The sequence below is a fragment of the Phalacrocorax aristotelis genome, chromosome 2 (genome assembly GCF_949628215.1).
Source record: "Phalacrocorax aristotelis chromosome 2, bGulAri2.1, whole genome shotgun sequence".
In the NCBI taxonomy this organism is placed as follows: domain Eukaryota; kingdom Metazoa; phylum Chordata; class Aves; order Suliformes; family Phalacrocoracidae; genus Phalacrocorax; species Phalacrocorax aristotelis.
Genome location: NC_134277.1, coordinates 74,724,686 through 75,013,043, shown reverse-complemented (window position 1 = coordinate 75,013,043; position 288,358 = coordinate 74,724,686). Strand labels below are relative to the sequence as shown.

Here is a 288,358-nt window from a genome sequence, read left to right as displayed (position 1 = left end):
AATGAAATAGAGCGTGATGTAAGATGTCAGGGTATACTCTACAGAAAGTCGTTCTTCCCTGACACACCTTAGGACTTTCTGGAAGTTTCTGGCTATTGCCAGGGAAGAGCATTCGAGCAAACAGCTCAGCCAGGGGAGCAGCAAGCCCTCACATTGTAGAGATCGCCACCAGCAGAATGCTGGTGTTTCATCCATTATTCAGCAGCTTCTGCCAGCTCTCGTTCACATATATCACCTGGGCATAAATATGTATGGTGTCTTACTTACAAACCTATGACAGAGGGGAGCATTAAAAGCTAATGAGCAAGCAGGCTTCATGCATTTGCTTATACTACAGTCTGACACTGACCATTTCACCAGCACCCATTATGGCAAGATACAGATCTTAGACCATTTTTACATTACATGTCAGAGAAGCCTTTTCACCTTCTTTTTCAGCAACAATTATCTTTTTACCTGGATGAATGCCCCGCCCAATAAATATTTTTAGAATAATAAAATAGGCCTATAATAATTTCCATTAAAAGTGTTTGTACAGATTATGGCATTTTCCAACCTCTCACTACTGCTTGCAAGAATCCTCATAACTCAGGAGTAACGTTGCTTTTCTCAGGACCAACCTAACAAACAAGGATCAAATCTTTTCAGTGTTGCTGCACATCCAGCAGAGATTTCTGCACCCGTAGGCAGCCTTGACTTCAGGCTAGGCTAAATCCTGAAGTAGTAGGTCCTGTTCAAGAGCCTACCTCATTAACCAAGGCAATAATCAGAGACTTTGTGATCCTCATTCCTGACCTGCTTCCAGTATTCACTGCACTGTGCCAGGCAGATAAAACCACTCTGCATTCTCACACTGCCAGCTAATACTGGGAAAGGCTTCTGGATGCTACCCTACTCTGGAGAAAGATACCACATAATGCTAACACCTGCAGTTTGGTACATTGCAAAGTTCACAGTTTCTTTCTTCCTCTTCTCAGAATCAGTATCTCTCAGGGTCATGCTACAAAGCTGCTGAACCAGCATAGCCAAGCCATACCCCAGATAGCCATAGCTCTTACATTAAAAACAAAACTAACTCAAAACAAAAACACACACACACAAAAGTTTAATTATATAGAACAATATTCGAGTGGCACCATAATTGGCCAAACTAGAAATTAAACCTTAAGAAAATAAAAAGAGAGACACATGCTTTTCTTTCTACCAGAGTCAAAATTGTCACTTGGGCACACAGTATTACAAAGAAAAGGAAAACAACAAAGAAGTGGTCAGGAGTACTCTTAAACCAACTGACCTTCTCTATCAGCACATTGTGTTATTTATTGCAAAGTAGTTTATATGCCAAAGGCTTTTGGAAAACAATTCTAGAACAAAAAGTAAATGGTGAATACTGTTCGTTAGCTTTTGGACATCTCCAAATTTTATGATCTATTTTGATTTATTTATGCAGAAAGTAGCATATTTGAGATTTACTTGGAGCTTCATTTTTCCACAGGACCTAACACAGTAACAGGTATTCAACCATTCTTAGAGTGCTGATGACACCATTAAGCATACAAACATTTTTACAGTCTGAGCTGCCTATATCTCTTTAAGGTACTCCAGGAAATTAAACCATCCGAGTTTCACGCCATCACAAAATATTTCTAAGGCAGCAAAATAAAACACAAATATTTCAGGACTTCTTAGTTAGCAAAACTGGTCCAGGTACTTAAGAGTTCATTAAAGCATAGGGAAGTCAAGAAGAGCCTTTGCTTAAACTCTAAAGCCAGACTCACTTATCTAATTTTCAGCTTACTGTAAAGCAATAGAGATTTTTTTAAGCAGCAGCTTGTAGCTAGGGTATACAGACACATCTGTATTGAAAAAGAGTAGGTTTAAACTTGGCAGTGTGTGCAAGTATGTCTGAGGACCACTACTTCCCTGTAACACTACCAATCTGGATAATACATTCTTCAAAAATCAGCAGTAGACTTAAACGTTCTTTCCTTTTGGAAAAAGGGCATGTTTCCGGATGTTCACCTTAACTGCTTTTCATTAGGATTTTCCTCCTAAACCAAGACATCTCCTTTCAATTTGTTTGATTGCGGGTATATTTACTATCATACCTTCAAAACAGCACCTGCCTTAACTTTAGCCAAATTTTACAGAGGATGACACTATGGAGTGACCGGCCGGTTCGATGAGGGGAGAGCAGTGGATGTTGTCTATCTTAACTTCAGTAAGACATTCCACTGTCTCCCATAGCATCCTCACAGGCAAGCCAAGGAAGTGTGGGTTGGATGAGTGGACAGTGAGGTGGACAGAGAACTGGCTCAACAACAGAACTCAGAGTGTCGTGATCGATGGAGCAGAGTCTGGATGGATGCCTGTCACCAGAGGTGTTCCCCAGGGGTCTGTGCTGGATCCAGTCCTGTTCAACATATTCATCAATGACCTGGATGATGGGATAGAGCGTAACCTCAGCAAGTTCACTAATAATACCAAGCTGGGATACACCAGAAGGCTGTGCTGCCATCCAATGAGACCTGGACAGGTTGGGGAGCTGGGTCGAGGGGAACTTCATGAAATTCAACAAGAGCAAGTGCAAGGTCCTGCACCTGGGGAGGAACAACCCCATGCACCAGTACAGGTTGGGGGCTGAACTACTGGAAAGCAGCTCTGTTGAGAAGGACTGGGAGTGCTGCTGGACAACAAGCTGACCCTGAGCCAACAATGTGCCCTTGTGGCCAAGACAGCCAATGGTATCCTGGGGTGCATTAAAAGGAGTGCGGCTGGCAGATCAAGAGGTTATCCTCCCCCTCTACTCAGCCCTAGTGAGGCCACATTTGGAGTGCTGTGTCTAGTTTTGGGACCCCCAGTTTAAGAAGGACAGGGAACTGCTTAAGCAAGTCCAGCAGAGAGCTACAAAGATGATCAGGGGACTGGAGCATCTTCCTTATGAGGAAAGGCTGAGAGACTTGTGTTTGTTTATCCTAGAGAAGACTGAGGGGGAATTTCATAAATACCTATAAATATTTAAAGGGTGGATGTCAGGATGATGGGACCAGGCTCTTTTCAATAGTGCCCAACGACAGGACAAGGGGCAATGAGCACAAGTTGGAACATACGAAGTTCCAACTCAATATGAGAAAAAACCTCTTTCCTGTGCGGGTGCCAGAGCAGTGGCACAGGCTGCCCAGGGAGGCTGTGGAGTCTCCTTCCCTGGAGACATTCAAAACCCACCTGGACGCGTTCCTGTGCCCCCTGCTCTAGGTGTGCCTGCTCAAGCAGGGGGGTCGGACAAGATGATCTCCAGAGGTCCCTTCCAACCCCTACCATTCTGTGATTATCTCCGAGGCTTCTGCTTATCTGTGAATATTTTGAACACACTGATTTAATTGAAGGGCTTTGGAGCCAGAAGTTTGCTGCTCATTGTACAAGAGACAGATCTCAATCAAATCTAAGGAGATATTACCTGCAGGTCAGTAGAGCCCTGGAAAAGGCACAGCTTATGTCTGACCAGTGCCTACCTCAGCTTCCCTCCATCCATCAGGGTCTAACACAGCAGGAAGTTCAGCCCACTGGTCAAGTCAAAACTCCTCCCAAACATGAAATCTAAGGGAAGGCACCAGAAGATGAGATCCTGCAGCAAGGACTTTTGTCCCAGGTTGAGGGAGATGCCTGATAAAGAACCACCATGATCAGCTGCCTAGCAAAGGCTCAGCTGGAGAGGCCTCACCAGACATCAGATTTTCTCTCAGGGTCACCAATAACACAGTTTCACTGCTCCTTCAGCCTCTCTTGAACTCTTACAGTCAGCATCTTCACCTCTTCTTTAGACCTCTTCCAGGAGCAAATGGTTCTCTCTCTTTCTTGCCTTACACCTTCTTTCAGGAAAAAAGCTCCATGCTTGAGTCTCCTGGCTCTTCCCTCAACAGTTGCTGGCTGACCTGTGCAAGACCTATAGATCCCTATCAAGCTTTTTAACAAACACCCTCTTTTCTAGCCTATAGGTCTTTCTTCAGCCTGTTCATGTGGCAAACCTGCACAATCTGATCCGAGCCTGATGGCACACAAGAGGGTGCCAGCCTGGAATTCACCCTTCCCCTTGGAAATTTTGGGTCCAAGTCACAGCCAAAAGACAAAATAGCTCTTGATGTAGCCAGTTGTTTATAAATATAGCAGTAAAGCCCATAGATGTACCTGTCACCATAAAAACATTAGTTGTGCTGGGCAGCCTGGCTGAGTGCATTTATCTCAAAGCATTTTAGAAGAGAAGTATGTTAGCAACGCGTAGTATTTGCCAAGCCCTATTCTCCTTTAAACATCTGTCAGGAGCAACACCATTGTGGCCAATCCTGCCTTGGGCAGAGGAATAGATTAGCTGTGCTCTTGAGTCCCAAATTGCCGCAGGAATCAGTTTTGATTTTGTGCTGGATTGGCCAAGATGCGAGGTGGGTTCCAGACACATGGACAGGATCCTAACCAGGACAGATGTCCTTCCCAACTCTTAGCTTTCACTACACTTTTGCATAACATTTCCACTCCGCGCTGAGAATGGAAGAAGTCCTGGGTGATCAGAAATTCTGCCCTAGTGGGGAAGCTCCAGAAAAGCCAGTAGAACTGTACCACAATTAAATCATTACAGAATTTAATCCACTGCACACTTCCATGTGCCTTTCTGGTTACCATGACCAAACTCTTGCTCTGTTGTTTCTAGAACTAGAGGTCACTGCTTGGACTGCACAAGAAAAAAAGCCACACCCAAAAATGAAACTGGCTGTGGTTTCTGCTCTGGAAACCCTTTATATTAAGTTCAAGTCGTTCTTCTTTTTTTCTATTAAATCAAAAAGAAATAAGTCATAATTAAAATGATATTTACTCCCCAGGTGAAAGGATAAGACATGGCAGGGTAAACAAGGTCATCTCAGCTGGCAAGGACCAGGGCCTCAGAAATGCCTGCTCACCAGTGAATTAAAACAATTCACTGCACAAGCAGATGCAAGTCAGGATTTGCAAAGAGATAATGAAAACAGGTTGGAAATCAGTTCATCCTAAACATCTGTGTATACACCACACAGCTGTCATTCATCCTGCGGGGAAAGCTGTAGGCCTGTTTCTCATTCCAAAGGAATTAGCCATCCTGCTCTTGCACAAGTCAAGTCACCCCATCAGGGCACAATCCGGGTAGGAAATGGAACAGATCTGCTCTACCCAAACTTTCCTGAAGCAGCTCTTCTGTGGCTTGACAGGCTCATTTCCCAGGAACATCCACTAGGTATCTGCTTACCCTGCCACAGGGTCAGAAAAACAGCAATATAGAACATCAGATAGAGCTTGTCAGGGCTAATCAACTTGGGAAGGATTTTGCTGTTTATCTTGGGCATAAATGCTCTGTGCCTCACAGAGACTAGTTTTAATGGTGTAAGCATCAGCAGGGAGAAGGGGAAACAAGATATTTGCCATTGTTATTGACTCAAGAAAAATCTCCAAACAGCTGATGCTTTTACAGCTTGGCTGTGGGGAAAACATCAGGTTTCTTACCTTGGCAGAAGTCAAAGCTGTATTAAGAGGGAAACCACACAGAAAGATTAGGAGACACACACATCTGAGGGAGCAATCTTTGCAGGAGTTGATTGGCTCATTAAAGTGACTAGTATCACCTGATAGCAGTTTAGTCTCCATTTGGTTCTGCCTGGATAAGTTTCCATAATATCAAACCACAGCTGGAACTAACTGGCACCTTCGCCAGTCAGAAAAGAGAAGCGAGTAGAGATATGAATAGGCAGGGCAGACTCCAGCTGGGGGGAAGTCAGCCCTGTTTCATCACTGTCAAGACGCTGGTCTACTGGATTTAATTGCACTCTGCATTTTAGACAGTGCTTGATAAAAAAAGAAAAAGGCAGAGTCTGTTTTCTAGTACTACCTGTACTGAGATAATATCCAAGCATAACTTTTAGAGCCTCAGAGAGAAACACCACTGATTTATCCACCAGGGATAAGTTTTCTTTGTGAAGTGTAAGGAAGGCAGCTAATTAGAAAGGCAAGAAATTAGATCTACTATTAAAATATTATTTTCCTAATATTACCAAAGTGACAGGAAGCTACATAACCAAGGCAAGATACCCGATTTGAACATAGCCTTCAGTTTTTTCTAAGATGTTATTAATACTATATATGAAGGCTAAAAAGGGATTTGAAAATAAGGATTTAAAGTAGACCTCTCACTCTCCATTACAGCCAGTCAACACAAGGTACAGCTACAGCACAGAAAGTGAGAAAGGAGGATGTATTTTCAGAAGAAATTAGCCTGATGTTTAGGAATGCAAAATAGCAGCTGAGGCTCTACCAAACACCATCCTCTTGCCTCAAACATGGTCTGTGTATTGCCAATAAAGATCTCTTTCCCAGCTCTCATATCAGACTGCATCCTGTATGACTTATTGCTAAGGAATCCCTGAGGGGTTTAGATATTTAATACTGCAACTCAAGAAGATGTCTTAGAAACAAAAAAATTAAGGCAAAGGCATCTAGGCTTCAACCAAAGAATTAATCAACACAGGCCAGATTCACTCTGGAAGAAGAGCTCTGCTCAGTGCAGGACAAATGGCCATCACCTCCAGGTACATGGGAAAGCTCAGTCCAAGCCTGGCAAGAGCAGAAGCAGTGCAGGGAGTGTTCCGACTTATACTGTTGGCCTGAATTTCCACAAGGCCACTGTGGGCAGAGAATCAATCATGTCCACACTATTGCCTGACTCACAGTGAGAAAACAGAAGTGAGAAATGGATATAGAAGTTTGCCAGAAGTTTCCAGGCTAGCAGATTTATCACCAGTCGCTTGTAACTGAAAACTAGCCCATGGGCTCCATGAGGAGAGAGCCGGCCTTTATGCTGGGTATAGATATAACCATATTGGCAAGTGCTCCTAGAACAGATGCAGCAACAGAGATTCTGCTGGTAGAACTCGCCTTGGTTCTGCTGGTGAAATAAGCCAAAATGACAGAAACAGACCGCATCAGCATCTTCCACCAACATTAAATGTCACAAAAAAGAAAAGATAAAAAAAGGAAAATTTGCCTCTCCTCATAGTGTTATTTCCCTGGCAACAACTCTACAAGTCTGTGGAACAGCTTTAAATAGCATGAGTGGGCAAGACCTTAGCAGGTGGTCCAAGTTTGCCCCTGTGGAGAAAGGCAGCATGTTGCCTTTGTAACACCTGAACTGCCCTACAAGCTCTGGTGGGCTCCATGAGCACGGCTTGAGAGGATACAAAGGCATCACCTTTGTGCTCTGTGTGAGGATGTGGTCCACCTGCCTGGGGTGGCACTGACATGACACACAATAGCTCCCACGTCCAGGGCAGCTGCAGTTTTCACATTCATAGGCACAGATTTGTAGTCAAGATACAGAAGCATCATTATCTGATTTTCTTTGGTTTCCTGAAGAAGTACACATTTAAACAGTATTAGGATGAGGGCCTATAACAGGTCTGTGTGAACAGAGGGTGTGTCAGAAATTGTCATTATCTCTAAAGCACATGTCACAATGTCAAGATGTAAATAAATTAAGCAGCGCTTTACCCAATCAACGGAACAAAGCACCATCTAAGAAGGTTAACAAAACCTAGATGAGACAGAAAACTGATGCAGAATGAAGTAGGGGAAGTGTCGTAATAGCAGTGCGCAACGTTTTGGGAATGGTAAGAATAGCTTATATGCAAGGCAAGGGGCATCTCCATGTATCACAGCTAGTGCCTTAAATCCACAAGGTGCATCAGGCTACCTTTGACTATAAAGTTAGTCACCAATAATTATAGAACATGAGCAGGTACCCCTGTTTCTCTTAAGCCCCACAGCAGGCTGGATCTCAGATCAGTTTCCATCAGCCACGCCAGTGTCAGATGACACACTAGATTTACACCATCTATAGCAGAGATCCCCACCTGCCTTGCCAGCTCTAAAAGCCTAATGACAAACTCCGAAGCTGGGAGCTATTTTAACAGGAGCACACAAAAGCAGGAAGTAGTAAAAATTTGTCAAAGCATCCAGTGGAGAAGAGCTTTCCTCTCCTGCCTGTGGATGCTAGCAAATAATAATGACCATATTTCAGTTATTAACTACAAGGTGCCCCAGGACACCAGATCACTCTGCCCAGGACAAAGATACAAGATACTTCCACAGTGTCAGGCAGCTGCTCCATCTACTGGATTAAGCCTACAGCTAAAGCAGTTTAGCGCTACCCATGCATCATGAACAGAGTCCTTGGTGTCAGTCAGTCTGTGAATCATAACTATGAATAATTTTAGTAAGCCTTGGGGAGGTCATGAGTACTATGGAGGTCCTAGTGTTGTGCGTGAGTTGAGCCATTGGAATGGGAAATAAGGGGAAAAAGATGGTAAGGCCTCTGGTAGGCTCGCTGGTCTCCAGTTATTCTTTGTTCAGTCAGGCACTTGAAAGTTAATTTGTAAAGTAATGTGACCAAAGTCAAACAGTAAATGAAGTTCCTTAAAATATATAAACACATTAGCATTGATGCTGCTGTTTCTAGGTTTCTAGGGTACGCAGAATGTCAAGTGACCGATGATGCATACAGAAAGCCTTGCAACAAAGGAGATCAGTATTTGCTGAAACAGAGCACATCATGGAGTTTTGCTTTTGACAGAGCTGAATGCCGGCGTGTTCAGTCTTCCACACTGATAGACACAGTCAGCTAGGGGAAGAAAAAATTTTCTGTGTCACTCCATACCTTGTGCGGTCATTTTTATCAGGTTTTTTTTTTTAAATACACTCACTTTGCACAGCTTTCAGTGGCTGCACAGAGATGTAAAATAAAGAGCTTTAGCCTTAACTGCCATTGAAAACAACAACAAAAAAAGTATCAGGAAAAAAAAACATACCTTTCTTTAATGTGACCATCATTGAGTACTGAGTAGGATAATTCAGATGATGTACACTGGGCAGACTTTATTTCATTTTTTTCTTCTCCTCCCAGGGCAGATAGCATTTCTCCCTATAAAACCTCAGAAACCCAAGATGTGATAGAAATAAAGGTTGGGACAAGGCAGACTAGTAATGAAAATAATGTCAGAGTAAAGTGCTTCTGATACAGAGTCATACTTCTTCATCTGTTGAGGCAAACTCCTCTATAAAAAAAGACTATATATACACCACAGCTACGAGTGCATACGAAGGTTGTTAGTTAATATCACACTTATGGGAAGATTTCTTGTTGGGAAGGATCTTGTTTTGGGAACCAAGGATTAAAAAGATTCATATTTTATTCCCAACTGGAATAAAGAAACTTTGTGTGACATTGAGCTAGCTGTCATTTCCTCATCTGTGTGATGGTGGTTGTATTTTAAGTATAATGCCTATATCACAGGAAGATCACTTGCATCCCGAGATGGAAGGTTCCGCATAAACATAAAATATCATTGTTCTTAAAATGAAATTTACAACGCCTGAAAACTAAATCATCATCTTTATCCACCAGTATACGTTTCATATGGTGAGAGATGTCACTTGTAAGAATTCTCAGAATAATGAAGAAAAAGGTGTGGCCTTCCTAAAACTTGCTGTGATGGAATTACCTTTTGGATCCTGGGTAGAGTGCAGCTGTTTCTTCTCATCTGCTGCTTTCACAGTTCGGTGGGATCTGCTGAGAACAACCAGCTCCTGTCCTCATTAACGCTCTTTGAGTCAGAAGCTGGGACAAAGCACTAAGGGCAGGGCTAGGTCTTTCCTCCCAGATTTCTACTTTGATGATTTGAAAACACAACTTGCCAGCCACAAGAGGCCTGTGCTGGCTGCCTGTGTTTACATCCTCATTCCTAACCCCTGAATCATGGTGGGAGCAATGACATTAGCCAAGAGGACCGCATGAGATGACTCATGCGGCATACATATCTGGAGGGGTGTATAACCACACACCCCATGCCATTTCCCTCATCGCTGCTACCCTTGTCCTTCTGCCCCAGTTCTCCCTCTTATTTTTACTGTTTCTTTATTGTGTCTGGTCCAAGCAGACTGCAAATGCTAGCACTCCATATAGAGTTGTGGGTATCTGGGCTGTCTCATAACACATGATAATAGAAAACAGTTTCTCACAGTAGCACAGCCTTTTCTCTGCAATGAAACACTCTCCCAAACCTGACTAACTAAGTACAGTTTGGAACACTATGCAGCCACCAATCCAAGTCAAGCCAAAATACTCAGTATTGTGTTAAGTGTCCTAGCAAATTTTACTCCTACTGTCTTGCAATGATTGGCAGAGGTTTCTATCAGAAGATATTTGAGAGACAACTATATCAAAACACAGAGGTGACACACACACAGAGCCTTTTTTTTTTTTAATATAAATGTCATTACAATTCTTTGTTACATGCAATGATAAAATACTGCTTAAGATTATTAACTTTGCAATATCAGCAGTGGTATCAGAGAAAAATCCAGGGCATTTCCACTTAAAACACAAGATGCTGCTGATGTTCTGTAGCTAGTGATTGCTTTATTTCTGTGGATTTCATAATTAAAGTAAGAAGATAGAGGACTATCCTTTGAGGCTTGCAAGCTCCTAATGAGCTTGGTTCTGTGGTGAGATTTAGTGGAGCCCGATGCCTTTCTTGAACAAACAGTCTCTGTCTGTGCAATGTGTACACAGCTCAGTGAACTTACTGAGGCTGAACCATACTGCTTCCCACCCTCTACACTAACTCCCCAGAAACTGATGCCCGCCCTGTCACCTGTTAATTTAGGAAAGAAAGTCCAGGCCAGACTGTCATTATGGGTATGGTATCTTTTGCTTACTGCAGTGAAGTTAATACAGCTCATGGAGATGGCCAAGGCCCACGGAGCCACATTTTGGGTTATCCCATGCTGTGCTGAGTGTGCGCAGACTGAGTCCGGGTTGCTACTCAGGCCAGGCTCAACTGGACCCTACCCTAGGAGCTTGCATCTGGTGGGGGAGGTTGAGCTGCTCTTCGCAAAGATGACTTCGTGCCCATTAAACCATACCTTGTTTACAATTGCACAAGTTGGCGAACAACTGTTCCCATTACCATCAATATACAAGATGATGTTTTGAACCCTATGCATCTAGATGCCTAAGGGAATGTTATCTGAGCTACGATCTCCAAAGATACTACAAATTGCGTGACTTGTGCTCTCACTGCCACCATCTTAAAACATTTGCTTACCTTTTCTGCCCATATAGAGCAGGATCAGAGGACATTTTTCTCTTCCTTACCACTGAGTCAAAGCTTTCTTTGAAATGCTATTATCTTTCAGAGAAGCCAATACCATTACGTGTGTGGCACAACCTACATGATCTTAGCCAGGGGATAGTGGCGTAGTATAACACATATCCTGGCTGCTATTTCTTAGGCTAGGATTTAAAAATCGTTAATACTGAATCCATGCCCAGTACAAGTCTGGTCCAGATTAAACATGCTCAAACACATTCCTTTCAGAAGGAGCTGGTGCACACAATAAAGAATTTATACATTTTACAGGATAGCTAGATCCAGAAGCATCTGTCCAGTTGGTACAGATAGGCAGTAATTGATCTACCAGAACCTGCTGAAAAATAGGTGATATATTGACGCGTTTAAGAAACCTGAAGCAACAGAATATAACTATACTATACCAGCAGTCTGTGTCACATGGTTGTAAGCATTTTTGATCTGGTTTTAGGAGGATCTTTGTATTTTCCCAATAACAGCAAAAGAAATTATGCTCTGCTGATGCACATAGCTCTCCTCGCAAAGGGCATCCAGGTGTTATGCTCCAAACCATCTCTGATGTTTCTCCCCAGGCACTGGCATGCAACCCTTCACCCAATTCACCATGAAACCTCCCAGCCCCAAGGACTGGTTTACACAAAATAGCTCCCACCAGTTTAACTTAGCAGTTAAACTGAGTTAAACTGATTCAGTTAATCCTTCAGAAACTCCTCTGGGGACACAGCTGAATTCATTTATAACCATTATGGATTAGAGCAATTTACCTTTCAGTTGGTAAGTTAATTGTGATATCAATTTCAATCGTAGCTTGGTAGGTTTTTAACTTGAAACAAAGACATAATTGCTATTAGCCAAAATACTGTGTTTCCAAGTGATGTTTTCCATAACTTATTACAGTTAGGTCAGTTGAACTATTTGTACAGCTCAGCTCAAAATCCCCTGTCCCAGTTACATGGTCTTTGGTTTCAAACACTGAGCAATGCACAAGTGAATGATCCATCTGTCCCTCTGGTAAACAAAAGGGTAACATAGGCACTACTTGACTTTTTTTTTTTTATGAAAGAACAGCTCAATACCAGAAAGTGTGTTGAGGAATCATAGTGAAGTGGCAGCAATGAAGAATTTGGCCCACAGATTTTCTTTTCAGTCCATCAGCCCAGAGCTCCTCAAAGACCCCCAGCTTTAAGGACAGAGCATTTACCAAGCGCTGGGTTTCATGTACATATTTGTTTACTGTGCTTTTCCCAGCCACTAATTATGGCCTTGTCTGTGTGGTGTAATCACACCCTAGGAAAAAAAACTATTAGCTATTCTTATGATACATGAGGGAACAGGGTTGTGTTTCCAAAAGCTTGGAGCTGGCGTTGCTGGAAACACATTGAAACAAAGGACATAGATCAACTAAAAGGAGGTGCTCATCCCAAACTAGTTTCTCTCCGGACAGGCACCCTCAGGTTAATTAGGTATAAAACCTAATTAAATAAATCAATAGAATTAAGTTAATAAAATTAAATAACATTAACAAAACAAGATTTATTCTCATTTCTAGGATGGGAAAGGAGCAGCAGAGAAGACAGTCCCTATGCTCTCACCTGATGGTGCTGCCAGTGCAGAAATAAGAAGCATTGAACTGCTTTGCTTACTTAGCTAGGCTTGTTTAATCAGACCATTGCCTGCTGCAGACTCAGTAGGAAGCAGCCCGGGACTCACTGGAAAACAAGTTTGGGGAGCAGGGTAGTCCCAGGTCAGGCACAGGATGCTGGGGTGCATGGGACAGGAAAGCTTGCACTGCCAGGGTGCAGAGCAAGGCTCACCACTGGCACACCTCAGCCCCCATCTGCCACACAGCTACTTGTCAGGACAGGGGCAGGGAGCCAAACAGCTTTTGGAGCTGCTTTCTTTTGTAGCTCTGCTCTTCATCAGCAGAGGGAGAAAATGAGGATGAGGGGACTAAAGCAGGCTGAGCCAGGGTGCATGAGTGTCACAGAGCTTTGTGCTGCACCATGCAGGGGACAGTCTGCGGTCTCAGGAGGGGCTGATGCTCACAAGAAAACAAAATAGCTTCAGAAGAGGTGGATGGCTCCAGTCATGCCTTTTCCGTCACAGTTCAAATTCACCTGCCCCAGGCGAGCACCACTGTGCAGTGTGAAAGTTGCTCTCTTCCTGCCCTCGTCTGCTTCTCTCTATAAAGGTTTTTAGGACTTTTTATCTACCTTGTTTGGACTGATCTGGGTTTGACAGCTTCCTGGAGGGAGTCTGCATGTTGCCCCTCCAGCACGCGCAGCACCTATATCTAGCACTGCTGTTACATTTCAGCCTGGTGATCGGGTGGCAAGCTCTTTCTCAATTGCATCACTAGTGGAGAGACCTTTTCCACTTCATGAGCACAAGTTTTTAAAGTCCTGGTCTATTTTGGGAGGGCACCAAGCGTCACAGCTATATACCAAGATGTGCTGAATTTTTCACTTTATTTTGGCTTGATTTCTTTTCAGAGTTGAAGTTAGCTTCAGTTTTATCTGGCTTGACTTTTTTCCTGGGGTTCCCTTTGGATAGTCTATGCTGTCTGGGCAGAGAATTCAGCTTCATGGCTGATGTTTGCCTTCCTGTGTTAGTACTGCTTGACTTGGCATTTTCATGAGTGCAGCTGATGTGAACCTAACTACTTTGGGTTTTATTGGGTTTTTTTAGCTTTTTGTGTGCCAGTTAGTAGCAATAAGTGGTCTATAAAGTTTAAGTGTAAAAAGATCCTCGTCACCTACCTATGCAATGCTAGCCTGTATTGCTGAAAACCCTGTGTTACTTCTTCCTCATCTGGTCTATGGTAGTACCACAGGGCAGCAAAGGAAGAACTGTTCAAGCTAAACCTGCTCCTTTCTCAGGTCACCTGCTCCCACACAGCACTCAGCACGTCTACAGTTTTGTTCACCATAACACTGAAGGCCTGACAGATGGTCCCATGTCCATCCACACTGGCAATCAAATACCTTTTACAAAAATCAATTCAGGCAGAAACAAGGGTGCTCATCATTCTTCACATTCATCTGGCACATCTTCAGCAGGAAGATGTGAGATGTCTCAGGGTTGAAGCCAGCCTCACTTAAGCTTTGCAGCCATTTATTCTTTCATCCATGACTCCTGACAAAGCTTATTAATGCTCAAACAATCCTCAGGAATGAGCCTCCACACTCTCTCACCCTCTAATTATATCTGTGGTGTTCCCTCTCACATCCAAACTCACCCATGTTCTTAAGCAAATATGCTGACACCAAGGCCAGCCTTATACAGCACTGTGGAAAAATCCTGCATCCACACTGAGGGCAGCCTGTTTCTCTTCTGCAGCCAAAATCTTTAGGGCAGGGAAGAGCCCAGGTGTCACAGTCCTTTTTCACAGCTTTCTAGTGTTAGGACTAGGCTGAGAATTGCTCTAATTTACTCTCCTAGCATAAAACTATTACACCAGTGGTAGAAGAACTACAACTTTGCTGTTCCTATCATGCCCTCTGCTTACCCTGAAGACAGTTCCCAGGAAAGCTGCCTTTATCAGCCTCACACAGCTGTGCTAGCTCTTCTGAGACAAGGAATCATCTCAGACAGCATCCGCAGCCCCTTTCTACCCATTGTACCCACATAAACAAAATACCCCATATGAACTGGATCAGTAAAAGCAGAAGAGAGAATAAGAAATCCTTGGGTGAGGCATTTACAGGTAAGTATGCAGTAAAAAGTGAGAAGCTCTGTGGCAAGCTTCATGGTGTGACTCACTCTGAGGCAGCAAAATGAGAGAAAAATGGCTATTTTTCCTCTTCCAAATGAGAGGGTATCTTGGGTTTGTGGAAGAACTGCTTGAAAAGACAGTGTGCTCAAGACCCTAGAGGAAAGCCACCAAGCAGGGCTAGTAGGACTCCGGTTTTATATTGGAGGTGTAGACAGCAGTTGCTCCTGAAGCACCAATACAGCATCTGACTAGCTTTCAGCAATTCTTGCTGCTACTTTGCGGCCTAATACATAAGTCTGCCATGATTTACAGAGGCTTTGCTTTACCTCTTGAACAGAAAAGCAAGAGCCTACCACTGAACAGGTCAGTATCCTGCAGGGCTGCTCAGTATCTCTGTATGTTAGGTACAAACAATACAAAACACCTGAAGAAGCAAACATTAGAAAAACTACTTCCTAAGGCACTGAAGACGGAGAGTGGCAGGTACCACTGAAAGGTTATTTCACACTGAGGGCAGCAGGGGTGGAGGGTACAGATAACACTGAGCCAGGCAGGGCACAGGGTATAGCCTAGTGCCTCCCCTTGAAGCACAGTGCTTTGAATTGTTCTTTAGGGCATCGTCCACCACAGCACCCTGTTAGCAGTACAACAGGATTGCCAAAATGCCATTTCAAGCCTAGGGGCTCTTTATGCAATGGTTGGTTTCCGCCAGGGCCTGACACAGCTGAAGGAAGGTGGCATTTGTAGGCAATATGATCTGGTCCGCACATCTGTACAACAGAAGGTGTTTGTTTAAATACCTGCCTCCTTCACCAACACGGTTAGGGGACACGGTACCTCATGTCCTGGTTTTCATGCAGACTGCAACAGGTAATACATCAAATGAAAAAAAAAACAGGTGGACTTCTGCTAAGGTGGTTTTGGTTTATAAGCCTTTAAAAATATTGTGTTTGACAATACAAAACTAGCAGGTTTCATGGGTTTCTCAATTCAAGAGACCTTGGTTTGTCTGTATTAAGGGATTCAGAGAATATAAACAAAAGGAAACTGCCATCTCAGATGGTTACAGTTTCATGAGCTTGCAGTAGGCTTGGTTCTGGATCTGTTTTCTTCTAGTGAAGATGTTGCTGCCTCTTACCCAGAGGAGAAAACATTATTCCTCACCTAAAAAAGCCTCAGCTGCCACCCAGTGGAATTAAAAATCACTGCATTATACCAATAGCTCCCACCACTGCTTCATCATTACTCCTGGCTACAGGATTTTAGTGACCAACACTAAGACTTGGTTTGTCTGCAATATTCCCTGCCTAAAGATCTTTAGCACTTCAGAGAATATCACCATTTCCATTTTTCACGAGGGAAGCTGAGGCACAAGGGCCAAGTGATCTGCCCAGTCACACTGCAGGCCAGAAACACAGTTAAGAGGAGACCATGCCTCTCCATGATGGATGTTCTAAACATGGTTGGCTGCCAAGAGAAAGGAGATTCTATGGTTTCATAGTCTGAAGCAGAAGGGACAGTGCAGAGCAGGGGGAAGAGATGGAAACACAGGCGGGGCTAAGGGTGGGATTAAGCCTGTCACTTTTAATCTGGACAACTGGTTGACTAGTTTCCTTCTCTTTGTGGTCTTCTGTATTTTCGTACAAGTAAAATGAGCAAAAGCTCTGGTTTAAAGAGATGCTTGCAGGGATTTTGCAAGCCATCACCAGTTATTTTCCACTATAGGAGAGCATGGTCTGCTTACTGCAAGAAAGACCTTGACATATGGTAGGATCTGGAGGGGAAAAGACAGAGCTGCCTGTACAGCTGGCAGTGCAACTCCCTGCAATAAATAGGCAGCCAGAAAGTCACAGAGGTACTATGAGTGAAGAGGAAGTGTTATACAGAGGCAGGCACAGCCCTAACCAAAATGCAGACAGAAGTTGTCCTTGCATCAGTCTGTGACCACCTTATATACAATGGGAACATGACCTACCTATCAGGTCTTATCCCTCCTCCTCCCCTGTCCACCCACAATTAACATAAGCGTTAAGCCTCTATGAGCCTTTTCAGTGAAAGAAAATTAGAATAGTTGGAATATTTCTTCCTCATCCTATGCAAGCACATAGCTTTGAACTGCAGCTCTATCATAGCAGGAGCAAGCACTGGTAAGAGCCATGCACTGGGATGGGTGGAAGGCCCCTAGAAACTGGTAGTGGCAAGAGGTGGCATTTATTTCTAAAGACAGTGTGTATGCATATATATATTTTGCTTGGAAGATGAAGAACAATGTCATTTACAAGACATCCATACTCTGAAAAAGGAGGCAAAGCCTAACCTTCTCTGACCTAAATTACAACAGCAGGTTATACATATAAACAAGTTATTTTTCAGAAGAGGAACGTTTTGTACCTTCCTGGTCAAATGGGAGTCTCACCTTTCAGCTCACTTTCCAATTTGCTGTTCCTTTACTCCCTTTAAAATGAAAGGTGCGGCAGACACTGAGCAGGAGGTGAACACCCACATTCTGGTGTTCACCAAGGTCACTGAAGACCCACTGTGGTTTGACAGTATTTTTACTTTCCTACTGGAAGTTCATATCACTGGAAGCCTACTTCAAACCAAGAACCAAGTTACCCAGTGCCACAGAGTAATCCCAGATGGCAGTATCATTATCTCTATTTGATGGCATCATCAAGCAAAGACAAAAATATCCCTTGCTAGATTCACCAGGTGGAGACTATTTGAAAGAAGTGTTCTTGAGCTTTATATTTTAAATATAAAATAATGACCTACTTAACTTTTCATCATACCTGTGGAAGAAAAGGCACTTTCTATTGCTGAGTGAGGGGTTTTAAAACAGTTTCCATAAAAAAATTAAATCCCTGAATTATGTTTAGAGCAGTAACACACCTCCTCTGGTATTATCTACTTAGCCTCCCACATCAAAACCACAACTGGTGCAAACCACAGGCTGACTGACTTCACTGGTTGGGACAAAACGATGATGATTAGCAAGAAGAAAAGAATAAGCTGTGGTTTGAAACCCAGGTCCAGGCACAGAGAAGTTCAAGCAGAGCAACTCCATGAAAGTCCCAAGACTTGTGAGGGGAGAAACAATTGGGGAAAAAAAAGAAATTATGTAAACAGAAACCTTATTTACCAGACTAATATTTAATCTGTTGCTCTGGATGCACGGTAAATTAAATCCGGAGGATGTACTCTGCCAGGCAATCACACCATAATAGACACCCTCTCCAGGCACATGGGCTGCTAAATTGCTGCCAAGCTTTCAGTCTGGATCCATATAAGACACAGCTGACAGGCTTATTCCCTCTCTAAACAGACCTTGACAGGTAAGATGGCGTCGTGCTCTGACTAGACAATAGCAGCAGACTGCATGTATGTAGTGCCATCTGTCTCCCCCTTGGGAATGTGCATCTTTGGGTATCCAATTGCACTTCTATCTGCCCAAGCCCATGGAATTACTTTTGTACACATCAGTGTCCAAAGTGCACCAAGATATGCCCACATGTGTATTTTAAGCTTTGCACATTAGAATTTATATTGTCCTTGCATTCCTGGCACATTTGGCCACCTCATTCTTTGACAAAAATAAGACAGTCAAGTACACTTGGTGGTGTTGAAAGCTCAAGTGTCAGAACAATGTTCCTAGTTATTCCAAGGAGGCACTTAACAACTGTCCCACAAAGTAAACCATATTCACTTGCTTGGTAAGGTGAATTCACATACACAGACTGACTGTGAATGCATGTTAAAGGGACATAGAGGAAAACTGTGATATCAGACTTAATCAGCCTTCCCCAGCAAAGTGGGGCCTCCTTGTACTACTTCATTTCTCTGAATGAGAACAGGTTTCGCTTGGCATGAGGAATCCGTACTATTAAGCCTCTTCAACATGAAAGGATACCTCCCTTTTAGCTTGGCAGTATAGGAAAGAGTTTCTGTACGATTGCTCGTTCACAAACCAGAACTGAGGGATCAAGAAACCTCAAGCTAACTCCCTCTCTGTCCCCAGGCTGCTGGCCAGGGCACTGGGCTATGTTAGGGGAACCCACTTTGAGGGATTTTCTTTTGGACCTTATGGTCTGGTCTGCTCCATGCAGCACATGGTACACGGGCCTCAGGGACCCTCCCCACCCCTCAAACTATCTTCCCATTCACATCTGGATTGTGATGAACACTTTACCCCAGTGCTTGTTGAGGGTCCTCTAAACACAGCCATTCCGAATGAACAAAGGTCAAGGTTAATGGTCAAAAGGAGAGGACTTTCCAAAATAATTTCCTGTAACAGATAATTGCCCGAGACTTCAAGTAGCTTTATTTGAACTACAATTGCCTAGACTGCTGTTAACCAGAAGGTTCAGCAATACGTCAATATTACATCCTTATTTCTGTTCTGCATTAACCAGGTAATAATGAAAAGATAGTGCAAATCAATCTCATTTTAGGAGCTTTTTCTCTACAAATATACTTTTAAAAAATATCAGTCACCTCTTCATCATACCCAGACTCTAAATATGACTCTAAATATACGATCTTTTATTTACAAGCCATAAGAGTGAGACAGAAGCTTATTTTCAACACTTTTTCCTCTCATGATCTAGAAGCATGCTAGGAAAAACAAGACTGCTCAGGAACATTAGTGTATGGTTCAGTTCCATCTCTAACACTAGCTATACACATTGATCTTTGAATGAGAGTTATGTATAATACTGGTAAATAACTGATTTGTTGCCTTAAAAGAGATTTCATAAACATAATACAGGGTAAATATATCTTAGTTTCATCAAACAAGAAGATACTGCAAGTATTTAACTTACTGCATGGAAAAAAATCACTCCACTGATTAGACAGGCATTAGAGGTATCTAACGTTGGTCCTCTCCACTGTTTTCTTGTTAGACATCCAAAAGAGGCAGCTTAATACATCCAGGAAGAATCCAATTTCCTCATAGTCAAAGAGGGTACATGTGGATTGGAAAGTGCATTTCCCACATTGCCTATGTCAAAAAGACCCAACTGGGCTGCTTCAGAGGCTGCAATAGGAGCAGGAGACCTCATGGAGGCTGGCTGCTGGACATAGTTTTTGTAGCTGTGGACATGATAAATAAGGAATTTACTTCTGAGTGGAGCTTTGTTCAAAACCAATGTCTGGACAAAAGCCTATGATGATTTACCTACCCTTACTTCTATTGTTAACCTGTCAGTCAGTAGGGAACAGCAAATGAGAGCAGCTAAAGTGGAAGAGACGGTTGTGAAAGGATTTAGAAAACTCAGAAGTGGGTACCAGGAAATGTCAGTTTCAGTGTGTATTTGTAATATTTTCATTAGCACACGAGTCATTCTGAAGATACAGAAAAATGTCAGTTATTCTTTGAAACCTTTTATTCCAAATGGTACATTGGTATTTTGCAGTTATTATGATGTCCTGGCCATGAGGAAGGACTGCCTTGTACTAGCTTCAACACAATGATTCCTGCCTCAAAGATGCTTAATGAGTCATTAAATTATTGAACAGACAGGCTAAAAAAACCCAGCTCAAAACAAAACAAATCACACAATGAGAGGGAGTTATTGGGTTTGGTTTTTGAAAATAATTGTAATTAATAATATCTAGTCAACATTAGCAGTAAAATTTCTGGCAAAATTAAGAAAACTGATTCTAAAGAAGGGCTGTTCTGGCTTGGTTCAATGATTACAGCAGTGTGGCTCCTTTCTGCAGTCTAGTGGGATTTCTTGGCACTTCAGGGTAAAGAAGATAGGATTATTTCTTGTAGCACTCCTGTGCCTTCCCTATGAAGTGCTTGTATTCTGGTTTGCATCCAGTGGACAAGATCGTCATTCCTATGCTTGCTTTCCCTGCTTTCAGGCCAGTCGCAGCTTTGGGGACAAGCATGGTGTCACATTTATGAGATTGAAACAGCTGAAATGAAAAGGATCATTTCATTGATTACTTCAAGCAACAAGGTGATCACTTTTCCTCTTACAACTTCCACTACATTCACTGCCTCCTAAAGCTATCACAAAGACCGATTCCTTTCATACCAACATTATCAGTCTAAACTAATGAAGAACCATCAGCCAGCAGAGAACTATAGGAACAGGCTTGTTGCTTGACAAAAGCTTACAACTTTTCTCTAGCTTTGGGATTTATCAATCCCAACAGACTGGGATTTAACAGCCAATCAAATGTGTTCCCACCATTGCCCAGAGTACCTGCACAGTTAAGTGATAAGACATCAGCAGCAACAACTGCCAGTAGTGCAACACAACAGTCAACAAAATTGCTTCTCTGAAAGCCAACACACTTGCAGAAGCCCAAAACCCTTGTAAACATATAAGATTGAATCAGCTCATGCATTTTGATTTTGGACAGTCATATAGAATTCATGTGCTGAAGTACCACCCTTCATTAAAGGGCCTTAGAAAGGATGGAGAATCTATTGATAGCGGATGGTTCAGGCCTCAGGGTCTTGAAGATCATTCTCAGAGGCAAGCCATAGTACAGATTTATTAAGTCTATTGACAGGCCTTTGTGGTCCTGAACTCAGCTAGAAGGGCTTTGTCCAGGTAAATACAGGCTAGCTCCTCCGTGAAGTTCCTTAGTGCATACTGCTGCTGCTTCATATGAAAGCACAAACACTGTCAATAGAAGCAATACCTCTGAGAAATTCCATCAAACCCAAGCCTTGTTACTTCAAATATCAGGTGTATCAAGTGTATTGGTTGAGTCTTCTGCTCCTTTCTACAGGCACAAATGCAAAGCAAGAAGCAGCCAAGAAACAATGGTTGGAGCAGAGGGCAGCCCTAAACACAATTTTTCCCTAGTAACAGCACTACACTGATAGGAATGACATGGTGGACTCTTTCCAGATCGCCATATTGTAATTAATGTGGTGTAACTGCAAACAAGAACACCACGTAATCACAATATTGAGTATATCACCTATTATGTTTTAAACTATGTTCATTAAACAGCTGAGATAATAATGTATTAGCTAGGAAGTAATTCAATACCATAAGAGTCCTTTCTTGTGACAAGGAATATAATATTTTATATAATATAAAATTAGAAAATAGAGCTCAGGAAGCCAGCCCACTAGTTAACATCCTGCCTGGGCTCAGTTTGTAACTCTTCAGCTGGAAGTACAGCAGACACAGAATACAAATACAGCTGCAGTGAGTAATATGAGTGTCTCACCATGTAACAGCTACCCCCTTATTTAAGAGCACCAGAAAAGCAGGTATACTGGGGGCAGGTTGGGTCTGAGGGCAGCAGGAGGGTATGCAGTGCAGGAGGGACCCCAGGCACACATATAGCCTGTAACACACTACTTTTGCAGTCGGTGATCTCTCCACCGACTCTTTTTAACAGAGGTACTTGTACCACTCATGAACACCACCACCACCACCACCCCCCACCACCCCTCTGGGAACCATGCCTTAAAAAAAAAAATCTCTTTAGTCCCATTCAGTTTTGGCACCACTTAAGTGTGTGTTTGAAGTAATTAAGAGCTAAGCAGAAAAGCGAAGAATAGAGCTGTCAAACCACTCAGATAATGAAAAGCAGCTCCCTGCAATCACAGGACACTGACACTAAATTTAAAACATCACCTCCACTTGCTTCCTGTGCACCACAGTCCACAGACTTTCCTCTGAAGTCCTAGACCTTCGCCCCAGGTGAAAACAGAGTTTTTCTTTTTCAACATTAGCTGCCATCTTTCCCTTGTATTTGCTATGCCAAAAGCACATCTAACAACCTTGGGGAGGGTGAATGGCGTCTTTTGGGGGATGCTTCTAAGCCAGACAGTTTTGTTTTACACGAAAACTGAAGGGACCCAGGAGGATTAAAGTCTCACAGCACGTTACTAACACAAACGTGGCAGTGCACCACATCTCACTTGGAGGCAGTGGTCCATTTGTGTACTTGAGCATGTACTTCTGCCAGGATGAGGAGCTTTAGGGGAGGTGAGGGTGTGAGATTGTTGCTAGCACTACAGCAGGAAACAAGACGACTCAAGCAAGAGCCCTGGCTATTCTCACAGCGTGGGCACAGAAACAAAGCTGGGGCACAAGCTAGAATGGGGAATACAGCCACTGAATAAATGGATGTTTGCAGCAAGGAAACAATGGTAGCATTTATTTTGTATTTAGTGAGCTACTGTCCTGAAAAGTGATGTTTCCAATTTTGGAATTCAGATCAGGTTTGGAATTCCTCATGCTCACGAATTACTCAGGAGTGACTGTTTACAAGAGCAGCTTCACATTTTTCCTACCAGGCAGCCACAGTAGGCTCAGAGCCCTCCAACCTAAGAAATGCAGGGTTTAATTTTGTTATTTAGTAGGTTTTAATAAAAGGCTGTCTAGCATGAATGTGGAAGGCATTAATATTTATGCCCAACTGAAAGAGGGCTGCTTGTCAGTTAGTGCCATTCATCTACAGAATGCCTTAATCTCTCTAGTCACTACCACTCATCTTTCTTTTCTTTAAATTTAACTGCCTTTCTTGCTGTGACCTATTTTCTAGAAAATGTATACTCGGCTAACGCTGGTAGATCAAATCAAAACTGTAGCTATACTTCCTTTGAACAGAGATACATCCTTTGCAGTCGAAATAAAACACATCAGTGTTTTTTTTTTTTTTCTGGCATCTACTTCTAGATCTGATGGGGTGCCTAGCTTAATCTGAGAATCAGTTATCCTTATTACCAAAAGTATATTTGGATGACAGCAACAAAAGCTTGTTATTTTCCTCAAAATTGGCTAGGATACCTCCACAAGTAACTCAATTGCTATCTCTTGTCCACAATACCAGTAAGAAACCAGATGGCAATAGCTCTGCTGATCTGGCTTTGATACATTTGCATGCTGCTCTACCTCTGTGAGATTGCTTGCTGCTTCTGAAGCCTGTTAGGCCCTCACTAAATATGAGCTTAAATGATAAAACTGGACCCAGTGGGAGGAAATACTTTTGTGTTTCTTCCTATGATCAGCTCAGCACAAGGCATGCTCAGCTCTGCTTCAGCAACTGGCTACAGCTCAAAGTCTTTCTACTCTTTAGCATATTGCAAAGGAGTATTTACCTTCATTGCCCAGCAGCAGCCCATGGCCTATGCAATGTATATTCCTTTCTAAGTACATATCCTGGGATGACCAGGAGTTTGTTTCATCAGACAACCCCAGAAGAGCACTTTGAGGTGAGGACCATATGCTGTGCTCCCCCTCACTGCAGGAGAGCTGCTAAACCCTTACATGGGAACTACAGAAGCTCAGCAGGCACCAAACTGGCCTGCACAGGGGCAAGGTGCTGCTAATTGGAGCAGTGATTTGCAGAGAAGGCAGCTTGATCCTCAGCAGCTGTAGGGACCTGGAAGCAGCTTGCAGCTCTGTAATGCAACAGGATGTCCACTTGCACAGGTCCAGCAGGAGCTAGGATCTCTATTCCCACAGAAACCAGCTTCTCCCAAGAAACACAACCTTGCCTCTCAGATATGAGTTAGAGCTTGTCGTCATTTCACTGGCTCCATGTTAAGTGGTCTAAGTCATGCCCTGTGGGGATCTCCTGTTTTCCAGAACGTGTGCATTCTCCCCTGCTTGAGCCATGACATGGAGGCTGTGCATTGGAAAGCAAGATCCAGGATGGGATCTGGCAGGTGAGTAGGTGCAAGTTTCTGTCTGGCAAAGTCAAACCTTGTATCTGTCACCACTGAGCTGCATCCTTGGCCATATGTTGCAACGCCAACAGTACTGATCCTTAATGGCTTTAACAAAGCAGGTTTTCTCATTATTTAGCAGCTGCTCCTTCAGCCTGTGTTTGACCTGTGCCTTTAGAAGACCTGTCTCCTCTATTTCACCCCTAGAGACTGTGCTTTTTATGGGCCTGTGTCCCAGCTTACAAAGGTAGTCACTGCTACTGCTGTTTGCATGCCATTTCAGTCCAATGAAAAGCTGCTCGCTCTCTCTAAGCTGCTTTTGGAAAAGCAGATGTGAGCTCCTCAGTCAGGTATTACTGAAAATTCTACCCTTAATTAAGAGGAAAATAACACTCATTACAGATCCTAATTAGCACTAGGTTTGGCAGAGGGTTGCTTATCATAAATATGGCAATGTTTAATGAGTACATGGCAGATGTCAGTCATCTAATCTAACATGCAGCTGACAGAGGTTCCTCTCAGAACAGAATAGGATGCTGAAGAAGAACCAACCACAAATACTGCTTGGACCTAAACAGTCTTTTGCAGAAGTGTTTCTGGGTCCCTCGCTGACCTGCCTTTTTTTTTTTCCACCACTGATTCCTAGAGGTCCACCATGACTTTTGTGGAGCTAGCACAACCCCACATTTTTCCAGGGTGGCTGCATGTCTCTCAGATGAAGGCAAAGCTTTAAGAGGTTATTTTCAAGAAAGGATAAAACCCCACAGATCCAGCCAAATGCTAGTTGAGAGGCACACATACAATTACTACTGCACCTCTCAAAGCAGTCCCAGTTCTCTCCAAATTTGACTAGAGCTGTGACCTACGGCTGCCAGCAGTGTAAGCAGTGACCATCAGACATCTATATTGGGTGACTAAGAATCTGTCAAAAATTCTCCCCATCAAGGGGCTGCTGCCTTGTCAGGAGAGCCTCATGGCTGGCAAGTAGCTCTTGTGGTGGCTAAGCCTCAGCAGCAAGCTGTGCCCAGCTATGCACTTGGCTGAAACCCATCTATCACAGCAAGTAGTTCCTTAACTCTTCAGCACTGGAAGCATTACAAGAGCACTGTATTAAATATGAATATCCTATGGTGTTAAGCTGCCACCCACTACAAATAGTGAGGCATTCATTTTATCAGAATATGGAAGCCTGGAATGTCTTGCTTTGGGATTTGAATATTTGTTATTATTTGCAATGTTTTACTGCTCAGTAAGCTCCCCTAAAGGGTTAGCCACTGCTTCAAACGCTCATTTTTTTTTTTTCTTGAGTACTGCAGAGCCATACTCTAGAAGCTGCAAACAAAAAGACATCTGCAACTTGGACTTTATAAGAAAAACACATTTAAATAATGGGGTGACTTTTTGGAAGTACTTAGTCAAAAGGCTAATTTTTAGCTGTAGTTAAATGACAGATTTATAACAATTAATGAAATAAAACAAATTATAATAAATCCTTTGTTAGTCTTGCCTGGACCATTAGTTAGCCCCTGAGTGCTTTTATCAGCATCCCTGAGATGCAGCTGCACTCACCTTGGAAATTTTGTTGATGCTTGCTCAGATAAACAGTTCTGTGTTAAAGTGGTAAAAGAACTACAGTTAAACACTGTGGAGGAGGAGAACAAGAGAAGTCACCAAGTTTAGCTTCTAATGTAGGACTTTTCTCCCTTTATTGCTTTTTCTTTCCCCTTTCTCTTCACTAGAGTCAGGACTTGCTGGAGACCATTAACCAAAATTACCTGATGGGCAATTACCACTCCAGATCAAAAACTTTTTGTAAAGGGTGGTTTAGTTATCCCCTATATCCTCGCTCCAGGCTACAAGAGTGCGCAGGGGCTCTGTGCTGTCCTTTTCAGAAAGGCCTGCTAACGCACCTTCTGCATTTGTGGTGAAGGCTTCCTCAAATTTTATAACAGAGGTAATGAGTCCTTCAGTGACAGTCACAGGACCAAGGCTTGCTTCAGGTTTATAGCAACCTATGCGTGTGACTATACAGCTTCTTAAGAAGGTTTTTGTGCATACTAACAAGCCCTGCATGCCTGTACGTGTATCCCACAAACCAAGCACTGTACAGAGCCACAAGTACTTGCCAATGCTACCACAGAGCGTAAAGATGAGGAGAGAACAGTTGCATCTCTCCCAAAACTCTGGCCTTTTCCTCCATTTTATTTGGAGGAAACAACAAAATGGAAGTGTACAATTCTGAATAAGAGGGAGAAAGTACTTTTCTTTCTTACACAATAATATTGCACAACTTGGTTTAGTAGCATATTTTGCAACATAGCCTGTTTCCTGCCCTTTAACAGTCAAAAGACCACAGAAATCAGAGTGCCTTCAGCAATCTAAGACGACCTAATGGTCAAGGACAGAAGTACATTTGACAGTAAGTCAAGGGGGTTAAGAATAACATCTATTTTTCTAATTTCACATTGGCTTTTACCTAGGGTGGAATGGCCATTACAGATACAAGCACATTTCCCCTGTCCCTGATGCACTGGTTTATGTATTTGCTCTCCACAGATTTCTCACTCTAAAAGCAGCCATATCCTCGTAACCATGGAAACAGCTCATGGCAAATTCCCTCAAAACACGAAAGCTGAAAGATGGAAAGGAACAAGCATTTTAAGAAAGTTGTACACGAAGAGCAAGACAGCATCTTATCTTCATAGAAGTGTTCCCAATAGCTTGGGGAATACGCAGGACAGGAGAAAACCACAGTTTCTTCATGCTGGAGGGTCAGCTGTTCAGCTGCTTATATTCCTCACTGGACAATAAAACAGAGGACTCTGCCTAAGGCTTTTCTTTAGCATCACAGTTGTACTCTATGAAGACTTACATGCATGCACTGTCAGAGCTTTTCTGAACATTTGGCGGACCAAAGGTGTCAACACTTGACTTTTCATGGCAGTATATAACAATCTTGCCTCATGACTAGGACAAATGCACTTTTTAAATTCAAAAAGTAGCTTAGATTTTTACTTTCAAAAGTAAAAAATAAAGGTAGGCTCCTGTGTAAAATCATAACAAGAAAGGAAGAGCCTTATCCGAGCCGACCTTGGTCTACCTAGTTCAATTTTCTGCCTCCAATGGTACCTGTAAATGAGGAGGACTAAGTACCACTGGGAAGGCACTTTCACCCTAATACTCTTCCCAGCCTCAGGGGACTCCCTGAGCCTGTTGTGGTTCGCCTAGATAATAAACCTCAAAGAAGCTCTATTCCAAACACTTTTCCAGGCTCCTTTCCAAGCCATCCTTAGGCAGGTAGTACAGACCTCATTCACTCCACATGAACAGCCACCTCCTATTTGCACTGAGCCTACCTCTTACTAGTGTCACTTGATGGTGCCCTGTTCTCATGCCAGAAGAAATAACAATCAATCAATCTCCATTCACCCCTCCCATGTCACTCATGATTTTGTAGATCTCCGTTATATCATCCATCCTTGGAAAAGGACAATGTAAAGTTCAGCCTACTAACTGTCCCTCGGACAGATCATCTCTCACCTTTGCTCACATGCACTGCCTTTCTTCAGACTTTCCTCTGCTGTAATACATCTTGAGATGAGAGGACCAGAACTGCATGGAGGGGGTGAACCTTGGAGTCATGCAGTGGCTTTTTTATCTTTATTCTCTTCCCAGAAAGTAATGATATTTCATCTTTCTTGCCACTGCTCCTGAACACTGAACTGTTGGTTTCATGGAACCATTAGAAACTCACATTCTCGCTCTTAAGTGACAATAATGAAGTCTTAGCTCAGAATATTATATGCGAGGCCAGGATAACTTTTACACAGGAGTTACATTTACCTGCACTGAATTTCAAATGCTGTCTTACTATCTGTCTCCCAAATTCAGCAGATCATTCTTCAGTCTACCCTTGAGCTCTTCCAGAACACTTGTGTGATTAGCACCAGCCCTGACAATTAGTTAATTTTAATTTTGTTTGTTTGTACCTCAATCTGTTCCATAATTACTTCAAATTTTAGACTGATTATTTGCTGAATTACCACTAAAAAGAAGAGCGTAGCAAGTCTCCCCAGTTTCTTCTACAGCAAGCAGACACAAATAGTTGTCTTCTCAACACAGCTATCAGATGGCCCGACCAACTTTCCAGTGCACTTTTTGTTCTCGGTGTTAGGCCTTGCAGCCTCTCCTCCCCCTCCCAAGGCCTTGATAGCCATTGCTCAGGGCCAGGCCTGATACAATACAGCTGTGTGACCTTGGACTTGACTACTGGGAAAAGCCTTGCGGGGGGCCTCTGATCCTTCCAGGCCATGTAAGCTCAAGCCCTTGCCCTTGGTCCCTGCCCAAGCTAAGCGGTAGGTGGCTCTGTGCCCACCCTTGCCCCTCACCAACCCAGACCCTGACCCAATGACCTGACTTCCCAGCCTTGGACCTGCTTGTCACTATGGTCTCATCTAGCAAGCTGGACTCCTAGCTGCCCCAGGTCACTGTCACCCGACCCACTCTGCTCGGGCACTGTGGGACTGGGACCCATCATGAGGGTGCTGCCCCACCTGCTTTGCTTTACCTGTACTCCCAGCTACCTTTCCCCTGTGGAGCAGCTTTAGCCCCATTGCTGCCTGGCACACAGGCTGGAAGGAGGACCAATTCCTTTACCTAGCTGATCTTCAGGTTTGGATTCATATTATATTATTGTAATACATTTCAACCTCCTGAAGACTAAACCTGAGGAAAGTTTTTGGACAGAGATGGGGGGGAAGAGAAGATAGGGGCCTCCAATATATCCTGGTGATAGCAGAGACGGCTTGCAGCTGTGTACTCCACACACATTCCCTGTGCACAACCTTGATCTGGTTGTTTAACTGCTCTGTGTTAGTTTCTCTTGCTCTAAAAAGGGACTAAACTTTCCTCCCAAGAGCCAGAACCCCTTCATCCCTCCCTGTAACAAATGTTAGCAGCAATAGCCCTGACTGAAGCTGGGAAAACTTGGAGGTTTACCATTAACTTTAGGAAGTTAAGAAAGACGCTTCATTTGCAAAGCAGGGGTCAGATGAACTATAGAAGAATTTGTTCCTCCTCTGTGTTCAACACGTATAAACACACTAGCACATGAGGTTGGGCATCAGATATCATTCCTAAGCCTTGTAAAAAAATGCACTTAGAAACTTGCAGAATACAGCTTTTCATTCTGAAGCACCAAAAATTTCCTAGTTAGTATAACACATTAAATGACTTGTGTCAGTGTAGCTGCTTGTAGCCTTAGCTAGCAGGCTTTCCTTTTAAAAAAAAAAATAAAAATCTGTATTTTGGCAACAATTTTACTATGCCAAGCCGCACAGGAGATGACCTGTACTTACTATGCTGTAGAAAAATCTCTCCTACAATACTGATTATCAACATGGCCTTCAAAAATAATGCTCATGCAGTTTTGAAAACTCTGTGTTGATGTACACCGAGGCACAGAAGGTTAGAAATAAAACTCCATCTAAGCTCAATAGTTGCATTTCAGCAAGCTGTAAATGAACTTCTGCAAGGAGGGAAGAAGCAAGGGGAGCACATCAGAAAGGCAGAAGGTCAGAACACCAGGTTTAACCTGAATAAAAGCCACCTGTGACATTAAAATGCCTTGTAATTTTTCCTGATTCCATTTAAGAAAACTAAGGCAGTTTTACATTGAACTATACTTTGTTATGTTTTTTCCCTTCTCTCCTTCCTCTCTCTTTTGTTGCACCTTTCTTAATAGTAAGGTGACATGAGAGGAGCAGAGAAAAACAGAGATAAAAATACCAGGGGGAAAAAGTATGAAAGACGAGAACAGGTCTTGTCATAATGAAGCTGTTCAGAGTGAAAATTGCTTTAAAAAAAGCCTTGCCTTAATGGTATAGGAATATATGGAAAACCAGGCCTGGAGGCTGAAACAATATTTGTGGGTTGTTTTGTTTTTAACCAATAAATATAGTTGGTAAAGTTTTTAGGAACATAGCAAAGTCCATGAAGGAAGTCTGTACCTAAAAGCTTCACCTTTTCTCCCCCCATTCATATCAGTTGCTCTTAAAACATAAATCCCTACAAATTTTGCCTCTTAAAAAAAGTTCACATGCCTATATTCATACGTGTTTAGGCAGCTGAGCTAAACATAAAATATTTATCTTAGATCAGATTCCAGTGTCATCTCAAGATTAAGCATCACTGACATTAACAGAGTAAAATGAAAACAAGCATAGTAATTGCCTCACTTTTAACATTTAACATTAGTCCTGCATCTGAGTGTCTCGACTTGGCTTCTGAACCAGGAATTCCATATAGCATCTACCTAGAGTATGGGAAAGGTTATTGGTAATTACAGTTGCAATGGAATAAGGACTTGGAATCCTGGTCCAAAAGAGTCCTAGAAAGGGCTTAATATTTACTACATAAGCTTAGGCAACAGATCTTAGTCAAAGGAAAAGGCCCTAAGAAATCAGTATTGTTCATTGCATGTCACATCCTTTCTCCCAGGCTCTTGCCCTTCAAAAGGTTTAAATGGTTGTGCTGGATCTAGAGAGAGATGTAACAGGCCTTACCTTAAATTTGCAAGGTGGTACATGAAAGGTAGTGCATCTACACTGGGTGACCTGGTAGCTACAAGCCTTGTACTGACACTAATTTAGAGGTGACTTACTTGGGAAGAGCTTGGTTATCTAAATACCATGCAGGAGTGTGTGGAGCAGAGACATCTCAAATCCTGATCTAAGCAGAAATTTTGTTTCACCACTTCTTGAAGTGGGGCAACAGCCAGGTGGGAAGCCGTTTTTCCCACCTGGGAAAAAGGATTACTATGCTCTAGAAAGCTCACCACAGGTTTTAATTGTTCAGAGCATCACTTCTGCCAAGCACATGCCCATACATCTCCTTTAACCAAGAATTCAATGTTCATAAGCGCTATTGGTGTATACATTTCTGTGCTGCAGTCATTAAGCAGTACACAGCTATTTTTAGCCCAGCAGCCTGGAGTCCCATTTGATGTGTGTTATGGTGGAGGCTGCTTCACCAACCAGAACAATGATAGTACCATGCACAGGGAGCATATTTTCCCTCGTCAGACTAATCAAATGTGTTAGGGGATGTTCCTGAAGTGAGAACATCTAACTGCATTTACAGTACAAAATATATCCATCTTCCTTTGCAGCTATTAATGAATCACCATTTAGATGCCTAATAAACTTGCACATTAAATTCTAATCACATCCTGCTTCCCTCATTAACCTGAGGCACTCTACTGGTGAAAAACCTATTCTTCTAGGAGGCAGAGCAGTGCCCAATACCCCCTGATCAGGCTAAACCCCTGAATCTGTATCTGCAGCCTTAGAGCCACCTAAAGCAGTAATTCCATCTTTTCTATTTATCATGTCCATGCAACTGCTCTGCAACTCTCTCCCGACCCATTGAGCTATTATGTATTTCTCTGCCCTGTTGCTTGCTTCATAAAAGTCCTGTCTGGCACTGTGACCCTATGGAAAGTAATGTCTGTTTTCCACGTAAACACTTCAGACAGCTTCAGCCAAAGCCCAGTAAGTTCATTATATATTGCTATAGTACCTCTTACTATATATACTCCTTGACTGGCATTCTTGCTCCTGTTCTGCTAACATCTGCTTACACCCATTAGCAGCCAGCTTCTTCTTCCCTCAGTCATGTATCCAATCACCAATCCGCCACAGCTGGCTTGCCTCCTTCATCATTTCTCAGGTTGTTAAACATAAAGGAGACAAATTTAATCACAAGTCTTCCTACAGCCTAGAAACTGCAGTTCTGCGTGCTTCAGTACAGACTGGTTAAATATCCCTGTTTTCTCCTCGACTTGAGGAGTGGGACTCCCAGCCCCCTTAACCTGTTCACAACCAAACCCCAGGATGTTATGATGTTTTCCCATCTGCATTTCAGTAGTAATTAAGTTGAAAGAAGATCAAAAGTGTTCTTTCTGCAAAGTGTATTTCTTACACATTCAACACCCCCAGCAGTGACTGTGCAGACCCCATAGTGATGTCCCACCTATCAAACACCTGATTTTTATAGACTGTCTGCCAGGGGAGACCTCCACTCTTCCTCCTGCAATGATCACATTTACCACCTGGAGTCCCTGAGGATATAGCCAATATGGGTTCAATTTTATGACTACTACAATGCCAGCTTGCTTGCCCAAATTGGATATTGACTCATTCTACAGAGATATGACACCAATAAGCTATTTCAAGTGAACTGGTCATTGGTAAAGGCTTTATCCATGGAGGCTGAAATGAGTAAAGGAACACAAGAAAATCTCCCAGTAACTGATCATTGGTCTCAAAGCCTGTAGACTGATTATTTCTGGAAGTTACACATCAACACATTTCATAGTTTTATTTTAAAACCCAGAGCGTCATTAATTCCTCATAAGTATCAATATCACATCCGTGTTCTCTAGCGGTTGAGCCATCAAGCAGCTATAGTCTCCAGACCAAGTTAATTACGCTATTAACTCACATGTTGTACAAAGAATATATTCCCAAGCATGCAATCACTTTATACATCTCTGGGAAGTGCTCCTCTATAACAGGAAAGTTCATGCTCGTATCAGGAAATGCTTGCAAAGATGAGGTTTATCATAATAAGTGAAACAGAGGAACTCACTGTGAGTGAAGCAGAGTGGCAACGGCAACAGCTCCCATCAGACAACGTGCACGCCAGGTCAGAGATCAGCCCAAGAAATCCCATAACTCAAGAAGAGGACTAAGAGCAGCCACTCTTATAGCCCATCTCAGGAAAAGAGTAAAGGCCCTGGGCTGAGCTCAAGCAGAGCCCCTGGTGAGAGTGTGTGTGTGTGTGTGTGGGCTCCCAGGTGAGGGTGGTCAGGGCAGTTAAAGCCTGTTAGTACCATCACACCTGCCTGTTAGTACCTGTTAGCCTGTTAGTACCATCAACCTGTTAGTGCCATCACACCTGCAGCCATGTGCATTTTTAGTGCTAAAATAGGAAAAGGAAGCATGCAGTGTAAGATGCACTGGGGACTAATTGAAACAGAAGTTGAATGGCCAAACCGTTTACATCAGCTGTGTGGTGCTTTAAAGGGACAATCACAATAAATTTCGTCACTGCAAAATGTCTGTTTCTAAGAAGTTCAGCACACTCATCTTATACAAGGGCTCCTGATCAGGCACAGACATCATCTCCTTTCAACAAAACCAACCAGGACTCATACCGTTCCTTGCAGGATAAAGGGTGATGAACAGCATGATTCAGCTCCCAGGCAGTGCCAGTACAAGAGCATGCAAGCCCACCCTCACTCTGACAAAGATGACTTATTGCAGGTTCAAGACTGAAACTATTCCTAGAGACCTCCTCCGTTTGCACTACAACTCCTCCCTTCTTTCTGCATCCCTCTCCTTCCAAGCCATCCCTGCACGTCCTGACCTTCCACCCCCCATACACCCACTGCTTGCTTTTATATCTGAAGGTCATTTCAAGACGGCTGAATGCAGCATGTGGTATCACTGGGCTCAACCACTGAAGCCAGCTCCTATGAGACAAGAGGAAACTTGGCAAAACTCAGGAAATTTCTGTTTTGAAAAGAGCTGTTCATTCAGAAGTCATGGATTCTGTTCAACTTAATTTTGATAGCTACAAGGGAAAATAATGGACAATGGTTGTTTTGCTTGCGGTGGTGCTGGTGGGTTTTTTCATTTACAGAGTTGGCTTCTGGTACATGTAATTATTTCTATCTCCAGCCTGCCCAGTACAAGGTGATACAGCTAGACAAAAGGTCATGATTACTTGCAGATGGTTTCCAAACTAAACTATAATGCTAAAAAGACCTAACTTACTAACGGAAATTACTAAAGCTGCTTGGAGCCCCCCAGAATGCTGGAGGCATTTTAAGGTTACGACACAGAGCTTTGAAGAGAAGTCCAGTGTTTCTGAGGAGTTGAGAGCCTCCCCTGAGATGCCAGGGGAGCAAAAGGGGGCTCAGCAGCTCACAGACCTTATAAACACAAGTATTGATTTTTTTCCAGTTGTGTCAGAAATAGCTGTACCAGAGGGACATGCAAGGCCTTACATTGAGCTCCAACATATGGTTGAAAAGATTTTAGACAAGAAGAATCTACTTTTTTGAAGTGCACTTGAAAAAAACACACACAGAGATGATGCTGGGATGCTTTTAATTAAGATTCAGTGTTCACATTTGGGTTTTCTTGTTGCCAGTATATCAGCCATCATTTCTACCTGAAAGTCTCTGAAAATTGTTTAGCAGAATTTGACGACTAGGAGATGAGGGTCGAAGGTATCTCCATAGCCCAGACAGGGGCTGGGCTCTAATCCAGTCCTTTCTGGCAGTAGCAGGCCCTCATACAGCTGAGAGCTGACCTGGAACCAGCCAGCTCTTCAGTTCAGACATGCAGGTAGCCTCACCAGGCAGCAGAAAATGGATTTTACTACTATGCAGAGTTTGAAAAGGCATCTTTAGAGAATAAGGAGCTTCTCTCTAAATACTTACCTGAGCAGGTTCCCTTAATAGCAGCCTTTCAAGTGAAGATCAACAACCTAATTCTCTGTAGTAACCCCCATTCTATGGTGCAAGGCATCTGCCTGCTGGATGTCCTGCTAGGACAAAAACTAAGCACTGCAAAATCCTGTCTCAGCCACCTCTTGGTGTCCCATCTTCCCTTCTGTGATATGAAAGTTCAAGATATTCTTTCTCTCACCAGAGCATGGTGGAGTTATATACATTAATTGTAAGAAACACAGACATGTTAACAGGGGTTGGGAAACCCCAAGTAAGTCTAAATTCATACAATTAAATTATTAAATGCGTTCAAACAATTTCCACATCTTTACTGCTGTGGACTTTTAGGTGAATGCAAACTCTCCATTTATTAAATCTAGATATATTGTGTATAATATTACCTTGGAACTTTTCCCTTACCAAAATCCCCCAATGTTTGTATTACTAACAATGTTAATTATAACAAGAATAGGTTTAGACCAAGAAGAAATTACCTGACAATACTGAAAATGGGAATGCTCTGTGTGCTATAAAACTTGGGAACTGCACTTCAGGGTGTGAATATTTCCATAAGAAAGCAATTACATTGGTGAAAGCTGACCAGTAAAATAGCCTGAATCATTTGTGTATGTGTGCGTAGGGGAGTTCAGAGATAGCTGACTGGACTGAACATTTTTATAGGAAGCAACTGGAAAACATTCATATATTTTTTTAAAAAAAGATTGGTGCTGAGCTATAGAGTATTGTTGCTATAAAATATGGCCTTGGAATCCAGGGTTGAGCTTTTTAGAAGTATGCACTGTTACAAAAAAATAACAAAAAGACTGGTGGACAAGACGTAGTGTATGTAGTGTATGTGATACCCTTTCTCTTTCCTATCTCTCCTAAGATTTGGCAACTTTATAATGCCAGCATATTTCATTACTTGAAAAATAAAACCAAAATTTTTTATCACTATTCCTCCCAAGAGACACATACCTCCTGTTCCTTCACTAGGCACCAGCATACCTCAACTTTATTCTGCTTTTGCATGTAATAGCAAGGACTGGTACACACGATCCCCACGCAGTATGCCAAAGGGAGAAGCCAAAGTTGCAGGGAAAATAAAGATCAGCTTTTTAACAATGTGGCTTACATAGGAATTGGTTTTGAATTGTGGAGAGGGGTTTGGGGATAAAATCCTTGTGCTACTCACTTCTGTTAGAATCATAAGATGAAAACGAATGAATAATGCTGAAAATTACATGTTCATTGTTTCATTTCTGAAGAAATGCACCACCAAGATGGATGGCAGCACTCTGCATCCCCCATGATATTTTTCACAAGGTTCTGCAGACCTGGGCATGGGGGATTTTGCCAGCTACAGTGGGTTCATGGGGAGAGGTCTTCTGTATAAATCTAAGGGAAGGAATTGTATTTCAGCTACATTTTTCTTAAGTGATAAGAGACTGGGGTTTGTTTGGTTGTGGGTTTTTTTTAATTCAATAATGCAGCAATAACTGAATTCTACACCATGTTTCACACCCCCAGAATATCAGGGTGCCTGTTTAACTGTGGCGAAAATACATGTACTTTCAAAATATGCAGGACAAAAACCCTGAGTATCCAGCATCCAGGCCCTGAGGGCACCCACAGGCCTGGCTGTCCCTGCTTGCCCCTGGGCTTCCCCCACCCACCCACAGCCCAGGACCCCATGTCAGCCTCTGCCCCAGTGACACCACAGCAGGCCCATATCCCAGCCTGTCCTTGATCCCTCCCCAGGGCAGTGCCTGATGTCTGGGGCTGCCCCAGTGCCCCCAGCGCCCTTCCCCTGGCTGCCAGTCCCTGCCCTGCCAGCCTCATGGGGACCATCCCCACCACCTGCCCTTGTGTGGCTCCCTGACATTCAGCTTCTGGCATTCCAGAAACTGAAAATACAGGAAAGAAAAGGAAGAAAACCCACCGTGACCAAATAATGAAAGGGAAAACCAGTTACCACAGCATATGTTAAGCACTTAAGCAAAGGACCACAAGGAAAGTTTGATTCCTGATTTATAAATTGCTTTCCTGGCAGCAGCTGCAGTGAGCCTTTCCATGCAAATCTTGCCAGGCTAGGCACGAGGTCCTCCCTCAGGCACCAAGCCTGGCGTTACTTCAGGCCCTGCGTGCCCTTCCCTGAAGCCAGGATGCTTGGGCACCAGCGAAGGCTGCTCACAAGGCAGCTGTGGCTGCCGCCATGGCCCCAGCAGAGCAAGCGAGGGGAAGCCCTGCACACCCAGCCTGCTTGTTGAGACCTTTTTTTTTCTGGTTAACATGATGGTCACTGTGCAGCAACACTGGGACTGTGCTTCACCAACAGCCTTTGCCCTTGTGTTTATGCCCTCAGTACATCAAGAGGACTGTTTATATAAAACCAAATAAATGGGCAGAGCGCCCCCATACAGACACATGTGCATTAACTGCTTACCACCATGGCTACAAGTCACGTATAAACCCACGCTCTTACTCCTTTTCAGCAGGACTGGCTGATGGAAATGGCCACTTCCCCACCAGCTACCATGCAACAAGAAAGGGGAGACCCAGCCTGTACTCCAGGGCCAGGGATCGGTTTGTGCCTGGGGATCGGTTTGTGTCCCCGCCACCTCAGCCGAGCAGCAAGCTGGGGCTCTTGGGCCATCAGGCAGCTGAGATCTCTGCAGGCACACACTCCTTCCAACAGAGGAGATCCAGAAAGGAGTGCCAGCAGCCCACTGACAACCAACCACAGACAAAAATTAAGGAAGATCCCCAAAGCAGAGAGATATCAGGATGAATCCCTGTTTTTCACAACTTTTTTTTTTTTAATCCCCCCAGCAGAGAAGCAGCTGCAATAAGATAGGAATGCTTTTTTCGCAGTCACCAAGATAAAGAAGAGGAAGTAGCTAAGATGTGTTTTTAGGCATTTGCTTTGTTGAAAAATAAATTTTCTTCTGTGAGGGGCTCTGTTGTGACACAAACCCTCTGACTTAAAAATTCCCCAAAAGGGCTCTGTGGAAGGAAAAAATGCATGCAACCCTCCCACCCGCAACAGACATTTGCAAGGCTGTTTTAGAAGAGAGTCACACCAAGGGAAGAAACACATTTCACCCACAGACTGAGAACTTAGGGTTCCACTTTGCCATCTTTTATTTGCTTCTGAGGACTTGATGCTTCAGCTGAGGCAGGTACCACAGGCCCAGGTCTCCTCTCATGCCTGTGTAATGCTGAGGGCATTACCCGACGCCAAAAAGAGTGGCCCAAGCCCTGCGCAAAGGGCTGGCAGAACACAGCAGGAGGTGGATGTCTGCTCTGCAGTAGCCTTGTGCCCTCTGGCATTGTGGGTGAACCGCATGCCAGTCCAGCCCCACAGAGTAATTCAGTAAAACGTGAGTTAAAGAACCGCTGGCCCAGAATGGGAGAAAATACCAGGGCATGGCAGGGGTGAACATTTCAGCTGGAGCCTTCCTTTTCTCAGCAGAGTGATTTGGGCTCTCTGCTCCCCAAAAAATTCTTGAACAGGGCCAGGTCCGCTCTCTCATCACTAACGCATAAGCTTAGGACTATTTTATCTTTCATGAGTAATAAGGTTACATCTTAGCACACTATTCACAGCTCACATGTATTTGTAGTTGTGCATACATTTTTACCTCACAGCAGTTAGCCCTTTATCACATTATATTGATTGAAGAATATCTTTACCCTTCAGAGCTGGCTTAAACAACCACATTTTTAACCATAAGCTTCACACCAAGGCCTTATTCTGCCTTGATGGTAAAACATTCTCGCCTGACGGCAGATTCCTCATAACTACCTCTGTTTAAACTGCTACAATACAGGCCTATCCTCTGGATCCAACATCCCTTCCACATCTAAATTATTCAGAATTACTATATTAACCCACGTGCTGTCGTAAGCAATACTCTCTTTATAACATTGCCACAACATGCTACCAAACAGAATGGAAATAGAAGCACAGTTGGAGAAGTTGAGCATTCTGCTACCTCAAAAGACAAAATCTAACGGAATCATAACTGGACAATGAGCTTGGACTCTCTTCTTGCAGGATGTTACTAGTCTATAAGTAGATCTTGTTGAAATAAAAAAGAAAAAAAAAAGAAAATTCTCTGTGTTCCTTTTCAATCATGTGTTCAAACTAAGATTTTTTTTTTTTTGATCATCAGTAAGGTATCTATACATATGTATCAACTGTATGCATAATTTGTACTCTGAACCTCTCCCAGTTGTAGAGACCTGATCCACGTGAGAAAGTTGCAGTGATTTAACCAAAGAAGGGGTTTTAAATTGACTCTGTGGACTGAGTAATGCACATCATCAGTTACCTTCCTTTGATTTATCAAATAAACATATTTCAGCTAAGAGAAATAAATCACATGACATCACCTCTGCAAAATACTTGATCAAAATGGCTATTGAAAAATTCAAGGGAAAGGGGTGCAACTTCCATTTCTATATTAGTTCCTTTGCATCAGGCTCCCCCTTCCCTGAAAACTTTACTGTGCATGCAGCTTAGTTGGTTTTTGTATGAGGAATGTAGTTGTACGTTTTAAAAATTAGCAATACTTCTCTATTTATTTTTTAATTCACGTGTTTTAAAGTGCTTTAAAAAAGATAAGTAGTTATCATGTGGTTAAAAAGTCATAGGTAAATTGAAGTGAATCAGGGGACAAAATTGCATCAAAAGCCAGTGACACTTGGTGCTTTCCAAAACGTTACTCAAGGAAAACTCAGGGATAGGGAGATGAAGTGGAATTACTCAAAGCAACATGGTAGTCTGACAGCAGGGCCAGGAATTGAAATACAATATTCCAATTCCCAATCCAACGCATATGTTCACTAGATGCTATTTGTAGCCCATCATGGTTAACTGAAAACACTGACAGAAGAGTTAAAACTAATGAGTAAAACAAATCAACAAAAACCCTTCTCAATTCTAATTCAAAAGGCTGCTCAGAAAGCCTTTGTATGAGTGAGAACATATCCCTTTCTATTCCAGATTTTTTCCATATAAGAATCTGCTTTATCTTCAAAAAGAATAACTGCCAGATTCGATTTTATTCATGGTCTTGAAAATAATGAATTCCTCCACTAAACTTAGTGGCATTAAACCACATACACCTAGACACAAGATCAACAGTTAGGTGGGAAGGTTTCAGATGGTTTCATATCTACAGTATGAGCAACAGAGCAAAGAAAAAACTGCCAAAACTCAGCGTGTTTCCAAAACTACTAAAAAAAAAGAAAGAGGATTTGGCACGCCTGGGAAAGTACCCTCAAACAAACAAACAAACAAAACCCAAATAAACAAACAAACAAAAAGAAGCCACTGTTTTAAGCTGAAGAAGCGTACTGAAGGTGAGTTGTATTTTATTTCATTAAAATATATTTTAAAATCATACTGTGTAAAAGAATTAGGATTCTCAATAATTTATTATTTACATTAGCAAATTCTGTTTGACTGTTATTCTACAGATAGAAATTAAAAGTCTGCAAAAGGGAGTTACATCAATTTTTCGGGACCAAGCAAGCCCCTTTACCAAGAAACACATCCAAGACGCATTCCTTCCCATTTCAATCCGTCCAAATTCATGTTTACAAAGATTGCAAAAAGCTCAATGAAAGGTCACGTTGGCAAGTGTCGAGCACTCACAGTGAGAGCTGGGATTTCAGAGCGCTCCACAAGACAGAGACCCCAAGGACATTTTAATGTTGCACTACTCAGTAGTCAAGAGGCTGCGGGGTCTAATCCCGCTCTTGCTCCCACTGTCCCACCTCCACTGAAATCCATGGCATTACATGACAACGAGGCCTGCATCCAGCCCCACAGGCAGATCTCAGAAAGCTAGACAGACCCCTTGAGCCAGGCTGGCAGCGGAGAGAGTTTTTTTCCTACCACTGTAGACACACTGTAGCTTATCATTCTTTTTCAGCCCAAACACAAACATAAATCTCCATGTCTTCCTCCCCTTTCTCTGGGGAGAAATATGCATGGGGAATTATCTCTCTGATGTAAACAACTGTAAGCACCATTCCCATGTGCTGGTCCACATGAAAAAAAATCATACCCAAGAGCCTGCCATAGCCTTGACCCTTCTTAGCAGGGCAGCTCAGCTTTCCCATCAGCTTTCCAGGTCTCTGAAATCATATGGGTACACAAACACCATGCACAGTCCATTGCAATGCCAGCTGCTGTCTGCTTTACTATTCCAGGAAAGAGCAGTTGCCTCTTCAGTGATTATATAAAACCCCATGATTAAAAGACGTAAAGCGGTCATCTTTTGTATTCTGTTTCCTGGAGGCACTCAATGGTATTTCTGACATCTCGTATAAGGCACCAGTCATCCAGTAGCTGAGCAAAAAGTGACCCGCACGATCTCGATTAAGCAACTGCAGAGGGAACTGACAAAATTCAGCTGGTGTGCTCGCCTTCTCACTTACATAGCATAAAAAGTGTGGTCACGCCATCTGGGGAAGCTTCTGGTGGTATCCTAAAAGCGGAAGCCTCAACTTGCACTGTAAGCCATGGAGCGTGGGTGACAGCATACTACAGCACAAGTTTCCGATGGCTGCATTAGAGTTGCAATTCCCACAGACATAGTAGATATTTCCTTGAGCCCCAAGTGGCCTCTGCTGCCTTACTTTCATGGAAAACGAGTTTGTTGTCAACAGCGAAGCAGTTACCTCCTTACAATAAGTCTCCATAACACACAACGGAGAGCCACACTACAAAACCAGCTTTGTGGCATACTTGCTGCAACTTCTCTGCTGTTGGTCTTGCCCACACAGCCTTATTCACAGAGATTCAACGCCAGAGATAGCAGAGCCTATGGACGAAGAGGTCAGCTGGATGCTGGCTGACTGCATCACTGAGTAGCCTCAGTCCAGAATATCAGTCTCAAATGGGACCAGGTGGTAGTACGTCAAATTGGTGACATAAGCTGTTGGATCATCACTGTCTTCTAGCTCTGAGGTAAAGTCACTAACACTTTCAAACCTAAGGAGAAATAAATAAATAAATAGAAATCACCAAAAGGCATTAAGTCATTAACGTTCATTTAGAAAATCAAAGTCAAAGGAAGAAAAGTACTGAGAGATATGGATAAAGCTAGGAAGACTGACCCCTGGAAATTTTGAGAAAAGACATTTTGTGAGGGGACTACTTGGAAAAAGGGCTGCAAGCAAGAAAGCTTCTGCTGGTGCTACAAGGTAAAGTTCTGAGTAAATATAATATGTAGAATTGCTTGACACCAGAGCAGTGTTGCAGTAAAAGTATTTCTAATGCTGGTTTGCAGCTTCAGCTTTGTGAAGCTCAGTTTGTGAGACAGATCCAGAGTCCCAACACTTTTTCCAAAGCTTCAGTGTATCTCTCCCTTTCTTGGCAGCCTGAAATTTGAATTAATATTAGAAGTTGTCGAGGAAGGTCCACGCAGATCAACTATGAATCATGAAGCTACAGTTTCTCTGATACATCAACCTTTGTATCATTATGCTAGCATAACATGCTGGAGACACCAGCAATAGCATCTACTATCACTTTCGTAAACCAAGATTCAACACTACCTAGAGAGAGCTGAGAAGTAAATGGAAACCATTGTTCTCCATGTCCTTAAATAAACAGACAAACAGTTTCTTTATAACCTATGGAAATGAATACACTGAAGATTTTGCTTTCAGTAAAACAGGGTGGCTATTCCCTTTTAAAACTGTGCTAAAACACAGCTGCGCAGCATACTAGAAGAGCAAGTTCTCATCTCTTTAGATGGCAGTCTTCAGTAAAAGGGACTTATTTATGACTCCTCTCTAGTATGACACTGACTCTTCACAGCACTTGTCATTCTAATACCTGAACTTCGTATCTCATGACACCTGGTTACCACATTGCATTTAAGATAAGCCAGATCAAAAACATTGTTAATTTGTTTTCAGGCCCCAGGGCTCCCCTCCTACTGACAAATGAATGATTTCCTGGGACACGGCCTTTCTTCTCAGGCAATTCTGGGTGCCTCTGCAATGAGATTTTTATAAGTCTAGAAGAGCTTTCACTCTGGCATGGGAAAATCTTCACAGAAAGTACTCACAGCTGATCTCATCCACAATTCCTCCTCCCCACACCCATGTGTATATGAATTAACCATAGGCCAATGAGAACTATAGCGCACGCAAGCAAATAATCTTGTTACTCCTGACTTTCAAATCTACTAGTGCGGAAAGAAGGAAGCAGCAAGTGAGCTCTGGAAGAGTGAATCATGCAGCTGAGGTCCACATCCTTCTGTTTCGTTCTCACAGCGTGCGGCAGAAACACAAAATGCTTCAGTTCCCACACAAAAGTCAAAATGAAACTGCCTGTGTTTCCCGTCTGAACCTGGGCCCTCACCCTTTCTCTTCACAGCTACCTTCTCTGGGTTTGGCTTTTGCATGAGGCCAAATGTCTAACGCAAACAGGAAACAATAACTACAGTGTCCTTCCTCTGGAGCCTTGCTGTCCTCCTCATGGCATGAGATTTAGGTTTTGGCAAGCAGAGAATACCCAAATATAAAGAGATTCCCAAATTTAGTTTAATTCATTTTGGTATTTTCCTTCCCACATTCTTACTCCTGTGTTATAACCTGAACTTTTGCAAGGGTTACCCACCGTCTCACGCCTATTCTCAACCAGAAGGCATCAACTTGTTAAAAACTACACTTTCCTCAGTTACATGTGTTCCCATTCCAAGGAGGCTTGAATTTCTGCAGTAAGAAAACATTTTACTTCTTCCCAGATAGCCTAGCAGTTAAAGGCAGTCACTGCAGGCCAAGGATTAAAACTCATCTCAGCTCAAGCAAGGTACTTGAAGAACTGTCAAATTGCTTTTTGTCACACTCTCTCTTTAAAATTTTGAAAGAGCTTGCATTCATTCTGATAGAGTGAGAAAAAAAATTAAATAGAAACTGAAAAATTGCACAAGGTGGAAAAAGAAATCCTTACCTAGGTCTGACTGTAGGACATGTCTCTAACACCTTTTTAGGCTAGCATACTTGAGCTCTCTGAATAGCCCATAAACAAATGAAGCTTTAAAATAATTTGGTTTAAAACTGCATCTCACCTACACATGAACTAGTTAAAGTCCTTTAGTTAAGTAAGGCAACTGCAGACATCTCTCTAACCTCACCCTAGAGAGCCCTAAGAGTCAGGTATTTAAGAGGACCCAAAAAAGAGTGGTAGGGTAAACAGATAAATCTCCCACTCCCATCTCTCCCCAAAACATAGTCTATACATCCTGCAATGTATGGACACAGGTCTGTCTTTTCCACACTCCTACCTGGTCCTTCTCACCTCTTCTTTTAACTACAAGGACCACAACATTTTTTGAGCAGAAAATCATGGATTTTCTCCTGCAGGGCTGTTGCCTTGCTCTTCACTTACAATGAAACAGAAATAAGACCGAACTTTGAATGTTTATTACCCTCATTCCTCTATTCCCTCCAGGCTGTTTGCTTGCCTGCATGTGTGGAAACGTGTGCAGAAGGGATTTGACTTGGTATCGTGCAAACGCCTCATAGATCACATTGTGCTGTTTTACGGACTGCTAGTGATCCAGAAACAACAGATTATGAAATACCAGTGGGGCAGACAGAACGAAGAAAGCAGAAGAGGAGTCAAGAGGCTATTCAGATTCTGGTCTTGTCAACTGTATAAAACTAGATTATTACAACTAGAAGGCCCCACAGATTTCATGGTTCTTCAGCCTCAATGATAGGGTACTACAGCAGCATGTGAGGTACAAAGCAGTGGCATTTGCGTGCTGTGGTTAGACAGAAAGCTTTCCTTGCTGCCATAAAGGAAGCGTGAGCACAGGAGTCTGCAAAGAACTGCTCTAGAGGGCTCGTTCGAAACCAATCCAAATAAACCAGGACAGTTTACTACAGCTAGCAGCTGTGTAGAACACCCAACAGCCAAAATGCTTTTGTGCCGTTACCCACAGGTCTTTTTCCCAAAAGAAACTCTGTGAACTACTGTGGACATGTAGATTCCTAAATGCCCAACTGCTGCCCTTGATATTTTTTCTCCAAAGTACCTTGACAGACACACCATCTTTTACAAGGGCCTACTTCTTGTGCTGTAAGACAACCGTCTTTATCATTTTAACCTCTGCTAATACATTAGAGTTGTTGCTCACATTCACCAGGAAGAAGACACAAACAAGGTACATAGAAGCTAATGTCTTGCAGGGGCATACTCTTCGCTGGGTAAAAAACTGGATGAATTCCCAGGCCCAAAGAGTGGCGGTGAATGGAGTTAAATCCAGCTGGCGGCAGGTCACAACTGATGTTTCCCAGGACTCAGTGTTGGGGCCAGTTCCATTTAATATCTTTGTCAATGATCTGGACAAGGGGATCAAGTGCAGCCTCAGTAAGTTGGGTGGGAGTGTTGATCTGCTTGAGGGTAGGAAGGCTCTGCAGAAGCATCTGGACCGGATCAATGGGCTGAGGTCAACTGTATGAGATTCAACAAGGTCAAGTGCTGGGTCCTGCACTTGGGTTACCACAGCCCCCTGCAACACTACAGGCTGGAAAGTTGCCTGGTAGAAAAGGACCTGGGGGTGTTGGTCAACAGCTGGCTGAATATGAGCCAGCAGTGTGCCCAGGTGGACAACAAGGCCAATACTATCCTGGCTTGTATCAGGAATAGTGTGGCCAGCAGGAGTAGGTAAGCTATCATCCCCCCGTACTCAATGCTGGTGAGGCCACACCTCAAATATAGTGTTCAGTTTTAGGCCCCTCACTACATGAAAAAGACATTGAGCTCCTGAAGTATGTCCAAAGAAGAGCAATGAAGCTGGTGAATGGCCTAGAGCACATGTCTTATGAGGAGCGGCTGAGGGAACTGGGGTTGTTTAGCCTGGAGAAAAGGAGGCTCAGAGGAAACCTCATCACTCTCTACAACTACCTGAAAAGGAGGCTGTAGTGAGGTGGGTGTCGGTCTCTTCTCCCGAGTAACAAGTGATAGAACAAGAGGAAATGGCCTCAGGTTGCATCAGGGGAGGCTTAGCTTTGATATTAGGAAAAAATTCTTCACGGAAAGGGTTGCCAAGCATTGGAAGAGGCTGCCGAGGGAAGTGGTCAAGTCACCATCCCTAGAGGTATTTAAAAGTTGTGTAGATGTGGTGCTTAAGGACATGGTTTACTGGTGGAGTTGGCAGTGCTAGATTTACTTGGTTAGGTTGGACTCAATGATCTTAAGGGTCTTTTCCAACCTAAGTGATTCTATGATGCTGATTAACTGACAGGAGTAACCCCAATGTAAACATGGTGTGAGACAACAGCCCAGATCCTCGCATCACCTTATGTACAAGCAGTACCTAAAAAGATCTCCTCCCATTAAGACTGAAAAGCACACGGAAAGCATTTTATTTTCCTGCTAAGAGCAGGATTGCATTTTCCTGGAAAAATTATGCATCTAATTTCACCACCTCTGCTGCTTTTGCATCACCACCGGTGAAAGTCTCTCCCATGGACTGCAAGACGCTTGTGACAATGGCAGCACCATCCTGAAAATGCACATCTAGTACTGGAGTGAATTTGCCGAAAAGGCAGCATGTCCATTGCCACAGCCGCTGCTGCTGGCCTAAAAGACATAAGTGCAAAGAGGCCCAGCAGGGGAAAGCACCTCAGTAACAAAACCAAAGCATAAGTTTGAATGCATTTATTTACCACCTCTTCTTTCAGAAGGACTGCAGAGTACTCCAAGAAGCACGCACGAAAGGACTGCCTGTATCACATGGCTGCTGAGCACACTGGCTTCACCACATTTTGCAACAGTGTGGTGTACTGCCAACTAAAGTTAGAGAGAAAATGAAGGAAGCAGAAAGCAACTACTTCAAAACAACAGAGTAAGCAACTCCAACTTGCGAAAATGCTAGTTTCTTTTGCAACAAGTAAAAGACTTCATCTGATGGATCACTGGGTAGGTAGCACTGCAGGCTACAACAGCTAACCAGTGCAGGGGGACCTTGGGGAATGAACTCTACCTTCTGAAGCTCCACGTGCTTCTCCCCAAAAAATACAGGTTTGCTTTACCAAATGTCTGATTCAAGTACATGGGCAGCCAAAACCCAGCAGTCATACAAAGTTTAATGTTGCTGAAAGGAAAAAATTCTTATCTGACGATATACAAGTCCACAAGGAATTATCTCTGATTTCAGAATAGAAAACACCAATCCCATAAATCCAATTTTACAGAGACCAAAAAGGAACTGTGTAAGATTTTCAAAGATTTTAAAGCTTCCTTTCTGGCTACTAACCTACATTTAAAGCAACAGTACAGAAAACTTCTGGTTTTAAAAAAGTTCAATTTTTATGAAAAAGCTGTGCTACACAAGTGCCGTTATCTCCTAGCTATTACCTCTTGGCTATAAAATACAGCTACAGGATAGGCAAATTTAGGGCACCGTGTAAAAGAGACATTTGAAACTCATTGACTTCTTGACTCTAACTTCCTTCAGGGAAGTCAAAATACGAATGCACAAAGCCAGGATGTTATCCTAGAATTATTTCTTCCACCACAGTTTCTGGGAAACCATGCCTATCATACAGCTTTTATCACATTAGTATGTTCTGGTCTTAATAGTCTCTGATTTCAATGGGATGACAGTTAGATGATGGCAGTTTCTAATCCCAGACCAGTAAGTTTTGCTTGGGCTGCAGCATATTTTTAAAATCAAAACTAGATTTTTTTTTTAATCAAATTTTTTAAAATAATCAAAATAAGGCAGCAAAAGAATTTCTTTGGTAATTTGCTCCTATTAATTGTCACTCTTAGTACTAAAGAGTGATCCGCTATGAACTACAACAACCTTAATTTCCAGACATTTGCCTTACAGAATTACCTCCAGCGTGTCACTTCAGCCTTATTAAAACAAGCTTATAAGCTTAAATGCTGTTAGCAAGGTCAAGGTTCAAAACACTAAGTGATAAGTTAATAGAAAGACTTCAAGAAATCACACTGGAGCCAAAGATACACTCCAGCCCCTGACAAAATCCTGTCAGGATCTAAACCTTTCCACAGACTGGCAATGACCACATTTCAAATGTGGCCAGACAGAGCACTACATTTAAAGATAAACCCTCGTAAGGCTTTTAGTATTCTGTTCCCATCATTTTGACTACTCTCATGAAAAAGTAGGTCAATGTTTCTCATTGATATTTCAATGACCTTCAGGTAGTGAAGCATTTAAATATTCTTAATCACCTGCTATGACAGAAATCTGTAGGAGCAGATTTCCATTAATACCCACCCGTGACTACAGTCACTGACTTAAGACCTACATGAAAGCCCTCCTGGTTACAGGCCTCTGACCCCAGAACACCTACATGCATCAGGAGGCAGAATTTACAAATAAGACTAGACTGACTTCCTCTCCCCTAATGAAATACACATGCTTCACCAAGTCCCAGCATGCTGCAGCACCTGAGCAGCTGCTGAGCTTCCTTCGATTGCTTTCAGGGGTGTGTTCTCTTTCTCTGAGAATGGTGTTTTTCTTTGCGAATAAACAATACCCTTTGTAGTAGGATATTCCATTTGTATAGATGTTTGAGTGTCCAAATTTGGGCTCAAACCAGCTCTCATCACAGTCATGTGAGAAAGAAAAAACTCCTCTGTTCTCACCTGTCACAACCCCTATGACAACCACAGCTTTTTTTCATACACAATGGACCAAGCTCCTTGGGGTCAATCATTCTCACCATCAGCCATTTTATCCATTTCAATAGAAAGAGCTGTGGAGCATTATTAATCAACCCCAGTAATCTTAACCAGTCAGAATGGCAGCAGTACCAGTCTTGCTCCTAGACAGAAGGTAACATTTTGCTAGGTGGGGCAGGAAAGCTACAGTTTATCTGAAGCTGACAGCATTACCCATGCACAAACCCCACTTACAAGTGTTCTGCTGAATCCACATCCAGGTGCTTCTCTTTTCCATTCGGTATACTGTGGTCAATGACTATTGTTTCAGTGTTGGCTAAACAAAATCCATTTGATCGCATGATTTCTGTCGGGAGAAGAAAGAAAACAAGATGAAAATCCCCCCCAAAAGCTGGAAAACAACTGCATATCATGTGTAATTGACATGGTTATGAACAGAGATGTGCATGTGACATTGAAAATCCACACATGAAAGCGGGAATGAGGAGTTGGTTCATAGCTTCTTACATCTGCAAACTGCCAGTGCTTAAGCAATTTTATTAACTTAATCAATTCATGACACAGAGCATTTGAAGCAAGGCCCAGTTTCAGCCCTATTATTGCCAGTGCCAAAATTCCCATCACCCTTAGCAGAATGGCAGCCCAGCCATATATTGCAACCTACCGCAACCAAAACATACATAATTGTAGTTTTCCTAGACAGTCCCAGGCTTAAGCCAGTTAAGCATAAATCAAAAAGACAGGAAAAGGGAAATAAGAAGTGACCTTCCAAGTTAATTCATCCACCATCTTTAAGTTGTGTAAAGCAATTCCGTCTTCTACACTGCCTTCAGCTCTGCTTATTTGTTTCTCACTATGTAAGCAGCCTCCAATCCAGAATAGCTAAAATTTACACCAAATTCCACTGAGTTACTACCATGGGGAGAGTTTATAATTAAAGAACAGTATTTGATGTGAATGACAAGTTAATCCACCTCTGTGCTACACGGAAAAGCAAACTAGGCAAGTCGCAAGAATTTCTTTTGGTCGCACAATCTTAGATGAAGCTAGGTCCACCCCAAAATGAGCATACATTTCTATATAAATCAGCACTGACTTAAGTGGGATGACTTACGATCTGCTTCAAGACATGAGGACCCTGTGTTACAGCCTTGCATTATCAGCACAAACAAAAGGAAATTAGACTGTGGCAGAAAATACGGTAGGCACAAAACATGTGTACAGGGATCCCCTAAGACCTTGCCTCAAACAGACCAATGTCGACTATACAGTTCAAGTAATGAGCAGGAGAGGAGAAAGAGATGTAATTTTAAGTGTACATTTACCTGTTCCTACATTAAGGTAAAGCCAGAACTCACTTCCATATTTTTTTTTTTTTACTTTTAGTCTGTATTTTATTGCGACTCACTTTAGAAGAATATGTTTGGGGGTGGTAATAACCACTGAACCCCAGCAGAATCACACTTTAGTCATTACTCATCTTGAGCCAACATTGTACTGCAGAATAAGATTTACAACACAAATTCAAATTCAGCTTTCATCTAAGAGGGAAACCCTTTCTTCCCCATCACATACCACTCTGAACAGGACCATGTGAGGGACAGTTTGTTTTTTTTAGAGTATAAAAACATTTTTGCCTGCTTTTCTAAGTCTGCAAGCCATGTAGAAAGCTGCACCATTACTTACATGAATACCACAGTGTTTTCCTAGTGTCCTTGACATGACCTAAGAATTACAGCATTTCATTGCTGTGTGAACTGCTTTAGATGTTAACATTTACTGCCACCTACTGACAGCGCCACCAGACACTGAAAACATTTCCAGTGTGCAACATTCAGATAATGCAAATATCAATTATCATCACATTTCTGCCTATATTCTTAAATCCTTTGCAGGAATCACTTAAATGATAAAACTAATTACCAGAAGATGCTTTTGGATAGCTGCATAGATAGGAAAATCTTCCTCCAGTTAACGAAGTATGACTCATCTTTACCAAAATTAATTTAGAATTAGAACAAAACATGCTATTATTCAGCTAACGTGGTTTCCACAGCTCCTCTACATAACAGCTGGCAGGGGTGTTCCCTTCGCTACTAGCCTCTGCCCATCAGCCAGGCACCCTCACTCTGACTTTAGGTTTATCTTGACCATCTTCTCTCTGTTGTAGCCACCACCTGACATATTCAGTCGTGCACACACAGAGTATGTGTGCCCTAAGGAGGTACACACCCTCACAGAAATTATATGAAACCCTTCCAAATAGAAAAAAGTCCCAGGCCAGAGCAACACTACAGTTTAACCAATGCATTTCCAAATACCTTTATTCTTGATATCTGCCAATTTGCAAAAAGAACAAGGTATCACTGACAGAAGCACCCCTTGAAACATTTTTTACTGCATATAGTTTAGGGATCCTTCATTTCATAATGGGCAGGTGTTAGGACCCACTTTGCAGCTCTGGACTCACAGAGTAGCAACATACTTGAGACAAAACAGATATGCTCTCAAGGGTCAGTGCTGAGAACACATCCTGGCATTCAAGAGCAAAGCGAGTAACCACGTTCGGCATTTGGAAGATGACTAATATAGGGACATACACATGAGGAATTTTACCTGACGTTTCCACACTGACTCAAGACATCATCCAAACCCCCCTAGCCACAGATGGCGTGTGAGACACACATGTTGGCTCCTGTGTCTCACTCCCAGGAAGCCAGACCTATGTCACCCAACTTCGCAGGAGGGCCCCAGAGGCTCTTCTTTACAATCCCTGTGCTACACTGCAGCCTGGGCTCAGGGGGGCCTAAAAGATGGCACCAGCCCAAATGGGCTAGCAAGACCATGCTTCTCAGAGGCTCTGTATTACATGGTAGGCTTCTAAAGAGTTATTGGTGGGCTCACAAACCATTCACCATTTAATTAAAAGAATATTTATTTAACAGAGGTCTAGTTCGCTTATAACTAGAGTTCAGGATCAACTACAAAAAGTCTACCCTGTGTATAAGATCAATCCTTAAGACACACTGTTTATACCTTTAACATGTTGATATGCTGACTGGCCATTAACTGATATACTGTTAGAACCTAAGGAAACGGATACTAGTTTCATGCAAAACACTTTATGCATCTTGGAGGACTATGTAGTTTTTCACTTTATTTCACACTCTGAAAAGAACTCCTGCTGACGCAAAACCAGCAGTTCCATTAGGCTCAAACGAAATGTTTTGGTACAAAAATACAAAACCAGGCACACCAAAAGTTCAAAAACCTTTTAGCAACGCTCAGTTGAAGATGAAGAGGGGAAAGGCTGAAAGACTAGGCAAGAATAGAGTAATACTGCTCTCCATTTTACTCACCAGCAATCTGTGGTTTAGAAACTTCCTATGTCTCCACCTGTGACAGGTCTTAATGTACTTTTCCTCCACTTGCTTGTCTAATTCCTTTTTGAAGTAATTTATGCTTTCAGTTCCACCATACCCTACGACAATGAGTTCCACTCCTTAACTATGCTCCATATGGAAACTAAACAATATTACAACTTTTCTTTTGTTTGTTTAAAGCCTGTTGTCTGTCAATGTTATTGGGTAACCTACAGTTCTTGTTTCCTGAGAAGTACAGGGTAATTGACCTCCTAGTCACAGCTTTGTAGACTTCCATCATATCCCCATTCTGTCATCTCTTCTCCAAGTTGAAGCGTCCTTTATTTAGCCTCTTTCTTAGAGAAGCTGTTCAATGATTTGAATCCTTGTCCTTTATTTGTATGCTTTTAAATTCTATTATATCCTTTCTGAGATGGAGAGACCAGAATTGTGCACACTGTACTCAAGATGAAACCGTGTTCCTTTCTTCTGTTCTCCCCTCCTTTCCTAATATCTAATATTCTCACTGCTGGTTTTGCTCATTGCTTGACACTGAGCTTTCATTTTCACAGAACTGTATCAACAGCCTCAAAATCTCCTTCCTAAGTGGTAACAATCATATGCAACAATAGTGAGGACTACATTTTCCTCACATCCACTTCTTTGCATTTATCAGCCTTCAACTTCATCTCCCACTTCACTGCCTGAATGTATGTTGCATATTATGTCAAGGCTAATTATATGTTTTATATTATAAAGCAGACTATGGAGAATTCTCTTCTGAATTGCTAGTGGAGAAAGAATAAGGGGAAACAGCAAATAAAGTAATTTTCATGTTTGTAATTCTTGTGTCGCATGTAGGAAGATAACAACTCTTACCAGATATTTTAACTGGACTTTGAAAGCTTGGCTGAATCTTATGAACATTGTCATTTTTTAGAACTTGGTCCAAAGGAGATCTCTCAAAGAATGTGAGGACGACTTCAGATCTTGAATACTTAAAAAGAGAAAAAGAAACAGACATCCGTTTTTACCAGTAGTTTGATTTGTCTCTCTTCTCCCTTTCCACCCCTTCACAGAAAGGCCTATTACAAGCAACAGCCCAGAGGCATCATTACATGGTTCTGGCACTCAGCACTTCTCCAAGATACTCAATAAATTGCTGCTTCTTTTAGAGATTGGCAAAGCCCATCACTTTCTAATCGGCATGACAGTGTGTGTCACCATCAAGGAGGAGTCAAGCTGCGCTAAATGTGGAACTTGGGGTACTCACCTTCCAGGGCATGTTTATAATAGTCTTCAGAAGCTTTTCCACTTCATTAAGTCTGGCTTCTATATCATGGGCTTCTTTTATTGTGATGAGCCCTGGAAACAAAGTAAACAGATCGTGAAGATAGACCAAAAGCACACTTTCATGTGCACACACACTTCAGCAGCCAGAAGCAGCTGCTCAAGAAGATGTGGAATAACCTCAGGTATCACGTCTCCCAGAAATGTTTTTTAACCCACACTGATGATAAAGCATGTACCCAAACTGAGGTGGGTGTAGTTACAAGCAGAGTTGTAAGCCTGACACTAATTCAGCTGTTTATGGTCATATTTAGGAGTTGCGAGACGAGCAGAAGAACCACCTACTCCCTCACCCACAGTTTCACTACATAGCATTCCCAGCAGCAATAATCAAACAGCTTGTTTTCTACTTCCAAGAACCATGATTCATCCTTATTTCTGTCAATAAAAAGCAAAAGAAAAGCCAAGAAAACAAAAAAACACAACCCACAGATAAGAAGAAAAGACTAAACACAAGCTAAACAAAAGGCTTTGAGGGCAGTCTTGTTCTTCTCTGAATGCAAGCCCCAGTAAGTGCCCCAAGGAAGATTTCTCAGTATTATGTTCTTCAAGTGCAAAACAACTTTTCGGATTTTTTTTGTTTTTTTAATCACTGGATTATCACAGTGCTGCAGGAGGGATTAAAATGGAAATTTTCCTGTCCAGTGTCCAGAATGATGCATTACAATGAGCAATTCAATATTAGAAGCAATATGGGGTTCTTCAATTGTAATACCATATTTCTTATGTATAACCTGAAGGACATCTGTAACTTTCCTCTCCTCTAGCAGATTCAGGGAAATATAGCACAGGTTATATGCACGTACAGGGAATATGAGGAGAAGTAAACCCCATAATCTTACATCATTCTAGGAACTTTTTTATTTCTGATCATTGTAACCTACTTTTCCTAATCCACTCATCATTTCACCTCTGCATTTGGGCAGCTTTTCCAAGGAACAGAATACACGCATAAGAAACTATTAAATTTAGCAAGCTTCTCTGGTTAAAAAAATAAATAAATGCTGGAGCAGAAAAAGACCCAATAAATCAAAACCATCAAAACTAAAAATCTGCAAAATGGGCTGTGAGAAACCACTTCAATATACTAAAATTGTGTTAAACTCTAATGCGTCTCCATCTCCCTACTCAAAAGGCAAACGTACAGAAAGAACTGTCAAACATGCACAGTGTGAGGACAACATCCACAAACAGTTTCAGTCTGCATCAACCCTTGTTGTTTGTTACCGACAAGATATGATCCCATACAAACTTTCCAGACAAAAGTGTAACTTTGAAGCTGTCAGCTCTCCTCCAGTTTACAGCTCTAAATAAAATAGGGATTGTCTCCGGAGTGACCACGTTTACTTGATGGTTGTCCCACAAAAGCAGTCTGGTTGCATAAACCTTTCTATTGCTCAACAGTCCATCATTTTGCCTGTTTTTGTCAGCATCGCAACCACCTCACCTGGTACAGCTCGCTCCCTCTTACAACAGTGGAGCAGAGCATACCAACATGCACATAAGGAAGGTGGCAGCATATCCTGCTTTGACTGACGTACACTACAATCAGGTAGTTTTGCATGGAAATTCCCTGAAAGGCTGTAAACGTGAATTAACTCATCTGCATAGGCCCACAAACTGCTTATTAGCTGGGTTGCGTGTGACTTTACAGACCTGAACTGCAGACCAGCACCCTTCATCTCCCTAAATACTGGGTGTTAGCAGGCCTGGGTGGATCTGCTTTGCCCCTCCACAAATATGTTCCCATCCCACATCTGAATGAAGTTCAAACCTTTAAAAAAAAAAAGTGTTTTCATCTTCCCTAAAAAGAAGCTGCCAACAGCCCCACGGCTCAGACACCCACCTATGATGTTAGAAATACACTGTCACCCTGCCGCTGCCCACATCAGAGAAAATAGAGCTAGCCACCCAGGGTGCTGGCTACTGTGGGGTGCCTCCACTTCTCCTGCTGGACTTGCTCCTGTCTGCGTAAATACTGACACAGTCAGAGCAGAGACTGCGCGATGGCAGCTCCCACCTTGCAGGCAAACACCTCATCGCTGACCCACCCGGGATTTGGCATTCAACAGCGCGCTCTCAGATCCGCCCTCAACCTCAGACCCTTTCCCAAACAAGCATTTACTGTTGAAACTAGTATTTTACCAGGAAGAGGGATACTTTCAAACAAATTAAGATATTCAGACCGGGGGTGGGATGGGGTGTGGGGTGGGGGGGTGTGTGTGTGGAGAAAAGGAAAGAAAAAACCACACCAACAACACTGAGCATTTGTCTTGTGAGGAAAACCAACCAAGTAATTAGGATTTTCTCTCATTCGTAATTAAAGAAAGCATCTGCAGCTCCACACAGCCTTTTAATTCTTCAGCAAGGGAAGTCAGATGAGGCCATCAGCCTGTCACACTGTCACAGATCACCCAGTAGGAGGTTTTACAGCTTCTTGCATTCACCAGGAATTTCCAACCCTGGTATGTTCCTCCTTCCAACTCTTGGAAAGCCACCAGACATGCAAACCCACACTCTGACTTGGAAACTGGCACAGATGACTTGTAATATCTGACACAATAAAAACTGTTCCTTACTGAAGCTTTATTAATTTCAAAACCAAAAGGCAGACGGCGTAGGAAGGAGAGTAAGTGATACATCTGCCTGGACAGCTTCCTATATATGCGCTTAATGATTACAGATGCACAGCTTCAGGGTGTAAAGCTGCTGACCTTACGTGAATTCCCCGTACAGGGAATTCAGTTTGGCTGGGCTAAAGCCTTCCTTTTCATAACTCTACAGTCCAAATACACAGAAACCACTTGACTGGCTATATATATCTCTATGGAACCCTGTAATTTCTTCTGCAATAGCTACAAAGTTTGCGAGGCCCTCATTTATCTTAATTCTGCAAGTCTGTTTTTAAGAGTTAACAGATGCCCTCATGGTTTTCAGTTAGTCATAGCCTATGATGCCACAACCCGAGGGATCGCTCACAACCCCACAGCCACGCTACCCAGAGCAAGGCACTGCCTGCCCAAGCAGCCAGGAGGAGCAGAGGTCCCAGTCCCTCCTTTTGCTCCCTTTCAGCACTCACAAACTGGCTACTGTCATCAACCACAGCACATACAAGCACGAGGAACACTGTGGTTTCACAAGGTGAAGTCTCCAGTGGCAACACCGGTTTAAGGTGCTCGCACCCTCCCCTGCAAATCGTTTCCCTTCCCACACCAACACGCAACACAGGGCTGCTTCTGCTTTGCCAGCACAATCAGGCGAGCAGCGGGGAATACCTCAAACTGCTCTTGTCAAAGGCTTCACTTCAGGAAACCCCAGCCTTAGCAGAAGAAGGAGACTGCAGGTGAGGATGCCTGATCCAAACACCTTTCTCACCCAGGCACTACGTATTCATGCAAGCAGCCTGCCTGCGTTTGAGCAGGAATCAGGACTTGTGTAAAGAACGGCGACAGAACTGCACCCAAGCTTTCCATCTCTATTCTTCACTTTGCGGGGGCTGTCCCGTGCCTGTCATCTTTTTCCTGTTTGGAAGCTTTGATGAGGCAGAGAGAAAGAGGAGAATAAAAAAACCAAAAAACCCCCAGAGACTGGTATAGAATCTCCAAATGCTGGAAACGCCTGGACAGGCACGAGGCACAGGCCAGCTGACTCTGCAGACAGACCCCAGCACCACCAGCATTCATTAACCCCAACATCAATGCACCACAAGCTGGATGCATCTGGAGTGCACGGGACTCACTGGCCAAGCATGCAGCATCGGTACAGCAGCTACAACCTGTCCCGAGGCTGTTGTGCCTCTGCCCACAGACCATAAATACGTACCTATTTTTCCACCTGGAGCTTTTAGACCCCAAGAACCCTTATTCAGACAGTTTGCTATAAAATAAAAATAAGACACCAATAAAGCAACCAGTAGCCTGGAACCAGTTGCGCTTTCTTCCTCTTGTTCAGTTGTGCAACAGAGCTGAACTCAGAGCTGGGAAATCGCTCCGTGAGGTCATGGTGAAAGGCTGTTCTCATGCCTTTTCCTCTGCCCTGATCCCTGTCTGACTGCTAATGGAAAACATGCACAAATTCCTTCCAGGAAAACTTTGCTCTCTGTCTTGTTACCCGTACTGTGCTTGGACAATCAACTATCATTTCAAGCTATTTAAATGCTATAAACACATATTTATAGGGTTTGAGGTAAACTGAAGCCACACTGGCTCCTTTTTTACCACAAGTCATGTTGCCAAATACCACAAACCTCTAAGATTTCTTCACCCTGTGCACAAGGGAGCCCACACTCTGGGTGATAGGAAGGACAATACAGGCATACCACCTAACCCAGGGTGGCAGGATATTTGCTTTTAGCAGGGTTCTGTTGTATGTGTGCACAACCCCCATAGTCAGAGACCTCATTTTAAGAAAGGAGGAGGGAATCCCTTTGACATCTTCTCTGCCCCTTTCCTGACCAAAAGCCCCAAGCAGAGTCCTTAAGACTGGATGAAAAGGATTTGCTCACAGTTTGAGACAAGGCGTACATAGCAACTTTACACATAGCAACACATCTCTGGAAAAACACAGCACAAACAACACCAGAGGCCTGCAGCATCCTTCCTGCTCTGGGACCCTGGTGCCAGAGCAGCTGCAGGAGCCTGAGAGAGCAGGCCAGCAGCTGCGTACCTGGCATGCACGCTCACGGCGTGGGAGAGGGGCCCAGAGCTGCAAGCAAGCCGGAAACTAGCTCAGCAGAGGAGGAGAACGAGGTGGGAGCCAATTCCTGATGTCACCTGACAAGCCCTGGTAGGCCTGTCCTATTACTGCCCTGTGAGCCACCAAATCTGCAGCTAATGGCATTTTGACAACCGCAGGCAATGCACTGCATGCTTCTACCAAACGAAGCAGGACTGGAATCGCAGCATGTACTCCAGGGCTGGTAATGAAATCACAATGCAGTCCTGGTGGTCGGTGTCTGCGAACAGCATGTTGTCTCAACAATCATCTAGTGCCTTCTAAGGAAGAATAAGTTCATGCCTAAGTCAAGTATGTCTCATTTGCCATTTCCCAGTGATGACACACAGAAGTCTGTTTTTCAGAGCAACACATCTTCAGTACAAGTCACTCTGTATACATGGATCCCAAACTGTGGGCAAACCCTACTTACCCAGTCTGAGGGACTCTACTTCAGGCTTGTGGTCAGGAGAGGAACAAAGAAAGTCCAACTCTCCTACTTTCTCAAAATCGGTCCAAAATGAATAAGAGACCGAGCAAGAGCAGAAGCCAAGGTGCATTTTCTGAAGGTGTGTGCAAGACGGAATGGTGATACTCCTAAATGCTGTGTATTTTAGTATGTACATGAAAATTAAAATATTGCATTGCGCCCTCCTCACCTAATCCTCTCTCTCCATCCCCTATGGGAAGACTGCAGATAGATATCAAAGTGGAAAAAGGAGTAGCAAATAAATCCAGGGAGAAATCTTGCTGTGTTCTGCTAACCCACACTGCAAGAAAAATTTAAGGCCTATAGATTCGGATCCTGAGCCCATCCTTATCTCTTTGTACAAGCTCATGAGCAGCAGTTAGGCATTTCAAACCTTTAGGGAAGACACATAAGCTGTCTTGCACAAGAGACTGCTACTCTGCTGTCAATCCTGACCAGACTGTATGGCTTCAACAGGAGGTATGCTCCTTTTCTGCAGTTACAGTATTCATAAATACTGCAGTGCTCTACCTTTTTAATCCTGTAGCCTCATTCCTCCTCCTTTCCCTCAGATATGTTGTAATCCCTGCGCACACACACAGAATTCCGGATGCAAATCAAGCAATAGCAGGAAGGTCCCAGCCACAAGAGTCACAGAATAATGGCCAATGGAAGAGATTTCAGGCAGACATTTGGTTCATCCAAAGAAGGACCAAGTCCAAAGTCAGATCAGGCTGCTGATCTGTCGTGTCACGATGTCAAAGTGACTTCTGAATACCCCAAGGACTGATATTCCAGAGAATCATTCAGAAACTGAAGCTACCCAGCTGGGACGTGGACCAGGGCTGGAAGGTGGCAACTCAGCCCAATGATTTCTGCTGTCTTGCTCCTTTGCACTGCTTCCCATTTCCTCCCTCTGCTAAACTGGCCTCTTCTCAATACCACTTCCGCTGGCATCTTTCCCTGCTTCATGGCTGCAATGCCTCTCCCACCCATCTCAGCAGCTGCCCTGATAGCATCCCTCCTCCGCGCAGACACCCGTTCCCTGAACCTTGTTGCCTGGGAATTATGGCATTAGTCATCTTAGGCTGGACTCTGAGGAGACCAAAACAGCTCCCACTTTGTGGCCCCCTCTCTGATGGAGGAGAATAGGATAAAAGGTTGTTAGAAGGACAAAAGAATACTCAGTGGTATGTAAAGACAGGAAATTAAAAAAAAACAGCAGATGGGAAAGCTTGTTTCACACAACTTTTCTTCAACATATCTGCAGAAATAACACCACAGGAATCCCTTAAGTCCAAAGACTTGATAAGACCCAGAAAAGGGCAGATAATTACAGGCAATCAGGGACATCAGATCTCCAATTTCTAGAGACCAGGACTGTCACTTTTCTGCTCTCTGCCGGTTATTTACGCTGCTTTCTGCAGCATCTGGTTCTCATCATTAGGGACAGGATCCCAGAGCTAGCTACAGTGCTGGTCTGACTTAGTCTGGCAGCTCTGGCACTCCTCTTTGATACCTCTTGCCTAATTCTACAACACCCCTCTCTTGGGGCAGACACACTTGCCCCTTCCCCTCATGGGAAAATTCATCCATCTCCTATGACAAGAATCACTACAGTCTCTAAAGCCTTTACAAAGGGTTTACTGTTTACGCAGTAACACTGACAAGATCCATCTTGGTGGCGTTACTCAAGGAGCAGCTAAAAAGATACAACGGAGTTAAAAAGAGGTGTGCAGTGAGGTGGATTTTTCGCATTTGTTACATGTTGTGCTGCCCTTAAGCATGATGTTGAGAAACAAGATAGGGACAGGTTCTTTTCAGAGGTATGAGTACACAAAGTACACGTAAGTCACTCCATACATTTAGAATTCCCACTAGGTAACAACGAGCATATTGAAAATAGTGGGAGAAATCTGTTAGATGCAGAAAGAGAGCTTTCAAAAACCTGCCCGCACAGCGCACACCGAGCTCTAACACAGGCCGTTTCTTCTTTTGCAGTTCATACGCAGCAGATGCACAGAGCAAAATCCTACCCAAAACAACTGTCCAATTGAAATCCCCCAGAGCAGGGGTTGTGACCATGACCACCTGAGGACCCTGGCACACCCAAATACCCGTGCACAGCACAGGAGGCAAGGTAAAAGCTGAAAAGTCCAGACCCTCCAGTGGATGGGTTTTCCACACTTGTATTATTAGTTATGGGATCTCCCAGGATTTCTGGAGGGGAGATGGCACCTCCTGGTGACAGAACTCAGCAGACAGGCTTTCCCCACTGACCTCCCTGTTTTGACGCCTGATAAGCAGAAGAAACAAAAAGATGTCAAAGAAGCACAAGATAAAAGCAAACAAAGCAGTCAGGCTGATGAAAAATGAAGCTTCTACAACCATTTTTAGTGCTGGTTTCTTATCAGATGACAACTGTCATGAAAAAACAACCTCATTTCCAATCCTTTCCACCAAAAGCCTCTCAGAGAGATTGCCTGGGTCCACCACAAAAAGGCAACTTGTACCTAGTTTTATAATGAGTCAGCCAGCTTCATTTATCTCTATCATTACCAATGAACCATGAAATTCAGCTAATAAAAAACAAACCCAGAAGCCCCAAACTTAATTTTGGTTATACAGCACTGCTAGAGCCTGATAACCAAGAGCTGCATCCTTTGTCTGCCAGACAGAAGCTCTGAGCAAGCTCCTCTAATGAACTGTTGACAATGTCAACAATGGAAAGAGCACAATAGATGCAGTGTATTTATCTGTATTGTCGCAGCACCGAAACAGCTGCTGTCTGTGGAAACCACTATGCTGCTTCTGTAGAGCTCCCTCTTCTCATAAATCACACTCCCAGATGGTCTTGTAAACAACAACACCACTATAATGCAGCATATAGAAAACCCTAAGTTATGAATGCGACATTTGCAAGGCAACATAATGTTCCTTGGCCAGCTCGCCAGGATCTGCCTTCTGCTTTGTGCAAGTCCTTCCAACGGCAGCCCTGGAGTTGCTTCCCATGTGCGTCCTGGTGCACAGCCACTCGGACATAGAAAACAGCTGATCATCTGCTTCCCGCATGAGGCAACCACGCCAGAGGGCGGGCACAACCTCAGAGCTAGAGCTCAGCGTTAGTCATCTGGAAGGGATGGCTCAGGGTGTGCTTCAGGTGAAGTGACTATCTGTCACTTGCAAGCTCCAGATGCAAACTTTCTGTAGGAAACTTCCATCACTACTGGATAACTTCTATGGACGGACAGAAGTTGAGTGCCAGCAAGGCAGAAGGGAACAGAAAAGTTCTGGACAGACACAGATAACCACGGATGGCAGCAAGCTAGCGAGGGAAACCTGGAGGCAAAGAAAGACAACAAAAAGCGGCTCAGGGAAAGCAACTTGGAGAAGCAGAGAGAAAATAACAGAAAGGAGAGCAAGGGGGAAAAAGGCCGTGAGAGCAGAATGAGTCAGAGGCGGCATGGAAAGAAGGAAAGGGGAAGAAAATGAGCACTTTGGGAAGAGACGGCCCATCTAGTTAAAAAAAAAAAATTAAAAATCTGTAAGACTGAAGAGAGTTTCTGACTCTGATGGCTCAGAGTATCAGAGCAGGACCAGGTGCTATGTGTAGGCACAATATGAACAGCGACATTGGAAGAGCACCCGAGCCTTTGTTCTGATGACAAAGGCAACAAAACTGTGGCAGACGACAATTGCCAGAAACCACCCCACCACTCCAAGGGGCAAAACAAAAACCAACTTTGAAAGGCTGCTAATGCACGTCTCTGGTTTCCTGGTCCAGCACTTAAGGGTCTGGTCCTGCCCACACTGAATTCAGAGGCATGTGTCCAATTGCTGACTACACTGAAGGTGGATCAAGTTGTAGGATAAATCTTAGATGGGAAGCCCTTGGAAGTAGTATTTAGAGGGGGGGGGGGTGAGGAAGAAATTACTTTTCCAGGTTTATACTTCACGTCCAGTGTCTATTGGGTCTGTTGCAACTCTTTCTACATAAATTTTAAGTTGGCTTCTAAGTCCATAGTGCTGCCTTTCTCAGGAAGACTGATTTAAATACAAAAGTTGTATATTTTGCATATAGAAACAGCTTAGCAGAGCTAGAACACAGTCTAATGTTACTTAGAGTGAACTAGCCTGTGTTTTCCTGTGATCCTCTTTTGTGCATTTGCCTAGAGCAAGGGATGGGTACATTTCAGACACAAATAAAATGCTAGCAAGTTACTGGTAACATCCCAGTGAATCATATTTATTCACCCTGCAGGTATGCACATATCTAACCGTGTTTACCAACTTACTAGTAAGATGCCTTGCATTGTTGAACATCCTTGGCCCTTAGCATCATAGTACACTCCAGATGCCGAGAGTGCACTTTGCCATGTGTTCTTCTTAGTTATCAAAGACAAGACCTGATTGTATGAATGCCATACTCTCCTCCTGGAACGTCCCCTCTTCTCACATCAAAGAAAGGGTAAGATGAACAGCCACTGCAGAAAACTACACCTCCCATCCTCTCCTCTGCAATCTCAAAGTACTCAAGCAGCTCCAAGAAATACAGAGAGGGAAAGCGTTGTGGAAGTCAGTCCAAGGGGACTAAGGGTGGAGAAAGGAAAGGAGAGGATGATTTGCTGTTGCTGAGTAAGAAAAGGAGCACACTCCTGCTTAGCATGAGTTGTTGCTGAAACCAGCAATAACGGTAACAACCAACTCTTTCTAATATTGCTGACGTTTTTTAAAAAAATCTTCTTTTAAACAGTTAATATAATGAAATAGCTCAAGCTTTCACCCCTCAACCATATCCCTGAAATGTAACATACTGCAGCTTGACCGAGCTGTAGGATAATGCCAGTCCTTTTAATGCTCCTTAGGCAAATCTGTAGGGACTTTGGAGTCCTTCAGTGCAATGCAAATTTGGTTTGCAACATTTTAGCACTTCCTCCAGATAAAAGGCACAGCTAATATTCACCTTTTTCATAAAGCCTAAGATAAAACCAGACACATATATACACACAAACATATATACACTTGTATATGTTTGTGTGTATTTTTATATACATACATGACTGAATGCTAACACACACAAGAGAGTGCTTTTGTCAGGTGTTTTTGTTGGGTTAAGTATATCGAGCTTCACTGCAGGCAGCAGAACTGCTGCTTTTGAACAGGACATTAAGAAACCATGCTTACCCCATCAGTCTTGTAAAGACCAGACATGTCGCATGCAAGCTCTTCTTATATCCAAAGCTTTGCATCAGTGTCATGTAGCTAAATGAGATTTTTTTATGTTTGAACTTGAAGTTACGCAAGGCTGCAGCCAGTCACTTTAAAATGCTGGTACCACGAAGTGTTCTCTATGCAGAGAAGCACACCCTGCAAAGTAATTTTCTTTAGAGCAGAAGCAGCGTAATTTTAAAGAGAGTAATGCTGAAATTGTGAAGTGTGCTGTGATTGCTTACAAACTGCTCCTGTTTTTTATTCTGTCTCTGCTGCAAAGTTAACCCCCACCCCCCTCACCAAGCTGAACAGACCATGATCTGCTTATATTGCGTTTCGATTTTTCAAATCCTGGACTGATGCTTTGCTCATTCATGATTCTACTGAAGTCAGTACGCCCGTTCCTGAGATAAGGGTAAGTGAAGGTTGCCGGCTCCAGTCTTAGGCAGGAATCGAGCGTCGCAGGCCGAGGATGCTTACTCTTTCCCAGCTGTTCATGCACTAATGGTGTATGTTACCTGGGACTGCTAAGTAAAGCCAGCGCATCTGGCTCCAACTGCACAAATGATGCCTCAGAGAGTTGTGAAAACAGTTTAATATTTTGCAAAAGCTGTGGCAGGTCTTGAGACAGGAGAGGAACCACGCTCATCGGAGAGAGGCGCTGAGGAATGAGAACCGCTTTGGGATGCGCAGGGGCTCCGGTGCCTAAGCGATGGGGAGGGAGAATGCTGGGAGGGTCAGGAGGCCAGGGCCAGCGAGGACCGAGCCCTGCGGCCAGACCCGGCCCACGCCCCAGCCCAGCTGCCGAGCCACTCTTCAGAGCCCCGTAAAGCCTGCAAGCACACGGACTACTGGCGCCCTGGGAAGCCAAGTTCTAGTGACGGTGCTGTGCCCCGCAGGCCACACAGACCCACTCCAGACCTACCCAGCCTCCTCAGAAACCGGGGCCCAGGTGCCACATGTACACTTAAAGGCCGTGCCGCCAGCCCTGCGCCCACCCGCGCCGTCTGCAGGGGGCACTCGGGGCCTGCGAGCGGCGGCCGAGCTGCCACCTCCCCGCAGCGGGAAGACGGCACGGAGAGAGAAAGGTGGAAGACTTTTAAAATGAGGCACCAACACCCTGCCGCCCCCCCCCCCCCCCCCCCCCCGAGGTTAGGGGTCTGGCAAGACAGTAAAATAAATAAGACTTTACGCCCCCGTCAGAAAGCGTCCTTGGCCAGTCAACCCGGGAGAGACCCGCTGGGCGCCCCCCGAGCAGGGAAGGGAGCCCGCTGTCGCGCAGGTAGGGCCCCGAAATAAGTCCGGTGGGTTTACACCGCTCTGCAGGGCGGAGAATCAGCCCCCCGGACGTCCAAACGCAGCCCCTCTAAGGGCGTGAGGCGAAGTGAGAGCAGGGGAGAACTCCGCCGTCCTCTCACAGGGGAGCACATTCACAAAGTACCAGCTTCTCCCCGTTCCTGGTCAATCCAATCCTTTACGTGGTCACTCAAACAACCGGGGAGACTGCAAGTGCCAGGCACGCATCCATTCCCAGGTGAGCGGATGCTCAGCACCACTCTACACACTAGGAATATTTTCGAGCAAAAGACGTAACCATATCTAAAAAATCCCCCCAAACGTTAAACAAATTAAAACCAAACCCCGAGGCAGCTTAACAGGTACGTCCTGCTTCTGCACCGAGAGGCCTGAGCACGGGCAACATCCTCCGAGCTGGGATAACCCACTTCAGAAACGAAAAGAGAAGACGCGGCTCTAACCGCTGGTGCAATTCCCCTCTTCTGCAGAAGTTATGCGAGGAATTATGCCAGCTCCCAGAGCCGCTCCGTCCACTGGCAAGCGCCGCTGCCTTCTTTTTTCTCCACCTCCCTCTCCTTGTGGCAAACAACATACCAACGTGCGGAGATTTTTCAGCTGCAGCCCTTCTCTTGCCAACAGCCCCCCCCGGGCTCTCCCTGGGGGAGGCCGGGGACAGCGGGGAGGGGCAGCGCCAACCGGGACCCCTCCGTGCCCCCCAGCCCAGCCCGGAACGCCCCCAGCCCCCGCGGAGCTGGGGACAGCGGCGGGGCTGGGATTTCCCCCCTGGGGGAGCCCGCGGGGCTCGCCCCTCCGGGCTGCGCGGCATCCCTGCACCCCCACCATATATTTACCAAATAAATACAATAGAAGTCAACACCCCGGGAGGAGTTTCCGACCGCAGGACTCCCCCCATACCCCCCCGCCCCGGCACCCTTCCTGCCCGCCCCCGGCCCCGTCCGGTCCCGCAGCGGCCCCGGCTCCTCATCCCCCTTCCCTCCACCGGGGGACGGACACGGGGACACCGCCCGCCCCGCCACCGCCACTGCCACCGGCACTCCTGCCCCCGGGGCGGCGGCAGCGGCTGAAAGCCATCGCTCCCGCCAGCCAAGCAGCCAGGGCCGGGCCCGCGGAGGCGCGGCTCAAACCTTGGAGCAAGGGAGAGCGGGACAGCTCGGGCCGGTCCTCCGGGAACGAGTCGAGAAGGCGCTTGAAGAGGCGGCCGAGGTCGGAGTAGCTGCGGTGCAGGTAGAGGATGTTGCGGTCCGACCACTCGGTGCGGATCTCGTAAAACTCTTCCTCGTCGCCCCGCCGGCTGATGATGAGCCGCCGGATCCCGTTCACCCAGCAGCCCCGCACGTACATGTTCACCAGCGAGGTGCCCTCAAACACGGCCGAAGCCATCCCGCCGCCGCCCCCGCATCCCCCACCGCCGGCGGAGGGCGAAGCGCGCCGCCCCGCGCCGCCGCGGCCAAGTTAAGAGGAGGAGGAGGAGGAAGAGGGAGGAGGAAAAGGGGGGGGGGGGGTGCCACCCGCCGCACGGCCCCCGCCCCGGCCCGGCCCGGCTCGGCCCCGGCCCTGCCCTGCCCGCCGGGGCTGTGCCGCCTCCCGGCGCTGGAGGAGGGAGGGCAGCGAGGGGCTGGCCCGGGCACCCCCGCCCCGGCACCGCCGAGCCCCCGGCACCGAGCGGGGCGGCTCGCACTCCCTCCCGGGGCAGCTCGGCCCCTTCTTCCCCGGCACCGCGGGGTGGCAGAGCCGGTCCCGTCCACGGCCGGGGGGAGCGGGGCTGCCCCGCCGCCGCCGCCGCTGTCAGCCCCCCGGCTCCGGCCCCTCCGCCAGGCACACGGCGTCCCCGCGCCGGGATCCTCCTCTTCCTTCTCGGGACGATTTCGCAGACGCCACAGACGTGATGAGGAAATCTTTCCCCCTCCCACTTACCCCAGAAGTTTTTTTTCTTTTTTTTTTTTTTTTGTCTTGGCTTTTTGTTTGGGTTGTTGGTTGGTTTTTTTTTTTAAAACCCTTCCAGCCCGGCCGGCGGAGGGAGGAAAAGGGGGAATTGCTCACGCCGCCTCCGGCTGCGGCATGCGAGGCTGTGAGTCCCCGCAGCCCGCACGGTTGAAAAGCATCCCTTAGCGCCCTGGGACGCCTGAAGGGAGACCCCGGCAGCCGTGCCGGCATCTCCGGGGAGAGGGAGGCTCGTTACAGGGAGGGGAAACAGGAGAAAGGGAGTATGCGGCTGGTGCCGGGACTCCTTCCGCCCGTATTTTAATAGTCTGGTGGGTCGCCACCCCCGAGGGAGCCTCCAGCAGCATCGCGTACGGGAGGGAGATGACGGGGAGGCCTGCGCTTGCAAACAGCCCCTCTTTCCCACCCCAAGCACTGTCTTAACGCACAGAGAGTGGGGCACTGGGAGATCTGGCAGGGGCTGCAGCTGTCAGAAGCAGTCATCCGGCAAAAACAGAGACATACTGTGAAGCAAGGAAGCATGTGGGAGGTACCTGGATGCCTGAAAATGCCTAGAAGCTGCAGGGTTAAGGTGTACATACTGAAGGTGAGCGAACGACAGCACGAATGATACCCCATGATGTGGGATGCATCATCCTGGAGCGTCCTCTGCTTGGAGGCGGGGGCCTCTGGCACCAGGCTTTCTGCTGCAGAGGGGCTTGGCAGAGTGAAGGGAGGCAGTGGGCAACTTCCCGGGATCATGCTGGCGAGACCCTTGTCTAATAATAACCTGGGGGGGCCGCAGGTTGTTGCACTCACACTAGGTGTTATCAAACTTAAGCCGGTTTTTGCCAGTGTGTGACATCTGTGGCTCAGGAGGCCAGGAATTCACACAGTAACAATTTGGTGCTGTTTAACTGCTCAGAAAAATCAGCAGAGCCCAGAGACAAGACCACTGTTATGGGTATCAGCCAAAAAGCAGTGCTTGGAGAACATCACAGTTGGATCAGCATGGGGGGTGGGGATGAGGTGAAAGATACCTAATAGTTTTCTGTAAAGTGCATAATTAAATAACTAATATGCTTTTCAATAGATAACATGTTGCTAGTAGCTGCTTGGGTGCCACATGCTTCTATGCTAAACCAACTCCAAACCAACAAATGCAATTATGTCCCAGTCTCTCTATTCAAATACATAATTATGTGCTTTCTCGATTTAACTTCTACATAACAAAACTGGTTTTAGTTCACTCTGAAGCACAGCCATATGTAAAGAATGCAAACAACTGAGCCCCATCTCTCCAAACAGAAAAGCATGTGCCTGTGTACTGCAGTCTCCTCTACAGCACCTGCAGACATTTCTTTAGAGAAATCTGCATTTTTCAAAACAGAACAGGCGATACTCAAGATTTGGGAGTGGATCTTGAGGCACTCACGACTGAATCCTACCAAACCAACTTCACTGAGAACAGCGCTGGGCCCGCAGCTGAGATACAAAACCAGCCAAAGCAAACAACCTGAAGGCACATGCTTCCCAAGGAGAGCTGTGTACCCCTGCCCAGAGCAAAGCGAGTGGCAGAGGCCCACCCACTTCACCTTGGATCACCACAAACAGGGTTTTCACATCGCTGACAGACTAGACGTCACCTGAGTACCCCATATTAGCTGTTCAGATCATTCAGCGTGGCTCCACAGGAGGGTAATTGTTGTGAACCTTTGCACTGTAGTAGGAAGACCTCCACACAGCTCCTTTAAGTCAGGGCGGGCTTTTGCAATCCCTCCTCTTGTTCCAGTACATGGTGGTCTTCCCAGTTTTTCCATGTAAAAACAAAACAAGAAAATAAAATTACTTCTCTTTTGACAGTTGCAGCGGTAACCCAGAATAACCACATACCCTAAGGAAGCGAAACTTCTAGGAAGATAACTGTGAGAGTTTTTTCAAATATGTCAGCCTTGCATTGCTTCTGTTTAAGCAACGAAAGCACCTGACGTCTGCTCATTACGACCAGTATTTTCTGCCTTTGCAATGGAATTATTTTTGTGGTTGTCATCCCGCCCACAAACTGCGTGTCACTCAATAGACCTCCGAGGGTCTCAGCATCTTGTCAGAGCTCTGGCTTCAGCTGGATTCTGCAAGGACATGGTTGGGGGTCTTCAACTTCTGCTGGGCTAAGGGTGGTGTGCACCATCCTGCAGGCTCAAGCATTAAATATTTGGTTCTATTTTTCTCTTTCACTCTGACTGGTGCCATGCTTCCAGCTTTATTAAAATATTCAAATCACGCAAAACCCTATGTGCCTGTCACTGCCTGCTCATGGAAAATGAGCCTATGCCGAAAACTCTGCATCTAAAGGGCTGACATACTGGTGCCAGATCCTGAATTGTAGGAGTGCAAAATGTAGAAGTACTCCTATGCCTAATGTTGCACATGCAAGATCAGTTCCTTACTCCCCCATGAGTATGATCCTGTTCCAGGAAAAGGAATCTTAATCCAGTAAGTACAGAAGTACAACATCCCCTTTTTGGAGTGAAAACTAAAACTGTGGCACAGCTTTAAATCCTGGCACTGAACACTTCCGGTGTGGGCACCCGTTGCCTGTGGGCAAGTCAGTAGTCCACTGCAATTTAATCTCATCCTCAGCTCAGGCAGCAGAACACGCGTATATATGTCCTCTCACCTCCCGGGTATGCTCCTGAGCATCCCTATTACAGCAGTGTAATGCCAGCCAGCCATTAAATCTGGGCACAACTGCTGTTCATGACAGTTGAGTTAGTAATAATCATCTGTTACCGTGTGGTTCCAGAAAAGTTTTGCCAGAAAATGCTCATGCACAGAAAATAAAATGTTTGCATTAGACTGGCGGTGTGCTGAGGAGGACGGCAGGACTTGCAAGATTATCTGCAGCATGGAATCTGAAATGGATGAGCGGTAAGGACGGATAGTCCCAAAGGACACAGACATCTTCCAGATGAAAGTATCTTTTATTATCAGCACCTTTTATTGTTGCTCTACAAATTATATCTGTCATGCACTTTTAAAAGTACACACAGGGTGGGCATTTGCATTTGGCAAGTTTTTCGTGTGTATGCAGCATGGGCAGAGGCACTGCGCAGCAGCTGCTCTTCAGCAGAAAATGGGAAACATATTTGCCTTTCTTTAAAGAAAAGCTTTTATGGAAACACATTTTATTCCTTCTTGTGTGACATGTAGGGTTACTATTTTCCATACTTAAGTTTTGAGACAAAAGTAATTAGTGGCAATTGCACCTTAGAGAATAAAGATGCTGATTGTGTATGTGTTTTATCCCCTTGGATTTTTGTGATCTTACTGTCTCACTGGAGTCATAAAATATTACAGGAATGCCTGCATTTTCTTGGCTACTTACTAGTTTGATTTCTACCTAACAATTTTCCAGTCTTGCATTTTACTTTCACAAACTGGTAAACAATTTCAATCATTTAAAAAGCATGCTGAGTGCCTACCGCACACTGTTAATCAGTTTGCTGAAAGGACTCAGGCCCTCTGAAGGCTACTGTGGCCAAAAATTCACTCTCAAGTCTTCAGCTGATGCAAACGCAACCAAAGTGATGCAGCAAAATTGTCTGAATTTGAGAAAAGGCCAGGGCCAAATCACAGGGCTTAAGAAGCCCAAGGGCAGGTAACTCTTGCCTCTTACACTTGCAATGTGAACCACGGCTAGGAAACATAAATGAAGCCGAATGAGCCTGTGGTTCTAACCTTGTGCTGCGCCATGACATCTGTCAGCCCTGTTTTTTCAGATTTCTTCATCGGTATAGTGGAAATGGTAGGGATGCTTGCCTTCTGGCATATACAAGCAGGCTATGAAGACTTCTGAAAGCTATTTCCATACTATCTACATTTTCTCCGTGTGTCCTGCACCCTCTGGTCCACTGCAGCACCTTCTTTTGCCCTCCCCAGTTATAGTCCCCGACGATTATTGTCTCCCAGACTGCATCTGCATTTGGGAGAAACTTCATCTAAATGTCTAAGAAGATCTCTCCCTGTTATTGTTTGAAAGTCATTTTAAGGCTCCATCTTGTCGTTATGCCTTCAACCCCCTTGGCAGAGAGGCATGATGACTGACCCTCTCTCTGTCATTATCCATGAACTATGTACTTTGCAGGGAAGGAAGAGGCTTTTGTACTATATTTGGAGTTAAAGTCCTCATTTTTGGCAATAGGCTTTATAGTAAGTAATAAGGAGTATCCACTACTGCAAACAAGGGATAAAGAAAGTAGTTTTCATCTTAAGGGAAAAATAGAGAGCATCTTTTATGAACATGACCAGGAAAGCTGGTGGGTTTCACTGCTTCAGTTTAGATCATTAACTTCTTTAAATGAAATAGATTATTGAAATAGCAGCAGCCACTAACCAGCCAACATGCCTCTCCAGCTGAAACAGAGGTGAGAGGCGATGCAGAGACTTTCTGGGGCAGGAACACCTAAAGGCAATGATTCTCATGGAAAAGTCAAGTCGGAGCTCAAGGACAGAAGCAGGCTGTAGTCTGAAGGCAGCCTGGCTTTGGCAGCACTGTCAAAGAGTTATGTTTTCTGCACTGCAGTGACTACCCCTGCCAGGTGATCTGGGTTAAAACCACAGTATTGAGGTATGGAGCAGAAAAAAACAGCCAGGGGCAGAGAGGGGAGGTATTTTTCCCTTAGCTGATACTGCCGCCAGAACTCAAGTGTTGGAAAATGCTGATATGAGGAAGAAGTCTGAATAGCTTTGGTGTCTCACCCTGGAAAGAGCCTGAGAGGAGCAGGAGGGGGATAATGCCTGCCTTGGATTAGAGGCTCTTTGGTTGTTCAAGTCTTCCTTTGCTCAAGCAAGCTGACTTTCTACATTCTTGTCAATAAGCAAAACATGGCATCCAAGGTGCCTGGCTCCATCAAGCCACTTCACAAGTCAAAAAACAGTCACAGCTCCCAAGCCTAGAGTCACCAAAGACCTCTTGCCTGGTGACTTTTTAAAATCATTCCTGCTGTGAAAACTTGGACAGCCTGGACTCTACAGTGAAGGACAGAGTCACATTTCCAGCCTCAGCTAGCAGATTTGTAAACACAGGAGACCAGAGCCTTTACAAAGACACTCAGTTAGCTCATTGTGCTCTGTTGCCAATGTGGTGTTGGAATAAATAAAATGCTCACCTATTGTTCAACAGTACCAAAAATTATTTGGAAAGCAAGAGGGATTGAAGCTTTATCCCCTTACACAAACAGTGAAGAGAAGATAATGAGCTTTAAAAAGCAGCCCACACCTCTGTGATACCTGCAAACAACATTGAGTGGGCACTCTTTTTCTGTTCTCCCACGATGTGCACCTCTGTGTTAAAAGGTTTTTTTTTAATGTGCAATCCAAAGGCAAAGCAGCTCCTCCTGTTTTAGTCCTTAGTTCATGTGACAAGATCATCCCTTCTGAACACCTCTGGTGAAAGGGAGCCCTTGACGAAATGAGCTACTGGCTGAAACATCCTTTCATGCTCCTGTGGGGCGGTTTGACTGCAAAAGGTTTGCATGCACAGCCAGAGCACTGCTGGGACTCTGTACTCTCACTTTGTTCTCCTCCTCTCTCCCCCAGGCTGATTCTGTGAAGTACTGAGCCCTCCTGGAGTCAATGTGAGTTAAAAAAGTACTCAACATCCTTCCAGCTTTGGCTACCTCATAATAGAGCCATTAATATATGCACACCTATTTTTAGAATCTGTAACATGTTTTCTGGGTAAAAAACTGCTTGAAAGACCCCTTCCTCTCCCTCAGAGCTGACATTGAATTTGATTTAATAGAAGAGCCTGAAATTCTTTCCATTAAAAAGTGTATTATAAATGCTCAAGGAGCTGTAACTGCAGTTGAAAGCTAGGTATATTCCTGCCAAAGGGTAAACTAGCTTCATGTAATAGGAGAATATTTCTAGTGGAACAATTTACCCTTTATGAGCCTTTTTCCTGGAGACAACATAGAAAGTATATCTTCACTATGTTTCCAGCAGCGCAAAATATATTAAATATACCTGCAGGTTACTAAAAAACCCCCATTGGCATAAAAATATGCAAGACAAAATTTATCTGCTTTTTCAGACTGATAGCCTAGTGCAATCAGCCAGTTGGGCAATAAAAGGTTCACAGTACTGGCCTTCAGTATGGTTTGTAATGATCCTTTGTATGGCCTAACACTGCAAATTTGTATTGCACATCAAAATAGAAAGCCCTAAATTGTTCAGAAAGATGAGCATTATTATTCTGAGTCTGCAGAAGGGCAGACAGAGCCACAGAGCAGAGAAAGCAGCTTGCCTAGGACTGCAGAAAGAGGTTGTCCTAAAGGTTGAAATATTTGTAGCACTTGGCACACGGCCTTGCATACAACCCTTTGAGAACATACTGTTTTGCAGGGGGAAAAAAAAGAATCACATTGCATATGTCCACTAGAGCCATAAATGCAAAACAGAGCCATTTACACATGCTAAGAAATCTTATGGTGTTGCTTTTTTTTTAAAAGGATGAAGCTGCTTTAATATTCTTCCATTTTCTTCCTCATTATTGTGAAAAAAAAATCACTCGGTTAAAACATGGTAGGCGGAGGATAATAACTTCAAGTTGGGCATTTTTTTGCTACTGTTTTTAATAATAGGAACAAATTCTTCCTTTGCTCTCACTACACTACCCCAGCATAAGCAATTGGCCTTGTTTTAGACGCTGAAAACTCTGGCTGTACCCTAACCACTGGTAACTCTCCCTTAAAACATACGAGCAGTCCAGCTGACCTGCAGTAGACAGCTTGTGCTCTTAAAATTAAGGGCATGCTGAGTGCTTAGCTATGTGAATATGGAGCCCTTCAACATGTGCTCAAGGCAAGGAAAAGTCCTCAGCGAGAGACATACATAAGGAAGTCACAGCAACAGGAATGCTTAGTATGAAAGACATGCAGGATTGGACCCTGAGCCTGATGAACAAGTATTACTGAATTGCATTCATTCACATAGCAACATCCGTAAGATACAGCTCATCAGTACTTGCTGCTTCAAATACTTCAAGTCAAAACAAGCGTGAGTGATTTGATGTGTCTACACGGCGTAATTAGAGATGTAAACAACGACTGCCATTGCAGAAACTAGAGCAATATGCTAAGTAATTACCTGAGTTATTTCAGTCTGGCTATATTCTGCATCATTAGTATAATTACGGGAATTAAATTCAAGCCCATCATACCTTTGGTAGTTCAGTTTGTGCACAACAACCTCATCCTCAATTTTTATGATGTTTCCTTGATCACCAGGGTGGCCCATTCTCTCCTCCATTTTTCGTTATCTGAGCCACAAAGGAAAGACCCAATAATGAAAACAAGGTTAATTATGCTTTCATCAGAATGGCTTCAGAGGCAATTCTTTCTGAGAAACAGCAGAGTAGGGAGTCCATTCGTTCTGTTCCCTTCCTCCTTAAAAAATAAAGTAAAACCATACAATGAATGTCTCTATTTACATTTCAGAGTTCTTTTCATGCCTAATATGCCCGTGTGAATGTACCAAACATGAGTGAAGCATGAATAATATGTGACTATTTTTCCTTTTTTTTCCCCTATATTGCTCAGAACTCTATTTTTCTAACTCTTCCCAAGAGCAAGAAGGAAACCATTTCCCTGCCCCCTTCCTCTTTGTTTCTTTTTCTTCTTATTCAGGACGGGGCTTGTAGTGAATCTGTTAGGACTATTGTGCTATATTCATCAGTTCTACTTGGCGCAGCTCATGTGTGAAACGAGGCTCTTTTCCCTATGAGAAAAGATATTTCCCTTTATAGTGTTCTAAGTCAATTACTGTGTTGCCCTTATGTATTTTTTCCCTTTCAGCCAGACATATGATAAGTATTTTCCCTAAAGCCCTTTTTATTATTTGTCATATTATAAAGACCAGAGTACCTTAAACATACATATGGTTTGGTTCATGTATACTTAACACACACTGAAAAAGGTCATGAAAGGTAACACAGCACCTTCTTCTTATAAATAAAGGACAAGATCTGATGGACAACTCTTATCACTCTTAATATAAGGAGGTTAACAAAGAACCTACATTTTTTTTTGTGTTTGCATAGGAGAGTGAAGGTTTTTCCCTTAAACAAATAAGGTCAGTTACTTCAGTCAAGGGTTGACCCTCAACTGAACACACTGTGAAGCCTCAGAGGAACATGAAGAACAAAGAAAAAGACATACAGTGGTTTCAGTACAGATTGCTGGAAAAACAACCTCTACCCATGTTAAAAACCTTTGGACTGGATTGCATAGATGGTCCAAGCACAAAAAATCCCTTGAGTTTCAGCATTAATGATATTTTGTTTGCTTCATTTGGGAGAAGATGGGACACAAAGCCAGTGGGAGTTGTCTGGTTCTTGTTCCCATACAATGAAGGTATAAAACTCATTGTATTCCACCTGCTAATCCCACTGGACACCAGCTTAAGTTTCAAGTACAGTCAGGCCCAAATTAGACCAGCTAAAAAAATCTACGGAAGCCTCCTTGTTTCAGCACGCAGTGTTGTCACGTCCCATGGGACGGAGCCAACAAACAGTGCAACATGGTGCACTGACCCGACTCACCTTGTGGGAGAGGGAGGGTCTTTATGGCCAATGTCAAAAGTACAGGTCCTCAATTTCTGCTGCAAGCGGAGGCTGCAGCAGAAGTTGCTGCAATATCCTACTGCAAGATTACTGTAAATGCAAGGCATGTTTTCTTTAGGCCTCCCCAGCCCAGTTTTACCCCTAGTAATCACTATATGAGCCCAATGCAGTCCTTAGTCCAAGACCATCTCTTCTGTTGCTTCAGTGAAGCTAATACAAATAGAAATTAACTGTATTAGAAGTTGGCAGTTGTGCAGACAATCAGTGACCCCAGAAAGCTACTGGAAATTAAGAGAGTTCAAGGAGCCCTCCCCTAGAAGGACAAGGTTTTAATGGTAATAGTTAAAAAGAATTTGACTTAAAAAAATAAAGACGCAATGCAATTAGTAAGCAAAGAATGATGCAATGCAGAGAACTTATGGAAAATGCATATTGTCTAAGCAGAACCAAAAATTAACAAAAGAAGAAATCATAAATATCTAAAGATAAAAGAAAAAGGTTTCTAAAGAACTCTAGTAGGGAATTTACCAATGAGGGCTGAAAACCTTGCTTAACTTCAATTCAGGGACTAACCATCAATGAGACATTAGATGGGAACCTCTGCATGAACAGGGGAACACCATCTTGGTGCCGGGCTCTTTTGCCAGACCCTATTGGCGTCATGAATAACATTAAATGATTTAATTATATAAGGCAAAGAGGCAGAATAATACAATCTTATCTTAATCTAAGTATGGTAAAAATTGCATCAACTGGCTAGTTTGTTGATCAAGTTGCTCCTCCTCAGTTGCAGCCTGCAAAACACTAAGGCTTGTTTTTTCTCTCCTACCGCTTAGGTTTCTCAGTTGTCTTACTTCCCATTACTCTAACTCAAGCTGAGGTGACAGAAACTGCCCAGAATCGTTACTTGTAGCTGCAAAACTAGTAGTCATATTTTTTCTCCTCCAATCTTTAGTGAACTTCCTATGTTAGTGCTTATGTTATCTTATAGTAACTACTGCACTTAGGCCTACTAAAAAAGTTAAGATTAAATGAGAGATACATACAGTTAGCTAGATGTCTCTTACCCAAACAAGACATGTACATTCCACTATTATGTGCAATTTTATCTGAATTGCATTTACTTTTGGAAACCCATTTGACAATGTATATTCCCAGTACATTCTGTTAAAAAAATATATATATACACATGGTAATGGTTTTGTGAGGATCTGATTTCTTTGCATTTCAGTTGCTTTCTCACAGCATTTGTGATCAAAACCCCATAACGCTGCTTGTGCAGTGAACCTTCTGAACAAAAAGATCTGGAATTAAAAGCACTCTTAATATCATAAGGGCACTGTTTGCTCTCAGGGTCCCAAATGCAAAGCAAGGTTTGTTAGTTGCTGCAAGAAATTTCTAATAATTCAGCTTCCATGACTGGATGGGAATAGAGGGGGAACAGTGTTTGTGAGGACTAAAGGCAATGGAGGATGCCTTCCCTCTCAGCCATAAAGTTATTCCCAATAAGAACTGCAAGTTTTTCTCCCTCTGAACATTTTGGAGTGACATAACTACACTAACACAGCTTCATCGGTGCAGATCACTAGGGAGCTCTGATCTCTCCCATGTACAACTATGTGCCAGCACAATTACACACAGATGCGAACTAAGACCATGCAGAATTAAGCACAGAATCAGAGCTTTATAGCAAAATGCTTCAATGGGACCAGAATTTCAGTTTTCTTTTCCTTCCTAAAAGGGGTCACCAGGAAGGATCTAGAGAAGACAGAGGCATCTGCATAGATGAAAAAGAGGTGAGACCTTTGGAAGACCTACATGGAATAAGAAAACCGACAGTGTAAAGCTTCAAAAGCACAGCAGCTTTCTTGTCTTTTTAGCTGCACAGAAAAATCAATGCTAGGGCCTTGCATCCGCCTATCCTGAAAGGAAACAAGAAACACAAAGGCAAAACAGCATAAATATCAGCCATCTGCTTTGGGGGGAGCTGCCAGTCGCATGGTTTCCAATAGGTGATGGACAGACGCAAGCCCGTCCTTCTGGCAGGTGGGGCAGTATCAAGCTTTTGTTCCTGCCTTGCATCGACTCACAAATGCCACCTTCTTTCGAGCAAGAAGTTGGGCAACTTCTGTCTTTAGAGCGGCTTGATTCTGCTACACATCAGAAAAAAAGCTGTCTCCAAAGTAGGTAAGAACATACCTATTTTATATATACCCATCCACTTGTGCAGCGGCTGAGTAAAAGAAGGGAAACTCAACTTCCTCTTCTCCACAGTTTTCATTTTAAAAAAGTGTGTGTGTGGAGGGGGAGAGATTTGACTGCCTCCTAATTGTTCCCCAGCTTCCCGTCAAAAAGGTCTGGACCTAAATCCCAGGAAACTCCTCGCTCCCTGTCCGAGGCAGGACTCAGGAGAACAATAGCTGGCTACAATCAATGGTGCTGCAGCAGGGGCTTCTTAAAATACGTTTGCATTGCTATCATCTTCTACTAAGAAGTGCCGGTATATAATCGCAGCACATAACAGTTTCAGCAGAAAAGTGTTAGTAATTTTAAGAACTGAAAATCACAAACTAATTTATCTTTTAGCTTCTCTGATGATTGCTAGCAAGAATTATCTCCTTTTAAAAAGGAAACCAGACAGATGGAATAAAAAATTCTACAAAGCAATTTACTACAGTATAACCCAAAACCATGGCACAGTGTGGTTTAAAACAGAAGAGCTCATTTTTCCCGTGCCATCATTTTTCATCTTGATTTCAGTTCCAAGGATTGTTGATGCCATAACACCTGAGATGGTGAAACAGGGTGGCCTTAGAGTCATTATTCTTCTCGATGATGTATCACAACCTTCAAAACTGATAAGCAGTTTCTTTCACTGTAAGCCCAAAAACTATTTATCCTGTAGCAGTTTTCCAAAGTCGTATTTTGTACTCAAATGAGTTGGCCTAATTTTCCGCAGAAAAAGCAAGCCTTCTTTGCCTCCTGGAGCAATGACAAAGCTGTCCAGCATGGAAGACAGAGCCTGAGTAGCCACCCCTTCATGTGGCTGCCGCTACCAGACAAGAGACACCTGCATGTGACTGAAGGAAATAAATATCAGAATACATAACAGGCTATGTCATTCTATAAAGCTGTCATTGTCTCCAGCTTACTTCCCACCATTGTCAGCACAAAAGTATTAAAAATACATAACGCTTTCTAGGTTGCTTCAATACACATTATAAGATCTCCCCTATAAAGGTCTTCCTCTTCAAATCCTGCTCAGATTTCCTCTGATAGCAGGGGACATAAAATGTAGTAGATTTGAGGCTGACTTCTTTGAGAAAAAGGTGAAGTGTCACCTTCTATTTTTCTCCACTTTGCTGACACTCAGTTGAGTCTTCCACTCAGCACTGGGATCATCCAAGATATCAGCTGTTCCCACTGTTTCAGAAACTTGGAAAAAACAATTCTGAAAACAGTGAACAGGACCGGATGCCCAAATCCTCTTTGTCTGGCTTTAAGGCAGAGCCACACATTGAATCAGTCTTTCTTTCTCCAAGAAAGCATGAAGCATAGATGTGGTTGTATAAGCATCAGCAGCGTACTTGGGGAGATCCGGTCAGACCGCAGCACATCAGAGAAATTAAGAGGCCAAGTGGAGCACAGCATCCTCTGTCCTATTGAGAACTGGGAGGTATGATGATCAAAATCTCTCAAAATCAGACTGCTTACTAGAAGCATCTCTGCATATGAATGTCTGGTGCCTAGCCACAGGCGCTCAGGCTTGACCAAGTCACACAGCCTAAAAATGTCAAGATCACCAAGGAAATTCTGTGAAAAAAAGAGGAATAAGACCCTTATTGTACTATCACTACAAAGCTTGCTTTCTTCCTTTGTTACAGTAATTCATTTTTGTACAGATTTAACAAGCTAAACCTTAAAGTCCTTCCTAAAACAGATTTGGATCCAAGCTGCCCTGCATACTGGCTGGCATAACCAGGGTCAGAATTCAGACTTTCATTCTTCTTCGTTCCTTTCCAGGCAGCCCTCCTGCTCCTTCAAAATAAAGTGTAGATGCCAGGTAGAGAATTAAGAGTTCGTCTCTATGTAAGTAATTAGAAGTGCAATTTTTTGCTGTACTTTTGCCTTATTAACAGCACCGTGGTATTTCTGGAAAGTGATGGTGGCTTTAACAACTAATGATCACTTTAGAAATAGAAGTAACACTTTGCCTTGCTTTTTCTAATAGGATTCAAGAAATAGTGTGCAGTAGAAACCCCTGGTGTGCATCTCAGTCTCCCATGGAGATCATTACCAGGGTGCATGTGTTTAACAGAAGCACCATCATCACCTTTCTGTTCCCAAGGAGAGGAAAGATCGCTGGAAGGAATTCATCACCGTTAGGCCACAGGTTTCTTGTGCTCAGAAAGGATCACCGAGCTCTTAACTCCTCAATGAAATGGTCTTCAGAACACTCAAGGGCTTGCTTCTGCACCGGGGAGGAATACTCTGAGGAAGAACCCCTGGCTTAAGTGCTGGCTGGGACCTGCCTGGCCGGGGAGCAGCGCTGCTGAGAAGGATCTCAGGGTGGTGTTGAGCAGCAAGCTCAACGTGGGCACCAGGCACTGCCTCCCTGGCAGCCAGGAAGGCCAGCAGCATCCTGGGCTGTACCAGCAGCATCCCGGGCAGCAGATCAAGGGCAGCAGACCAAGGGCAGTGATTATTTCCTTCTACTTGGCATTCATGAGACTGCAGCTAGAATATGGCATCCAGTTCTGGCCCCAGGGCAAGAATGAGGACAGTTACATAGGACAAGTCCAGGGGAGGGCCAGGGGCTAGCACACAGGTCTGTGAGGAGATGCTGAGGGACCAAGCCCTGTTCAGCCTTGAGAAGGGACAGCTTCAGACACCTAACAGCAGATGTCCAGCACCTCTGAGCAGAGATAAAAAGGGAGGCGCACAGCAGAGAGACAATGGCCACAAACTGAAACAGGGAAAGAGGAGGGGAAACTGCCTTGGGACAGTCAGGCAGTGGCATGGGTTGCCAAGAGAGGTTGTGCAACCTCAGTCCGTGGAGGATTTCAGGACCTGACTGGATAAAGGCCTGAACAACCTGGTCTGATCTCAATGCTAATCCTGCTTTGGGCAGGAGATTGGACTGGAGACCTCCTGAGGTCCCTTCTAACCTAAATAGTTTTAGAAAAAATTACAAAGCAATAAAAGTTGCAAGATATCTATACACACATGGAAAAAAAATCCACCCCTTGTCACAGTAGAACAGCAAAGTTCTATGAAGGATGATTTTTCAAACGCAGTGCGTAAAAACAGAACACTCAAACACCCCCTTCTTCCTCCACAACATGCAATATTGAACCATTATACTAAATCTACTCCAGATATCATTATCTGACACTTAAACTTTGTCCTGACCAATTACTTCAGAGATTAATACATTTGGGATTCAGAAGAAAGAAATCCTTTCCTTTCTTCTGGCAGGTATTAGTAACAAAGCTTAACTGCTCCTGAAGCTTTTGAAATAAGAATTTTGCCTGTTTCTTCCAAGAAAATCCCTGCTCCCCTGCTCTACAAACATAAAGCCAGACTAAATCTACTAGTGTCATCCAGGGAGATTCTTATCCTGTTTACACTGGCCCAAGTGTGAATAACTCCCCAGGAAAGAAATTCCTCATGATCTACACCACAGGGACTGAGAAATGCACAGCCCGCTGAATCTCAGCATAAATGACTAGGAGAAAAAAAACCCAGTCAGGCTAGGTATTGCTTAAGAAGACTGAAAAGGCATCAAAAGAAAGCAGTTAGTGCATATCACTCTTTGTTGGCACAAGCAGGAAGCTTGCATAACACTCTCAGCTCCCAAAGTTACGTGCCACATAAGTTGGCCAAAGGGGCCTGTGGGACCTGAGCAGGGAAGGCTGCTCTCCACCAGCTGCACGAGGACTTCTAAAGTCCTCTCAGCTGTACAGGGATATGCATGAAACATCCAGAGTGCTTCTTGCCTGTCCCATCAAAGGGCCAGACTTCTCACAGAAATGAAAGGAGTCAGAAACCACTTGCAGCTCATACTGCTGTATTAGCTTTTTTAACATGGAAAACCATGGGCCCGGCTTAATTCTTCAAAATGACCTAGATCAGCGATGACCAACTTGAGAAAGACGTGCAGGATCAGATTCCACACGAAGAAGAGTTTTTAACTAGATCCTGGGTGGATTATAGGTTTTTGGTCTGGAAAGTCCATCTATATGGCAATTTATAGGGTGAAGAGTAAGCTCTGTGCTGAAAACTTACCTCATTCCATGCTTTGAAATGCTACACTCTGTTTTCAAATTAACTCCCATTCCTGCTTGGTAATGCAAGTTCAAATACTCCTTCATATACATCTGTATTTTAAAAAGCATTCCAGAATGAACCCCCTCCACCCCGCAAGAAAAATGCTTTGGGGAATTTGTAGGAGGATTAGAGCTTTAAAAACAACATGCAGAATAAAATATTAAAATAATATAATGCCTTTTCAGAAACCAGCCTTTCAAAAAGTGACATTTTCTTTGGCAGTTCTGTGGTAGAAAGCCCTGCCCATGAATCTTCTCTGCTTTGAAGTCTTAGCACTTTTGCAAAATAGGAAAAATTGAATCTAGAGCATAGGGACTGTAATTATACTCCATCATTCAAAATTAGGGGGAATAAAAAGCACATGAGTCTTAAAGCTATAATGGTCATGACCATGAAGGAGATGGTAAAGCCTTGGGATAAAATTCCAGCTTTGCTGAAGTTGACAAGGGCTCTACCATCAGATTTCACACTTTGGATTTCATTCCAAGGGCTTGAACCTGGCCTTGTGCTGGCGTAGGTCTCATTTTATGTTGTCATGCAATGATGCACTACTCCCACATTTCAAAGGGAAAGACCCTGGGTGCAAAATTCTTCTTTTCTTCTGCCTCACCCACACAAAAAGAAGCATTCAGGTCTTTAGTTACATAAATAATATAGGAATTTTCAATAAACAGAAAATAAATTTTTCTATGATCAAGAAGAACAAATTTCAATTCTAGCTAATATTTAGCAGCCTGTAATGAGAAGTTTACAAAGCTTTTCCTTGCAAAACACAAGAGATAATTAAACTTTTTCCTTCAGAGCAAGTATAATCATTCACTATGACCGAAGTTTGAAATGGGGCTAATGAAGAATTTTATTACGTGTATGGACTGCATTCTTTTCAGGAGGGTGCTGTGTGTCTCCAGCATACCCCTCTAGACAGGGGATGATGTTCCAGAAACAGATCTAGCATTTATAATGGGGAAGAAGGCCAATGAGCACGAATGACTGTGTAAAACAAAGATTAAAAATAGCATTTTTACATTGTATATACATCCTAGTAAGTGCACTCAGAGGGTTTAATTCTTCCCTTTCTTGCAATGTTTCCAGTGTGAATTTTGGGGGTTCCTACCAACAATCAGTGACAGAAAGAAAAATAAAGAATACCATTTAAAAAGGGAAATCCCATTGATCAGTTTTGCTTGTCTGCAAAAAATATATTGCATGCAAAGGAAGACAAAGCAAGTCAAAAGAGAAAGTGACTGTTTCTCTTCTCGTGGTGGGAACCAGAAGAAAATCTATGGTGTATTTGCTGGCAACCCCTTGCATACCATCCTGAAGCATGATGTAATAGCACCTCTCAACCACATTTAGGAGCAATTTCACCTTCACTATACCTGAAGTGAAAACTTTCATGAACAGTGCGTCATTACAACATGTTGTCATGCCTATGCAGCATCATATGTTATGCTGTATAGGCATGCAGAGTGGTATACTGAAGATCAGTGATACAGGTCAGACATGATAAGTATTTATCACTTGATTCAAAGGGACCCATATTTTAACGCTACCACTACCGAGTCTTATGACACATGTTTTGTTACGCATTCATACCTTCCTTGCAAATGATGTTTTGCATCATGCCCATAACCCTGTAATTCTTGTTGGATCAGATCATCTGCCACGGATTGTAACCAAGACCTGCCCAGAGGCAATACAGTTTGGGAAAAGATTTTTTGGAAGTCTTTCAGGTCATTCCTTCTTATCTCTCATCAATTCTGGTACAGGACTATAGCTACAACCCAAAAGCACCTCTTAATACAGTACATTACACTTGGCATATAATTAATGTACTCTTTTGCAACAGGCAGTATTATGTTGCTGTTATGTTTGATTGTGCCTTGGGTAAATCTCAGCAAGATACTACAAACATTTCAATTTTAGATTTATACTCAAAGACATTCTCCTTGGGTAGCCCTCGTGCCCCATAATTTACCTTCATTTTAATCTACTTTCAAGGATTAAACCTCAAGAGAATTAAATGTACCGGAAATGCTAAAGCCTGTAATATCGTCATCTTCTCTTTGGCCGTGTTTATGGTCATTCCCTGTCCTGTGATACATGATGGAGTCATTCCCCTGAAAACCAAGATGGGACAGTATAGAAGGAAACAGGTTCTGTTAAACTATTGTCATGCTTTAGATGACGTATAAGTCTTATGGTCATTGACTGTGAGTAACAAAGTAGTCATTTAAGTGGCAATAAATCCTGGGTTTGGACTATGTTAACTCTTCTGGGGTCATCTGGACTAATAAATGAAGTAAGATCTTTCCTTGACATCTATTACCCTCCCACCCCCACCCCCCACCCCCCAAAAAAAAGAGACATCCAATTATTTTAGACTAGCATGATGTAATATTGATACAGCATGTTGCACTGGATCACCTAATGTTTCAAGACTCATGCTCATCTCTTCCTTTGCTGCTCCAGTCCCCTCAGAAGTAAAGGCACCAAAAAGCTTGGGTGCAAGATCTTCCACTAAGTAGAATGTATCGACATAGTCTTAAAGCTGATATCTGACAAAATGTCAGAGCTCAAGAACTTCACTAATTTACTGTAGTTCAAAATTAAATAGTACTTACACCACATAGCAGCAGAAAAATGTGGTCCAAAAGAAGCTAGGGAAGAACAGTATCTACTGTATGCTCCATGTTGTAATTTTCATTAAGATCATGAGGATTCATTAGTGGTTTTACTGTAAGTTTAGACATTCTAGAAAAAAAATTTAAAACATTAGGGCCTAAAGAGAGAAAAGAAAGTTCTGATTTGGTGGGCCTATTTAAAGATGGTAAAAACCCCTGCTTACACATGCTCTTTCCTCATCTTTCTGACACCACTGGACTTTGGCTTATGTGCTTTTTAAATCTTGCCTGAAGAAAACACTTTCCTAATTGGGCCCTAAATAGTGCAGAAGGCAAAACTGAGGGCTAAAACACAACAACAGGATCATCAGCATTTTGCAGTTAAGGAAACAAGAGAAAAGGAGAGGAGAGCAGCAAGGCTGAAGGTGCTCTGGAGCCCTGAAGCCCTCTTGGTGTCACCTTGGACCTCCACTGCAGTGTGGCCCCTGCAAATACAACTAGGAACAGTATTTTTAGATCATGGGAATAGAAGAGCTTTTCTTCACCCCAAGTATTGAGTCTAGTCAGCTTATTTGTCCTTCTTAACTTAGTCATAAATGCTGGAGTGGAAGATGACATCTGACTTGCTTCCACAGTAATCGATTGTGATTTCATAAAAGTGTCATTATGTTATTGGGTCACACTGAAGAAAATTGAAATAAATAATAGTTAACAATTACACATATACCAACTATAACCATGCTATGTGCTTGTAAAACCCTTCATTCAAGGAATTACACCACATCTGATTAAATATGATGGAAGACACATGGAAAGCATATGTAATGCATTTTATCGGTGACAAGTGTTTCTACTAAGTAGTTCAAGTATAACATGGACAGACACTCTGAAACGTTAATTCAGAATAAAACACCAAACTAGGATCAAGAACCACCTCTAATTGTCCCTAGCAACAGAAGTTTCTTCTGAAACTTTTAATAAGTCTCTTCTAACCAGCATTACCTGTGAAATGATTTTCTCTAGTCTAAGAAACTCCAGTATTTCAGTAACTTTCCTTAGTTTCTGTCAGTGCCATAGGCTCTTCACTTGGTTAGCAGACACCAAGCCTGAATGCTTTAATACAGATTAAGAACTCATATGTGATCTTCTAAACTTCAGGACGTCTTGTGGGGGTGGGTGCACTTTGCCTTTGACAACTATCTTCTGCAATCAAAATTTTCATCCTAATAACAGATTTCCACTTCTAACGTTTCAGAAGCACGGGTAGTCAGAAATCACTCTTCAGTTCAATTCCTCTAGATACAGGCAACATTTCTCTCAGTGTCTTTACAACCCACAAAACCATGAAGTATGCTTTTAGCTTTGCTAGGACCAAACACCCCAGGAAATGGCATATTCAGGACGCCACGAATACAGCTCTCTTCAGCTGCCTGCAGAGCAAAGTTTAGCACATTATGGCCCTTTCTTGCCCACACACAGTAGTTCATTAACCTCTAGGCTGTCCAGATGAAAATCCTTGTGAGACCAATCCAGGCTGCAGACTGGACCAGGTAGAAGAAGAGTGCCTTGGGTTTCTAAAAAATACAAAACAATAAAAAAGGAAACAAAAAAAGCCAAACCTTCCCCCCCCCCGCCGTGGTGGTTTCACCTTTCTGGTTGCACAACATGGTCCCACAAGCAACTTCTCTGACTCCTGTTTGGAAGAGGAGGGCATCATAAACAAACCACACGCTAATTTAGTTGGTCCTATATTCCGGTTTCATTTTAGGCAGTAGCATATCTCACATTTACTTTATCAGATCTTAAGTTTATACATGTTTGCTTCTATTTGTCACTTCAAAAGCTCAGTTTGTCATAACTGGTTCCTACCCTGAGTTTCCCCTTAAGCACTTCAAATACTCTCTGTCTAGACACTGCTTCTATGTATTAGGTCAAAATTATTTTCTTAGTTGTGCTAAGCTCTGGGTAATAACTCCCTCCTGTGTGGTAAATGCTACAAAGACCTTCCACTTCAAAAACTGAAAGGAGGATAAAAGCAGTATTTTCCTCACATAGAAGTAGCCCTCCCCTCCCTTTGCAGACCCAAGGAAAAGTGTTTAAGAATGAGTTTTCATTGAAACTCTTCCCACTTTCATTTGCCTTTGTTTTAATTTTGAGATGTGTTACAAAAAGGAGCAGAAAAACACGTTTCTGTGTTTGGTTAGTTGTTTTGAAATCCATCAAAAGCTTTTTCTCCTCAATTTCATCTCCAAAATGTTTTCCAGAAAAAGAACATAAAAAGTAATAGAAAGCAATACCAGCTTTTCTTCTCTCCAGCAGGAATTAAAAAAAAGAAAACAAATTATGGTCTCTCTGCACACATATACACACTGACTCTTTTATCTTCTCTGTTAGAAATCTAGGACATTTAAGAGCATTTTACTACCCAATACATTTCCCTTCACGATTTTATTCACGTTCACAGAAAATTAAGTGTATTTTCAGTCGGCACTCCATAAGAGCATAAGCAGAACACTTATCATATCAGAAGTTGTTTCTGTTCATAGGAGTCAGATATGGCATTCCCAGGCACAGTGCAACCTTGCTCTGTAAGCAGCTCCATAGAGAGATTCAACTTTGCCCATTACTTTTTTCTTCAATAAAAATAACTGAAAGGTTGACATTCCAAGGGTTGATCCGTGTGCAGCCAAGACTAGTGGGCGACCTCTGCCTTCAGCAGCAAGGAGGTAACTCCACCCTCGCCCAGCGTGACAGTCACCGACATCAGAAAGGAGCCTGGAACACCTTCAAAGTCAGGCTCAGCCTTTACTTCACAGAAGTAAATCCAAAGGAACACCATATATCCCTGGAACTGCATTAACAACCTGTGTTGGATGATGGGATTTAGTCCACGTACCTCAATAAAACTATTCTCAAGTTGAAGCGGGGTTACTGTGGATAAACAAGGTATTTGCGTACACCAGGAGCGCAGCACAGAACCAACCTGGGCATGCTGAAAAATAATGAATGCCTCTGTGAGGAGGAGAGGAAAAGGAAATTCTTCACACATATATGAACCAGATTTTTATAATTTGAAAAGGGTTCTTTTAAGGACACTCCACAAGGGCAGGTTTGGGAGTTTTTTTGATAGCTGCTATGTCACTTCCTTCTTATCTAGCAAAAGATGAATTGATGCTTTTTGACAAACTCACACTCACAACTCAGATAATTCCTAGCCAGCCATCACATACCATACAATTTAAAAGAGCATAAAAATAAAATAATGTGGAAAGTTTGGAGTTTTTAAGAACAGCCTTTTACAACTTCAGCTCAAACTTGCTGCCACCAAAGACAGTTGGTTCTCTAGGGCTTGCAACAGTGGCAGATTTATCTTTCAGCTCTGGTCACTTGATCCAAAAAGAGCTTAGTTTCAGGTCAGTTCTTCTGAAAGTCTATGTCTAATGGTAGAGGACACTACCACTACACCATCATGTATAGACCATTTGCAGTTATAAGCTTAAGCTATTCTTTAATAGCAAATACTGGACAATATGTGCACTGGGGTTGCAGATGTATATGTTTGGGAATCAGAAAACAGAAGAAAGGCAAGAAATATCTCTTTGTACTGCTGGATATCGGCCTACTGCTTTTGGGGAGTTGTGCAAACTGCAGAACTGCAAACCTGGCCTTGGTGAACTTAGTAATGCAAGGGAGCATTAGAGCTTACAGTGTCGGAAAGAGAAGACTCCTACAACACAAGACACAGAAGGTTAACACAAGCCAATGAAAAGGCATTTTTGGTCCCTGAACATTCACCTACACTTTTGTTGCAAACAAAAAGGGGGCAGTTTAGTTGTAGGATACAAGAGCAGACCATAGAAATGCCTTCTCTGAAAACTTTACTAACAGCAAAGCATTGATTCTGATACATTCAGCATGTCCTTTTGAGACCTATTATCCATATGCATGGAGTTCTTATTGCTGCTTTAAAACCAAAGGGTCTCTGTGAAGGCCCTGGATACCTTAAGTAACGGAGGCTGACTAAGAGCTACTGACGTAGAAGGGCCCACAGAAACAATCTTCTCACGTTCAAGCTGATGTTCCTGGGTACTCTGTAACTTCCATCACTGCTGAATGTGATCAGTCCTAATGCTATAAGGAAAGCTGGAGACATTTACAAGCAGAAACTATTGATCTGATTTGGAATGGGTTCAGCGTCCCCTCCCAACAAGATGGTGAGATGAAGAATGGCTAATACCTTGTTGGTAGCCTGGGCCACGTCTGCAGTTGTGCAGATCACACAACGGCAGGCATTAGTATTCCGGTCAGCCACTCCCTGATCTTAGCTCTGCTTGTCTCCTGGCATGCTTTAGAAGGTGACATCCAGAAAGCCCAAATGGCACAGGAGAGAATTGGGCAGTTTGGGGCACATGAAAAACCCCTGGCAGGATGGAGCAGGGAAGGGAGAAAAGGAGCAGCGAGAGACACACGTGCTCCCCCCTCGCTGTGAGAGCAGACAGGAGGCTGCTGTACAGCAAAGGCCCCCACTCACAGCCCCTGCCAGGCAGCTGCAGGACAAGCATTCTGAAAAGGAGGATGGTAAGACACACAGAAAGTTTGTAGTCGCAAGAAGTACTGCAATGCAAAAATCCTCCCAAGTGCTGTGAAATACAGGAGCAACAAAGTGTGTAACCTTGTAGTTCAAATGCAAAACCAAGTTATGCCAGTTCTTAGTAGGTGACCTCTTAGATGTATGTACGCATACATAACAAGATGAGACAGTTGGGTGCAAAGGAAGAGCCAGGACCAGTGATCAGATATAAAATGACAAGCCTTTTCAAAATAATGCATTTGTTTCAGATAAGGTTTAGATTAACAGGCTTTTCGGGTAAGCCATTGCAGTCCTCTAATCTCACAAAGGCCACAGAGCTGTAGAGCTGGAAACCAAGGGTTAAATCTGAATATGGATTTAGATCTGTTCTGACAAAAACGTCCAGAAAACTCCTCCAAGGTGGCAACAGCCACCGTGCAAGGACATCCAGGGCTGTGTCAAGGCTCCTTTCAGGTCAGACCCCAGCTCCAAGAGGAGGTGGACCATCATCTTAGAGTTTCAGATCCTACCTAGAACCACCATCTGCACCTGGGGATTGACACCTGGAAAAAAACATGCATATATGCCACAGGGGAGAAGCACGATGTGCAACTTGAATTTCCAGGGGAAAAGAAAATAGCAGGAGGCAAGAAAAATAAGAGATTCCATATAAAATAGGGAGGAGGTGGTTGCAATAAATGTATCAGTCCATGATCAGCACTTTCCAGTTTGGAGGCAATACAAGTGCAGTCATGAGCAAGATTCAAGGAGTGACAGAAAAAGTCAGAGAGGTTAATTGCTGAGAAGAAAGTCACCAGATGTGAAGCACCAGCTCACAAAATCATGTGAGTTTTGCCACTAATTTCAGTGCAGCCAAGCCCTTGCTGCAGCTTTCTTTAGGGCAAGCTATGGTAATTACCTTGAGCTGCAAAGGAAAGCATGGAATTTCCTCTTTCCTTCCCTTGAGACATTTTCAGGTTTACTGAACAAGGCACAATGAGGACTTTGCATATGCCAAGGTACATCACAGCCTTTGTGTAACTTCCCCTGCATCTGATGGAACAGTAATCACGCCAGGGTTAACTTTGGCTTGGTAACCTCAGTGGGTGTCTCTCTCATGTTGGCAGTCCCTCACAGAGTTTGTTCTGGCTGCACTGTATTACCTGGAAATCTCACATCTCTGTTAAAGATTGATTTCCAAACATCTCTCATGTCAAATTCATTATGCTTCACCACAGTCCAGGATAGAAGACGAAGGCAGCATATTTCATTAGAATGACTAAATAGTACAGAATATGGCACAGGCATTAATGTAATAGAGGCTGCTGTCCCAAACCCATGCCAAATTTATGTTTACGTGATGTGGAAACCCTCACAACAGAACCGAATAGATGCTACAAAAATAACTGCTCATTTCAAGCCTCAACTCCAGGCATCGAGAATATGCAGCTCTCTTTCTGTGACAGCAAACTGAAGGAATCTCGAAGAAAAGGAAGCAGCACCCATCAGTATAGTCCCACTGCCCTTCTGAAACCCTCTTTGGTGCTGTGCCTCTTCACCCAGAGCAGGTATCCCATTTCTCTTCTGAGCTGCATGCTTACTCTCTTTCAAGAAAGTCAGCCACTATTTTTTGTCTTCATAACTCTGACCCAAAATGGTTGCCTTTCAAGACAACCTGCAAAGTCCACAAGAAGCCTTCACTCTGTTTCTGGGCTCAGTTCCACTTTGGTCCTCCATGGTCTAAAATAGTCTTTCAGCCCTCCCCAGACAATGTAATCGCTTTAATAAACCTGCATCAGAAAAACATTTCTTGCATAGCTGCCCTGGAGCTTTCCTGCACTGAGGTAGAAAAGGGAAGAGAAACGTCCACGTTTCACTTGACATACTATTTTGGAGCCTCTGAAAGAGCAGTAGCGCCTGCACCAGCATTTGTCTTTGTTGGACTAGCTTTTCCTCTTTGCAGGTTTTACATCGCTGCAGGGTTCTTTCCCTTCCCCTCCTCCTCTGGCTTGCAGCCAGCTCGCCAGGATAATTTCACTATTATCGCCCCTTGGGTGAAGAGCTGCAACATGTCTCTCCAGCAAGTTCCACAGAGAAAGCCAAAAGAAACATGCATTGCACGGTCTTGCAACCAGCAGCCTTTGGCATATGCCCTCTGTCATGAGCCTCTGATTAGGCAGTCAAGATTATATCCTCCTCAAATCCTTTGCTTTGGGCTTGCTGAGGTGATTCCTGTCTTATGGACTCCCCCATGAGAGCCAGATACCAGCCTGTTGACATCCTCATGAATCATTTATAAACACATTCAAATCAATACAGTTAACATTCAGGTGGCGTGAAGTTGTATAAAGTTTATAGACCATTCAGATTGATGAAACAAAATCGAGAAACAGATTCCTGAGCACTAAACTCTAGAGAAACCTTGATTTTATTGTCTGTTCCTCCCTTGGGTTCTTCTCTGCTTTCTCCTCTGTTGTGCGTGGTTTCAAAACTCTTCCTTATTTCGTGGAAATATTCTCACCCTTGACTCCTGCCCTCCAGACTCATGAGTTTCTCTGTTTCATAGAGCCAGCATGGGCCAGGGGAGGCAGGTTCTTCCTCTGGCAGTCGAGAGACCACTGTATTTTCAGTAGCAACTCAAGCCCAAAGCAAACCCACAGGGTAGGGCTGGCAGTGACAGCTTTCGTAGTCACAGCACTGTACAGCCACACCCTTTTTGAGTTGTCCTCTCCATAGTGAATGATCTGCATGGGGGAAAAGTGGGGTCTTGCAGCCCCCAATTTTTCTTGTTTCTCCTCTTTTAACATCTTTAACTTCTGAGGACTCTCCCTCCAGCTCCAGATTCAAGCCCCAAATCCCACGCTTTCTTCACAGGAAAACCAACAACAATTCCTTGCTCCTGAATAGCTTGCAAGAGCCTGAACATCGCTTTTCCAACACAGATCGATCAATATTTCCACAGGGGAGGAAAATAATGTTCTGTATTAATACTTCAACTAATACTCAAAGACACCAAGCAACGAATAGCATCCAAATTTTTTCTAGGCAGAAATGAAATCTAAAAGGAATCTCTTATTCTGCCACCCACAGCTTCCTAACCCAGGCACACCAAAGGCACAGAACTAGAAAGAGTTCCCATGGCTACTTCCATAAAATCATAATATGATTTTCCTACCATAATATGAATTGTTATCTCATTCACAAAACACATGATTAACTGTACCCTGTATCTTCTCAGAAGACCTGCGAATTGCTTGTTTACACTATAGCAAGGGAGAGTAAGTGCTGTGTTTGGGACTGTTGCCTTGGTTGAACCTTTAAATGTGCTGATTTTTTACTTCTTTACTTAATTTGTTTGTTTGTTCAAAACACTAACCTATGAGGAAAGGAGTTTGCTGGCTACCATTATACTACTCAGTGTGTGTCTACAGAGCATCTTACAATGGTGGTAAATATAATGCTAGAATAGCAGCAGCAATCCTGTAATTGTAAGAGTCACAAGGGACAACTATAATAAAAACTGGCAGCACAGACCCTTGGATTAGCTAGGCTGAATTTCTTCAGCTTATAAGGGCTTTGGAAAACACTCCAGAAAGCATTTTGAGACGTACTTGGTTTGCATTGCCCAGAAGTCAACTACATCACTGCTAACAGCTGCTGGAAAACCCACGTGATGCACAGTCAATTTTTTTTTAACCTGATCACTTCAAACCTCCTCTGTGAGTTTTTGATGCTTGCTGTACCGCTCATCTGGAGTTCATATAAGTTTCAAAGAATCCCAAACCTTACTTGAGGCTTGCAGGTGAACAGAAGACATCATGACCACGCTGCTGGGAAACAGTTGTCAAGTTAAGAAAAATATCTTCTGTTCTTAAATATTTTTCTCTGCCTGCTGTTTTCAGTTGACATCAGTAACTCAGTGTCAAGTAATTAGTCTAGAAGGTTCATCAGGATGCAGCACCCACACCATAATTCTTAAGGGGAAAAAAAGTGAAATTAGAAAAGACCATCTCCAGTGAGCCTTACTGCTGTGCAGTCAATAGCAGGGATTCAAAGTGCCTGCTACTTACCTGGAGGCTAAGATAATTGAATCGTGTGATCTTCCTGGCATCTGCCAGCTTGATGAAATAATAACCAAGAGCTGCTCCTGCACCATTCCATGATCTCATGGGTTTAGCTGCCACACAAGCTTTTGTTTTGACTCATGTGGAAGAGGGTTAGTGCCAGTCCTCTGCACCAACCGCAAAGCAAAGGGAGAACAACAAGGTCTGAATGCATCACTCATTGAAGACTGTCAGGGCTGCCTTTCACTGGAGATTGCAGTGCTCAGAGTTCAGAAGTTTTATTGCTATCATGTCAACATGGGAAGCCTTTGGTCTGTGAAATCATTCCTCCTCCCAGCATTTCCCCTCCTGGATTTATGTCCTTCAGCCAAGCCAATCCACCGAATATTTCACAATGCTGCAATTATCACTGTCTCTTAGCATCAAAGTGAGCATTGAGTGAGTAAGACTGTGTAGGTAACCATAGGAATGGCTCAGGAGAGGCAGGAGAGCCAAGTTTGGTGAGCAGCACTGAGTGACATTGCCTCCTGGAGGGGTTCAGCTGCCTTCCCAGCCTGTAGTAAACACATCTTCCCCTGTGGCAGAAAGGAGGAGTCATCAGTAAGTGTTATCTACTCCTGCTGCTATTTGTGAGCCTAATGCAAACTTCGAGGTAGCTTCATAATTTACACAGAGAACTTAATTAAATTCTAGTGGATCCAATTACAGGAGGGAGGGCTGGGCACAAAAGCAGAGGAAAGCACCACAGCTTCAATTTTTAAAGGTAATTAGGTGATATTTCCAAGGCATTAAGAGGCCTAAATGTCATTTTCAAAAGTAACTTAGGTCTGTAGAGCAAAATCTCAATGATGTGCAAGGGGATTTTAGTTGAGTCACAGCCTGAGGTGCACTTCAGCTGTCCACATCACATAGGCCGTGCAAAAAGTGGAAGGACACCCAATAACCTGTAAAATCTGCACCTGGGTCCCACTCATTACCAGCACTTTTAAACTTAGAAATCTACATTTTATTTATTTTCTAAGAGATCACCCCTTTACTCTTCCACAGTAGAGGAAGCAAACCTCTGATTAAGCGATAAACCTGCTAGAGGGTGCAGGCAGTACTTCAGAAAAATACACTGTTGCTAATTATCTGATGATCTACCAGATCCAACTTGTTTCAAAAGACAAAGTCAGAGTGGTCTTTTCAAATAGTGAGCCAACTAGTAATAAAACAAAGATTTACTTTGGAGCCACAGCTGTTTGAAAAGTAAATGTGATTTATCTTTATATATCCTTTAAATATCCCTGTTGTCTCTAAAGACCCCTTGGAGAGCATTCCTTTATGTGTGCAGATCAAAGAAAAAAGGGGTGCATGAGAAATAACACAGTCACTCAGGTGATCAGATTATTCAACAGAACTTGAAGTCCTCAGTAATGTCAGGGGAGCTCTGCAACATAAAGAAAGCATGACTCTCTTAAGAAAATGGTTGTAGGCAAAAAAAAAACCCCACTCCTAGGAACATCAAAATATGGCCAAAGCATGTGATTTGTAGTAAAAGAATCTCAAACCTGTTTTGAGAAGGCATCTCACTGAAAAGCTCAGACTGCAGAAATTTTTGAATTCTGAATGAATTAAAAGAAAAAGAGGAATTTGCTACCTCTGTGGAGGTATTTGGTCCTGATTTTAAGAGGTACTGCTTTCCTAAGAGTCACAGTTTCATGGCTCTTCTACTGTGGGTCATGCATAATCAGCAAGAAGTAAAATGAAATGATGCCCTCAAGTTTCCCAATAACGCTATGAAATGTTGGAGAATTGCCCGCAGTTTGCCAGCAGAAGCCTGAATCCCCTGAAGGTCTTTTGTATGAAACCCCTGCTAAAACGGAGCATAGGAATGGACACTTTACAAAAGGCCAGGCCTTGCAAGATGCAGGATGTGGCTGAAGAGGAACACCCCCAGTCAAGGGCGTGTATGGGGTGGAGCTGTATGTGGGGAAACATGCAATGTGGGACTGCAGTGAAGTACAAGAACCGGGTAATAGGATATGGCTATGGTTTCGTATAAAGTCCCAGGTCCTTTTCAAAGCATCAAGGCCATTTGAGGCAATGACGCAGACCCTGGTAATGGCAGTGACATGAGGAAGAGGTACCATATGCCTTGGAAAGGAGTAATTTTATTAGGAAACAGACAGCAAAAGCCAAACAATACCCAATAAAATCTGAAACTGCCAGAATATAATTTATTTCCCTGGGAGAGGAACTTTTCACTAAAGTGTAGCAGGTTCCATCTATTCTCCCAGCCCCACAACAGCTATTTTCCATACGGCACATGGGCCAGACCAAAATAATCAGTCATGTAACTCTGCTCTGGTCCTGAACAAATCCTGGCAAAATTAATCTGGGTGTGGACTTTCCCATATAGGCCCTCCACATGCAGTTGGCTTCATTTGAAGACCCCATGCATTTCTAGGGGTCAGATAAGACTGACTCACAACTTAGATCTAACTCCAGATATGTCAGTAACTTGGATCAAACGTATTTTCTCTTAACGATAGACTTCTGGCTATAGGCTGAAGGACACCAGTGACTGTGTGGACCAGTGCAAGCAAGGGAATGTCAGATACATGGTGGGAGTTGTTGTGAGCAACCGGCTGCTGGGCAAGAAGGGATGGAGATAACCTAAGATGCCTCTGCCCATGTGGAGGTTATTTCTGCAGCTGGCAAAAAGGTGCTGGCGGAAGCTTCAGAACCTACCAAAGATGCCAGATTCCTTCTTTGCAGAGGGCATCAGTCTATCACCACCGTCTTGTGAAGAAAAATTACTTAAGCAGCTGCCAAGAACCTGATAAAAGGTCAGTATTGTTATAACAGTCAAGGCTGCATAGGGGACTCCAGTTTTGTAGGCTCAGAAGGCCTACAGTGTAGTTTTTATACGAAGCACTGAATGTTTTGGTGCCTGGAAGGAAAGCAAGTTATACCGAGCCAAGGAAAGTATGTGGGAGTGAGGAGCTTCACTGAAATTTCCAGCTCATTGCCTTTCAGACCCCTCTTTTGTAAACTGTGGATGAAGTTTCACTAATTCACAGAAGTGTTTTGAGAAGAAGCTAAAACTTATGAAACACTTTGAAAGTAGAATGGTCAGAGTATTGTTTTATTGCATTCATTTTCTCACTTCCTGGGAATTGTTGTCACATAACAAGACCTCAAACACTCTTAACAACTGTTTATTTACACTCGCATAGCTGTTTAAAATGGATGCATATACGAATTCATGCTAGTCAAGAAAGATGAAAGGTTGTAGACAGATCATCTTCTAGACCATTAAATGTTCACTATTTCAGGCAAAGATCTTGAGGCATCCATATTCCTCTATCATTTTAATTCATGGCCCAGACTATGTCTGCTGACAGTATTACAGCATGGGCACACAGGGCAGTAAAATTGTCCCCTCACTGTTCCTGGGAACAGATTGCAGAAGCAGCATGAACCAATGAAACAAACAACAAAGAAAAATACATCTGAGTGATTGCCCACAGAAGATTTCCCTAGGTTCTCCTGTGGGCATTTCCATTAGAGAGAAGAATCTTAGAGCTGGGGTATCTGAGCTGCTTGTCCACCCGCCAGGTTCAACCAGATGCCACACATCATCCATAGGAAGCAAAAATGGGCTTTCTAGGAATACAGACGGTGTCTAAAGGAGCTGTTGGAATGTAACTGAAGCGACCAACAGCTAACAAGAGAAAAAAAGAAATCAATAACGTATTTACAAAATAAAAACCCAGACCAGAGGAAATACATTACAGCCACCTACTACCGTCTGAGAGAAAGGGACAAAACTCACTCATCTGGCTTAAAGGCCACGTAGCTAATGCTTCTTGAATTTTTGCTGCCAGACAACGTACCTAAATAGAAGATTTTTTTTCCTCTCCCACATACATAGCTAATTGAAAATAGTCATGGTGCTATGGGACATCTGTAATTGGCCTTGTGTGGAAGCTCTGTATTCCACTGGTAATTACAATTATTCTCCCATTGCAACCAACTTCAGCTTCACTAAATCAGCCATTTATTTTCTCAGCTGTCAGGGCCCTGGCTAAAAACACAGGAACTATTCAACTTCCATCCTCCTCTTTCACACTGTGGTATACAAGAAACATCTACATATCCTTCAGTTTTCATAAGACATTTTATTCCTTTAACTCGGAGCAGATTTCCTCCAATAATGTACATATTCAGGGTGAAATCGAGCTCCTTTTGCATGGCAGGTTTCAAATGCAAAATAACTCTTTGCTTCTTTTTTTCCCCATAGTTATGTCTCTTCCTTCAAAGCGTTGTTAGACAAAACCCCAAGCTGTAACACGTAACACCACTGAAACTATCCAGATCCCGCATCAACCCATAGTCTTAAGTGCAGGTTGGACCTTCAGCCCATGTAAGAACTAGACACTTTCACATGAATTTCATAGTGACAATAATTGGCATCACTCTGCTTTTGAGGGACATCCAAACAGTTCCAAATTTGGCGTAAGTGGAAGCCCACAGAGTTCATTGGAAATAGCCTTATTTACTATGCCTCATGGAGAAGAAAAAAGGCCCAGGGTACTGGAAATCCAGGCACTTCTAGGCAAAGTGGCAGATTTTTAAAATTAGGAACTTCAGAGTGGATGATTTTGGCGAAGACAAATTATATGTGGAGGCCTGTCTAGGAATCTGAATTCCTATTCAGGAAAGAATGACTAAATCAGGGGAATGACAATGCTGTTTGCTCACACCTGGATCTGGGCATGCTTTGGAGCTAAAATAGCCAAAATATATTAAGATATATAACATGTTATATAATGTAAAACCTCACTGAGAAATGAAGTTTAGTGGAAGAGGGAAGTGACCTACAAATTTGGAACAAGTTCATAGAACAGTTTAAGTTAAAAGAACAGGAGAAAAATTAGGATAGCCAAAAGAATTATTTTGACATCCTCAAATAAATTTTTTTCTATTTTGAAAAATTACTAAATGTATTCTAAAAGGGAATTAAAGGAGGTTTGAACAAATGTAAATGCCTCAACAAAACTTGGATGCTGCCAAAATATTTTATCCAGTCAAAACAGTTTTGTTTTGTTTATTTTCCCAAGAAAAAGGGAAATGGGGATTAATTGCTTTTATTTGTGCTTTCTGCATGTGAAAATAAGCAATTTTCAGCATGCGCTAGAGTCACTAGTCAATGTCACATCTTGTGACTTGACGTGACTAACACACATAAGGTTTAGTGGTTTCTGACTGGCTGCTGCTGCAGTGGGAGTGCTTGCTAGTCCCCCGTGTAAACTCCCTGAACTCTCAAAGGAAAATATAACTTCCCTTCCATACAAAAAGCCATCCGCTGCTGCAGCATTTCCCTCTTCAGCCTTATGCTCGCACTACCAGGACTGCTGTAATCTGAATATGTGCCTACAGCGACAAAATATAAGGCTTTAATTAAGCTGGTTTTAAACACTCGTCGTTCCTGAGATTTCCTCCCAGTGAATCATGGGTTTATTTTCATACCCCTGCGCCAGCCATGCCTGGCACAGCGGCACCGGAGCTGCTAGCAGGGAAGGGATTTGCAGGGACAGTCACCTCTCCTTCAAAACAGATGACATGTTAGTTACCCTCTTTGCACCACCTTTTTTCCTCTTGCCAAACCACATCTTAAAGGCAGAAGAAGGAAACATGGTGCCTGGGGCTGCTGGCTGGCACCAGGCAGAGAGGGACCCTCAGCCGTGGCTTCAAATATGACACAGGCACTGCTGACCTGGCGAGGAGCTCCTCTGAAAACCAGTGCAGGTGAGGGTACTGTGGGAGGCAAAGGGGTAAAACACAGTGACTTCCCCACTGGGGTTTCCTTCTGCAAGAGCATCCACCACCTGCAGAAAGTCCTCGGCACCAATCAGCTTCCTAAAGTGCCTTCTGGAGGCAGGGCCAGAGAGGTCCCCTGGCCAAAATAAACACACTTCTGATCACTCTCACCTGCCACAGCAGGCAATGCCCAGAGCCCTGCTGCCAACCACAGCTGTCAGGAAAGCTTACTTTAGCAAACCGCAGCCGCTGCACACCAGCCGCAAGCTGTTGCAGCCTCACCTCAAAAAGCGCAGCACCCAGCAGGCTGGGACGCTTGCTCCTTCCTGCTGCTGAGCTATTTTTTAACCTGTCCTATGATTATCACTGCCCACTTCCACCCTTTTGCCTTCCTCCTGACTTAGTCCCATGGCTCTGCCAGTGGCACTGCAAATTGACCTGCCTGGCCCTGCTGCTGTGGCTGGTTCCCTTCCAGCAGCCCCAGCGGTGGCTGTTTCGCTTTTACACACCGCTTGTGCCTATTGCAAATGAGCACAGTTAGGGAGGAATCACATGCCAGAGGGGAAGTCTGACTGGCTACACCTCCTTTTTCTATACCTTTTCTTACACTACGCTACCCCAGCGCAATCTAGAGAGCCTGGAAGAGCGGCAGGCATTACAGCAGAAGTGGTTGCAGCAGCCAGGGAAGCATTCACACGCTCTGCCCTGCATAGGCACAATGTCTGTGCTTTGGCTTCACTGTCTCTAGAGCAGAGCTGAACACCTGGGTCACACTGCAGAGACTAAAATTGGGCCTTTTCAGTCCTTTCAGCGAGAAGGCCATAGTGCCGGAAACAGAATCAATGTGGTTTTGCAAAATATTTTCCACATTTTGAGCTTATTGATTTAGAAAATTTTTTTCATCAGCTTGCCACAAGGTATGACTTTGCAGATCACTGCACTATGGCAGTAAAACATCACTACTAACATTAAGTATGTACACTCCTTAAAGACAGGACACATTGGACAGGAATAGCAGTACTGATGCCCATAAATTTACACAAATCAAGTTTAAAAAACAATTTTGAAACCAGCACATACTTGATTTTGTTCCTCACTGATGTACCTCTGTCACTTTTACATTGGGACATGCTTCTTGCCAGGCACTGCCATTGATTTTTATTTTATTCTTGTATTGTAGCAGCTGCAGAGACAACCATTGTCCTTGGCACTGTCTACTGAGCTATAGCAATGTGCTGGATTCCAGATAGTCTTATCAGCTCTGCCACTGAGTGGTCCTTAAGCAAAAGCCCCACTTTGAAAGGAAAATATGTCAATGCAAACATGCTGCCTTAGCATCTCAAGATTTTCCAGCTAATCTCTTAGGAGGTACCAGAAGCACAGTCTTGAGAACCCAGGGATAAAGGATATCAAGTTTTGATGACTGCCTGGCGGCTTCCTTTTCATTATCTTAGAAAACAGTGAAATTCTTCACTAGCTTTGTGCTTGCAGAGTTCACAGGAATTGTCACCTAGGTATAATTCCTATTCTTAAGAAGGAAAAAAAAGAAAACTCAGCCAGGCAAACCTGCGTTGGCAATCAACTGAGAAATGTAAAGAAGATTAGACACTCCTTACAGTTTCTGTCCTTTTTTACAGATGCATAATCATCTGCTTGGATGGGATTTTTCTTCAATACTTTCAGCTGTTTCGTTTGCTACAATTTACACATCTATATCTCCCACCTGAGTTGTCATTACTGATAAAACCTTACATGACGACGTCTCGTGCTATTTTGCAGGATGGCCAAGAAACCAAACTGCTTCTGCCTCCCAGTATCATTCCGCAACCCTTCTCACAGCAAGGGCTGCATTTTCCAAGGCCTGGGATGGGATGCCAAAGCACTGATGTAATTTGCCTGAACTGCCAGGCCCTTCTTTTCCTGTTTCTCTTCGCTCAGCAAACTCCTGAATCATTCCAGCTCCACCATGTGACTCACACACAGCTTGTTCCATAAATAATTGGAAGTATGAGGGAGCTGAGAACAATAAAAACAGAACCTGAAAGTGCTGGAATGAGATTGGTTGCCTTGGTGTTGGCTTTTTTTTTTCTTTTCCATAAGGAAATCTGCCCTTTAAAAAGGAAAAAAGTAATCTGCTTTATTTAGCAGGAGTTAGCAATGCATGCTTTGTTCCCTGCAACAGGCCAAGCTGATGTCACCAGCAGCAGCTGGGTGATAAATGTTTTTCAGAATAGCTTCATATATTCCTCAAACCCTTATACTGAAGGTGGGGTGAGAGGATTCCAAGCTGATTTGCCTTAATGCAAGCCAGAGGAATAAAGTTCCTCTAGTGGCTCCATTTTGTGCTGTTGTAGGTATTCATTAGCCACCAAATACCTCACTTGGAATAGCGATTAAACCTTGTAATCCCCTAGCATTTTCCAGCCAATACTTAGCAAATATTAATTACCATAACCTTCAAACACTCCTGTGAAGCAAAGGAGAATCTGTCTATCTTATCTCTATTTTAAACAGAAGACGAGAAGACAAGGGCAAGAATAGGTATTTATGCCAACACAGACAATAAGTCAGCACTAAAAACATGAGTAGAAGAAAAGGACTGCATTTGCTTATCTACCATATGATGCGGATTCAGCTGAAAAGGTTAGGTGGATTGGATGAACTACTCATAAAACTGTTATCTAAGCATCAGGAGCAAGGAGAGGTATCACAGAGTTTTGTCATACTATAAAAAGTGTGGGAGTGATATTGCAAGGAAGGAGGCAAGCAAGGAAACAAATTGTATTCAGGGCCAAATTTCTCACCACTCATTTAACACGGTGCCCTCCAGAACAAGAATCATTTAGACCAATGAGAGAGATTCAGTTTGCCTATTTTCCACCTACACGACAGATCTACACAGCAGATTTTAGTGCAGATGTGAGGTTACTACACATTCAGGGCAGGGTGGGAGCTTTGAGATACCCTATGCCACAAACAACTTTCAACTTATCTACAACATGAAGGTTTTATTGATTATACATTGATGTTACATGCATACCCCCAAAATGGGCCAGTACTGGTTTCTTGGGGCACTCCTGATTTTTGTGGTTGCTGTTTCTTCTGGGCAATTCACACCTGAATGTATCGTGTAACCCATTCTGAGTCTTTGTTCTCTTACTAATTTCTGTGTTGCCAAATTGGATTAGCTGACCCACGGCCCATGGCACAATTACGACATGCGCACCTGTGAAAAGATTTTCAAGACCGGCAGGTCTGCATTTCTGCAGCAGAACTGTCACTGCAGGAGCATGCCATGCAAAGCAGCTGTGCTTGTGGACTGAGCTGTACCCCTTTCCTTTTAAACTCCTCCAAATAACCCCTGAGGTTATTAACTCATTCAGGATTGCAGCTCTGTTGCCTGCTGCTACAGGTTCTGGGACAAAATGGTAATTGATGTCAGAGTGTCTCTAGGAAATATCTGCTAGGAAAGAGCTCTCCTTGAAGTGGCCACAAGAAAAAATTTTTTAAAAATCGAAATAATAATGGAGCAAGGAAAAAAAAAGCAAAAAATATCTTCAATTTGTATTTATTTATCACAGAGGGCTATTCTTTAGTTATTTTGCCACTGAGTCTTTTAAGGCATTTCCTTCCCCTCCAGCCCCCCATAGTTCAGAGGATCTGTCATACAGGTCTCTAGTGCCTCAGCTGCTCATGGCTTGGTTATTACTCGTGAGTTAGACCAGCTCCATTCTCCACAGAAAGTCACTACCCTTTTCATCTCCTAAGTCAATATTTTTTTTACCAAACTGTGGCACTGACACCCTCTGGGTGTGATTCAGCCAATTTTCTCATCCGCTTCAGTAAGCTTTGACTCTGCGTTAAGAGGATAATTTCTTCCCACAGCTTCTGGGACCATCAAATGAAATTGGACTGCCACTTACTGGACCCCATTTGTCTTGGTTTTAGGGCAGCCTAAGTCTCCAGTGTACTGGATCTGCCTTCTTTTCATTTCTTTAAGCCTGTGTCAACCTACCCTTTTACCTCTGATTTTCTTCCGCAACACAAAATAATCTGCCTTGTCCTCATATGTGACTGGAAATTCACCACCATGGCTCAATTTGCAGGGGAAAAGATCATCCCAAATTTTCCTTGTGTAGAAATCTTCAGGTACCCAGAAGAGCTGCTCTCACGAGGATGCTGCTGCCTGGGCCCCCTAGCAATTCTGCTTGCTGAAAACCTGGCAGAAAAATATCAGCATTAGAGCAGGTAGGGTTATCTGTTCAAATATCCAGGAATATCTGTTCACATTGCGAAGAAACCTGTCATAGAATACACAGTTCTCCTTTACAATTGTACTCGCCACCTTGGCAGATTCTCTGCCCCTGCAAAATCCCAAGCAAGATAAACTGAAAAGTTTTGTGGGTTTCTCTCCCACAAAAAGCTTTATGGAATGCAGGTCCTGGATCTGATTTCACTAGGATATCCTAGGTGGGTCAGGGCCAAAAGAGCCTCCCAGTTCACCCTTGCTCTCTTTCCTGCCCTGGAGCAGGTAGGTATGTGCTCTCCTCAAAATGTATCAGGCCCATCTCTAGAAGTATTAGGATTTTTTCCCTAAGGCAAACAGTCAAAACAGGAAACGTTGCAACCCATAGCAAAAGAGAACTTAAAATTCGGAAAAGAAACTCCAGCTAAAAAGGGAAGAAATCTGCTGAGTGTGTATCTTGCTGTCATCACAGTATTATTGCCAAGACAATTTTTCAGGACAGTAATGGCAGAAAAATGAAACTAGCAGGCACCTACCAAGTCATTCAGTCCAGGCCACTGCTAATACATGCACCCTCACCACCCTTTCTCATTCATAACCACAGCAAGATCTATTTTAAGAGGTCACTTATGGGGCTACTGTTCAGATGCCTAGAAACCAGTTTCTAATTTCAAGCTTAAATTTATTCCTGGTCATTTGTATTCTAAGGTGTCCGTGGCTCCTTTTCTCTTCTCTGGTATTTACACGCCTGATGCAATTCCAGACAGCAAACATATCCCATTTCTGCATTTGTTTTGCAAGGTTAAACAATCAATTTCCTACTGTAAAGCAGGATCCCTGTTCTGCTGATCTTTCTCACTGCCCTTTCCTGCGTCTGCCAGTTCCAATTCACCTTTCTGCAAAGAGTGATCAGAACTATATGAGGTATTGGAGTTAAAAGTAACTACCTCAAAATGGGGAGAGGATCGCTTTTGAGGACCAGCTTAAAATTTGTAAAGAAAACCCCAACAACATTGATAGCATACATGAAAACTAAACTCTTTCACTCCTTACATCTATGAAAAAAGATTTAAAGAACAGCACTATGTGGTGTTCTGTCTAAGGATTAGATGGTCAATTGGCCATCACTACTAATATATTGTATAATTGTATTATAATTTCACCCCAGACTCAAAAGAGGCTGATAGAAAACAAGTTGTAAGGTTTGTGGGACGTCTACTGTGTCATGGTAACGTTGCTTCTGTTCCTGAATGTGGGATTAGGCCTTGAGGCAAGGACAGAGAACTCAAGTGAAAGCCTATGTGCTGATTTCAGCAGGCAGAAAACCAGAACTAGAGGAGTGGTTTTTATATTTCTGAAGCAATGGACCTTTTAAGTCCACAGAATCTCCCTTCTTTAGGCAGGAGCAAAGTGTGGTACGTGGCCTGCTGAACAGCTGTGAGGCCCTATACATCCTTGCAGCCCCAGTTGTTTGCTGCCTACCAGGATGCATCCTACATATGCCCTGATGCAACCCCTCTAACCAGCCAAAACTATTTTCTGTAGCCTTCTGACCGCAGAGGGTTTCTCTGGAGCAGAGTTTGTGCAGTGCTTCCCTAGGAGCATCCTTGGACATGCACAAGAGATTTCAAAGATAGTTTATGAAAGACCATGGACATATTTTCTCAGGCCAGATGTAGAAATACTCTCATAATGAAAACCAAAATGGCTCTACCTGGCAATCATTTCAGTGATGCTGTTTCTGCAGTCCCAGGAAGGATTCCTTCAGTTCTGCACAATGCAACCACAGCAGATACTGTCAATTTGCCGCATTAGGAGTCCTTCCAGGGAAAAAGCATGTCACCTTGTGGTACCGTTCTGTCTTGCATGGATGCATTCTTCAAGTGGGAAAAGGAGAAAGCCAAGAGATTCCCACTGCCTTCTGCTTTTTGTCCTTTACACCTTGAAAATTTATGTTATGAACAATGAAAAGAAATATATGCAGGCACTGAAGCCATAGTGCCAGCAACATCCTCAGAGTATTGGCTAGACCTTCTCCGTAGGCTGTTTTTGAAACCATTAAAAATAGAGGGAATTCTTCCATACTTACAACAGAAATAAAGTTCAGAACAGAAAAGCGCCTCATGGCTAACTCAACCAATTGCTCCACTTCAGCACTTACTGTTCCACAGTCCTCAAGAATCATTATTGTCCTCATTGGACCAGGTTAGTTCCAGCTGTACGTCTTTCGTAGATTAGATTTATGCAGAAACACGTTAGCACTCTACTTGCATACAGCAGAGAGGAAGAACATCCTTGGGTTTTAACTTTTCCGACTTTTCTAAGGTCTGTAAGACCTTTCTAAGGTCTGTAGTGCACGCTACTTGGGTTTACATGGCAATGGGAACAAGAAATGTTTGTTTCTAGGTCTTTTCATTTGGAGACATTTGAAACATATGTACTGTTTGTAGCACAAAAGATTTTTCGGGGTATCACGTGGACATCAATGAAACACACTTTTGCCAGCATTGGTTGAAGTCACAGAGAAGTCAAAATATCAAAGAGGGTCAGCTGGGCAGACAGGCTTTGGCTCTCATGCCTGCTCTGTTTTCTTGCAGGAGACTCTGTCTGTACACATATTTATTCGTGGGAGAGAACCGTAACAGAAGCAGAAATCTAATTGAGTTTTAAATTTGCTTACTAACATTTCCTTGACTTAAGGCCCAACACACTGGGAATTGCCAGAGAGAAAAACATTAAAGTAGCTGTGAATACAAAATTTCTTGTGAAGGGATGAAAGCCAATTCAAAAGGCTGAGCCCTTCCCCCAAGAAGTCTATAGCAGGCTAGTACTAGGAGAGGATCCAGGAAATTTAATGGTACTTAATGTTCCAGAAATAGGTGTTCAGGTCCCCTTTTCTCATCACAAGGACTTATTAGCTCATCTGCCTTAGAGCATATTGGTAAATTCAAGCATGCCCACAATGTGCCTGTGCGCTCCAACACTGTCACCTATGCTAATAAACTGTGAGAGTTCCCCAGCATGAATGTAGCCTCCTCCAACTAGTGCTTTCCCAAGCAATCTCTGGACCTGTTTTGGTCATGGGAGTGTGCCAGGAACCACGCCCAAGCAGCAGTTCGCTTGCAGCCACCTAGCACAGGCCAACCCAGTTCACCAGCATAGGTGCAGGCTGTTCCATGCCCATCGGCCTCAATGGCTGGGAATATTCCCAAGCACATTTAATACAGTGGTATAAACCCAGCCCAAGTCTTTTAACAAAACTACAAAATCAAATCAAATCACCACTGAAAAGCTGTTATACATCCAGTTTTAATAGTGTACTATTTCAAAAGTGTCTGGCACGTTCTGGGCTCACTACGCTAATAGTGTCCTCCAGTTATATACAATTTTGCAGTAAACAGTGGAGTTGCTGTCATGAAGAATTCCAGAAGGCTGTGATGAACTGACTCCTTCAGAATGACATGGGTGGAAGGACCTAAAAAAGGACTTTCTAAGGTCAAGCTTGGCCGTGACCTGAGTTGCTGTCACTAAACCTTTTCTACACATGAAAATCTCCTGATAATTTTCTGCTGTGTCACTGCAATTGCCTCCCACAGCCAGGCTCCGTCTGAAACAATTCCAAGACAGCAACCGCTCTCCTATTGTGAGAGCAACGTTGGAAACGCAGATGTGATTGACTGGAGGTCTGGCAAATTCCAAACTCTATTTTTAACTCCAATCACAAGATCTAGGGTGTCCCATTAAATTACTGAAATAAACATAACACCTTATTTCCTTCAAAACCTTCATGCAGTCATTCCAGTTGGAAGGGACTTCCAGAGGTCTCCAGCCCAACCTCCTGCTCAAAGCAGATCTAGTTAAAGCAAGTTGTACAAGGGCTTGTACAGCTGTGTTTTGAAGATCCCCAATGGTGGGGACTTTACAGCTTCTTTAAGTACATGTTCCAGTGTTTGACCACCTTCACAATAAAAAAATTCCCTTACACAAAGTCAGAATTTCCCGTGTTCCAGCATATGTTTGGTTCTTCTCGTCCTGACATGGTGTGCCCAAGAAGTCTGGCCCAATAATCCTTACATTATCTCATTAGGTAGTTGTAGACAGCATTAAGATCTGTCCTCAGACTTCTCATCTCCGTGGGACAGAAGCAGCTCTCTCAGCCTCTTTCACACATCTTGTGCTTCAAGCCTCTGATCATTTTGGTGTCCCTCCACTGAACTCACTCCAGTATGTCAATGCTTTTGCACTGGGGAGCCCAAAACTGGACATAGTACCCAGATGCTGTCTCACAGGCTTCCATGATCTTCCCAGGGACTGAGGTTGGTCTAAGCAACCCATAGCTCCCTGGATCCTCCTTCCTCTTCTTGAATGCAGGTGTGATGCCTTTTCCCAGTCATCAGGAACCTACCTCGGTCACTCTAACCTTTCAAAAAGGATAGAAAGCAGCCTCACTATGACATAGGTCAGCTCCCTTCAAACCCTTGGGCACATCCCATGTAGTCACATGGACTTCAGTATGTCAGGTTAGCTTAGTACTCCCTACCATATCTACAGAAAGTAGTAAGATTTGTATTCCCACAGACTCTGCTAGAAGGCTCAGGGAAGCAGGAAGCATGAAATTAGATGATTTTGGTTTCTGTACCTTTTAGACACATATCTGCACATTCACTGAAATTGTAAGAGTCAACAAAGACTTTCTTCTACTCTGTATGCCCAAATGGGCAAAATTCAGATTGCACTGTGACCTTCATTCATAGTCTTCTCAGTTCCCAAGGGTGAGACTTTAGCAATATTCTTTTCAATGCAGGATTTAGTATGCGTTTCTAATATATGTAGAATGCAAGATTCAATACAAAAAGTTTAACAGCAAAATGCCTATACCTTACTCTGTCCCCTAAATTAGAGACAGATGAGCAAGGCCCAGACAGATTTTTTCCTCCTTGTGCTTATATCTATTTATATGATGCCAGTTATGTAGAAGAACACCAATAAACACTAATCAAAATGTGCATTCCTTACCAGAGAAGCTCTATGAGATATCATTTGCCTTTAAAGTAATTGGTCCGGGCCTTTCATAATAAGGAGAGCTGAGCTCAGTTCATTCACTATTATTTTGATTGCTTCCATTAGGAGGCTTGCTGTACTATGAAGAGTCAGGAAAAACCCCACTGCTGTCTTCATTAGGAGAGCTATACCATTTAATAAAAGACAAACCCATCAGACCTATGTGTCACGAAAGCTATCCCCTGCCCCGCTAAAGCACTTTGTTGGGTCTGGGCAGGAGATGATGACACCATTCATTGAGCATTTAGGCCAGTGTAGGCACATCCCGTTGCACGATTAGGCCCTAAGAGAGGCATTGAGTACTAATTACAGGAGGTTGTTTTCTAACAAAGGTTCAAAACCTTGTGACAGAAGATACACTGTGCCCTGACTTCTACTGAATTCAGTCTTGTAAGGACTGCCAATGAACTTTGTTATTTGGTCTGCATCTTTTGCAGTGACTCATGTTGTGACACATTTGTCAGGGGAATACTCACATATACAGAAATACCATATAGGGCAAACAGGCACAATATTACAAAGGGAGGTCAAAGTATGGTTCCATTAACCTTGAGAGCATCTTTTTGAAAGGAGCTGAAAAAGAAAACAACAACCAAACCTAACCTCCAGCTAAAAATAGGAGCTCTTCAGCTGAGCTCTTTTGTACCAGAGCAAATATTCATAGATTGCTCAGAAATCCTGAATAATGGGGTGTTTAATGGAGTCTGACAGGTTCTTAACTAAAATAGTGCTAAGGGGTACCATGATGAGGCTTCTCTACCCTTTACCAGAGGGGCCATTGTGCCAGCAGGCGGTTTGCAGTCTCTACAGCCATGGATAATTCATGTTATGTAATTAATGACTCCTCAGAGGAAAGCAAATGATCATTCCCGGAGCTTAACAGCAAAGCAAGCGGGTAAATAAGTAAATAAAACCTACAGCTTTCTGATTTCTGTCACATCCATCAGGAAAATCACAGAATAAAATGCAGAGAGGAAGATCTATTAAAAACAAAACACAAATCCAATATCATGTTTTTGAGTGTCATCCATCTGCAACTGGAAGCGATGAAGGATTTGGGGCAGAGGGACAGCACACTCAAATTTTTTAAATTGCATGGTTTTATTTAAGAATTTCAAGTGTTCATTTTTAAACTTTCCACCAGAAAATAAATGGCTCCTTGTGATGTCAAAAACTGAAATGAGCAAGAGACCTGCAAAGTTCTTGGTTCAGCCCTAGGAAGGGCTCTCTGGTGACAGTAAACAACACAGTGTGTGTTTAAATAACCCAGATGCTAAATCCCATGGCGAAACAATGGGTTCTATCTGCTACTCATAGCATTAATATACAATCTCCTTTCCATTCCTTACGACCCTGTCCTGACTCTCTTTTAGGGCACAGGGTTTTACAGGTGCCAGAGGCGTAGTTCAGGAGTCAGCGTCAATTCAAGGGACTGAGATATTTGGCTCTAGAGCTTGGATTAGGCTAACTGTAAATACAGGGGGGAGCAACAGGGACCAGAACCAAGGCTAAACTGACACGTCTGGACTCATCATACCCACGTTCGCATCTGGAGCATCTGCTCACCTCCACAGCAGGACTGAAGAAGTACTAACAGTTACAAATATGCAAGATCTGGTATTAATCCCTATGACTTTTATCCTTCCATTTCAGAGCAACTTTGTTTATGACTCAATCACCAAGATAATCCTGGAAGCTTTTATTCTGGCGATCCCAAAGCATTCTTTTCCTCTTATGAAAACGTTAGTATTTCTTTGGGGTGTGGCATATAACTTGGATATAAATTTTGGCCGAGGGCTAAGGCTAAATAAGAAGAGCAGCAATTACATTTTGTAAGAGATGAACCTTCTTAATTTCTCTCAGTCACTACTGTGAATACCGTAGGCACTTGATTTTGAAACAGCATAATCTGAAATACATGCTGAAAGGCTAAAATATACATTGCAAAGTACTATTCGTTACAATACCAGATTTAGAAAAACTCAGTGTAAGAAACTGGCTGTAAACCAGTAAATAAACAATGCCTCTTATTTTGTTTCAGATAGCTGGAAAGGGTGGGCAAATTACAGTTCAAAACCAGAAAAAATCAAGTCCAGCTTTTCTTATTTTCCTAATAAAATAAACATAGTTTCATCCTCTTTGGCGAACACTCTATAAAAATGATTGCTTAAAGATTTTGTTACCTTTAAACACAACATCTCTTTGACTTTGCATATCATTACAGTTTCTCTGAGTGCCAGTCATAGTAGCAGTACATGCCAACTACTGTCCTTTTCCTCATAAACGGCTGCCTTCCAACAACTTTGGCTATATATAAACTACTGAATTGTTTGAGGAATTTGGGGAATGAAATATCTGCAGCAGATTAATTTGCACAGGTCCGTAGTAGAAGCGTGAGACCTATCCCTGCATTTCCTAACTAATGGTAGTTCTGTTCTCTGTAGACTACATCTACAGTCCACCCAGACCACGGCTCCTGGATGTCTGTTTTAGTAGCAGTGCTCATGAGAACCTCCACCAGCTCCCATCCCCTTCACAGCTATTCCTTTTCACTACTTCACCACCCTCATAGTGGTGCCAGGACACTTACTGATTAGAAACTCATGTTTGAACAATCCTCAGGGAGTATCCCTTTGCTCTTAGCGAACATTTATTCGGGATGAGGTTATACAATGCAGCTATAAATGTCACAAGGTGAACTGATCAGGGAATTGATCCAGGTTCTAAATCGGGATATTTTAAACCCAAGTAAGTTCCCTGATCTGATTCATCACTATAACTAATGAACAATGAAACAAAAATGAGGAGGCCAGCAGTGATGAAGGTGGCACTAGCTTCAAGAGTATCTATAGATGCCTTAAACTCTCTTTCTATGCCTATAAGCCTCTACCAAGCTGCTTTATGCCAAAATCGATGGCTTTATCTCACCTGCTGATGGAGCATATTGACATCTGTGTAGGCCATGAATTAAACATAAGAGCAGCTTCCCAAGCAAGAACCAGGAAGAGCATTCAAGGAGTTCATCCTTTGCCAGTGATACTGGGTTCAGACAAAAGCACGATGATCCGGAGGAGGGCTCTGTCTCCTGTGCTCAGCATGTGCTAGCCAGGGGCCATCCCTCTGGCCAGAGGCGGCCAGGAACTGGATAAAGTCAGTAAGAAGGACTCCAGACTGTACCTCGGGATCCAGCACATCAGCTCAGTTCAAGTGGATAATTCACACTGCCCACGCTTAGAGTGCTTCTATGGGGAACGGAGAGAGGAAAGTTCCATCATTTAGGAACTCTCAGTCACTCTCTGAAGGTCCCATCGGCTGCATATCATGCCGGCAATTTTATATTAGGCTCTCAAGCTAGATGAAAATAAAGCCAGGAAACGTGAATTCTCCATATATGTCCCTGTACTTACCATGTCTTTTGCCACTTTGAGGGCTAATGTAAATGAACAGGGGCTCCAACGTTGCAGACTGCTCAAATCCCAGAAGCACTCTTACAGATGTGTGTTTGTAAAAGCCATCAAACAGCAGTATGTAACAAATTGTTCTGCAGAAGAAAATCTCCAGTGAGCTGTTGAAAGTTAGATCGTTTTTTTTTCTAACAATTCTCTTGTTGCAGTTTCTCGTATCATTACTGGATATTTGAAATTCTATCTGGACATCTTGGTATACACAAGAATAACTTCCACCTTCTTTATTTTAACTCTGTACTTTGTAGTATACAGAGTTCATCTGGATCTCAGTGTGAATTTTGTGCCTCACACCTCTCCGTTAAGACTGCAGATGTAGCAGATGCATCAGCAGGTGTTAAGTTTCAGACCATCTAGCAGAATGTTACAGTTCCAAAATTATTCTTCCTTTTTTTCTCAGTCATATTTCCCATTCACTGAGTAGAGTGAGGATGCGTATCTCTGGTCTTGGCCCCCTGTAATATACTTTATTTTCTTTTTCTTCAAAGATGCAGTAGGAAAATCAGCTCCTTAAACAGCTGGGCAGGGCCAACAGTTTCAGCAACTATCATTATGAGACGCAAGGCCAGAGGCTCTTACCTGCAGGACAGTGGGTACACCATCCCCGCCAGCGCTTTATAAACTATGCTAAAATCTTTATTCGTTGTTCTTTCTTAACACTATCAAGTATGGGCAGCAAAACACAATGGAGACAGCATGTGATTAAGAGGCACCATGTAACAAGCTTCCATAGATTTTGGTTTTGTGTTTTTTCTTTAATGCTTAAATGCATTACAGAGTTCTCATGCATTCGTGCACTTGGCAGCAGCCCACAGTGAAGATTTCGCTGTCTGTCCCCCACAGAGACAGGCATGTGGCAACTTGGGCTGAACATAAAAAGGAGTGCACAGGAAAAAGTTACAAGGTCTTAAAATGTTAACGGTCATTTGCTTCTGTTTTTCAGCATACAACAACTAAATATACCCATCTTGTTACTAAAATCTTAGTAATGAATAACCCAGACTGTTCTGGTTTTGTACGATATTGTTCTCCTAAATCTCTACTGCATTATACTTGTGTGCACACGTGCGCACGCACTCTGCTACAAAATTTTCTGCTGTGATCCCCCCCAGCTAAAAAGCATTACAGCCACTACTGGCACCAGCAGAGAAGGGAACGAGGTACAGCATGTTTTTTAACAATGATGCTAAGCAAGCTAATAATTAGAATTTGCTACGGTCAGCTTCATTCCAGAACACTTAACTGAAGGCATATTAGAAATCTGTTCTTTCTAAAAGATTTTCTCCTGTAGGACTCACATTCATGCATAAGGCCAATGTGCATCTGTGGTTTGCAGCCTTTCAACAAATAAGTTGCCCACAACTGAAATCTAACAACCTGGAGAAAGTTTCTAAAGAAGCAAAAGAAATTTTCCTGCTATGAGGAAACAAGACACAAAACTACTTGAACAGAACATCTGTTGTCTATAATCTGATAGTGGTCTAGTTTTTGTACTGCACAAAGAGATCCTAAAACATGGGCAGATGTGCAGTTAAAGGCTGTGCACAGGATGGTCCCCATCCTGTGCTACACTCCCCTCAGATGGAAGAATAAAACCTCACGCCTACCAGAGCACCGTCTCACTGTCAGCAAACATTTGGACACCCTAAGACCCTATGGCTTGTTTTATGGAGTACCAGCCTTGTATCAGTCAACCTGAGCCTTTGTCCTTGTGAAATCATGCCAAAAAGCAGCTCAGGCCAGGGACAGATGTCCTTTGTTCCAGAACAGATGTGGCCTTGCTTTGTGCCCTTTCTTTCATGGCCTCCTGGCTGGGGCTGCAGTGGCACCCTGTCCCCTAAATTGCCGTATCTGACATCTGCTGTAGTGGCACAGGGGACGCCCCTGCCTCAGATGCAGAGCAGCTGCGTGAGCCGTAAGGGCACTGCTGCTGCGCAACTGCCAGGATCCGCTCGCTGCTGCCGTGGCTGTATGTGTGTCTGGTGGGGGGTATGTGTATGCTCGCCTCCCTGCCTGCGTTTCATGACTGCAGGAGGTGACATGTCTGTGATTGATAGCGGTGACACCAGCGCTGATGATGCAAAGCAGCAGGACGTGGGGAAGCACTGGAGTTGCTGCAGCTGAGTCAGCAAGCTCCAGCCGCTCTTGTGCCTGTTATCCTACAGCAGTCTGTGCAGCAAGCTTCCCATTACACCACGCTTGCTCAGTAAATTAGAAAAGTGTGTTACAATGGTCTTAGCGCTCCCAAAGTAGAATAAAATATCTGAACTTGCATCCTTAGGCTGGCTATTTCTGCTTTGATCTTTGCAAGCACAACATGGCTTGCATTTCCATCCTTCACAAGACCTCCATGACATTTCTACAGAACTCATTGATGGAGGCAAGGATAAAGACATTTAATTCTCCTCCTCCACAGAGTTCTGCTTCTTTACCATTGTTCAGAGGGAAACTCTCTGTCCACAACTCTTAAAAAATCCCTATCCAACAGCAAGCATGGAATCGCTATGGATGTGTCTAACCTGACCTTAAGTATATTGCAGAACGCTGAATCATCCAGATATTCTCTTTGTAGATTGTCTGCCTTTTCATTTGTGCCAGCAATGAGTAGTATAGCAAGTGGAAAATAAACCACTTCTAGCAGCTTAAAATTAATCTTTTACTTCCTGTTAAACTTCTTTTTAGTCCAATTAATTCCTTGAACTGTTCCACTGCTTAATAACAGAACTACCTGGGATGGGAGCAAGCATGGACTGATGGCCAGCTGTATTTGGACTGGCTTCAGCCATCGTGAAACTGTGCCTTCCTTCAAGAACCGAGGCCTCAACCAAGGCATGACTCATGTAATGACCTGGAAGGTTTAAAAAAGATGTGGTGAGTGGTAAGAGCAAAACTTGGGGCAGTAAAAAGGGTGAAGGACAAGCAAGGCAGCATGAAGTAAGATGGCGTGCTGTCCGAGTGGCTGACCCCTCGGTGCAGTGTGTAATGCCTCTCTTTTTCATACATGCTGTTATTTGTTTGCCTTAAGGCTGAGGATAATTTCTAATCACTGCCTGGTGTAGCAAGGGCTTGCCACACACACCTTCTGGGTGGAGAAGCTATGAAGTCCACATCTACGAAGCCCAAATAGAGAAATATTTTAAGACACCCATAGGAAGAAAAGCTCCCTGTGAAACCTGAGACAGCTACAAGCGTTCATGGAACAGGGGGTGATGATCTGAGTCTGCCTTGAAAGGGTGGGGAGCAATATCACTATTTTCATAGAGAAAATACCTTAATGTCTTTTTGGTCATTGACAGGAATACCCCTGCAGTTGGAAACTGCGGAGTGATTTAAAACTGTACAGAAAAAAAGATCAGAGATGTCCCCTGATGTCTCATGTTCTCTTGCTGAAGCACATAGGGTAGTCTCAGCTTTTGAAATTTGGTATCACATCTTTAATTCGTAGGGAAATTTTCTGTAAGTCCAGATATGTAAGGGCAAGTGAAAACAATGTTCTTGGGCCTCCAGGGCATCTGAAATAACTCATCTTGGAAAAAAAGAATCATTAAGTTGAAGTGAACAAGCTTCCTCAGAGGCCTCACTTTACAGGGCAAACTTAGATCCTCCTACCTGAAATGGTGACAGCAGGAGCTTCAAAAATAGTATCCCATCTATTCTGTATCCATCCCATTTCCGAAACTGAATTCAGTGAGAAAATCTGCAAAAGCTCCCACACCAGCACAGTCATTGTACAGAACTGCTTCTTTCTTCCAGGAGTTGAAGAGGGACATGTGTCATATCATAAGCCTGGAGATCAGGGCCAGGAGATGAATGTCACGAGTCATCCTGCAGTGAAACATTAAGTATCTCTTCTCTTCCTCAGACATTGACACAGGCTTCATATCCCTCCCTCAGGACTAGCCATCTCCCAAAGATTATCTTTAATATACAACTTCCTTCAAGCAGACTAATGTCCCCCATTGTCTAGACTGCACAATACAGCCTTCAAACAAGAAGTGCAAATGACAAAATTTTATGTTCTCTCATCCCTCCTATCTGAACAGCCAAGGGACCAACAGGGAATAGAGACTTAGATCTTAGATTTGGCTTATACACTGCAATAAAATTGCAATCCAAATTATAATAATATGGCTGGAGAAGGATTCCTTGGGTATATTCATAGACTCCACAGGCATTTCCTCAGAGATATTAGTTGAAACTCAGGGCAAAGAGCTTCCTCCTCAGACAAAGGGTTTCCTATCTTTTCTCAATGACTTGTTGCAGGGGCCTCTCCTTGGCTTGCCACTTGGACTTTGGTTTTCAGACACAACCTCTTTCTTTGAGAAGCCCTCAGAAAGCCTTTGGTGCTGCTGGCGTTGACTCCCCGTGGGAAAATCTGTCGGTGCCAAGAAGAGGAGACGATGTTTATAATGTGCAACAATTGGGTGGCTCTCAGCCAACAAGAAGTGAGGTCCAAGGGTCACGTATGCCCTGCTCTGCTGTCTATTCTGAAGGAATACTGAAGCCCCCCAAAAGACAGCTGTTGCTATAGACTTGTTCTGCAGGTTCTGTGTTGGTGTTTCAAGGACTTTTTTTAAAAAATTATTTTTTTTCTGGCCACAGTTTCCATCTGTTTTCCCTAGAGTTGGTGGACGGTCAATTAACTAGAGTTTGGGGAAATCAGCAGTTTTTTGTTTGCAATCATTCATGCAAATCTTTCTCTGCCTTCAGTCTGAGCTGATTTGCAAAGACAAACAACTAAAATAAACACAGCTATAACACTGTTCAGAGTCAACTGAACATTCAGCTCTGGAAGTACTGCATGATTTTTGGGTAAAAGCATAAATCAGTCTAAATTTACTTCTTGTTTGAAAGAGATCCATCACCAGATGGGCCTGCCTTGGAGCCAGGGGCTGATAGAGTTAGACTGCACTCACACTTCCTTCCTGGGAGCAGCAGCAGCAATTTCAGTGGAAATACTCACAGAGTAAAAGCTGAATCCTGAGCAGAAGCCTCAGAATTTAGTCTTTTGGGTTAACTCTATTTCCTTGGATTCAGCATTGACTGGTCAGGAGAAAACACCCTTCAAATAGTTCCAGGTTTAATCCCCTGACTTCCCTGCTCCTCACCCCATGCTGTTTGTCTTCAGCTCTGCCAACATGTCTCTTCGCATGGCCAAACTGTAAAACCAATAAGGGGAAGAGTCAAGCTTAAAAAAAGAGCATAGAAATTTGGGGGAGAGGAGGGAACTAAGGAGTTATAACCCAAATTGGTTCCCCAAGCCCATTTAGGGTGGGATTCCACCAGCCACTGTGTTAGCCCAACAGAGTGGGGAGCCTGGAAAGGAGAAGGGGAAATGAGGGCAGGCAGAGATGGAGCAAGTCTTGCTGCTGAGCACAACAGCTTGTGAAACCTTGACCTAACCTGACAGGTACAGGAGCTCTGTAAGCCAGCGCTGCTGCTGCTGCAGCACCCTTCTGATCATGCCACACCACAGGGCAGTCTGAGAAGCAGATTTAAATCACTGTGGGCCTTCAAAAGAAGATAAAAAACCTGTAGCTTTGCGGGGGGCAGAAAAACAAAGGGTATGTTTTGTTGCTCCTCACCTTTTATGATTAGATACTGATCTAAAGTCCACAGAATCAATTTAAGAGACTGTTACTGACTACACTGTTTTGGAACAAGACTTCAGATCAAATATTTTAAAGACTTTATAAATTCTTCCACTGGCTACAAAGCACTGAGAAGGAAGCAAAAATATACAAAAAAGAAAGAGAAACACAGACAGAAAGAAAGAGCATACACCATTGAAACAGGATGTTACTGTGAGATGTGATTTATAAAAATTACTTGATCAACATGCTAGGCAAGGGATTTTTTTCCATTTTGAACCAGTAGATGCACAGATGAGGTCTGTAATACAACTGGCATGTGTCTGGATTTTTTTTTTTTTAAAGGCTGCATAATTTTACAACCACTGCTAACAGTCGTGTGTGCTGATTTAATAGTGAGAGTACTCAAACTTCTGAGAATTAACATTGTCAAACTAGCTTCCTGCCCATCAGGTGACATTGAAATTGCAATAGTCCTTGCCTGGAGCAGCAGTAGTGGCTAGAGCCAGATTGCGTAGATCCACAAACTGCTCCTAAGCAGTAGTAATAGCAGTAGTAGTAATATGATTAGGACTCATTCAGAAATGTAATTTTCCCCATGTTTTCAGCCAGAGACATAGTGACAGCTACCTTGATGAGGATTAAGCAATAGATCTGCTTTTGAGGCAGAGTTAGAAATTATCTTTTCCAACTCCTGTTCCAGTGCTCTTGCCATATATGATTTGGTTTCCACGTGAATAAGAGCATCAGTACACACTATCCATTTAGGCCACATTGACAAACCATGTCCAAGAGCATTCCCAAGGGCTTCAACGTGCTCCTCACCACCAGCTAACTACCCAAATGTCCTCTCTGTCACAAATTTACCACTTCCAGCCACACTCTCCTCAAACCATCACCAGACACAGTCTGGCAGTTAGGATGGTCTAGGGACCAAGAGGTGGTTTGCCTCTGACAAGCCTATTCCGGAGGTGGCAATAACCCCCTAGCCCAGAGGTGGGCTGCCCCACACAGGCAGTCAACTGCTTGGGTTGGTTTTGGCCACAGCCATAGATGCCACTTCACAAACACACCTTCTGATTGCCAGTTCACGGGTTTGTTAAGTGGCCAGATTTTCTAAGACAAGTCTGAGGCGGTGTAACCCTTCCTCACTCACCTGTATCAGTAAGAAGCTAAGAAAATTAATCAAACACCACCATCAGGAATAAAAAGCCTCAGAAAAAGAAATGTACGTCAAGAAATGTGTATTCTGCCTCTCTCCAAGCACAGTGTAGGGAGTACATTTTGTTCTGGGATTTCCACAAGGAAGCAATTAACTCTTGGAGATTAGCAAATAAATATGAGTCAAGATTTTAAAATCTGGATGTGTTAGAAAACATCAGCACTAGAGAAACTCACACAAACACACTTTCAAATTTCCTCTAGTGCTATCAGTTCAGCTGAACGTCACAAAGTGCAGGAGGTCCCCTTAGCAACTCAGCACCTTTGAAATACTTATCTAAAAGTCCAGCTGTAGCAGGAAAAGCCTAGCCTTAAACTATGTATCTATCAGAGACCCATACATAAAACATTACACTATAAATAGTTATTCCAGCATTTGGTTGCTCCTAAGACTGGTCCAAACTATTCCACAAAAATATTGGAGGGTGTGTCCTGATCCCTGGGACACAACCCAGCTAGATATATGCCACTGCAGCCATACTTGTTAGTGTTTTAAACGAAAGGTCCATATAATGCTAATCTGATCAAACCACAAGCTCAGCGCTTAAGCAATAGAACTGCAGAGTTTTATTGGCCTTTATTACTCTGCACAAGTCTTAAAAGGACAGCTGAAAGACTCTTGATGTCTGCTTTTAAAAACATAGCAAACAGACAGGAAAATAATCGAGTAAAAATGTAGTAATAATTGAAGTAACCATAATCCAACCAACTAATAATCAAGAGCCTCTCTGAAGGGCTTCCTATTTTGGATGGGTTTTGCTGATCCCTTTTGTTTGATTGATTTTATCAGCAACGTCAGTGAATCAACAGTCCTAAGAGCTGAGACAGTAGAGGCAGCCACTGCTTGGCACCGCACCAACATGAACATTACCACTCCAAAATGAACCGTAAATTCTGCGACAACAGGTGAAAAGACCTACCACCACCAAAAAACAAAACTACAGAATTCAAGCTCTGGGGCAGCTAGCATGAAGAAAGCAACGCTGTGCCAGTACAGCCATAGATTTTTTTCTAGTATGCTTGTCATTCGGGCTATTGCCTCCTCAACTGCTGGTAGCTGAACTCCCATCTCGCAAAAGCTTTTTGGAGGAAAATTCCTCAGAGATAGCCTGCTTTCCAGTTTTTCTCTTCAATTCTTTAGCTCTGTGGAAGGCCCACCCACAGTTTTGGCTCCCTATTGCAGCTCTCTATTCTGTTTAAGTTCTTTCCTTTCTCAGTTATTTGCAGCTTCCATTTAGAGGAAAATGTCTGCAGGGGTCTTATTAATTAAAAAAGAGAAAAAAGAAAGCAAAATCTTCATCTTAGTGCCGAAACCAAATTTGGAAATCTGCAAACATTTCAAAATATATCCTATCTTTTTTTGTTCGGTTGTTTTTTTGTTCTCTGTCCCAAACCTCCAAAATCATTACCTATGATGGAAGAAACCCTCAGCAATACACCATCACCTATAACAGCAATTCACAATTTGAGGTTTGTGAACTGCCATATATTCACAATGCTTTTCTGCAAGAGATGCCAGGGTGGTCCTCACAGGGAAAGGGTTGCAGCCATGCTAATGCTGTTATAGCACAAACCATAAGGACTGTATGACCATCTTTTTGGCATTATTAAATGCTTTTATATAGGATGAGAATTTTTACGGGAGTTACAAGGCCCTGTGATAACTCATGAAAACACCTCATAGTTCCATGAAAGGATATAACCAGAAATAACACCTGCATTCTAGGCTACATTCTTCAGGTTCTGCCTGAAACTTAAGGCCGCATAAGCCTTTAACTGTTTTTTATAATACCTGTTTCCTGTCTCAAGTCCCTCTGATACACACATTAATTGATGTCTCATTATAATACTGTTACCTGAAAACTTTTTATGGCACCATTCTCTCGTGGCCCTGGAAAACACTGTTTTCATTGCACTGCCATTTTATTGCACTTAATGCAAATATAAAAGAGCATATACATCTGTTAAATATTATTATAAGTAATAAATCCCCTGTATCACAAGCAATTTTTTTTATATAGACCATATTTATCTTTTGATGCTTTATTATATTGACTAATGAAAAATAGAAGAAATACCCTTATTATTTATCTAATCAAATTCAAGGATGCTATAGCCAGTTCCTTCCAGGAAGAAAGGATGTTGAATATTTGATATATGTGATTAGTGAAGTCTGCAGAGACCTCTTCTAGTATTCTGCGTTGTTAAAAATCATTGAACCTTACAGAGGAAAAGGTGCTTTAAGAGTTGTCATGCATTTAAGTTAGTTTCACAAAGCCATTAAGTTCCTTGAAGGAAACAGGTAACTTAAACTGTTAAAAAAACTTCAACCAAAACACAGGTAAAAGTCACAAAACAAAACAAAGGGTCATGAGAAACTGCTCAGGGGCTGAATTCTGTGCCTCAGTGGGATTCCCTGGGTACGATTCTATGTTTGTTAGAAAGATACAACAAGAGCATGTCTAGATTTACCTCTCACCCTCAGCTTTAAAATGTCAAGTAACTACAATAACCTCCAGTTTTCTCTACCTCAGCTCCTCAGCAAAACTGTTGGCTGCTAAAAACAATGTAGAAATGGACCCAAAATGCAATGAGCGCTTTCCCAGTGCATGCCGTTACAGCGAGTAGCACCATCCCCGTTCTGCAGAGGAAGACAAGGCATGGGTAGGTAGAGCAGCTGGCCAGCAGTTCACTGACAGAGCCAGAAACAGCAGGCAGGTCCCTCAAGCTCTGCGGCCACGTCCTACTGAGTCCGCCACATGCAAGGGAGCACCTCACTAAAACAAGGGGAATATTGCCTTGGTAGAGCTTCCTACACAAGTATGGCAGGAAGAGACTTTGGGTCCCAATCTCAGGGTCCCAATCTCTGCTCAGGACCTTTCTCAAGCACTGTGCTCATTTCAGAAGGATTTACTGAAGATATTTGTAATTTGTTATCAGCCTTTGTGGCTTTCAGCATTAACTACTGCAGCTCTCGAAACCACAAAATAAATTGAATGCAGATGAGCAAGACCAGAGCCACAGATAATGAAAGAGCCTAGCAGCAAGAAAAAAGAGTTAAATAGAAATGTGCCATCCAAAGACATTCAAATCATGTTAGTGCCTACTAAAGAATGACAGCAGTGGCCGCCTTTGACGGGTAGGAATTACGCTTGCAGTGGCATTTCAAGAGGGAGGAGGTTTATTTATGAATTTGATTTTGTCTGGAGACTTCTAGCTTGACTTTTGGGGTAGGGAAATCTGGAGCGCAAGGCAGAACATCATATAATTTTCTAGAAGAAAGTCCCTTATTAAAGGTTGTACATATCAAAGCAGGCATGTTATCACTACGGTTTGCTTAGTACATCTATTCCTCAAAACCTAAGAGTAAGTATGGGTCTGTTTCTACACTTAGCAGAAAGAAACAGCAAAGGCACTGCAGAAATGGTGGTGAGAGCACTATGCTGTATAGAACAGCAGTGATCCAGGCCTGGTTGATAGGTCCGCATGGATTTTAACCCTCTTTTGTCCTTCTGTTCCTCTCCCAGGCTAAACCGGGAACTATTTTGGCAGCACTGTTATATACAGACTGACTGTATTCCACTTTTGTCCACTACTAGATTTTTCTTGGAAAGGAAGAGATTTTTAGAGCATCACAGAAAATTCATCTGGGACTTTTCACAGAGCATGTTGTAGCCAAATTTTTACTCCTGCATAGCAATAGATGTACAACAACTTGTTTTGAAGTCAACTTTTGAATTTTTCAAAGCAGAAAAAGCATTTCCCTCTCCTGCTGGGAGTAAGGCTACATATTGCTGATCACAGTGACTTCTCACAGTGATCATTTCCAAAGGCAATAAAACAAACTGCATTTCAGCATTTGCTGACCATAAGGCTTTAACAGTCTCAGCCACAAGCAAGCAACGTATTTTCTTTTCTGTTGTAGATGTGTGAATTTCGGTTGTAAACTCTTAATAAACACTTATTCATGTATCTTCTCCTGTTACGTTTCTCAAACGCTTTGAGCAGAAGACTTACTTCTGTACTTCTACAGCTGATCCAAACGGCTTTAAAGCTCTCAACACACTTGTCACCTTCTAAGCCTCATTTAACCATTCAGGCTTTTCCTAAATGGCAAGCACAGATTTGAATCTTGAGAGAGGCACTATAAATTTTTGGAGATCGATTTCCACTAGTCAGACATGGCAAAACCCACTCTGTACTAGAACTAATCTTATGAAGCTTCCTTCATTTCAGCCTGAGCAGCTTGCAATAGCTCAGAGACATCTAAACAGTTGCTGTTTTAAATCTCTACATTGAAAAACTTTTACAAAAATCTTGCCTCCTTTCCATGTCTTATTTCTCTCCTTGGAATAAATTGGCTACCTCATGGCTGCCTTCTGATGTGCTGTATTAAAGGGAAAGAGTAATAGTACAGAGCTCCTTTTCACATTAGACAAAAAGAATCAGTGCATTATGCCATATTTTTCTTGGAGTTTCTTCATCTTCTAAAACATGGATACTATTTTGCACATATACAACAGCAGTCCCAGACTTCTACTACTAATGACAGCGATCTGACCTATGACCTTTAGCCCAGTTAGCTCTGAACTCATGCAGTCTAAATCATCGCCCTCCCTCTCCCCTGATAATAGACACAACTAATATAGCTACACTCATTCTGCTAGCTGCACCTTGTAAACCCGGGCTCCCCATCCGGCAGGAGCTTGTTCCCAGCAATGGCAACAGGCTACAATGCAAAAGATGCTTCAGGAGTCCCAGACGCACTACCCGAGCCCTGGAGAGTATCTGGGGTTAGGGTGGGTGGAATTTCAGTTTCTCCCTTTGCCACATTGTAGAGCCATCATCTACTCTGAAATGTACGGTACTTGCAAACTGCTTTTGCCAGGGGTTAAATACTTGTTATTCACAACACCACAAAGACCTCTCTGTGCAGCAGTGCCAGAAATGTCTAGGAATTCTGCTTAGCTTCATTTATATCTCTCTGGCTGTTATGCATACTATATTTTCATACATTAAGGATTTCTATAGAATTTATCATTAGCCGTAATGGTTTCCAGGAGAATCGCTGGCTCAGCTTTAAGAGTGAATAGCTTCATCTTTAGTTTAGCACTTCTGTCAGGCTAGGATCAAATCCAGACACTCTTTCAATTTTTCTTTTAGTGGATCATCTACACTTAATCTTAGCCTCTGACAAACAGGATTAAGAGAACTCTCTATTTTTTGTTCAAGGTCCCAAACCCATATATAAACACTGTAATTTACTACATAATGGCAGCTCTTTCCAGGCATAAGTATAAGTAGCAATAACAATTGTGCCTTTTTTGAGAAGTTCTTGTTTCCGGAGGTAAAAAACACACAGCTGAAGCGGTGTGTGTGTGACCTTCACACGCCTGATCTCCACAATACACTGAAAATCCTGCTGCAGAACAGGAGGATCGACACAGTCCGTTCTCATCTGGAAAACTGGGTGAGATTACATAGAACAGCAACAATTTCTCACCTGATCCCTCCTGCACATGAGGTTTGCTAAACTGCCCTGGAGATTTGAGAGGGCAAATTCACCCACTAAGTTGCAGGAGTTATGGAAGGGTTCAGCCTGGTTTCAGTACGGTGAACAGCTTTTGAGTACCGCTGAAGTTACAGTGTGTGCAGAGGTAATGAGATGAAATCACAGATTAGGGAAGGTGCTGCTCGCTAAGGTGTTTTAACAAAAACAGAATATTTATAAGAGTCTAGTACCTTTTATTAGTTTAGCTGGTGGAAAAAAAAATACCAGAAAACTAAACGGACCCAAATTATTTTCCATAGAGACTTTAAACAAGACATGGAAGGGGTTTCTGAAGTAAAATGGTTTCGTTTTGATTTAACAAACAGAATGATTTTCTGCTGTAAAGACTTTTGAATGAAACATTTTCGTTTTTAGCGAAAAATCCCTTTTTGTCCAAAATTAAAATTCCAGCAGAGGGAGGGGAAAAAGGGTTTTGAACAACTTCTGCAAATATTCTGGGGAAGCTTTGCCTTTTGGTACAGCCATGGCAGGCTAGAAGACAGTATACACTGGATGTTTTAAAAAGCATACATTTAAATTTCCCTGTTCTTACTTCCCTTACTGCTGAGCTTGCAGAAACAACAGGCCAAGGGGAGGAAAGACTCCTGTGAAGCATGTCTGTGCTTCTCGCAGGCTGGCTTAGTCCACATCTCCCCACTCAGTCCCCAAACCAGACTGCAGCGGCTCCAGAAAGATTCTCAGGCACAGCACTGTGGTGTTTTTTCCTCCACACTAAAGTAACGACAATTTGAATTAATCATTTTTTCTCTATTCTTGCCAGGAGCTGCAAACAGAACTTGTTTATCTGAGCACTGTGTTGGAAGGGTGAAAAGGGGGCAGGGGAAAGAGCAATATTTGTTTGTTTGAAAGGTTGGGTGAACTCTGAAATATAGAAAGTACTTCTTATAATGATTTCTTTAGTACGTGAGGTTTTAACCTAAGAAACTTTAAATAAATGAAGAGCTTTATACAGGAATAATAAGTCTTTGAACAATATTCCACCAGGGAATATTTCAGTGAGCCACATAGAAATGAGCATAATAAGAGTTAAATTGCTCCTGCTCCAAGAGTAGATTTTTCTTAAAATAAATGCAATGAAAGCACTGTCCCCTGAGTATCATCTGGTACTCTGGAGCCAAAATCCTCTCTTATTTACACATAAATCTAGGGGCCTTATTCACAGGGTACCAGTTGCGTTAACTCATTTCACAAGGCATGCTCTCTCCATCACCCCAGGTACAACCCAACATCTGCAGTCAGGCTGTGGATCTCAGTGGACATATTCCAGAGATGTATCAGGATAACCACATTCAGAGCTTAATTCTCATACTTATGGCTAATGAAAGCACGATGTTGCAGAGGTTTATGTACCAACAGAGGCCAGCAGTATCTGAACAGGGGTAGCTTAAATTACCATGTACAGCAGTGTTCAGACTCCTTTTACAGCAATGAGGGGAAAAAAAAAAAAGCCATTGGAATCTGACTCAAGAAAGGCAAGGTTATTATTCGTATCCCAAGGAGATACAGTGTGTCTGTGATGAACTGAAAATGCTATTAGAGAAGAACAGATTCCTGTTATGATAGGCCAAGTAAGCGCTGGTTTCACTGGTACACTGTTAATTACACATTCACTCTTTCACATAATGAAAAAAAGTCTCATGTAGTGTCTACAAAAGGGACTTGCACATTTGCATATAATGAAACCAGCAATGACAAATGTCAGCAGTACCGTACACTGACGCCATGAATAATGCATAACACAGAATTGCGGAGCTAAAAGCAGAGAAATAATCAAAACCGTTGATCTCCCCACCCCCCCAAGCAGATAAAGTCTAATTTTCTGAGCACTTGAAACCCAAATAGTTTCAAGGATTCTGCTGCAGACAGAGGAAACTGATGAACAGTCATGGCGGCTTTCACTCTTAGAGCATCAGTTCAGGTCCGGTCAGTCAAGCATTATCTGTTGGCTTACATATCTGCTGCCCATGGCCTGGGACCCTGTTTGGCCATTCCCAGCAAAGACCAGGATTTACCTGGTTGTTTCCCTCCAGGAGCAGTGCCTTCATAAAAATGGTAGGGCTGATGAGAGGAAATGTGGAGAGTTACCACTCCCTGCTGTATTTACTTCGGTTTCTAAGACTTTTTTTCATGTCAGCTGGAAGCCTCCTGAAAGGCTGGATGGAATAGCAACCCCCATGTTCTGCTCATATTCAGCCATGCTATATCCTCAAACAATACCGGCTGGGTTACTGAGCTGTGCTTTCTGACAGCCTGGCTGGGCAGATGGTACCCCAAAAACTGCCAGATCAGAAGTTAATGTTTCCCCGCTGGCTACAGGAAGCAGCGCAATTGCCCGAGCTGAGGGTTTGCTTCGATAATCATTTGATTAAATAAGCAGATGCCCGCTGACTTCAGAAAGCGTCAGCGCATGGTCCTACAGAGGAGTTAGCACAACGAGCCCCGCCAGGGAGAAAGAGAAGCACCCCATGGGGAAGGGGAACACTGAGGAAAGCCAGGGGAGAGGGGCATTGCCAGTCTACAAGGATGTCTAGGAAGAGACTTCAGGTGGAGCAGTTCAGTAAAACTCCTCTGTCGTGACTAGTATTTAAACTGGAATTTGAATAAAATCTGACCTGAATGAGGCAGCACCGATCTAATTCTCCACTGATAACGCCTCACACAACCACACAAACAAGGAAGGTCACCACCGCTCCACAGCCACCTCTAGACTAGAATAGGAGGGAGATATCACTCAGTTCACAGCCAAAGCACATCCACTTCATGGGAAGCTGTAAAACTTTTATTCAGCGTCACCTTACACTGCTGGTTATCTCCATCACCTATGTTCTCTGCTACAGTTTTTTAATATATGTGCATGCATGTATATATTATGTAGCTTTTAATTACTGCTTCTCACCAGTGTACAGTAGCACCTGTCTCTTTTCCTGCACAGAAATCCACATTGAGTCCCAATGGGATTTTTAGTTATGTTTCCACTGCACTAAACATGATAGACTTCTTAATCATTTGATCACGTGCTGTTTAATCTGTAAGAACTTGGTCTTGTTCCCTCCACAGAAAAATGTTGTCTGGAAATGCAGTAACATTTTAAAAAAATTTGATTTCTCTGTGGCTCTGGGTGTCATATTGATACCTGTCTTGCAAACACCGTTTGCTGCACAGATCTGTGTCATTTTGTCTCACCTAAACAACTCTTTCTATAGATTAAAATGATGGGTTTAAGTGAAACAGACTGTACTATAACACATATCACAATGGGAGCAAAATTTATTTTGTTTTAAATAAGGAAAGAGGGCAGACTGTTTTTAATACAGAAATCCCATCATGTGAAACAAGAGCATTGGGTCTGGAAAGCTGAACCGCTTTGACCAATGCAGATAAACAGTGAGCCAGGGGCACGGAGAGCATGAGACAGGACGCTCCAGGAAGCTTGCTTACTCCCACAAACTTCATCAGACCACTAAAAAGAGCCTTTATATATTAAAATGCAACATTCTTATGCATGCATGTGCAAACACAATGGAGTACTGAGAGATTGTCTATTCAATGGACATTGCCATACTATTTATATACGCGTGCATGGGCAAAGCTAATGAAATGCAGAGACAACCTGGTTTATAGTATGACCAATAACAGTATCAGCAAAAGAAACAGATTTTTCAGAGACTGTTAATTCAGTTCTCTGAGAACTTGTTTCTTCCTGGCACCAAAAGACATACCGGATACCTAGTGATAGCAGTCCAGTAAAAAATTCAAGCCTATGCTTAATTTCAGGTTTATGCCAATGTGCTGCAAGTCCAGTTACAATCAGAAATGAAAAATTCAGGGGGTACTTAAGAATGTTTTCCTTAACCACGGCCTTGGTTTCTGTCAAACATGTTTCTACTTCTCTTGCGGAGGTCAAATGCCAGTAATAAATATGCTACAATGGTGGTTTATTTGTTTTTTATTTTTTTTCCTGGAGAAGAAAAAGAAAACATTTTTTCTTTCTTCTTGAAAAACTGATAAAATTCCAGAGAGAAAGAAAAAAAAGACCAAACACCAAACCTGTTGATGTATCAAGAACAAATGAGACAAGTATGAGCCAAAGAAGGAAATGCTGGATTAGACTATCTGAAGAGCGTGAAATGATGCTTAGCAACCAGCTGAGGACTTGCATCCTCCCAGATACCAAAACAAACTGGCCCAGAACAGAATACTCATTTCCCACTTTTCAGCAAATAGCACTTTTACCATTCCTAGTTTTCAAATGAAAACTCTACATTCCCTCCCCACTGCATATTTTTAAACAAATAAGTAACAGCAAAGAGCAAAAACATTGCAAAAAAATCTGCAATAAACCCAGAGAAAATAGAATATTTCAGTTGGAAGGGACCTGCAAGGATCATCTAGTCCAACTGCATGAATGTAATTTAATATACACTGCAGAGCACTAAAGACCTTGAGGAATTTGATCTTTTAGCATAGTCCTAGCACTCTGCAGCAACTAAGTACTGGGCATGTCTACAAGGCAGAAAGAGCTCTGTAGAGATGCAGAGGGCTCACATGTTTTGAGGACGTGCTTGTCACTTCAGGGGTTGGGATTTAGTACTGTGTGCCTCTGTTTATACCACTCTAAGTTGTAAACCAACCTTCTTTTTAGAAAACGTATTACCTGCAGTTGGGTCCCTGAACTGTGCTCTGTGTAGCACTGAAGAGACGCAGGCCCCTTCAAAGTGGCAAATGGTCTGACAGTAGAGACATCGTTGCCATGCTGCTACCACTGATGGTGTATTTATACATGTACTTCACTTGGCAGCTGTGCACTGTTTACTTTGAAATTGTTCCTTATCCAGACAGGTTGCTACAGGTTCAATACAAATAAACAAAAAGAGATTAAACGGAAAGGAAGCCCAATATACTCACCACTACCCTTATGTTGCACCTCCATGCAACTGTACTTATGACATCAACATGGTTAGGGAAACTAAGCTGAGAGAGAAGAGGAGCAAAGCTGCAGGAGCTCCTAATCTCCTTGGGTCCCTCCAGGCTTTGCTGTCTGTAGAGGCAAGCATCTCTCGCTCCCCAAAGCTTTGGATCAAAAAGGCTGAGCTTGAAACTGAACTACTTTAAATCCCACTGTTCAACGGTAATAATTCATACTGCATTTCAGGTCAGGAAGTAAATTGGTTGCTGCATGCTACTTAAAATTTCCTTTTAAGATCAGGAGAAGTGAGCTGCTATTCATACAACCTTCTATTCTAGTTAAGCAAAAGTGAATGTTGGGAAAACTAACTACAGTTAAGACCAGCTTGCTGTTGGCCTCTGCTGTGGAGTCTTCTCCTCCACTGTTTTGCCTTGGTAGAACATTACCCTGCTTACATGGCAACAGATGCAGGTCATCAAGGTCTCAGAGTTGCATCTACCCCAGCTTTCTGTCCATCACCATACTCATCCCTCAGTGCATCAGCACAAGAGCAAATACCTCACATATATGTGGTGTGAAAATTGGTCTATTCTGACGCAGCCTGTCCTGCTGCCATGACCTGATGGGGTCAAAGCCTGGCATCCTTCACTGACATTGAGGGCAGTCTGCAAGCAGGGCTGCCTAAGTGACCGTGAACATGTAGGAATATAGTTTTGCTAATGCGAACTCACAAAAGCTAAAAAAACTCCAAGATACATCTTCCATTTCGCCTGCACAGCCACAGCGGATACTCTCAAACTATTGCAGCTGGTTAGGTGAGTTATGATGCACCAGGAACAGCCCTCCAAGGAGAAACCCAGAGGAGCAATTATAAAGAGGGTTCGTTCCTAATGTTCCGTAACATCAGGGGCTTTTTCAGAGAGGTGGCTGTATCATGTCTATCTCTGGCTTCCACTATCCATTTCTCAGACTAATGGGAATGACAGAGTTCCTCCAACCAGAGTAGTTCAGGACTACACTACACCTCTTAAGAAGAGGCACTTCCAAACGCTGCAAGAATAGCCCAAACATCCGGACAGATTGTGTACCTTGAAAGTCAGTAAAGTGGAGTGTTATCCTCAACCTTCTTCAGAAGTGCTTTCCATTTCCAGGTGAGCCAGCCAGGTTTGTTCGTCATGTCAGATCAGCAAAAGCTTTGGCAGCCCTTTCTAAAAAGCTTTTCCTGCTGCTAGTTTTAAATCCTGCATCATCTTCTGTTAGATAATTTCTCACCTTCTCAGCCTCACATTAAAATTCCCATTTCTGTTCCAGACAGTCAGTTATTCCTGCTCTGTACTTACTTTTTCAGAGTGAACCCATTTTTAAGTCCCCCCATCAATAAGAAGGGAGGGAGTAAGTTTGGTGATAAGAGGACTTACTAGGCTGCCATCTGGAAATCAGATTTTAGAGACTTCAACAATAAATAGAGAGATCTGCATCTTTTACAGTTATTTGAAGTAATAAAACTCACTTGGATATAAAAATGCCCCCTCTCCTTTGGAGGGTTAAGTTCCCAAGCTCATTCCCCCACACATCAGTGACATCTTGGGGCAAGGGGCTGTTTGGTTGGTTTTTCATGACGTGAAGGAAGCAAATTCAACCACGCACATTTAGACATTTTCAGTTGTTCATGTGTAAACTGTGAATTAAAGCCATATCTGTGATGCAGGTCAAATCACATAATAGCCATCAAAACTACTTTTCTCCAGGGCTTACGAAATGTAGCATGACAACCACATTGACCCACTGGTAAGATTCAGGTGAAAGTCTGGAGTTTTCAAATACTCAAGTCCTTTCCACAAGAAGTGTGTGGAGTTGTAACATTTTCTACAAAGCCCATCTGAGATAACCCAAATTTGGTTTTTTAAAGTGTAAAGATCTCACACTCTGGAATTTTGCTTGTTTGTCACCTGTGATAAGTGTGCAAAACAGTTCAGTGGTGCTAATCTGATCGGCAACACAACAGAGGCCAAACCACAGTGGATGCTCCATACCAAATGGGTTCAAAACCACCTTCCATTGCTCTCACAAGAGACTCTGTAACAGGAAATAAAAAATTTGATGGGTAAAACCAGAATTCATCCCCCCAAAGGTTACATCCTTAAGAGATGCACTGTAGAAATTCTGGAGAAGATTCCTTTTAAAACATAGCAGAGATGACAGTTCTGGATCAGTGAGAGGAGCTCATAATCTTGCTACTGCTTACCCTAAATGTTATTAGCTGGTGTGCTTTCCTGTGACGTATTTGGACATGCAGTGGATGATCTGTCGGAGTCCATCCAGAAGTAGTTCACTTTTCTTGTCTGCTTCTACTGGATGATATTGGAGAATGCTCACCACATCGCTTGATCAGGCCCTGGGATCATTTACTGCATTATGCTAAAACTAACTGCTGAGCCTCATTTTCTATCCTTTTGCATTCATGTCATTAGAAATGGGTTTAAGTGTCCCAGATGTGTTGCAGAGCAACAGACTGTCAAGGTTTCTGCATCTGCCTACCAGAACCAGCTGTTCCACCACGGCTCTTCACAGCAGTGTTGACTGCAGCAGTTTTCCTGGTGGCATTTTGCTTCACCAGTTCTCAGCCCCATTTCAGATCACACAAACAGCAACTTCTTTCTCTTGCCCTTTGGCTCTATAGGTTTTTTCCTTCTCTTCTGATATTTTTCTCTGCAATATCTTAATTTCACAACATATTCATGGAGATGCCTTAAGAAGCCAGTGTGAAAGGGCAGAATTAATAAAAATAGCTTATGCAATAAGAGATACTAAAAATTCAAAGGTTTTTTTTAAATTTTATTACATGTTTTAGTAGAAGCCTGTTTCAAATTCTACTAGTAAATGGCTACAGCCATCAGGTACCTGACCTAGCTGAATAGTAAGAATCATTACGACCTATCTAATAAGGATTTATGCTGCATTGACTGGAATGTAACAAATCCCAGACACATGGAGGCCATACCTGGAGGGGAGGGATGTGAATCCTCCCAGGTGCATATAAACCAGAGATTAATGCAAGTGCTAACGTACACATAAGAACAAATTTGTCCCACTTTCCCCATTCTGCCATAGGTATCAGTGCCTAGACTGTCCAAAACCACAACAAATTATAGAGCAGAAGAGCTAAAATTTAACTCTCTAAGAACCTCTGTGCTGGAAGCAAATCATGTTGCTAAAATAAAGCAAATAGTTAAAACAAAGTTAGATTTTCTTTCTTTTTTTTTTTTCCTCTAAGAGCGCAGCTTGTTTATTTAATATTATTACTAGCCCTGTTTATTATTGATTTCTGGAACCCTATTTGTTTTTAACTAGGTAAAAGATAGCCAGTGCTTTTGCCAGACCAGGAGAAAGGCTCCATAAATAAGGAAGGGGAGGGAGAAACGAGCTCTGTTCAATGTGAAGCATCTGCTGTTCCCAGGGAGGTATGTGGTTTTGGGATTGGGTTCACGGATGGGCTCAAAAAACACTGAGAGTTAGGCTGCAGGGTAAGCATCTATATCCAGATGAGATGCAGTAGTGCTTTCTCCTTCATCACTCAAAACCAAACATTGTGTTATGCTTTTAAATCCCTGCAAAACATTTCTACTTCCCTTGGTATTATACATCACATATTTCGGTAATTCTTGACAACCACCACCACAAAAAAAAAAAAAAAGAAACCTACTGGATTATGAGTAAAACACAGGTGTTTTTTTTCATGCTATGCTTGCAAGGGAGGACTGTAACTACTGCTTCACAAGTGCCATGACACACAGGCTGGTTTCAGCAGCTTTAACCTGTCTTCCATGGTTGGCTGAAAAACTCAGATCCTCCATTTGCCTAAAGCCTGCTAATTGTTTAACTGCTGTGCTAAAGAAGGCAGGTCTTAAAAGATAGGTATCTGACCTATACTAATAGGACCTTTTGTTGGAGTAATTATTTCAGCCTATGCAGCCAGCAGAGCATCCCTAGTGTGGATGTAACTAAACAGGAGGAGAGCCACCGTATTTGGCAACCCTTCTGAAAGTCACCCTATAACTATGTAATAGTTACATTGGTGCAACTGCATTTGTATTAGGAGATTTTCCTAGTCTGGCTCCACTGCCAGAGATCACACCTTATAACCCCGGCTGATGTTGCTGTGCCAACAGAAGTCTGCAACATAGACCTGCCTACACATCCCCCTACTGTGTGGCTCTCCAAAGGGATTTTGTTCATGTCAAACAGCACACCTATATTTTCAGCATATAAAGGGATTTATAAATAGCCATCCCAACCCGACACCATCCCTTATTAGAGAGGGAACTGTGATCCTGTCGAAGAGGTTCAGACACTCCAGTGGAGACCATCAGTCTCTTCGCTTACACCAGTGGAGAAATAGTGCAAGCCCACTAGTTTCTTTGGATATGACCCAAATTTACACCAGTGCAAGAGCAGAAGACCACTTGCCTTTAAATCCAATGCTGCTGCAGTGTTTGGTGCTAGTGACGTCGAATTCTGAACTACTTTCTATTACAGTGATTGAGTTGGGTGGTTTGCAGCTGGACCTAAGTTACATCTTCATCTAAGACATGTTGGGCTTTTTTGCTTAAATTATGCAAGTGTTTAGGATTTTTGCTTCATGCTAATGAAGACAAATTGCTTTGCAGTTGCCATATGATTTAGAAAAATGAATTAAAGATTATGAGGGAAATTTGCATCAACATTTAGTTTCACTGTAATGATTTATACCAGCTGCAGACCTGACCTCAAAAACCTATACTGATGTGCAGTGCAAGTCAAACTGCGCAACACAATGTCATTTCTCACAGTCCCAAGCCTCCTTCTAGCAGCACTACATTTCTCATACATGTTTCCCAGATTCTTCTGATTCTGTGGGCTCCTGACTACTTGTGCCACATACACACAGTGCTAGGATGAAACTGGTCCCTTACATTTGTTGTCAACACGGAGGAAACTACACTTCCCAGACTTGCTCCCAGTTTTTTTGCAGTTGTCACTGCATGGAGAGGTGTTTAAATTGTTCTCCCCTTTCCTGGACAGCAGCCAGCTCAACACACAATTTCAGGCAGGGTCAATGCAGAGCCGATATTCTGCCTAACAGTGTGAAAGCAGTTCATGAAAAGAAAATTAAAAAAAAACCCAAAGGAAATTACTTATTGCTAATGGCTTACTCGCTTCTGCTTTTTAGCAAATGACGTCATAACCAAGCTCAGGAGCGCCTAAGTCAGAAGGCAAAGCCAAAGCGAACCTGAGACTTACCTTCTATCTGACATGCACATGCATTTCATTCCGCTATCCAGTATGCAGAGCGCAGCACCAGATCGAATAATATCGTGACCTGAAATGAGCACAGAAAGATCCCATGGGTGAAAGACGGGGTGTGGGTGGGTGATGTAGGGTGTAGAGCTACATTTCTCATAGTCTGAGCAATTTGCTTCAGCATTTGACTGTGTTGTCATTGTCTTACCTGTGCCTGAGTCACAGCAGGGCTTATTTGTTTTTATCTCTGTTCTGATTTAGTTAGAGCACTACATAAAAGACAGTGGGATTTGTGAAAAGGGTGAGATTATACAACTGTCCTCCTATGGCAATTTACCAATGCATGTGTGTACAGTCACTTGTTAAGCTCATCCAAACTGTAAAGCTGGAATTATATGCCTTTAAAGGGTTTGGGTATTTTTTCCTGATGAGGAGAAAAACCACAGCCTTCCAGCAAATCTACCTGAGTATGATTTGGCTCACTCACCACCCGCACACTGGAATAACTGCCGTTTCTACTACACACCTCTAAAGCATCAACAGCTAGGTCTTCAGCCAGCACTATTACTCAAACTCCACTCCCAGCCACGAAGCAATTGGGTATTTCCCTCAAAAATCTCAAATGCATCCCCAAGCAGTCAGCAGCGAAGTACAGTAATGGAACTCTCAGATGAGAGCAAGATGTTTGCTATTCACTGAGGATTTCTCTACAGTAAGAATAAATGTTGAAGAAGCATCACCCTTAGTTAACATGCTGAAGAATCCCTTGCCTAGAGAAGATACAGGGAATGAGTTTTTCACCTCGATTTCTGCCAGGGCACATTACCTCACCTCACCCACCTTTCACAATCTGGATGAGACCTGAAATACTCTTATCCCCGGTTGAACACACAAACATGGCATTAGATTTTAAGTGACTTGAATTGGAAAAAAGTAAAATGCAGTTTTAAGGATAGACTAAAATTAAGCTCCCATTAGTTTCAATATTAATGTTCAAGTAAAACAGGGGCCATTTTCTACCTTCGAGAGCAAGTTTTCAATGCCCAGCAACACAGGCACACAGCGTTTAACCTGGGGACAGATGATGCATCTTACAGCCAGAATTTCCTCAAGAAACTATACTGCACTCAAGCAGCTGATTTAACTGTTATATTCGTATTTCTGACACTGCACCCCTATCCCTCCACTACCAGCAACGTTCTCGCACAGACTTTATAGTTGTAGAAAGGTGGCAAATCAGCTGCCACTTGCTGGCATCTAAACTTCTATAGGGTTACAAGTAGCTGTCTTAGACCTGGTCCCTGTGTTTTTACTTAGCCAAGCACCCCACAAAAACCCGCAGGCTGACACAATACATCCTCAGTGATGAGTCTCTCATTTCTTCTTCACTGAAGATCTCTTGCAGATCCACAACTTCTGATTTGACTATCGCTATAACGGTGAGGGAAAATAGTAATTGCAACAATCTAAAAAATAATTTGAGAACCCTAGAGTGAAACCACATGGTTCCAATCCAGAGTAATGTGTTTAACGTTAATGTAAACAAATTCTTAAAACCGCACTTTTCTTGAACTTATCATTTTTAAGGTGTCAAGCACAGCTCATAAAGGAAGTCTTGCTCAAAACGCTCATTTACCAGACATCACAGAGAAGCGTTCCTGTTGCTTCCACTTGCTTACAAGCTCTTCAGAAGAGAGCATGCTCTCTAGAAAAGCATTCTCTAAAGAAGCACCACGTAAAGAAGAGCTCTAAGAGCAAATGCAGACATCAAAATATAGAAAATAAGTCTAGAATTTGTGGTGAGAATTAGAAGACTACTTTAAGGTAGGAGAGGACCAGAGCTCTGGAGCAGTTTTCAAATAAGGTGGGAAAACAACTCTCAAAATGGAATTTGATAAATTAACCAGAATTCATTTAATTATTGGGAGAGCAGGGATGAGACTCAATGTCCCAAAATATCCTTTGTAGTACTGTATTTCAGAAGTGATAGTTCTGTGATGATTTTAGCTTACCATTTTAGACCATAGTTGCATACATAGTTGAAATATATTAATGATGTCCACTACTTTACATCAGGCATGTTTTCCTAGTACATCGTGCTCTAGAATGAGATGGGCAAGAACAGACATTGGCTTCACTCCTAAATGACTTTTAAAGGACAGAGGAAGAGCACATTTCTGCTATGTAGGACTCCTGCCAGATTTCTGGAAGCTGGAGCTGTTGTCCTTATGCTTAGCAATACAGATACACAACACCACTTCATTTCACTGTAAGGAACATATGGTCCGTCTAGCATGCGCCTGAACCACTGCCATTTCATTCTAGCCTGGCTGTTTCGTAACAACAAAAGAATCTGATTTTCAACCCATCCATTTTGTCAGTAGCGCCTTCCTAAACCCATACAACTCGTCACCCAGCTAGGGGCACGGTTGCAGCCAGCTAAGTTTAACTTTGCTCCGCAGCAACACACACAAAAAAATGACCTGCCAGCACTTACTCACTAAATGCATAAGGTTAAAAAGTTTCTAAAAAAAGGACACTAGTACATTCTGCATAATTAATGTTTAGCCATGAGGTGAAATGGTTAACTTGAATCTATTGATCATGTTCAGAGACTAAGGATTACGCATATTACTACGTCTGCATGGAACAGTCACTGTTCCATAAGCTAGAGGGTTCAGCAGTCATTGAGATGAGGCTCTCGTTGTCAGATAGAAGCAAGCAGACAACACCGGTGCAAGTATTTACCCAAGAAAAACACAATAGGATGATCACTCTGGATAAAACTGAGACAAACTGTAAACTTAACCACATTTGTTTATTATCGTAGTCAAAAAGTAAATGAATTACTACTTCAGAGGTCATTTTTAAAAGAGCAAAATCTGGTCAAACACATGCTCTTTCTGTTTACGGTTTTAAATCTTTCGTGGTGCTAGTTTGCCAGATGAGTTAATGTAACAGAACAGCCCTGACGCTTTCCCTGTGCAGGGCAAGGAGTTGAATCAATCAGGATCACTAATCACATGAAAAAAAATACACCATAGAAAGAAACAGCTGGCAATAATAAATTTAAATTGATCTTCATAGAGAGAAATATGGAAACATGTTGTGATAGGACAACATCTTCATGAATGCACACACTGCCTGGCTTTGAGCAGGGCATTTGAGGATCTCAAAGGAACAGCATGGTTTGACAAATGCTTGCTAATGAATGCAAGAGTTGTAAAAGGAAAACTAAAGATAAATATTATAAAAATGCAACTTTGTAAATTAGATGGTTTTACAGCTTGTACTGTACTAGCATCTTCACAGCCACATTGGGGAAAAAAAACCCCACAGTTGCTGTTGCCATCCTTACATTATCATATGTTTTTATTGTGCAAAGCAGATACAAAATAGGATATTGCTCTCTTTCTGCAGGTTCTGCACCAGCCAGAAAGCATGCTACAGACAGAATCTGACAAGTAATCTTTTGACCACACTAACTGCAACTACACCAAGGAAGAGAAGAGCCAGAGTAACATGAAGGCTAGAGAAAATGCCCTACCATAGGGGCCTAAAGAGTTCAATGTGCTTCATTTATCAAAAACTAAATAAAGAATGATCCAATTATGGTACACGCACACCTTCGTGGTGAAAAATAGCTGGTCTCAGAGGGTTTTCTTACCTAGCAGAGAAATGCACTGCAAGAATCAATAGTAAAAAATTAAAGCTAAAAATAACACAACAAATTTAGAAATAAAATAAGCAACATTTTAACTGTGACACATTGCTAAGACAGATTATGAACAGAAGCTGTATGTATCTTTTTTGGTTTGAAATGATATAGTATTTTCATAAAACACAAACCACCTCTTGTGTAGCAGGAGCTGGCACACAGAAGTTCTGTGGAATGGACTAGAGAGAACAGGCAAGGCAGGAGATCTGACACAGGCGCCTTTCTGTGCTTTTTGGGGCCAATCACACTTTGAAATCAGTCATTTCTCAGGACTCTAACACATCACCACACCCCTCACTCTAAATTTGTTGCCAAGTTTCCTATGAAAATAAAACATGTGTCTTTGCGCACCACATCGACATGGGTCTGTCCACTGCCTCACAGTAACTCTGGAACCCAGTGGCAAATTTTAACCAACTTTAACAGAAAGGCAGGGTGTTTCTAAAACACTACACCCTTAAATAATTTGTGAAAATAGACAAAAGAGAGAGGATCTCATATTCCCCACAGAGGAAGTGGCCGCAGTATTAGACACTAGAGAATCCACATGGGAGGACGTGAGACATGCATATACACACTTTACAAACAAGGCTTTGTTAGTTTTGCTGTTCATGGAATTGCTTAAGTGAGAATATTACAACAGCAATTTTGTGCTATAGCGTCTGATAGTTTACCTTCTGAGCTAAACATGCCCTGTATGTTATCTGGGAAACGTTGCTCTGATTATCTCCTTTGGCCTTAAAATTTATACTACTGTGTTACTTTTTCGTCAAATCTGTCATATAGTAGGAGTCTTTCACCAATTGTGGTCTGAGGAGCTCCCTAAAACATAGTAGAGAAAAACATCATGGACAATAATGCTTTTCTTACTCATCCGAATTCCACATTCAGCACTAGACTGCAGGGACTGTTCTTTTTTTAAATGCCATTGCAATTTTTAGACAGATCCCAAAAAGGAGTTTTAATAACCAGTTTTAGTATTGACAGCATTTGCTGAAAATCTAACCCAGAACGAGATCCCTCAGCAGATCCTGTCACAACGTCAGGCTTGCAGAGAGCAGAGGCGCCGGCTGTTAGAACGTTTCCTGCTGTGGCTACATCTAAGCAGCAACCACCTTGCTACCCTACCACCCCCAATCGGGGTGGGATTAATTACTCACAGGAAGTAAATACTCCCTCCACTGGCTCTAGAAGGAATCAAAGTGCCTAATTTTAGACAGAATGCATGACTACTTAGGCTACTAAAGTTTGGAAAGATGAATCACACACCTGGCTCCAGGAAAGTTCGAAATTAATAAACGATCAGGTTGGGAAGATTCAGTAACAGCCAGTGTGACCCCTTTTAGCAGGGTAGGGAGTAAAGCCATTGCCTGCAGACATGGCATGTGAAATCCTGGCTTCCCTCTCAATAACATGACTGGCACCAGCATTTAACCGCATCTGTCATCTACAGGAAGGAAAGTACAATACAAGGAAGGCCATGCAAAGGCCATCCTTAGGAAGCAGGTTTTTTGCCTGAAGAGATTTCCCCAAATCTTTAACAGGACATGTCTGTCTCAGTTTTATTAGAGACAGTCCCTATTAAATGACCTGTTTCTGCCTGTTCCTCCAGCAGTGACTAAAGCAGGTTTAATCCTGTGAAAGGTGTGCTGCATTGCTCACTTTCTGTTAAAGAAACAGAAATTAAAGCTGCCACTTGAAAAAACGGAGCTGCTGCAACTCCATGCAGGAGCTGGCAAGTGAAAAAAAAGCATTCCAATCACCAAGACATCATTTCCGAAATTCAGACAACAGTCAAATGCCTTGAGCCAGTCGCACCAACTAACACTGAGGAAGCGATGCTTTCTTAATATGTAAAAAGATTATATTACGTTGTTGTTTCCTTGTATTTGCGTATGAACAAAGCATAACAACAATAAACATAATGCAGCTATTTACCATTGCACTGCATTTTCTAACCCTGTAACACTAACAGTGGACACGCCCACCCCTAAAAATTAGGAGCCAAAGAAAGATGCTGTCTCACAGCAAGTGTGTAACTAGCACAAATCTGGGACCAATGCCCTGAGCAATCTCATCCTGGACAAGAGCTGCTAGTGCACAAAACCCAGCCGCAGGGCCAGTGGGGAGACAGACATGACAAAGAGCCACGGTTCCTTGCCAACCCATACTGGCCAGAGGAATAAAATCCTGGCCAAAGTATTCCTCATGACACAAAAGAGGAGTGCTACACATTCCTTTCCCCAGGGATAAGAATTACTAATAATTATAGCAGCGCACTCCACACTCTGGCAAGTCATGAATTGACAAGGCTCTGAGCCCCACCTATGAAGAGGAAAATTCCTCTGCTCCTGCTAACAGCTAGTAATCAGTACAATTTAGACCAGAATAAATTAACACCAATTAGATGCAGTCAGCACTTTCAGCAACAGCTTATAGGCATACCTTTGAATATGTCTGGTTAGGAACACAGAAAGAGCTTCCTTCTCCCTGGGCAACAGTGGCTTGTCACTGCCGTATGACCGTATTACTCACTGGGTGTGGAGTTATCAAGGCATTGACCCAAAAGAATGCTGCTATCAGTGCACAGCGTGGGACTTTCACCCACGTCTGTTGGTTCGTCTTCACATGCCATCTCTTGGCACATGTTTTCTGGATCTAAGAGTCCACAGGCAGCTGCTCACTGTGAGTATAATACACTGTAAATGAGGAAACATAATCCATAAATGGTTTTGAGATATTTTCTGCTGACACTGCTCCTGTGTTTGTAGTCAATTTATCTCTGTTGGCCTTTTACATTTCCTGTCATATGCAGAATGACCTTTGAAAAGAGGCATGTCAGGTTAAAAACATTGATTTTGGTTTTCAATAAACTTGAAAAATTATTTAAGATGCTTTCAAGCAGTGCAATCCAAGAATGTACATCATGTATATCACTAAGTCCTGTTTAGTTATGATCCCAAATAATGTACCAATACAATGCACTACCTTGCAGAACGTAGAGTTAGTGCTTTAAACTATTGGTCCTCCAACAAAAATCAGGTTTGAACAATTCCATCTGAGTCAGACTTCTCCTTCCTACTTTTTTGTTTTATTAGCTACCCTGAGTTTGTTTTCAAGAAGAATCTTCCAGGGGAAGAAGGGAAGGAAGTAACCTTTCTTCTCTATTTTTACTACTGTCCTAAAAAGGACAGGTATATTTGAAAAAACTGATTTTTCCCTGCCTAACTTCTGCCCCTGACTTGCCTTTGACCTCAGTGAAGGAAAAATTCAATAATCCTCTTCTGCCTAATATCTCCACCACCCCAAAAGAAAGGGCCCTGACTGTAAAGCTAGAAGAACATCTGAAACTATTACAACACCATAGACTAATTCAGCAATTATTAGCCAAGAGACGAGCATGTCTGTACAACCTAGCATTTAAGATGTGCTACATGGAATTATGAGACCTAATCCCTGTTCCATTTAATACAAAAGATTTAAATATTCTCTGGAATAGAGATTAGAAGCCTGGTCTCCTCATGCATAAACAACACTTTCATAGGAGTACTTTATAAGCCCCATTTCCAAAGTGATTTACCCTTCTGTACTCTCTTGGGAAACACAGAATATGAAACTCTGTCCTCCGGTGCAAAGGAGTTATCTGAACTGCCATGTGATACCTACATAGAGGCAAATAAGTTAAAGTAGGGGCCCCAGGACTTACCCTGGTTGTGTTTTGTCAAAGCAAACTCCAGCCATCAAACAAGGAGGTAAGAGTTCAAAAATGTAGCGTGACTAGCCGGACATACCCAAGTCTGAAGATTAGGAGTAAAACTCAATCCTACATTCAGGCTTGCCTCTTAACTTGAAGACACCCTGCTCAATGTCAGCATCTTCACGACTGGACTCTGAGGCACCCAGCTCACCCTGTAGCTCAATACACACCCATAAGCTGGGACTCTGGGTTGCTCTAGGCTCTCAAAGCTTGGGGTCTGGTGTTCCTACAGCATTTTCCAAAATCAGCCTTCAGTCACTTTTGGCAGGATTCCACATCGCTTAGGAGTTCTACACATTTAAAACCTATTTTAATCCTAAACTCCACTTCTTAGAAGCATTCTAGGTATATGTTGCTCAGGCTTGCCCACAAACAGCAGATTAGGGTGCCCAAAGCAGACAATAATAAAATTACATCGGGCCACCCTAATCTCTTTCCCTTTTTTTCTACAGTTGTTCAAGCTGGGGGTGTGTGTGTGTTAATATCTATAAACCATTAAAATAATGTGTAAAATTAATCTTTACGCTGTTAAGAGTTTAAAACAAGATTGGTGAATGCAAGCAAATAGAAATGATCCAAATTAAAGCAAGAATCAATCTAGCCCAAAGCAAACTAATAGCCTTCACACAGATTTGTATTCACACACTTATGCACCACTTAGGTAACTGTTGGACACCTTTACTGAAGTTGGTAGGCATTAAGATGTGGTTTTAAACCAATTTAATTAAAGCTGTACAAAAAGTTGTGCTCATCCTCTTAGATTCAATTAGTGTACCAGCTTCATGAATTAGCCAGGTATCAGCTTAGCCATAGTAATTGTGCCTGCAAGCCTAAACCTGTGGCCAACAACAGGCACAGCATGATTAATCCCAGGGAAATCTGGCAAGAAATGAGTATGCTTATTATCTGCTTTTAAACTCATCTCCTACTAACAGTTAAGTTTACTTTCAGTAGCTACAGTGCACAATCCTATTAATTCTAATCAAGGGAAATGGAATCGGAAACTCTTGACATCAGTGGGAACCCAGTCTCCTAATAGTGTTTTAGACAACTTTCATAATATATGGTGATGGAAATTCCCAGAAGATTGACTAGATGTGACATTTGTCTTAATTTATAGGATGGCACTCGGTAACACAAGTAGCACTAATAAAAACAACCAACCACAAATTTGGCGAATGCTTTGTGCGTTCAGCATGTTAACAGAACCTGCCCCTAACAGATTACACTGAAATCAACAAGCCTGTAGGGACTGATATTTCCATTTGCAGCTTCCAATTAAAACATGCATTATTTACCGCAGTAGAACCTTTGCCTGAATAGAATACAACAGAGTCCTTTGTCAACTCTGTTACAGCCCCTAACCCATGCTGAGGCTGCACTTTGTGAAACTACCGCTCTATGAAACATCTTTCCTGACAGCAAATGGAAGAAAGAAGGAAAGGGAATGCAAGGGATAGTCTGTTCAAGAGAAACCACAGTTCATTTAATGGCTTTATAACAGTCACACAGAAAACTTACCTCGATTTCCCCTCAGACTCACCTAAGTTGACACGCAAAAAACCACACGCACATCACTTATGTTGACTGGTTTACACAGAAAGAAAACGAAGCATACTAACACAGATACTCCTGGAAAAATTGTGCTTGGAGCCAGAAGCAGACTCTGAAGACTTGTAACAAAAATGACAGTTGAACTAGAAACTAATCTTTACTGATCTAACTGTATTTAAAATATTTTATATTAATAAATGATAGTTTTAAGTGACAGCCACTTTAGTCTTCCATTAGTAGCTACTCCTGAACGACCAGGGTGTGTGGACTTTTGGTAAAGGACTAGCATTACAAGATGTCTTACTCAGCAAACAAGAAACAGGTCAAGATGATTACTTTCTGTATCTAAATTTTGATCTTTTTCTAGGGAGCAAGGAAGTATTTCTGATAGACCGTGTCATATTTGTCCTGCAAGATCACTTACAAGGACATACCAAACCCCTTCACTTTACTGCAGAGTAACTACTGCCTGAGGCTAGTATAAAGAACAGATAATTTGGCTCTATAAATCATACCTTATACGCACAAAACCCACTATCAATAGTCAGTCTTTTCATTAAAGTAGCTAATGCTGAAAATTTCTGCCCACTTACAATAGGCTAATAAACATATAAAAAAGAAATAAAGCACTTTATATTCAAGATCCCATTCCTAATTAACTTATCAAGCCTATTATACAGCCTGCACTAACAGCGGGGGGGGGGGGGGGGGGGGGGGGGGGAAGGGAAAAAACCCCACAGCACATTAAAAATTCTAGTGGGCATGCAACTGCACCATGCCATGCCTGCAGCTCTGCTACGCCAAGCTGTACTCTTGCCTCTGCTCAGATGCTCAGGTTGAGCTTGGTGCTTATATGAAAGACGTGAAAACAGGATAGAATGCTGCCAGAAGTAATCTCTAGTAATTACTAGTAATTTAGTAAGCAATATGGACGATCTTTCACAACATTAGTGAATAAATTCCCTAAAATAGTAGGTACTAGATTGCTTACACCACAATTGTCAAGGTGACATCAACATGAAAGCTCAGTTCACTTACCAACTACTAGAAGTCCCCTTGTGCTTTTTGCAAGATTGGAACTGTTGATCTGAGTTCTGGCTGAATTCCAGTTCGGCTAATTAAATTCCACGTATCTACATCCCCTCCGCAGTTCACATCTTTTGCTACCGCTAAATGCTATTAAACAACCAACATATTAAGTCAACGTCCTCTGGACCTAGCACCGGCAAGGATCAAAATATTTCCCCACGGCAAAGTTAGTGAAAAGCTGCTGGAATCCTTCAGAGTAAAGTAGCACTGTTGTCGTAAATGAGTACTTACTGTTCTAGCCATTTCAAGTTAAAGAACCATCAGACTGTTGTATAAACAAGTTAATACGATTTACACTGCAGCATTTTAAGGAAAGAAAATATTTCCCATTAGTAATTATGTATGTGCTCAGTTGCAAATGCCCAACTGTTACACTTCCAGAGGAAGAGGAACCAAGTGTGTTTGGTATGCATTTCCAACCTTTTCTGTTCCAACTGTACAACAGGAAGATGAGGTCTGTGATGCTCATGAGTTTCTAACAGTATTAGCATTCTCTGAAAAAAGTTTCTCCTTAATCCTTTAATAAAGATTCTACCTACAGTTTGCCAGTAGCTGCTCTCCACACAACTGTTTTACTAACATTTTCCTGTAAATCAAGAAGTCTAAAACTCACCTGAAGGGAAACTTTTCCTGTTAAAGTAGTGTGTTCTTTACAATTGTGTTCAAGAGTAGGCACCCTTCCGTCACTTTTTATGTCTGCTGGTAGGCAGTTGTGATGTCAGGTTTTTTATTTTTAGCAAGAGTTACATTTCCTGAGTAACTTTCATAGCTAATAACAGATTCCACAAAATCACCATAATCAAAAATAAATGTGGAGTCTTAGAGTAAAACCAGCACTCTTAACAGCCTAAAATTAGAAAGTATTCCGTTCTTCTAATTCAATCTTTTTTTGAAGTGAGCAATTTATATTTGGCTAAATAAGGTACAGATGTATTTAATCACTGAATTTGCAAGTCATGTTTATTTGATGTCATATTTCAATAGTTTATATTTTTACTTCAACATTGGATTAGTTTATGATAATAGACACATTCTGTTATAAAAATAACCATGAAGAAATTTAATGAAATTTTTTTTACCATATTATGAGTGCTATGCCATCAGTAGATTTTCTTGAATCATTTACCGTTTTATATAGAGACCTGTGTTAAAAATGGGAGATATATCACAGAAAGCACCTGTGGGGTTCACTGGCAGCTTTGGTACATTTCAACAGATTGTGCCCTGAAATGTCAAACTTTTCATTTGTAAGTGGAATATATCAGCAAGAGGTAATCAGAACAAAAATAAACATGCCCACCCTTTGTGCAACACCAATCTCCACGCTCCTCTCAGCACACTGGCATTACCACCTGTACAATAACACACACAAAGCTTTCGGGGAAGACCATCCTAAGTGCTTCTAATTGCCACATAAGGACTGTTTCTTCTCTTCTTCCAGACAACCCCTGGCTTTCGGTACAAAAGTCTGACAATGCCACAGCTTCTGTATTTGCCAGGATGCTCTGGTGGAACTTTAAGCCTGAAGAGCCTACTGTTCCAAAGGAAGTGATTTCAGGGTAAAGGTGGGCTGGGAACTGGTTAATGAGGTTCCTGAACCCAGGTGATGTTTCTTAATGTGTTTTCAGAGAAGTGGTTTGTCAGGGGAAGAACAGCAGCAAAACTACAGCCAATGCCTCACCAGTGTGATGTCGGTGTATGTGAAGGTCCAAGCTCTTCTTCTGAATGCTGTAAAAAAAATTAAAATGTATCAGTCATTAGTACTGTCAGTAGCAGCGAGCACTGCACAAACACGGGCAGGCAGGCAGTCTCTAGCTGGAGTGTTTACATATCCAAACCAGCCAAACAGTAGGTCAGGAGTAAGTCATTCCTAGCAAGTTCTCATGGCTCTGCCCAGTGGCAGGGCTAGACCAGAACACAGAACACTTTTTTTTTCCTACCACTGGAGCAGGTTAGTGGATTTTGCACTATCACCAATATTTCTGTTTTAGTGTCAGTTACACACCTGTGCGTATGTATGTTCTTCGAAAATAAAACCTCTGTACAGGCATTAGGAATCTAGACTCTCACAAGCACGTGTCCCAATTTACTTTCTATGCGTTTACATCCTTAGGATGCAATTGCACCAGCACGCAGCCACGCACATTCGCATGTGCATGTGAGTCTGCATGCAATTACAGCTGGATGTAGTGAAAGTTGCGAACCAGTCTGAATATACGAAAAAATTTTTGACCTTGCATTTGTCATTTCATTCTACCTATTTTGCATTATGACTAAGGGATATCCCGCAAAATAAAGAGCTTAACCATAACACAAATACTGCCAAGAATTCATTTTATATCAAAATGTGAGGTCTGCTACATACTTAGTATGGGTCTAAATCCTGCCTTGAGACAGTGGAATTGTCATCTGGTCCTAATCAAAACCTCAGTTCTTTCAGACTCAGGGAACACCAAATATAGGATCTAAACGTTTGGGTTTTGGCACTTCCCCTGAACAGCCTAGAATACAACTGTATACAGGCTTTTAGAGAATCCAGACTGAGACTTGTGGGTTAGTCTCTGCACTTGTTACCTAATATCAAACAATCAAAACTTACCAATTTGTAATGTACGCTTCTCTGAATTTAAGGGTTCCCTTAAACAGATAAGGAAGATCTGTTTATTTTAGCAACAACTATTTGCAGCCCTTTGAGCTAGGAAAATCAGAACCATCACCGACAGGATTCATCCCACATAATGTTAGCCAACAGGCATATTATCTTCTAGATTTCCTCTGTAAAGTTAACTGTAGGCAGGCAGTAGGTAACCCTAACAGGGGCAAATTAGTCCACACATTTCAGTAATGTCTCATGTGAAATTAAGATGTCTTGTGGGAATGCCCATCATTCTCCATCAAGTACAGAAGGGGATCCACAGGGAGGTCAGATTAAGCAACCAGGCTGGCTGAAATTAATTCTTAGGCTCGGTAATGCATACACCATGCCAGTTTAAAAACCTCTTGGCTGGTGCTGCAAATATTTACAGGTTTTCTATATTCAGGGTTGGGGTACTTAGGTGGTGGTGTTACTTATACAAATGCAACAGCGAAACACTGGACTTCCTTAAAGTATTCTTAATGAGGCAAGCATACCATAACCCTCCCTTCCCCTCACAACTAGCAAAAAATGTAATTACTTGACCTGGCGCGAGAGAAAATATTTTACTATACAGGCATAGAAAAACTTGGGGCTTCAAACCAAGATTTACACAAAAGATGAAATATTTTCCCATACATTCTTATTAAAGCAGCACAGAACTCTAAATCCCTACCTGTATCATCACCAGCAACACACAGCTTTCAGGAAATCCTCTTGCAGTCTTTGACAGCAAAACTACCAAAAATGTGAACCCATCAGATTCTGTGCCATCAGAAGCAGCCATCTGACTCTTCACAGCCGCTAAGCAAGGCAGATATCTCAAGCAAATTTACATCTCTCTATAGCTATGAGCTCCTGTTGTAAACAGCCCAGTTAGATACACATTTTAAGTCTTGAGTTCATTATGTATATATATTTCTTTTGTGTGTATGTATATCAATACACAGAGGTGCACTTTAAAATTAAATTTCATTGTAATCCTCAATTTTCATGAAGAGTTGCTACTGTAGATTTCGCTATCTTGTTTTTCATTCAATGTCTCTGGTAAACTCAAAGCACAAATAATCTTAATGGGTGAGAACCTGAATAACTGAACTCTTTTCTAATTGAATATCAGTAACAATACATATTAATTCACAAACTAAATCAGAATACTGGAAAAGTTCAGAGATTACACTTTTCTGTATACTTCATCACTGCAGTTATGCCATCCTTAGTCTTGCTTACACTCAGGTCTGTCTGCTCATGCGTGATTTTTTACCCCCTTTGAATACAGCCCACTGAATCAGTCAATGGGTTCTATGTGGGTGTGAAGTATATGCTTGGGGACTGGAAAAGGGTTGGGTTTGCTTGGGGTTTTTTCCTGTCTTTCTTTTTTTCTTTTATATCCCTACATTTTGTTGTACTGTTGATACATTTTCAGAAATAGAGGTTGTTATATTCTAGTTGCTTAAGAATCTTAAGACTAATTACAGACCTGAAATAGATTACTTAAGGGAAAAAAACCAAACACCTTAAATGTACTTACACAATTCAGGCAAACTGCTTCGTAAGTGGCAATTTCAGGCACCCAAACACTATGCGGTCATTTGCAGTTACCACTATACAGACAGGAACTAAATATTTTGTCAGTATAGATTTTACGCAGAAGAGTACTTTCAGTGTTGCCATCTACTCTCACAGACACTGGTTAAAACATTCACTTCCTCATCTTAAAAGCTTATTATATAATGAGAGTCTATAACTTATTAAAGAACAATTCTGTTAACTTCAATTGGAACTAGTTCCACAGCAAAAGTAAAGCATACAAGTGTTTCTGTTATAATGGCTAATGTGCATTTAACAGGATGAAGTAGGCTGGTGGAAGGAGGCACATGATTAATTTGCAAATAAAAGTCTTTGATCCACGTAAGTAGGGCTGACTTTTTATAAATAAATGAAAAAGTATATGCTTATAAAGTAATACTGCAAAGAGAAACAAAATACTATGACAGTTACTACGGAAGGGTTTATTTAAAAAATAGATTTTTATTAACACAGGACTTAATGACAGTCCCCTATCATGCCTAACTGTATTCTATAACTAAAGCTTATCTGATAGGAGAGGAGACTGGATTTCTTGTGCCTACTACAGTAATGCATAAAGAAGTTACCAGTGTTCCACTCTTTAGCCTGGAGTTCACCACTACTGTTTGCCTCAAATTTTCCAACGACTATTTTCTCCTGCTCATATATTAGGACATACATGATACTTCCCAGAAGGTAAATATCTACAAACAAATATCTGTCTTTGTAACAAGGCCAGTAAGTGACCATTCCATTATACAAATTTCCTTCATTTTTTTGTTACAATATTTGGATAATGTTTACAATTCTGCATTTTTACAGAGCTGCCACAAAAATTAGGATAAAGCCTTTTCCCTTGTCATTCCATTACCAGATACTGAAAAGCTCTTGGTGAAGAATGAACTTCCTTTAAGCTCAAGGTATCTTACCACTTTTGATAGATGCATTTCCAGATTTTAACTGTAGTACCAGATGACTCTCCAAAAGGAGCACTAGTTTTGTAATCAGAATTACCTTTATTATGGCAGATAAAGAGTAAATTAAGCTTTCCCCCACATAAATAACAAACCAAAACTAATCAAGCTTCCTTCCACCAACTACTTCCTGAGGTACGCAGTGACTTGTGGACATTAGCCTATCTTAGTTTAAATCTTTTGAGTTTAAAAAAAAATATCAAACAGTACATCATTTAGTGTACAGAGTTTAAACACACAAGAACTTAACATTTAAACAGCCTCTATGGCTGCTAAGTACATACTTTCAAAATGTACTTCCGCTTTACTAAAACTAGCTAATTCTCCCACTCATCACATGACACACTCTGCCAACACTGCAAAACGAAATGTGTTAGCACTGTCAGAAATGTGATCATTTCCTCAATCGGCGGGGGCGGGAAGGTAGAATGAAAACACCACAAGCAAAGCTGCAGACAAAAATGAGTGTGAAAAAAGCAGCATGGTGCACCTAATACAGTAAATTAAGACATAGAGTTAGTGAATGAACGTATTTTTGTTTTTATACAAGTCACTACCATTTGCCCCAGTATCCCTTCTCACACAGGCACAAATACTATCACCTTCTTCTACTGGATATTTTTGTATTTATCACACTAGTGTTCCATACATCTTCCAGCACAGTCTGCACAGCAGTTATATATAGAAAGAGCTGCAAAGAGGGGATGGAAAGCTATCCCTTTAAACAAAACAGCCTTCCTAGAGCCAAGATTCCAGCACAAATATGTTTAAATGCTTGACTTGGCTTCTATTAATGGGTAGGGGCATATACCTTAAAGTGTGGGGTTTTGTTGTTGTTTGTTGCAAGCCAACAACAGATTTACAGAATTTGCCCAATGGAGGGATTATTTACACTTACCACCTATATGAAGAGAGTCAGCATTTGTAGGGCCTCTCACTAGCACATGTTCGGACGTGCTGCTGCAGAGAGTCTGCATCAATGAAGGTGTAAGAGCAGATCTCTCATCTGAAAGGCTTCTCACCCACCAGGAAATGGAAAGCAAATATGAAGGATGTAGCATCTTCTACGGGAACACAAAGCGTGTGTAGGAAATCCAAAAGAATGTCAGTGGATTAGCATTTACAGCACATCCTCAAAGCCACAGTTCATCTTTCACATGATCTTGTTCCTAATGAAGCATGATCTTAGATAATGGTCTAGGCAGTTAAAGGTTACAATCTGTTTTACCAGCAGGCGACCTACTGCATCTAAATTTGGCTTCCACCATAAGTTTAATCAAGAAAAACTGGCCAGAGCCATTTCCAAATTTAGTTTTGATTTTTTTTTCTGAATCAAAGTTCGGAGTGCCAACTCTCAGCCTACTCTATGTCACAAACTAAAAACAAACAAACAAAATCCCTCAGAAAGGGGAAACATAGCAGAACAGGAAGTTTTCAAGGAGCAAAAGGAAATGACATTAAGGGAAAGTAATTTTAACTTAATGAAGAAAACACACAATTTTCAGTAAAGATAGCAAGGACAACATTTAGGTCACAAATACAACGGAAAACAATGACTTTCAATAAGAAAAACATTGAGGGGTACATTCTTAAAGGACTATCCTCCCCTTTCATCTACATTCCCGCTGACAATTTCTAACTTACAATATTTATCTTCATATTTTTCTGATGTACTGAAATTCTGAAATATTAGCCTTACAGTAGAGAACCCGAACCAAACCTAACCAGAAAGAAACCACCGGCTAAAAACAGAAATGAAACAGGATCACAGAATGGTCGAGGTTGAATGGAATCTCTGGAGGTCATTTGGTCCAACCCTGAAACAGGCAAATCTATTTTCGTTTTTGCAGCCAAAACCAAAAACACAAACCAAAGAAATAAATACATTTGAATTAAAAAAATAATGAAAAGTGAACATATTTTAAGAATCTAAGTCCTAACACCAACCCTGATGTAGTAAAAATTCTCCTCAAGACAGCATTTCACGCCAACATTATTACAAGTAACTCTCCAGCTCCAGTTTTATTAGTCTCGTCTTTTAAGAATTAATGCAGGTGATATCCCATCATATGATCACTGCATAGTCAGCATGATGTGGAAATCAAAGCTTTTTTTTTTATGTTTACCCTCAGTTGTCAATGGGGAAGCAAACAGGAAGAGGCTGATAACATTTTCAGGAGTAGTTTTCAATCACCTGATATCTAGATAATAGATTACATTTTCATAGGTAATAAGCAGCTTCCTAAAACTCATTAAATATGTTTGCTGTAGGATACATGGCAGGTCAGCTGCAGAACAAGGAATAGGAGACAGCTCTGGATTTGCAATCCTTCTTCCAGACGGTGACTTATTTTGTTCATTGTTTGCAAAAGTTTAATTAATTTTGCATGGTTTTGGTCACTTGTCTACTTATGCACCTGAACATCATCAACAGCGCCCAGCCACACTGCCTAGCCAGCCTCCTAGGAGAAGTCAGTTCTCTCTTCTTTGGGTATTGCTCTCTTTTTCCTGTACCTTTTGAAGCCCTGTCAGTTGCCTGCTATATAAGCTAAGAATGTTTAATAGAGCAAATGCCTGCCTTTGAAGACATGGCATACTTGCTACCACAGAGATTGAGAGCCATCTGTCCCAGTAGCATGAGACGTCTATCAGCTGCCTTCACACCTATGTTTCCTGCCAGACATCTGCCTACTCTCCTCTGCTGCCATGGGTGATGCCATGGCTCCAGCACTGCGGGATGAAGCACCACCCACATCGCTCAAGGGTCAGAGCGCCGCACTCCTGCCAAACCACTGCAAGACTATTTCATTATTTCTTCTTTTTGCTGAAAAGTTAATTTTGCCAGTGTGGACAAAAGCGGATATCCCCTATTCACTACGCTGCCAGGTCCTAACAGGACAACTTCTCCACAAGCTGATTTATTTCAATATTATCACAGGCAGCTAATTGGCTCCCCACTGTCCCGTCCACCCACTCACTGCACACATCAAGTAGCAGGTTTCAGAGGCCATTAATGCAACATAGCACGTTTCCATCCTATTTTTTCAGTTAAACTTATTTTCTAACCCTGTAAAATGCTTGGTTAGAAGAAAGGAGAAGGCTTCACTTTTTAAATACCAACAAGATGGAACAGGTCCAACAGTTCCAGGCAGGCAGTGATACAAAGTATGTAAATTCAGGATTTCTAATGCAAGTCTGCCTTTTTGGCAGACTGATGGACTTAGACTTTGCGTTGCTATGGTAATATTATGTAAACAAATCACTCGACCAAGACAGAAAGAACCCCAAAGCATCACTCACAGAGTGGCTGGGCCTTTGATAGAGATTCAACATTGAACTTTAAAACAGAAAAGTGAATCAGGAAGCTTTCCAGAAAATGAAGGGGAGTGTAGCCAAGGTGGACAAGCAACAATCTATTATATTAAAAACCTTGAAATACGCCAATATGTGCAAGCTGATTTAGAAAGTTTTGAGCAGACATTCCCATTCTCTCCTGGCCATGGAGTACCAGTACGGAACAAAAAATTATGAGCTGGTTGAAGTCCACATCCATCTGAACTAGCAAAGGCATCCTTCTCAGTTAATGAGCCAGGGTCATAAGCTGCCCCTGTCTTTGCAGTATATATGCCTTTATATAGGTGCTTTCCGAACATAGATCCTAAACCAGGATTTCCATAAATATACCCAGATTCAGGCAGGCAAATCAAACATATCCTTAAAGATCAATATCCCTCAATGCCACAAAAAACCATTTAAGTTAAAAATTTGCCTGTTTTGTTAAATCAGGATCAGAGTGTTTGGGTTTTGCATATTCAGTGCAAGAGGGAGAACTACCAATAAGTAAAAAAAATACCCCTTTTCTCTAGAAATCCTTTTCACAGCACAAAAGACACACTCCTACACAGCATTCAACATTCAGCTCTACAGTACTTCTTTTTCCTCCCTAAGCAGTTTATCTAAGCGGTAACATAAAGACAACACACATGTAATCCACCTGTATGCATTAACATCAGCTGCATCAGAGAGGCCTTGAGCCTTGTTTTGTGTTCACAGCGCTGGCAGTGAAAGGCTTTGATGCCAGCATGCGTTCCCATGTGTTTCTGCAGAGCTAACTATAAGAATGCATCCTGTCAGAAAGGAAATGAACCTTGTCACAGCTGGAAAAATCATCATCTATTCTTCCTGTGTAAGTGGCCTGAAGGGATGACATTTCTCAGTTACTGTGTTAATTTAGGCTTTTAATGCCTTTTATCAAGAGTGTTTAAAGCTATTAGTTAGGAAAGATTGATATGGGAGGGATGAGAACACAGAGATTCCTATCAGACCTGTCTACAATCAAGTACTTCAGTTACTATTTTATCATCTTTCAACTATTTATTTATAGTCCCAGAATGACATACTTTGCTGTGTTGAGTAATTTACTAGCAGCCAATACTGCATAATGCAACATGTTTATACTGGATTGTTGTATTTTGATGTTTGAATGGTCAACTGAAGCCTGCTAGATTTTTTTTTCTGGATGAAAAAGACAGATTCTACTTTCTCAACTGCACGACGTGCTACTCTTTCCGGCCAGCAAGTGGAATTTATTTAGAAGGGAAAATAATTCATATGAAAATTATATGTGCGTTTATGTACAAAGAGAGGATACCTAGGGAACAAAATTGTAAAACATTTGAAAAGGCCTACACAGACCACAGATCTGCTGTTCCAAATTCCTTGATTTTCCAGATATTTCCCTGCACCACACTTAAAGAGTACCTCAGAACATTTAACTATATGTCTTAAGCACTTAAGGTTCCTCAAAAATCAGCAACAACAGAGGAAGCACTGGCTGTTTACAAATTCACAAACAAGTCTAAAGTCACATCTGTAACACAGAATAATTTCAAAGGGAGAAATACAAGCAAAGAACAACTTTAAAAACCTTGTCTTGTGAAAGTCAACCATAGCAGGTTTGAAAGGTGCTTACATCTCTATTCCGAATTATTGATCAGCACTTAGCAAAAGGAAACAATGTCTTTTTGAATCATACCTGCAAATAATTAGTTACTAAGTCAATACTATTTCCAAATACACACACTATATTCACGTTAGATGTAATAAACAGGATTACTCATTCTTTAAACACTCTATAATGAAAACATAGCTATTTTCATGACACATTTGTGAAGGTAATTAAAGTTCTGCTATTTTGAAAACAAAGTATTTTAGAAAACAACAAAATTAGTTTATATTATACTCAAGACTTCCACTGGTAAGAGTATTCCTGCTAATTCTGACCTAAGAATGAACCATACAGCTGTTATTTTATGCAAGTTTTCAAAACAAGAAATATGCAAAAGGGGATTTAACCCTCAATTATTTGTGTATTAACACTTTCTTGCACCAGAGAAATAAAGCTTACATTGCACAAAGAATAAAAGCCCTTAACTCGAGTTAAGGAACTTAAGTACTCAGGGGAGTTGTTGAAGTGTTTGATGCAGAGAAGGTGTGAAAGCTATAACAATGATCTCAATAGAACCAAGGGCCTATATGGGAAAATCTGCGATTTAAACAGCAGGCTTCAAAATGAAAGCCGACTCTGAAAGGCAAGCTGTGCCAATCTGAATAACTCTTCATATTAGTTTTTCCCCACTTCCCTAAACATTTGTGATCTTTCAAGAAGAAAAAAACAACACAAAAAAAACCAACTGTCAAAGATATAGATTCTGAACTCCTACAGGACAGACAGAACTTTTTTAAAGCTATGAAGGAGAGACCGAAAATGCAGGGGCTAATTTCCGTAATATCTTTGTGAATTCAGTACAAGGACAGTAGTTCAAAAGTATAACATGCTGATATACAAACTAGGAAAATGTTCTTTGCTACCATTTCTACTCACTGAAATCAGAATTAAAACTGTACTTTTTATACATTTCAAGGACATGTCTTTCACAATGACATTACAGAACAACCTTCCTTTGTTAGGGGATTAAATGCTTTGTAGAAAAGTAGAGCTATTTGGATTTTCTAGCTATTTGAAGTACTCCTTAAAAAATGTATAAGCATAGCTGCCTATTTCCAGCACATGTAATAATTTTTAAATGCAGATTCCAGAATTCTGATAATATTGCAGACAGTGCCTATCTTATGCAGCGCTTGTGGTGCAAACTCCCCACAAATACTGATGTGTTCTTTTTTCTTTAAGGAAAAAAGAAAGATGACACTGTTACTAGGAGGGTTGGTTGAAACTTCTAAGATTAAAGAGCGAAAGTCCAAAGGAACCTGGAATTGTAATATGGATGACTGAACTTTCTTTTGGATGTGAATAAGGTGTGTTTGAGACACTGGGAAATTCCAACCCATTGAGACCAAAGGGTCTTGAGTCCTCTTGATCAAGCTTTAGGCTCCATAAAGGTCCCACATGTATTGTAGCACTTAGGATTTTAGTGAAACAGTCAGGAAAGACTATCAATAGACCTGTTGTGTTAGGAATCAGTTTCACTCTTCACAGTTAGCTTTTGAACACTGATTATAGACATCTGATCCTTACAGATGCCACTATGATTTTCCCTTCTTTATATGAACTATTGGATAAAACTCAGCAACTGAAAAGGTTAGGCTGCCCTCTCTCTGTTGCTAACTACATGATCTGTAACTTAAAGCATAATATTATGGCTACACACATTCAAGAAATTCACAATGGTAGGTATTAATCAGCATTTTACCATACAGTCATAAAACCCCCAATACTCCAAATCAGTAATATAGTATACCTTCATAAAGTTTTAGATGATCAAACTGTACTTGTAGTAAGACAATAAAATTTGGTTATATTGTTTTAGTATCACTAGTATTCCCTGTGAATTGAGGCCTTTAATTCGCACGCACTGTCAGCAGAATGCACAAGCCATCCTTGCACCAATGAATACATTAATTAACATGTGAAATAAAAGCATCACTATATTGTGTATTCTGTTTTATTTCCTGATGGGAGAAAAATGGCGATGAGAACATTATTTTGAGTTGTAATATTACATTAATTTAACTTGAAATATAGAAAATAAATATTTGGAAGATGTAAGCAAGACTTAGGCAACATTAACTAATAATGTCATGGGGTTCGGTTGTTTGACTATTTTATGCTCTAAAATATACACACACCTCTTGCCATAGTCATAAAAATCTTCAACTTTTATATAAAACTGCCTTTTTTATAAACTTGAAATAGATTTTACTAAATAAATTCTACAGCCTAATACTGAAACTAATGAAAACTTCCAATTCAGACATTCCAGCTATCCTTGTAGCAAGTAAACTAGGCAGAAATCATCATTTTAAACTCTGACGTCAGTACGCAGTCTGCACTCAGGTTTACTGGGAAAAAGGAACACTGAAAAAGCATTTGAAAAGTAAAAGCCAGTGTGATGTCGTTCGCTTGGTGCCCCCTTCTGGGGAAAACCAAAACAAAAAAAGCACTACGAGACAGCCATTCCCTGAGTACCGTTACCTACACTTCTCTGATTACTCAGCCTTCGTTCAGCAAATCTTTTTCAGTTTAAAGGCTTTTTTTGTTTTTTAAGTTTTAATTTTAAAGTATCGATAGACTCTAAAATATATTTCCCAAATGAGTCTGTTTATCTAGGTATAATGAGAGACAATTCTGGGAAGATAAAATGATGGCTACTTGCTTTAGCACTGTTGGAGCTTTGGAGCCCTGCGTAGCAGCACAGACTGCGCACTCAGAGTTGCAGTCAGCACAGCAGCATTATCCTGATGCCATTCTGCCATCAGCTCTTCACCCTCAGCGGCAGGACACAGCACCGCACTGGCTGCCATTTGCAACAGGTCCTGTCCTGCCATGGGTTCAGGGCCGTTCGTGGAAAAAAGTTAAGAGACAGGCCAGGCTGGTAGTATGGCTAATTGCTCGTTTCATTAGTCTTCCCTTCAAAGAGGCTGTAAGAAAGAAACAGTGTTAACATGAAATTTGCTTCTTGAGATAGCACAGCAAAACTCAGGTCAGAACCAGGTATGAAAAGTTCAAGTAAGTTCTTAATCTTTGCAATAATTACAAGCATCGTTCCAGGGTGAGCCCCAGAGACCCAGTCTGTAAATGCACTTTTCACTTCCGAAACAGAGAGGTAATGCGCTCATCAGATAATGACACATTTCATACGTAACCTCAGACAAATTCGGACTGCCATACTCCACTAGTTCAAAAGTAACTTGTAATGATGTAATGATGTGAAGTGCTTACCCTTATGCTTCTCCAACTTCTTTAAAACTGAGACAAGTTATTTCAAAATACTGCACTGTGAACATGGGAGCGATTTGTCCACCTGCTTAGTGAATCTGTAAGGACTGAACTGTGCTTTGACTATGACAAGGCTTGTTAACTCACTACTTAATTAAAAAATAACCAACAAAAAAAAAACTAACCCCAAAACCCCCAGATGCTTATGTGAAACGCAAATCATCAGCACATTGGTCTACTCCCTACCTGCTAGCAGAGCTTCTAGTTCACTGCAAGGAATGAGGCCTTCGACTATCCAAACACAAATTCCTTTTTTTCTTTCTTTTTATTACACCAATTTCAGCAAGCTACTAAAAAATGTATTTCTTTCTTTCAATGTGAGCAATAACAACTTCTAATCAGGAAATCCAGATTCCATATAGACACTTACTTCAGCCCTAGAAAACAGTGGGGAAAAGAAGCTAATTGGCGAAAAAACTTTGACAATTTGAATTGATTAGATTATTATACACAACTTTGAAAGTCAGAAAGTGATTTGATCTAGTTAAACTGAAGGTGTCTATTGTGCAAATGTTTTCTAATAATGTAAGAGACATGTATAGCCATGAACACCAACAACAAAAAAAACATCCTCAAAACCAAACTCACATACTTAGAAGAAACCTAGAGAAACAGCATGTACATTAACATCTCCACCTAAATACCAGTCAAGCTATTAGAATATTGTGTGATGTCAACTTGTGAAGGTGGCTACCAGAGATTACTATCTTCTCTATAAAAAAAAAACAAACCAATCTCTTTTATGAATAACAGGAAAGCATCAAATGCCTTCTCAAGTTCCCTTTGGAAGACAGGATGAGCTTGCACTTGAGGTCCGACAAAGTCTTAGTGTTAACTCTTAGAACTGCAATTAAGTGGAATTTTGCATTAACTGATAAAATTGGTGCTTCAATAAATATGCCTCTGAGAAATGCAGCCATGACGGCAAAGGAAGCTGTACATTGTCACAGTTTTTTCATCCAGTTTACACACAGAATTCCAAGAAGTCTCACAGCACGTCTCATGGCTCTTCAAAGAGTGCGTCTCAGCGGCTCTCCTTTATTATTGCTTGTAACAAAATGTAAGAGAAAACCTTTAGAAACACCTTTTGATCAGCACCTGCTTACTTTATTCAAAAGACTGCTACTGTCACAAACCAAGCAGAAGACAGCTCTTTGAACAGGGTACCTTATTTTTGTTCAGGCTATCTGTGGGCGACATTCTTGTAAAAATAAAAAAGTAAGTAAATAAATGTGCCACATTATCAGTTGTTCTGCAATAAAGATCTACAGAAGTACTTGGAGGATAACAAGCAAAAAGCAAGTTTTGCTATAATGTGGGTCATACCTACCATAGGTACTACATGCAAATTAACTCGAGTCCTTCTTTCTAGTTGCTTTTGTGTTGAAGCACACAGCATTATCTTCAGCCTTCTTTCTTCTCTTTCATTCATTTTCCATTTGGGTTTTTTTCTGATGGATCGGTTTGTGATGTCCATTCATCTGATGTCTGGTTTTTGAGTACCTGATTCCAAAATGAAGACAGAAGGGCTGTAGAAGTTTTGTCATTTTCCATATGCTCTTTCAACTCTGCTCTAGATTGCCAATTAAGAAATAAGTTAACTAATTCAAAATTAAACCCAAAATACAGTATCAACCAATATTTTACATTACCATCAGTGACTGAAAAGACTTAACAATCCGAGATAAGATACTTCCAGGTGAAAGACAAAGTTGTAGAGGGACTTTTGAGATAGTGTAACCCTCATAATTCAGTCCACTAACAGAGAGGAAAAACCTTGTTGATCATTCTGTGTTATGTTTGTGAAAGACACACACAGGGGGACAAAAAGGCTTCCCAAAAAAAGCTAAACAAGCCATTTGCGTGTTAAGTTTTGTTTGTTTGTTTGTTTTTTGGGCAGGGGGTTTAAACTGTAGGGCAGAATTAGATCCAAGTTGTTAAATACAGGTAATGTGGAGGAAAGACGTGTTCTATTTTACTTCTGCACATATTGTAAATGTAATGAATAGGCAGATGACTTCCAGCAACGTTTAGCTGCCATTCACACACACCCTAGAAGTACAGCTTATCATTCTTGGATGCACACTTTCATGATAAAAATGCCACAGTGCTGCTCAGCAGAAAAACAAAATGAAGTCATCACAAATTATAATGATAAAAATGATAGTATTTGGAAAGTCACTACTGTGTGTGACACACTTGCCACCACAATAAATATCCCTGTTTTTTTAAAGTGACAAAGCAGAAAGGAGAACCATGATTTTCAAGTATCTCATTGGACCTGAATCCTTTGGGTTTACCAGACTACAATGTATTTATTATACAAAAGCTTTATCTAACAATGAACATTTTAAATAGTAATCTTTTCTAAGTTTCCTCAGCTAAACTTCCAATGATCATTATACATGTAGATAAAGAACAAGCAACATATTTGATAATATAACTATTACATTGCAAAGAACTTATTTTTATGGTAGGAATAGCCAAATATTAAGTTTCCTTTCTTATACTGTTGTTAAAATAATGTAATTAGAATTTTATGCTAAGACTAATATCAAGATCAGTGAAATGACAGCCATTTCCAACCTGAAATATAAACTTAAAAAACACAGTGCTGCATACACTTTTAAATAAACAGCATATTTTGTAAGACTAGGAAAAAAATTAAATAAGCCCATTAGATGATTGAGAAGAGAGCCAGTATTTGCTGCAGAGCAAGGGGAATACTTTCATCCACAGAAAATATAATTTGACACAGAATCATTTTCGATCCCGACATAGCTTGTGTATTATTGCTTTTGTACAAGTTGATTATTTCAACAACAGAAGTGCCAAAAATCCTCTTTTTGCCCCCCACCCCCGAAGCCTACAAACAAGATATAAAAGGTGATGTTAACTGTTATATAAATTAATTAATCTCAAAACAGTTGCACCAACTCTGAAGGTGACTTGTAAAATCCATCAGCTTAAGCAGTAAGTTTCAAATGCTGCCTGCAAGGGCTTAGTAGTGTAAGACATTTCAGTACACTGCTGCTTACAGGAAGGAAAAAATAAAGATTTTTCCTCACCCAGTGTCATCAAGCTTTGTTTAATGAATTCCCAATTCCTTTTAACGTGATGGCACAGCAAGTGTCAGATTGCAAACCCTGCTGGATTATGGAGCCTCTAGTTCCTGAGGCAGAAGGGAGGATAAATTGCCGATTTTACGACCGTTTATGGATTTAAAAAAAAATTAGATGTCTTGCGCTTTTTTGAGATGGTATATTCAAGACAGTATTATGAATAAACAGACGCTTACCTGACCCTCCATTCAGTGTACACCACCTCCATGCTTCAGCGTGGTTTGTTGGTCAATATGTCACCGCCAACACAGTATATGTTAAGACATCATGACGGAGCTGAAGCCAGTGACCCTAAAAGGTCTACATATCACAGGACCTAAGGAAGAAATAGGTGAACTTTTATATAGCAGTGTACTATATGGTCCACAGCTGAGTAACTAAGAGCATACAGCACATACTGCTAAAGATGGTGGCATTTTGGTAATTTATTTTAGTATGTTATGGTAGATTCCCAACATATTTCCCACAACACAAAATAAATCCTATATTAAAACCCAAACAAAATCCCAGCTCATTAAGGTTGCTAAGCCAAGAAATAAAAATTAGGAATTGCCAAAATTAATTTCATTGCTTTTTGTGTATATACTCTATGCTCACTAAACAAGACTAATGAAACACTACCCGTTCTATACACTGAATTTTGGAAGGGTCATGGGGGGGGAAAAAAATTTCTATACAGTCAAGTCAGGAAATTAGTATTTTGCAAGTGTACCCACCCACACAGATGATGAGTGTTTGACTCTGCAACCTTTATTGAGAGTTTTCTTGAATTTTTTGTGGTTTGTTTTTTTTTTTTTTAAAAAAACACATTTAACATGTTTTGGGCTTTATTTTTTTGAAACAAAATACCTAAGAAGTTAAAACATAAATTCCAGGCTTCACAATCAGGGATTATATTTGGGCTGTCTGGCGTTGCTGAAACCCTTAGACACACCAGAAACCTCTGATGCTTGAACTAACTGCCATTTGAGTAATGACAGCAATAGCAAAATGTTATATTAATGCTCGTTCATGTATCTGAGACTCTAAATTCTTTCTGTCCACTTCAGGCCACCCTGTCGCCCAAATTCTTTTCAATCTCTCAGATTCCTCACTTTATCTTTTTCTCTGCTCACCATGCCCTGACCCACTAGCAGTTTTCCTAACATGCCAAATTCTGCTTGAGTTCATCTCCTCACGTTCTCCAGCAACTTCTCACAGGTTTTCCAGCCCCACTGGTCTTTAGTATCCCACTTTTTTAATATGCTTCCTATGAAAGAATTAAAAACCTTTGCAGACAGGTACCAAAGCAAATTGACATGTTTTCTTAGTTCTTGTCCTTGCCTCCCTAAAACAGCCTGTTGCAATTAGCTTCCTATAGTAAGGTATCTTGACTGTTCATTGCATATTTTCAGAGGCTGTGTAGAGGCCAAATCTCAAAAGACTTTTGCATCAGGAGTGTGCCTCTTATCTATTCTAACAAAAGATATCACACGAAAAACGCTTAGATCTTTCCTGCAAGCCCTGGAATATTAGGGCTTTTTAAACAAAAGGTATCCACAGTCTCACTGGTTCCACTTGAAAATATTATGAACAGAAATTTTCCCCACATATGTATTCTAGAAAATTGGTTGAATTATTTTGGTTAATCTGTTTTTAAAGGAAAAGTATCAGCTGAAGGCAAAGAACCAACATAAAAAATTTCAGCCAATACAGTTTAAACAAACAAACAAAAACAAAAGACAGCCGAGCAAGTGAAAACAGTTTCTTTTAAACAAACAGCAACATTGGTAACAAAGCAGAGCATCTAGAGTAGTAAAACAATGCAGTGCGGTTTTATAACACTAAATAGGAAGTAAGCAGTTAAAATATAGAAGTAGTGAGATCTGCAGGCATGTGTCATAAATTCATTTAATTTCTGTTTTCAGAGGGGCCTTCTTTGACATAATCTTGGGGAAAATATATGTATCAGCATGAAGAGGAACTGCTGCTAGTGATGTATAGCCTCTACCTCGATTAAAAAATAGATTACAAAATCAAATTTGATGGTATAAGTATGCACAGCTCCCGTCCCCCTTTCAGTCACCCTGCAAGAAACAAAGCTGAATAGAATCCTTTGAAAGTTGCTTTAGTATTTAAGAAGTGCTGAAATTAGCCGTAAGTGTTGCTCATATGATGGAACTAAAGTAAATATAGGTTGATTGATAGGGTGCTATACATTTCCTCATCAGATTCACCCTGCTTCAGTTAACGAGACTAACCGAAGACAGCAGTCAGAAGTCAGAGATGCAGGGACAGTTCTCTCCCCATAGCTCTGTTCTAACCACAAGTCTAGGATGTTGTAGGTCAAGGTCTGAGGAGTTAGAACTGCTAACAATATAAACTGCGGCATGCACTTTTGACATCATTAAATGTCAAAAAAGTATTCAGAAAAAGACCAAACTCTTGGTCAACAAAGACCTAAACTGTATATCAAACCTGGCTGGCTGTCATTCAGAGTATTACAATTCTGGTGTTATTCCAATCACATTGACACAAAGCTAAAGTCAGAAAAGCATCAGATCTGAAGCATCCTTCATCTTTGTTATTTTAAGCAGTACAGTATGCCTTCCCCGCCAGGTGAAGGACCCAGTTTGATAACAAAAAACAATAGAACAGTGAGGTAATACGGAGTCTTCCTTGTATGAAGCAACCATCTCTACCTATTGCAGATGGAAATAAAGCTCTGAGTAAGATGGAGCAAGACTGATGAAAGACGACAAACTTGCTGCCACTAAACTTAACAAAGAATTTCCTTTTAAACTAGCAGACAACTGGTTACCTAAACAAGCAATTATCAACTGCCAAAATAAGGCCAACAGAAACTCAAATCAACATAAGATGTATCCAAAACACAGGCATCTCCTTATATCCTGCATCCAGACTCCCTGTACTGAGTGTCATTGTCATCTTCTTTTCTCTTCCATCTGCTCAACAGCTGCTCAGCTGGGAGCTCAATGCAGCTGCTACATCCCACCGCCACCAACAGCCTTTGAAGATTAGGATCCTGGTTTGGTGCCTTCAAGCAAAGTCTAAGAAGTCCCTAATCCTCTTCCTCCCCTCAAACCACGGTTTCAATCTAACTTAATGAATTGTAAAGCCTTCTTCCACCAATTAAAACAAATTTACTTGTACACACACTTGCATTAAGCAAATATTTAGTACTGGAAAATTCACCTCCACTCTATAAAAGCAGACAGAAGTAAAACATACAATTAGAAATCCAGTACATGCTTATAGTTTTTACAAAGTATTTGTTGCACTTTATAAACTAAGCAGTTTAAAAAAAGTAAAAGGAAGAGACCTATGGGGGGGGTGGGTGGGATGGGGGATTAAAAAAAAATCCACCTACATTTGAAAAAAAAGTCTCATCTCTCACATTCAGTACACAGATACAGTTTGAAACTGTAACTATGGTTGCGCAGATGTTTGTAGTCCTTGATCCATTCCTGAGCCGTATTAAAAGCCACAGTTTGTTATAATAGGTTAAAATTGGATTAAATACATTAATTTAAAATAGAAGACAGACATTTCTTCATGTTAGACAATTATTAACATAAAAGTTCAAACTTAACTCCTACATAGTTTCAAAGTATTTTGAACTTATTTAAGCAATATGAGGCTGAATTTGGCTGAGATGCACAGTATTTCAAAAGAAAGAGCAATTATTAATTTTGAAGACACAACTTGACCATGTGGGCTCTGGCAGCAAAAGCAAGGTTAGCTCAGCTCTCAGGATGGTCAATGAACTCCTCTTCCCCAATGTCAAAACGGAACAAAGAACCCCAGGATAACAAGCAGTTCTCAAAGATTTCAAACCACTATTTGAAATGAGTTAGCAAAATATATACTTGCAGTGGAGTTACTTTGATGTGAATTACAGAGCATATGAAAAATATTGATGGAACAGATACATAGGAAACATCAAAATACCCAAGCTCCAAAGGATTATTTTTAGTGATGAGATGAAATGCACTTTACTTGTCCCTTTTCTTCTCAGCACATCCGCTGAGAGTCTAAATTTGGTCTGGAGAAAGTACTGGTTGCAGGTTTTGCATAGAGGATTTCAGACTAATGGGAAATGCAATCAAGACCTCTAACCCTTTCCTGTAAAGATTTTAATATAAAATCACTCAACTTTATAGCAACTCCTGGACTCTTTTTTCAGGTTTAAGATTCAAAGACCAAAAATGAAACAGGCAGTATGATGAGTCTTTCAGGTATTTTGCCTCTTTAGCCCGATGCAGATGCTAAACTGTCACTACGCAGCCTATACAAATATCAACAACTGTTTTAATCTAGATAAGTAAACAACAAATAACATCACATAATCGCATACAAGAATCTCTCAGCATGACAAATTGACAGCTTTATCTTAAATAAGAAATTAAGAAGAAACTTCAGTATACTCCACCTAAGTATTTTTGCAGTTTGCACATTTTTTCTACTAACCAGTTAGGCTTTCATGTAGGTTAAAAGTTATAACAAGCATACTGTAGCAAATAACGTTAGCAATTACAGCTAAAACTTGACATTAATTTAAATACAAGCTTGGTGCTAAGAAGCTACTGTTAAAACTTATTTCAAAAACTAACCCTAGAGCAAGCAGGAAGGCTCACATACCCATTGTATCAGGCTCACTAGCATAATAAATTGGCAGACAACAGTTGTTTGTAATGTTACAGTAAAACTCCCTTTAATGGAATGAAACCTCTGAAAAATACCAGCAGGCTGAAGACTTCTCTCAATTTCTTCAATGTTCCTTCTCCACCTCAGAAATCTACAGAAATTAGCATGGTGTTAAATAAATATTTAGAAAGGCTTCCTTTGCTCACATTTATCACAAAAATGCAAACAATATTCAATGCAAATGTAAAATATTTATAATTCAATTATACTACCAATAGCTTAAAAGTTATTAAGTATTTAAGCTACTAGATTTTTCTACAGGAAGCTAAAATTAAGTAAGCTTTCTGGATATGTTAACAGTTAATGGTAAGTTCTAATCTGCAAAATTTACTGCCGCCAGATGTGATGGAAGTTGTCAAAAAGTATCCCAGAAAACCTAGTCCCACGTTGTTTTCCCAGTACAGTTGTAAGAGATAGATTTTTGATTCCGCCCACCCCGCCAAATAAACAGAAGGTAATTAATCATTCAAGAAACGACTTACAATTTGTCTGTACAAAACAGTTCTCCTTTCACTTCAGAAAACATTGTTTATATAAGCACTCTCAAATCTTTTCACTGTTGCAGTAATCCCTATCCTGAAATATTGTGAATTTCATTTGAGTTTCTACATCCTCTCCTTCCCAAACTCTTACAGAAAAAATTACACTAGAACGCAGCCTTTGTCAGCTTACAGTTGCATACAATTAAGTTGGAGACACTGTATGTCGTTGTGAAGCAACGAGGTTACTCATTTTGCTTTTAGTTCTAAAAACGACCCTTTTTTTTTTTTAGTTACTTTTCCTGCCGAAATTCTGCAATAACCTTCTACGAAAATTCTATCTCCTGCCCTTTCAAAAACTCAGAACAACCCCACCTACCCCTAAGACAAAGAAGACTTCAAAATTAGACTGCACAACACATAACCTAATCTAAACCATTCAAAACCAACACCGCACAGAGATTCAGTGCCTGGCCTGGCTAAGATCACATGAAGCCCTATTATTCCACATTCCCCAAGGCTCCTGACATTGCCTTATCTTTTCTTATCTGACCGCTGCCAGAAACTCCAGAGCACTCCCGTCAGCCATCATCTTATTTCATGTAAGTGTCCTGGTTTTGCACTGCCTTTACTGCGCAACCAGAACCAAATCAGTAGTTCAACCCAGACAGCAAGAATTTGGTCTGTATTATCAGCAGCAGCCACAGAAACCTTGCTAAAATCAACAAATCTCTGCCATCACCTACAACGCTGAATGGTTAAACAGAAAAATGCCCAGACTACCTTTGTACGAGAACCTTTCAAGATTTTACCTATAGCCTTGAAGGTAAGCACCAGATGCATGACTTTATTGAGGGCAAAACACTTGCAATTAATAACAGAAACATTTTTACGTTTTTCCCTCCTTGCTTAAATAAACTACAGTTGGTACAACAGCAACATTTGTAGTCAATGCAGAGAACAGCAACACTGGAATACTGGAGTTACATCCTTTTGTGATTTAAGAGACACTGATTATGTTACTCTGACAAGGTCCTCCATTTATAAAAGGAGAGAATACTTAGCAGTGTCACAAAACTTAAAGAGATAAAAAGCATCAACATTGAAAGAAGCACCTTTACAGTAATGTTACAGAGCCATTAAAAGCTAATAATATTGAAGCTATTGGAATATGATTGTCAACTACTAGAAATATTCAGAATCCATAGTATATAGTGGGACAGGATTTTGCAGAGTGAAGGAACACAATCAAAAACTGAACATTTACAAAACTTTTTAGAATTTTTGCAATTCTTATATTTTCTTTGCTTAAACCATTATGAAGATGTTTTACTCATGACTGCACTTACAGCTCGTGTTGAAATGTTCTCACAAATTTTGTATTGACCAAATAAAATGACGTGCACAGAGGAGTTTATAGCTGAAGCAACTGTATGAGAATAAAGAATAAAATTTGACTTACTGGTAAAATTACTGCGTGGACATTTAAACATATTCTGATAATGGCAAGCTGCATAAAGATTTCTTATCCACTTGGTTTCAAGAGATGATGAATACATTGTGCACTGAAAGAGATGAAGTTTCCTCTGATGGCTGTAGAAACAGTGCACTTTCCAAGCACTTTGTGACATAAAAACACTTTCACAGGTGAGGCACTGGCAGGTTTCTTTTATCTGCTTGTATGGTTTTTAAACAATCCTCCATGAAGTCCCACTCAGTCATGCAACAATAAACACATGTAAAGCCACGAACCACAACATGACCCTTTTCATGGATTTAATGAGCATCTTTCAACTCAGTGCTAAGTTGCACATGTTGCATAAATGCTGCGTTCCCTCAGAACTGTAGCTTTAAGGCACAAGCATCTTTCACAGGATAAGCTAACCCTTTAGTGTCACATGCAGCTTTCTTCTGATTTTTTGTAACTTTTACACCTTGATTCAGCTTTAGGGGTTTTTACCTCCCCAGCTGAGGTCCGAGTTCTAACACTGGAAACACAAGAGAGGCCAAGATGCAGAGGCTGGGCTTCTTCCTCATCTTTGCCCTTGGGATATGAAAGGAACTCAGCACTGCAGAACAGTGCTACTCACGCTGCCAGTGAGCTGCTGCTTCTCCAAACAAGGTGTTTGCTTCACAGGAGAGAGAGGCATAAAGATTGAAACATCTGACATAGAGGTCATTAGACTTTTTTTGCAAGCTTTTCTTCGTTTTCTTTATTTTCTTGGTTAACTTCATCTCCCATGCTATACAACTCATTTTCACCTTGGTCCATTTTAGGACAGCCTGAAATTTGACACACCATATCTGTTTCATGCATATGAGCCAGGTGTGTGCTGACCCTACCTTTGATGCTACTTGTAAGTGGGCAGAGCTTGCACCTGTACAGCTCCACCAGGCCTGCTACGTCGGCTTCAAAACCTTCAGGCACAGCAGCATGCAACTGGGACATTGCAATTTCCTTGGGTGAGATGCAGGTTGACTGTTGCAAGACATTGGTGTTCGTGCTTAAATTCATTCAGCTTCCGTAGTTGCTGGCAGGTAAACCTACAAAAGACAATTAACAAACCAGTTAAAATCCATTTTATGATTGCAAACATCTCTTATTAAAACTCTTGGCCACAATGAGATCTAGACTCAAGTTCCAGTTGTAGGGATGCCTGTAAATCTTAAGGTTATCTGAAAGGAGCAAGGGTTTTGCCAGGAGAAAAATGATGCCATAAATGATTACTCAAACCTCTTGTGGAAACTAAAAATGACCTACAGGTTAATACTATTTTGTCAGTTTTGTGTGTGCGTATTAAATACATAGCAGGAACTGCTATGAAACAGGCGGTATTAATCCCTTAGGATTAACCAGCAAACGGCACCGCTAATACCCGCAGGCCTCGGGACCGCGACCATCTGCCCCCTCCCTGCGGCTCAGGACAGGGAAAAGCGAACCTGGAAAAGCAAACCAAGAGCAGCAACGCCTTACAGGACGCATCGGCTGCCTACAGAGGGCCGGCACCGAAGCGCCGACAGCCCCCTCCCTCCATCCGTCCCGGGCAGCAGCCCCCTCCCCCGCCGCCGGGCCCCTTCCCGCGCTCCAGTAGCTGGAAGCGGCGCCCTCGCCCCGGTGACCTTCCCTGAGGAGCCGCGGCCCAACCACCCCGGGGAGGGCTGAGACGGTGCCACTGCGAACGCGGCTGCCGCGGCCGACCGCGGAGCCTCCTCCACCCCACCTCTCCCAGCGCCGACGGTGGCGACACGGCACCGCCTCCCCGCGGCCGCCCGCCGCCGCGAGAGGAGGGGGCGGGGCTTCCGGCCCGCTCCCTGCCCAGGGCGCCGGGTTCGCTTCCGGCGGCCGGCTGCCCCCGCCTCACCCCGCCTTCCCCCCCCCCCACCCGCTCCCGCCGCCGCCGCGCGCGTGCGCCGCGGCCCCGCGTCTCCCCAGCGGCAGCGAAGGAGTTTGGAAGTTCAAAATGGCCGCCGCGGCGGAGCCCGAGCTGCGAGCGCCCGAGTAAGCGACTGATCGGGAGGCTCCGCGCCGCGGCACCTCAGGGAGGCGGGGGGGGAAGCGCGGGCAGGGGGACGGTGATGAGGGGCGGCCCGGGTGGAGATGGTGAGGGAGGAGGAGGAGGGAGGCGGGGGAAAGCAGCCGCTCCGGGGGAGAGGGGTTGCTATAGGAGCCGGCCGCCCCGCCATGAGGCGGCTCAGCGGGGCCGGGGCGCGGGAGCCGCCTCCCTCCGGCTGGGGAGCGGGGACGGACGGACGGACAGACGGGGAGGGATGGGACGGGGCGGGACGCAGGAGGCCGCGAGGCGGGGGGAGGGGAAGCGGAGCCGGGACCTGCGGGCGCGTGTCCTCAGTTCCGCGTGCGCCTTCCCGCCACGGGGTCGTGGGGGGGGGGGGGCTCCGGCGCTGCCCTTCCCCCTCCGCCGTCTCCTGCCTCTCCTCGAGGACGCGGGTTGAGGGGGGGAAGGGCGGGAAAGGGGGTGATCCCGTTCCCCCGCCTAGCTGCGAGGCCGTTGCCCTCCCGGTCCGGGCGGCGGCCCGGCGGCGCGCAGAGCTCGGGCATCCCCGAGGGGAGGCCAGGCCGGGCCCCCAGGGCTCCCCTCGCCGCTCTGTCCCGGCGGGGCCCCCTCGGGTGGGGCGCGGAGCCGGTGCGGTGGATGCCCGGGTGCTGCCCCTCCGCCCGCCGCCCGGCCCCTGCCCGCCCCGCGGCGAGGCCACCCACCCCCCAACCCTGGCCCCGGCGCTCTCGCGTTAGAAAAAAGTGCTTCTGCTGGGGGAAGCAAAAAGTGATTTGTCGCCGGCAGCCCCTCCTTCCAGCCCTCGGAGTGACTGGCAACTCCCGGCTCCCGCCGGGAAGCGAAGATGGAGCTGCCGCCGCCGCCGTCTCCCCGCCGGACCGCGGCTCCGGGGGCGCGTTTTCCCGGTTGGCCTCGTGGGGTTTAGGTTTGTGGATGCTCACGAGCTCATGAACACTTTCTTCGCTTGGAACTTTTGCCCGGAGTTGACAGCCTAACGCTTACTTCATTGCTTCTCTTTGCTGTATATGTCTCTTAGCCATATAAACTGCTTCCAATATTTTTTTCTCCCTTAAAAAGTAGCGATCTGAGGCTTTTCTTTTTGTCGTCAATCGTGGGAGTAGAAAACAGGTGAGGAAAAGCAGTGGGTGTATATGTGAGCCACGTAAAACACATAAGTGCATGAAGAAGAGCGTTTAGTATTGTATAGGGAAACATAACTGAGAGTAGTAAGGTAAAAAATCTCTGCAAATTTTCACGAACTTCCTATCGTTCTTCTCCCTGAATTCAAAAGTAAGAAAAAGTCGGGCTATGAAAAGACTGTGTCACAACTCCCTATTTAAAGCCATTAGAACCTAAACGTGCAGGTAGCTATCTGTCTCATCGCCTTCTGAAATCTTCTTAAAGGGTTTCTTATCCACGTCATCGGAAGCATTTGGGTGAAGCAAAAATTCTTCCGTGTTTTGATAGATTTAACTGAAATAAACAGATTCCTGTACATGAAGAAACTGTGAAATGGTTAATGCATATTAATGAAGTTAATAGTAATTTTATAGTCGAGGTACAAATGGAAAGGAAGCTGGCAGTCCTGTTAGCAGTCTGTAGTGGCCTGAGATAGTGCCGTGGTGCTGTATCTTGTCTGGCGCCTCTGCTGCCAGCTTGCTTTTATGGAATCTAGCGTGAGGTTATTACATAACACTAAATTATATACAATAACAAAATAACTTCCTTCCAGATGTCAATGTCACTTTCTGCTATTGAGAAGGAAGGCTTATATGGAGCAGCTTGAAGGGATCTGATTTTTGTTCTGTAATATTTTTATAATGTATTGAAGTACCATTAATATGTTAATCAGGGACTTACACAGCGTCCTCTATCCAACTAAAAGAAATCTTGAAAGGTGCATAGGTCCCTCAAAATTCTCCTTGTGACATTTCTCTGCCCTCTAGCCAACTTCCATCACTGACATACTTGCTCTGGATTGCAAATCCAAGTTGAAAAAGTTTTACATTTAATACTTTTTCCTTCTTTTTCGTGACTTTTGTGCCAAATGCAACATAGAGTAAACTTATTTTAAGGCAGCTTGTCCTCTTTTGGATGTTCTGTTGTCATAATGGTGTGGAGTGTCAGGAGGAAGCAACTGAGAAAAACACCCTTTCTATATGCTTTCAGTAAGCAGAAGTAGTGGGGAAAGATGTAGAAGAAAAAGCATACAGCATTCTGACTGAAATCTCTGAATATTGCATACTTTTGACTCAAGCTATCTGTTCCCTTAGGAAATTTTGCATTTCAGAGCACTAAAAGGTTAATGGTTTTATAAAATAATTTTAGTGTATGCTGCAGAAAAGTCCCATTTATTTACTACTACTAGAATTTGCATTAACACAAGCAGAGGAGAAGCAGTAAGTGTGCACTGTTTGAAGGTTCTATCCTCCATTAGGAAGACACTAATTGAATTTATGGTGAAGTGCCATCCTTTAGGCCTGGCTTTAGAATACCTCTGATATATTTATTCTATTGGATCATCAATCATATTCTTCAGAAACAGCTGTTGTATGAAACTAGTAGAGTTTGGAGGATATCTCTACATTTCTGTGTACGTTCCCGCACCACTCCTGACCATCGTGTTTACGGAATTTCTCTTCAGTGAATGAGGCTTGGGATACAGAAAGAGCTATATTTAAGTTAATAAAGTGTTAGCCAGTAAATTCGGAAAATGCCGTTTAGATGGGGTGAGTTTGTAGAAAGATGAAATCTGGCACCTCTAATTCTTGGCAACAGATTTCAAACGGCAATGTCCATCTTACAACAGATAGTAACTTGATTTTCTGAAGGAGATAGGGAGATACTTGCTAAACACTGTCAAAAATCTATTGGTAAGCCAGGTTCAGTTTCAAAGGAAGATAAGTGAATGCATAAAATCAGGACTGAATTTTATAACTTTTGAAGTTAAATGCGCCACTGAAATTGCTTGTTGCTGTGACTAGCTAATTGAAATTATTTTTTAGCAGAAGAAACGCTGTACATTATTATTATTATTTTAATTACCTGCTGTAGACTTATTTTCTGGTTTTCTGGCCAATGCTATTTTACGGGTCTAGAGATTACGGCTTTTTTTCTTGGGAGGCTGGAAGACCTCTGTATAGTATCACAAAGCTTTTCTGAAATTATTCTTCCTTCATTTATCCCGTTCCTCAATAGTGTTCCCTGTACTGCATAAGTAATATAAATGCATGATGTCCTGTTTTTGGCTGGGATAGAGTTAATTAGGTTAAACAGTTCTTGATTTTCTAATGGGTGTGTATCCTGAGAGAAGGAAATAGCAGTTAAGAGTATGAGTTGATTCTGCGTGAGATTTTGCAAGATGGTTTCATTAAGTGGTCAGTGTCATCCCTTGCAGTACATTTTGATCTTTGGAGCACAGTTGTGTTCTGCCATTTGAAAATACTTTTAAAAGGCATAGCTTGGGTTAGGCATCGGAGTAGAGCAGCAAGTAAGCTAGATGCTGGACTGACAGGATGCATAAATACACAGCACTGTTGTATACTGTTAACAGATACTGTTGGTATTGAACCTAAAAGCATAAGCATTGATTTCACCCACACATCTTGTTTTGTTAGTGCGTTCGCTGTGTCTTCTGTTCTGTAGCGTTTCCTTTTGTGGTCATTGCTGTTTGTTCATGAGGAAGTGTTACAACTTAGTTACATTAGCCGTACATTTTTAATTCTCCCAAAGGTAGGTAAAAAAATGTCAGTTAGCTTCTATCATAAAAAAGACTGTCAATGCAAGATTAAGGACTTCAGTGAGTTGATAGTACTGATTGGTAGTTTTTATTTGTTGCAGGGTTGAGGATGCCGACGCATCTGAGAGAAGTGTAAATGAAGAAAATGGGGAAGTATCAGAGGCAGACCAACCTCAGAACAAGCACAGCCGACACAAAAAAAAGAAACACAAACACCGAAGTAAACACAAGAAACATAAACATTCTTCAGAAGAAGATAAGGACAAAAAACATAAACACAGACACAAACATAAGAAACATAAACGGAAAGAGGTAGCAGATACCTCTGACAAAGAAGATGGACCAGCTAAAAGAACTAAAATTGATTTTTTAGCCCCTCTGGAAGACTTGGAGAAACAAAGAGCATTACTGAAAGCTGAACTTGAAAATGAATTAATGGAAGGAAAAGTCCAGTCTGGGATGGGATTAATATTACAAGGTTATGAGTCAGGATCTGAAGAAGAGGGGGAGATTAATGAAAAAGTGCGAAATGGGACGAGACCTACAGCTAAGTCAAACACTAAGGGGAAGTTAGAACCCGTGGACAATAAAACTAGTTCCAAGAAAGGAAATAAGAGTGAATCAAAGGAAAGGACTAGGCACAGATCTGACAAAAAGAAAGGCAAGGTAGGGGTTGATGGCATCAAAGAGAAGACAACTAGAAGCAAGTCAAAAGAGAGGAGGAAGTCCAAAAGCCCTTATAAGAGAAGTAAGTCTCAAGATCAGACAAGGAAATCTAGGTCTCCAATGCTGAAAAGGCGATCTCAGGAGAAAAACAGAAAGTCTAAATCTCCCCCAGAGGATAGAAATAAGGCTGATGATAAAAGTAAGTCAAGAGATCGCAGAAAGTCTCCAGTTGTGAATGAAAACAAAAGCAGAGATCGTGGCAGAAAATCTAAATCTCCAACAGAACTAAGAAGCAAATCCAAAGATAGAAGATCACGGTCCAAAGATAGAAAACCTAGGAGATCAGAGACTGACAAAGAAAAAAAGCCAATTAAATCTCCTTCTAAAGATGCTTCTTCAGGGAAAGAAAACAGGTCGCCTAGACGACCTGGCCGTAGCCCAAAAGGAAGAAGCTTGTCTCCCAAACAACGTGAAAAGTCCAGAAGAAGCAGATCCCCTCTCTTTAATGATCGTAGATCTAAACAGAGTAAGTCCCCGTCTCGAACCCGGTCTCCGATTAGAAGAGTGAGGAGTAGATCTGCAGAACGGAAACGAAGAGAATCAGAAAGGAGGCGTCTGTCTTCTCCCAGGTAATGTAAAGATGTCATGAACTATCACAAAAATGCATTACAGAATTACTTATCTTCTAGTTTGAGGTTTATCTCTTTTTTTTTTCTTTCTGAAAATAGATGTTAAAAGAGGAAATCAGATTGTGCATTGTATTATGAGCTTGCTTTGTATGTATTTAGTTTTTAAAAAAACACTCCCCCCATCTGTCAGGCATGCAAATTTGGCTTTGGTTGTTAAAGTGCTGAGTTACTTGCTGCTCGCACCATTAGTGGGAAGGGGTTTTGGGTTTTGTATCTCAGGTTCTCCTTTTTATCACTCAACTGGATTCAGAATTTGGATTCTATTTTGTTTCTTAGTTAATAGTTCTGGTGCTTTCAGGAATATCAGTGAAGTGAGAGTCCCCTCCACTCTTACGTATCAGTGTTGGCTAAAAATGAGCAATTAACCCTTTCCCCCACTCAAAAAAAAACGCCTAATGATAGACTCAGCATGTGTGAATGCAAGCAAGCCTTTTATATCAAGATGTCCTTATCACAGTAATTTTTTTTTTCTTGAAAATACTTTCTATTTTTCATTTGCTAGAGGTATGGTAGTGTTGCTTTGTTATTGGTTGTGTATCATTACCATATTTTTGCATACACTTAAAGGAGAGAGACTGAAATCTTTTTAATGTATTTTTAGTCTTAGCATTTTTTAAAAAGGCACTTGAGCCTATGAAAGCAGTTACCTTGAAATTTAATAAAAACCACGAGACAATTACTATCATCTCCTTCTCTGAAGCTCATAAGGGCCGGATGCTAAGTTCCCAAGCAGAGGATAATATAAGCATATAAATTTTTGCAAGTTAATTCATTAAATGTTAGAAGTTCAACAGGCAGAAGAGTTCAGCATAACTTTTGGGTAATTAATAATTTAAAACTTTTAATCATGGGGTTTAGCTTCATCCACTCTGAGTACTAAGAACAAGGAAGTATGAATTTTAAACTGTGTATTGGAACCACAGAGATCTAGCTCAGTAAATAAGTGTCTAATAAATGTGAAAGTCATTTTGCTTGCATCGCTGAAGGTTACTCTGGTTTCAGGTATGGGGTATCCTGTACAGGCGCATTATCAGCTTATTTGTCTGTGCTACTGCTTAGCAATGCTGCAGGTACTTTGGAGGATGGCCCCAGCAGTGTTAACCAGATTAAGCAAGTTTATCTGACTGCTCTCTGGTGAATCAGGAATGTATCGGCACAACCACTAAGTTTCCTTGACATAGTATTCGACTTCTCTTCTGTAGAATTTTGCATCTTTCAGTTTTCATTTCTCATGACAGCTTGTATTGCATCCAGTTTGAATTGGCTGTCTAGACGCTGTATCAAGTGGTGCACGTGTCTAGAATTTTGCTATCAGGTTCATACTTCTGTAACACCGTGGTGAGCAGCATGTGAGGGGGGGACTGCTAAGAAACACTTTCTGCTGAAAGTGTTTGCAAATCAGCAGGAATAATCTTTGTGGGACATCCTCAACTAACTCCAACCATGTTGTAGTTTTAACTACCTGCAATTACTCAGGCTGCCAGAGAATTTCAGGAGTTTTAATGAACAGTTTTAACAAAAAATTCCCAATAACTTTATTTTTCATGTTTGTTTCCAGTGTTCTAATCATGTAAGACACTTCTCAGGTCTTTGACTGAAGATGCTCATTATTTGATGTTGCTGTGAATTTTTAATCAGCTACTTTCTTTAATCTCATACTTGTGATCCCTGAACTGATTTTTTTAACAGATATTTTGATTGGGTTCTGGCAGTACAACCACTTTGTTAGCCAGGAAACCTGGAACTGTCAGTTCATCCTGTGACTTTTTTTGTAATATTGTTCACAAGAACATAATGTAAATTAAATGGGTTAAAGGGGTCGGCCTGCTCCAGTGTTTGAGTCTACAGTAATTTCTTGTAGAAACCGCCAGTTCTTCTGCTTGTGCAGAATTTTTCCTCCTGTCCCATTCTTTACTATTTTGTATCAGTTCTGTATGCCTGGTTATTATATGTAGCTAAGGTAACTGAAGCTGATGTAACAGTGTCAAAACAAACAAAAAATCATTACAGAATGGATGGAATTAATCTTTCAGCTGCAAAAGATTTTGCTCATTGATGAGAGATAACACCTGAAATAACTTGTCCTAATTTGATTAAAAGAAAAAACCGGGGGGGGGGGGGGGGGGGGGGGGGGGCGGGGGGAGAAGAAATAGAGTAGTAGTATTTTCTTTGAACAACGGTATGGAAATATTTCCAAGAATTTCTGTTTCAGTCTTATTACAATAGTTGTTAAATATTTTTAACTTCTATCCTTTTCGATTTTTCTATTGAAGCGTCGCTGTTGTGGAATACAATTAAGCTTTTAAGTTGTCCCCTCAAGGATTTTTCTTCTTGAATAATTGTGGATCTGTATAGACAAGTATGAACAAATTTTGAATAGCCTATAGTGTCAAACTTGAATTATCTTTTTCAATTTGAGACGGGTTAGTTTGCATGTTAATTAAGAATTGTAGTTTGCAGCTGCTGTATTAGAATGTGTGAAATGTCAAACTGGCCAGTTCCAGTGCCCAAATTGAAATAGATGTTAAAGTCATTGCTGTGGAGTAGCATGGTCCTGAATTTTCAATACTGTGTTGTAAAGTTGCTGAGAAAATCCTCAAGAATTAGTTTTTGGGTTTTATTTATTGGTTAAATATTGTTTCTGATAAACATGAAATCAGGCCACTATTTATGTAAGACCCAAACACAAGCTTTGCTTTAAAACCTCTCTTAGGTTTGTGGTAGTAATTAACGAGATCTGTTTCCAGAGTTGTCCTGAACTAGACCTGTGTAAAGGCACATATTTGCTGGAGTGGGGAAGCACGTACGGGAAGGGCAGCCAGCTCTGCAGCGTACTTACCCATCCCTCCCTCAGAAGCCCATCTGGTGGTCCCTCAGCTGCAGTAAGGTTTTAAAGTGAGCTTCTAGAGGGAATTGTGATTTTTGTTATCAGCTTGCTCCTGATTTTGCTACCGTTCCCTTCCTCTATTTTAAGAACACGGACCAGAGATGATATTTTGTCTAGACGTGAAAGATCGAAAGATGTTAGCCCACCCAGTAGATGGTCCCCATCCAGAAGAAGGTCTCGGTCCCCCATCAGAAGGAGGTCTCGTTCACCCCTTCGACGTAGCCGATCTCCAAGAAGGCGGAGTAGGTCTCCTCGGAGGAGGTAAAGACACGCTGCATTTTTTAAATATATTTTGTAAAATGTTGCTAAAAGAATAACGATTGCTATCTTATGTGTAAAAAAAAAGGTGCTTTTTTTGTCCACTTTTATAAGTGCTAGCATAGTTGAATTAATTTTGTCCTCCATGAATTAATTTATTATTTGGAGTCATTATGTACTTTTATGTTTTACATATAGGTTTTCCACCTTTTCTTCGAAAAAGCAAACCAAACCCCCACCTAAACCAAAACCCCTCTTATTGTTACCAGGGACAGAGGCCGAAGAAGTAGATCTCGCCTTCGAAGGAGGTCCAGGTCACGTGGTGGCCATAGACGTAGGAGCAGAAGCAAAGTTAAAGAAGACAAATTTAAAGGTAGTCTTTCTGAGGGTATGAAAGCTGAACAGGAGTCTTCATCAGATGAAAAGTAAGAATTAATTTCTAACTCATGCTGATTATTTAAAAAACCAGACCCACTGATATGGAGAATGAACTAGCCTTTATCTTCATGGTGTAGTTTTTGGGTTGTCACCTAAAACCATGATCATGTTTTGGTACTTACAATCTTGAAAAATTACTGTTGGGATAATCTGGAAAACTTGAGAGTATGCAAGAAATATCAAGACCTGTTGGCTAGTGAGCAGGCCTGAGGGGGTGATTTCGTGTTAGGTTTCTAAATTCAACTTGATCAGTATCTTGTGAAACTATGTGGTCTGTTTCCACAAGCAATAAGCTTGAGGAAAAGCTGTAACAGCTGAAAGGATTAATTGCTATCTACAAATTGGTTTTATATTTGCTAAATATCTACTTAATCCAATCGCACAAGAGTATGTATGCTTTCTTAATCAAATTATCAAGGAAGAGTGATGCTGGAATGAAAATGAACAAGGTTTTTCTTGGTTTTTCTCTTTAACAGCAGTTACTGTTAATTGTTTGCAGTTAAAACTTAAATGCTCGAAGTCCCAATACGATACCAAAAGATAAATTTTCTCTGTAAGGAGATGTAAATATACACACTGGGATTCAATACACCTTTGCATTCTGAGTCAGTTGAACAGCTATTGTTTAGTATATTGTGGGCTTTCTATGCAGTTCACATTTAGTAAAAATTCAGTAGATAATCTTCTGTTTATGATGTTACATAAAAAGTAATTATGCTTTTATAGTCTTGAAGACTTTGATTTGGAAGAAGAGGATGAGGAAGCAGAGATAAGACAAAGAAGATTACAGCGGCAAGCAATTGTTCAGGTACATGGTTATATTATAATTTGGGTTACAGAAACTAATTTTATGCTTTTTGTGTAAAATGTTGTGATAAAGGAAGGCTCTTAGCCTATTACTACATTACGATAGTAATTACTATTACCGTATTTTTTCCAATTAGTTTATTGTAAATGTTAGTCTCAGTTAATCTTTACACTTCCATTGCAACAGCATTGCTTTTAAGGCTGAAGCAACTCTTCTGTGAGTCAGTTTTGTGCTATGGTTAAATGTTCTCTGACAGTCCTAGACATGTTAAAAATGTTCTTTCATTATCTTGGTCTGTAGGTTTTCTTTAGCTGTATCATTGATATCATAATGTCAATATAGCATTAAGTTACGTATCAGTTAACCTAACTGGTCGGTTTGTTTCAAGTAGAAGTTGTTCAAAACTTCCATTTCCAAAACTCCAAAAAGCCACTGACAAGCGTTCCCTCTTCATGAAAGTAGGTAGTGTATTCAGTTACACCTGTGAGTTCCTATGAACTTTTTGCTGGTAGGTAAGGAGGGAACAGCAGTGACAGGTAATGTGTGATTGAGACCCCTGAAAGGGAGCTGTGGCCAAAGGGGATGTAACTCAACAGCACAAGTCGGGTGTCTTCATCTAAAGTTGGGATTTGGCACACAGTGAGGACATAGTAAGCAAAATGCTGTAGCGTATTTACTTAATATTTAGTTATAAAACAGTGGTTATAATGTACTGCTTATTTTAAGCAGCACTAAAAATACTGTTCATCGTTTGACTTTTATGGAAAGCCCATTGTAAAATTGTTCAGAACTATGAGAGCAAAACCATATGAAGTAAATTATTTTTAAAGGCTGATTACACCTGCTGTTGGTCCACGCAGGAAGCAAATTCCAGAGCTTCATTCCCTAAATGGGAAACCTCTGCTCATATTATTGAATAGTTTGGCCTTAACTGAGTGGTATCAGCATTTATTCAGTTTGACTTTTTTTTTTAAACTTTTGGGAGAGGAAGTGACATTTGAATACTTTCATACTACTTGAGTTAAAAAAAGAAATTTGTAAAGGTATTGTCTTGAACTTTTTTAATGCATCTGAAATTTTTCAACAGCAATGAATGAATGAGCAGGATTTCCAATTCAAATTAAAAACAAGAATCTAAAAACTACTTTTCTATTCCATAACACTAATAAAAATGGAAAAGGTTCTAGGATGCAAGATACAAGACCATTAATTTTTCCTTAAAGACTTTATTTCACTACTTGTGTGCCAGAATGGTTTAAATCTATTGGTACTGACATTTTGTCATGCACAACAAAATAGTTAATCTTCCATAAAAATCGCTTTTTCCAGAAATGTAAAAGCACAAAGGACACGCATGAATTTTTGAGTCGTCTTTTATAGTCTGGGCTGTGGTGCACTGTAGCAAAATGAGTTTTCAAAAGCTGTATCCCATTCTGCAAATAATCTGTTGCCACCAGAGATGTAGGTGATTGTGAAAGCAAAGATTAATGTTTACCACAAACCAATGAAAGAGCGAGTATAAAAATGTTTAAATGGTGATAAGCTGTGATGGTGAGATTAATAATTAAATTTCTTTTTAGAAATACAAAGGCCAGACAGAAGACAGTAATATATCTGTACCATCCGAACCAAGCAGTCCTCAAAGTAGCACACGTAGTCGCTCAAATTCGCCAGACGACATCCTAGAAAGAGTTGCTGCTGATGTGAAGGAGTATGAACGGGAAAATGTGGACACATTTGAGGCGTCAGTAAAAGCCAAGCACAACCTCATGACAGTTGAACAGAACAATGGTAAGTAGCTGAAATCTCACCGTGTAGTGCAATTTATGAAAGCTTTGCTCTTAAGCAGAGCACTTCAAAGGAGACATTTTGCTTAGTTTCCTTATATACTTCCAGGCTTGGAAGTAGATTGACTTTTTGGACAGAATTTGAGAACATTTCCACGAATATTGCAATATTTAACGTTAAAATAAAGCTTGCTTGTTAAGGAGGATGATACGAATCGACCACTCTCTCTATATTTCTAAAAATTCTTAACGCAATTCACGCTATAAATTTGGAAGAGCAAGTAACGATGTCTGTAGTTAAGAATCACCCTTTTCAAGTTCCAAATTTTTCTTTTCACTTATGCATGTTGTTTTCTTATATGCTTGATATAGTCCTAGTCTCTGTCTTGGGGTGAGTTGCAAACCAGGCCCCTTTTGTCCCTTTTTTTGCTCAAAGCCACCGTACTAGAAGACTATAGGTGGGTCTGTAGTAATTTAGGCTTTTGAGAGCCATTGCTAGTAAGTCTGTTTTGGTGGCATAACTTCTTTCTGAAGAAATGGCTCTTTCCTCCTCTTCCTCCCTGCACGTAATCTGTTGTACAACAATACTGAAGTGAAATGCATCTTCATAGAAAACCTGCCTTGTGCCCGCTGCGGCAAAAGGAACAGAGCGTCTCCCAGTGCACCCTGTGATATTGAAAATCTGCCTCCTTTTTTTTTTTGTTTTTAATTTGAAGGTGAATTACTGTACATCTTCCAGGTAGTCAAAAGGTGTGACTAGTTGCTGTGTAGACATACTTCAGCTAGTTCTAACTACTTCAGTTTCTCTTACGGTTTAATTGCAACAGCATGCTGTTTAACATGGGCTGTGAAACCCGCCCAACCCCTCAGGAAATGGTTGGACGGTTAACTCGCATTTCATATCATGTGCCAGAGGTATCCTTGGGGGCTAAATATGCTATGTTCTAGTGGGTGCTTCTCTTTGAAGTCATAAAGCTGCACCTCTTTGGGACTAGTGTACTGCTCTGTAGTTTGTCCTGGCGTTCCCTTGAGCAGTACATTTTCAGATTGTTCTCCTGGAATGTAGGTGGCAAGAACTATCTTATGCACTTTTCCTTTATTTGCATACCACGAGCTTAGACTTAGTCTTCTTATGTGTAACAGACAATATCTTTTTCCTTTTTTGTCAGAGGCATGTACTGCTTTCTAATTTTGTCTGCTGAAGTATATGAAAATATAACTGTTAAGGACATAGACATTTTTAAGGTATGAAAAAGGGTTGTTTTTAAAGACACTTAGATCTGGCAATTTTCATATATTGGTAGGATCCTGGGTTGGAGGTGGCTGTAACAACAGATGGAAGCAGTGGATCATCTTTCTTTTTAAGAGCCATTTTTTTATTTATATCCTGACCTCATATGGAGGCAGGATAGTAAGTTGCTATGGAACGAGTTAGTAACTAATTGTAGCCCAGTGCAAGCGTGAGTAACTGGAACTGAAAAGAAAACTTGAGGAAGTTGCTGGAAGGGTCTATATCTTAAAACAGTGGTGTAACCTGTCTCCCCGTAGTGTCAACTGACAGGTCTATACCTTAAAACAGTGGTGTCAGCATGATGGATGAGAGTTCTTGATGCTGTCAGAGGACTTCAGTCTAGTTACTTTGTATAAAAGGAGTTGGCTATATGCATCATTAGACCTGAAGCATCTGAGGTTAACCATTTATTTTTCTCCATTGCTCAATATTCTAAAGAGAGCGTTTGTGATTTACCATGGTCATGAAGGGATGCTACTGTAATGTGTGTTATGAAATAGTTTGAAGTTTACTTGCTTTCACTAACATGTACTTAATTTATATTTTTTTACTGTGCTCTTATCAATCAAGTAAAATGTCTTTGGGACTTTAAAGATGATTAAAAGGTGAGAAAGGGATAATCTTGCCCACATTAAAAATGTTTCTCTTAAGCATAATAGTAAATGTTTTCTTTGACTAAAAGCTACACGCAAGGTCCTTTTTGACAGGGCTGAAGAAAACATTTTTCAAAGCAACGACTTCTGGGCTTTACAGCTTTGGTTTTTGGTAAAATACTTGTCATAAGCAGAAAAGCCTGAACCTGTATATTGAAAACATGTCTGTATTTTTTTTATATATATATATACATTGTCAATTTGTATTTCTTTATACACATATATAAAGAAATGTCATCTGTAGGGATCAGGTATGTACTTCTTGCTTTCTGCTGTGTGAATTATTTGAAAGCTATTATACTTAAATTTTTCAAGGAGGTGTAAATTTGAGTGCTTTGAAGAACTTACACAATCTGAGTTCTGTATTAGAATATAAAACGGTGTTTGCTAGAAACATTAGTAGAGCTACCTGTTTGCCAACATACTGATCTTAGATTATATTGTAAAGATACTAAGTCACAAATTATACTGGTAACAGTTCTTGGTTTGTTGTCTTTTTCATGTTGAGTAATCTAAATTTCATTTTAAGGTTCAGCCCAGAAGAAACTGCTAGCTCCTGATATGTTCACAGAATCAGATGATATGTTCGCTGCATACTTTGATGTAGGTAATTCTTGGAGATAAAATATATGATTTTTTGCTTTGTTTTTGTTCGAGAGTTACTGTCACTTGGGGTTTCTGGGAACTTTTATTTGTAAAAGCATGTGTAACTGAGTAGATAGCATGTTCTGAATCTTTTGATCAGCCAAGGCAGACAAAGTAGCCTTTCATTAATATTTCAGTGAAAGAACACCTGCTGAAAATAGTGGGAGTTTTACCAGAGTAAGCAATTAGGGGATTCACCTGTTGTTTGAATAGGGCCTATAACGGCACAAAGATTGTAAGTTACAGTTTACGTTGCACTGTTCTAAATATGTGCTTTTTTCAGAGGTTCATATATGGTTAATTAAAAAGTGCCTGTGTAAGGTATTTTAATTTGCTAATGATACTGTGTTGGAGTACTGTGGTGGTTTGTTTGGTGGGTGGTTTTTCTGGATGAAGAGGTGTGTTTCCTGTTTTTACTTTTGCACTCTTCCAGCAGCTTTTCTTTAAACATGCTGAAATGCCGTGCAAACCTTGGCATTCCAGTGACTGATTTTGAGACTTGACTTGCTGTTCTTGCTAAATCTACCTCATTGTTGCTGATGCACAACACAGAAATAAGTCAAGGCAACAACTTTCTTAATTTAGAAGCTTTCTAGTTAATTTTGGTTTATGGCAGACAACCTAATAGTTACAACAGAAGCATTGGTGACAGAAGTCTGCCATGGTGTCACTCTAGTAACACTGGTAGTAATCATACAATGTAAAAAATCAAAACCCCTTTGACCTGGAAAAAAGATAAATACTTGAAGGATGGGGCAAGGAAAAACATAGAGTACACAAGCAAAGCTGTTACTTTTCTTTTTATTTCAGAGTGCTCGTCTAAGGGCTGCTGGGTTTGGAAAAGACTTCAAAGAAAACCCCAATCTCAGGGATAACTGGACGGATGCAGAAGGCTATTACCGTAAGTTGTATTTGTCGTTTTGCAAGAACAGCTAGGATGAGGGTGCTGAGCGGAAAAAGATCCTCACATAAAAAGTACTGAAACATTATTCTTATAAATGTAGAACAGTGCCCTCACTGAGTGTGTACTGTAATGGATAAAATGAGCATGCAGGTCTTGACCTCAGTTATGAAAAGACTCCAGACTTGGTGAATCACAGTTTGTTCCCCATAATTTCCTCAAAGCTAGGTAATATAAAACATTGTACACTGTGAAATTAAGTGATTATGCCACTTGTCCTCTTTTTCTGAATTATACAGAATGGTTTTTTTTTCATGAGAAGCTTTATTATGTATGTCACTCATAACTCTCTAAATTGCTTGATTTTATCCTTCAGGTGTTAATATAGGTGAAGTTCTAGATAAACGTTACAATGTCTATGGTTACACTGGTCAGGGAGTCTTCAGTAACGTAGTACGAGCCAGGGACATGGCAAGAGCAAACCAAGAAGTAGCGGTTAAAATCATCAGGAACAATGAACTTATGTAAGTAATGTTTTTGCTTAATAATAATAAAAAAGCATACATAATGGTTGGAAGTTTTTCATGATGTGATTTGAATCTCCCTTTGTTTCAAGTGAAGTAGCAGATTACAGCTGTGATTCCTGCCTTTTCTGCTAATATGAGCCAGATAATGGGGAGCGCTTGAGGACTATGTATCCACACTTTACAGCTATCACAGGAGAAGGGTACTTGCATTTTCATCAGGCACTTTCTCATTTGCAAAACTGCAGGGAGCAGTGGTAGCAAGAAACAAGGTTACGGTTGTTAATGAGGCCTGCCCAGCCCTAAAAATTTTTGAGGTGGGAGTTGTGGACTGTAAAAATTCTGTTTTGATGGACCAAATCAATTTGGGAGGCTGTGGGTTGGATCCTAATTGGTCACCTGCAACTTACAAAAAGACCTCCATATATTAATTATCTTTGTGTCTCTCTGTGTTTGCATGTACATAAGATATATAAAAAGGGATGGGACTCTCCCTGTTGAAATAAAAAGTGAGGTCCTTCAGAATGGGTGAACATTAACAAGTATGATCTATTAAACTACAGTATGTGTGGACTTGTCTATAATATTCATTTTCAGTATCTGCTGCAGCTTTTCTATAGTCATGTATTATGTCGTCTTCCATTAAAGACAACTTAGGTGAAAACCTTTTCTGTGCATTTTACCTTGGAAGTTGTAAAAGTTGTCTTGCTGTGTATATAACTGGGCTACTTTGAGTTATATGAATAGGTATCTAGAAAAGCTTAAAAAAAAAGGGTGGGGGCTGGGGGGTGGTAACCTATTTGGTATGTCATATAGATAGTCGGTTTAGGTGCTACTCGACTCTACAGTCAGTTTAGCTTGAAACTTTTTTGAATAATGTACTTTTTTTAAAAAATGTAAACTTCTCAAGTGAGTGTTGTTTGAAACTGAAGTGTTGTATTACAGGAAGAAATCTAAGTTTAGCTTACCATGCAGCTGGGAGGGAGAAGGAAAGCATAAGTAGGTTACAAAGGTACAGTGAAGATCAAAGAATTAAATAAACTTACTCAGTGTGTAGACACTGACAGCAAACCACTGCTGTGATTTTTTTTAAGCCATGGTATATTAAGTAATGACAAGACACTTCTCATTTCCTGATAATTATAACTGCACAAGTGAATGTCTAGATTTAAAAAAAGTAGTAGAATTTCACTGATATTGTTTTATAATCATATTTCTTTGATTTCAGGCAAAAAACTGGCCTAAAAGAACTGGAATTTTTGAAGAAGCTCAATGATGCAGATCCTGATGACAAGTTTCATTGTCTACGGTTGTTCAGGCATTTCTACCACAAACAACATCTCTGTCTGGTATTTGAGCCGCTCAGGTAAGAGACAAATATTAGGGGGTTCTCTGTATTGAGTGGTCTTTACCTTTCTGCTTTTGGCTGTTGTTTTGATACCTTGTTCTAGAGCCAAGAGTCAAGAATACAAGGAACTTTTTTTTTTTTAATTATCTGGAGGCACAAATCCACAGACTGCTGAACTATTTCTGATTTACTTAAAGCATCATTATGAACTTTATGCCTGATAATATTTGAAACAAAATAATGTATTAGTAAAGGTGGTTCTTCTCACCAGTGCTGCTGTTAATGATTTTTTGTGTATGTGTGTGTCACAATATTCTTGTTAGTTTGAAAATTCTTTATTTTAAAGGTTTGGATTAAGGATGTGTTCCCATGGAGGTTCAGCGATCGCTGTACGCTCTGTGAAGAGTACATATGTAACAACAGTCTAAGGAAGAAAATTGCTACAGTGCTTTCTTTGCATGCTCACTTTTTCTTTAGACAGTTAGGCTCTTTTGACGGGTTAATTGTAGACACTGTTGTGTGATAGATCTGGATACGTTAACTGCCTTAGTTCCCATTCCTGCTTACAGACATCAGTTGTTTGTATCCAAAGTTTTCTCTGGATGTCCTATTTTAAGTTTTGCCGTGTTTGAGGTGGATAAGTTTTATGCCGAAGCAATGGAAATTTTATTACATTACTATTATATTTTCATTAATAGCCCTACAACAAATTAAATTCTTGTGCTGCACGTATCTCTTTATAACACACTTGTACTTTATTTATATGTAGTGATGTTTTTTGTCCTGGAATTGTGGTATATTTATCTGTTGTTTAAGTAATCAAAAAATCACCTCCTCAGCTTGTATTTTTTGCATACTTCCTTTTTTATGGATTTCTTTAGAAAATAAGTACAAAAGCAGTACAGTTCTTAAGAAAAGGCTGTTCATGTGCAGATAAATCCTCTCAAATTAATCGTGATTAAAAATGTGTTCTGAACTAAGTCAGTCCAATCTAGTAAGTAATTATACAGTATAGGATAGATCTGATTGAGCAGCATTTTTGTTTCATTGCTGTAGCTAACAGAGTGGTACGTTAAGTTGTATGCTGCTTTTCTCCAAAAATGTCTTAAAGCTAACTGGTTTCTTCAAGTTTGTTTTACAGTTTAGGAGGCCTCTATATTTTGCTTTATTAAGCTCTTTTCTATTCTCTTTCTCTTCGTTTGTTTCTTTTAATAGTATGAATTTACGAGAGGTGTTGAAAAAGTATGGGAAAGATGTTGGACTTCATATTAAAGCTGTGCGTTCCTACAGCCAGCAGTTGTTCCTGGCTTTAAAACTTCTTAAAAGATGCAATATCCTACATGCAGATATTAAACCAGATAATATTCTGGTAAGTAATAAATAATTTAAACTTATTTTGCATAGTCTATAGTGTAAAAATAAGTATTTGAAATGAATATCATTCTGTTAATTTAGGTGAAATCAAAATTTACTTTAACTGAAAATGTTAAGGGTTCATGTTTCATACCAAATGCTATTGTGGTATAAATAGTAAGAAATATAATGCGGTATCTAAATAAAATCTTTGATTTAGTATGTTCTTTCTCTGAGAATGCATCACACTCTGCGTCCACTTGTACCTTTTTAGAAAGCATATCTTCTGAAGTAGGACAGTATCCTGTCTTAGGAGAAATCTGCGGACTTTGTCCATCAGTAGTTGAGAGATTTTCTTGCCTTCTGCAAAATGGAAGTAGGTTGTTTGAATTTGGATGGGGATTTTGTTTTTGTGAATGAGATAACGGGGAAAAGTCTTTAATGCTTTATTTTTCTTTTCCATTTCCATTAAACATTCTGTTTAGCTGAGAGTGAGAGCTACATCAGAGGAATCAAGCATGTTTCCTTTGGTTTTCTTAGTGGTCATCCCTGTGACAAACTCAGATTTTTATTTTATTTAAAATGTTCTCCTTGCCGTCACAACAGTAAAATTTACTATGTAAGCATGAGATATGTGAATAATATACTGTTTTACGAGTGGTACTCTGGATACTAGTTGGAAGTCTAAACTGACACAATTTCAGTATCTGGAATGAAAGCCAGGTCTACCAAGGATATTTTGGTAAGGTAAAAGTACATGAAACTGACCTTTTTTATATTTTGTAGGATTTGAAAACATTAACTGTCAATTTCAATTGAAGATGGTTTTACAATTTCCTTAGAATATAGAGAGGAAGGATTGAAATATGGGAAGAACTTCTAATTTAAAGGCTGAATGTTTTGCTTATCCCCAACTTAAATGTATTGTTACTTTCACAGTGCTATTGGTAATTCTGTCTACCGTGCTAAGGGATATTTATGTTTAACTTCCAGGTGAATGAGTCTAAAACAATATTAAAGCTTTGTGATTTTGGATCAGCTTCGCATGTTGCAGATAATGACATCACACCATATCTAGTTAGTAGATTTTACCGAGCTCCAGAAATCAGTAAGTACATTTGGATTGACTACATGTATCTTAAGCGGTAGCAGGATAAACTGGTACTAGCAAATGAGAATTTGACTTGAATTTACTGTGTTTGGTCTTAGCGAAACATCACTCTGGAAAGATGAAGGCAGTCAAAAATTCAGTCTGTGAAAGCATGCTTGTGTGACTCCTCATGTGTGTTGGTGGTCAGCTCAGTGAGGACAGGGAGAAATCATTCTGATTGGTTATAGTTATGTTTTAATTTAGAGGTATTGTTCTGACTTCTTTTTTACTAACTTACTTAATGCTGATTAGTTTGGGTGTTAGGTAATAGGCTCCCTTTCCGAAACAGGGGTACTGTAAAAGGTAAAAGGCTTATATCCTTCTCTTAGGGTGAGTCGTTGTTCTTAGGAGGAGCACCAATACAGCTTACAAATCAGAATTATTTAATCTGTCTGGTTTTGTGATATCTCGTTTATGGCTGCCTTTCTGGAATTAACTGGAATTGCTCTGTTTCAGTTATAGGAAAAATCTATGACTATGGTATAGATATGTGGTCTGTAGGCTGCACATTATATGAACTTTATACAGGAAAAATACTCTTTCCTGGCAAAACCAATAACCATATGTTGAAACTAGCCATGGATCTCAAAGGAAAGATGCCAAACAAGGTAAGAAAAATAAGTATATGGTTTTTAATTAATACCTGAAACTGCTGTAATGAACGGTAGAACGTACTTTCTTTTTTCTCCTTGAATTCTGTTTCTTATCATCTACATCTTCTCTTAACAGCAAGTAAATATCAGACATCACTCTGACTGTAAAATTTATATTGATTTAAAATCTTATGAAGTGAAAGTATACAGCTTCTTTTTCATAGACTAAGTATAAAGTGAAAGCAGAAACCTTCTAAGCACTGTCCTGAAAAAAAAAACGTAAGTCAATGGAAGATACCGTGTCCTTTTTCAACTGGTTTGAACTGTTTTTTTTTTTTAATCAATTTAGACATTTCTTACTGTCCTTTTGGTATATTTTTCATTAGCATTAAATTATTCATGTTGCAGTAAGTCAGTAGGCATCGATGGTTAATTGTGGAATTTGTAAGACAGAGAGAACTTGTCTGAAACTCTTGCCTCTCCCTCATTTTCCAGATGATTCGAAAAGGTGTGTTCAAAGATCAGCACTTTGATCAAAATCTCAACTTTATGTATATAGAAGTAGATAAAGTGACAGAAAGGGTAAGTCCTTCATGTGTTGACTAACCTATTTTTTTTTCCAAGCTTTCTTGCTATTATGGTCTTTCAAACGTATCCTGACATCTTAATTAAAAATAAGATTTTGTAAACTATTAGAATGTCCTTTTGCAGCACTATGGACAGGTTATGTAGTTATAAACTGACAACAGAGATTTTTTTCCTATGATTTAGAAATGTGTTTAAGAGAAATGTAAATTTAATCCTGTTAGGGTATCTCCACATAATCAATCCATAAATTACTAAAAAGAAATTCTGCCTTCATTTTAGAGAAGGATGTCCAACTTCAGTGTGATGTGATGATATTGTAGGGAGGTCACTGTGACTTTTGGTATCATTTTAACACAGTATATTTATCAAGAATCACAGAATTAGTGGTCAGATGGGGCAACTTTCCACGTGGAATTTTGACACTCTCCATTAACTGGGATGTAAGGCTCATGCATGAACCCGCTGTTGGCAAAAGGTGCAGTTTGGCCTACCCCTGCCTGACAGCATTACTTCCACTCTCTTCCTTTGCCTGCAAGAGGATTGATGAGGCCGTTTGATGTCAAAGGGCGTTGCTGACCAGATATGAGAGAACCCTGCAGAAAAGCTGCAGCTGAAGCTGTGTAAAGGGGATAGGGGTTTTGTGTGTTACTTCTTCTCTACAAGGTTGCCATTTTTGTATTTGTAGGAGAAAGTTACTGTTATGAGCACCATTAATCCAACCAAGGACCTGTTAGCAGACTTGATTGGGTGCCAACGACTCCCTGAAGACCAGCGTAAAAAAGTACACCAGCTAAAGGACTTGTTGGACCAGATTCTAATGTTAGACCCAGCTAAACGGATTAGCATCAACCAGGCTCTGCAGCACGCCTTCATCCAGGAAAAAATTTAAACCAGATGAAGAAGTTCAAAGGGTTTGAGTAATTAAGATACAAAGACTGAAGAAATTTCACAGCAGTTATTAATGTATATAAACATAAATATTTCCCCTGCAAAGTTGAGGAAGAAATGATACATTTGAATTAACATCAAGGCTGATATTTCTTTTAGAAATGTTAGAGTAATTCTGTTTTGTGTCTTATGTGAAAATTTTCACTGTAGAACTGTTTTAATTGCCAAGACTGCACAGAAGTACAATGCTAATGTATATGGTTGCAGTTCGTATATATTATAAAAAGAAAAAGCATCTGTTATAAAAAAAAAAAGAAAGAAAAAAAAAGAGCAGTAATACTGGGTGGTTGATTTGTTTTTAGCAGACTTGGCTTCATTTTTGTCTTTAAAAAATGGCCAGCATAAATGCTGTTTATATTCACATTTTCCTAGGTGTGTGTGTGCAGGCCACAGCAGCATGCCCTTGGTGTAGTCAGTGCCGAAGGGGGTCTGTTCCTTCTTGAGCCTGCCCGCAGGGATGGTCTCCTCTTTTAAAGCAGGTTGTGTACAACTTTCAGTACACTGAAGGTAAGCTAACCCATCAACATCACCGGTGTTTAAGCTGTTATTTTACTGGAACAACTGACAAATGAGAGACAATAGCATTGTGGCAGAATTCCCTGCATGTTTGATAAATGATCTTGTTTTATTTTCTGGCATTGCAACCGTGGCATAGTTACAGCTTCTGTTCTGTTCATCACATTTAAAATTTTGAGAGTGCGCACTTGATGGATAGAGCGCCTTCAGTGTACTGTTTCTTATTACTTTAATTTTTTTAATCAACTTGCTATAGACTTTGTATACATTTTGTTAAATACAGTTCACTCTGACATAGAACCAATACTTACAGAAGAGTTTTCATTTAGTAATTACATATGTTGGGATCTCATTCGAAAGACCTTATATCTAAAGGATAGACAGACAACATAGTGAAATTTTTAACTATTTGTATGTCATTTTGAAAGTGTACTGCTTTATGCTAAAAGTGTTTCATTTGTTCATTGTTTTCATTATTTGTGATCATGTTGTCTTTCAATACAGGCATAAACCTTCCACTCTTGAACAAAGCAGCTGCTTTTTAAAAGCGGTAATTGCTTCTTTACCTTTTATTTCTTTTGTAAATGAAGCTTTTCTTTAAGAAATGTGACTTTAAAGTGTTGTCTCTTGCATAAAACAGTTGACACTTACTTATTGTAAAGTGAAGATTGTTCTGCTGCATGTAAAGTGGACCATGCAGATTTCTGTATGTTTTCAGTATGCATCATTAGATAATAAAGTCTTTTGTGAACAAGGCATTTGTAGCCATTTTTAAAAGAATCTGTCTTCAGTGATGGTAAATCAGGTAATTTGTAAGAACCACCCCTGCATTTCCTATTAATCATTTAATTGAAGGGATTATTAAATGTTACGATCTTTGGGAGAGCTATAGGCTATGTTAATTAGATATGTAATTATCACTGCTTAAACAAAAAAGCAAAAAGCCCTACAGATAATGTCTGTCTGCTTTCATTGTAATGAAATTATTCCTGTAGGACATGGGATTAAATTCAGGCTTTAACTAATGTTTGTGCTGTTTTTCTCACTTTTCCTTTTGATGGTGCTGAAAGAGAAAAAGGAAAGCGAGTCACAGGCCACTCAACGCCTACTCCATGGGTCTGATTTGCTGAGACACCAACTTCACCTTCCTAACAAGGTTATTTCTGACAGCATGTGTAGATAAACATTTAGCAACAAGTTAAAACAGCTTGAAACATTTGAGTTGGTTATACAGCGTCAGGAAACCAGAATCGAACTTTTCAGATCCATACTGCTGTTTTAATGTTCTCTCTGACAATATTAAGAAGTTCATCTTTTCACTTGTATTAATATATTCTGAAAAGCTGTGAAAACCCCACTGGCTTTCACGTACTTTATGATACTTCTTTGAATTAAGAAGGGTTTTTGTATCCGTCTAGGTACATAATGGCAACAATCATGCACTCTTAGTGCACCCAAGAATGGAAAAATGACGCAAAGCAGTCATTCTGCTGGTGGGGAATACCCCACCGAGGAGATGTAATGAACTAACCACGAAAGCAAGCAGGAGATGGGTGGTGTTGTATGCCTATTTGGAACCTTCAACCTGTCTCTTCTCAATTTATATTGTAAAATTCTTAATAAAAAATAATCTCTCCTTATTTCCACATGTTAAGGTATCTTGTTCATACAGGAAATGAAAAAAATAGCTTTCACGTTTAATGAAATACTAGTTGCTTGCCAGTTAAATACAGAAAGTAACTTGCACTTTTACAACGTAGGGAGCACTTTTGAGGGCAGTTTTACACAGATGTAGTAATAGCTTATTCTTTCTGTTGCTTTGTACTTTGTTCTTAAAATAGGAATATAAAACAATTAAATGAGTTGGTGATGCAGAAACAAAGCAGTAGAAAAGATGCCCCTTAATGCCTACAGAACTGTTTTAAGCTGTTCTGGAGAAGCATAAAGTTGCTCGTTTACTTGTTCTTTGTGTTGTAGGTGCAGCTCAAAAGAAGATGATGGCTACCAGAAGACATGAACAAAGGTTTCTGTCCTATAAAAGATATGAAAACTACTCTTCATGTAGTTCTGTCTTAATCTTTTGGTTTCCAGCATTCCAATTTAGAATTGGTTAACACTGCTGCAGTACTGATAATTCCTGAAACATTCTTACTGTATATTAGCATTTGTGATATAGATGTGTTTGTTTCGTTTCTGGTTGAAGAGAATTTTTTGTTTTAATTGTGATTAAATGTAGGTAAATAAGCATTACTGTTTAAATGCAGTTTCCTTAAAATGGTAGAATGGTCGGTATAAAACCTATGAAATTGAGGAAAGAATTGGCCATTATATTTGGTTAAAATACCGGTCTGAACTAGTAAATAGTTAAGCAGATGATGCCCCTTTTTTCTTTAACTTCAGCAGGTTCATCATTTATTTTAATTCTGTCAAACTTTATTGTTGATACAGAGACTAGCTGACAGGGATTATTCAAGAGAAGTGGATTTCAGGCCTCCATCCAGTATCAGCTTCAGCTGATCCTTGTTGTTGGCAACAATAGAAAATCTTTAGTTCTGGCTTCAAAAGCCTCTGGAACTGAGGACTTTTTGATGCTGTTAAGGAACCTCTCCAGTTGTAGGCAAGACCTGTCCCAGTAGCCTGTGGTCTCTGAGGAGAGCAGTGCAGCTGCTAGTGCTGCTGCAGTCAACTGGATTCCGGTGGCTACAGCGTGGTGCAAATGGAAGGGCTGTGCATCAGAGTTCTCGTGTTGAGCTGTTTCTCGGCTGAGCTAAGAGGGAGGATAATTTATCTTTTCCTCCTGTACGTGAAGATGTAATTTGTATCTTCACCTGAGGTCCTACATATAGAAAGTTGGGCTGAACCTACTGTGTTAATTTCTGTTTCCTTCTCCTTTGCGGTGACAAGGAGCCTCACATTTAAGAAACTTAGTTGCCAAGCATTCAGAAAAAAACAAGATACCCGCCCTATGCAGTTAGAATGTGTTTTTATTACCTTGGTGTATGCTACTATAATGTAAAAATTTAAAACTGTTTAAGAGTATTTGATAGAATATAGTGATTCCTTTAAAGTCTTTTTAATAACACTTTATCTCCATACATAGGGTAAGTGGCATTAAACCTCTGAAGAACCTTTATGTCTATATTGACCCGTACACAGAAGGCAGACTGGTCTGTGACGCTGCTGGCGATAGAGCAATCTTCTACAGTATGTGTAAAGTTGTAACTCAGGTGGAGGATGTTGGGTTGGACAGTGGCAATTGCTTGAAGTCAATAAAGTACGCTTAAAACTTGCTTGCATCCTGTCTTCTGTTGTGTTCACAAATGTCATACTGCAAAGCTGCTAGATAGATGAACAGTTTTTGAATACGCTAAGAACAGTTCTTTGGGGTTGTCTGCTTACGTATCGTGTATTACGGAATCTCTGAAAAAGTCTTCCTGGATATGTGTAAAATAGAGCTGTTGTCTTTTGTTAAGTTGCGCGCCTCCTGGTTTTGGGGGTGCCGTGAGCGCAAGAGAATCCATGTGGGTTTCACTTTGATTCTCCCCATGCCTTTTGTTATTCTTTATAGGGAGGTACTGGCCTGTGTGAGTTAGGGGATGAAAGAATTACATTGTATTACAGTGAAGGGAAGCCAGATACATTTATAGATCGTAAGAAAAAATTGAGGCTAGTCAAATGGGAGAAAGTGTGGTGAAGTGGGATGGAGTGTGTATTTACATTTCTTAACTTGTGAATTACGTATCAAATGATTAAGTATATTCATTACACTCATTATGTGGGTACAGAAGGGAAACTACAAAAAAGTCTCCCACACTTCCACGTCTTAGTTTAGTTATTTAAGTATTTAGACAAACGAAAGCTTAATTTAAACTTGTAACAAATAATTACTTTCTCTACATGAAAAACTTGGCCCTTCTTTCCACGATACACCTTTTGAATGCTTCATTGTCTCAGTTATTTACTCAAACACTGGTTTTGATGATTGTGGCCCAGATCCTTCTATAAAGTGGGTATAAGCTAATTATTCATAAAATAGTGAAAACACGTGAAGAATATTTACAAAGACTCGGTGTTGCGTTGAAGTTAGAGACATAATTTAAAGCCACTTTTGGGCAGGTAGGAATAAGGTCATAACCCAGAAAGTAGATACTGATACAGCCACCGTCTATAACTGTGGTTGAGTCTCAAAAGTGTTACTTTTTCAGTGCAACAGATGTGGCTTTGTGCTCTTGTAAAAAGAAACTGGGAGGGGGTAACGGAGGACAGCTACACTACACCCTGTTAAAAGAATGGGAGTGAGAGCTGCTACGAGGAATAGTCTGTATGGCTTTAAATTGAAGCATGGAGTTGGTGAAGGAGGTTACTGGGCACAAGAAGGCAGCTGCAGTCATGCCAGAGTGAAGAAAATGCTTGTGACTCTTCTGCCCTGCCACCTGCTGCATGTGCAAGGTGCCCGGTGTTTCTGGGGGGTGGCTTCTTCTCCGAGGGCTCCCATTAAGAGCAAGGACAGAAGGCCGGCGCCTGGAGCCTGCGGTACCCCCAGACCAAGCCTCCTTTTTGTGTTCACAAGGGGCAAACCGATCCTCCTCCTCAGAGAAGAAAGCACTCTGATTTCCAGTAACATGTCAAAACCCCTAATCCTGTGACGTTACATGAAATGGATCTTTTCATAGATGGTTCAAACATGGTTTATGTGCTCTACAAGTCTTTGAAATCCTATTCAGACCTGCAGCTACGCTAGCCCTATCCCTCTGGATAGGTAGATTTATCACAATCTGATACATTATCAAGCAGAAGTACAGTTCCTTAGAGGAAGAATGCAGGTGAATTTCTGCATTGATGGAAAGACGAGCAACCACCTTAAGTCACTGCCATCTAAGCAGAATAAATGGTAGTAGTCTGGGTTTGACATTCTGTATATCCACTTTTCTAACAGTTCCATAGCTGCTCTTAACTCTGCCACTTGCAAAACCTCCTGGCTCAATGTGGGTTTTTTAGCTGGCACAAGCTGGAAATACAAGCACTTCATTCCTTGCATCCTGAACGGAGTGTAAGGATCTAAAAATGGAGTTGTGCAGCTTCTCCTGCAGGTAACAACAGCAGGAAAATAGTCTGAGAGGAAAGTAGCGTCTCTTGTAGGCTGCTGGGAATTGTGGTGACGGAATGGGAGGCCAGCAGTACGTATTGAACAGGTTACTCAGAAAGGCTGTGAAATTTCCATTGAAATGGAACAAGATGCAATGCCAAGCAAACCAATTTGCCTCTGCAGCCGGCCCTGCTTTGAGCAGGGGGCAAGACCAGATGACCCACAGAACATAGCCTGGGGAGGACTGCTAAGATTTGGGGGGAGGTTTTTTCTGTTATTTGTAAAGGTTTGTTTACCAGCAGCACTGATTTTTATGCTAAGTTCTTTGCAATAAATGAGGTTTTGGTTCTAAAGTAAAACAAATGTTTAAGGCTTATCCTTTCGTAAGTCCTATCCCTCTCTGTCACCATAGTTCTCGCCCAATGCATAAAAACCTCATGTAGAATAAATGGGAGAATATTTTTCCTGCAATTTATTGAATTTGAGCTGACCTGTAGAAATGGCACTGAACATGTTACAACCAGGTGCAGCAGAACTAATATTCATGATTTCTGACAAAAAATGGGAGGTTCTGCAAATCCCCTTGGCAGTGGCTTTGAGCTGTCACACTTGCCCATCTGTGAATCTTTTTGTATTCTTTCTGCTCCTAAACCCTGTCATCGAATGAGGAAGCTGAACTTCACATACTACTTATAGAAGGAGCTTTACCTTACCTAAATGCACCAAAAGATCGGACATTCTACAAATCCATCTCCTGTGTTAAAACAGCTCATCCTAAAAACATTATCCAGATGAGACGTGCGGTATAGAACAGCCCTACATTTGGGATGCAGTCTTTCCGTAGGAAAGAACAAAGTTCTGCTCAACTAAAGCCAAGCTGACCTTCAGACCGCACCTACTTGTGTATCTACTGGGCATCTGGACAGGTAACACACAGAATTCCATCCATGTTTTTACAAAATTTAGTCTGGATTTAATATCCAGACAGGCTAAGCCAGCTGGCTGAGTCCGGTAAAGGCACCATTCCCTTCAGGCTCTTGAATGCAGACGTCCCATCGTGGCTGAGCAAGAGGACTCCTTGCAATCACTCTTCCTTTGAGTGGTCTCCTACACACAGGAAGATGGCAGTTTAGTCACTCTTTCTGGGAGTTTTAAAGTTAAATCTGAAACACGCTCAACGCCTTTCCATTTTCTCCCCCTAGGAGGCTTAAATTAAATAAATCTGGCAGAGCAAATTTGTTTATCGTCTGACAGGATAGGAAATGGGTGATTTCACAACCTGACCCAAATTGCTCTGCTAGCTCATTAAAGCTAATATACCAGGTCCATTCCTATTTGCAAGTAATTACTGTATTTCTGTTCAGAAAGGCTTAGTAAGAAATTCAGCTATGTTTAGATGAGGATCCCAAATAATGCCTAGATCAATAAGGGTTTTTTTAAAGGTTTTTATTCTTTAAAAGTAATCCAGAAATTCCCTTACCATGTGGTTAATTACGCAGTAATCGCCTATATGCAATTAAGAGCAATTTAAGACATCTCACAGAAGACCTGCATGCCTGAAGCCACAGATGAATTTTAAAGTGGCAAAAACTAGCAAAATTCATGTGTGGGAAGCTCCCGTACACAGACAGAGAAATGAATGCAGTCTAAACACACACTTAATGGAAACAATGCCCTTATAGACAAAAAGATCAAATCAAGGATGTAATTCACTCATAAAAGTTTATGGAGGTTTTCATGGAATAGCTATCCCCCAAAATCCAAGAGTCCACAGGAACATGTTCTAGTCCCACATTCTGAGAGAGGGGTAAATATATTTCCTTACCTCATGTATGTATTTGATTTACAAAGCCACCCATCATTCGGTCTCAGGCAACAGTCTAGCTACCAGTAAGCTATTTTACAGATTATTCTATTTACCCCAAGGTAAATACGAGTAATTCCACTGGAGCCTGAAAAGCTTTCAGCCCACACCAGTTTTAGGCAGTCAGAATGTGGTCCAGAGGCTGTATCTAAGTCATACCACCACTTTTACACTGTTCCAATGTATTTATGCTAAGTAATATAACTGCAATTAACAAGCAGTCTGCATGCTCCCTTTTATGACTGTTCTATGATTATTTTGAAAAATCTGTAATTGTAGCAAGGAGAAGCCCTTTAGAAGACAGTTAGGTGCCAGCTAGTTCTATAAAAAGGTCTTACAAAATGTCTCAAAATCCTGGCACATAAAATGAATGGAATTTGATTTATTTTTTTTTTTAGAACAGTTGTATTTAATTCTGACGAGGTACTACTACCCATCACTTCTAAACAGTAAGAAAACTCTTACTGACTTAACTTATAATCTACACTAAACCAGCAATGCTGACTGAGACTCACTCACGACATGTAGGAATTCAAGAAATCAATATTTTTCAGTATTAGTGTATTTCAGCTTTGCGAGGGCAAGAGAGAAAGAGTCTACCTTTTCGACAAGTGTCTGAAGTTTAACCCCAGCTGGCAACTAAGCACCACGCAGCTGCTCACTCACTCCTCCCACGGTGGGATGGGGGAGAGAATTGGAAGAGTGAACGTGAGAGAACTCGTGGGTTGAGATAAGAATAGTTTAATAATGGAAATAAAGTAAAATAGTAGTAGTAGTAATAATAATAATACACAAAGCAAGTGATGCATGATACAATTGCTCACCACCTGTCGACCAATGCCCAGCCCAGCCCTGAACAGCGATTGCCGCCCCCCAGCCAACTGCCCTCAGCTTATATGCTGCGCATGACATCGCATGGTACGGGCTACCCCTTTGGCCAGTTTGGGTCAGCTGTCCTGGCTGTGCCCCCTCCCACCTTCTTGTGCACCTGGCAGAGCGTGGGAAGCTGAAAAGTCCTAGACTAGGGTAAGCACTACTTAGCAACAATGAAAAAGTCAGTGCGTTATCAACATTATTCTCATATTAAATCCAAAACACAGCATTATGCCAGCTACTAGGAGGAAAATTAACTTTATCATCTCAGCTGAAACCAGGACACAAAACAAAGCTTATTCATTACTGAGCTCTTTCTGAAGAGGTTTGAGTCCTATGTTGTTGATATCAATGGAGTAGAAGGAGTAGGTGGCAGCTGCATTTGGTGACTGTAACTCTGAACTTGCTACAAGAGCTGAATGAGAGCTTGGTTCAGCAACAGCGAGAGGAAGATCTCCTCATGGGCATATAGTTTAAGACTGTAGGTGTCTTGGAGCTCTCTGGAGCATCACATGATGCTCTAACTTCCCCCGTGCCTGAACTGCCAGCAGTGGGTGCTCCACTATGCACCTGCCTGTCCCACAGCACTGGCAAACACAGCTGTTTGAACAGCTCTGCCCACATCTAAAGCAGCTGGAATTTTTTCTTAATTAAAAAGCTGCCTGAGAATGGGGAGAATGAGGTAGCCCTGGCTGACTGATGTGTGGACTTTTAGAAATAGGTCGATTGCTGACAACCATCAGGTAGCAGCTGTGAGGTGTTGATCTTCTCCTGGACTGTAGTTAGATGCTGCGTTCCTTCCATTTCCAGTAGACGAGAGAACAGTTTTACATCAGAGCCTCTGGGGACAGTTCGAAACCTAACTTGTGGTTACCCTATTTTGAAAAGACTACTGTTTGTAAAGACTAATGAATGCTGGGGGAAGGAGGAGAGAGGAGTATTATGTTTTCATGTTGTTTTCTATTGCTTATGGCTTTAACTTCAAATCCATGCTTTTGAAATATTTAGGCAAACCACCATTTATCATTTCATTCTCCGGTGCATTATTTTCTTCCTGTTGTCTGTGTTACCATTTTGTAACCCAAAACTACATTCAGAAACAGAGAGGGTACCTTCAGTACTACATTCAGTAGCAGGCTCAAAGTTAGGAATAATGGCTTCAGTTCCAGTATTGAAAAAATACCCCAATCTGCTTTTGACCAGCAGATTACTATTGGTGTTTGCTGAAGATTGGTATAAGATGCTGTTTAACAGTCATTCACATTTCCTCCCACTGCATGATTAGCAGCAAAGACGTTTAAGAATTATGTGAGCTGAGTTTCCACTGGAGGCTTACTGATGTGTCTGAGGAAAGAAACAGAAATAAACTGGGGATTCCATTTAGAGGAAGCTGATGTACTAGAAGTGAAATAGTGGCCCTGCTGAATCCAGTAAAGTTCTTGACCGTTGTTATACTCTGTATGCTAAGGGTACAGCTGTTGATATTCCATGCCACAAGAAGGAAAGCAGTACTCCACCAGATTTATTTGGAATTTGTTGCTACTTTGATTTAAGCATACAATAAACGTGGACTAACTGCTCAAACTGTTTTTCAACGCCTACAAGCAACTAAAACCCAACTCTACTTTCCTCACTCAAGTACAAATGCAAGATTGCCGAATGTCATGCTGAATTACCTATCTTCTGGTTTTCTCTTCAGGGTATTACGTATTCAACCTGCAACTCATCCACTCTATTGTCAAAAAAATGTAATGTGACTTTTGTTTTAAAAAATGGAATCCTGTGTTCTTTATCTCCTACTGGAAAATGGGTGTTTCCACTCATTCTTGTAGTTTACATGAGCCATGTTCAGCTCCAAAGGCTGAAACCAATCCTGTGTAACATACTTCCAAGTTTCTTCTGGACTCCTACAAGAATGAGCACACCCAGTTTGGCTTCTTGTGCTCCTAGGGCCAGGGGGAGGCAGAGGGCCTTTTCTGTACTGTTCCTGCTGGATTCAAAACACAGTACATATTTTTGCTTTTCTAATACACCAGTTACAGAACAAAGCAAACACTAGCACAGACCAAGACATCAAAACAAATACAACAAACTACTGCCAATGTACCACCTTCTAGGTTTCCTGGCTTGGCTCCTTTCCAGCTGACCCTCCATGAAAGAAATTTTACTGTGACAAAGCAGAGTCTTGTTCAGAGTTTGTGTTGCAATGTTACAAACTAAAAACTATCCAAGCTGCCGTAACACAGCTAGATACTGGGCAAAAATAACAAAAACCAGAGCAGTCTGATTTGGGTTTCAAAGGTGTTCTAGCCTTTGTTCCAATAATCAGGAGAAGCCTAGTGCCCTGTGTTGAATACTTGTATTAAGATAATGTCCAGAAGAAGAAGATAAAGTGATATCAAGGTGTTTATCTGCATTAGGAATGGTAAAAGGAAATGAAGCTTGAAATGCACAAGGGAAACTGTGGTTTGTTTCAAGATGATTTTGCACCAAATGCAAGTTAAAAAAGTTGAAAAAAGCTTAAGATGTTTCTCGGTTTACCATCCATCACAGAAGTAAAATATGATCTGTCTTTCCTGAGCATTGCTTAAGCCACTGGACTTCCACCAGGTTTTCTGGAGTAGGGAAGGAGAGATTGGCAGAAGCCACCATCACGATTCTCCTAGTTTCCAGCTGACTCCCAGTGGAGACAAGCAAGCAGATTTTCATTGCTTTCCTGATTTCCTATAGAAGCAGATGGCACAACTGCTACAAGAACGTCCTGTAATGGGAAGCGCAGTCTCGCGAGATTCTTCCTAAATCTTTTGAAATATACAGTTTACCAAAAGCTTGCAAAAGCATACGACAAACCCTCCAAAAACCAGTGTGCTCTCTGCTAGCTACAGCACAGAGTAGTGAAACTTGGGAGTCCCCCACTCTACCCCATTAGTCTCACCTTTCTCTATGTTTTCCAACAAGCACAAAGGAAGAGCACATTCTCAGAGATAAAGAACTATGAAGGAAGTGGAGGGGTTGGGAAAGGAAAGTGCTTAATAGAAATGGTTTTGCCTGTATTTTGGGTTCTTACCTATATGGCAGAACTTGTTCTCCCTTGACGGGCAGATTAGTGAGAACTAAACTTCAAACAAACCTACTTCAGGTTTTGCCAAAATAAGGTAATCGCTATTGAAACAGTCCCGAGGTAACCATTTTAGAGCAATTATGTCCGTTCTTGGGGTATCTAATTTCAGCATCAGTAGAATCATCAAAAGAAAATTCAGTAATAGTAGAATGAGTGGAGAGGTGCTTCCCTATTGAAATTCGTCCTGTTGATTAGGAACAATACAACTCACCAAGATGATCTTAAAATTTGGTGTTAGCCACATGTTTTATAATATGCTGCTTTCTCCTGACATCCAACTCATTCATGAACACACTGAGCAAAAGCAACACCAGAATAAGCTCCTGTCAGATCCCAGTCTGCCCTCTCACTTTGATAATCTGATGGCTACTGCTTAATAGAGTGTTTCTGCCAGTTCTACAACTCTACAATTCTGATTTAATCTAGATAGCATTTTCTGGAATTGTTTATGGCAGCTGCATAGCAGAACAGCACAAAAACCTTTCTAAACCTTACATTACATTCACTGCTGTTCACCTGTACACCAAGCTAGTCACACTACTGAAGGAAATTAAATCAGCTTGATATTGTTTGTCCTTGACAAATACAGACTGTTTTGTTCTGTTTTATTACTGCAGAGCAGGGAGGAGATTTCCAGGAAACTCCCTCCGCTAACTTTAAGTACTTAATTGTATCTTCTGCTGCATCTCCTCGTAAAATAGTAGACTGGATAAAAAAACTTCGCATCCTGTCCTTGTCCCACAAAAGAAAGGTAAAGTCGCACATACTTAGAAGATCAGGGCTGACAGAACAATATGATCAGAAGTTAGCTTCTGCCTTTTCGTGGCTTAGATACTCTTTTAAAAAAAGTTTTAAAACATTACTCAAATCTAATCACTTTAAAGGACAAAAAGAAATAGAACTATTCAGCAGTGCTGTGAGACAGCAAAATATCTCTTCAATCAATGCAAATTGTAACAACTTACTGATAGTTTTGTTATCTTCTTTTAGGAATATTTCTACAAACTCCATGGAATTTCTGCAAGTACTCTAATTTCTAAATTTTTTTTTAATCTATGTAAATCTTTTCTAGATTTTTAAATTAACCCTCATATCAATAGGTAAAGAATTCCTTATTTCCTATCTGTAAGATTAGTTATACTACTTCTATCTAAAATGCCAGGTAAAAAATACATTTGCAATAGGTGTTTTACTGGCTGAAAAATATGAAATCCTACCCATTAAAAGGTAAATTAAGGTGAACATATACTATCATTAGGGATACCAACTGGAGATACCATCAGTTTATTTACATATACATTTAGGGAAAACAGGTAAGGGAATTATTCTAATTTCAGATTAAGCTTTCAATCCACGCAAATATTTCCTACACATTAGAATATGTGGTGCATAAGAAATGTTGTTTGTAATCAAAAGTACTGATGTGGCTCTTACAGTTCTAGGGTGTTAACTAAACTGGAAGACAAAGCCCAGTACCAATAAAAGAAAAACAGCCAAACAAAAATCTCCCTCTCTGCTGTACACTACTCCTTTAATAATGAGAGCCAGCATCAGGCAGAGTATACAGAGGATCTATTGAAGAAATTACACTAATAATGGAGTTAATGAATGGTACACTTAGATATCTCAAGCAACCTCAGGTTCTAACTACAGTACAAAATAACACGCTGTAGAAGAGACTAAAGGCTTTTACTTGAACACACTGTTTATTACCACCCAAGTGCCCTCCCTTAACTTTAGTGAAAGCAAATTTACATCAATTAATAAAAGCCCTCTGAGTGCTCCAATTAGAAAAATATATAAGCTGATAATTACCTGTTGATATTTAATTCCACAGAGTGCTAGCATGTCTTTGCACGCATTGCTTTCACCTGTTCAGCCTGCCTGGATGGTTATGACATTAACTACTCAGTTTAATTTGATATAATCATTAAAACATTATTTTACCTGCTCACAGCAATTTTGCCCTCATTATGTGTCTTCTTCCAGGCATGAAACATTCCTTCTTCACTGATATTTTGAGTTAGCTAAAGTTAGGAAAACAGTGTTGTTTAAAGATCAGAAACATTTTTCAGAATGAACACAAGGAATAAGAAATAGAACAGGATACCTAATTTATTTGGCGAACAAAGTCCACCTGTGTTGTGCTACACTTATTTTCAGAAGACCTCAAATCTAGCAATAGGTCCACTGGAAGTCTGCAAGAGTCCTGCAAAAAGAACAAACCAATTTGAGATATAGTGCATGTGAAGACACTTTCGAAATTATCACTTTTTTTCTTTGATCTTTTACTAGAAAGTTTTAACCTGTTACAAGCATGTATCTGTTAGTTTCAGTGAGCTGAACTTGGCTTTTAACAACATGCCTCAAATGCTGTGTCCGCATTTGAACAAGACTGGGATTTTAGGTAGGGAAAAAATAACTTCTATAAAACTAAGTAGCATAGTCAGAGAAAAAAAGGCGTGCTTTGGAGGACAAGTAAAGAAAGATCTATGTGCTAGAAAAATCTCCAACTTTTAACACTACACTACACCATAACAAAGGATGTCTTCCTACAAACGTTATTTTTAAAGAATATTCTTAGCACAGTATATCTCTAACATAATACAGGTGCCTGTAAACTTTGCACTCATGAAAAGCACTGGTTCATGAGGTTTGTAGGTCCCAGAACAGAACACCTCAGACTGGAGTGCAGAGCTCAGGGAGAGAGCCCTGGGACAGCAGGAGGATTCACATAGGGGTGAATACTGCACCACAACCCCTCTGCAGCAGTGCTACAACCAACCATCTGCATGCAGCTTGGCACTCCTTCAAAGGACACTTCTCACCTGTACCCACTTGTGGCAGACTAATAGATACGAGGTCCTCATCAGTATCCTACCAGCTCTCAACCTGACCTTTGGGTGCCGATCAGAGAAGGCCTGAAGAAAGTCTGGCTGTTTTGTGTCAGAAGAGAAGGAAAAACCCCTTTGATCCGGAGTACCTAGTGCCTGACAAGCTACTATTGCATTTTCAGTTGTAGAGATTTATATTTTAATCCCAAAGTTTCAGTCAATATGACAATAGCAATCTTAGCCTTTTTGCTCCAGCCCTCTGCAAACCCTGAGCAGATTGCCTTACAACGCTCTGCAGGCTTTGCTGCCAGTTTTGTTAGTCATCGTCTTGGGCTGCGTAACCTTCTCGGTGAGAAGCTGCTGAACTGCTATCACAGGTGTGTTCCACTGCAACTAATTAAAGCAATATTGTGTTAAACACTCTATACAAACTGCTTTCAACTGTAAACATCCTGACTATATTGGATGGAGAAGTGGTTAATAAGTCACAACAGGATTTGGCTTGGGTTTTTTTGCCCCAGGTTTTAGATGTTGCATTCTAGACCTATCCCACCTACTTAAAGCTAAAATGTATTGATATTGCATTTCACTTGTTACAGGCAATAGAGTGCGTTTTAAAGTTAGCTTAGTTGCAAATCAAAGAAGAGAACTGATCCTCCAAGAAAATTTTGTGAATGACAGTATTTTGTTAGGTACTACAAGAAGATTATATAACATGCATAGTTGTCTGTCCCTAAGTATCTAAGAAAGGTTATAGATGGAGGAACCTTTTAAGAATTGCCATGGTTTAGGGTTTTTTATCATAAATTCTAACTTGTTTGAAAACCTTAAAAGTCCTTGTTTAGATATGAGATCTACTACATTGTCCTTATGGACATGTTCACGTTCGGCTGGAACAAGGGAGAGGCACTTTAACACAGTAGAGTTGTTATGGGATATTTACAAATGAACTGTAAATGCAATGCCAGAAACATAAAGGCCAGCATCATGATGCAACCTTAAAATAAATGAATCATTTATGATAAAAATATAGAGTATATCACTAATGTTTCACAATGCTATTACATGCAGAGCTTTGTGGTTTTGACAGACTTTGGATTTCTAATTGCTGGTATCAAATCTGCTTTTAGTCAAAGGGGTGTTGTATTAGCAGTAACTGTAATGAATACAATCAATGAATGTTGCAGGTCTAATATCCAGTGAAGCTTACAACACCTTATTTTCTGAACCTAGGTGCAGATCTTGCCATTGGTATTTCTGTATGATCTATTTGATTATTTACCTGTGATTCTATACGAACATGGAGGCAGATTATTAAGCATGTGTATGATTGTGCCAAGTGCGACCTGAATTTTATTGTACGTTGCACCCCTGTATTAGCAAGATGTACACCACCCAATGGTCGTACCTTGAAGGGAACATAAAGAACATTCAAGAACATTTGATGTAATCCTCACAGTCCAATTATAATAAATATCATTAATAGGTGACTATTTCAGAAAAGAGTGTCTAGGTTTGCTGAGTTGTATGGAGTAATTAGAAATTGCTTGAAAAGATCCATCAGACTTGTTCTGTTGTTCTTAATACTGGACACCTATAAAAACGTGTAAAAATTACTAAAGATGCTGCTAATCAGAAACAAATATTTTGTGAACAAGAAAGTTATGAAGTGAACTTTGTAAGTGATCTGAGACAATGATTTAACTTTTAAAAAATTAACTACAAACAACCAGGAGTTCTATTCCCTAGAAGCGATGTTGATTTATTCTCATTACTCATAGAGAGTCAGAAAGGAAAAAATACTTCAGCAGTTCTAATTCATTACAAAACCAGTAATTGTTCATCTCTCATTGCTGGAAGATGTATGCTGATCAAGGAAACCCAGTTCCTGCTATTTCATCCATCAAAAGATTATCAATGGCTGCATTTTCCCTTGAGGGAAGCAAACACATCACACACACAAAATGCACTACTAAATCTACTAAACTTTATCACTGATTAAGAGCTTTAGAAAGACTGAACAACTGTTTATCCCTAGCTATGCCAACAGTGGCCACCCCTACACCACCACCATGCCATAAAAACACCACAGAAAGCCTTTCAGGCTCATGTGAGCAGCGTGGGGGAAAATAAAAAAAGCATACGAGCCACAAAAGCCTCGGCAAGACAAAGCCATGTTTCACCCTCTGGTCCCGAAGGCACGTCCCCTGCACTGCCCCAAGCCCAGGGGCTGCCCTGGGCCAGGGCCACAGCTCCTGGCCTCCTCCTCACCCCACACAACTGCCGCCATTTCGCAGCCAGCACCGAGCCTCACACCTTGGGACGCCCCAGCAACGCCTGCCCAGAGGCAGCGTGGCCCCGCTGGGCAACCCCCTGCTTCAGTGGGGCTCTTTGCCAGCAGCCCTACGGTTGTCCCGTCCGCAGGTGCATGCACCTGGGTGGGATGGTGGAGTCTTGTTGCCGCATGGGGCTGGGGCACTGTGGTGGCCCTGAGCTTGCCTAGCCTGCCAGCAGCGCTCACCTCCCACCTGGCTTCTCCACCTCAGCTTCTTCTCTCATTGCCTCTCCTGCCACTGTGCCCTGGCCCTCGGCCACCCCTCTACCCCACCACAGCACGGGCCCTGCACGCCGCCCCACAGAGATGGCCTTCCTTCCACCATCAGGCCTTGGGGCCTGGGGCCACGTCCCCTCTGCAGGCACTGGGAGGGAAGGCAAAAGCCCTTTGGCTGTTTCACATCTGCTAGGAGAATGCCCTCCCCAGTCCTTTCCATGTTATTTCATGATAGCAGGAAATTATTTTCATTCCCCTCTCTTTCCTGTCAGCTGGGTCCAAGGCTGGTCTCTGGACTCCGTGGCAGATTTACCCTCTCCTTCTCCCCTGTACCTCTCTACCGCTTCACTCTACCTGTGTTTGTTGGCCCTGCTTCTGCCATCCTGGTCCTGGTGTGACAGCAGACTTGTTTTTCTTGGTAAATCCTGTGTGGCAGCATCAACCTTCACAGAGGGTTAAGGAGGACCCTAAATACATTTAATACTTCTCAGCATCAAATTTAGCTGCTGTAGCATAGCTGAGCGATGCATACCCACGCTGCTCATTTTTTTCTCTGATCCCATTTATCTTTTTCTTTCTCAGTAGTTAAATCCCAAGGGCCAGGTACCATGTTGGAGGCAAAGTCTGGACTTTATGACCTGCTTACCCTTTGAAGCAGCAGTGCCACTGCGAGCAGCCATCCTGCACGTCCATGCTGCCCGGACACAGGCAACTGTCTGACAGCTGCACCACAAGCCTTGGTCAAGCCACCCTGGTGACACAAAGACATCAATTTCTGACAGCTCGCTGTTCTGCTCCAGCAGCTCCCACCCCTGTGCTGCGCCCCAGCGCTCTGGCATTTGCATCCAGAGGAGAAACCGGCATCCACCTCAACCTCTGCTGCACCTACACCAGCCTCCCTCCGCATTGCCATAGGCACCTGCTGCACCCCTGCTTTTATGCACACACCTGCCTAAACACGCAGGGCCAGGGCCAGAGTGCCGCCTGTTGGGCTTCTCACCATCAGTGCTCTTGAGACCAGAGTCTAGAGCACTGAAATTAAAGATTTATTTTTTTTTTAAACTATCAGCTCCTTGTCATTAAGAGGCTTCTCCCCCATTTCCTTTTGCTGGCATGAGCTAAATGCCTACCTACTTCCAGCAGCCTGACCCTGTCCTGTGCAGTGCCTGGTACACTCTCTACCCAAAGACTTCCATGAAAAGTGGAGAAATTTTCCTGTTCAAAAATAATTGTTTTGTTATTTTAACTCCAAAATGGCTACAGTAAAAGGTCATACTATCATAATAGGATTTTTTCAGAGAAAAAGGGCAATATGAAGCAATTAATGGAAAAACATATTTAAGATTAGAACCATAAAGCTCACAAGAAACATCTTTGAGAACCTTCAAGTTAGTCAAGTGATTACTTTTTGTAAGACTATTATATTAATACACCTCCAGGAACTACTTTTGCTCTCACTGAGGATATGTTTAACAGAAGAAGTAAGAATCAGTGCAACAGTAATTAAATACTTGTATTTATTTTTCGTTAATACAGTATTTCCTTCCCCACAGATGAATAAAGCATCACTCGTAAGACATTTATTGAGCTATCAAAATATGGTACTATTGAATCTGTTGCTTCTTTTGAAAGACAATATGCTTTAGTATTATTCAGAAACATCACTGCTGCTGACAGAAAAATGAACCTTTTCTCCCCAGCCTAAATATCCATAACGGATCCAAGGCACATACCATAGTATTAATTTTATGAACGAGTTTTAAGCCAGTACTCAGAACAGAAATATACCATATCAAAAGATGTAAGAATTATTATTTGAAGAGAAAGTTTATTAATGATAAGGGCAGGTTAAGCTATTGCCAGAAGGTGAATTACTCTGCTGGTGAAGATCAGAGTTTTGATTTCTTCTGAAAGAAGCTGACAATAGCATTCATACATTCATCGGATAACCACCTCTCCTTCAGGACTTCACACTCTCTACTGTTGACTGCATGGAGCTTCTCCTTTTCCATACTTCGTAACAGTTGCTTTGACACTGCCAAGGACTGGAGGAGAAAGAGAGGAACGTTAGGAAGTTATGCTTTCTATTCCTGAATTTAATGTTTCACAAAACAGCACAATAAACACTTTGGAATTCAGAGTTGTATTAGCATTGCACTTTTCAGCTTTTAGTCAACCTTTTTGCTGGAAATAATTATTGCATTTAATTATTAAGACTGCTAATAAGGTGGAGGAGGTTCATGGGAAGCAAAACAGCAGCCCGCTAAGTGCTCATAATCAGAGTAGATGGGCATACAAAGGAAAATCTGTGCAACTGTCTGCAGTCCCAAATGCAACCTACATTATCGGCAGTTGGCACAAGTGTCTCCTCTTGTCCAATGTAACACAACACCATTGTGACTCAAGTAGTTTTGCAAAATCTGAACTAGCGAACAGGGTGTCTGAATTCAGCAAAAAGTAAAGCCACCCAGCATCACCTTGAGCACCCACAGTGCACACGGTACAATTAATACTGCAGAATCAGCGATAAGGCTCTTAAACCTAAGCTATTGCCAAAATAAAAATCTAAGAAAAGGCATCCAACGCATGCACACAGAGACTGCCAGAGGATTAATTAGATTTTAAGGCTTTTCAGCCATTGAATCTCTGTGTACAGTGCACTGTCTTAGATTCAACCAGGGTAGAAGAGAGGTACTCTGTTTCACAGCAGCAAAGGGCAAGGACAGATCTGTGCTTGAAGGAAAATATATTGAGGCTTGTTATTTCAATTAAGGATGAAGTGAAGCCAAGTAACAGGATAGGTTTGGCAGGAGGATTGGGAACACTACAGGCTTACACGGTGGAGAAAAACTTAAAATACTGACATTTTTTGGGAGGCTTGCATAAGCTTCTAATCTTGCCCAAACTTCCTTCTGAAAAGTCCTGTCGGGGAAGACTTCAGTCACAAGTCCCTGGGCACAGGCTTCTGCTGCAGTCAGCTTTTTATTGAAAAGCAAAATCTCACTTGCCTATATAAAGAAAAGTAGAAAGTGTGATTCAACCAGACAGAAGACTGGAGTAATCTGATAGGAAAGGTACAAGCATCCAAGTCACATTTATATTACTCTCTTACTTGTTAATGTCTGCCCTCTGACAAGAGCACAGAATCACAGAATAGATGAGGTTGGAAATGACCTCCAGATACTGCCTAGTTCCAAGCCCCTGCTCAAGCAGGGTCAGCTGGAACAGGCTGCCCAGGTCTGTGTCCTCTTGGGTTTCGAGTATCTCCAAGGATGAAGACACTTCTCCAAGGATGAAGGCTTCACAGCATCTCTGCAAAACGTATTCCCATGTTTCACCACCCTCATTATAAAATTATTTTTTAACATTCAGATGGAACTTCCTGTGTTTCAATTTGTACCCCTTTCGTCTTGTCCTGTCCCTGGGCACCACTGACAAGAATCCGTCTCCATCTTCTTTACACCCTCCCATCAGGTATTTATAAACATTGGTAAGATTCCCCCAAGCCTTCTCTGCTCCAGGAAACATTGTCCCAGCTCTCTCAGCCTCTTCTCATATGTAATATGTTCCAGTGCCTTAATCATCTTTGCAGCTCTTTGTTGGGCCTGCTCCAGTATGTCCATGTTTCTCTTGTAGCCGGAGCCCAGACCTGAACACAGCACTCCAGCTGTGGTCTCACCAGTGTTGAGCAGAGGGGAAGAATCACCTTCCTCAATCTGCTAGCAATGCTTCATCTAATGCAACCCAGAATACTGTTGGCCGTCTTTGCTGCAAGGGCGTGTTGCTGGCCCACGGGGAACTTGTAGTCCACCAGTACACACAGGTCCCCAAAGCTGCTTTCCAGCCAGTAAGACCCCAGCATGCACTGGTGCATGGGATTGTTTCTTCCCAGGTGCAGGACTTTGCCTTTTACTTTGCTGAAGTCCATGAGATTCTCCAATTCTCCCACCTGTCCAGGTCCCTTTGAATGTCAACACATCTGGTGTATCAACCATTCCTCTCAGTTTTGTATCATCTGCTTGAGGGTGTACTCAGTCCCATCAACTGGGCCATAATGAAGAGGTTAAATAAGTATTAGACCCAGTATCAATCCCTGGGCTACACCACTATTGATGCCTCCAGCTCCTATTGCTCACCAAGAGTCTACATGTCTTTTTGAGCAGAGCTCCACGCTTGTCACCTGAAATTACCACATCATAAATGTGTTCGTTCACTTCCTGCAGTGACTCCAAGATTTCTAGAACATGTACTGGTAGGTACTGAATAAGCTACCCTTGACACTTGGATGTTTATGAAGCACAATAGAGAACAATAGCTCTAGACATAGAGAACAATAGACAATAGACATGAAGCACTTGCTCTATTCCTTACAGATTTAAACCCTGCTAAACAGAAACACATTAACGCAGACAATAATAGCAGAAGTATTTCAAACTATCCAGATTTTTTTCTGTGGGATATCAAAAGAAGGAGAAAGGAAGTTATGCTGTTCTAAGAAAAGAAAAATTAGATTCTGTCTCCTTTTTTCTTTTTATATTTTTTAAATTACTATTATTTAGGTTCCTTATTTCTAGAGTAGACAGCAAAAATAAGAGTATGGACAGAAGGCCAATATATATTAGAACAAAATAGATAATTTAAAAGGTTTGGAAGTAAATACATAAATGGATTGCTTCACATTCACATTTGGAGGAATGGTTGAATACAAGTTTCCTACAGGGTTGGCAGAAACTACTGCAACACTTGCTCCCTTGCCTGATAAAGGCGGCCAACTAAGATATTTCTTAAGAGTGCTCTTATTTTATTTTTTTAATCCTTCTTTACATCATTCCCTCCCATTGCTGGAAAAAAGAGACAAACTTTTGCCATATAGAAATTGTCTCAAGAAGGTGGAAGAAGCCATGGGAAAGAAAACTTTTATCAGTATCACAGTATGGCTTTACAAATGGTCATTACTCTGTTGTGGTGCCTGTGCTGACATGGTCATTACATTTCTTGATCTTTGTTTCAGAAGATGCAAACAGAAGCTTTCTTTGAGGACTCTTGCTGTGACTCCACTTGCTCTTACAGTTGGAGGATCCCAACACACAAGGGTCAGACGATCCCACAGACAGTGCAAACATTCTTACCTTAGCTAAGCCCATGATTTTTGGAAACAGGTAAGAGGAACACCCTTCTGGGCTCTGTCCAAGTTGACTAAACGGGCTGTGAAATGTAGCCTGGAAGAAAGAAAGAAAGAAAGAAAGAAAAAAATCAAATCTCACTGCAGAGCACTGGACTAAAATACTAGGATTTAGTTTTTGTTTTAAAGGTTCTACTCTGACAGAGTTTACCAGAAGTACTTTTGTACTGATACCATAATAGTCTTTAAATACCATACCTCTCAATGCACCTAAGAGCTGACTTTGTGTTATTCAGCTCCCTTATCATAGCCACACCATTGATGAAGTTGCCTTATTTGAATGCAGTGCTTAGAGAAACTAATTTGCATGTGCAAAATCTTTACAGAAGAGATGTTCATATACTCTGCGCTAAAAGTTATTAAATACATAGCCCAAATAACTTAAGAGGTAAAGAGCATTTTGCATTCTGAAGGCACACTAAGTTTATTCTACTCCTGAGAAATTCAAGTAATTGTATCTTATTTCCTCAAATTTTATGTAAATTTAAGAAGAACCTGTGGCAGAAATGCGCCGTGGGATCATCCAAAACAATACCCTAATTGCAAGTTAGAACTGAACTGCAGAATTTTATGTTTTGACTACTTAAATCAACTTTAAGCAAGGAAGACAAAATGATTGCCCTTATTTTCATTTAAAAACATGAACTGAAACACAAAGAGCGCACAAGTTGCCAATGCAGCTTTCACTGTAATAGAAGGTAGTCATCTCTCACTGTACTGCAGACAGCCATACAGTAAGATCAATAGACCTCCTCAGAAGAAAATGACATATCACTGTAAGAAGAGATTAGACAACATCTGCCAAGATACAGGGTAGTGTGATCGGTCCTGCTTTAGCAAGGGGAGATGAACTATACCGGGGGCACAAACTGGTGCCCCAAAAACAGGAGCAAAATCCAGTGCAGAAGTCAATGTTAACTGACCGCCCAAAATGCTGATCTGCTGTCAGACTGGGCTGCACAGTGTCCTGTAAACGTGGTTGGTAATGATCTGCTCTGGGAACACCTGGCTGAGAATAAAACCAGAACCTGGACATAGCAAAGCTGGCCACTTCTGGAGTAGGTAATCAATGCCTAAGGCTCTCCACCCAAACTACTGGAGAATGTGAAATTTAGTAGTAATTTGGATGAGAATGACCTTACTACACAGGAGTTCACAATTCTGGGAAGGGAAGAATAGAGAACAATCACCTTTGAGAAGGCTTCCATAAACTCAAAGTTAGTAAAAAAGTTTTCATGAAGACTAACCTAAGTGAAAAGCTAAGCTAGACCCTACAGAAATCCTCAAAGAACTGTTACCAAGGGTGCAAAAGCTGTCCCATGGCAGGTAGGAAGGTACTAACAGATTGTCTCACATAAATCACGAGCTCGGCACCGACTTTAAATGCAAGTACACAGAAAGTGAAAACTATGTCAGACAGCTAAGTATGAAATGAATATAAGCATGCAGAGATTAAAAAAATAGAAATACAAGGCAAAAATAAGATGCATTTACCAATGATTACGTATACACGTAGTAAAAGGAAGTTCAAGTATGAATCTCAAAGTCTAAAGTATGAATCCTTTAAGAAAGAAGGATGTTAACAGGACAAAACATTTAACGCTTATTTGGCTCACACTTCAACTAAACCTATATTAACTTATGGCTGTAGGAGATACTATGCCGAGGGTGACGTGATTAGAATTCAAAATACTCTTAATAAAGTGCAGATGTATGAGTAAGAAGATGCTATTTAATATAGACAAGTTAAAGTTTGGCACAAATAACTTGGTATACAGTATACAATCTACAATAGGGACAACTGTTTAACTGGCAACTTTATAGGAAGGGATCCAGGTGCTACAGCAGATCACAAGTATGTAAATTAAGTAACATTGTGGGATGTCAAAACAGAAATACAGTTTGCAGAACGTGGGGAAGTAGTTCTGCTCTACTTCGCATCAGTAAGACATGAGCTGAAGTGATGTGTCCAGTTTGTACCGCTACACTTAAAGAGACACAGAACAACTGGATGGAGTTCAGAGGAATGTGACTGCAGGCCTAAGGAAGCACATGAGGAAACAACGAACGAATTGCAGCTGTTTAGCTCAAAAAAAGAAAAGACAGAGAGTGGATGTAAACCTGAGCTATATCTAAGTACACTGATGGCTAAGCACACTTACGGCTATTGTAAGGGAGGATGAAAACAGTCTGTTCTTTAAATTCTGGAACAAGAAACAATAGATTCACCCTATACCAAAAAAAAGATCAGATGGGAGGAAGACTGAGAACCCAACAATTTTTTAGTAAAAGAAGAGATCTAGGGACCAGAATAGACTGAATAAATCATGCACATTATACAAGCATATGTCAGGATTGACATGGACCCAGCTGATCCTGTTATGGGGCAAGCAGAAGGAGTTGGTCCCTTGCAGCTCAATTTTCCTAAGTGTCATAATGACAAACCCAATCCAGCAGGGACTTTGAGGAAAAATCTGACACAGTGCTGAAGCGGGAGTCAAAGTATCACCCGCCACAGACACTTCTGCAAGCAAAAGCTTGCCTAAAATTAATTAAGACCTTGGGTTACATTCTGTATCTCTTTAATAACCTTATACAAATGAACAGCCCAGAACATAAAAAAAAAAAAAAGCCATACAATGCAATTGTGTGCTATGCCTTAATATAGCTTTTGGTTATGTATTTGGCAAGTTACCTTAAAAGGATTCTTAAGTTGAATACACCAAAGCTTTTCCAAAGTTACCTCTGCACACAGATTAGATACAATGCCAGTTACTACACTTCCATTCCATAATAATCCTTTGCACCCCCTCCCATGCCTGAAAGGGGCCTTACAACCATCATTTCACACCAGCTACTCTTTACTTTACCCACTGATACAGTAAAGAGTTTCTAAACCAGAGTCAGTAACTTGATAACGGTAACTTGAGCAGGGAAATTCCATGCATGTTAATCACTGGCTGATGCACCCCCATGCTGGTAATTAATATAGACTTTCCTTGACATGATATATAAAGCCTTTACACTTGTGTGTTCTTTTCTGTCAGATTACCCCAAACCAAGTAATATTTGCTACAGAAAGAGGCTTAAAGATTGCCTTGGGATCAGCTATGTAATGTACTTACCCTGTCAGAAGCATAGACAATGTCACACAATCCAAGGATTGTTACACAGATTCCAATAGCTGGGCCATTTACCACTGCGATCAGTGGCTTAGGAAAATCAATAAAATGACCCACAAACTCTCTGGAGAGAAGGAAAACAGAATGTAAGAGACACATCCTAGTTTTTTTCATCAAATATAAACAACTTTCAAAATACATGATTAGGTACTGCAAAACCAAACCCATGAGCCAGATTCTATGTAGCATATGTTTTTCGCCCCTTCCCAAATGAATTCTGACAAAGAAAATAAGAACTATTTGAAATACTTGCATTTCCTTACCAACTAAGAATTGAACACGAACATGACAGCACAGCTTTCCTAGTTCCCGCAATCAAGTTATGGAAGTGCTGTCCTCCCCAGCTACAGTTACTGAATGCAGCTCACTAACAAGAACAGCCTTCTGCCCCGTCTATCTGTCTGCCTATATATCCATCCCAACTCCACCCATGGGATATCCATTCCCTCAGTTTCTGTTCTGCATTGAAGCCCCAGCAGGCACCAAAACTGCGATGTCACCACAACAGAGAATTCCCTAGTGCTGTTTTGCCTGGGTTTGAGAAATAGTGTTTTGTTTCATTTGACAGCTACTACTCCACCCAAGAACTGCAAAGTACTTTCTCAAAAATATAATATCTTTCAAAAGTGAACAGTGTTATAAAAAAATCCACTTCTCTGGCACCTCTGTACATCAGCTGTAATGAAGCACCGTGCTTGTGTAACAGTAACAGCATAGCAAACACAGTCTTCTCAAAAGGGCAAGATGAAAGACAATGAAGTACGTGTGAGACTATGCTTTGAGTTGAACGCCCTACAAAACATTGCAGGCTGGAATGTTTGCCAGATATCACTGAATAACATCTACGCAACAAATTCGGACTGCATGATTATCACTTTGTAGGGGCAACTGTGATTCACAGACAGCTTGCCTAAGTAAAAGCTGCAAAACTGAGCACTTTACTTGCAGCTCATCTTTAAAATATAAATATAAAACATTGATTGCTTTTCTGTGTATTTTATATTTTCCAACAATTGCAAGTGCTTGAGGAAGGAATCCAACTTACAAGCATCTCTCAGATGTAATCATCACATACAGAGATAAAAGAGAAGACAAAATCTGCTTAAATAGGGAAGAAAGAAACATGTTTGTCCCAAAAAAAAACATTTCGGCCACTGTGTCAGATGATGCCCCTGATCTCCTTGGCCTTAGAAAATAAATTGGTTTAACAGGCAGATTCAGACTCAAAAATGGAACCAAGATCTCAGAATTCCTAGGCAATTTTGAACACATTCTTTACACCTCGTCTCAATCCAAAGAAGTCTGACAGTGAAGGTATTTTGGCATGTCCTGCTCATGTAGACAGTACTGGATATAAAAAAAACCACCACAAATTTTTCATTGCAGCTTACAAACTATGCAGTCAAAATGCTATTTTTGTCATTATATCTGCATGAACTCTGGGGACTAAAAAATAAAATTATATCTTAGCATCGACTTCGAATATTCATCTCATTTATTTCAGACAATTAATACTAATTCTCCCACATGATATTTGTGTTTACACACACGGTGAGCTCTTAGACACAATCATCTCAATGGATGTATCGTAGCACAACTGGGTCCCTGCTGTCGTGTTTTCTAACAATGCCTGCAAATAATAATTTACCCATTACAGTAACTTATGCATATATGAAACCAAGATGTTCTACTTGAGTAATACTGCTCCATCGCTTGCCATCTTCTCCATTTCACTGGGCTGGATATTAGTAAAATTATTCAGATCATTTCCACTACTATAGTAGTCTCCATTTCCTGCAGAGAACACATACGAATAAATGCACCAATGCTTTCTGAGTAGGTAAGAGAAGAGAAGCTTCCATTTATTACATTTACAAAAGCATTTAATTCTAAGTGTCTAACATTATTAAGTAATTAGATGAATTGTCTTAAAGAATACACACTCCTTTAAAGGAGTTTAAAGGAGTTTAAAAATAAGTTTTGACTGACAATTCACTGAAAAACAATGAGTAAAAAGCCAAAAAGTATTAAATTTGAAGGATTTGAGGGGAAGAAAAAAGTTCTCTTTTTTCCATAACAGTGTCAGATGGAAAAAAAAAAATTTCTTTCTCTCCATATTTGCTCAGTTTCTTTTTTCTGTCAGTTCACAATCATTCACACAGTAAGATGGGAGAAACATTTTTTTTAAAACAGGAAAACGGAAATGTAAGTTTATCCACCTCCCTTCACCCCCCTTCAAACTGATGAAGGAAAAGTAGAGAGAATAACCTATTTCATATGTGGTAGAAGGTTCACATTTTTTAATGACCAATTAAGGAAGAGGGATAGCATTTTAAGGATAAGACTGACAGCACTGCACTGAAACCACTGTATTCTTCAATAAGAAGCAGATAACCTGTTAGTGAATGTATAAGTCAGTTTGAGGCACCATCAAAAAAGCAGAGTATCCAAAAGCTAGACTGCATGATTTAATTGTGTAAATCATCCTGTGTTCCATGAGGACATTCACAGGATGGGACCTTCACTGGTTAGTTCATCGATTACTTTAGGCTGCAGTGCTCTTACAGCGTGAAATGGAACAGAAAGGTTTGTGCAGGGGTGTTTGCAACTTACTCCTAGCAATACATGTGTTAAGACACGTGTGAACTACCCTTCTCTTTCTGTAAGGTTGTTGTGCGAAGTCATTGCTACTGAAAGGAAATTCGGCACCCTGGGAATACAAGGTGTTGGTAAAGAAGACAGTGGAGAAGAATACACATGCAATTACTGCAATAGTAATGAGTAAACAGGCTTAAGCCCAAATTCACCTTGTGCCCACGCTACTTAGCTGCCAGCCAAAGCTCAAGCTTTGGCTAGTTTCCTAAATGCACACCTATTTGCAACAAGGATGGGCCAGACAGGCAGTGCCCGCCCTCAGCCACTGTGTCATTCAGTCAGCATCAGAGGCAGGTCCTCTAGGGAATCCAAATGGCATGTTCCCAGAGCAGCTAGACTGTACAGGGAGCATGAGTTTGGGCTGCCCTTTTGCATTGTCGCTGCAGTCATCCAGCTGCACACATCTGATAACTAGGATGTATACAGCTGGGCCAGACTGCAGCTTGACTGGCCAATCCTTTCCCACGGCAGCCACAGCAAAAAAAAAAAAAAAATCAGCATAAAGTATCATTTTTTTTTCAGATGATCATAGGTAAATATGCATTTTAAACTTCCTACTGGCCATGCCAGTGCAGGATTTGAGGGGCTTGTTTTTAGTATGTTCCAATGTATGACAGAGGTACAGAAAAATTGACTAAACCCATAGCAATGAACTTCAAAAGCAGCAGTGAAGATGCTGTGGAGCAGATATATCAGCTACTCAAAAGTAATAAAGCCCTTAGGAGTATTCCATGTCTATCTTCTCATCTCAGGAAGACATCTGGACGTAACAGCAACCTTGCTAAAGAATCTGAAATACTACCTTTAAAGAATTTTGCCAAAACACTTTGGAAAAATCTTTGGTCTATACTAGAGGAAAGAATTTCCTCACACAATTCTATCATAGGCTAAACAGAGGTAGATAGCTCCTGTCAGTACTGTACTCTGACATAATATAAAACAAATCTAAGAGAGGCATATGAAGTATGGTACCAGTAATAACTGCTATAGTAGAATCATCTTTTCCAGCTTCTTCAAGCGCTCTGATAATTTCTCTGTACATCTGCATAAGAGGAAAATCAACAAAGTACAAATGTGATGCTACAAAAAGATCATAGAAAGGAGATCACACTGACAACAAGTAACTCGAGAGACAGATTAACTATGGTCTTTCTAGGTATGAAAAAAATTTGCACCCACAGAGGTATTTCTGACCATAAAGACACATGCTTGCAATACTCAAGATTCCTAATGCAAATCTGCAGGAGAAAATAAGGTCCTCCGGAAAACAGACTAACTGGAAACAGCTAGTTTTAAAACCTGAGTAGTTTCAATGGGTAAAATAATATATTAAAGAATTAGCAGCAGTGGAGGGAAGTCCCTGTTCTGGTATCTTTGCAGCTGTGGAACGGCATGATCTTGTTTCCAACAGGATGGACTTCCTCATGAAGATAGCTATGGGAACCAGAAGACTATCTAGACATATACGCAACAGTGCCAAGCCAAAGCAGGCTGCACACATGCTTTGTTATACGTAAGGCTACAGTCAAATCTTGTGTCCACAAAGCGGGCTAGCCTTCCTGCAGTTGCCACTTTAGTTCAGAGCGGGCCATAATCCTATAATAAGTTTGAAAAAGCACCAAGAGACATAGAAAAGGCCAATTTGTAACATTTTAGATGAATGGTTTCATTTTGTACTGGATATTTATTCATTAGCTTATCACTGGAGTGAGGATACTAAGCCCTCAAAATTCAGACCACCATGCTTCAGTCAGTTCTGCTAAACCTCTAGTAACGACTCCTTAAAAACTTAAGTCACTTAGCCAGGAAAGAAAAAAAATCATTAAACCTACCACGTTAATTTCTTTACCTTATGATTGATGGCATTTTTCCTATCAGGTCGGTTAAACATTATCTTTGTGATATTGTTCTTGGTGGTAACTAGTATTGTTTCATAGTCACCATGTCTGCTCTCTTCTGGAGAAGCATCTTTCTTCTGGCCAGCAGATTCCGCAGAGACCAGACTTGAGACAAGTTCAGCATATTTCTGTCTGGCATTATCCTGTAATAAAAGAAAAGGAGAAAAAAAAAGAAAAAAAAAGGAAACAAGTCACACAAGATTATTAAAGGCTGAAATGGGAATCAGTTTGTTATGCTATTTATAAAATGGGTACCTGGTGGGGTGGGGTGGGGGAAGGGACTGTGCTTCAAGACAAAAGAAAAAAAAACCCAATTAGAAGGCATTCTAATTAGTATGAGAAAAGGAACATGCTGTATTTAAACACTGCAGATCATGCTTAAAGTCATCTGGAAAGCAGAAGCAATGGATCGGCAAAATAAATGTGCATAGATGGTGGGATGATGACATTTATTTTGTTGGAGAAGTGCCCCCATCCACGCCTAAGATTACCAGAGACACCTCTGTCACATTCCCTGCATTTACACATTTCTACGGATCCTTTGTTTCTGCTTTCCAGTTGGACATTTCTCCAACAAAATAAAAGTTTTTATTTTAGAACATGCATTGCTGAAAATAAGAGTGCTGAAATGGGTCTATGGCATTTTAAAACTGCTTGAAGACACTAGTCTTCATTTAGCACAAACATGACATGCAAAAGCCTAAAGAATCCTGCCTCCCTATTTCTACAGTAAGCAGTGATTTAAATAAATTTTAAGTTCTTGGTTGTTCCAATCTATTTTCTTGAAAGGATAAAATACTTTGAACAATTCTATAATCCATAATCCGTAGCACATGAAATTGTCTCTTCCCTCTCCACTTTAACTTCAAGAGCAGATTCCTTTCCTTAAGTGTTTCTTGGCTATTCCTAAAAGCTGCAGAGCCATCTCAAAAAAAAACCAAATAACCAACGCAAACAAAAACCCAAAACACACCCCATATGCCCCAAAACAGCACAGGAATATGTTATGTTCATGAAATTATGCAAGCATGTTTTCTTTAAAATAGAAAAAAATACAAAAAAAAATTTGCATTAAGAAATATCTTTGACCTCAGAAACTACTCCTGGACAGCAAGGCCTAATGCAGCAGTGGCAGCTGGTTTGCAAAGCTTGTTTTCTTCATTTAATAGTAGCTGAAAAAACTGTGGCAGCTACATGCTATGTCAGACTTACTACAGTCTGCGTGAAAAAAAGAATGCTTATGTATCTTTGCATCTGTATTCTTCCTGCTCACTTCACTTGAAGTAAAGACTTCTCTAAAGGTTATGAAAGGCATTAATAATGTCAAGATATACTGAGACAGAACGAAGACAGGCTCTCAATACACCACTTTTTTCTAGTCTTTCAATCAGTGGCACAAGAGACTGACTTGTTAAAATGACAAAGTTACCAATACGCTGGATTCACAAATTTGCTCTTTGTTGTAAGATCTGATAACCTCAATCCATCTTTCTTAAAGGGAAAAGCAGAATGGAACATAGGGTGAAACCCACTATTTTTACTAGAAGTCAGCGCATAGTAAGGTATCTTGCACTGGTACAAGCTGGTAGTAATATGGTAGAGCTAGGCTTACACAGTAAAAAAAACTTCCAAACATGGAAGCAATGAAATGCCTGTAGAACACAGTGCAAAACATTTTGATGTGTGAAGCAGAGTCGCTCAACTACCCTATAATATGTCTAAACATCAACCATTCACTTACAGACCAGGCATTTCAAGGTAAAGTAATCTACAAAGTATCTAATTGTAATTATAGGTATTGTCACCTGAGACAAATTGCCAAGAGAACTCCATGCATCCCACTTGGCTTTCTTGACAAAGTCCAGCATACCTGGTTTGGGAGCATTGCAGGGACCTTCAGTAGCCTGAAAAGAGAGTGAAACAAAACTTATTTAAACCTTTAATCAAAGTTCAGATGCCTTGGTAGAAAAGATGATGACTTAGGAATATTTACCTGCTCAGGATACAGAATTCAACTCTGAAACAAAAGGAATACCTAGTGGTTGGGCAATATTCAGGCAGTTCACGCACCATGAAGTTTTCAGTGTCTGCTATTTCCTAATACCTGGTGCTGGGCTTTCAGAAGCACCTAACCAATATGAGACATTAATTTCTAAAATGCCCACACATGTTAAGTTCTCCTATCTCAAAAACTGTGGAAGTTTTGTACTTAAAAAGAAAGTTAAAAACTTGTAAGCTGCGTGAACAAGGGAATTGTTGCATAGGATCTATTAAGCTGGATCTTACTTCAAAGTCGGCCCTACTATGAGCAAGGGCATTGGACCAGTTGAACCACAAGAGTCCAAGCTATCCTGAAGTATTCTATGATCAGTTTTCCTGAAAAAAAGTACATTTCTCAAGGGAAGTATTTCAAGTGGGTAGCAGGAAAGAAAGAATATATTTATGAGCTATTTATTACTAATTAGTAAAACTACCTGGAACAGTCAGCTAAGTTTTTATTTAAAGCAGCGATTGATTACCGCCTTCAGTATAACAAGCCACAGCCTGTACTGACCCTGCAGTCAATTTTGATCCACAAATACCTCCCCAAGTACTAGTACAAACCCTGCTATTTCTACAAGGGTGTCCTTCCACGCTGTAGTAAAGAATAACCTTCACTCGAAGTGTGGAGGAACAGTTCCTTGGGGAGGGGGGAGAGGGAGAGAAAGAAACAGCAGACTATAATGATCACACACACAAAAAACACAAAAAAAGAAAAAAAACCCCAGAAATCAACCTTCAAACATCAACACCATTATATTATAGGCCCAGCTGACTGACTGCAGGTAGAACAAATTTAAGAGGAAGCATGTGGCATACTCTTTTTTCCTAGATATAAGCCATTTTCCAGAGATGCATCAATATATGTTATATTATATGGAAGGCATCACGCAATTGATGTAAATTGGCTCTACGTCTTTGACTAAAGGTTTCTATTCAAAGCATGATTTATAAGATGAAACAGGTTTGGCTTCCCACAGAATTCAGGCAGAGTTTGAGGGGCTGGCATTTTAAGAACAGAATTTGACCACTTGAAGAGCTTGTTAAGACATAGTACATTTGAACAACCCTTATTTTAAGTAAATACTTTACAGGTCCATCCCCTCAGATTATAAATGCCCCTTACAAAACAAAATAAGTCAAGCCTACCTGTTTAAACAAAGCGTAGAGCTTCAACTTAGTTTCATTCCCAGGATCCTTTTTCAAAAGCTTCAATTGTTCTTGAGCCTTTTCAAAGTCTTTCTGGCTGACTTGCATTGTGGCTGCAGTCAGATGCAGGTGAGTTGCTGGAATGCAAACAGCTTGTGCTCGCCTGTCAGTAAATGGGGAAAAAATAATCTCATCGCTTGGGTTTTGTGTAAGACTAGAGGAGAAACAAATATGCTGCTTCTTAAAGTCATTTAAAAGAAATGTAAAACATTAAATATTTCTACCTGCACTGACTAAAACCACAACAACAAAACCCAAGATACTAAACATTACATGAAAATTGCTTTAGAAGTTTGCTTTAGCTATGACATAATTAACCTTTGGAGAATATGACATTATCTCTCCCTAGTATGTGAAATGCCTGATGACAAAGAAACTATGCAGTAATATACCAGATGATCCTATATAGACCACTAAAAGGCAGTAGTGGTAAACTAACATTTTGTTGTTTCTGGAATAAATCAGAGCCCTACAGGTTCTGTCCATGACAATCAAATAAGAAACACAGAACATTTTTATTACTGATTTAAATCTCTGTACGCAACATTAACAGCTTTATATGTCTATGAATTAAAACAAGGATGCAGCCTATGTGTTTTTGTAATCTTTTCAAGTTTCTGTGCTTCTATTTAGAAACATTTCAATCTGAAAGCCTCTCCAATCAGGGCAGCGTAACTGAAGGCTAATTTCAAAATGTACTTTGGAAAAGGACTGGCTGTAAATCAGCCTGTAGACACTTGAAAAAAGAGGTAGTCAAAATATTCTGGGAGAAGAACTCTCAATGAGAAAACAAAAAAAAAAGTAATTCCATAAAAAAAAAGAAAAAACCCCAAAAAACAAATCCAAAATAAACAAACAAGAAAACCCCCAAAACCCAAGCCCCACTCCAAAGAACCAAATCTAACCCAACCATGTAATGCTTTGTAGAAGCAGGTTTACTTCAGAGTTTGGAAACAAAAGCCAAGAGGTCTAATAATTTTGGTTTGTTTCAACAGGGCAAAAGCATGTTGTCTCAGCTTTTTCAGTTAAATTGGAATATGCATTAAGTATTTTTACTGTTTTTAAGATGTTAGCAGTTTATGTATCAGTGTTCCTTCTCTATTTTAGTAAAAGAAAAGAACACCCCCCAACTTTTCCCATTCTAACTTACAGACATGACACAGCTGTCATGTTAGAACATCATATATGATAGATTTCATAACCAGTCACATTTGAAAAATTAATGATTATCTCAAATGCAGACTGATAGAATGTTTAATCATTAATTTAGTCTGTTAACATTTCTGTTGCAAGTCTACAAGTTGCAGGCATGAAGAATCCCAGCTGTGTCCAATTAATTTCATTACTCTTTCATTTCACGCAGATAGGTTTTAGTTGTCTTTAGTTGTCTTGTAACAATGTAAAACCTACTGGGTTTATGCCCTATTACAGCCCTTCTGTATTAACGAAATCTAAGTTCCTGGTATTTTGGGGCTACCAAGTTTGAATGATAGAAACATAAAGAATATTTGCTGTTATATAAAGGAATTCTTGAATCTGCTTCAAATCTTGTGCTAGTAAAAAGAAATCTACCTGGACAACACAAAATAGAATAGGCTATCAAAAAAGGCTGCAGGAACAGAAAGTATTCTCACTTAAATTGATGAGCTGTAGGCCTTTATTAACACAGCAGTGCACCCAGACAGACATGGGTTAACCATCTGCCAGTTTAACTAACATCCAAACTGATGTGTTCGGAAGACTCAGTCTTTTACAAATTTATCCCTTAACCAACTGGGAGTCTATTTAGCCAACTTGTGGACTCCATGTCAGCATCAATAAAAGCCAGGAAAAAAGTGTACCTAAACAGATACAGATACAAGTTTTTTAATACCAAGTTTCTTTGATTACTGTGTCCTGGAGCCACAGAACATGATGCTTGCTTTCAGATCCTACCCCCAAATATGTCTTTAAGGTCACATATACAGGAAGAAGAAAATGAGAGTGCAGGAAGATGACTAGTGGCTTCTTTTGGTTTGAATTTTTTTCTCCTGCAGTTTTGCTAGCCATCTTTGGAACTACTTGAATGTTGCTGTTCCCAAGATGAACCATGTATCTGATAAAATTTTTTCCTGTAAGTCTAGGCTGTGACTATACTGAAATATATTCAATGTTTAAAAAGGGAGATTTGGGTTTACAACACGTTTGACAACCTGGATTTCACTCCAGCTTGGGTATGGTCAATATTATAAACAGGCTTTAAGAATCTCTTTTATACATGGTTTGATAGTGACCATAAAATTAAACAAGAGCTGAGGATGGGCAGCTGGGGAGAGGGGAACGGCATAGCAGCCAGTCTGAAGGTATGTGCACGTGTATATTCAGGGTTAAGGGCTTTTGGCATTTAGCAGGTCACAAGTTCTCTTCTGTACTAAGGATGCAAAGTGGAAAAGCTAGGAGAGGATGAGAAAACAATTAGGTGAATAAAAAATATCTGGCTGGGGAAAAGTGGAATTATCTTTCAGTAAGTCCAGACTCAGAGCTACTTTCCTTTGCTGTTTGGTTACATCCAGTTTTACTCCTTAGCTACAAAAACGCGTGGGTAAAATATGTTATCTATTCACTTAAAATACTCCATCTTTCATTCTTCTTTTCCTCTTTACCTACGGTTTTGTAACAGGAGATTGTGCAACTTAGCTGTTTATTGATGTCTAAATTTTATAAGGAAAGGCCTCTTTTATTTAGTTCTTCCTTGCTGCTGCTAGCTCAGTTCTCTGCAGGATATCTATGATCCACTCCTTTCTCTCTGCCTTCTGATCTCAGAGTACATTTACTTACATTAGTGACGATCACCAGTTCCCAACGTGCTAAGGCTGACTGCTACTATTTGTCTATTAAAATAACAAAGGTTGAAAACACAAAGGAAAAATTAAGTTATTTCATAATTTATTCGTCTTGGTCAGGACCTCATTCTTCAGAGAGATACACGAATAGCAGGAGCAGAGCTCCTTAACCCCAAATAGATCATATCTATCACTTGCCACCTGCCAGCACACGCAACAGCACCACCACCTCTGGGACCACACAGTGACACTGTGCCACAATCCCAAAGAAGCCAGGAGCAGGAGAGGCTGCTGTAGCCCACTGCGGGGATGACTTACCCCCTTCATCTGCTGCTTCCTTGCAGTGACACTGAATCCTTCTTACTCCCTTACTAAGCAAATCCATGACTGACTTTAGCAGTCTCACTGAAACCATACTAGATTTTGCTGAAACCACGCAAGGCAGGCAGAGCGCCTGGAACCTGACCTAAAAGCTACTGGTGTCAAACCTGTACTTGTTTCAATCCAAGCAAAAAAAGAAGCCTAGGAAAGACAATCAAAACCCTCTCTGTATTCCCCTTTCTCATCTACTCACTGCAACAAAGCTAAATGATTTCCTTTGCAAAGATTCCTCTCTCAATTGCCCTGTACCTTGCCGGCAATTAGCTGCCACTGCCCCACTGCTACAAACTACCTTTGCTGTACTGGCACCCACGGAAAAGTAGTGAGGGCCCGGCAACCTCCCCCAGCTAGGTAAAAAAACCAGCTCCCACCAGAGAGAGAGAAGCAAGAGAAGTCACAACTTGGCAGAGCAGCAACAAAGTCCACGACAAATGCCTGGGCACTCCTGCAAGATCATTCACTTGGTACTTTGCAAGCTGTATGCTCTGAAAAAAGAAATAAACCCTGGGCATCACTGCCTGAACCTGAAAAATCCAGGCTGACAATCTTTTCATATTTATTCCCTTGCCTTGGACATCTCTTTGTTCCCATTCAGTCATCCTGGATATCTTGCAAGCCCATCATTTATCCTGTTCACTCTATCTGTTCACGTAAATGTGTCTTATTCTGATAAGCATTCAAACATAAGGCTCTTAAGATCTTAAAAATCAGTTACACTGAAAGTAGCTTCCCACTGTTTAGTAAAGACTGCAAAGCCTGTTAAAGACAAGGCCCCCTCATTATAGCGTAGTTCTGTCACTTGCATAAGGACTTTTATAGAGTTAAAGATGCCAACTTTTTGTAAAATGCTGGCTGCTCACTTTCTAACTTTTAAAGCAACTTAGCAGTTTTATTGTTAAGACCAAACAGAAGCCAAAAGATCTTTTTGCATAGGAAACATCAGACACGCCCAGCAAAAGAAAGGGAGGGATATACCTGAACTCCATCTTCCATTTACTTAATAAAGGTTTTCTTTAAACGTTAGTAGATCCTGGGGAAATAAAGCACAGACAAAAGCAGTTAAAAATCCTATTAGGATTACAAGCAGCGGGTGGTGCTAGAAGCACGTGTGTTTAAAACTCCTGACAGAACTGGAAAACGCTCATTTCATATTATTGTAACTAGCTTTAGAGAGACAAGGAAGAAAAAGAACAGGAATAGTTGTCAGACAGAAGCAAGCAGTACATTAAAGTGTCACTCGGATGAATCCTGGAACATATGTTTGATAGAAGATGTGGATATCTTTTGCACATTAAGTGTAATACTTCAGATAATGCATACAAGATCTCTTCTTTGCCATAATCACTACCTCAGGGTGCTGTGATCTTTTGCACAGCTTATTCCACACGGTCTTCATGCAGAACAGTAACCGCCCCTTGCCATTTCACACAGACCTGGTATTACAGCATCATAAAGTGGTAATATTTCTGCCCACATTCTTTCTATCTTAAGAGAAAATTAAACAAAGTACTGTTGTGCTGCTGCTACTGTAGAAAGAGTTGTATGGGTTGGTTGTTTGTTTTCTTTTTTTTAGTTGAGATACAAAGCAATCAATTCCCACAAACCTCAAGGTGCCAAGTGTTTGGTTATAACCTAAAATAAGCTTCCAATTACATGCTTCTCCAGAGCCTCTGCAAAGAGGAGACAGCTCACGTTGCCCAGCCCAGCCCACCACTGTTCCTGAGGTGCCAGCCAGAGCCTTAACTGTTCCACAAGATTCAGGAGTCTGAAACTCATCCCAAGCGCTTCACCTGCTCTGCTTCAGCACCAACAACCGCTGCTCTGAGAGGCTGCTGAGAAGTCAAGCAGGACAGCAACCAAAAGAGACCTTCTCGCTCTCTGTCCTCCTGCTGTTGGGACACACACAGCCACAGAGGAGGAACCACAAGCCCTCCCCAGCAGGGTAACTGGGATAGTCATTCCCTGCTGGTGCCCAGACATGGAGTATTTCCATTCCAAGCAGCCTCAGGCTTCATCCCCCTCTTCCAGTAGCACTTCTCCCATTTTGATCCTCCCTCAAAATTATCCTGATTTTTCTCCATGGAGAAGAAACGTATCTGGAGAACAAATAGCAAACTTTGATGATTAGTTCAGCTGCATCAAGGGATGTAGGAGCAGAGCTGGTGGGAGTGGTTGCCACCGTCGGCAATTGCAGCAACTGTTAGGAAACGAGGCATTCAAAGGGAATAGAAACCAGTATTTAAACTGTAACTGTGAGAAAAATAACTGGACCATCTGGAAAAAGATATTCAATCCAAGACATCAACTTATCTTATTTTTCCTCCCAAGACTTTGTATTAGAATCTCTAAAAAGAAGATTTAAAAAATGAAAAAGAAAGGTTGATATCCAGATAATGACAACAAGCAAAGCATTAGCAGTGCCAGTATTTCATAGCCCTCTCTGTAACTAGGAAAACAATGTTACTGTTTTCCATGGTCACTTGCAGTATTTTCTGCATGCAACAAATTTATAGTTGTACTTCACTTTATTTTGCTGTGCAAGAAGAAGCTATTGTCTATGCTGTCAAGACAGAAATCGTTACAAATTTTAGCCTGCAGGTTGCCCAAATCACCATTCATGATGCCACTGGTTATATACTACTGAACACAAACATATATTTAGCTACATAATAATGCAACATTAAGGATTCATAAATTTTCAGATAGCCAGAGCACTTACACAGCAATATAAGAGCTTGCCCCGTATAGCTGAAGGTGGACAGGGCTACTGTCAAATTTCTGCCGTACCTCCAAGTCCTCCAGTTATTCTCTCCATACGAGCTACCTAGAGCTGAGCTGGGAAAAGAAGAGGCACCTGACAGGCCTAAAGCAAACTGAGCAGCCTATGGCATGTTTAGAGCAATCATTCCTCCTTTATTGCTGGAGGAAAAAAAAGGAGTGGTATGAGGGGGTTGTATAGTTAATTAATAAAGAAATTCTGTGGGGAGATTGTTCTGGCTATACAAGCAAAGCAACCCTCTCTTTCTTTATGTCATCCTGTTACAGGCTTCTCCCAAAGAACTTCAGATCATTTCACTATACACACTATCTCTTGTCATATACTCCTTTCAGGTTGTTTCTTCTTTTTTTTTTCTCCCCCCATAGAATGATTTTGTTTCTCATGAGTGTCTGTCAAATGAATATGATGTCTATTACATCTTGTCAGACTTCTAGGTGAAAACCAGGATCCCTGTAAGTTGTACAGACAGACTTACAAATAGGAGTGGTGTAGTAGGCAGTGGTGTCACACCAAAGAAACCTCAGCTTGACAGTGTTTACACTAATAAAGCCAAATTACTTCAGCTGTTAAGTCCTTTGAAGTTTCTTCTCTTATACTGGGAAACGTGGAGTAACCGTATTGATACATGAACATCTTCCTTTGCAACCTCTGTCATCCTGAAAAAGCCTGCATCTGCTTCCAAAACCATCCAATGTGAAAACTTCCACTTCCCCTCTTTTGTATGCAACTCTTTCAAGACCCTCCACCATTAATTAAAACTAAAATAATTCAGAACATGGGCAGATGAAATTCAGCCTTCATTCAGAAGACAGAGGAGCAGAGACCGCCTCTAACAATTTATTCAAATTTTAGTAACTGGTATATTTTCGAATATCTAGCAACTTCAAAAGAAGGAAACAGTCAAATAACCGAGTTGCTTCTTTGAGTTAAATCCACACTTTTCATGACAGCAACTTTTACACCTTACAATCAACAAGTCAACTAACTCGCAGTAGATACTGCATGCAAAGCAGTCTGTACTTTCCCCACCTCCCCAGAGGCTCACTCTGTTGAACCCTGCATTGCCATCACCTGCTAACATGCACCACGGCAGCAGGTAAGCAGTAGTCCAAGTTAGTAGGTCGCAGCAGGTTAGCAATAGGTTAACACCAGCTTAGCAGCCAGAGTTGTTTTATTTCTTCATGCAGCAAGAACTGATGCATAGGTCTGTTTGGTAAAGCAATGCTACTTGTTCACCAGGGTCCTGCAAAGACCTATTGTAACAAGCACATCACCTCCTAGACCAAACACCAGTAGCCTAAGAAAGTCTTATCAGCACCAAAGGTATTCTCTAGAAATCAGTGCATTTTGATTCTCTGGGGGAAATACAAAGTTTTATTAATCATGGTGATAACATGGAGGTGTTGATGACTCAGTAGACAGAACTCCAGTTTTCCTAAAAAACGTAAGAAGATAACTATCCCTCCCTGTTGTACCAGCACAGTCCTTGGCAGCACCCCATTATACTGTAGCTAGTACAGAATAACTAAAATGTGTTGCTCTCAGGTAATAGGAATGCTTCTAGTGTTCTGGTGAATCCAATATATCTATCTAGCAGAAAAGATCAGTGGAAATATTCTAAAACCAGTTCACTTACTGCTGCTTTAATACAGAGAAAGAAATGAAAGTCAAATTATTTCCTCCTTTACATTAGAACATTTCAATAGTTGTTCTAAACACAAGTTTGGTGTACAAATCCTCATCAGCTTTTACTATTTTACACTCCTACACTATTTTGACATACAAAAACTAGAAGATAATGATGTGTCTGTTGGCAAATTGAAGTGCTGAATCACTACTGTTGTTTAGTGTAAGTGGCTCAGCTGTGCTTGACAGGTTTTTTCAATAGTAAAGAATAGCTAAGAATCAAAGATCTAGATCACCATTCAATGAGATCTGAAATGGGCTGCTCTTTAGTGCTCTATACAGGCACAGTTAATGTGCTCTGATCACAGCCACTGGGAGGGAAAATGGGATCATCTCCTGAATTCTCTGCAAGAGCTCTCTCTTTCCACCAGACCTAAGTTAACTGGACATGGTAAATGGCATGAGAGAATTTCATGTATGTCCTCAGTCCCTGTACAACATCTCTGCAAGCAGGAAGATTTACAGACAGATATCCTCTGAAACACACTCAAAAGTTATAAACATGAATGCTAGCAGAAAAATATAGAGCTGTGATACTCATACACATGACATTTGCTGAGAATCACTCAGAGATTACTGTAGTATCTGGAGAGCAACAAACGCACATAGGTTTTTTTTTATACAAGGTGACTTTAACAAAACAGTTATGAACAAATACCAAAAATAATTTTGCTGCTAACGGAGAATGGAAAAAAGCCCCTTTTGTTTGGCTCTGGGGACAAATCCTGCTGACTCTATGGAGAGCAAGAAAATGCACACTTTGATGTTAATGGCATTTGGGCAAGGTAGGTAGGCTTCTGACAAGGATACAACCAGCTGCTGGAGCCCCCATCCTCATTAGAAAACCAACTGACGCTCCTGCTAGTTCAGCTGAACCAGTGAATGGAGACAAGCAATTTGTCTGAAGCTTATTTTCTCTGCTGAATCCATGACACCGAGATACAATGGGGATGGACACAAAGAATACTGAACAAGCTATATGGCATTAATGAAGCAGTATTTGTCAATGGCTTATCCTGTCCAAATCCAAAATTCTTTCAGGTAACTTAGAATTAAACAAATGAGGTCTAAACACTAAGTAGCACACTGCTCTTGGTTTTGGCACTATTTCCAGCACCCACAACCAGACAAACTTACAGGTGTCCTGTAAAGACCTGGGCCAATTTACTCAGTAAAAATCTGATGGTGACTTGGGCTTAGAGCTGAAGTTCTCACATACATGCAAGACTTACAATTCTGTCACAGCAGAATTTGCAGCTGCTCTATGAATAACAATGATATTGAAAAGTTTTATCAATTTCCAACTGATTACTTTCTCTTTAGATTTACATTGTAAAAAATAATACAGTGGGTAAGTTTTTACTGTAATTTTTTACGAGGGTGGTGAAACACTGGCACAGGTTGCCCAGAGAGGTGGTAGATGCCCCACCCCTAGAAACATTCAAGGTCAGATTGGATGGGGCTCTGAGCAACCTGATCTAGTTGAAGATGTCCCTGCTCAGCGCAGGGGTGTTGGACTAGATGGCTTCTAAAGCTCCTTTCCAATCCAAAACATTCTATGATGCTGTGATAAAACACCTTGCTCTTAGTTTTACCAGAGAAAGATTGAGCTTGTAGACATGACACACTACGAAGTCTTGCATACAAAATAAAGAGCTGAGAATGTTTGCTACTTTTAGAAATGAAAATTATACATGTTCCAAGGGACTTCAAGTCATGTCTTACTAAAGCACTGTAAAAAGCTTAAATCATAGCATTTAGAAGGCTGCATCTATAGCAGCAGCTCACAAGACAGAGGCTGACATTGCATCATGGCAGCTATTAGTGGGGATGCCACAAATAGAGAGTCATTTTGGCTTCTGCTGTTCTTGTAGAGATTATGAACTATTGGTCTGTGAAAGTGGCTGACAACCCAAAAAATTTAGAAGTTCTTCCCCAGAATAAAAGTGTGTTTCATCTGGCATCTTACTGGCAGTTAAGAAAAAAAACCACAAAACCACCCAGAAAGATACTTTTGTTTCAGGATCAGACTTGCTATACTGATGTTTTTGAAGCAGTAATCATTTTACAAGCATGTTTATCATGGTATAAAATGCTTGCGTATTTGAAATAAAAATGTCACTGTCTTAATGGTTGGATTCCAAGGACCAAATTATTCAGAATTATTGTGCATTCTACAAGTTACATACCTCTCATACCCTATTTTCAGAATAAATATTATCAGAGGACCTTACTACAAAAACAGTGGCCACTTTTTTGGAGGGTCAAATCGGCAGCAAAGAATCCATACACCACAATTAATCTAATCCTCAATAAATCATTTCACTCCCAATTAAGAATGGAATCCCCTCTGATCAGGGCTGGTGAGGCTACGCCTGGATTACTGTGTCCAGTCCTGAGCTCCCCAGTATGTACAGACATACTGGAAAGAGTCCAGCAAAGGGCCACGAAGACGATTAAAGGACTGGAGCATCTCACATATGAAGAGAGGCTGAGAGACCTGGGACTGTTCAGCCCACAGAAGGACAGGCTCAGGGGGATCTTATTAATGTACACAAATATCCAAAAGGAGGGTGTAAAGAAGACAGAGCCAGGCCCTTCTCAGTGGTGCCCAGTGATGTGACCAGAGGCAGCGGGCACAAACTCAAGCACAGGAGGTTACCTCTGAACACGAGGAAACACTGTCTTATTGTCAGGGTGACCGAGCACTAGCACAGGTTGCCCAGGGAGGTGGTAGAGTCTCCATCCTTGGAGGTATTAAAAAGCTGTCCAGACACGGTCCTGGGCAACCAGCTCTAGGTGGCCCTGCTTGAGCAGGGAGGTTGGACCAGATGACCTCCAGAGGTCCCTTCGACCTCAACCAGTCTGTGATTATGTGAAAAACAAACACATTTAACTTGCTAGCTATATTGAAGCATTACACAATCAGCCCACTAACTTTAACCATTCATCTCTAGACTAGGCTTTGAAGCTATAGCTCTTCTTACCTTCATGTGACAGCCTTCAGAGTCTGTTTCAGGGGAGGAATTGGAATGAACTCTTCTAGGACACTAAGGAAACAGGAAGACTATATTTGCTATTGAGCTGTGACTGTTGAAATTCTCATCTGGCAGCCTCCCTCTGTAAGTCAATCTACATTCAAGGACAAAACCAGTACTGAGATGATTGTACACATCCAGTCTTTGTAGCCGGGAAGTCCAATCAAAGATCAATCTGCAGGATCATGACAGAAAAAAAAATCCCCCAAACTACTGACTGCTTAAATTAGTGAAGGTCTTTCACAGAGCAAAGCACATGATGAACTCTTTGAAACCATAATATTTGCTAAAGCAAAGTTCCCCACCCCCATTGCTCAGACAATTACAGACCAGGCTGGGATGAAGAGTGAGTGCACATGCCCTCTGCCCCAAGGAAAAAGGTTCACCTGCGAGCTACCCTAGCTACAGACAAAATATGTGAAATATTGAGAAATACATCAGGACCTGTGAGGGACAACTCCTGTGTGGCTTCCTTCTCCAACCTAACCTTCTTTTTGGCAAAGCAATAAGATTACTGGGAGGGAAGGAAAAAAAAATTAAATAAAATGAAAAATAGGGGGGAGAAAAGGGAAAGAAGAGAGGAGAGAAAAATACCTTTCCCTCTGGGGAGTCAAATGCCAACAGAAGATGACATTTTTACGAGCAGGGTAAATGGACTCTACAACATTCAGATAGGAGGAAGGTTTTGCTTTTGAGGTGGGGTTTTTAAAGTTGTTTTTAAACACAGCTTTGCACTACCATGGTCAAAATGCTACTATGAACTCTGTGGTCAGATAGCACTGAGGGCAAAGTTGTGTTTACTTGTTTCTAAACCAGACAGACTTAATTCACTGACTGGACCACAGAAGTTTCCACCTGGAATATTGCACATTATCAGAAAAAAGGTAGCTTTCGCACACATAGCAAAACAATAACATAATAAAATATTACACAAATTCTCTCTGGATTTCAGCACAAATGAAATCTGTCTACCTACTGAATTTACTGCTATCTAGTGCTGTTATCCTTTCCGTAGGTATTTAGGTCAACGTGGAAATTCAGTAGCTTATGAACAAAATAATGAAGCTATTAGCTCACCAAAAATTCTTATGGTCTCCTTTACACAGCTGGCTAGCCTGCATTACATAGCACTGCTTGTATTAAAAGCACAAGCTGATAAAATACTTTTTTAGCAACTGTAAGAGTTTTTATTTTCTTTAGTATCATTGCTTTCAGTGATAAAAGACTACCACCAGGATAATTTAAAAACCAGGATGTTGGCAAATTATCAAGTTGCTACATGTTAATCACTGCCAGACCTCTCCAAAGCCAAATAGCACCACTTACTCAGTGACTTACAGCCTGAGTTTTGATGGAAGAAAGTCTTAAGCAGAACCCAATCCAAGAGAGCTTTTGCTGCTTCTTTTCTAGTGAAGCATCTAGTACTGAATGACTTGGCAATGGTTTCTATTTCTCTGTGAAATAAAGGATGGTTTAACAAGACCTTTAAAACCTTAGCTCAGAGTTTTTGCTGGAGTTTACTGATTGCAGTCTAAATTTTATTACAATGAACTTCAAGGGAACCTGAAAAATGTTCACTGTCATCAGTGGACTCATCACAACAGAAAGGCTCAATCATTTACTACATCAGAATAATGAAGAAAGATACCATCTGAACTGAATACCTATATATATATTATATATATATAATATATATATAATATATATATATAATATATAATAGTTTTAAGCAGATTATTTCACATTGGTCAACATTTAAATTATTCTTTTAATATAGAACAGTCAGGAAATAGGAAAAAACCCACAAATATTCTTAAGCTGGACACAACAATAAAGTGGAAAAGAGAAGAGCCTGACATAACTGGTTCAATCTTCTGTATGTGCTCACTCTAAGATAGATAACTATGAGGAAAACCTCTGGGGTCTACTTTGGCATTACTATAAATGGAGGTTACTTGTAAATAAGGTTCATTAAAGTGAGTTAAGTCTGCATACCAAGCCCAGGTAGATGTCATGTTTTGCACTATGAATTCTGAATTCCTGACATTCAAGTGATTTTCATTTCTTCATATGGGCAATGTTCCAAAAATTTTGCTAGAAATAAATAGACCAATTTCCATCCTAATGAGGACTGCTATGCAAGGATGAAGTATAGCTGGCTTGCTCTCTTCACTAGATTGCAATTGCAGACAGAACATAATTTGCACAGGGGGAGAAGTACAAGGGAAGATAAATAAGTAGCTTCTTAGAATAATACTATTCAAAGACGGTATCTTCTACCCTAGCAAAAGCTCAAAATCACTTCCAGGCCCCATATTACATTTTTAAAAATGCCAAGCTTTGAAAACGTATTTACATTCTTCTCAAGAAACCCATAACTAACTTCTGATGGGGAAAGAAATATTAAAAAGCAAGGGCAGAAAGAAACCGTGGTTCCTCATGCCAAGTGGGAGCTACTTGAGAGCTCACTTTGGAGAGGATGGCTGTTTAAACCTAGCAAAATTCAACAATAGAAAGTGTAGTTAACCACTACCTTATTTGCATTCACATTATCAGATTCTTTTGAACTCGCAGAAAAGCTGCTACAGAACCACCTAGTCATCACTGACTTAAGCAGACAAAGCTGACAAGGTCATGCTGACTTCAATGAACAGCTGCTTCAAAGCAAATTAACTACAACAGAAAGCTGTGTTCCAAGCCAATCCATCTTCAAGACTTCCAGACACCCTGGCTTGATATTAGCTGTGAACTGCCAAATCCGGCTGGATTACATACAGTTAGTGAGCTTGCTGCTCTGGATTTCATTTTGTTGATTTTAACTGCTGCATGTATTTCTGTCTAAAACAGTTTAAGAGGGTGCTTAAATAAGGATGTGAACTTATTTAGATGCTTTTCTGGATACTTTTCACCACTACCTTTTGTCTTCTAAATCATATTGGTAAATCAGCATGTGCAAACAAGACATAGTAACTCATGCAATTAACATCAGTATTTGCAGAAAAAGCCTCCCACTAAGATATTTGTTTATTTTCCATTGACTAGTCAGGCTCAGTATTCAAAAGACAGTGGATGAGTTTACTCTAATGGCTACGTTCCAGAATCCCAACCCTTAAAGAAAAAGAGAAATTCAACAGTCATCAGTGGTATGACGACCCTTTCTGAAAGACTCAGAAAGTTACATTACAGTCACAACGTTATGGGAAGCTGATTTTACCAGTATTTTGCAAAAAGTTTTTGCAAAACTCAAATCAGGCAAGGCTTCAAGAAAGGAAAGAAGGTGAGTTTAAAAAATTTTTTTTAAAATGTAGATAAAGGCAAAATTATTGCTACTGAAAAGGTAAGGGAAATATGATGAGCTCTGTAAACTTTTTATTGACCTGTACCAACACAGAAAAGACTAAGTTTGTGGACAGAAAAAAAAGTTTAATATCAAGGCAGTTATGTGCTTTGCTTGTTCTTCTGGTGTCAGGCAAGGATCTATGGTCTGCAGTCAAAGGTTGGGCAAGACAAACTGGCTCACAAGCATCAACTAGAACTAGAGGCCTGACATACAAAAAGGAAGTTTAAAAAGATAGGCACAGTTATCTCAAGCAGGAGGAGAAGAGCAGAGCGCTCGAGACCTACAGAATCCAGTGTAAGCCAAGGAGAGCTGATGAACAGAAATCTGTCACAGGAGAAAAGCATTGGCTGACTGATGCAGAACAGCGAACAGCTGAGCAAGGCAAGCTAGTACAGCCTGAGACACAGCACTGAGAGGCATGACTTAAGAGACTCAGAAACCAAAACACAAGAGACCATATAAGACAGCAACAGAGATTAAAAAGCATACTCTGCTGCGCCTCTCTGGTGTAGGATCAAGGTATGTGTTTGTGCTGCAGGTAAAACATGACCATGTGCATGGATGGACTTCCCATGTCAGTGTGCCAGGATGCATTCCCACACAACTGCTAGCAAGTGGGGAAGCTAGTGGGCAGACATTCAGGAGGCTGCAGGACACCTACTGCCCATGCCACACTCAGGTCAGGAGGGAAACCGTATCCAACTCAGGCAAGACCTAACATTTGGACAAAAGTTTCAGGCATAAAAGCAACTTCTACTGCCGACACCAGAGGTTTTGGTACAGACCCACAGAAGACTCCAGTGTGTTAGCAAACAGGGTTTTTAAGAATATAGCCTGATATATTACTTGAGAACAATACCACAAAAACCCAGTCCTCCTACTTGTATACAAGGATTGGATCGGGGGTGACAGTGAACAGTAGGAAAGAGAAGGAAAGCAGCTGTTGCAATACAGAAATATGGTCTGACAGAGGGAAAGTGGGTGAGAAGTGAAGAGGCAACAGTGTCCTTTTTGCTCAGCCAGCATGAGACTATCAGAACCAACCTATTAAAATTTTTATGTCCGTATCCAACCGCAGCTATCTGAATAGGATTGTCAGAAAGGACTAGACATTTCCCACTACAGGGATACAAGGCAGACTCCCTCAGAGGCCAACTAGCTCCATGTGACCAAGCCTGGAAAAAAGAAATGGGACAGAAGAAGGGATACCACCAAATTCACTGGTCATTTCCAGGATGATAGTAGCCTCTAAGAGGCAAGGCTTACATACGCTCTGGGTGTGCTGACATCTGCTATTACCTCCAAATACAGGAAACTTCATTGCATATCTGTAGCAGTGGAACACTCTGCTTCCATATTCCTCACATACTAAAAACAAGCAAACAAAACTCCATGCTGCAGTTGATAGACCATTACCAGCAATAAAGAAGTTATTTTCAGGGAATGACCTAGAATACTGAGTCTCTTCTCACTGAGAAAGGCCCCAGAGCACAGTCAGTTGATGAAGCCAGAAATAATCTCTCAGCTGCAAGAGATCAGTTCTTCCTCCACCCTCAACAGAGGAGTTTCCTCACAACATGCACCGTTCCAGGGCAAAGACAACCCCCCAAGGCCTTTTCCCAGGACCTTACGTCTGACTGGCTTAGTGGGAGGGAAGGCAGAAAAGAGCTACAAGGTCTGCAGTCAGAGACAGGAAAAGGAGGAGATGCAAGGTTTATAACATTGTGCTTTGCCATAAATGTATCAAAGGGCCCCTGATTTAATGACTAAAGAATGCAACTGCACTACAAAGTAAAGGATAAGCAATTCCGGGAGCAGGTTCAGTTAATTCCCAGACAGAAACAGAAAAGGGCTGCAGGGACTGAATAAGGACTGTTGCATATTGTGCTGGGACTTAATAGCACCCGAGCTCTGGCCACGTGGGTGGGCTGTAAACATGCAGATGTCTTGTCATGAGATGATGCAGGGAAGCAAGAAGGCACTGCTCAAGAGCCAGGATGGAAGTGAACTTGAACTCTTAGGACTGCTGCCTCCCAAGCTGAAGAGCAGATACTGTAGTAAAGACAGATTTACTGTAAGCAGTAAGTATTCCAGGCAGAGGCAAAGACCAACAAGGCCACATAAGCAAGGACAACCCAATGACTTAAGAGAAAATTAACCATTTTTCAATTCGCTTCAAAGACCAGCATTTAATAGCACTGTTCTGAAAAAGGCTTGTCAGAGCTGCTGAGAAATAAGAGTAGCTCATGGAATGATAAGTCTTTGATAAGATCTAACTTTCTTTAGAGTCGCTGAGATAACTGTACCAACTAGGAAGTTTGGGTGTGACTGTCACTGTCTTAGTTTGGGCCAGGAGAATGCTCTTGGAGCATGTCTCCAAGTTGATGTGCGCTCCATTCCCCTGCTTTGCACTGCAGAGCTCTTTTGGCGCATATGAGTTAGATCCCTCCTAGATTACAAAACCAGGGGATGTCCTCTAGCCCTCTAGCTGCTGATAGGCATTCAGTGCTGGGATCATACTACAATCAGCCTGAAGAAAAGCCGCAAAACAAGGACAGTGTAGATGCAGGTTTCCCAGCAGCAAATGTCCTGCTCCCAGCGTATCTGCTGTAAATGCAGATACAGCCTGCCTCATAGCAGCGGAGTTGTGGGGCCTCCAGTCTCAAAGAGGTGAATGCAAAGACTGTCGAATGGCTACAGCCCCAATAAGACTCTTCTGAATGTGCATCTATGTCAGCATTCCCCCTCCTCAGGCAAAATCAAGCCTGGAAAAATTACGTATTGCAACAGGGCAGGACAAGAAGTGGGCATGTGGGAGAAAAACCTGTGGAAGTCACAACTTCATGTCTGAAAGGATTAGGAATTTCCTGCTTAGGGGAAAAAAGAACCCAAAACCAAAACAACAATGAAAGAGGAATTGTTGCATTTTGTCCTTATATTTGTATGGGTCTTCCTCTCCCAGTGCTCCAAGGATTTGCCTCTTTTTTTTTCAGTTTAGGCTGCAAAAAAAGCTTCCTAAATTCATCGGCGCAGCAAGGCTGCCAGTGTGTTTGATATAATTCTGCTAGTGTATTGCTCATGCAGAAAATTAAGCTCACCTGTCTGGTGTTCAACTGTTGCAAGAACTGCATCATTTTCCTGTATTATATCTGATCATATACTCAGAACATTAACCCATTATTAATATTGGTTTATGACCTTATTCACATACAGAATCTTAATGTTTCAAATACATGTGAGTCCACTAGCTTAATGATGTCCAGCAGGCCAGTCTTTTATACATTTTTCCGATTTAGAATTTCTTTCCCTCCCTCTCACTGTAACATCTTAGCTATACTAAATTATTTATCTGTAGAAAGCTTGCCTAGAGTTATTCTTTTTGAAATGAGGGCAGAAGTCAAGCTGATCACACAATTCACATTCTCTTTGTTTTGCCCTATATCTTAAGATGTTTGTGTACGTACCTAAAATAATTTCTCACAAAGCTTTAGGAGAAAAATATTACAGTTTAATGCATAAATGACTACAGTTTCCTGGTCAAGATGCACACACAGATACTTGAGTACAAGCATTTCACTTATGAAAGTGTGTATTGTAACAGCTGAATTTGCATGTTGCTAATCAGAGTATCACAGGTATCTATTGGTATGATGATGCCTGTTTCACTTTTCTACTTTGAAACTTGTTACAGAGTATACTTAACAAACCACGTGCACTACTTTAACTGTGTGTTTGTTAAGCTGTTTTTGATAGGAAGAAGAAATTCTATAAATTGACATCTTTTGTGATTCTTATACATACACAAGCAATTTTACAGTGGAATTTCCAATTTAACCATTTTCAATTTAAAAAAAGAGTCAATCCTGCAATTTTATGCCTTTTTGCAAGCCAATCCGTCCCTTCTGCTTCTCCAGCCCAACTAACGCTGAAGGCGCACAGCTGCCACAGCATGCACTACTGCACGTGACATTATTTGGAAACAGCTTAAAAGCAATACGTAATAAAGACACACTGCAGGAGATATTACATCAGTATTTGGAAAGCCAGAGTAATCTTAGCAAGAAGCCTTAATTAGTTAGACACAAAATTAAGCTTGTTTTTATGGCACTGATGCGGGGGGATCCCCAAGAAAACAGAGAATCACACATTCTTCTCAGTATTTCAGTAGTTTCGGTTGCCTTACCAAGAATTTCTTTGGTGCTTAAACATTTGCCTGCCTCAGGAAACAGAAATATAAGGGTGACAGGCCCTGTTTGAGGACCAGGGCACCAAACGCAGGTTTCCCGCTCCCCTGGTGTGCTCAATCACTTAAAGGGCGGGCGCTATGGCTGGAGTGATCTCTCTCCTCTCCTGAGAAGGATCTCCCTCGTCCTAGGACGACAGCAGCGCCTCGTCCTGCGCATTAACCACGTAGGGAGGACATGAACCCGCTTCACCAGGCGGCCCAGGCAGGAGGGCACCCGGTTTCCACACCGGGACCCGGCAGGAGGGAGATGGGGCTGCCCAGGTCTGAGGCAATGGCCGGCCCTACCGCCACACTACCCGCCCGGCCCCTGGGCCGCCTGTCCCTAGCCCCCGTGAGGGGTCCCCGCCGGAGCAAGGCGGCGGGAAGGGGAAGCCCGCCCAGGGCCCGCTGCCGGCCGCTCACCCCAGCGTCACGGCAGGGAGACAGCGACCGGCGGAGCGGTCCCTCCGCGGGACGGGACGGTGCCAGAGCCCCCGGCCACAAGGACAGTGCGCGGACGATGGGGGCTCACCTTAAGTCGCCGATCGGCCGCCAGCATAACCTCCGGAGGAAGGTCAAGGCCGGGGCCGCCATGATAGGGGTGGACTGAGGGCGGGAGGAGGAGACAGCAAACCCCTCCCCGCCGCCGCGCCCTCGGCTGAGGAGAGGCAGCCGCCCACTCCCTCCGCGGGAAGGGCACCGCCTTCGGCGCCCGGGGAAGGGCGGGCCGCGGCCGGGGGTGCGGCGGGAGCCGCCGAGGGGTAGTAGCGGGGCCGTGGGGGCGGTGGGAGAGCCCAGGCGGCGGGTCCCCTCACCGGTCGCTCCAAGCGGCCATGACGGGCAGCCGAGGTCGACGGAAAATGAATGGACCCGAAACCAGAAGCGAACCCTTCCACGGGCAGAAGTCACGGACTCGGCTCAGCCCCCCAAAAGTGCCTTGCAGCACGCGTCACGTTATTAAGCAGGGCCATTACTTGTATTATCTCGCTATTTTTGCATGCTGGGTAGCTCTTAAAAACGTTTGCGTCGTGGTTTTCCCACACGAATCACCTGGCGGGCTGCTGAACAGCCTCCCGCCTGTACCTCAGAAGGGCTGGCGCCGCGCAAAGGTGGAATAAACACTAGCATCTGCCCTGTCTAACTTAAAAGGCATTGCTATGTATTGCTAAGCTTTTGCTCGTTCAGCTTCAGCTCCTGAGGGTATATTTAATTTTTTCCTTGCCGACGTTACCTGCTCTGTGAAGGATGTTTCTGCGTTCAGTCAGGTGCTGGGAAGATCTTCACGATTCGCATACTCAGCTCTGTCAGTCTCCTTTCAAAACACATCCAATAAAAACACCTCTTAGTCCCTTTTTTTTTTTTTTTTTTTCCCCCATTCCCCAGAAGTAAATGCATTTAAGACTTCGGGTTCTTCCTCAAGTACAAACGTTTAAAAGCTGTTAATGGACAGTGGGGTTCTCTTTTCTTAGATGTTTCATTACAGTTTTCTGTAAGTTAGAGACTAGCAATTTGGATGACACTCTTTTCCCTCATACTGCTAAGGTTGTCATGAGTAACCCTGGCCAAATCACATGTAGCTGACTTTTTCTAACATAGCCTTGGATTTCAGGTACAGGTGTTCTTCTTTGAACTTGATACACCTTGAATTTGACTAATGATTACAGATCCAGAAGCCTAGAAATTTTCAGTTTCAGACGCAACTTTACTGGTTTGCACCTCTAGCTGACTTACTTAAAATAGGTATTTATTTGCATTTTAGCCTCTCAGTGGCAATTTCCCCCTTCGCTACACAGGGTTGTGAGATTAAAATAATTCACGTTTGTAGAAGACACTGAAAGCACCTTCCCAAAGGTGGTATAGTAAATTCTGGTATTGTTCTATACCCTTACTTAGCCCTAATCAAGCAAAACCCATGGCTTTCAAGTATATACTTTATTAGACAGAGACAGTATTTTGGATGCATAAAACCAAATTATGGGCTACGTTTTGCTCTGAGATACAGGATTAAGGCTTTCTGTGAATAAGAAAGAAGAGAATTTGGCTCTGAAATGCTAGCATTTATTTTGTTGAATAATAACAATTCTTTTTTTTACTGAAAGCTTATGCACACAACAGTTTTAGTCTTGTAGTTTGAAAAGGCCAGAAAAATCATTACAGAAATGTAATATAATGGACATCAGTTGAAAGTTTACTGTAGTGGTATTGTTAGCACTCATGTAATGAATCTAGAGAGGTCTCTCTAGGGAACTCATTTGGTAAGTTGTTTCAGATTTATTGTTTGACAAACAAGTCCCTAACAACAATGCCCTCTCTAGCATTTTATTGTTAATGGTAAGATGAAGGGTTTTTCCTGGCTGCATTTTTATCATTGTGTAAAATTCTTACATTCTTTTCTTTGGTTCAAAATAGTACAGCCTCACATTTTGTGCTAATGTCTAGAGACTGCATGAGGAGGAAAAAAAAGTGCACTTCTGAACTCTCTTTGCCTTTAAAATATTACTCTCTTAGAAACACAAGAGCCTTTTACATATTTGCTTAGTTGAAGATAACTAGCAGTAATGAAAGAGACACATTAGACCCATCTCACCCACTTCAATTCCAAGGCAAAATAGTCTCTTGCAGTATGTTTTCTATTGCCTCGATGCAGGTGAGTACAAAGCACAGCAGCTGTGCTTTATTTGGGAGATTCCTTCTCACCCAATACCACTTGCAGAAAGCTTTTGCTGTTAAATATCTGAGATTAATTATCTTAGATTTTATTTTTCTTAATTTCTTTCTATTTAATGTGAATCAGTCTAAATAGGCCTGCCTTTTTAATAAAGTCACCCTGGAACTTCTGAGAATGAAATGAGAATTTTCCAGTTTTACCTAGAGACAGCCAAAAGTCATCTCTGGGTTCAGTCAAATGTGGATTGTACGCTATGGGAATTAAATACAGACACCAGCAGTATTCAGTGCTCACCAGAGAGGGGCACAGAGAAATAGTAACCCCAGTGACTTCTTTTTCTCATGACCTCTCTAAGATACATACCACAATCCATGTATTGTGTCTACAAGAGTATAATTTGTTATATGTGTCTGCCTCTAGAAACCTATACCTCCAGATGTCCTCCTTTGTTTTTTCTTCTCTCTTTTTCTTGTCTTCCTTCCAACTGCTTAGCTACTTAGCACTCATCTGACTGCTCAGGTGAACTAAAATATTTAAGCAGCCTTTTGTGAACAGCATGTACATAAACATCTTTCTGTTCTGTTGGTGGTGTTACCTTTTTCTTACATATGTGATAGTACTTTTTTTCTTAGCGTGCTTTTAACTGTTTCTTCTTGCAATGTATTCTTACTCATGGAAGTGGGATCTTTGGGGAGCAAAGTCACATACCTCACAGGATGGGATTTAAATGTGGCTTAATGTTACACACTTTTGTTCTGGCCCTTTGTATACGTGCATAAGTGCATTTTACCATATACCTCCTGTTATAATAACTGTTAGTTATGTGTATGCTAGAGAAACTATTGTGCCCTCATTACGAAACACAAAATCAAGCAGTGAGTTTTCAGGCAATTGAATCCTGATGTTTTGGTTGCAGAATGAGTGGTTTGGCTCTTGTAATCTATATTTATGTCCTATGTGTTTCAGCATAATTGCAGGTTCTTTGACATGCTGATACCAGCCTGAACAAAAAGTGTTTTGTGTAACTTCACGGTGGAAAGGAGGAATGGTGCTGACATCATGGGAGCTGATTCCGATACATCAAGGTGATCACTGTATCATCTGCACCTCCAGTTTCTTCAGGATTGCAAAATATTCTGCAATCTGACCATCAATCATCTTTTTGTGCTGAAATAATTCTTGTATCTTTGCAATAATTTCTGCAGTCTTTATGTCGAGTGTTTGCCAGTTTTTCCCAGAGATTTTCTGAAATATGCTGTCTGTAATGTCACTGAACTGGGCTCAGTATTAAGGAGTTGAATATTTTTCATCCTTTACCATGACAAGGCAGCTGTTCTCTCTTTGACAGAAATTGTTTATCCAGGAATCAGAGGTGTTGGGTACTTTGTTATTCAGAATTTGATTTCCATGGCAAAAGGTTTTGCATTATCACTACAGGGAACTTTAATACTTATTTAACAGAAGTTTTCATAATTATTTGCTCACCTTCTTCTTGAAAATCAGTCCAATAAATCCTGCAGGACTTTCTTGTGTGATATTATGATGTTTTTTGCATTGGTGATGACAAGTCATTCAGTCAAGTGGGAGAGAGTTTTTCATAGTTTTGCTGTAGTGTAGGAAACGATGTTAGCAAAGGGCATTAACCACTGATGTCTTTGTAAGCCTGGTTTTGGAAACCCCTGGTTGTGTGGGCCATCTTACCTCAGCATGAAAGACACACTCAGTTCCTGACACCTAAGAAGAAATTAGACTTGGACACCTTTACTTAAGCAGAGATTTTTATCAACAGAGAAATATAAACATGAACTCTAATCAGCAGCTAACTAATTATACTGTGCTCTATTCCACTTTTCTTGGCTGGATTGCTGGTTCATTCTCAGGCAATCAGTAATTCTGGAGGAATTGCCTTTTTACAGTGTTGCGCTTAGTCTGGGTCTAAAATACCAGGTTCTCAGCCCACAGTTCTCATTAATCACGTCCACTGACCAACTGATGCACTTCTTGAGCTGTCTGTGTCTTCTCTATTCTGCAATAATGTTTCATCCAAAAACATCCTTGCTACTCCAAATCATTGCAGTTCTTTTACCACAAATGCAAATTAATTTAGCCCATCTAGCTGCAGATTATCCTTATCTTAAAAAAAAAAGAATCTCTTCTATCTTGAATTATGAATCTTCGCAAAACTCTCAGTATTCAGTAAAGTAGGACAACACATATCATTTTTATTGAGATCATATGATGTGGACTACAAGTTTAGGCCTACCCCACTGAAATATTTTCACAAATTAGCATCTGAAGGGCTGAGCCTTATGTCTGGAAAGTACTGTAATTATTTAGGCACTTTGCTGCTATTGAAGGACTTGTCTCAAGTGTGCCATAAAGTTAGCTGCCACATTGTATTTTTATTGCTTAGTCCTCCTCTCTGTGTGCTGTACCATCCCTTAATATTTTCTTTCAGTATTTCACTGTACCGTCTTTCTGATCCCTTTACAATCCAGCTACAGGAGGTGCCTGTAACTTCTCTCTATAACTAGTGTGTTGGTGTTCAGAAACTGCTGCACGTCCCTCAGCAGGTTGCTCAGTGTATTGACTGAACATTTAAACTGCAGAGGAATATTACTCTTAAGATATTTAAACAGAATAGAAACAAAAGTGCACTTACAAATAATATTATTTTTTTTTAGGAAATAACGTACAAAACAGCATCAAAGAGATTTTGTAGATGTTTACCTGGTAATCAGCAAATCTATATACTAAGCTTTTGAAAGACCTACGTGTTTTTAAATATGTTGTAGATTTGCAACCCCTATTAACAATCTATGGAATGTGTACATTCTCATCCTGCTGTTCTGAATTGCTACAATTATTTGTGAAAGGCTACATATCATATCCTATTTGCCAGGACTGGCAAGGTGTCCACTTAAAAATGATCTGTGAAATGCAGGAAATTAGAAAGTACTGTTTGAATGTGTCTGAAGCAGTATGTTGGGTTGAATTGGTTTTTCACACTAAAAGCACCTGGGAAAGAAACACCATTGGCAGGACTTTCATCAGGATATGTGGTTACAGGAGTCTTATTTTACATATGAATCAACTAACAACAGAATTGTTGTTAATTAAAGGAATTGAAATCTTCCTGAGCTAGAGTGCTTTTTAGTTTTCTGAACCATTAAACGATGCAGATGTTGGCTGTGGACTTGTCAGACCTTTTTGCCAAGGAACAGGCACTCCAGTACTTTTTGTACTTTCACTTTGAAAAAAGAAAGTATTTTGGGCCATCATTTCACAATTTAAAATTTAAGCCAGGATAAGCAAACACTGCTACCGAAAGGAGCAGTGTTTCTATTTTCCTCAGTCCTTCCCGGTTCGCTCCCATGCCTTCTTTTCTGCTGACACGGCTGTTTTCATGGCCAAGCATTAAACCGGTTCAGGGAATTGATCTGAGTTACAATTAACCAGGCAAAACCAAGTAAATGAACAAAGGTTAATTGTGACCCAGATCAAACCCCTGATCCTTTTCATCACACAGCTGAATGCACGCTCGTGTCGATGCCAAGGAGGGAGATGTAAGGGAGCCTGACAGGCAGTAGGATTGTTTCTTTCAGCAGCAGTGCTTTGTTACATTAGCTTATGACATTAAAGCATTAATGCATTGCCTCTGAGGGATTTGTTTTGCTTTCTGTCATAGCCTCTGAGGGATTTGGTACGCTTTCCATCTTGGGCTGTTTATAGTGCTAAAATGTTTTATTCTCATATCGCAGAAGGTATCTTTAGAAGTAGGTATAAATGGGGCGGTTAGCTTGTTCCTCTAGGAAGTGAGTTATAAGGCAATAGTAATGTGCATCTATTAGCATGTTAAAACCAAAGCTGACAGAGGAGTAGGGGAAGATATTAAGTCTCTATGCATTTTTTTGGCTGACAGAGGAAAGTAAAACTATTAATGGTCCCAGTAAGCAAAAGACCACGTCATGAGCTTCACCCGCTATCAAACAATTGTTGTAGCAAACATTTTTCTCATGTGTGGGATTCTCTGGGACTTGATGTTATTCTAAGTGGCAGCAATCTCTACCTCTGCTTGTTTGTGTTCAGCCTTGCATAGCTGGTTGTGCTGTGCCGACACCGGTATTTGTGTGGGCATTCAGTCAACCAGATCAGAGAACTAATCCAGTTAAAAAATAACCCACTCAAGAAAACCCATCAGCTGGACCAGTTTCCCATTTTGATTTACCTTCCACAAAAACAGTGGAGCTGACACAGCTCAGAGCATAGTCACTATTCAAGATGGCATGATTGCTGAAACATTTATATTTAAACTACATCCCTATGTCTAGTAAGACTTAGTTCCTTCACTAGGTTAATATATCTCACTTTCCAGCTGGTGACTACAGCCTAACTGGGGTAGATCTCTGCCTGGCTTTATTAACAGGAACATTAATGAAAAAGGTATCAACTATCTAATGACTCCTACTAAGCTGCTGAATTCAGGGCAGCATAAACTCAGAGTAGCTAAACCATTTAAAGCTTGAGTTTACTACTGCACCTCCTACAACTCCAGCACTTCAGCAATCCTAGAGTGGCTCGGTGAGCATCCAGACTGCAGGATGTACGTGCTGCCTTTTGGCTGCTCAGTGTGTAATTTGCTTTGCCAGCTGCCTGTTGTGCAGGACTGGTTCACTTGTCAAGGGCAGATTTTTCTTCAGGATGGTCTCAATTAGACTGCTAAGTAATTCAACATGTTTTTTTCTGTCTGCATGTTCCCAAAATACTTCAGCACGTGCTTAATATATCCTTTTGGTAAGGGAGCATTTCTGATCTGCTTTTCGTCATCTAGGGAAATTCTGTTCCAGTAAAGGCAAAATTCTCCTCAAAACTTCCCTCATGGATCTCTTTAAGGTAGTAATGTCCTTCTCATTTGAGGGAGGGCAGACTCCTTTCCATCTCTCTGTATTAGCTTTTAGGAGGTCATAGGTAATCACATTTTCTCCTAACAAAGTTTAACTGTTGGCATTCTTTCAAGCTGTAACTTTGCAGCATAGCAAAATGTATCTGTGTTTCTTTGACTTTCAGTGTATGCCACTGCCCCCTTTTTTCCCCCAAATCTGATGGACAGTTACTCATCTAGATCTTTTACAATGCTTTCCTGCAGTTTCTCACCTTTCCTGACAGAAGGCTTGGATAATATATTCAGACAGTTAATCTACGGTAAAAAAACAAAAGTTTTGAATAAACTATAAAATAATGTCACTTCAGTAAACAGGTTTCATACTGTGCTCTGATGATTATTCCTTGATATCTACATTGCACCTCCACAATCCTTAATCTCTCTCTGCTTTTGTCTAGATCAGGATGTCACCAGGATGTTCACGTTCCTTGATAACATCTCTCCTGCTTTCTTGTAGAAATGTTTTTGGTTAAATTATGTAGCCAGAGTAATCATAAACAATGTATGTGAAAAATAATAATTATTAGTGTGAGTTATTCCAGATTTTTTTCAGAAAGAATGTTTGTCAGAATGTTTTGGGCTCATCTGCAACAGTGCAGTTTACTGGAATCCAGACAATTTGCTATCTATTATTTAACAATATAACAATAGTCTTGAACAGTAGTGGATTTCTGGTTCAAGATTTTTTTTTAAAATGAGGACTGGCATTCCAGCTGGCATTTTCAGATGGCAGTGCTCACACTTTTTTACTTCTTAGGATTTAGGTGATTTTTAATTACTCCTTGATTTATTCAGGTGCATGCTTAAACCATCCCTTATGGTCAATACATATGCATGGTTTAGTTTGCATTTAGCACAGAACAGCTCTGAACTTCTCAAGGGGACTATGTGGAGCATTCATCTCTTCTGGAGAGTTGTTAAGCCCAAGTTTTCTTTCCTCGTTGTTTAACACTTGTCTTGTGGTAGCACGAGTCGTAGGCCTGCTCCCCATAGTGATAGGTTTTATACAAACACAAAACAAGAAGACTTTCCACATCAAAAGGAGTAAGATTTACAGTGTTTTGTAAGACTGTAAATCAAGATACAACATACAGATATGACTGACTGAGACAAGACATAGCAGTGAGAACACTGGTCAAAGGAGCAGGCAATGGTCTCAGCATGTCAGGTACTTCATATTTGTCAGGTACAAAACAGAGTATTAAAATACTTACATTTTATAATTTTTGCAGCCTCTATTTATTTTACATCGAGAACTGGATCCATTCTGAGGCGTACTCGTGGTGATACTAGGAAAGGTTAGTAAAACAATGGCTCTGAGAAAGTGGTGGTAGATATGCCTGAACTGTCACAAATATTCAACCAGATGGAAAAATAAAAAACCCAACAAAATAAATTCTAGGCCCTGGTCTTCTAAAACATTCTCCGTGGTAAAGGACCTATAACTCAGCCATAGTGGCCTACAGTCTGTGTGCCTGCTGATAGGTTCAGCATCCAAAAGTGGCATATAACTTGCTTTCATTTTAAGAGATCTATACCTCAAAAGGATTGAAATGCTGCCTACTGTTGCCCAACTTCTAATTTCCCATGCACTTGTACAAGAGAAAAGGACTTCAGAAGGATGGTGTTAAAATGTGTCTGCTGTTTAGGGAGCTGCCTGAAGCTCACTGGCATGATTTGCTAAGTTTAGGGGAATGCTTCCAGTCCCATTCCTCTCTAGAGCTGACACAGGGTTGCAGACAGGATGACCCTCCAATGAGGAACAGTGTCTATAGGATTCCCCCAAGGTTACGTACCTATCTTCATTTCTTGAGACAATTTTAAAGTGATTGTTCTTATTTTAACATAGGAGTGAAGGAAATGGCAGGGAAAGGGATGGGGCAGAAAAGTAGGCTTTGCCCATCTCTTACACATTACCTACAGAAGAAAGCACCCAGCCAGGCCTTGAGAGGCTTAGGTTCAAGCCTCTATCTCTTACAGAAGAGCCTTAAATTTATTTAAGTAGCGCTTTATTAGTGTTCTGCAGTTTCCACAGCACTTAAGTCATGTACAGGCTGTCCTCTTACATTGATTTTAATGGCAATAAAGTTAGCATAAGGCAGATAGAAGAGAAGCAGGCAACTTTGTATCTTGAAGGAGCTGCAAATGTGTTTTGAGCTGTCCTCTCAGCCTTGACTTCCTCAAGCTCCCTGCCTGCAGTGAGTGGCTGGTTTCTGCAGGATGCCTGTGGCTACTGCCCTGGCTCCTGCTGGCTGATTACTGCTGCACCTGTGACAAATTAAATTAGCCACAGCTGGGCTGGCTGGAGGCCATGGCAAGAAGTTGTCAGGCAGTAATAGCTGGTTCAGATTTGGCCTGGGTTGCAAACTGAAGAGAAGGTAATTGGTATTTGTTTTCCTTCCAGGTAAGGATTTCTGTATTCATTAAAAAAATCAAAATTGCCACTACATCTTGGTTAAGCCTTTTCCATTGAAAGACACCAGTCTTTCCTTTTGATTGTAAATGTTGCTGTATAGCTCATAATTTCCATCTGATTAATTTTCCTAAGTCATCTATGCTGTAAAGTATGGAACTGTAACATGCTTTCTATTTTTGCTGGTCTCAGTGGGACTGTTCAGCTGAACAAAATAAAATACGTGTGTGCTGACTGCATAGCAGCCTTGGCATAGGTTTATTTAAGTGCTGTTTTGCTATCATGTTCTCTCATTCTTATTGTTTATATTAATACCAATATCTTCTATGTTTTTATCCAAAAGAATCACTTCTAGTATAGGGATAACTGATCTTCCCATGACTATAGGCATGTATCAAAATCTTCATATAGCTAAGGGCTAGAAGACAGATATCAGCAAGGTAGGGAAAGGAGGAATTTTGGCAGTAATCACAATGGGGTTGGAGGTAAGTGGGACAGGACATGCGGCTACAGTCTAGTGTAATTTCGAGACTAGTTCCTGCTAACTCACTTCCTCCTGATGCCCAGGGCTCAGATGACCTAGCAGACTCCAGGCCACCACAAGGCTGTTGACTTGGGTATGATGTAGGTCCGTGTCAAGAGCTGTGCTTGAACTGCTTGTAAAGTTCAGGAGTCAGAGGCTGGTCAGGCTCTTTAAATGTGAGCTAGTGATTATTTTTTTTGGTGTTGATGGTGTTCTTGGAAGCTACCCTAATACATAACATATTTCCTTTGTAATTTTTCTTTGCATTGCCTTTTTGCTTTAAGGCAAGTTTAGTTTTGAAGTGTGATTTGTAGTCAGTATCTTTTAAAAGGCCTCTTAATCATCTGAGATTGATAGAAATTATAAAAATGAATAGAATTTCTAAGGGCATAGATAAATATTAGATATTCTTTTGGCATTTTTTTTCTAAAGAGTCATAGAATTGTTAAGTTTGGAAGGGACGTCTGGAGATAATCTAGTCCAAGTGCCCTACTCAAAGCAGGGTAAATTTAGAGTAGGTTGCTCAGGACCATGTCCAGTTGGGTTTTGAATATCTCCAAGGATGGCAGCTCCATAACCTCCCTGGGTGACCTCTGCCAGTGTTTGATCACTGTCACAGTAAAAAAGTTTTTTCTTATGTTTAAAAGGAATTTCCTGTATTTTGATTTGTGTCCATTGCCACTTGTCCTGTCACTGGGCAGCACTGAGAAAGGTCTGGCTCCATTGTCTTTGCATCCTTGATCAGGTATTTACACACCTTCATAAGATCCCCCTGAGGCTTCTCTTCTCCATATTTGCCCAGCCTCTCCTTGTATATCTGATGTCCTGATCCCTTAATCATCTTGGACAGTGGGCCCTCTCCAGCATGTCCATGTCTCTCTTCTACTGGGGAGTCCAGAATTGGGCACAAAACTCCAAATGTGTCTGTGCTGAATAGAGGGGAAGAATCCTCTCCCTCAACCTACTGGAAACACTTTTTCTAATGTAGCCCAGGATGCTGTGGGCTGCCTTTGCCAGAGGGGCACATCCATGGCTCACTGACAATTGTTGTCCACCAGGACCCCCCAAGTCGTTTTTGCAAAGCTGCTTTCTAACCACTTAGCCTCCAGCCTGTTTTGGTGAGTGGTCCCAGGTGCAGAACCTTGTTGAACTTTGTAAGGTTCCTGCCTGCCTGTTGCCCCAGCCTGTCCAGGTCCTTCTGACTAGCAGCACAACCCTCTGGTGTATCAGCTGTTCCTCACCATTTTGTATTACCTGCAAACTTGCTGAGGGCGTGCTCAGTCATGTCATCCGAATTGAACAGTACGGGTCTCGGTATCAACCTTAGGGATGACCTGCCTCCAGCTAGGCTTCAGGCAGCTGGTCACATGCAACGTTTGAGCCCAGCAGTTCAGGTGGCTTTCAGTCTACTTCACTGTCCCCTTATATAGTCTGTACTTTATCAGTTTGTGTGTGAGGATGTTAGAAGAGACAGTGTCAAAAGCCTTACTATATTCAAGATAAATAACGTGCACTGCTCCCTACTCATCCACTGACCTGATTACTCTTGATGGAGTTATTCACAGTAGGAACGATGCATGCCAATGACAAAGACGTGCAGAAGGACATCATTATATTGAGTGACTGGATGATAAAAAGGCAGATTAATTCAGTCCAGATAAATGTTAATGATATACATGTGAGGAAGAAAATAGTTATTTTGAATAGAGATGCTAAAGTGTCCATTTCTACTCAGGGTCAAAGTTTGAGTTGTAAGAGATTGTTAGAGTTATAATAGATAGTTCTGTGGTAACATCAGTTTTGTGCTGAATAACAATTAAAACAAATTGCTCTATGCTACCTTTTTCCACATGTGTGTGAATTGGATTGAAATGCCTCGACATCATATGCATCTTATGAGGTTAAGGTGAAGTATACCTGCTACCTAGATGCTTTGATACTAGGGATACATTGCTCTGAACTGATGAGGTATTTTTTGTAACTAATCTGATTTTTCATTTGTGTTAAAACTATCAATTTTTAAAATTGGTTTGATAAGCAGCTTGTATAAAGGAATCTATTAATCACTAGAACAATAGCAGTACTTTCCTAGGGCAAATCCGTCATCCACTCCCCAGAATCCTGTAACTTGAGAGTCAATTCAAGTGCAAACTTACCACACTTGGTCAAAATTTTCAAATCTCGATACTTAAAATCTAGTCTCTTAAGTAATTTCTCTCTTTTCTTCCTGTAGGTTTTTTGTCCCTTTACCTTGTTTCCTTTTCTCAGATGACCCTCTCAGCCTTTATTCTCTTGCACTGCCCTCTCCTCCATGCTCCCCCCTCATCTTTCCCGTTTCACTAGTTGTTTTAAATCCATTCAATCAATAATCGTCTAAGAAAGGCTAATCCACATGGTGGAGATGCTTCTTTTAAAGGGGAGCGTTTATGAAATGCCTTCTCCCAATTATGTTTTAGAATATTTTGATTTTGGTGCAAATCCCTGGCTGCTAAAATCATGGAGGAAACATTTAAAACATGAGGTAGTTGTAATGGAAACTGAGGCATTTACCTGCATTTATCCATTTGGCAATGATCTGACCCTCCATTGCTACTTTCCTTTCCATTGCACAGAAGCACCGCTAATGAAATCAGAGGGATCTCATAATATGAATGGAGAACTTGGGCTCCAGCTTGATTACAGAATGAACTGGGGCAATCCTGGGGCACTGTACTGTCATTGAGAGAACCTGAGCATCACCAGTAAATGACCTTGAGTTGCAGGTGAAATTAAAGGTAAGACTGCTTCTGCTCTAAACAGAAGCCCAAGCTGCATGAAATGGATTTGGCATAGCTGGGAGTGGAAGAAATTGGCATCTTTCAGTCTCTGGTTCACGGACTTCTGGATAACAGGAGATAGCCAGCAAATGACTGGGAGAGCAGCTTTAAAAGTCACAAAATATTATATTAAATTACATTTTGAGATCCTGTCAAGTCCTAATGTCACCAGTTTTGTTCCAATAAGTAAGATTGTTTTCCCAACAACTAGGTAAAGTTTGCTGAAAAACATGATGCCTCCTTCCTGCACATATGCACTCAATCTGTGCCTCCCACCCATGCTATAAACACTGTGAGCCATAAGCTTTGCCTCATTCTTAAAGCGACAATCCATGCCTGACAAACAACTTTGTTGCTGTGGTAAGTCAGAATTTCACTTCATCATGTTGGAAATGCTTGGTCGAAGAAAGGATAATGGTGTCCTTCCTCCAATGTACAGTGGGTGCCCTTTCATCGTCCAGCTCTAGAAGGTGCTTAGTCCCGTGTGGAGAATGTTTTCCAGCTATTTGTCTTAGCATTGGCCTACTATGTATTTGGAAGGTGCAGAGCCATGGTATGCCTCTCAAAAGATTTCAACAGATTTATCTTTGGAGACCCTAAATATATCTGTTGTGGATTTTGGATTTGTTCTGGCAATACACAAAGAAAATGGAGTGTTAGTTTATTGAAGGAGTGTATGTTGTGTGCAGTTACATTCATGACAGCGGCTTTTTTATGTATAGCTCGTTCATATGAGGGTCTAGTGACTCTCAGCATGAGTGATGAAAGCTATTAGTAAAAGATCTCAGTGCTCCAAATTATCCTGTTTATTATATCACTGAGAGCAAAATTGTAAAGTTCCTGCAATTAAAATAAAACTTCATTATTGACTGAATGTCCTGAAAAGACGCGTTGGAACATGTCGCGTTTGGAAATAGGGATTTCTTTTGCAAAGTAAAATGCAGTCCTGAAGAGTCGTACAACGGAATTAGACCAAGCTTGTTTCTAATTCCTAGCAAATAGGTGTCCAGGTCGTACCAGTCACTAGTGCTGGTTGTCATGCTTCTAGACAGCAGCATGCAGTAGAGAAGCAAAAGGATGAACAGACCTGAAGAACAAACTGATTTCTACTGCTCATACATTGGGAGAAAGAGAATGAGAAGCAAAGATTAGGGCAAGAAGAAATATCAGCAAATAACTTAAGTATCTTACTCAGGAGAGGGAAAACTAGATGCTGAAATACAGAAAACAGGATGAAAAGGCAAAAGATATAGTGGTATTATTTCATTTATATACTTATTTCCTGTGAATTGGTGAAGAAATTGTGGTAATTTTCTCATCCTTTTCTGCTTCATAAAGAAATGTGTCGTTAATCTGAATTAGGAAAAAAGTTAAAACATTTCAAAGTCTGGTTGGCTTGTAAAATATTTGTTATGACTGTTGCTTTGAACAGCATGTTCACAGTTATGCTATTGGTGGTTTACATCTCTATAACTAAATAGTAAAGCTGCTGTAAAATGGAGCAGGAAATAACATAATTTTGTCTGAAGCCTATGGAGTTTTCTTGACTAATTTATCCTCTGGGATTTAAAAATAATGTCTACACTAAATTTTTTGAAGACTTGAGAATGTAATATATGCTAATTTATTTTCCCTGCTTCTGTGGAGGCAACTCAGCCAGTTTAGTATAGGCTTCAGCTTGTGGTAGACTCGTCCACTTGGGAAAAAAAGCCTACTGTACAGAGGGACCTTTGCATGCATACACACATGTGACTATGCATGAGTCCCAGTGCTAATAGTTGGTTCCAGTCATCCCACATTTAGGATAAGTAGAAGCTAGAAACAATAGCTACCTCTTTTTATTAGTAATCTCAAAAGTGGTTTTTAAAAGAATAGAAATTATATTGGATAATTTTAGGAGACAAGAGTCTAATGCAGCCTTTGATTTTTCAGCCATTCTAAGTATTCTGATTATAGATGTTGCTGTAAGCAGCTGGCTGAGATACTTGTTTCCAGTAGCGACTGAGTCTGGAGCAAATGTTTGCTACTTGTGTATTCAAACATAAATTGTCCGGAGTTTTCCACCTCTTTACGAGGCACCTTACAGCTCCTCCTGGTGGTAAAGCATTGCAAAATGAGGACAAGGAGGATGTTAAGACGGTATCCTTTGTACAAGGGAGCACAGATAATAAAATACTATATAAAAAGAATCCACTAATCAGATGATTCATAATCTTTAAATCCTTAAAGTAACATTATGGAGAAATAAGAGTGTTGTATATGCTTGCTTTCCTGTGGAATAGCTTTCAGATTGCAAGCTGCAAAGAATAGAAAATGCATGTCTGAATGCAACCCCAATAAGTAAATGAAGTAAGCTCAGAAATATTAGCAATTGGTAACATCTGAAGCATAAATTCTAATGATGCTTTCTGAAAATATATGTCTACATCCAGGGTTTAGAAACCTTTCATAACCAGGGACATAGCAGTGTTGATATGTATTTTTAATGACATTACCCTCCCCCCTCCAGGCAAACACAAGTTGTATTGCTTAAGCCATGCTTCTTTAGTAATTAAAGATTCTTAGCACAATCTGGGATATATAACACATACCCATTGTTTTCTAAATAAACACAGTATCTTTCTGCTTGGAGAAAGGCCACTAGATGGCCTATAAGTTAATTATAAGGAATTAAATGTAAAATGAAGACAACCTACTAATTCTCCTCCCACCAATCCACCTCAAAATGATCTGTAGCGCCCTTTTCTTCACTGGTCTTTTGAACAGTGTAAATTTATAACTAATCTAGCTCTATGTTCTAGGTCATTTGCTGCAAGCCAACCAGTTAGTTGTCTGGAAAAGGTACTGTAGGCCAATACTCCAGAAATCTCCCAACTCCAGCTTTACTTTTTCACAGAGCACAGGCTGGTATTAAACTCTTATTAAACTGTGGTTTGGTTTACCCCACACTCCCTCCTTTTCTGGTATGTTGTGTAGGATTTCATTGCTCTACTCCCCTGGTTGGAGTACGGGGAGACTTGTGTCTTCAGAAATGACTGATTTGTTTGTACCTATTGAGAGTAAAGTAACAGGAGTGCACCTCTCCTGTACATATAAGTAAGGCTTCCTCACAGTGATCTTTGGCTAGCTTAAAGCAGAGGAATTGATAGTATTATGGATACCTTTGCATGCTTATGCTTGTCATATCTTTTTAACTGCCATTTTGGTCAAGCATTTGATAAAATGCAGTTTATTGATGAAGCTATGCAAAACAGCATTTGTCTATCATATTGTGATCTGCAGCTGTGTTCTTAAACAGTTTCGTAAGTCTCTGTTGTACCTGTCAGCACATTTTATCGCTATGCCCCAGCATGTATGGATTACCACATCAATTCTAGGTTTTTACACCATTTTGTTTTGCCAATGACCAGGCATTTTCCACCAACTCTGCAAATTACTGTTAGCAGTGTTTGTTCTTTGGCTCATACTTACACTGGCAATAATATCAACCTGGCCTGGGGCTGGTTTTAGCATGATTTGCCGCCTTTGCTGCTTCTTTTTCCTGAAGTTGCTTCGTTCTGTTTTTTTAATCATGACCTACAGAAATTGAGCCTACTATGGGGAGACGAGGTCCAAAGAAACATGTCTTGTTTGACTATGACATTATTTCCTAAGAGCTCTACACCCTTTTCTTTCAGATGGGATCCAAAACCATGTAAAGTTCTAGTAGATATGTTACTATGACATTTCTCTTTCTTTTTTTTTTTTTTTTCCAAGGCAGATCTGGAAGTTGTCTTCTCTTTTATCCCAAGAAACGTATGGCAGGACTAGTTTCACAGGCTGACAGTTGCCTGATTACTGCTTGTGGATCCATCCAGTTCTTCTTGAGTATTTTGAACAAGATCGTGACATCCTCTTGATCTCTTTGAATCCTAGGTCTCTGTCATCTGCAAGAGTTCAGATTAATTTTTCAATTGTATTGTCTTTATCCAAATGTCTGTATATAAGTGCTCTGGCGGTCAGCAATTCTGTGATACCTAGTCCTCTCATAAAACTAAATCCTTTTAAATCCCCTGAAGTCCAAAAAGTATTATTTACCACTTGAATTAAGGGAGTAGTTTCAAAAGGGGCTTTGAAATACAATCCGAACCAAAATCTTCTATTTCAATATATGTGTAGGCAACCAGATGGCTAGCTGACAAAGGTATCGTATGTACCTTGTGGACAGACAGACATCATGGATAGTTCAGCTTGCCTGGCCCTCTGTGCCTTGAATCTCTAAACCCTTAGTAATTAAACTTGTATCATCCAGTTCCTTTTATTAGATGCCTCTACTCGTATGGACATGATGGGCATTATGCTGAGGAGAAACATCCAAACTCGTGAGTAAGCAAGGAATGCTTTGGTAAACAAATGATTTGTGAAAATGCAATGTCTGAAAGATGGTATTAAATTTTTCTTGGTAGATGTAATCGTAAGTACAGCTGATTGGTTGAAGTGCCCACTTCAAGTAGACAGTATCAGTGAAGTAATTAATCCTCTGTGATTCCTTTGTGCCTTGAAGCATTTGTTTCTTGTCTGACAAAAGAAACATTCTGCCTCTGTATTTTTGGTTTTCGTGAAATTTGCTTGTCACTTCCTGGAAATTTATTCCTAACTGGAATTATAGCTGCCTTGCTCTTTTGACACAATAATATTTGAACACTTTTTCACTGAGAATAGGGGTGCAGCACTTCATTGAATCTGTTTTGTTTAAGTCTAGTTCAGGTGTTCAGGCAACATGTGGATTTATGATTTGACTGAAGCTCTGGGAAGCTCTTAGGAGTGTATCCCATGAATTAATGCTGTGGAGTAACACTAGGTGGACACCTGGATCTTCTGAAGCTGTGTGAATTTTGTGTTAGATGATCTCATTTAGAATGGCATGCACTAGATCCTCCTTCATTGCTACTTCCATACCTTTGGTGCTTATCCTTCAAATGTGCATTCAGTATTATTGTAAACAGCATCAATTCCTTGCTAGTATTATGGAAATAACTGCAGCGCCAGTAGGTGCAGGAACAAGGCTGAGATTGCTGCACTCAATGTTTATTTCAGTGACCATCTTGGAAAAGCTGCTGATATGAAAAAGCCACCCTGTATACCATAAGACTCTGACAACCCCTATAAATAGACTTGGTACCACTGGTGATTCATTGGATTTTTATCACTCTAAGGGACTCGATGTTGGCTGGGAAAAGCAGCACAGCCTTCTGTCTCGCATGATGTCCTGATATGGCCAGTACTGATGGTGTGAGGTAGAAAACTCTTGCTTCATTAGTCGTCTTCCCCTTGTGAGTCCTCAGCTGAAATATGTGCAGTACTGCAAGGTAGTAGAAATGTGAGGGACTCTGTACTCTGTGTAAAATAAATAAGACAAGTCAGCCTTCTAAGATGATGCACAAGAATCCTTTGCTGTTTGCAGGATCACTTAAAAATGAGGTCAAATTATCTGTTTTTTTCACATGCAGTAAAAGGAAGTAATGTCTTAAAGTGGTTATTACAAGCATCTCAGAAAAGCTAGCAGAATTGAGAACAAATTATTAAATGATAAAAGAAACAAACTCTGAGAGGCAGACCTTAAATGTTTTGCATGTGCAGGCTGCAAGAGCTTTACAGCTGCACTTCAGACATAATCCTAGTTCCTTAGTTCTTCAGTCTTTGATAGAATTGCATGGTGTAAGGTAAACGTGATGAATTTGCTTCAGGAACTTATTACAGACACATTTAATACAGTTTACAGGCCTAAACAGCTGAAATTTTAACAGACTCGTGGCATAAACCCAGGTTTCAGAGCATGAGAGATTCTCTGAAGAAAAATACACACAAAGTATAAAATATTATGCAAGTCAGGCTTCAAGGAAGGTCGATTTTTAGTTTTGCAGTTGCTTAAAAGTGTTGGGAATTTATTCACATAGCTAAAAGGAGAGACTAATTTATTCAAATCTTGCTCAGAATAGATAGTCACTGCTGGAACAAAAAGGTGTTCCACCCAAAGTGGAACAATGAAAGGGTTCTGACATATAGACACAAATGAGAATATACAGTCATTCACCAGTATTCCTGAAATCACATGCTATTTTGATTATGCTTGAATAGACTACATAGCTGTAGACTCTGTTTTTAAAAACTGCAGCTGTTGGGATGAGAGCAACTGTCAGTAATGAACCATCTGAAAAACATGGGTCGGGTGTCAGGTAGCTGGACCACCTCTCTGTTTACCCAAATAGTGTAATCTCCAGAGGCAGGAGGTATATATGTTGTTGCCTCCCCCCAGCAGATAGTGGAGTTTTAGGTAGCACCTGCAAAGCTTTGGAAGGAACTCAACTTAGCACCTACGCTTGGGGGGAGTCTAATTTTTTTAAAGGTGAAGTTTATTCTACATGACTGTGTGTCATTGAAGGCATGAAGAAACACTGGTGTTTTGGTGTTCCAAAGCTTTAAAAAATAAAAAGGCCCAAAGAAAGGTTACTAAGTGCATACTGTAAAAACTTAAGTATAAATACGCCAATTCTTCAGTAGCAGTTAATAAGAACTCTCTTCCTCTCTCATGAAGAACAATATCATGTTCTTTCCAATTTGTCTTTCTGTTATTTTTGAACAAAACCGCTCACTGTAACAAAGATTGTTTTCCTCTCTCTGGCAATAGCAGCCCATAACTTTTTGTGCCTCTGTCTTCGGAAAGCTGATTATATCTGTAGATTACATATTGGGCAGTATTTACATTACACATTTGAAGGAGTATTTGGAACAATCTGCTGCTTGCTGCAGCTGAAACTACTATCTTTGGGAAGATGTGTATGGAGCAGTTTCTGAAGTTTGGCTGAGCTGGGTAAAAAGGGTCTAAAATGTCACCTATAAGATATAAAAATAGAAAAAATGCATGAACATGTGTTGCTCAGTATTATGGTAAAGCCTGGGAACCTCATTTGTCATTGTGCTGGGTGCTGTCCAAAAAAACCCACCACAAAACAATGAACAAAAGGCTTTTCTGCCACAAAGAGCTTACAATTTAAGAGACAACAGGGTGGAGAAAGACAGTGAAGCATAAAGAAATAAACAGCTGCCTCTGAATTCATAGGAGACTGGTACAGTTGTCATTACTGGGCATTTAAAAGAAAGTGGATAAAGCACAGCTTCAAAATCCCCCAGTGCCTTATTCTATAAAGAATAAATGTATTTATGTGGCATGTCAGGATAACTGTATCTTGTAAAAGCTGATATAAATTCCCCTAAATAATGAAATCCATACATACACACAGTACAGCCTTTGCCATTTCTTACAGTTTTTTTTAGAAAGGAGAATAAAATAAACACATTTCCTGCTGCACAACGAGCCTTCCTCTGTGAGTGTTTTGAGTTCTGGGGCTTCAGCCTTACAGGAGAGGTCTCTGCTACTGTGTGTTGTAGGACTGAATACCTCAGCCCTCTGAATGCTGTGATCTGAGATGATGTGGTTTGTTGATGAGATCAATGGCAGCCTTGTCCCTAGTGACCAAGGAACAGTGATGCTCGAGATCCTGAGGCAGGTGAGGTAGGCAAAGAACAGGGAGCAGGCCCTGGAGTTCAGAAGAGCAGACTAAAGCTTATTCAAGGAGTTGGTAGGTGGGATGCTGTAGAAAGCAGCACTGAAGGGCAAATGAGCTCAGGAGAGCTGACTCACTTAGAAGATATTGTCCTTAAGGAGTAAAGAGTTGTCCATGCCAGATATGAGTATACATATCACTGACTTAACCAAATAGGGAGCGCATGACTGGGGTCCAATGCAAAAAGAACATGTATAAGCAGCAGGAGCAGACTGCTAGGAAGGAATATAGAAGTTGCCCGGGATGGCACGGGTGGTACTAGGAAAGCGAAAGTTTAGCTAGAGCTGAAACTGACAATAAACATTGAGGGCATGCTTACGGCTACAGTAGCAGTAAAAGAACAAATGAGGAAAACATAGGCCCATGGTGAAATGGGCTGAATAAATTAGTGGCAGCAGATACAAATAAGACTGGGGTGCTCAATGCTTTCTTTGCCTCTGTTTTTAGCAGCATCTCTCAGGCCTTTGTGCCTGGAGACAACTTCAAACAGGAGAGGAACTACTGGTTGTAGAGGAAGATCAATTCAGGGTTCACCTGAGCAATCTCTGCCCATACAAATTCTCGGGACCGGATGGGTCAACCTCGCTTATGTCTAGGAAATTACAGCCTCTGGGAAGCCAGTTCTCAGTACATGGTGAAGAAGGTCACTGAGAACAGACAGTGTGGATTTGCCAAGGGTAATATGCTTCACCAATCTGATTCATATTATGATAAAATGACTAGATCTATGGATGAGAAAGAAACAGTGCATGTTTTTTACTTTGACTTTAGCAGGGTGACAAGGTCTCACACAGCATCCTTCTGCCCAGGTTGGGGTGTTAGTCTAGGTGGTAGAAAGTCTGCCACTTCTAATAGTTTTAGTTTATTCTTCAGTTGACTTTTGGGTGTTTCCAGTAGTGCAGCTTCTATAAATGATCTTTATACTGTCCCATATTCCAGTTCTTTCTACCACTACAATTAACATCAGGATATTTTTTTTTTCCCTATGAATGTTCCTTTTCAGATGTAATGATATGAAATAACTTACTCTGTCCTGGCTAACAAGTCATTCCCCTTGACCCCTGCCCCACTTAGGGTAGATATTTGTGGGTTTTGCCCCTGTTGCCTTTTTTCTGAGTTATATGTCATTATTCTCTATTTCTCAGTGTTGAGTCATGCAATGCTTGTCACATTGGTAGCAGGCTTTTCTGTGAATTGCCTTCTAGTTTCAGTATCACTTTTGGTGTTGAGTTACCAGTTGTAGTGTTGATTTATTGATCCTGGATAAATAAATAATCTAAATTTCCCAGTCCTTAGAATGATAAAGAATAGTTATGTTGCTTAAACAGCAATTAGACTCTTACCTTCTGAAGTTATTCTTCTCTACAGCAGTTTTTCCACTGATGCAATACTTCTGACTTAGACACCTTGATCTTGATGCATGCAAGTTTGTGTCACCTGTATAGGCAGAAACATCTATTTTAAAAAATTCTGCAGTTTCTGGAAGTCCTCTCTGCAAAGAAATATCAACCAAATGTCTTGGAGTACATAACATTCATATCACAAAGAGATGATTCCATGGCCAAGTCAACTTGGAAGCACGCTTCACGAGTATGGGTCTTAAATGGGCTGGCGACTGTGATTTTCATAGATTTTTAACACAGTGCCGCAAGTACCTATATGCTTAAAGTTAGATTTGTATTCACTGGCATGACTCATTGCATATTCAAGATTTGGTGCAATGGTGAATTTTTTGCCTTTTATCTACTTAATAAATGCATCTGAAAATTCATTTCACTTTGCAATTTTCCTTGATCTTAATTCACATAGTATAAAGGAACAAAATATTCATGAATATCTTAATAAGGCTGGTTATAAATTAAGATTGACTAACTTAAATTTTAGTGTACTGTAGACACTTATAATCATTTATACATATAGAACAGGATCGGTTTTTGAAGAAAAAGGTTGTCTTGTGACAGTCCTTCACTGTAAAGAAAGCACAGTATTCATATAATTCACAAATGTCTCTTTAAATGGCTTCAGCTTTAAAGGGTTTTCACATCTCGTTTTCAACCTGAACTGTAGCAGCATCCACATTCACAAATGTCAGCATGAATTTGTCTCCTAAATTAATTTAATTATCTAAATATCAAAATTAATTTCACACCTGCAACTCTCATTTAATTCACAAAAGGCAACATAAGTATCCTGGCCGCAGTCTTCCAAACAAACTGTGGCTCTTGAGTCAAGATAAAAGTATTACATATCCCAGAGTTTTTCTTTGTCTTCCATTTCTTGTCGTAGCAGGTTTGGTGGCTATACAATAATGTTACTTTAACACCTGAAAAATGTGTTTAAAATAATACCCATTTCACAGCATCTAAAGGAAAGAATACCACCCCAAAGTACGAGTACCCCATTTAAAAAAAAAGGTCGGCAGACAGAACAAAAATTGTACTATTTTTTTCCTGCATCCTGAAAGACCAAATGCAGAGATGTATCACATCACTGTCATAATGTATCATTTTAATTGTGGTGCTCAACAATGATGTGGTACTGTTATGACTGCACTATAAAAGGCTTTTCTGGTACCTTGCTATTTTTAGCTTTCCTTGACATTTGAAGAATTTTTTTTTTAAACAACCTTTTTAATAAAGTAAAAGTGAAAAGAAGGTCTTGACTATTTTGGTTTTGCCTTAAGGTTTTTGGGGAGGGAGGAAGGGTAGTCTAAGAACTGGATTTAATTAGATAAAAGGATCCCTTAAGTAAGAATGAAACAAACATCTTGTTTTAGCTGCCTTTATTATCAACAAGCAAGCACTGAGTTTTAAATTAGGGAAAGGCAAGTGTGTCATCCCGGTCTTGTCCCAAGAACAAATGGGTGTAAATTGGCCATAAAGAGAATACTCTTGTGGTTAGCAGGAATGCCTTAACAGGGCATTTGAAGGCATTAACTTACAATGTTCCGTCTAGATCTGTGTTTTTGTGCTAAAGGAGGTGCGAGGTTACTGTCCTCTTCCTGTCTTGAAAAACGCTGCTCTCCCCCTCCTCATTTCCGTCCTTCCTTCCCTCCCTCCATTCATAGGAGCCCTGGAGCCTCTCTGCTGCTCTAGCTGGTGCAGCAAGAACTTGCCCTTCCTGTCTCATTCTATCTCAACTATCGTGCGAAGGAGTAAGTCCCAACAGAAGCTGGCTACGTCTGAACTCATTGTGGGTGGCTCAACATTTGACTCTAAATAAAATATGAAGGACTTTAATACTTAAAAAATCTTATTCCATGTAGGAAGACCCTTGTAAGCAGACCAAAAACTTATTTTTCAGGAAAACTGTTATTAGAACTATGAGAGTTGAGAAGAATGCAAAAGCCTTTATAGGAGTCTGCGATGTAGTAAAATGAGGCTGGATACATGAACAATTAAGATCTGTAGTGGGAAGAGATGTTAAAAATGCCGTGGGACTTGTGTTGCAAATAGACTGATGTAGGGTCAGTCCTATTTTCTCCTGAATTTTCATAAAGTTTCCTGCTGTTGTCAGCTGACTACCGCTGTGATGGTACTAATGCTGTTTCAAAATCCATCTGTATCTGCCTCAGAACAGATACAGATGTCCGTAGCTTGCCTATATCACAGATAACAATGCAGCAATCTCCAAACTAGTCCCCTGAGTCACTCTGTCTGTAGGCTGTAGCTCAGTCTAGAGTACAGATACTACCTGAGATCTGGGAACAGCGTAGCTGCACCAGCACAGGTTTTGCACCAGGGTGTTTTTGCTATCCTCAGTGATCTTTGGCTCAGATTCTTACAGACCAAAGTTTACAAAATGTCCTTTCTTAATTTATTGATTCACCCTCCAAATTCTTTGCAAAATTGTTGAGGTTATTCCTATGATGGTAGTAACCGCCACTTCTGGAAACAATGAGGAAGCCTCAAACTCACCAATGCAAAAGGATGCCATTCATAAAAAGTGGGATTCAGCCACTTTTACAGCATGTACTGCGTGATGATGGAGCTCTGTCTGAAAAGGCACAAAAGAAGCAATGGGTAAAGGATCCAGACTAGCTCTCCTAGTGGTGATGAGGCATAAAACTGGGCTGAGCTGGTTTGTATTTTATTTTAATTAGGATTCCTCCAGATGCTCACCTTTGGCTGTCAGTAACACAGCATTACAGAGGTTGAAGGTGCTCTGAGTTTTAACAGAGGTCACAGACATTTCCCTGTTTGCCTTTTCTAACTCACCATGGTTCTCTGCTCTCCATGCTCAGTTCCCCAGCAGCCTGGCCTTTAATAGACTTGTCCTCTTTACAGGCCTACCAGCTCCTGGAGCCCCTTGTTTTACCCTGCAGCCTGTGCATGAGAAGGCAGGAGGCAGAAATGAAGAGTCAGTCTGATGTGTAGTAACCTGGTCAGCGCAAGTAAATGCCCACAGAGAGATCTGGGAGATGCAAAAGATGCAAGTATTCAGCTCCCTGCCTAGTTTTCTAAGCTTTGAAACTCTTCCTGAGGGACTTTCCATGAGTCTCAAGGCTGGAATATTTCCAGGGAAATAAACTTGCATTCACACCAGCTTCCTCCTGCTGTAGCTTTGACCGGGTAGATTGGTCTGTCCTCCACTCGCACATGCCAAAGATCATCTGATCTTTCCTGCATTACACCAAGGCTGGCTAAGAAACCCGTGAAATGTGATGCCTGTTATGACACTTACAGCTGAACTGTCCTTGGCAGCTTCTCTGAGTGCTGTGTAATTTCTATGTACCTCTGAGGAAAAAGAGTAAAGGAGGGAGAAAGAATAAGAGAGAGTGATTTTCTGCCAGGATTTCTAGGAAGAAAAGTGTAATATGAATCAAGGGGAAAAAATTTTTGGTTTAAATAAAAGTTGTGAAGAGGTTGATACTGGACTCAAAAGGCATGTAAGTGGTCTCGCCTGCTCATTTTACACTGCCTCCAGTTGAATTACACATCATTGGGGCTCGTAGAAGTGTAATCAGGGCCAAGATCTTGAGAGCCAGCAGACTTCATTATAAATGATCCCATAGTTTCAATCAGATTACTTTGTTGTTTAGCTTTCCAGGGGTATTAATATTTTGGATAAATTTAAGGCCCAATTCTTTGACTTCCCCATAACTCCAGAAGGATTACAGAAATGTGACTAAATAGAACTTGGCTTCTACTCAGCTCAGCTATTGAAATCTGCAATAACTGTATTTGATACGAATAGTTCTATGTGCAGATCAGACTAATTTGTGCCCTTCCATCCTTTTTGAGCAAGTAAGGAACAGAATATTGCAAATGTTAAGGTATTTGTGCCTTCCCTTAAGTCAATTTCAGACATATTTAAAGTATAGTAAGCTTGATTACTCTTTCAAATGCATATTATTTTGTCTTCCTAATCATTAGTTGGCAGTGAATGCCTTCAACAAAAACATCATGAACTTCAGCTACTAAGTCAAGTGTACTTATGTTTTGTAAACTGCAGGACTAAGTTGAGAGGACATTGTTCTGAAAACAAACTTCACAGGCTGGAACAAATCTCCTACCTATAATTGCAAAACCTTGTGTTCAATAATAAATAAGTGAGTTCAGCCAGTCCCTTAAGTATTTTTAAAGATAAATCCATAGCCTTCTATAGGACCCAAAATTTGATACTCCTCAGTTTTACTGGAAATTTTACTCTGCTAGTTGAAGTTTAGGTGTTCTTTTTCATAGTACCCCACTTAAATTGGTAAATTTGGTGATAAGATATTGTTTGCATGGATAAAAATGTATAGTTACATTTTAAGGGGAACTCTTGGAAACTGCTGTGTTTAGTATATGTGTTGTTTGATGATTTGTATTTCTACTTACTATTTACTTATAAAAGAACAAAAGAGAAACAAATTACACTTTTTAATCTTTGGATTAGAATAAAAGTTCAGTGCATTGTTTCCAGTCTCCATCTAGTCATGCTCCTGACAACATGCACTTGCTCAGATGTGCCTCATTTTATCCTGATTACACTTTTGTTGAAATCAATGGGTGTTAGTGGGATCAGCAACTGCTTTTGACAGTCCTTTGAATAGACCCTAAAATTCATTGCAGAAGCTTTGTAATCTGTAGCTTACAGTATCTCTATTACTCAGTGCACCACAAGATTGGTATCATTGCTTTTTCTGGGCAGTTTACTGTTGCTTTAGTTTTGCTGTCAGTGCTAAGTTGCAGGAGTCTTTTATTTGAATTTACAATGAACAGAGTCAATGTCTTCCCGAATAAATGAAGTTCAAATTACAAACAAGATGAGAAAATTAGGAGGGATGTTATTTTATAGTTAAGGAAAACTCAATTCCAGTAGAATCCAGCATCAAGCAGATACTTACAGTCAGGCAGTGTTTTGCGTCCAAGCTTTTTCTCGTCACTAAGAGATTGAATACCTGAGATACAAAGTCAGCAAGCAGACCTAAAATTGGATATTAATGCAATACTTTTCATCCACAGTGCCCTCCACTGTAGTCTTCCACCAGCCTCAAATCATCAAAAGGTATTTGTTATAAGTGTTATTGTAGAAGACTGTATTTGGCTTGAAAGAGATCTTTGGGATGAGTTGCATACACCTCAAGGATTTCTGGATGAGTATAGCATAAAGAAGTTGCTAATCCAATGCACAAAACATGCTTTTTCATGAAGGCTTAAGGCAGAAACAAAGTGAAAAGCAACACTTGAAGTGCTCCAGTACCACCAAACAGACCTACACAAATTAATAGACTACAAGCCCTTGTATGTCCAGGTCTCTTACAGTGGCCAGAAGCTGAAGAGGTGTCTGGCAAGAGGTATGCCCAACACTAGCTGCCATGCAGGAATCTCTTGTACAGTTGCCTTCTATTCAGTCATGGCAGAGACTAGCAGGAGGCACAAAGTATCTTTTGGGTTTGGTTGTTTGGTTGTTTTTTTTTTTAATGCTCTATACTTCCATAGGAATAATAAAGAGTATTTCCAGACAAATTATTTTCTAGTTTTTTTAAAAAAAGAACTTTATCAAATAGATTTCTTTCCCAACACTTCTATTAACATTTGAATTAACATCTCAGAATACTTTTCACATATTTAAAGAAATGGAAAAATGGCAATAAATCCTTCATATTTGTATATAGAGTGCACATTCTTAGACAAATATGCTGAGTCACTTGACCTGGGAATAGGGAAGTTAGAAGAATCAAACATGATGCCCTGACTTGCACAGCACAGTGCCAACTCATATTTAGAAAAGTTTCAGGACATCTGTAGTTACCCAAAAGACAAGAGCAGAGGATATCCTGCGAAATAAGAAAAGCAAAGGGAAAGTGGCAATTTCCATCTAGTTTCTGGAACAGAAACACTGCAAAACAGTGCATGAAATAGATATTAATTAGGCACCTAAATTGCATATTAAAGGTTTGAGAGGTTTACCCACCCATCAAAAATCTCATCCTGGAATTCTAAGGTTATATCCAAGGAGGCCATTTTCTGGAAATCAAAAAGGATTCCTAAGTACTTTAATGTACGCTGCCTGATAGTTCCCTGAGATCTCAGTCACAAATGACTCTTGAAGCTGCTTCTCAAAAAAACCTAAGAAGTAGATTTGTTCCCTGCTCTGAAGTGTCTAAGCAGATGAACAGCAAATAGAGTGAGGTCAATATCAAGTAAGTACATTTTTGACATGTTGGATGTGTGTTATGTTTGTTCATGCAATTACTATATATGCTTTCTAGTGGCACCAGTCAATAGCATTATACTAGGGCTATGTACATCTCCAGCCTGGAGGCTCTATGGCCAAGACCACGTCCTGCTGCTAGTAGTGTGTTAGTAACAATGATTGGTTGTGTCCTGTTTTGTTAAAGCCAATGTTAAGCAGTACCAGTACCAAGATAACACTTCAGAAACAGCACTAGTAACTGGCTGCCCTTTGGACACTGAGCTCTGAGGCCGGCAGGTCAGCTAGTTTTCCACCCATGCAAGCCATACCTTCCCAGATAGGCTGAAAAGATGCTTTAGGAGATGTGACAAAAGCCTTACTAAAGTCTAGGTAAATGACATCCACTTCCATCCCCTTGTTTACTGAATCAGTCATTTCATCACCTTCATCTCCTTCATGTGTCCAGAAATGATGCTCAAGAAGAACAGTTTGTTCTCAGATACTGAGATGAGACTGGCCAGACTGTAGCTTCCCATATCTTACTTCACCAAATATCAGTGATGTTTGCCAAAACAGCCTCCTGACATGCCTGCTCAACTTACCACACACCAGAAAGGATTGTTGTCTATATTTTGAGTTTGGCCTGGGAGGTCAACCATTCTTCTGTTCTCTGTCTTGTTAGGAGACATAAGGGATACTATTTTGACTGTAGTCCTATTAAAATCAATGAGACTGTTCACATGCTTAAAATTGGACAGGGTATTATGTGTTCAGTTGAGGTGCTGAAGCACTCTACTTTCATTTCTAACTGGCAAAAAACCAAGGCATTAGCTAAAAGTTATAATATTCAAATGTCTAATTTTGTATTTCATTTTCAGGAGCCAGAAAACAAATCAGAAAACCAAGCCCAAATGTTTGCCAAGTTTTCAGGAAAATTGATCTTTGGAGACAGGCTTTTTTCCTTAGGTCTGTCCCTAGTCAAGAGACCAATTGGTAGTACTTCATTTCTGAAAGATATAGCAGTGGGAAAATTAGTTTTAAGCTATTTCAGACAATCCACTGGGCTTTCCTTAACTGGGTTATTTGTATCAGTGGGAGCCAGGCCTTCCTGAAGTCATACAGCCAATGTTTCACCCCAAGAAATTTCAATGGGAATAGTGCAAGGTTTTATCCCATCTAATTCGAAATTAAATGAATTCTTCTTCTAATTGATCGTGATACTTCCTGAAGTTGCTAAATGCTTCAAGAGCAAATATTTATAGTTACAGGAAGATCCTGAATGTTCATAAAAAGATTGGCTAGACTTACTTAATGTTATAAAATCTCAACCTTTCAAGACTTCAGAGAATAAAACGAAAATGCAAATGAAGGAGCCTCTAACTGATAAGGGAAACATGTATACTATCAAGGATGAACACTTAGTATATTTCACATGCAGTTTATTTAAAGTATATACAGTCATTGGTCTTCTCCCTCGGTGCTGTCTAATGCGTGTTGAATTAAAATGCCATCAGAAATTTTTGTTCGTGGCTGGTTTGATTTTTCATTCTGCTTCCTATATTGATCACAGATTTCACACTTGAGTACCTTTTATCTTCAAAGGAAACATTCCCTGAACCTTATGTAAGGCATTACTGTTTTGGAGCTTTGCCATCTGCAAAATTGTTTCCATCTTCCCTGGATTTGATCAAACTTGTTCGGCAAAGAGCATTTGGTTTATGTACTTATCCCAGTCATTTCAGTTTAGTAGGTCTTTCTCCTCTTTTTCTTGCCTCCTCTTTGGTGTATTGCAGAATTTTCTGTAGCAGAGCCCTGCACTGTGATAGTGATTGTTTGTGTGCTAGACAAGAAGTCTTTCACAATCTTATTTCCTCCTGATCCTGTTGTGTGAGAAGTGATGTTTTGGGACTTAACTGCAAAGCTTGAATATATATTGTTCAATATGTGAGCTGGAGATGCAGAGTTTTCTACATTCTATATCAAGTCAAACCTGCCAGAAATGCTGTTTTTCATCCAAACCTGAAACTATTTGAAGTTTACTTGACTATCTGGAATGCTGTCATGGGAAACCACAGATTGTTTCAGCCATATTGAAATAATTGTGGTATATTGTGATTATCTCAAAATTTAAAGTAGGAAAACAATTTTATACCTAGGCATGGTATATGTCTTTATTATTACTATCATTTATAAAACACAGTTCTTAAAAAGTCTTGCAAAAAGCTACTTCTCCGTGAAAGTTTTTACCTACTTCTCTCAACAACATTGCTTTGACAAGTTATACTACAAAAATCTTGCTCCCAGATCTGTACTCTCAACTTCTACAGCTTTATTTTATTTTATTTTATTTTTCTTTAGGTTTTTGTAACACAATGGGAATAGTCATGCCAGGTAGTTGATTCCTTGTGAAGAAGAATGCTTCTTCTGGAAGAAAAGTTTAACAAAACAAAATTATACTTTAAATTTCTGGCTTTGTCTTGCAATATGATTCATGCTCCTGCTGGAATATTTCGTGGGTCTCCAATATCTAGTTACCAGTTTAGCTTTTGCCTGCATACCTACTTCTTTGAAAGAAATTTGGAATAGTGGGAACCATTTTCCTACATCACATTCCAGAGGATTCAGGTGGCTTTTGTCACCAAAAGCCCCATAACTTTTGGTAAAAATGAATCAGAAATTTTCCAGTGGTGCAGTTTTTTCTCCTCAGAAAAATGACAATTCTGTGACTCATTTAATGTGAAACGTGAACATTTCATTTAGTTGAGGCTGAGTTCATCAACCATATTTTTGATGTGCCCAAAACAGTGTTTATCAGACAGACATTCATAGCTCGTGGACTCTGAAGCCCCAGCATCTGGAGCTCGGCACAGTCTTTCCTGGTGGGGCTGAGCCGGGAGTGCTCCTGCAGGGACACTGCCACTCTAAAGACCTGGCTGGGCTTGGAGGCCTCCAGCTGTGGTAATGAGGCACAGAGCAGCATGAAGTCTCTTCCAGTCTTCTTGAGACCTAGATCCTTGTTATTATGCCAAGCTGTGAATAAATGACATGTTCTCATTTGAGGGAAACATCCCTTTGTTCTACCTTCTCATTCTTTTTTTTTTTCCCTCTACTCTTCCCATTTTCTTAAGAAAAAAAGGGGTTTAATACAAACCTGGTAGTAATCAATATTTCATATTTTTTTAATCAGATCAGAAGCTCATTTTTTTTTCCACAAATGCTTATAAATAGATTTCCAAAGTGTGAAGTTGACTTTCACTGTCATTTCTTTGCTGGTCTTTCCAGGTCTACAGAGAAGCTGCAAGAAAATATATTCCAGTTTAGAAAGTGTGCATGCGTGTCTTTGAAAAAGATATTTCCTCTATACTTCCAGTTTGCAAGTGAAGGGATTTGCAAGAAGCCTTCATCTTTAAAGCACAGCCAGGGCAGCTTTGGGGCCTGACGTTTGCTGGTAGCATAAGTTCAGTGCCGATGCCCAGCCCTATAACTAAGCACAGGAGCAAAGCTCACAGGCTCATCTGGAAGCCTGCATGAATGGCGGACTACATAAAAGTCCCAAAGACTGTTCAGTGATGTCCTCCCTAAACGTATTTGCAGGAAACTGTGTTGATGAGCCAAGCAGGAGGCACCTCCAGCAGCAGGTGGAGCTGTACGTTATGCTTTATGTGCGTGGCCCAAAGCGGGGGTATGCCGACATTGCAGGCAAATGCTGATGTGATTTGGAGCTTGGTTTTTGACCCACAAACATGCATGTAAATACAGATGACACCTTTGCAAATCAGGACGATTTTTGTGGGGCCCTGCTGAAGAAACTGTCTCTAGAAGAATCCTTAAAGGAAACAATGCTAGTAATAGGGTCAAAAGAAGAAACAGAAAGGAGTAATGAAATTGGTGAGATGTAACAAATAGAACTGAGAGACATATTCGTCAAACATTTGATTTAGAGAGAGATATATCAGTACAGTTGCCAGTGTAATAGCCTGGTAAACGAGGAGCTGCAGAAAACTTTCCTGTAACAATCATGTGAGGCTGAGGCATACATACTTCTGTGCCAATGGGGGAAGCTTGTCCTACTTCTCCCTCTGCACTTGCTTGTTTGTAATCCTCTTCTACAGAGGATTTGTACATTTTCCTTCCCATAAAGTAGTGCCACTTTGAGTGCAGACAGTTCTCTGCCATCCAAACCCACCAGCAGATCAACTAGTTGTCTAATATTCCTTTATTACTCCACAGAGTAGCTGCTGTCAAGCACATGCAAGCCATCCCAAACATCTGTCTGCTGTTCAGAAATAGCTTCCAGAGGTACTTCCCAGTCATCCTCCTTTCGTTTCTGGCTCATCTGGAAACTTCACTGTCAATAGCTAAAATACCTTTCAATGCAGAAGTTGTTCGTTTGGTTTGGTTTTGTTTTTATTTCAGTTCTCATTCTCCCTCCAAACTTATTTTTTGGCCTTTTCTTCTTTCCCCTCACACTAACATGCATTTTTACAGCAAAGATGAACGCATTATAACACAACCTCATTACAGATCATACTTTAATAATATGATTTTTTTTCATGGCTGTGTATAAAAGAAACAGGCAACAGAAGACATAGAGAAGAAAATTTTAGTATTAATGAGGCAGACCCCATCCAGAAAGGGGTGAATCAGTGCAGCTCTACAGAAGTGAGTGGAGATTCAGTGTCCGTATACTTCTGAGTGAAGTCTGTTCTCTTGAGCAGAGGGCATTACAGACTGATCTATTTTATTGCCTTCACCATGTTATCAAGTTTTCTGCTTGATAAATTAATAATGTGGTTTTTAAAGAGCTAATTTATATTACAGTACAAAACCCACAATTTAATTAGGAATACTGTAATTGCAAGCAAAATTCTAGTTTTCTTTGGTTTGTTTTGGTTTTTTTACTTATAGGATATAAATTTCAAGGTTATATATTTTTATTCAATTCGAACTGTTTGTTTTTTTTTTAAATACACTATTTTTTCTACTGATCCCATAGGTTTATGTTTTGTTCTTCTTGTTCCTTTTCCATTTTCCTTGAAGTATTTTTTGTTTTATACTGAGGCCTCCTCAGCTAGACAGTAAGATGAAGGCTAATATTGTTGCCCTTCCATTTTTCAGTGTCTTTAATAGAATGGTTTTGACTTAAATGCAAATAAGTAACTCTACTTTTGATCTAAAGGCCTGATTGCAAAAATGGGTTCACTAACATAACTTAGAACTTTAGTATAGGTAGAGAACTCACGCTTAACACGCATTTCAGTGCCCAAAGTGAGCTGTCAGGATCCATCATTCACCATGTTTTGTGAATCCTCCAGATTAAGACTCCTCCAGTCTCTGCTTCCTAACTGGGACTTCCCTTATTAACATACAAGGTATTCCCTGATCTATCTTAAGAGCAGATAGCTCTTAATAAACTTATACTACCATGCAGAGGGAGTAATTTACTACAGTCACTTACTGTGACTCTCCCGGGAGAAGGGAAACATCGTTTGTTTAATTTTGCGTTGTTATCCATGGTGGCTGCTCTAAGGAAACACAGCCCACTGTGGACTCCCCGGCCATACTGAGCTGCAGTCCTGTTGGGCACAACAATGCTTTATAATGGAGCTTCCCAGCAGGCTCCAACATCTGATTAAAATGTTACTGCTGCTTTCTGTGTTATAACATAAATTGGGGAATTCCCCCTTGGTCAGAGTGCCAGGAGCCTTTGCAAATTGTGCTTGACAACTGGCCTGTAGGAGTCGTTCAGCCCAAATAATTGGAACTGCCAGCTTCTGCACAAATTTGGAGTGCTTCCTAACCGAATCTTTTTTGTTGGACAAAATATAGAATTGGTAGCTGTGGTCTGTGTGTGCTGCAATAGAGTTCATTTGCAGCAAAGTGGTGCAGAGCCTTTTTTTTGCATATCGTGAGGGACAGGAGGAGCTCTAGTTGTAATAAGCAATGCTAACTAGACACACAGTCAGAATTTCATTGTGCTGAAACAATGCAACATATACCCAAATCTATTCATGGCTTCAGCAGTTGTGATGAGACCTGGGGACTGAAACTAACTGCCTTAGTATCACCACAAGTAAAATGAACTTGCTTGAAATTGTGCTTTCAATAACATAGTAAAATTAATGTAATTAAATATTCATTTCCTTATTGTTGGAATGTTTCATGGATTAGTGCACTTAGGAGTTTGGAGAAAAGGTCTTCTTTTTCAAAGAAGAATGTTAGAACAAGAGAAGAATAAAAGAGTGTTGGAAGTCAGCTGGTCTATGACTAATTCCTAGTGTAGTGTTGTTGAACCAGTGTTATCCAGTGTCACTTGTGTAATTCTTACTGATAGTTTCAAAAGAAAGGAAAAAAAAAAAAAGAGCTGGCATAGGGAATGAACTGTATTCTTGTCCTTAAAAAAAGGAAAGAAGGTTATTTCTCAAAGAAGGGAAAGGATGGGTAAGATGTTGAATGACAGACACTTAAGAGGACCTGCTGATATGTAGGTATGTAAGGTGTTGAAGGAGAAAAAAAGAGAATGAAGAGCAAAATAAGCAATAATAAAGGTATTGGTTAAGTCACATGTTCTAGAAAATGATACATTCTGAAACCAAATGGGTTTGAAGACTCACAGTAAGATAGTCTTGACTTTTCGTGTTTGTTGTCTGTAAACCCTTTTCAGATTGTCACAGAAGCCAGCCATTTTTTTTCCTGATCATGGATTGCAGATTGTTATACCTACAGCCTCTAACAAAAGTCCATTACTTTTCTGTTGCACTACCTAACATAAAAGATACAATGATTAGCATGTATTAAAAGAAAAACAACCTGGTCAGAAAAACAATACGGTCAAGGTCAAAAGCAGCTCAGGGTTGGTATGGGCGAAAGGCCGTCTTCCTGGTCCTTCTTCAGACTATCAATAGAGTGTTCCTGTAAGAAGTGATCACTACAGGAAGGAGTGGTAACACCCTGCAAAATGCAGATGTAGCACTGCCAATCTGTGTTCGTTCTGGAGCGCAAACACATTGCAGTCAGAGGTGTGACCGCCATTAACTTGGAGGTATCATAACGATATTCCTTGGTATCCACCTAGCCTGGGAGAGCTCCTTGGTATCGTGATACAGTTTGGACACCCAAAATGAGTCTTCATGGTCCTGGACAGCATGGGCTGAGATCCCAAAACTTCTCTGCTGTTGATATGTAAAGTAGATTGAAATTAGCATTGGTGGGTCTCTGTGCAGCAGAAGTGCCAACTGACTGTCCCAAAGACGTGTTTTGAGATTATGCTGTGGTACTTAATCTCTAAGGTTTTCAGTTCAACACTCTGCTCAGGCGTTACTAGTTTTTATTTTATTTATTTTTTTAACATGGCAATCAATAGGCTGTGAAGATATCTTCTCAGCAATCAAGCACGCTGCTCTTGAACATTTTGTACCTGCCAACACAATCTAAATGACATTGCCTAAAACCTGGCCCCGTTATTGCCCACTGTGGACACACAAATGATTTGTGCTGCCTCCCCTTCTGCGGTGATAAACTTTGAAGGTACTGCCATTATCTCCACTCAGTGTCTTGGCATGACCTGTTTGGGTTTTTTCTTTCCATCTGCAAAATTTTAGAGGACAATTTTCTTTTTTGTTATTGTTTTAAGGCAGGTGGAGTTGACTGTGCCAAACTTGCAACAGCTACTATACAAGTGTGTTGTTATTTAAGATACTGTCTTTGGAGAGACACTTTTGCCTCTCAGTGCTGGGTGCTGTCATTATTTTTCACCTAACAGCTCATTGCATCGTTTGGCAGGTTGTGAGATCAAAAGGGTTAACAGGAAAGTCAGCAGTGATGCTGTAATCCTCCAGGACTGCCAGCACGCTGCACTGTTGTTGTGTCAGATTAGGGGGGGGTTGAAGGAAGCTGTGCTAGCTCCAGCAGCTGCCTCAGTCATGTCTGTCATTTTGGGTCTCTGCTGGTACAATATGGCTGACGTAGCAGGTAAAACGGATGACTCCCATACTGGGCACGAAACTATATTCTTTCACTCCCTACTGCACCCAGAAAATGCACTTCCTCTGAGAATGAGCCGTCACCTCCCCAGAAAACTAACACAGCGTGTCAGGAACTTGTGCCCTTGTTGTGGGGGAAAGCAACAACGCGTTTGTGACAAACCACCATTGTCCTGACTGTAACGGTGAAAACAATGCAGGTAAACCCAACTGCCCTCTGTCCTACTTCCCCTCTGCTGTACGCAATTAATTCTCCAGCAAAATAACCAGAGGGAGCACTTTTTCCACAACATTGCTATTTTCTAAAATCTGCATTGGCTTCGTCCTTACATTGACATTGCAACCATCTGGTACGAACGGTTTGATATGAAGTGGGGCAAATCCACCCTCTAGCTTCTAAAGAAGGACTTTAGTGAACCATGCTAGTTTTCCCTTTTATTTTTAAAAAGACTATGTGTTTTACATTGGGGAGAGCAAATGTGATTTGGAAATGTCAGAGCTGGACTTAACTGCAGCTCCATTTGCAGTCATGTATTACAAGTTCAGATATTTTTACTTTTCCTGTCTCACTTGCTATTGAAACATCTGACATACTTAGCCACATGAAACCTTTGCAAGATAAAAAAGCCCAAGCTGATTGTTGTTATCTTCTAGGTGGAAAACCAAGGCACAGAAAGGGTGAATCCAAAGTCACAAAAATGTCTGTGGCTAGGGTATCGCCCTAATCGCTAGATTACTTTCCATGCCTGTCTCCCAAGATACTGACAGCCGTGATAGAAAAAGCTGAATTTTCTTGGTAACATAGGTGGTTTTTTTACTTTGTAAATCTCTGTTGCACAGAATATACTAAGCTTTGGGATAATCACCAAGTGAGGCATGCAGCAGGCCAAGGGCAAAGCTGAGACAGCGACCTATATATTCTGGGATTCATCATATGCATGTAATGAGTCAGAGCATTTTCTAGCACCTCAGCACAAGGGGTCTGATGCGAATGGTCCTGACTGGTATTCCTTCCTCTGGGAGGCTCAGTAAAGGAAATGGGAAACTTTAATCACATCTTCCAGTCTTACTGGGAGAAAGAAACAAAAAACCCACAAAGGTGGCCCTTCCAGATGAGGCTGGAAGGCCAGTTTTCAGCCTATTAGAGGGGCTGGTAATGGATGTTTAGGGAAACAAGGTAAGTATGTTCTTCCTGTGGTATACCTTTCCATCTTTTAAGAATAGGTGGTGAGGGATTTTTAGATTTGTGGCTTACATCCAGACCATCACTTTTAACAGGGCTCAGTAGACCTTTCTATGAACCAGTCTAGTCCTTCTTAATCAGTTTTTCCTTTTTCACCTCCTCAATATCCTGTGTCAATAAGTCCCACTGCTTCATTCTGCAATCTGCGGAAAACCGCTTTCCTTTGTGATTTTTTTAATCCTGAGGCTTGATAATCTCCACTGGGGGCCTCTTGCTTCCTTCTTTTTCTGAGAAACGATGAATAGCTGTTCTGCTTGCCACTCTAGATATTTTAGGTATCTGATAATCTCCCTGGATTGTGTTTTCTCTGGACTGAAGGGCCTCAGTCTCTGTCTGAGCAAGACCTTTCAATGTTTTGATCATCCTTTCCGTCCTCCACTGTTCCTTTTCTGGTTCTACTATAATATGTATGGGTTAGAATGACCAGAATTACATTCACTGTTCAGGCTGTGAGTGCACCATGGATTCATGCAGTAGCATAAAACTGCTTTCTGTTATATTCTTTGCTCCTTTCGTGGTAAATCTTAACTTTCTGTTTATCCTTGTGACTAATGCTGGGGATTCATATGAAATTTTCTGAGAAATATTCACAGAGGAAGGCAGCTTTCCATGATCTGTACCCCCTAAAGACAAACCAAATTCATTTTAACATGGGAAGAAAACATCAGTATGTTTTTCATGGCTTTAGCCCTTTCACTGCTGGCTGAAGCAAGCTAACCCTCCCCTCATCCCAAGATTTGTAGGGGCATCATTTGGATTGATTATTTGGAGTGAGGGATATTGCAGATCAAGAAAGTCACACATGGGGAAAGCAGATGGAATTAATGCCATTGCAGCCCAAGGATTTCACTTGAAGGTCAGGAATAGGAAGAAAATGTAGACTGAGTGTGGAGTAGGGAGACAGGAGTAGAAGAGCTGTGGGTTCTTTGTCTCACTTGGAAGGAGAAGCAGCTGGCTTAGGTCACAGCGTATTTTTGTGGTGAGATTGGGCAGGGATTGAATAGATCACAGGGCTGTGGTATTGTGAAAGCGAGGGCAGGTGTATTGATGGTTTATCTGACACTGATTGTGAACAAGAATTGGGAAATTCTCCAGTGGCAAACAAAAAGCTTGCCTACTTTACAGCTGGCTGGAAGTTTAACTTATTAACCATACTATTAAAATATGATTTAAATACTAGGTAGGATTCTGGTGTTTGGAATTTATCAATACTGATGGGATTTGTGAGTTTACCCGGTGTCCCTGTCCAACTGTAATTTAAAAGTGGGGCTTTCTTCCAGCTGTTTCCCAGGCTAACAGCAACGTGAGACTCATTCATTATGATTCATGGCTGCACAGATGACTGACCTTGATATCAGAAGGTGATTGTGAAGCAAGACTTCCTCGGCTGGTGTGTAGGTCACATCATTACCTCTCTTCTAGCCTCCTTAAAGTCTCCCAGTAGAAGGGGACCACACTTGGAAATACAGGGCAAATTGGCTGCCATGTGCACAGAACACCCCACTGTGACCCAGAGGTGGCAGGTGTAGGGCAGTGCATGCTTTATCTTTGCCCAGGATAAAGCAGCTCATCAGCCAGCCCAGGGCGATGGAAGCAGAAGGGCAATGTAAAGGCACCTTTGGTTTCCTGTACTGCCTTTCTGAGTTCTGTTTTGGTGGAAGGGAGGTCTGTGCCAGAGCAGAACCAAAGGCTTCCTCCCGCAGGTTTGTCCATGCCCTATTATTTTCATTTGCAAGGACCACAGAGATGAGCATTTCCTGCACTCAGCAGCTTCCCCTGCCTGCCTTATGAATGAGTCACATAATGCTGCTGCCTGAGCTTTCTTGCAAGGTGTGGCAGCATTGCAGTCAGGACATCCAGACTCTCTCCATAGATCTCCTGTAATTTATGCATCAAAGTTGCAGTAAATCTACAATTATTTTCACCATTTATAACTGTCTTGGGGAAAAAGGACATTAAATGAGAAGTCATTATTGCTCATCTGTATGTGTGTGGAACTGTTCAACTGGGATGCGTGCTCAGACAAGGAAGGTTTGAAATGCAGGAGGCAAGCACTCCGGGCCAGACGGCATTTTTAGCACAAGCTCTAAATTCCACTCTTAGTTATAATGATGCCACACCATTTCTATCTCATGAATTGGGATGAGAGACCAGAATCCAGCCCTTGAAATAGCATATCATAGCCCTGTTTCTGCGAAGGTGATTAGTGCAGGAGATATGGTAGCAACCATTGCTAAGGGAATTTTGAGGTGCAGTTTGTGACCTGCCACAGCACCTTCTAGCTTGAATTGCTACCAACAAAAGGGCTTCATCAGCAGTGCCTGGAGCAGAAGGGACCTAAAGCAGAGCGGCTGGTAGGAGAGGTTTTGTCACATTTGTGAAGAAATGCATCTTTGTAAAGAACTGAACACTTTTTCACAACTGTAAAGGTACAAAAAGGACTATTGGCTGGGCAGCAGGAAGCTCACACTCCCCTCTTTACAGCAACCAGGACACCCAGCCCCTTGGCCCCTTGAGTCTGACCTGCAGTTGTAGCTTCAGCAAAGTGAAAAAACTGAGGTGAATTAACACTGATCTTGAGTTCAGGAGGAGCATTAACCTCCCCAGACACTCTGGGCCAAGTCCATCCCTGGTGTGACATTGATGGAATTACATCAGGCTTAATTTTGGCCAAGATATCTGCACTGGCTTTTACAGCAACAAAAATTTCTGCTTCCATCTGAAGCAGGAGTGGTGAAATGAACCAGGTCAAAGGAGACGAAACACGGAGTGAAAACCTTGATCCCAGTTAGGAGTTTTGCCTGCTCGGGGACAAGGTTTGGCTGGCTATGGTAATCATGGGGTGGTTACGACGTACTCCAGACATTGCATAACTGCTGGTTTAATTTACTGTGAATGTTATTCAAAGCTGAGGGTTTAATTCTTCTGAACATTAAAGCTTACAGATGGGTTAACCTCCTCTTCATAAGTCACTGTATATTATTTTCAGAGAAGTAAAGGGTATAATCTTATTTATTTGCTGTTGACAAGTTTGGTAGTTCTTTTTCTCAACTGTTTCTAGATTTTTCTTTTCAGTGTGCATGGGATTTGCGTGTGTGTTGTCTATCAGCATAAAAGTTTGCAAGTCCACCATAAACTCCTCTGAAATCGCTGGGTATCAGATTAAATTTCTGGATTTGTTCTTAGATGTTGGACCAGCTTTTGACCCCATGTCAAAGGTCAGCATATAATCATCCCGTCAGAGCAGGAGCAGGTTTTTTTTAAATTCTGACTCTCTCGAAACTTCTTACACTGCCCGTGTTTTGCTGCATTCCAGACTGAAATTCTTGACAATTCAGCCTTGTAGTAAAACTGATCATCTCAAATTTTCCTCCAGATCAGTTTAAATAATTACTTGATTGTCATTCTTACAAACAGTTTTTAAAGTTGTGGTTTTATTTTTTAAGTTCTTTTATATAAAAGGTATTTGGAGATCTTCCCCATATACATGTCTTTAAACCCACTCTGTCCCCACTCTTCAGCATTTTATTTTCTTGCATGCTCTGCAGGTTCTTATTCTTTGCTTTTGCAGTTCACTCAACTGAATTCTGGCCACTGGACCAAGAAGTGTAAAGGTGCATGGTTGCAGCACAGATAATTTAGTTTTCCACTGGGTTTGTTTACTTTACCGTTGCCTCCTTGCTCTTGACTCACAGAAGTACAGATTGTACCTCAAAGAACAGCACCAGGAGGTATACTCTCTTTAGTTTAAAAGCAGACAGATGGGTTTTAGTGCTGTCCCTACTGGCCTCTGAAGGTCAAACGGGACTGCTTCTTACTTCTGCTGACCTGTTCTATCTCTTGAATTTTGTAAAAAATTATGCTGATTATTCAAAAGAAGGAATTCTGTTCAACGGGCTCTGTTATCTGTATCTGATGAGGAAACTTAACTGTAACAGTGAAAACTTTCTTGTCATTAAAGCTATTATATGGATTCTAAATACAGGGAAGTGGCAGATCTGTTGAGAAAAATGGCTTTTACCTAGAGTTTACTAAGAAAGATAATCCACCATCATTTAAAAAAACAAGAAAAAAAAGTAAAAAACAGTAATATAACCTATTTCAATTATACTGAAATAATCTGATTTGGATTTGTTTTTATAATAGTAGATAATGTGACCATAATTTTCTCATTTCAAATATCCTGTTCAGATTTTCAGGATTTAAGATACTTATTTTGTGTTTCTTAAACACTTTGGAAAGAAAGAAGTATGGCTAGTTTTCACAAGTGCACATAGTAATTGGAATATTATTCTATTTACATTTATCTCCCTTTGGCAGAGAAATTACAAGATTGTAAACTACATTGCTTTAAAGCCTCTTCACTAGAGCTGAGTGAATTACTGTAGCTAAGATCCCCTTCAGAGAAGACAGTGGGAGTAACATCAACATGTTTCACGAATTTGCCAAACTGTTAATTGAAAGTAAGGCAATATTTTATTTCAACATCCTTAAAACAAGATGTTATAATTTTTCTCTTGGAATTTTAGTAAATTCTTTGAAACATCCTTCTTCGAAGAAAAAGAATGCTTAATGCTGAAACAAAATCTTGTTTGCCCAAAAGGAATCTTTCTTTCTGACTTAATGAAATATTATTTTAAAAATCCTTTTGGGCTAAGTCATAATTAAATTTCTTAGATTTTTTTTGTTTGTGCTTCCTTTCCAAAAGTACCAGTAACATGAGAAAATAGGTTGTCGGTGAAGTTTGACTCTCTGAATTGCCAAAGTCATGTAAAATGGGATTCTTAAAAAGGAAAGTGATTGGCTTGTATATATCAGTGATTTTTTAATATTTTTTTTTCTCCCAGTTATCAGCAGTATTCAATGCTTGGCACTTACCCATCTTTTATCTTCAAATGCATTGCATGGACATACAAATGGAGCTTATTTAAATCCTTTATACAACCACAGCTGTAGCATGTGAGACTGCACTAATGGAAAGGAGGAAGGCATGGGCCCTGTTACTTGTCCCAATAAACCCAAACCCACAACTTTTGTGTGAAGGTCTAAAATCTGTTAATGAAGGTACTGACTCATCTGTTCTTGAATCAAGACTTCAAATGAGTTTTAGTGCTCTATGAGTGCCAAGAAAAAACTTTGCCTATTCTAAAGCAATGCCCAAGCTCTGTTTCTTCCAGAGCTCAGACAAACTGAAAAGCATTTTTGTGAAACAGCAGACAGAGAATTCTGGGTAATGATGGATGAATAAATATGCTCAGCATCCTGCTTTCCTTCAGAATTCCTATGTACAGTACACTGTAGGGAATATTTACATTTCAATACGCAGACTGCTTCCTCTGCTCTTTCAAAGCTGTGTTGTTTGAGCCATGGAGCTGCCCAAAGAAAGTTTGGGCTTTACTGGGGGTGCTAGTATGATTTAAGAGAGCAAGGTTTGTTTAATTCCCCTGTCCCAAAACTGTCACGAATATAACAGTATATATCCTTTGCTAAGTGAATAGTCAAAGATGGCTCTTTCTTGACAAATATTCTGAAAGCCAGGGCAAAATAACACTACTTGAAGTTATTTAATTTATTAAAAAGAAATATGACTTCATGTGACAGATATGAATTGATGCTTTAATAGTATATGCAACTGGATGCAAAGCAGTGAAATATCTCTACTGTCACCTTTTTCATTCTATTGGAAAAATATATCCTTGTGTTAGGGTGATCTCTTACTTGTTTATTGTGACATTAGTCAATTAACTGAATAGGAAGAGAAGGGACAGCTAAGACAGTGCAATAACTTGGATTGGATTTATTTGCAGGGGTTTATAAACATGAACAACATCATGGTTACTTAAAAATGTTTGCAAATTGTGATGAACAACTCTATTGTAAAAACCTCTCAAGCAACGTCGCTGACTTGTGTGTCTTCTAAGTAGTCAGTAACACAAGCTAGATACGCATTTGCCATTGAGTAGGTCTTGTTAACGCTTCTGCATTACAGAAGCACTGATATTACATGCTGGGCTAGAGGTTGTGTGTATATACAGTAATGCATTTCTCTGGGAAAAAAGCACACGTGTCCTGAAGAGTTTATGATCTGGGAAGCCAAGTTTAATATTGTAAAAAAACCCCAAAACCCAGCATGAAGGTGCTATTATACCAAGACAACAAAGAGAAAAACACATGAAACCATCAACCCTATGCCATCATGAATTAACTGGGTTAAAATGATACAATGTTTTAAAGATGTTTTGTTTAAAAAAAAATAAAAAAAATGAAAAAAGGAAAAGCAAAAGGTCCAGCTCCTCATCCACAAAGACTCATGAGCCATTGCTCCCTGGAACAGCACAAACATGTCAGAACTGGAGAAGAACTCCAAGGCTGGATGAAGGAATAACATGGGAGAAGAACCATAAAGTTAGTTTTATGCACAGTGGATGACATGTGCATAAAATAAATGCAGCTGTGGTGGCTCTATTTCTAGTTCTTTTAATAAAGGGCTTGTTTAGTTTGATAAGTATGGAACCCTTTGAAGATATTACTTAGTATAGACAATATTAAAGAGGATGACCCTCTCCTGCATCCAGTAGTCATAGTGCCCTATGTGGAAGACAGATAACTGTGAAAACAAATTTGAGATGGGAGACTTCTGAAGACATCATGTTTTAATTTGGAAATAAAAAGGGAAACCAGCCTAAGCATTATATAAAATGCAAAATTCCCAGATAAATTTTAGCTTGCAGTAGGCAGGCATGCTAGATGTTGGGGCTGAATCCAGAGCATTTTCAAATAAATGGAAAGACTCTTATTGTCTTCGCTGGTGACTGGCTTAGGATTTTAAGAGACTTTAAGGATTAGGAGAAAGATAAGCTTTTCATTACATTCATTAGATTTCCATTATCATTTACTAAAATCACTTAAATCTCTATGCATCAGCTACACTTTTTTAAAATGGCTGTAAGAACCTAAGATTTCCTTTTCCCTTCTCTGCACCTATCTGTTTGATCTATTAATACTTCAGGGAAGTTTATTATTTTACATAGATCCAATATAAAGCTCAGGAGGACTTTTATGCTGACCATGGCATTGCAACATAGCTGACATGCTGCTATTCTACTCTGTACAGAGGTATAATGCTTAAAGAAAAATAAGGGAGACAACCTCTATGGGGTCCCATACAAGGGAGTGAGAAGGAGGTACATGCTATATTCCTCATGTTAGAAGTGGTTAACTTTTAAAGTTGAGGTGAACACTTCACTGAGATAGCTTGCGTGTTGAAATAAAAATCCTTCAGAAACATTTGATGGATAAGGAATCCTCTTGTTTCTGAATATGTATTTTCAAATTTTAATTGCATGGTTTAAAATTACTTATATATGTAATTCTGACAGTAGTCCAGTGTTGTGCAGAGCTGAAAGAAACCCCAGAGCTGCATGCTAAATAATTATCTCTAATGTCTTGAAGAAGCTTGTTTATCCATTTTTAACACTTGCAAAGGAAATCCATTTGACAAATTAGAAATCACACATTTTATTTCAAATGGTAAGGAAACACATTTCTGAAAAAGCAAGGTAAAATGATCTTTGTGGTGTTTAGATTTGTTAGGAGTAAAAATAGATGATTGTCAAGTCTTCATCAGTGTTTACTGGTTTCCATGGAACCTTTTTCTGCAAGAAGCAAAATTTTTGGTGTCTTGAACATAGTAGTGCCACTTATTGACAAAAGGCATCACATTTCTGCTTTGTAGTTTGATTGGCGAAAGTCTAGTATGTTGCATGAAGAGTGTTTTTTTAAAAAAAATCCTGTTGCTAAATATGCTTCTGATACTCAGAATGATACGCAGAATCAATTAAGTGTTGTGTTTTTCTAAATTTAATGACCAATTAGGTGGTACTTCCTTTCCTGCTGATATTCTTTTCAATAGGGAGTGAAATTTCTTTAGCTTTGTTTCATGTATGAACTTCTTGGTAACAACATGAAAGAACTCAGTGCCTGTAAAACCAAGTTGACCCTTTATTATGGGAATTATTTATAGAGATGTTGCAGCGGAAGCTCCAAACTTATTGCAGCTGAAGCCTTTCCTGCTG

General features: G+C 41.1%; 3 protein-coding genes and 4 long non-coding RNA genes across 20 annotated transcripts in view; 2 read left to right on the top strand and 5 right to left on the bottom strand.

The window, feature by feature from the left end:
• The window catches only part of LOC142053055 (uncharacterized), a 23,661-nt gene extending 13,947 nt beyond the window's left edge, over window positions 1–9,714 (bottom strand). The window contains exons 1-2 of the long non-coding RNA XR_012659075.1: window positions 9,573–9,714; window positions 8,880–9,001 (exon numbers count right to left, since the gene is read on the bottom strand). This is a non-coding gene — a long non-coding RNA (uncharacterized LOC142053055). The remainder of the gene's footprint in view (window positions 1–8,879; window positions 9,002–9,572) is intronic.
• A 30,758-nt stretch (window positions 9,715–40,472) lies between these two features.
• Window positions 40,473–67,120, bottom strand: PXDC1 (PX domain containing 1). Of its 2 annotated transcripts, none has more exons than XM_075084128.1 (5): window positions 66,354–67,100; window positions 53,443–53,534; window positions 53,049–53,166; window positions 49,042–49,153; window positions 40,473–42,120 (listed from the first exon to the last, which is right to left on the bottom strand). In XM_075084128.1, the coding sequence occupies exons 1-5, from the start codon at window positions 66,607–66,609 to the stop codon at window positions 42,003–42,005; spliced, it is 696 nt and encodes a 231-aa protein (XP_074940229.1). In that variant the 5' UTR covers window positions 66,610–67,100; the 3' UTR covers window positions 40,473–42,002. The 2 variants fall into 2 exon arrangements, with proteins under 2 accessions (XP_074940229.1, XP_074940230.1); XM_075084129.1 differs by lacking the exon at window positions 40,473–42,120 and adding an exon at window positions 42,131–46,941 and having other exon boundaries at window positions 66,354–67,120.
• A 19,778-nt stretch (window positions 67,121–86,898) lies between these two features.
• Window positions 86,899–144,113, bottom strand: LOC142053051 (uncharacterized). Of its 5 annotated transcripts, none has more exons than XR_012659072.1 (4): window positions 140,673–144,113; window positions 134,510–134,588; window positions 131,475–131,577; window positions 129,865–131,305 (listed from the first exon to the last, which is right to left on the bottom strand). It is a non-coding gene; the product is annotated as an uncharacterized LOC142053051 (long non-coding RNA). The 5 variants fall into 5 exon arrangements; XR_012659070.1 differs by having other exon boundaries at window positions 131,475–131,580; window positions 140,673–144,110; XR_012659069.1 differs by lacking the exons at window positions 129,865–131,305; window positions 131,475–131,577; window positions 134,510–134,588 and adding exons at window positions 86,899–87,718; window positions 103,184–103,387 and having other exon boundaries at window positions 140,673–143,384.
• Window positions 144,114–145,569: 1,456 nt separating this feature from the next.
• Window positions 145,570–169,633, bottom strand: LOC142053048 (uncharacterized). Of its 3 annotated transcripts, XR_012659065.1 has the most exons (8): window positions 169,530–169,633; window positions 168,753–168,953; window positions 167,872–168,538; window positions 165,966–166,021; window positions 161,400–161,539; window positions 159,432–159,604; window positions 150,704–150,869; window positions 145,570–146,355 (listed from the first exon to the last, which is right to left on the bottom strand). It is a non-coding gene; the product is annotated as an uncharacterized LOC142053048 (long non-coding RNA). The 3 variants fall into 3 exon arrangements; XR_012659067.1 differs by lacking the exons at window positions 145,570–146,355; window positions 150,704–150,869; window positions 165,966–166,021; window positions 169,530–169,633 and adding exons at window positions 157,479–157,743; window positions 158,288–158,478 and having other exon boundaries at window positions 167,872–168,759; XR_012659066.1 differs by lacking the exons at window positions 145,570–146,355; window positions 150,704–150,869; window positions 165,966–166,021; window positions 169,530–169,633 and adding an exon at window positions 157,479–157,743 and having other exon boundaries at window positions 167,872–168,759.
• An 88-nt stretch (window positions 169,634–169,721) lies between these two features.
• Window positions 169,722–192,253, top strand: PRP4K (pre-mRNA processing factor kinase PRP4K). 4 transcript variants are annotated; one of them, XR_012659064.1, is made up of 17 exons: window positions 169,774–169,908; window positions 173,762–174,955; window positions 177,990–178,163; window positions 178,430–178,585; window positions 179,325–179,406; window positions 180,987–181,197; window positions 183,667–183,740; window positions 184,593–184,683; window positions 185,060–185,207; window positions 186,436–186,573; window positions 187,771–187,924; window positions 188,902–189,016; window positions 189,515–189,666; window positions 190,147–190,233; window positions 190,925–191,202; window positions 191,560–191,694; window positions 192,208–192,253. XR_012659064.1 is itself a non-coding variant. In XM_075084126.1 (15 exons), exons 1-15 carry the CDS (start codon window positions 169,871–169,873, stop codon window positions 191,126–191,128), a joined length of 3,018 nt encoding a protein of 1,005 aa, XP_074940227.1. In that variant the 5' UTR covers window positions 169,722–169,870; the 3' UTR covers window positions 191,129–192,253. The 4 variants fall into 4 exon arrangements, 2 of the variants coding, with proteins under 2 accessions (XP_074940227.1, XP_074940226.1); XR_012659063.1 differs by having other exon boundaries at window positions 169,723–169,908; window positions 190,925–191,694; XM_075084126.1 differs by having other exon boundaries at window positions 169,722–169,908; window positions 190,925–192,253.
• A 1,360-nt stretch (window positions 192,254–193,613) lies between these two features.
• On the top strand, window positions 193,614–194,993 carry LOC142053049 (uncharacterized). Its single transcript, XR_012659068.1, has 2 exons — window positions 193,614–193,726; window positions 194,804–194,993. It is a non-coding gene; the product is annotated as an uncharacterized LOC142053049 (long non-coding RNA).
• Window positions 194,994–209,535: 14,542 nt separating this feature from the next.
• On the bottom strand, window positions 209,536–243,139 carry ECI2 (enoyl-CoA delta isomerase 2). 4 transcript variants are annotated; one of them, XM_075084121.1, is made up of 12 exons: window positions 243,002–243,135; window positions 228,377–228,431; window positions 227,837–227,886; window positions 224,139–224,301; window positions 222,755–222,853; window positions 220,901–221,092; window positions 220,024–220,093; window positions 218,088–218,190; window positions 216,340–216,460; window positions 213,162–213,251; window positions 210,897–211,040; window positions 209,536–210,077 (listed from the first exon to the last, which is right to left on the bottom strand). In XM_075084121.1, the coding sequence occupies exons 2-12, from the start codon at window positions 228,392–228,394 to the stop codon at window positions 209,922–209,924; spliced, it is 1,206 nt and encodes a 401-aa protein (XP_074940222.1). In that variant the 5' UTR covers window positions 228,395–228,431; window positions 243,002–243,135; the 3' UTR covers window positions 209,536–209,921. The 4 variants fall into 4 exon arrangements, with proteins under 4 accessions (XP_074940222.1, XP_074940224.1, XP_074940225.1 ...); XM_075084123.1 differs by lacking the exon at window positions 227,837–227,886 and having other exon boundaries at window positions 243,002–243,112; XM_075084124.1 differs by lacking the exons at window positions 227,837–227,886; window positions 243,002–243,135 and adding an exon at window positions 234,854–234,873.
• Window positions 243,140–288,358: the final 45,219 nt, after the last annotated feature.

Coding starts and splice junctions, on each gene's coding strand:
- ECI2 (XM_075084121.1), bottom strand. Junction 213,252..216,339: donor TTGTCTATGCTTCTGACAGG/GTAAGTACATTA, acceptor TCTTTCTTCCAG/GCTACATTTCACAGCCCGTT. Junction 210,078..210,896: donor ATGCAAGCCTCCCAAAAAAT/GTCAGTATTTTA, acceptor TTTCTCCTCCAG/TCCTTGGCAGTGTCAAAGCA.
- PXDC1 (XM_075084128.1), bottom strand. CDS start 66,609: ATGGCTTCGGCCGTGTTTGAGGGCACCTCGCTGGTGAACATGTACGTG. Junction 53,167..53,442: donor TTATAAACATGCCCTGGAAG/GTGAGTACCCCA, acceptor TCTCTTTTTAAG/TATTCAAGATCTGAAGTCGT. Junction 49,154..53,048: donor AAGTCCAGTTAAAATATCTG/GTAAGAGTTGTT, acceptor TTCTCCCGACAG/AAATCATGCGATCAAATGGA.
- PRP4K (XM_075084126.1), top strand. CDS start 169,871: ATGGCCGCCGCGGCGGAGCCCGAGCTGCGAGCGCCCGA. Junction 187,925..188,901: donor TTAAACCAGATAATATTCTG/GTAAGTAATAAA, acceptor TTTAACTTCCAG/GTGAATGAGTCTAAAACAAT. Junction 189,667..190,146: donor AAGGAAAGATGCCAAACAAG/GTAAGAAAAATA, acceptor CTCATTTTCCAG/ATGATTCGAAAAGGTGTGTT.